The sequence below is a fragment of the Tachypleus tridentatus genome, chromosome 12 (genome assembly GCF_004210375.1).
Source record: "Tachypleus tridentatus isolate NWPU-2018 chromosome 12, ASM421037v1, whole genome shotgun sequence".
NCBI classification, from domain to species: Eukaryota; Metazoa; Arthropoda; class Merostomata; order Xiphosura; family Limulidae; genus Tachypleus; species Tachypleus tridentatus.
The window spans coordinates 7,223,719-7,455,683 of record NC_134836.1 but is presented as its reverse complement, the minus strand read 5'-3'; the positions used below and the strand labels follow the sequence as shown (position 1 = coordinate 7,455,683).

The 231,965-nt window shown below is 32.9% G+C and overlaps 4 protein-coding genes across 19 annotated transcripts in view; all 4 read left to right on the top strand.

Annotated features, from left to right (window-relative positions):
- Window positions 1–10,780: 10,780 nt before the first annotated feature.
- On the top strand, window positions 10,781–25,770 carry LOC143233531 (uncharacterized). 7 transcript variants are annotated; one of them, XM_076469849.1, is made up of 3 exons: window positions 11,019–11,170; window positions 11,715–11,871; window positions 19,107–25,770. In XM_076469849.1, exon 3 carries the CDS (start codon window positions 19,910–19,912, stop codon window positions 20,816–20,818), a length of 909 nt encoding a protein of 302 aa, XP_076325964.1. In that variant the 5' UTR covers window positions 11,019–11,170; window positions 11,715–11,871; window positions 19,107–19,909; the 3' UTR covers window positions 20,819–25,770. The 7 variants fall into 7 exon arrangements, with proteins under 7 accessions (XP_076325963.1, XP_076325965.1, XP_076325964.1 ...); XM_076469845.1 differs by having other exon boundaries at window positions 11,019–11,409; XM_076469848.1 differs by lacking the exons at window positions 11,019–11,170; window positions 11,715–11,871 and adding an exon at window positions 10,781–11,012.
- A 27,650-nt stretch (window positions 25,771–53,420) lies between these two features.
- Window positions 53,421–114,631, top strand: LOC143233526 (cholinephosphotransferase 1-like). Of its 6 annotated transcripts, none has more exons than XM_076469833.1 (11): window positions 53,421–53,531; window positions 56,104–56,264; window positions 68,433–68,562; window positions 73,435–73,579; window positions 81,728–81,869; window positions 85,112–85,196; window positions 92,184–92,225; window positions 103,563–103,706; window positions 110,041–110,190; window positions 111,017–111,139; window positions 111,610–114,631. In XM_076469833.1, the coding sequence occupies exons 2-11, from the start codon at window positions 56,122–56,124 to the stop codon at window positions 111,913–111,915; spliced, it is 1,410 nt and encodes a 469-aa protein (XP_076325948.1). In that variant the 5' UTR covers window positions 53,421–53,531; window positions 56,104–56,121; the 3' UTR covers window positions 111,916–114,631. The 6 variants fall into 6 exon arrangements, with proteins under 6 accessions (XP_076325948.1, XP_076325951.1, XP_076325947.1 ...); XM_076469832.1 differs by having other exon boundaries at window positions 53,495–53,632; XM_076469831.1 differs by lacking the exon at window positions 53,421–53,531 and adding an exon at window positions 53,783–54,076.
- A 19,526-nt stretch (window positions 114,632–134,157) lies between these two features.
- On the top strand, window positions 134,158–215,011 carry LOC143234380 (sodium- and chloride-dependent glycine transporter 2-like). Of its 4 annotated transcripts, XM_076471696.1 has the most exons (15): window positions 134,158–134,329; window positions 144,466–144,652; window positions 146,194–146,328; window positions 147,952–148,095; window positions 153,795–154,017; window positions 156,573–156,705; window positions 158,643–158,777; window positions 160,881–160,984; window positions 166,521–166,645; window positions 171,379–171,491; window positions 174,374–174,502; window positions 192,323–192,422; window positions 192,758–192,858; window positions 203,733–203,897; window positions 213,705–215,011. In XM_076471696.1, exons 1-15 carry the CDS (start codon window positions 134,297–134,299, stop codon window positions 213,876–213,878), a joined length of 2,001 nt encoding a protein of 666 aa, XP_076327811.1. In that variant the 5' UTR covers window positions 134,158–134,296; the 3' UTR covers window positions 213,879–215,011. The 4 variants fall into 4 exon arrangements, with proteins under 4 accessions (XP_076327811.1, XP_076327812.1, XP_076327813.1 ...); XM_076471697.1 differs by lacking the exon at window positions 213,705–215,011 and having other exon boundaries at window positions 192,758–192,830; window positions 203,684–203,872; XM_076471698.1 differs by lacking the exon at window positions 213,705–215,011 and having other exon boundaries at window positions 192,758–192,830; window positions 203,733–203,857.
- A 9,221-nt stretch (window positions 215,012–224,232) lies between these two features.
- Window positions 224,233–231,965, top strand: part of LOC143233507 (uncharacterized) — a 14,275-nt gene continuing 6,542 nt past the window's right edge. The window contains exons 1-2 of one of the 2 annotated variants that reach the window (XM_076469801.1): window positions 224,233–224,655; window positions 228,293–228,694. In XM_076469801.1, coding sequence (XP_076325916.1) covers window positions 228,389–228,694 — 306 coding nt within the window. In that variant the 5' untranslated portion in view covers window positions 224,233–224,655; window positions 228,293–228,388. Of the gene's footprint in view, window positions 224,656–224,858; window positions 225,011–228,292; window positions 228,695–231,965 lie in introns of those variants that run through there. The other variant, XM_076469802.1, reaches the window with a different exon arrangement.

The window sequence follows — 231,965 nt, the reverse complement described above, 5'->3', positions numbered from 1 at the left end:
TATTCGATAGCTGTGATTTATTCCACTACACTGACAATGAATGAGAAATTAAATGTATATTTATTGTGCAGGAGCATCACTTTTTCAAACCTTTATTCTTACCATATTGAGTTATATTAAAGCTACTGCGTGGAAACGGTAAACTACATTTATAACATGCTGTAAATATACAAAGTATACCATTAATTCAGTTGTTACTATTACTTAGTATATGAAAGAATAAACACACGGGCCTGGCATGGCCAGGTGGTTAAGGCACTCGACTCGTAATCCAAGGGTCGTAGGTTAGAATTTCTGTCACACCAAACATGCTCGCCCTTTCAACCGTGTGTGTGGGCGTTACAATATTTCAGTTAATTCCACTATTCGTTGGTAAAAGAGTAGCTCAAGAGTTGGCGGTGGGTGGTGATGACTAGCTGCCTTCCCTATAGTCTTACACTGCTAAATTAGGGACGGCAAGCGCAGATATCCCTCGTGTAGCTTTGCGCGAAATTCAAAAACAAATAAACACACGAGGATGTCCTTTTTAGTCTTTTTAATAATGAGACTAGCCTTCTAGTGTATTTGATTTAGCATTCTGGTAACTACTGGCAAAACTTGGACATAGTTCCAAGCAAAGCTAAAAATTGATAAAGAATGTTTTTTGTGATTGTTGACTATATTAGTTTAATCTATCGCTTTTAGTTCCTCTGTTGTTGATTTACAGATGTAAAAGGGCTAGTTGTAGGAGGTTTTAGACGTTACATATTGTCTATATTACTAAATAAAGTTTTATTTGTTATAAAATATGACAATGGTTATAGACTCTTTTTTTTTTTCTTATTCAAGTCTTCCATGAATTTTTAAGGAACCCTTTGTTAAGTGATAGATAAGTTAGTCACTTCTTGGTAAAGTTCACCTTAGAATACCACAAACTAAGATGTTTAATTACAGTTTCGATTCTAAAGCCAAGAATTTGTTATATGAAGTTTACGTCAGATGTGCTTCAGGTCGACAGACCTCCTTCAAATAAAGAAAAAAGACACGGTCGAAAACAGAAGGGCTTTTCATCCAGTTCACCAATACATAAATAAAAACAGCCACTTTGATAAAGTAGCATTGCCGAGGCTTACGCTCTAATCTGGATGACATCAAAGCACTAATTGGTTCTTACCATCCTGTATGTCTTTCCTTAAGGAAACATTTCTGAAAACTGCCCATACAGTTACCTTTTGGTAGTTTTCTTTCTACAGAAATGACAAGTTATGTGATGTACGAGTGTATGAAGTTGTGGCACTGCTGGTCAAGCAGTATGTGCCCACCCTGTCTTTGCCACTCGACACACCCTTGGAGATCGTAGCCACTCATGTTTCCTTGGGTTACACTATCGTTATTTGCTCTTTCTAACTATCATCTGGAGAAACCTATGATCAATCAGACCTTGATGCATTCATTGAACAGTCGCTGTCTCTCCTTTTAATCCTAGGGGACTTTAATGGACATAATCCCATCTGGAGAGGTGCTGATATTGATGAGACGGGTCGCTCCATATAGTGTATTATCTCAAATCACAATCTTTCTCTTTTCAATACTGGTTCTTATACTTATTTTCATGCACTTAGTTAGTATTTTATGGCTATTGATATTTCATTCAGATCCCCTTCACTATTCTCCAACTTTGTATGGAGGGTTTACAGTAACCCACCAGGCAGTGATCATTTTCTTATCATTTTGACAGAGATTGGCCGTGGTCGATGCCACCTGACCCGCGTGCCCCAGTGGAGGCTGAACCAAGCCAACTGTCTCTCTTTCACTGCTCTTGCATAACTTGATCCTGCCGTTGTCTATAAGCCATCGATAGACGACTATATGGCACCAGTGACTGACTGTATTATCCAGACAGCTTCTCAGTGTATTTCTAAAACCTCGACACATTTTATATTGTAACCTTGTTCATGGTGGAATCCTACTTACCACATGGCACAGAAGGCTAAGAAATGGGCCTGGGTTACCTTTCGTAGGTATTCTACACTGTAGAATGATATCGCTTTTCAGCAGGCCCATGCACGTGCTCGGCAAGTAAGACGTCAAAGCCAGAAGGAATCTTGGATTGAATTCACAACCAGCATCTCTTCTGCCACTAGTTCCAAATTCATATGGGACAAGATCCGGAAGGCCAGTGAGCAGTATAATTCTGTCCCTTTTCGATCTTGGTCTCTGATGGCCAGGACGTTGCTCATGCCCAGAGAATTACCGAAACTCTCGGCGAAACCAGATCTGGCAGGAAAATGTTTTCCTGATGCGTGACGCTAGGCTATTGTTCTACCTTTCTTTATCTAAGCCTGGAAAGGATCTCAAGATTCCTTCAAACTACCACCCAATTACTCTGATGAATTGTTTCTTTAAGACCATATAAAGGATGGATAATGATCGTCTAGTTTGGTTATTCGAATCAAACAGCTTCCTCTCGCCCACCCAGTGTGGGTTCTGGTTACAGCTTTTCACCTTGAACTACCTGATTCGATTTGAAACGTCGATTAGAGAAGCCTTTAGAGTTGACAATATTTTGTGTCAGTATTCTTTGACCGTGAGAAAACTTATAATACTATGTAGAGGTATGGCATTTTGTGAGACCTCTACTTAAATTGGTTGTGTAAATAATTTGACCATTTTTATTAAAACTTTTTAATGGACAGGCGATTCCAAGTTTGTGTGGGTTCGAAACTTTTCTTTCCTACAGGAACTTCGAGTCCCGTGCACAACTCCCGTGTGAGTCGTCGAACATGAAGTTTATTGAGAGGCAGCTACAGACTGCCTTCAATCGTTTACTAAAGTGAACCATATCAAAATATTTTAACTTTTTTCCCTCTAAACCCGTTTGCATACACTTTTGCTGCCATTGAGGTATTCACCCCAATCCTGAACTCCGTGTCGGTAAAACTGTGCTTCCCGTGGTCCCTGAGGCAAAGTTCTTGGGCTTATCTTTCACTATAAGCTGACCTTTATACCAAACATCAAGCAGCTATGAGTCAAGTGTACAAGGGCGCTCTGTGTTCTCCCTACCACCTCTTGAGAACAGATCAATGTTCAATGTTAAAGATATATTATGCTCTCATTTGCTCGAAACTGGAGTATGGGTCCCTGGCTCTGCAGGAACCTCGGCCTTAAAGATGCTGGACCTTGTACATCACAAGGGGCTTCTGCTTTGTAAGGGGGCTTTCTGCACTTCCCCAATCCAGAGTTTGTACACAGGGTCTCATGAACCTCCTCTACACCTCTGCCATTTGAAATTATCTTTTCCGTATGTTTCAAAACTTCTATCCTTACCACAGCATTCCACCTGAAGTTGTGTTTTCCTTCTTCAGTGGGCCATGCATTTCAGAAAAGACGATTTGCCATTGTCCCAGGCACAGTTGGATAAATTAGGTCTGTCCTTAAATGACATTGCTGAATCCACTGGTCAGAGTATTCCACCATGGCTTATTACCATCCCCAAGTGTAACCTTACTTTGAGTCATCTGAGAAAAGTGGATACTCCCAATTGAAAGCACCATCATTTATTTGCTGAACAGCTGTCTAACCATCCTTCCATTCCCATTTATATGGATGGTTCAAAATCAAATGACACTGTGGGCTCTGACATGGTTTGTTTTTGTTCAGTGGATATGTATAGAATCCCCTCTACCGTTTCTGTGTTCACTGCCGAACTCTACGCCATTTCTCTTGCCCCGTAGCACATAGACGTTAAGCAGTATTTGAATTGTGCGATTTATATCGACTTGCTTAGCTCTCTACTGGCCCTGGAATTGCTTTACGTTAGTTCTCACCCTGTTCCTGCTGATATTCAAAACTGACTGGCCCATTTTTCTTTAACATCTATTTCTATCCAGTTCTTCTGGATACCAGGTTACGTTGGCATTCGAGGGAACGAGCTCGCTGACACCACAGTTAAGTCTGTCGGCTCTGGCGCTATCACTGCTGAGCCTGTTCCATACATACATGGTTTATGGTCCTGTATTCAAGGCTTGACTCTGTGCCAGTTGGCAGTTGACTTGAACTGTGTAACGTGAAAACAAGCTTTACCAGATAAAACCCTCTATTGGACTTTGGCTATCTTGTTTTCAGTAAAGAGCAGAAAGAAGAAGTTGTCCCATCTAGGCTACTCATTGGTCACAGTTTTTTAATTCATTGTGTTCTTTTATCTGGGATTGATGCACCAATGTGTGGTCTGTGCAACACTCAGGCCACAATAGGCCACATTTTACTTGTGATACCGTTGTTTCCCTGACGCTGGACACTGTCACCATTGCCTTACAAATGTTTTTTTTTTTTTTAGTTTTTTTAAGGGCCATTGGCCTTTTTAACGCTATTTAAGTTTTTAATTAAAAACTTGGACTTTACTTTGTCTTAACATGATTTCTTTTTACGAATTTCAATAATTTTACTTTACTTTTAATTTTTTTACTGGTTGTTTGGCGCAAATAGCCGAGTTGTTTTGCGCCATAAAATGCCAACCAATCAAAATATATTGAATCATGTTGATCATTGACCAATTAAAATTCATTCAACCATACCTTTGGACTTTCAAAATTGAAGTTTAATTTTTAACTACAGTCAGGATTTTTTGCTTTACTAGTTAGTAGTAATTCTGTTTGTTTTTGCTTTGATCTCATTTTGTTGAAACATTTTTATGTTGCTATGGGGTATAACTACTGGGGAAACCAGTACTTCTAGGATGTCCTTGGTGCCTAAGGATGTCACAAATGGCGAACATTGAGAGCCAATCTGATTTTTATTGTGGCAGAGCCCATGAATAAAAATACATCTGACATAGTGAGAGCTTAGTATTTCTGTTGTTGGACTAACCCTGAGGTCAACAGAGGCTGAGCAGGCTGATGAGGATTTCATTGTCAATATAGTGTCCTACATTACTAAGAGATTCTCAGGTTTAGATCAGCTTGGAGGATCGAATTTGCAAGTGAGCCGACAACTAGTGATGGTAACATTGGTAACACCACTAAAAGAAGAACAGATGATGGACAAGAAGATGATGAGCCCTGATGGTCTGATGTCTCATCAGAGGATGCATTGCCTTTACTTATCAGTGGTGCTAGACATACTCTCATTTACAACATGAGCACTATATTCTTTAGCCAAATATAATCTTTCCAGAAACTTTGATCCTCTCAAAAATTGACAAAATCTTAGAAAAGCAAAGGTTACATGGGTGACAATGGAACACTGGTCACCATTGAAATGATTAAGCCAGAATTCTCTTTTTTGTTGCAGCTGATCGCTTAAGAATGATAACCAATACAACATTCTAGAGACTTAATCACTATCTTTCTACTGTCATGGCATATTAGAAACCCTTGAACCCTGTTTGGCATTATGGTCAGAAGTATTAGTTAAGATTAAATAACATATTACACATTCTAACACGTTCGATTTCAAGCTTTCTACATAACTCAGTATCACATTCTTTCAAGTTTAATGCATGTATCCCACACCAACGGGGCTTATTTCTAAGCCCTTTACTTTACATTCTGTATATGAACTACATACATATACTACTAAAACTATTAATATACATTTCATATTATGCCAACGACAGTTTTATCTAGCTACTGATAATAAAGAAAACGAATCAAAAGTGTCAGAAAATATTTCATTATTCTAAAACACAGGAATTCGTCTATTACAAGAGACTGAACAAACAATTCCTAAGACTTAAGGAAATTTGTCAAATTTTTAGATATGTATATGGGTAGGTTTCATTACATACGTGTACGCGACTTGTTGGTGATAAATTTCAACAATAAACAAACAGCATACCTCCACTAATGTTAAAATAACATATTCAAAACAAGTCAAATGTGCATACAAATGTTCATTACACAATTAATCATCACCGTTATATCCAGTGCTTTAAATAATTCTATTTTCCCAAAGAGTCCACATAGATGGCTCAATTAATTTAGAATCCAATTATCAAGACGCATTATTCTTCTCTACTCTATTATTAGAAAACAATCTGCAATTATTGCACTTTACAAGTCTCTACTGTATATTCCTTGTGTCTAAACATACAAACACAGTCTAGATCTATTTTACTGCATTTCACATTTTGTCTTACTTTCACTTTCACTTACTTGAACCAACTTAGTTGTCTAAATACATATTGCTCGACTGAGGCCTATAACTTTGTACAAACTACAAGATATTATGATATAACAATACTCACTTAAAGCAGCAAGAAAAATTCAGAAATTTCGAGTAAAATGACGTCAATTTTCAACAATTGAATTATGCAACAAATGATTCGTAAAATATTTTTGTAAATAAACCTGCAATAAATTATTGCTTCTTAAAATACTAACTTTTATATTAAATTTTAATGAAGCATTCTGAACATCCATCAAACTGAAATTAAATCTAAATGAAATGCTCATTAGTATCATAGACACAATTAAATTTTAGGTATTACATTTAACAATAAACCTATTTGGAATCCCTCATCTCAATAAAATATCCAAAATATACAAGTATGAAGAGCTTTGTTGAGGTTTTAATTCCCACCACCTTAATCTCACTAAAAGATTGTTTGGTGTTGAAATTGTTTCGAAGTTGGCTGGTCTGAGTACTCAATGATCTGTTTGGCTTTCACAAAGGCCCTCTTAGCGTGAGGCAGTCTGACTCACAGGTATTGCATTTCTTTCTTGAACTGTATTTGAGGGAATAGTGTCAAATGTTACCATTCTTCCTCTGTGTTGTCCAGTCAGTGGCCATTTCCGGACAGTCCTTTTTCAGCACTAAAATCTGTTCTAGCATAAGACAATTTTTTTACCATCTTAGATAGTGTAAACAAAAGTTTCACCAACTGCATTCTCTGAGCCTGTGTCCTGCATCTCTTGGAAGTTACTGATTTTCAGAACTCCTACCATTGAAGTAAATATTATATTATTGACCTACCATTAGTGATAATGGTAGAGGAAGTGATGGTCTTCTAGCCATCTGACTATTCATCACCGCTGTCTGAGGGGTGGAAACAGAATAGGAAACTTTTGACTTAATCATTCCACTGGCAGTCAGCATTTCATGGGCACCTGTTCTAGTTATAGCCTCCAAAGGTGTGGATAACCTTCAAGAAGAACCAAGTTATGGATATTTTTCGGGGTTATGAATATAACATCCCTATAAGAGTTGATTTGACATATCACACTATTGACATTCTTTCAGCTCACCACTGATTTTGGTGCAATTTACAAAGTTTCCACTATGCAGGTGTAACTAACTGCTTCCTCTTACTTAACTTACAGCCTACGTTTTCAAGTTTTGATATTTCACCTTGTAGTGAAACAACAGTAACAAAATATGTAATAAAATTATAGTCTAATGCATACATTTTAACATGTATGATAGAAAATATGTCATCAAAACACAATGTATCAAATTAACATTTGTTATCATGTTTATACTACTGCCTGTTAATTTTATTTATAATTGATAATCTATCCATTCATGAATATTTTAGTTTGATTCGATCAATATATTTTGAATTCCTCTTCTTGAAAAATATTAAGAGAATATATGTTTCCTTTTTCAAAAGTTATGTGTATTTCTTGGACATTTACCATCTGTTGAATATTTCAATTTCAATATCAAAATAGTCTTTTCTAACATTAATGGAAATAACTGAGGCAGTATTTTCGAGAAACAACTTCCAGGACAGTTAACCTCCTACTCATTAATCTTTATCACCTAGACCGAATCTCTTATCTCAATTGCTTTTGTTGTTTTATTCTTGTGTTTTTTTATAATTGATTCCTTTATGTGATACAACTCACATGAACTTACGAATAAATATATATGGGTAATACCACACACATATCCATTTACATACATATACTGTTATATGAACAGGTTCCCATTACAAAGTGTTAAATAACTCTAGTAGCTCATAAATTTCTTACACCGCCCATGTGAATTACTTTGGTAATCTTCTCGTGTTATCTTCCAAACTGTTGTCTCCGTAACAACGATACTGCCATTTAGAAGCCAACAAACACAACTTAATCTTACTTCAGGAATAACAACATAAATAATCACTGGCAAAATTTGATCAAACTAAACCTTTTCAGTAAAACACATATTCAGACAGTATAAATATTATGTTGTCAAACTGTATTTCAACATACACTCAAAAGAAATATAACTCCTTCGCTATATTTAGAACTAGCATACATCTAGTGTATACAGGTGATAATATGGTGAGTACAGGAAAGAATGATTCATATTTCATCAATCTTCTAGATTAAGCCTTTCAAAATGTCAGGTTATGTTTCTCATTCAAAAATGTACTTGGCAGCTCAGAAAATCAGAGCTACAATACCAGATTGTCAGATAGTGATTAATGCTTGTCTGAGATGCTACTGATAGTAAAGGTGTGTTGTGATAGATGTATACAGGGATCATACACTCAAGACCAGTAGTCAGTTCCTGGTATAGAGTAATGAATTGCTTTCAGCACCTCATTATACATTACTGTACGACTCCCAGAATTCACCGCAAGCTATCACTGATATTTCAGGATACTTTCTGACTTGGAGAGTCTCACTACTGCTCATCATTTAAGGTCTTTGTAAGCAGCTTTTCCTACAATATGTGATAATATAGTAGTAATTCCAACTCGTTTTGACTGGTTTCGGGGATTTTGACCAGAACTAGAGCAGTGGTACTGTAGCTGGTAACAACTTGGCAGTAATGTAGAGACTTTCTTAAGTGATTTCAAACTCACCAGGTGGCAGTTCACCTGGTAATTCTCAGTCATCCTCGCATCCCTTGTTTTGAAACTGATAATCATGGATAATGTTTGATATACTGTTCTGGATGCAACTAGCGTTAGCTAATTATCCTAAGCTGTAAGTAAATCAATATCGTATTCCTATGCTGCATCGATAAATTTCCTACACCCACGAGAGGACAAATTCTAGAATTAACACATTTCTCATGCACCCATCTCTCTTTAACAGAAATATTTCCCTCTAATTCGAGAAGACTTTTATCTTAAGAATATGTCATTTTTTCATTCAGCAGCATTATTTTAAACATGTTTAAACTTAAAAGATTAAATAAAACGTAATATGCATATTAGTAAAAACAGCAAACTCTGCAGCAATATATCTTGTAGTGACATTGCCATAATGTCTCCTTCCTCTCTACTTTGTGCTATTTTTTAGTAAAACTAATTTTTGCAAGAGTAATGGATAACCTTACTTTATAACTAGAGATATGTACATAATATTTATCGAAAAAAATTCAAGTTATCTAAATGGCTGATTTTCAGGGTATCACATTAAATAGACTAGATATGTGATGTAATGTGAAACAACATTTATTTATATGCAAACCAGAAAAATCACATTGTGCATCTGACCTGTTGCTTTTCACTGGATCTGTAAATTGACCAACACCTTGCTTCTCACAAGATCTTTTTCCACTGACCTATTCATTTTGATCACCAACTAAAATTGATGAATCCAATGCTCCATACTAAACAGAAAATATGATGTTTACCCCTAATTAGCAATGTCAGACTTAAGGATAGCTGAATTAGACGACTGTCTAGGGCACTGGAGACCCCATCTTACGTGTATCACTGCAACAATGGAAGCCCAACTCGATGGATAGAAAAAAAATATAGATTACATAATTTGTTTTTGTGAATCAGAATTCATTTTACTGATTTTGACAGCATAGTGCATTCTATCCGTTATGCTTGAAGTGTGTTTACATTGAAGATGCTTTTTCATGATTTGTGTCAGAGCTGTCAATGTGCAACTGATATTTAAAGTAAATTGTTATTGCCATTGTTTAAGGCTCACACTCTTTTAATACTCCTTTCCGTAGCTTGTGATTTAACATGTGTAGTCTGAAACAACAGCTAATTATTCCTTTCAAACTACACTTAGTTCGCTTATAAATAATACCTTAGGGCCATATATGACCTAAGGTTCGCTACTTTTAATTAGGGGAGTCACAGGGGAGGGAAATAGAGGCATATATACATATATATCTAATCAAGTTCAGGAGTTCCATATGACAGATTGCGTAAGACTATACAAATACATAAACACAAGTTGTACCATAGTATAGGGCTCTAAGTTAAATTGTAAGGCTTACACGAGGTCAGCAGCCATTTCCTCCCCTTCAAGCATTTTTGTGAAATAGCATTCTGGCCCATAATAATTAACTTTATCGATGTGGTTGGCTATTCTCAAACATTATAGTTAAGGGTGTAATTTATAGATATCAACTACTTAGCCATTGATGGTCATTTCTGTAGTTGATCTGTTTTGCAGAATGAGCAAAGATGCAGCGATAATTCCACGGGCAGTAGGTAATCTACAAAAGAATAACAAAGAAACAAAAGTAACTAAACCAAAACAATTCAACAATTTTTTGTACTATGTGTGTATGCGAAAACTTCTTACAATCTGATTATATACGGATATTTTTTTAAAGTTTCTTTATTAATAACAGATGACAGAAAATATATGATATGCACGGATAGTATTTAGTTACAATGAACCAAGTGACAGTTTGAGGTTCATCAAATATAAACGTATACATAGGTGGTATGTTTTGACGGAAATTAATAATAATTATTAGATTAACAGCAAATATTGTAAAAAGTGTTCTGTTACAAGACAAATGATAGAGTTTTGTACACTTTTGTAGTTTAAATATCATAACCAAAGTGTGCTCTTTCGCAATGTAGAAAATGGAGAATTAAATCTCCTCAAATTTAATTAATAGTCTGTACATTATATCCATTAAAATGTCAATTTCGAAAAAAAGAGAACATTGATTAGAAGTTATATTTGTGCTCAATACTGTGCTACATTATTTACAATGAGTAATACATCGGCCATGTTTCAGTTTTACTTTTTTGATATTTAATATTACTCTCAAAATTTTTGACGGTATGAAACAACTAGCAGCAGGTGATAAATCGCTATATCACGTGAAAGGTTGGGTATGAGTGTTCATCGTACTATAGTTTGTTGGTGATGAGGACGACTAAACCTTTGATTTTGAGCAATGCTTTTAGTTTATAAGCAATAATAAATATTCCGAGAAGTTTAATTTGTAAACGTAATTGCATTCGCTATATGAAAATTGTTACTAGGTATAGCTAATTTTTAGTACTAATGATAGTAATACTAGACTAGTTCAGTAGTTGTAATACAAAAAGTATACATAGTCATAAAGCCCAGGTAAATGATATTTAAACTTTTTGTTTTTTGGTGGGAAGGGGACTGCAGTGCAAGAGGAACATTCTTTAACGTATGTGCAATGTGAAGCTAATCTTCATATTTTAGCTTTGTCCATGCAAGTTGAACAAGTGAAAACCACCTTTGACATAAAGTGAGGAAAGTAAAATTTAAATCCATTCTTTACTGATATACAGGCCTTATTTTTCAGGAAGTAGTTAATTTGTCTCTTACAATTTTTGGAAATGCTGGTCTCCATTTGTTTTGTTTTGTTTTCTCTTAGAAGAATAAAACTTAACTGGAATTTAGCACAAACATAATCATTTTCTGTGATAATCTTGTAAATGGAAGATATCTCTCACATTTCTTTTCTCAAAACTAAATACATTATTAAAGGATCTTGACTCTTCTACCCAGAATTCATTCTAGTTGTCTTTCTATTCACTCTCTCCATTATAGTTGGCAGATGCCAGAAGATTGAAAGATGACCAATATTACTTTACAAGAGAAGTGATAAGAAATTGTTCCAGAAATTATAGAAATATTGGTCTTACATCAGTGGTGGGAAAATGTTTATGAAACTGATAAAGATTACTCTGCAGAGTTATTTACCAAAGTATAAAATTTTGTTGGACAGATAGCATTGTTTCATTAGAGTGAAATCTAACTTTACTAATCTTTTTGGCATTGTTATTAAGAAGTTACTGCTTATGTAGGTTAGGGTGTGGGTGTAAATTTGATGTTTCTGTATTTTCAAAAAGTATTTGGCAAAGTACAACAAAAAGGCTTCTTAAATAAATTATATCTATAGATTTGTGGAATAGGTTGGTTCATTGTGTATAAAACTGGCAATGGAAGAAAGCAGAGGGTTGTTTAAAATGGAGTTCAGTCAAACTGTATTAATGTTACAAGTCAAGTACCACAGACCCCAGGTTTAACCCATTCATTGCATGTGGAATATATATTTCTTAGTGCATTTGGAAATAAACATCCCAGCCACAACTCTCTGATTTATGTCAATGACACAGAAGAAGGAATAATAGATAAATAATATGTTGATGGTGTTAGAGTTAAGGTGTTGCTGGTTCTGAGGATGCTGCTAAGATTTAGAGAGTTGGATGATGAATGTAAGATGGTTGTTATGAGTTAGACAAATAAATGGCAGATGGCATTAAATTATATTCAGGCTATTGCATGTGGGTTATCACAGTATGAATAAGTATAATTTGGATTGGAATAACCTTAAAAGTGTTAGAAAGGATCTTAATGTAATAGTTGATCAGTTTCTAAAGCAGTGTGTTGTTCTTAACAACTGGTCAAGTAGGATTTTAGGTTGTATCTACAGAAAAATTGTATATAGATTTAAAGAGGTTATAATGTCACTGTGTATATCATTCGTCAGACCATATTTGGAGTACTGTATTCATTTTTAGGCTTGTTACCTTAGAAAGTGCATTGAGGCTCAGAGGAAGGCTACTGGGATGATATGTGGCATTAGGGGTAGTCTTAGTCATTATCGAACCCTGGGCAGAATTTAGTAAATGGAGCCCCATGATAATAAGAAAAATCAGAAGTAGGTTGAAAGATATAACATTAAGGGCCCTTCTGTATATGGGACCCTGGCCAATTACCCAGTTTGCCCAATAGGCAAGACCACCTATGTCTGAGATGGAAAGATTATCATATGACTATAGGTTAAAATTTCTGAAATTGTTTTAATATTTGGAAAAAAGAATTAGAAGAGATCTGATTGAGGTATTTAAGATTGTTAATATACTTGATATTATTGATGCATCACCATTTTGTGTACATGTACTAAATGTTACAATAATAAGTCTAGGACTGTATTGTCAGCAAATATAAATTGCCAGGATAGGTATCATTTTCAGCTAATAGTAATACAGCTTTATTTTTCTGCTAGGATGATTGATGCAGTTAATTTATTGGAGGGACTGTTTGATAAATACTTAAATGGCAAAGGCTGGCTTTCAGTGTTTTTATTTTTACTTTAAGAGTTTAGTATACTGAATAAGATGGCCTCAGTGGATAAGTAGATCCATCATTGTTCTTATCTTAATATTATTTCTTAAATAATGAAACCAAAACTACATGGTATTCAAAATGAAGCCTAACTAGTGAGTTGAACAGAAATGGCCTCTTTTGACTTGTATTTGATGTAACTGTAAATAAGCCTAAAACTAACAGTAAAGTACTTATCCAGCATTATCAGTAACTTACCCACGACTTTGCAAGATCATTTTTTATAGGCATGTTATTTTGTGATTTGAATGATAAATCTTTCTGTAATGCCTTATCCTGAGTAAAGTTAAAATGAATTTAATGTTATCATCAAACTTTGTTAACTGTACCCCTGTAACAGACTAAACAAAACATTCCTAAAACCAGGGTCAAACGAAATTAGTTTATTAAATATGGCAGAAATCTAAAGAGAAACATTAAAACAGCAAGAATACAAGTTTATGATTTTTAAAACATTAGTAAACCCATGCCTGGCTAGGACTAGATACTTGCATTAGTAAACAATACAACATAAAACTCAATGTCATTAATTTCATTAACTATCAAAAAAATTAAGAAAAGAACCAGAAGAGTAACAAAATCTTGTTCATCAGAGAATAACACAATTTTGCAATTAAACTATATCACATGAACTTACTACTTTTCAAAATCAAGGAGGGCATTCATATAGTGGTTTACTCCTGAAGTTATATCTTGTGTAACTGGATATTACCATGAACTTCCATAATCTTTCACAATATTAATATATGTATGTCTCAACTAGGGGAGGTTTGTGTGAGCTGTGTAATACATATGCTCAAAATCAGTGTACTCTAGACATAAGATTTGACACTTCTAACTAAAAATGCATAGTTGAACTAAACAATAGAAGAAATAATAAATCAATGGTAAAAAAATAAAAAGTAGAATTGCTATCTCACACCCTTTTCAATATCCTAACCAGTAATGTTAAATGAGAAAAAAGAAGAGGCCCCAAGTTTTCACCTATAAGACACTCCACTAGGAAGAAGAATCCATTTGACTAGACTAATGAATAAACTTTTGTTTTCTCTTATCCAACCATTCTGCAATTTCATTGACTAACTTCTAAAATGTTACTGATGTGGTTTTATTAGATTTTAATTGGCACCATATTACACTTTTTTTTAAATTCTAATTAGACAAAATTCACACCTTTTCTTGTACTCAAGATAATGTGCAATACAATTGAAATAAGTTAAGATTATTTATGATATAGAATTTTCCATTAGTGAATCTATGTTCACTTTCATCTATAATATCGTATTTTAGTATATGACTTTATGCAACTTCTTTTATCAGCTTAGATGTTTTTCCACTTGCCCATAATTTCTTGATCAAATATCTCATTTAACCTGCCAGAGCTCATGCTGACTTTGAAAAACTCACTACTTGGGGTAGTAAGTTGTTATTTACTCCACATCCCTTATTATAGCACAGTTTATTTGTTTTGGTCTTACTAGTATGCATCTTTGGGTGCAAACACAGCCATTTATATTACTGTATCCTGTAGGCCAACTGTGAACATTTGTGACATCACTGGTATGAGGAATGCATCAGAACAGATTTGGAAATTAAATTAACTTCATCATCCTACATGAATTTCATCAATTATTTTGTACAGTTTGTCCTGGTTTATGTTTTTAGTTGATAAGTTTTGTAAATTTTCACAACTTAGTTTAAGTTCTTTTATGTTGGACATTATTTTTGCTGCACTGTTTTACTAAGTTTTTTACGTCAACTTTATATATTTGTTTACAGCTTACCTGAAATTAAAAAATTGATATAAAAACATTCCTAAAATTATTATATTTTAGTAAAATGTTTTAAGTCTTAGGTTTAATTTATCTTAAAAAAGGTAACTGCTCTCTGAAACCTGTTGTGAGCATTTGTGTTTCAGAAAGGGTTATGAGCTCTTCTGGGTTAAAAACAGAAGTAATATAAGAAGTTTTCAGATACCTTCTATTATCATTGCCATTTTTGATCTGATCATGGTGCTTTTTTTAATTTTGATATTTGAATGTATATTAATGTAAGAAACCCATGTGAATAAACTATTTGTTAACAAAGAAATTTCAATCTACCTTGCAAAGTTAATTTTTTCCAGACTTTTTGAGATAACATTACTGTGACAGTCTAATAAATAGAAGTATAGGTGTAATAAAACAATTTATGAGTAAAAGTTAAAGAAAACTAGTGTACTATTCATACGCAACAGACTGTTTGGCCCTTCAAGTCAATTCTTGTTCACCCCTTCTTGAAAAAAGTAAAACTTCAACCCATCTTAATTTTTCAGAAAATCATCAACTCATTTATTAAACTTCTAAAATGCTGGCCTCCACTGCTACCAATGGCAACTTATTCTATAAATCAGTCACTTAGATAAAAATAATACTTGAAGCTTATACCTGTATTTTACATAATATTTAATCTGTCATTTTGATATCCTCAAAATACATAACAAAGGAATGAAAGAGGGGTCTTAATCTTGTCAATTCCCCAAAATAATCTTGTAAACTTTACTTTTTTCCTCAAGAGAAATTAAATAAGTATTTAAACATATCTTTTGTAGGATAATCTTTACATCTCAAAATTTACAGTGACCCTCATACTTAATATCCAACGAAATTCTAAACTTTAGTATGTCTTTGCATAGCATTTTTCATCAGACTTTAATAAACTTTTTCTACACTTATGTAAGACTAACAAGGTGATAATTATCTGAACAATTTTTATTACCTCCCATGAAAACAGGAATGGTCAGCCAGCTTCCAATCTTCTGGTACCTATCCATTATTCAAAATCATATAAAAAATAGTTGCAAGTAGCTCACATATCCAATTATTAACTTCCTCCAAAAAACTTGAGTAAATATTATGTGGACCAGAAGCTTTGTAACTATTTAGAATTTTGTTGAATATTAAGTATGATTTAATTAGGGTTACTTCTTGCTTTACTGATCTTTTGACATTGTTGTATGAGGACACTATTTACAAAGGTGAGGTTGTGGGTGTGAGTTTTCTGTATGTGTATTATTAGTTTTAGAAACCCTTTATAAGATGCTGTATACAGTTTTTGTTAAAAATGTGATCTATACTGTAATTAAGTTGGCTCAGCAGATAGAAAGGTGGTTGGAAGAAAGCAGAGCATTGGTGTAAATAACATTCAGTTATAGCAGATTAATGTCTTAAGTAGAGTACCTCAGAGCTCAGTGTTAGAACTTTTGTTCTACTTGACTTACATTAGTGATATAAATAAAGGAAAGGTAAATAAATTTTGCTGCCAGTATTAAGATCCTGTAATGCTTTACAAAAGGATATACACCCTTGTGCAAATTAATTGAAACAAGACGGAAAATTACGATTTTTTTCAATTTTTTGCATTTTATTTTTGAGAATCCAAATATTACTCTCAAATTAATACATGATATGACCACCTTTATTTTTCAGAAGATCATTAATCTGCTTTGGCATTGAGTCCACGAGTTGACTGCAATCTTTACTAATTTTTAGATCGTGGTACCACACCTCAGTTATGGCCTCAATTAGCTTATCTTTTGTAGTACAGTCTTTTTCTCCAAAGTCTTTCTTTACAAATTGCCCAAAGATTTTCAATAGGATTTAATTCCAGAGAGTTTCCAGGCCAGTCCAGCACCTTTATTCGTGTTGTAGTCATAAAATTCTTCACAAGTTTCAATGGGTGGCATGGAGCCAGATCTTGCTGAAAAATGCCAGATCCATCTGGAAATCTCTTTTTCAATTCTGGAACGACTCTGCAAAACTTCGATGTACTGTGGTCCTCGCATCATACCTTCTACAAAATGTAAGCGTCCAATGCCATAGTAGCTGAAAAAGCCCCAAAACATCTTCTTTAAGGGATGTTTTATGAACTGATTGATGTGAGATTCTCGAAGTTTCTCACCTGGAGATTTGTGAACTTGCAGACTTCTTTGACCCTGTGGGAAGAAATGAGTCTCGTCACTGAATAACACCTTCCTCCATTGTTCTTGCATCCAGTTCTTGTATTTCAGACCCCATTGATACCATTTTTTCTTCACTGAGTTGGTAAAAAGTTGTTTTTTGACTGGTCTTCTTCCCTTCTAACGCAATTTTGAATGATGAGATATTCCTCAAAATTTCATCGTATATCCCAAAAATAGATTGACTGTACTGCAAAATGCAGCTAATGGCACCGTCTGTGTGAAAAAATGACTATTAATGGAAATCAGCAGGTCCAGTGAGCCTACACCAGCCACCATGCTGAAAATTTTGTAAAATTACCATTTGTTTCAATTAATTTACACAAAGGTGTAGATCATTTGATGAGATGGGTTAGTATATGGCAGGTGGCCTGTAATTATAATAAATGCAAAATACTTGTGCATTTTCATAATTTGGGTTATGAGTGCAGTTTTTATGGAAATAACCTTAACTTTTTGGAAGATAAAATATATTGGTGTAATGGTTGGTCTGTCTTTTAAGCTGTCCAAGTAGTGTGATGTTGCTAGTGGTAGGACAAATAAGGTTTTGTGTTGTATGTACATAAATCTTGAATATAGAATTTGAAGATGTTGTAGTGTTATTGTATACAACATTGGTTAGATCACATTTGGAGTGCTATGTTCTGTTTTGCCTTACTGACATTAAATTGTTTGAAATAATTTAAAAGTGGGCTACTAAGATGGTATGCAAGATTTCCAAAAGGATTGCTATACTAGAAGTGGTTAAGATTCTTGGAATTGTTTTATCTTGAAGGAAGAAGTCAGTGGAGATATGATGGAGGTGTTTAATATTGTTAAGGGAAATAATGTTGTTTTTTTTACTTCATGGTGAGAATAGCAGGACAAGGGGACACAGGTAGAACTTTTGGCATGGTAGAAGTTATCTGCAGCTAAGACATACACGTCCTTGTTAAGTTTAAGTATTGAAAGTGGATGACATTATACATCACAATATTAAAACCCATTTCAAGGATTTTTGAAATTGTAACATTCTATTGTATATCCCCTTTCCTTATGCTCCCATCCATGCATATATGTGTTATATCTAACAAAGATTAAAGTTGGGACACTTTAAACATGTATTTTTTTTTTCTGAAACTTATACTTCCTTAAGTTCTTGTATTTAAAGTTATTCTGTAGAAGTAGTCTAGCATTTAGATGCATTTCGTAGAGCTAGGTTTGCATCCAGACTGGTTCTGTAGAAAGAGTATAGTATGTAGAGTTGTTTTGTAGAGCTGCTCTTCTGTTTATTTTCTGACTTTATAGTTTTTGTTAATCTGATTAATTACTTCCCCATTTATCTTTTGACTCTATAGTTTTGTATGTAGAATTGTTATTTAGAGCTGCTATTCTGTTCATTTTCTGACTATAGTTTTTGTTAATATGAGTAATTACTTCCCCATTTACCTTTTGTTTCTACAGTATAGTATGTATAGTTCTGTAGAGCTGCTCGTCTGTTTCTTTTATGACTTTAGTTTCATGTTAATCTCTGTTGAATTACTTCCCCATTTATCTTTTGACTCAATATCAACTTATCGTGTTTTAAAGTGTTTGGTCTGATTTAAGACTCCTCTAATTATCAGAACATAAATTTTTGTATTGCAGCCAGGCATTAAAACATTTATCATATTTCATTTTTCTCTGGCAGAAGTTGAATACTCAATGTTTTCATGTTCACAGATATACCATTTTGATACGCTATATTTTGTTGCTATTTTATTTGACTTCTGTTTCAATATGAATATTTCATAAATTTAAGAACTACTGAAGTATATTTTTTCATTTTTTTACAGGGTAAGAAGAATATAGGAAAGAATATGTGCAGTCATTCCTTGAAGTCTGTCATGCCAAGAGGAATGTACCTGAAGTAGCCTGATAGAAAGTTTTACTTACCAAGGATCTTAGTCATATATACAGAAAAACAGTTACATTACTTGTAATATTGAAGTAAATTCTGTAGAAATGTAATTACCAGTTTATGTTGACTTATAGGTACATGTGTTAATTCTTGTATGTGTGAATTTAAAACAACAAATTAAGGTTCATCAGGGCTTATGGAAGACACCTTCCAGCTTAAGTTCTCTAAAGTATATGAGCATAACAATTAGTTTCATTAATTCCCCAGCAAAAAATAATATTTAAAAACTTGTGCATGAAGCCAGTAAAGCATAACCTAGAAAAACTCCATTCATGATGGAGTGTAATATAGCTATAAGTACAGAAAAACAGTAGAAAATGTCTGTTTTTTTAATTAATGTGTTATATCAAACAAATTTTCATAAGAAATAAGAAGGATTTGTTAGGCTGTATTCAAAGAATGTTACACTTACAGTATTATCTGAATGTGTAGAAGGAAAAAAGTTGGGTCACAAAACAGTTCCACATAATATACATATTTAATAAATACTGATAGCAAGCTAAAAGACCCTTCAGGTAATACTCAACTTTTAATAGATAGAGTTGCAGTGGAACATATATACTGCTTGTTAATACAAATTTCTAGAAGTAATTAATAAAGGCGATTTCTTATGTCCTAAAAAAATGTAAAATAACCTTTTATTCACTGTATACAGACTCTGAAAACTATAAACATTTCATGATGTATTATAATTCAGAAAAAACAGAAATTGAAGAAGTGTCAGCTCTTAAGTTTGAGTCATATAAAAAAGTTACCACACCAAGTCCTGTTCTTAAAAGAGTAAGTTTAGATTGTGAAGCAGTATCCATTTTAAAAATTTCAGATAATTTTGAACAAGGAAAAAAACCTTCAATTTTAAAAAAAAAAGGAAGCATGAGAGGCAAAGAAAGATCTTGTCATTTACCAGAATTACAGTCTATATTGAAAAAGCCAGCTGTGGAAAGAAGTAAAACTCAGAATGGTAGTCCAGACTTTTACCCTATTTTAAAATGTAGGAGTCTAGATGATAGCACTCAGTTACACATCATTGAGCTTAAACCTATTTTGAAAAAACGAAATAGTGCAGAGGAGCTTAAAAGTAAGGTTGTTGGGGAACAACGACCTATCATGAAAAAGAAGTGTCTCTTAGGAGATGATGTAGAGGAAAAACCAAAGTCCATCCTAAAGAATCGGGCAAGAAGTCAAGAAGAAAGTGATATAAAAAAATGTGGAGTTACAAGGCCTAGATCTGATTCTGAACCAGGAATAAGGTCAATACTAAAGAAATCAACTTTTGAAGATGAGCCTGTTAAACCTCTCTCAATTCTTAGATCCCATTTTTCTGATTCTTCAGTACAGAAGACCTCATTTGATAATCTTTTTGTGGAAAATAAACTACCATCAATTTTAAAAAACCCTTCGCCATTGTGTCACCAACGAGATGATGAAAAGACGCTTTCTGAGAAAGGTCACCTTCAGAATCTTGGTTTAAAGACTTTTGAAGATGTTGAACACCCTCAGTCCATTTTAAAGCATAGGAGCTTTTTTCAAGATGATGTCCCTCAAACACAACCTGTACTAAAAAAAGACTCAAAAGATTATTCATAATCAGAGGTTAATCAAAACATTGGACTAAAATCATTCAACAGAACTAGAATAAAAATTAATTCTCTAAAATCAGATATGATACCAGCAAGTAGTGTTGTAATTATTTCTTCTTAAAAATAGTGCTCCAATGAAGTTAGTACATCTGTAGCAGAAAGAACAAAATGGTTAGAAACTAAACAATGTGTTAGTAAATCAACATTGTCACATACTGATATGGTTGATGTGCAAACAACAGAAAGTGGACTTGGATAAGCCAATCTTGCTCTTTTGGGGATATCATTCATGTAACCATTTAATAACCTTGTGTAATGTCAATTCTTACATATAACTGTAATTTTTTAATGCAAACTAATTATTAAACAGGATAAAGTGAATTATGAGTATGTATATATTCTCCAAAAACATATCGTTTCTAAGATATAGAGTATGGAAATGGAGACTTTGGTATCTCTTGAACATTTTATTTTTTCATGCAGTATGTTTTGATACAAAAGTAAAGATAACCCATAAAGATGTGATTTTAATGAGAAGTGTGGAGCAAATTTGTAAACTGATAGAAAATGTGGAATTTCTTTTAGATGCAGTTTGTTAAAAAATGTTATTTTGTAGCTTATTGATTTTAGTGACTGGCTTGTTAGTGCAATAACAAAATTAGTTTTTGTACTTTAAGTATTGTTTATTGTTGCAATAATATATGGTTAAGCTTTATTAATAACTGCAAGTAAATCTTCAAACAGATAAACAAAAATCCAGTTTATTATCTGTTTGTTGGACCATTGTGCACAGTGTGTGATAGACTAATGTAAAAAAAAACAACATTATTTATCAGGAATGCTAGATACACTATTTTCTTTCTGGTTTCATAAATTCAATATCAATCACAGTTTTGAACTATTGTCTATGGTTTTGTGACTTTAGTTATATAGTTGTTGACAATTGTATGTTTGTTTCATGCATTTTACAGCAAGGTGAGGCTTTTGTTATAAACTAGGCATAAATAACAGTTAAATTTTATTTATATTATTTAGGATTATCTATACTTAAATTAAAAAAATTATTTGCTTTAAATCTAACTGTTGAAGTTTATCTATTAAGCAGAAGTTATTTTTCAGAATGATCTGTCTAAAAGCTACTTTAGTCTATATTTTATTTGAATAACTGTATATTGTGAGATACTGTAATGGTGTATACTGGATGTCTGACAGGTTTGTTTGCTTTATTAAAGGAATGTAAATTGATTTTCTAGGTTATATATGTGACATAAAAGGAAATTATAACTTGTTTAACTGCAGCAAAGAAAGTAATATTACATGTAGAAAGATTCCAATCTTGAAGTAATACACACGGAATCATGTTGTAATTGAAACTCTAATATATATATATATTTTATAGATCACCATAAATATTTACTAATTTTTCCATTTCATGTCACTTTCTTCTGATTATTGTGATAGTTTCTATTTTAACAATACTAATACCATTATGTTCTAATTATAGCTTTTAATCTAAATTCATTGATCTTCATTTATGTGTTACATCACCTGAAAACCAAATTATATTGTCCCTTTAAACAGCTTACCTCAAATTCATAATTTCTTCTTTATCAGCTTGACTAAGTATGATGAAATTCTCGTTTGTGGTAAGTACTTTATATTTTAAGATACATTGTGTCATACCTTATGAGTTTTGCACTTTCCCAGCAACATTGTATACTGATCAACTGAGATATGTTTCTTATAGAAAAAATAAGGTAGTGTTGCAAGAAAGAAAACCAGATTGGTTCACAAAGACAGTATTAGGCAGTCCTAGAAAAATTCTTGGCACCAACAAATTCATCATGATGCCTAGTATTTTCTCCCTTTTTATTCCTGCATGGGGCTGTGCAAAATAGAACTTGAATATAGACCAGTTCTGGACTTTTGGAAGTTTAGAACTATTTTTGAGATTGAAATTACACTTTCTTTGTAGGATTATAATGGCAAATTTAGCATGTCATGTTTTTACAGAAATAAAACACTGATTTTGCACATCACATTAGTAATTTTATCCTATTTTGTTTTTCTTTTTTTCAATTCAACCAATCAATGTGTGCATTTATGTTCAGATAAGACCAAAAACAGTTATTTCAGGCAATACTATCAAGTGCTGTGAAAGTAAATATACTTTTTTCCCAATTCCTGGTATGAACAGTTGTAAAGTAAGTTAGGTTAGGATTCTGATTTTTTTGGGTTGACTCCTAGATCTTAAAATATTTTTTAGGGGTTTGGTATTAACAGATACAATTAAAGAAAAGCGTAATAAAACTGAGAAGTTTGAATTTACAGCTATAATGGGAAACTTAGATGATTGATAAAGATCAGGAGAGCTGGTCAAACTGGATATTAAATAGTTGAAAAGGTTGACTGGAAATATAAATAATAATGAGAATTTTTTTATATACAGAAACCTTCTTGGCATTCTTATTTTTGTGAATTTTTCACTCCACGAGTCACTTTCTTTTTGGAAAATTTTCAGTTCCTTTATTATAAAGTTAAATTTACAAGACATATATGTTAGCAGAATAGCTAGAAGCAATTCATATTTATATTGCATACACTGAATGGGGTGGATACAGGGAGAGTCCAAGAATTCTGAATCTCTCCTTTTTGGGAGAACTTTTTCTAAAAACATAAAGAAAAATAGCAAACTGATTTAAAAAAAACAAACCACCTACAACCTATTTCCAGCCAGAACCCTCTCTTCCTTTAGACAAAATCCTGTATTTGTATCCTGCAGGTGTGTCATACTACTTGTATGTAAGAAATGGAATTACATATACTACAGTAATCAGCAATTCTTTGGTATGATAGCTCTAGAAACAGGAAAATAATAAATTTATGTGAAGTAAAAATATAGAAACTTTGACATTTATGTAACTGTAATCTGATTTCAGTGATTATAATTTGGATTTGGTGTTGTAGTCCTTGAAGCAGGACATTGCACATAATCCAATTTTGCAAGAAGGATTGCAGAACTCTACTTTGTGTATTGATTGACTCTATCTGCAGTCTTTAGTGATGAGAAGTAGTGGTAAATATCAGGAGCATACAGGAGAAAAACTTGGACTAAACATTTCAGAGTAAAGTTTACCCCAATACTATCCTTGGGTGAATTATTTTTGTTCAGCCTACTCACCCCAAGACTGTCGTGAAGTAACTGTCAAGAAGATTCAGAATAAGCAAAATATTAGGATGGAAGTAAGGTTTTAAGGGAATTGTAAATTGGAGCGAATTTCTGATGATTATGAGGCTGGGTCGCTAAATTTTACTTTTTCTAATGCATTTATTAATAAAGATTTAAGTAAAATTCTTCATCTTGAACATTTGATGAATGGAAACAAGATCACATAAATTCTGAGCTTGTGAAGAAAACACTATAGAGTTAGTGATAAAGCTTGTGGACCAGATAATATTTTCCCAAGAGTTTGAAAGAGGTTAAGAATTGGGTATGTGAGCCACATGCTGCTGTTCTTGTAAGTCTGAATAGCATGCAGGTGTTGAATGATTGGAAGTTAGTTCACATTACAACCTCTTTTGAAGGGCAACATTCAAAACTGTCCATATATTTATAGGCCTAATAGTCTTACATCAGTTGTTGTAAAAAGGGACCAACATATAACATTTGGCATGGTAAAAGTAATCTTTAAGTTAAGACACCTTTAACTTTTCTTACAGAATTGCTTGCCTTCATTAAGAATGCCTTGAAATATGATGGATGCAGTAAATTTTACTGAAGGCTTGATAAATATTTAACTTATTAGGAGCTGGCTTTGAGTTTTATATTTTATTTATTTTAATTTATTGGATGTCACATCTTCAGTGAATCTACAAGAGACATGTTATTGCTCTAAAATTTTACACAAGTTGAGTTACCTAGTTGTAGAGCCTACATATTTCCATGCACCCAAGGATATACTGTATGAAATTTCTAGAACAAAAATTATGCATCAAAGAAGCCAGTAATAATAGTGCTACTGATTTTAGAACATTTGGAACATTGGAAAAAACAAACAAATTGTGACAACAGTTACACTTTCAGCTGGTTGAAATTAAATTTACTTTTAGCTCAACTGTTCAAAATTTTTTTTTATTTCAAGGATGTAATACTAAACAATAATGATTCATTTTTTTAGCTTCAACATTTTTTGTGTGCATAGGAATACATGGTTCTACCACCAGTTGAATTGCAACTGGTATAAAAGAGCATGTTACTGGGAAATTGCAGCTATATGTCAAGTATCATGTGAAGCATCTTAAAATGTAATGTCTCTACACCAGTACAAATTTATCTATGATAGGTTAAGCTGATGATGAAAAACAGTTATGAATTTTGGAGAAGCCCATGAAGGAACAATATTGTATGAAAGATTCTAGTAGTTTCTAATATGAGACGTATGTGTATGTCAGCTAGCAGAATTCAGCAGTACTGTTTGTCTTAAATGTGTAAATTTAGAGGTCACAATCCAGTGATCACTTGTTTGTTAAACCTCTTGAAGTCTTTTGATATCCATTCTTTTTCTGTAATTTAGGGAGATGGAACCATTTACACTGTATAACATTATGAAAAAAGAAAAGGATTTAAGTTATATTGTCAGACAAGTATACTTAGAAAGTTCCTTGTTTTTAAATGAATCATTAAAGTGAAAATGCAGAGAAGTTTATAATACCAGCTAAACCATTTCCTATTTAGGAAGTATTCTGATAAAATACCAGTCATGAGAAGACACTCTGTAAGCAAGCATACAACTATCAGTTCTTTTAGACTTCTCTGTTTAAATACATTTGAATTTTAATATGGTTTGTGTGTTTAAAAAATGAACTTAAACTGTGACTCAATCTGTTGTGATAATGCTCACTTTACTTGCACAAAACCTTGTTACTGAATTATTTTCTTGAATAAACTTTTATAAAAACATTGGGTTTTGTTTAATGCCCTAATACTTTATTTTATTAATACTTTGAGCACTTCATTCTTTGATAGATATGATATATACATGTAACACAAAACGAGCGATCTTTCTGTCATACATTTCCAGATATTTTTATTTTATCCTTACCATTTATCATTTTGTGTTCTGGAAAAATGTTAAATAATTTGAAGAATTAATTTCAAGATTTTTCTTTAAACAAATGCTGAAACTGTAAAGAAAGTCTCCATATGGTACTATCCATAATTTCAAAAAATTTTAATCTCATATTAATAAAATGTTATCACAACACAGTATATACGGAACAAATTTTCATTGCCTTTTTGTGGTTTTGAAACCTACAGATTTAGATTGTTATCATACAACATCAGATAAAAATAACACTATCAGTAAAGGGTGTATGAAATAAGTAATAAGTACATGCACATTATTAAAACAGTAAGTGACATGTCCCAAGAAGTATATTAAAGTAGTATGTTAATTATTCAGTTTAATTTGAATATGTAAGAAAGTTACGTGGTTAGACACAGAATGATGCAAGTTGGCAATATTTCTGGTACTGCAGATGTAATTGGTAATGGAAATTTGATCTGTAGTATTGCTGGTAATATTACCACTTTTCATTTAATTTGTTTTATTTTTAAAGCTTGGGTACATGTGAATGATGCAATACGTGCAATCCAATAAGGATTTCTTGACATACAGCACCACAAACAAAGTTAACATTCCGCAGGTACAATACATGTAACATCAACACCCTCTACAATTTTGTGATTTGTGATGTTCAGTATAGCACAATAGAACTACTTTTGTCATTAATTTTAACTGCACTCCCTAAATGACACCACCATTCAATCTTTCATAAGTGAAAAGCAGGAAACATTCTAGATGATTTCTTTGACCAACCTCAGACATACAGAAATTGTATGGCGCTTCAGAACTATTTTTGGTGGTGGTGCTTATGTAGAAACAGGAGAGATTCTTAGTATATTGCATTTTGTATGGTTTGAATTGTGCATTCAGTTACTTGTGTAACTATAACGACAAGGACCTGGTGGTCATCTCAATTGTCTCATTCACTAAGCCAAATTAAAACTATTAAATAAATTAAAGTAAAATTATATTTAGTCCGTATCATTTATATAGCTTTCTTTTAAACTTACTCAAATTTACCGCTTCTACAACATAACTAAATGTAGATATTTAAATAATAATAAGCAAGAGACAATTCTTAAGTTTTAGTTCACATAATATTTTGTTACAAAAATATGATTTTATTGAAGAAACACGAATAATAATATCATAAAGGTCAAGAAATAGTGTAACACAACTTGTAATTTATACGTAAACCAATTTCTAAAAAGATTATATTGAAAGTATTAACACATTATTTCTCTTTAAATGAGAGTAACTATTTCATCTTACGTTTAGTGGTGACAGATTTCCACTGCATTTACAAGAGCAATTTCTCATTTTGATGTCCATAACACTTTAAGGTTATCCATAGGTATACCACTGAGAGTGACATGATATTTGAAGTTCGATTTTGTTTAGAATTTCGCGCAACGCTACACGAGGGCTATCTGCGCTTTGAAGTTCGAATCTGAGCACTACGTTATTTTCAGAAGGCCCTGTTTGTCGATGTGTTCGCTTTTCGTGTCAACAGTTTTCCATATACTTCAAGCAAATTTCACGTGCCCTCTTAGGGCTCATCGAAAAGGAAGTCTTGATCTCCTTTTCCCATTCTCCAATATCCATTCCTTTGTGCCTCTCCACAACACATGCCAACTTTCAAAATCCTGGAGGTACCAAAATTTCAAAATAAATTAATGTATAAACAAATTATTGCAGCAACTAATTTTTGACCAAATTATAATTTTGATTTTGTATTAGGTTAAAGTGATATGGTATTCTGGAAGACAATAAATGTTTACAAAGCTAGTTCATGTGATCTGACAGAACATCTGATATTTCAGCCTTAAAGGCGTTGGAGAATCTAAAAAACTTCACTTTAATTGCTGTTAAAAATCCTTTCTTTTGTGCAAAACTGAACACAATTGTTACTACACATTAAGCTAAGCAAATTAAAGAACATATTTTAAAAGGTTGTTAAAAATTGATTGTAAAATAATAAATGTGTTTTATTTAATGGCTCACTATTTGCACCATTGGTAATTTAATCACGATTTTACAAACGCTCGGGGAAGTTTTAATTATGGACATGTACAAAAAAACATGCTTTGAAGCATTCAATATTCTATCAACACGTATACGTGTGTATGCGTTTGCAAACTTACAATGCTAAAAATTGGGTTTTCATACCCACCTTGACACACTATAGAAAGTCCATCGTGTCGCTTCTTCTGGCCTCTTCCGAAATGATGTTCCTGCCAAAAGCTCTGCTTACTAAAATAATAAACTATCGAACGTCATAGATGCAAACATATATTCTTGAGACGGTTGATATGGGTATTAAAATCTCAAGCAATCACTTCAGTCTTACACCCACCATTATACTGGTACAGATATGTTGACGATACAACTGTTGGATTCACATCTGCAGAACACACACTAAGTTTTTTCAACCACGTTAACTCCATACACCCCATCACTAAGTTTACCTGTGAACACGAGAAAACCAACCATATAACATTTCTCAACCACAAGAACCGATACACAATTCAAAACAGAAATCCACAGAAAAATCATCAATACTGGACTTTACATTTACTGGGACACATTTAACAAAACAAAAACTAAACATATTAAGAAACCAAATAAACACAGCCACCAAACTATGCTCAGCCGATAAAATTAACGATGAAACCAATAAAATAAAACAATTTCATCAACATCAACAAATTTCCTCCAAAAACCGTTGAAAAAAGTATACACACACATCTAGAGCAACAACACAGTTAACAACAAACAAACAATAATAAATTACAATAAACTACAAAACCCTACACTGCTGCACACCATATATTCCCGATATAAGCAAAAAAAATAACAAGCATTTGGAAAAAAAGAAAAACATTACACAACATTCCAGTAAACACGAAATTTATTCAAAACCAAGTACAAAACTAAAGTCCATACTATGTAAAAACTATACTGACAAACACAACACCAACATTATTTATAAAATACAATGCAACAACTGTCACGACTTCCATATTGAAAAAACAAACAGAAAAATGGAGACCAGATTCAAATAACACACACACACAAACCTTCACACGTTTTTGAACACTTCAAATCAAATAAACACAACATAACCATAGAAAACACTCAGATAGTAAGTAGGGAAACAAATATAAATAAACGCAAAATCAAAGAAGCCATATTTATACACCAACTCAAAATATAATTGAAACAATATAAAGTAACACCCTTATACCTATACTAATTAATAACCTAAGATCTAACTGCATTACCCCCTACAACCCCGTACCCATACTCCCGTACTCTCGCCCCTAAGACATATGTCTGGCAACGGTCACATTCAAACTATCTCTTTTTTAACCTTAAAATGACCTAAGAAGGTCGAAACATTGTTCTGTACTTTATTTTAATTAGTTCTGATCTAATCCCCATACCAGCCTTCTTGAGAATACATTTTTATTTCAAGTGGAATAAGTTCAAACAGAAGCATGTGCGCGTATATGTTGTTCTCTTTGTTGTTTAGTTCTTAAAATGACTTCTACTCCCTTCTCTGTACATACTTGTTTTTCTTTTTTTCTTACATAATACAAACTTAAATACCACACGAGGGTCAGAATATCCTGCATATTCCTGAGTACATATGGTATGCAATTTTAAAGAGGCACAGCCAGTCACACTGCGCCATCTAGAAGTTTATTTATACCAGCATGAAAATCTGATTTAATTTAAATGCGTTTGTTTGAAATTTCGCACATAGTTACACGAGGGCTATCTGCTCTAGCCGTCCCTAATTTAGCAGTGTAAGATTAGAGGGAAGGCAGTTAGTCATCACCACCCATCGCTAACTCTTGGGTCACTCTTTTACCAATGTCACATTATAATGCCCCCACGGCTGAAAGGGTGAGCATGTTTGGTGCGACGGGGATTCGAACCCGCGACTGTCAGATTACGAGTCGAGTGCTTTAACCACCTGACCATGCCCGGCCTATTTAAAGGCGAGGAAAGATATGTATGCTACTTTTTTCTTGTGAAACTTCCAACATCTCTCTCACGTGAGTTATCGTCCTCCTTTTTACACATGATAGCTTATTGACAGCATTTATAAAGGTCTTTAAACAAGGCACATTAAAATCCATTTACTTTTGTTTCCAATTTCTACGTTGTCGACTGTTTAAGTATAAAAAGTTTATTTTATTGTGGTTATCATAAATAAAAGTAATGATGTATAATGTTGTATTGTACAACAACACTCTAAAAACAAAACGTTGACTTCTTATAATATCACACCTCATATCTAGTAATTTCATATAGCTTAAAGTTTTAAGTTTGTTTGTAGTTAAGCACAAAGCTCCACAGTGGGCTATCTGTGCTCCGCTCACAGTAAATATCGAAACCCGGTTTGTAGAATTGTAAGTCCGCAGACATACCGCTGGGGGTCCAAAGTTGTAAGAACAATATCTGTACAAAATTTCAAGTAGTTGTTTCTGGATGCCTTTGAGCTCTATTAACAAAATAACTGGGACTGATTAATTTAAGTTAGATATTTACATTCTTCCAAGATGCTGAAAATTATCTGATATTCATTATTACATTTTCTACACTCTGTATCAGAAATTGATAGATTCTTCAAAGGGGATTTCAACTGTATCACTTGAAATGGTTACAAAGCTATATGTAATTACTTTTTATCATTAAGGTTTGCAGAATTGAAGAAAAAACGAATAAAAAAAAGACAATACGTTTAATGAAAACTTCATTTTTCACGATCATGGTTTCGTCAATAATGATTTCTCTATTGAGTTTTTTTCTCAATTACCTAATTATGGAGTTTCTGAAAGAACTGACGGTTTCAAGTATAAGTTGTATATTGAAGTTTAATTAAAATCAAAGTCTAAATATCCTAATTAATTTAATAATATTTATATATTATCAATTCTGATTAAAATGTTAGCACATCTGATAAAGAAATTATCACACAAGATCACATGTAAGAAAAGAACAACAGTGAACTATTTGAAAGCGCTGGATTTTTGGATCTCGTTTCAAAACATACACTGCTGGTCAAAATCTTAAGGCCAATAAATACATAGACAAAATATGTATTTTGCGTTGTTAGACTCAACAACTTATTTGAGTAGAGCTTCGAAAGATGAAAATAAGAAAAGGGGAAAAAAACCTTTTTTTAGCATTTAATAGGGAAAATGTGAACACTATGAAATTAGCCTAAATACTAGCTGGTCAAGAATTTAAGACCATACTGAAACGAAGCGTTAATCGGTAAACACGTAGCGAAATTTAGTCATTTGTGTTGAAGCATTGGCGTTATCAACATCTCCCACTGACATCTCCTGTGTTAAAAAAACACAGCTGCATTCTGCGTCCGTAAGGGCCTTAATCTGGTTCGGCGATCGGCTGGTGTCTTACTGGACAACCCGTCAAATCCTCCTGCACAACGCCGGCGAAATTTTCTTGGGCCGACCACTTGAAATTCTCGTTTCGTACCCCTTAGGGTCTTTTAAGAAATTTGCAACAGTACTTTTACTGCGCCCAATCTCACCAGCGATGGTACGTTGAGAGAGACCTTGTTTTTGCAGCTCGACAACTCTGCCACGTTCAAACTCTGTCAAATTTTTAGCCTTTGCCATGTTTTTACCCAATGTAACACAGGAGATGCCAATGTCTGATATTCTTACAATCTTCCAAGTAGTAGTGTACACAACTACCAGCAAATAGGTCTAACACTTAAATGGTTATTTTTCCCTTGATCGTTTCGTAATTCTCAAAACGAGAACAAAAACCATTTATTCATTGCTTGCAGGTAAAGTCGATAATTGGCAGCCTTCTAACTTGCATCATTACACACATTTTTGATATGGATACTACATCAAAGTTCCGACTTGTTCTTTCTTGGCAGCTTTAAAGCACAATAATGTAAACATTCGCGTAGCTTTCTTACTGCTGCAATGGCGCCAGTCTGTGGATAACGATATAATTTCCCGTGTGTAATGAGGTGTTCTTGATCTTTTTCGTGACATCAATAGCGTCATTTGGGAAATAGTATAAACACAGACGTTTCACAACACGACTATCTTCTCAGTCAATCGTTGTGACATAATCATTTTATTTTTGCCCCTGTAAGCGTGTATCACTCTTCTCCATATTACACATAATTTTCCAATACTCGAAACATTTGAAATACACTGAAACACTGCAAATGCATCAGTAGCTTGGTTGGCCTAATGCTGCTTATAAGTTGACTTTTACCGATTAAGATATTTAATGTCCTCGTTGAAATACTAACATCTGAAGTTAATTCAATGAAGTTGAACAGTTTGTAATGTTCGAAAACTATAAACGTTTTGGTCAAATTCTATAGTTTTCCGAATAATATGAGTTAATCGCAATTATAGCTTCTGATGCTTATAGTATGTTCCTATAGCTGAAAAAGAATAATAACAACTGTATCTTGACGCATTGGTTTTATATAGTTTAAGGTAAGATTAAGATTCTCAAGGGTCCAACAATGTTTGAAAATGTGTAAACCAAAATATGTTGATTCTTGCTCTCGAGAATCTTCTACAAATTTAGAGAACAGGAGCAAGACTTGTGAAATACATGTCCAACAATATACGTCACATGCATCAAACTGAAACACACATAGATATTAAAATAAACGTATAACAGTAAATCCGTTACAAAAGAGATACTACAAATCTAAATGAAATAAGAATTTATCCGACAAACCTTCTCTTACCATCACATGGCTTGGTCAGTATATACTTACAACAGTTAGCCAATTTCTACATAATTCTGGTTTCTTGCTTCATGCCAATACTGGTCTGACTGGAAATGTCAGCAAGTTTGCACACGTGTATGGGCCACTTTCTAATATAACAAACATCTTTTCATTTTATGACTTGGGAGTAAGATGCATCAGTTACTAAATGACATTTTTTGTTATGTTTTAGCATGCTTGCACTGTACTGTTTTCTTTACAAAATATGTTGATAAAGCCACTTAAATTTAGCAAGAAACTCTTCCTTTATCAAAATGAAATCATACTTAAACTTATATTTATATGATGTTTCAATGACAATTGAAAGTTATCTTTTTCCATATTATGAAAAGTTAGTGTTTCTCAGCTATTCTGTTGTTCATATAATTCCGGCATTTCAGAGAATCTATAAGAATTACGTAATTCACTCGTTGTTCGGTCCGACATGGCCAGATGGTAAAGGCACTCAACTCCTAATATGAGGGTCACGGGTTTGAATCCCCGTCACATCAAACATGCTTGCCCTTTCAGATATGGGGGCGTTATAATGTAAGCGTCAATCCCACTATTAGTTGGAAAAAGTGTAGCGCAAGAGCTGACGGTGGTTGGTGATGACTAGCTGCCTTCCCTCTAGTGTTACACTACTATATTATGGACGACTGGCGCAGATAGCCCACATGTACCATTACGCGAAGTTTATAAACCAAACACTCACTTCCTAACTAATCAGTACATCACAGTCACGTTTTTGTGAATCAAAAGAGAATGTTGGAATTCAAAAATTAGTGATTAAACATTGGTTTATGTCATATCCTTAGCATTTTACCATACGATTTTATCAAGAGGTACATCGTGCGGTATTCAACACAAGATTAGTTTAATAAAATTAAGTGATGACGTAATGTAAAATAATAACAACGTATTCTTAAGTATCGTCTGATGTGAAACCATGTTATTATAATACGAACACAATAATATAAACATTATGAAGAAAATATTGATTTGCAAACGATACAAAATGGGTTTTCTTATATCAAAACCATATGGGACTATCTCCTGTGTCCGCAGAGAGGAACTGAACCCCTGATTTTATCATTTTAAATCCGAAGACTTTACACTGTCCCATCGAAGAGCAAAACAAAAATAATAATATGTAATTTTTGATAAATTTAACGTGAATACTCATATTTTTATTAGGTAATTTATTTTGATTAGCAACACGTTATAATTTTTTTTAATTAATGCACAAGCTATCGCCTTAGTTACCTACATGTGCGAGACTAATACACAACAGCATCTAACGGAACAGTTCGAATGACAACTCGCGTTGTAACAATTTTTGTAACTTTTTCCTCAGTTAGAATATGCATTTTTGTAGAATTACATTTACAGAAGATCGTGAAAAGTCTTTTCTTCATTTTTAATTGTTTAGTTATATTCCTATAATCTCTCAGCATTGTTCAAATTGAGATTAAATATCTATATATCCAAAAATGTTACAAAAATACACAGGCTTTCATAGGGTGTCCTAACTTTTTCACATGACTGTATGTGCGATATCTCTTTGGTGTACTTTCACTCTAATATTAACAGAACGTTGGGTTTATTTTTTACATTCACAATATGCAGTCTAGACAATGTTTTTTTTTTTTTTTGTACGTTGAAGTCAGATGTTGTGACTTAATCTTAGTTAAGATAATGCATCGTCAGGGTGGGCTCTATCTCAGATCATAGAAAAGTATTACCAGGTGCACAAAGTTCAATTAGAATGGGGCCAAGGTTTTAGGTTTTTAGGCTCTGTAACGGATTTACCGTTATACGTTTATTTTAGTGCCTACACTTGTTTTTAAATAGTTTTCCTGTGTTTATTTTTTACATGTGCCCCATATTATTGACTATGTATTGCGCAAGTTCCACCTGTTCTTGAAACCTGCAGAGAATTCTCGAAAGTAACCATCAACAATATTCGTTTATAAACACACGCTAGATCATTATTGAAAATTCTAGAAACTTGCATGATTGGTATATAAAAACCAACGAGCCGAGAGACAATTGTTATTTTTATTATTCGACAGCTACAGTCAGTGTGCTATAGGCCTAGAAAGACATAATTATGATTAACGTCTATTAGTAGGAAAACTAAAGAATTTGTCCAGGAACTTTTATAAACTTCGAACATTATCAATCATTCAACTTCAGTGAATTACTTCGGACGCGAGAATGTCAAGGAGCACTTTAAATATTATCATGTGAGGCTAATCGAACTAACTTCAGCGAGATGTGACAATATCAATTCAGAATTAATTTGATTGATCGTCGATAAAATACTCAGTTCAATACCGGAAATATGACTCAGTATTGTTTGTAGGTTTGTAAAACATGTATATAAACCATCATTTGGTTTATATAACCGTAATATAATATAATATAATAACCGTCATATAAATTGTATTGTTTTTATGTTTATATATTTGTGTTAAAAAAGGAAATTTTATGCATCAATCTTGTTGGCAAGTAAAATACAGTTGACACATATTAACAGTTAACTAACTACTATATTCAAATTCATATTTCTAGCTATTTGAAATAGTAATACGTTAAAATACATAATAGTCCGTCATAGCCAGTAGGTTAAGATACTCGACACTCCAGACGTGCTCGCCCTTCCAGCCGTGAGGACGTCATGATGTTACGGTCAATCCCACTATTCGTTGGTAAATGAGTAGCTCAAGAGTTGGCAGTGAGTGGTGATGATTAGCTGCCTTCCCTCTAGTGAGACACTACTAAATTAGGGACGTCTGGCGTAGATACCCCTTGTGTAGCTTCACACGAAATTCAAAAACAACAAACATATGTAATATAATAAATCGGAAACTTGTCTGAAATAAAGTATAATACGTAACAGCTCTTTTTCTCTTTGAGTGATGGCGATCACACACAGATACATCCTTTTGTTATTATACATTTAAATATTTATCTAACAACGTCATGATTTTACTTTTGGAGCATTGTTTGTTTGTTTGTTTTTGAATTTCGCACAAAGCTACTTTTAGAGCAACAAAATGAGTATTATTTGAAAATATGGTATCATTTGCTATTCAAAGTTAAATTTTTCGTGTTTTCTCTTTTTATGTAAACTTTTCTATGAATTGACTTGAATAATAATATTATTAAGAGTATTAGCTAAAAGCACATCCAAAATTAATAGAATGTGATTTATTCCCTAAATTACTTTATATACGAATTGAAAAATAATTAGGGCCTTTGTTAATGATTACTGTTAGTGAAAAAGCTATTTTAAATGTTTAAATTCTGTGCCCTTCCACAAGGTTACAACATCATTATCAATAAATTGCACTCAAGTGATAAAAATTAATTGAACAAATATATCTACACACAAAATTTAACAATTAATTTTATTTTTTAACTTAAGTACAATTTCATTTGATATTTTACTTAGAAAGAAAATGTTTATCAATATTAGGCCTATTTACTGTAAACGCGAGAATTTATTTATGAAAAGAATTGATTTATATGCAACATACATGAACTTGCCCATTTACTCGAACCAACATCAACCTAATGAGGAATATTTTCCTTAGTAAATATATACATGTAAAGGTGTAATAGCAAACTATTCCAAATACATTTGTGTGACTAACATGAACTTAATTACATTACCAATATATTTCGTATTATTGAGAAAACATAGCACTTTCATAAACTGTATTAAACCTAACTAGATTTTAGATGTACACTAATTGGCAAATGGTGGCGATATTGAATTTTCAATATTTCCTTTTTAAAATATACCTGTCTTTTTTTCCTGAAGTTGATCAAAACGTCGTACTTGTTCTAAAATTACTTACTGCAAAAACTGTAAATTATAATTTATCAGTAAGCTCAAACCCAAAACATTAGTTCAAACTGCAGCAGTAGTTGAGTTTTATTCGTAGTATGTTATGTTATTATGCTTATTGTCCAATTTTTGTTACTCGTTTTACGTGTTTACGTATATTGGCCTAACATGACTCCGCAGTACTTTGATATATTGCCACAACTCGGAGAAGCCACCTAAAACACGCAAGGAAGTGAAAAACGAAATATTTTAATGTTTTAAAATCAAAGTCATAGCTTAAATTCTGTATCACGTATCTTATAAAAGGCAGCTAAACGTAATGTTACTATGAAACCGCCTATGTTACAGCGAGGTAGAAAAAAGAAATTTATTTTATCACAGAAAAATTCAAATTAAATTAATGTATGTGTTGTTAAGTTTAACCTTTCTAATAACTTGCAAAATAGAAGAAATTACACCAACGTTACTAAAGATAAAAGTTAACTTTCAGTCTAACCTAAAATTCAAAAGTATCAGGGAAAGAGCTCAAATAAAACGTTTTAAACAAACTATAAAGGAAGAAAGCATACAGAGAACTGAAATTTCTTCGAAATAATGAACTGAATCTCGGCAGCAAACTTTCAACTTAAACTGCAACTGAAGATTAGAACTTACTTTCGTCATTAAAACATAAAAGTTTAACTATCAGTTGGGTGGTAGACAGAAAGGTTGAAAAAATTCCCGTGTCAATCACAAAAACAAAAACAGATGCTATAAAGAACAATATAATCACCCTCCCGAATTTTCAACTCGGTGAACTTCGAACCACAGCCTTAAATAAAAGGGTAAATTACGCGGTAACCCTTCTCACCATCCCAGTTATATATTTATAAACCAGCCTTGAAGAACCCTGCAGGAAAGTAATTCTTGAATCAAATATCTAATTCACTCAATAGCAATTAATCCCAAGTCAAAGACCACAGACAAGAAGAATCTGAGCATAATTCATGACAGGACAAAGAAGAGTCGTCAGAAACATTAACATTCTAAAAAACAAGAACAATTTAATGAGAAATTTCCATAATAAACCAAAAGAAGATTCATTAATAATTTCCTAGGTGAATTTAATAAAGAAAAAACTTCCAAAACAATAAACAGAAAGAAGTCTATAAAATAAGATTTGACATAAGCAGAAAGAAAAGACCTAAAACTTCTTCGGAATATTGGAGATATTGTTTTTCTTGGAGCTATTGTGATCGCATTTACTCAGACATGCAGAAGTGTGTCTGTCTGTTTGTGATTTCAACTTGTAATATGAGGAACGACTTATTTTCTACGTGGTCCTTGGCTACCTTACATTATTATAATGTCGAACAAGCGTATGTTCACATACGCACGTGGATGAGATAACTAGTATCCAGGTGATCATCTTCAGGGCCCACTTGGTATGGTTGTAAAATTTCAAGTTTCAAAGTTCTTTGTTCCTAGAGCTATGGCAGCACATTTCATTTTTATGTGGTTTTTCACATAAAAAGATGCATACGCACGTAAATAATACCAAGTTGCAAACAAACAGGGTCAATTTGGTATGGGTACAAAATTTCAGATTTCTAAGTTTTTTCCTCCTGGAGCTATAAATGCCACACAGACACTCTCATACGTAAGTGCAAACAAAAAAGTGCTTGTTTTTCTGTCTGTAATTTCCATTTCTTATGTGAAGAACCATTTGTTTTCTATCTGGATTTTCGCAATTTAGCTTCACTAAAAATATGCGCATGTGCAGGTGGATAAATACTGCCCAATGACGAGCACGTAGGGATGAAAAGATCCGCACGTGGGCAGGCATGTAGAAAAGGTTAATAATAGCCAGATCCACATCCTCTGTATGGGTGCAAAATTTCATGTATCAAAGGGTACACACAGCTTTGTCAGTTTGTCGAGCTCTTAGTCTTTAAAGGAATGAAATATTATTTGCTGAGTTCATGTAAACGTTTTCGGGTAATAGCTGTTAAGTATTATAATTTATTTTGGACGACTCTCCGATTTATTATATCACACATGTCAAGGTATTACTATTTCAAATAACCGGAAATATGAACTTGAAGTCAGAAGTTAATAAAATCTTAATATATATAAAACTTATGTTCTTTGTCAATAGATTGATACATGCAATTTCCTTTTTTAATATATATATTTTAATATACAAACAAGAAAACAATGGAATTTATAATATTACTATATCATTACTAATAGTTATTACAAATGATGGTTCATATACACCAGCTTTACAAACTTACAAACAACACAGTCTAATATCCGGTATAGAATTGAATATTTTATCCACAATCCAGGTCCACGACAAGCAAATATATTCTGAGTTGATATTGTTGTATCTCGCTTAAGCTAGATAGCTTGATTGGCTTCACACTGGTTACAAGTTCACTTCTTATCATTGGAGATCTTTAATAACCTTGTAGAAACAATAACGTCCGAAGTAATTCACTGAAATTGAACGGTTTGTAATTTTCGAAATCTATAAATGTTCTCGGTCTAATCCTGTGGTTTTCCAACTAATAGGCGTTAATCACAGTTATAGCTTCCTGAACACGCTGACTGTAACTGACCAATCATAATAATACTTCTCCTTGTCACTTGACACATCGATTTATAAACGTTTTTAGACCTTCTCGAAATTTCATTTGGCAACAATACTGTCAACCATTAGTATTATACACACACGTAGTGCATTGTTGATTCCTACTGAAGAATCTTCTACAAATGTCAAGAAAAGGCGGGACTTGCACAATAGACAATCAACAATATACGTCACAGGCAAAAAAGAAAAGTATACAGAAACAAGCATAGGCACTAAAATAAATGTACAACTATAAATATGTTACATAGCAGCTTCGATTAGTTTACACGAAAGACAGAGTTGCTTATGTATATAATGCATGTCTTTTGACTTTTAAATATCGTTGTTTATAAAAAAGCTGTTAAGGTTGACGAACAAGACTTGGAGCAATTAAATATGGGTTGAGGAATAATTCGTGAGCGTTTTTTCAAGTTAAAAAATATATTCATAAATGAAACGCTTTCGCAAAATATTCCATGTCATTTGGTAGATAATTTTTTGCTCTAATAGATGGCGTGTTTGATTTTCATATGTCTTTAATATTTGCTTTCATTTTTTCAGCTCATTAAATGGAATGTCAAGTGGACAAAATCGAGCATTTTCGACACCATCTGCTTTTCGCATTTAATTTCTTGCAATTTCGTTTAAAACAATGCATACTATATACCTAGGTATTACATGAAATAAAGTATCATAATAAATGTTTTGGGTGTAATGTGTTCATGCATTGAAGTATTGTATAGTCTTGCATGTAATGCTTGAATGAAATTATTTAAAAACGCTCACGAATTATTCCTTAACCTAATACATTATTGGTTCCATGACGATTATAGGAGAAGTTGTTGAAACTTTGAAGATGAAAATGCAATTTGAATCCCAAAGATAAAATATTATTATGGGGGCATTTATGGAGGAAAAACAGAATGGTTAGAGTACCTTGTGTTGGACAAAATAGCTGTATAGAGCTTGTGGCCTGTCTTGAACGTATCCGAAAAAAAATATTACAAAAAATTGGAGAAACACTATTATATTTCTACGGAGAGTTGTATAGAAGTTATTAACGTTTGGTATATACGGGAAGATTTCTTCAGAAAAATACACAGTAGAAAAAACCGCAAGATGTGAGCAAAGTAAAGAAATAATGACAAAAATATTCAAAATAAGTAGAAACACACGCCTATGAGAAAACTTTATACATTAATTTGCAACGTTTGGAGCAAAATTCCTGTGTCAGGTTGATTTAAACCGTATTACAAAAAAAGATTAGTTGAGGGATTCTAAATTACCTACATCTTGCATGAAGCACGTTACCAAAAATATTTTTATAAGTAACATTGTTGAAGTAGTTCTATAAAAACAGAAACAAGGATTAAAGTGCTAGCTACTGGATTTTAGAAATTAAATGGAAACAGATAAGTAATAAACATAAATTCCTAAATTGATAAAATGGAAACTTAATAATAATAACCAGAGGAATATATGTAGTGTGTCAAGTTAAGAAGGTTGGAAAAGGGATATAGAGAAAAGCAGGTCCGGCATGCCCAGGTGATTAAGAGACTCAACTCGTAATCTGAGGCTCATGGGCTCGAAAACGTTGAAAATAATAATAAAGATTTATTTATAAACGTGTATTTTACCAATTTTGAATACTTTTTCTTTCAAAAACTATCAATTAAGACTAATTCGAAAAATAGATTCTTTCTTTCTTTTTTTTAAATTAAACACAAATATATACAATGGGCTATTTGTGCTGAGCCAAGTACATTTCATAATATTGATGTTTCGGTATTTCAGTTGTACCAGTGTATTCACCGCAAAGTTCAATTTATCTGGAAAAAAATATATTTGCAAATACACACAACCGTATGGCGATGTAATAGAACTTAAAAATATAAATTGAAACGAAATAACATTAATGCGTATGGGTTTTTCTTATAGCAAAGCCACATAGCCATCTGTTGAGCCCACCGAGGAGATTCGAACCCCTGATATTGGCGTTGTAAACCGGTAGACTTACCGCTGTACCAGCGAATGGCTTAACAATACTGATAACAGTAATTCAAACATACATTGTTAGCAATCTAGTACTACTTAAAATGAATGTTTATGTTAATTCATGTGGTTTTAAGATTTATAGTGTAATAGATTTATTTCGTCGTGTAAGTCATAATATAAATTAAACAATTGTATAACTAATTCTAAAAATACTTTTCAGTTTCATTCTTGAGATTAACAAAACGCATGTTATTTAAAACAGAAAGATCAAAGCTCCAAGGTGTGTCTTAAAAGTTTACATTAACGACGAAGCATCTTCCCGTAGTATAGCTGTAAAAAGTGTTCGGACTTACATCGCTAAAATCAGGGATTTGTTTCCTCTCGGTGGAAACACCAAATAGCCCGACGTGGCTTAGCTATAAGAAAATACACACACTCACAATGAAACGTTTACTGAAGCTCACTTACATTCTACTGCCAGAAACGTAAAAATATATTATTGTAATGTGTTGTTTTTGGGTATTTGCTAAAAATAATACGAAGCCCAATCTTTGCACCGACGACAAGTTATTTATTTATTCAATAGCGTTCGCTAGAGCTACTTAGATAGATTTGCCTCCACGAACCAAGTTTCATCAAAAATCCATAATTAATTTTAACTAATTCACAAATAAACTTGCAAATTTTTGCTTGCTAATTAATTTTTAAAAAACATATTGATTGGCTCACTGTTTAGCTTTTTAACTGAATGGTTATCTATTTCAGCTACTGACAGTGAATGAATAACCGATTAACTAAATAATTCTCTCACTCTGTAATTTATATTATACTTTTATTTCTATCTAGTACAGGAAGTTTCCAGAATATACGAAGACCTTAACTGTCGCAATTTTTTTAAAATTTTGTATCATTGTGATATGTTGCATTTAACAAATAAAAATATAAATACTTCAAAATAAAGCTTACAGTTTTATAGATATACAATAGTTAACAGGTGGATATGTAAAATTTAAATGACAGTTCTATACAAATAGGTCGATCATATGTACAAGTGCAAGTCTCATGTAAACATTTCTACACTTCCTGAATGTAGTCTTCTTCATGTCTTTATCTATCACCAAGAGTGTTTTTAACATTTCAAAGTAAGCGCTGGCATTAAAAAACCTTCATGATTGATAAATTTACAATATATACGTATATACAATATATGGGCATCACAAGTACTTGGTTTAGATAGGGGTCTGTGTAGAACTCTCAGTCTTTCAACAATTAGCATGAGCGCCCAAAATAATATTATCCTGGTGGAATGGGTCAAAATATCTATGTGAGAAACCGACTTTTACAGTGTAAGCTAACGGACCAAAATTATACATTTTATGTGGGGTTAAACGCAAACACAAATTTACAGCTTTTTATAACAATTGCTAAAAATAGCTGGTGGTCAACTTCTCCAAGGTTAAAATACGTTATCGGTTTTCACTAAAGTTAAGATCCACTTCACATAAAGTGAGGAATGTAAGAAAACATTCAGTCCTGGAGGGTGTTTTGGTAGAAGCTCCAGTATTGGTGTATCCATGAACAGATTGTGAGTTGTTAATGGATACTGACAACATTCCAATTGCAGTTTGAGGATGGAGTAGATTGTGTAATTATGTATGCTAGTCACATGCTTATGGAACATTAATGTAGATATTTAGATGTTGTATGATCAAGAAAACCTTCTTGCAGTTATCTCTTTATAAAATACTATCAACATTAATGTATGCTAGAAGGATCACTATTGAAAAGATCATATATCAGTAAAATGGTTGATGAACTTAAAAATCTGGAAAATATTATAGCATGACGGATAAAAGCACTAGAAACGTATGGTTAATTGTGTAGCACTACCTATACAACAAGGAAACACCAATGGGTTGTCGTGCCATATTATGAAACGGTATTCACTGATTTATGCCAAAGCTCTGGATATCATGTGGAAGTTGAAATCATTTATACTAAAACAAAGGCAAACTATACAGCAGAGAATGAATGCCTCTATTAATGCTTTAGAAGCTCTTACAAGAGCAACTGTAGGACTCGCACCTTGCATGGACACTTCTTGTTATGCAGTAAGGTGAAACATGATCAGCTCAAATTGAGGAATGCAGCATAGAAATACGTAATACAGTACAGCCTGTATTACTTATTATACTGAAATTTGAAACTGGAGATAAGGGGATGTGTGCATCTTCGTCACACCAAACATATTACACAACTAATAGAACAGTTGAATATTAAAGTTATATCCTTGATTTGTGTTGATATCTTCAAATTGTCTTAACTGAGTTACCCAGTTCTTCATCAATGCACCAGTCGCAGCCAGTGCCAAAATATTGACCAATGGATAAGTTTTAGCCCAATTATTGAAAATTTCTTTATTCTGAATTCGTACTTACCCCCACGCTGTATAACTCATTTGCTAACAACATATTCTTTCTCTCCTCTTCGTAAAATTTTATCCTGGTGTAAGCTCTTTAACGAGATCAGAAGTAAAACCAGTGCCTGAATCAATTACCTCAAACGCTTGGGTGGTATTAACAAGGTTTGCTCCGCCAAAACCGTTAATTCAATTGAAAAAATTTCATGAGAACCTTTTTCAAGTATGGTAACTAATAACCAATAGAACAGTGTATAGAACCTTCAGAATAGAGCAATCACGGTAGATCATAGATTTCCAAATATCACTCCTCTGGAACACCTCTATTCACAAGCCAATTTATCTTTCTTTAAGGTCATCCATGATGATCGAGTAGCAGTTTGTCACACGGTTTGCAAACGAACCATAAGGTGTTGTAGATTGTCATGCTCAGATAACACAGTGTCTTAAGTTGCTATTAAATCCATATCGAATGTTGTTTTACTTCGATTATTCATATATCATAATTCATGAATATTCATATACTACAATCCACTTAGATGCCCGTCTTCCATAAAACAGTCTAACTGTTAATTCATATCTAAACGCTAACAATCTAGTACTGCTTAAAATGAATGTTTATGTTAACTCATGTGGTTTTAAGATTTAAAGTGCAATAGATTTATTTTTAAACATTTATTGTAATATCTGTATTTGTTTCAGTTTGATGCATTTGAACTATGTTGTTGGCTGTGTATTACGCAAGCCTGGCTTGTTTTATAAATTTGTAGAATATTCTCTAGCGTAGGAATCAACAATATATGCTTTACAAAAATACAGTTGTCAAGAGACAGGAATAGAATATTGTTGGTCGCTACAATTAATATACTACAAGCCTCGAAAGATGTATTGTAATAAATGCTTACTAATTGGAACACTGCAGAATTTGACCAGAAACGATTATAGATCTCAAACATAACTAATCGTTTACCTTCAGTGAATTAACTTTGGACGTTAACATTCCTACGAGCATGTTAGATATTGTCGTCAGTGAAAGCTTACGGATGCTTCAAGCTAGCTAGCCGGTAAGAGAAGTATACAGGTGTATGTTCAATATCAAAACTAGAAAGATAATCAGTAGAGGTGATACTTCCACCACCTGGCAGTGTTTATATTCAGCTCTGAAAAAAATGATAACATATACCCGTATATTCGTCGTTATCAACGGACACAAACCATTTCTGGCAGGAGAAAAAGGAATATTATTTTGCAGGTGTCAACCAAGTTTTATCAAAATCCTTTGAGTTTTGACTGAGTTACAGAGCAAAACGTTTCTGAAAATTCGGTCCTAATGTTAATAGATAAGGAGTTTTTAGATTTTCGTGACCTTGCTGTAACTTTGACTTTTCACCATACAAAAATTATTACTTTTACTTTTTTACCATAGTCCAAATATATACTAACTTTCGTCGAAATCCATTCAGCCGTTTTGGATAAATCTTGTTTGACAAATACACAAAGAAACACATACACACACAGATGAATGATAGCATACATTCCATTTACCTTCGGTGGTGGATATAACTAGCACACTACTATTAAACTTCAACTGTTATTTTTATTTTGTTGTTGTTTTTTGGAAATTCGGAATTGTCTTTTTGGGTATGTTAGCTGGAATGTCCGTCCTTTGGATCGATGAAATAAAAACTGGCCAGGGAAATGTGCTTCTACTATTTGTTGTTAACATAATAAACATTAAACGTGCTATATAAATACATAAAGACACCCAATACTGAAAAGAAATACATATTGTTTTCAATAACTCTATCAAGATGAAATTAAATGGTAGGGTCCAACCCTCTTGGGTTTGTTTTGAATTTCACGCAAAGCTACACGAGGGTTATCTGTCCTAGCCATTCCTAATTTAGCAGTGTAAGACTAGAGGGAATGCAGCTAGTCATCACCACCCACCGCCAACGCTTAGGCTACTCTTTTACCAACGAATAGTGGGATTGACCATTACATTATAAAGTCCCCACAGTTGAAAGGGCGAGCTTGTTTGGTGTGACGGGGATTCGAACCCGCGACCTTCGGATTACGAGTCGAATGCCTTATCTACCTAGCCATGCCGGGCCCCAACCTCCTTCATAACCTTTCTCGTGTCATTTTGTATCACTGTGTTAAGTTGTGCTGATTGATAAAGAAATGTGTAAACTTATAAGGATCAGATACATATATACGGAGAGAGACATATTGATATTCATTTATATAGATTATATGGTTGTTAACAATTTAAAAAATCAACTAAAGCCCAGCAAAGATTGACTAAAAGTTTCGTTGTCGAAAATAATATGTTGTAATGGAACTCCTCCTTTACAAATGTTAGGTAAACCATAGAAAATTAGGTTTGATACCTAATAATATAACATTCACATTGTGTCTTTCATTAAGCACGTTCCCCGCTGTTACAGCGACAAGTCTTCGGATTTACAACGCTAAAATTAGGGGCTCGATTCTCTTCGGTAGACTCAACAGATAGCCGATGTGTCTTCTTTGCTATAAGAAAACACACACACATTCATTAAGCATGTCATCTTTCTTAATTACAGTTTCAGCTTTTCTTTTATCAGTAGAATTACTTTGCAGCTCCTTTGCTTTCAATTTTAACGAAAGTTAAATGTTTATAAGAATTAAATAGCTTACACGTTTGACTTGTTTGATATGTTAGTACAACGTTGTATAACTTTTCGTATGCATTCATTAGGGCTCGGCATGGCCAGATGGTTAGGGCACTCGACTCGTAATCTGATGGTTGCGAGTTCGAATCCCCGTCGCAACAAACATGCTCACCCTTTCAGCCATGGTGGCGTTATAATGTGACGGTCAATTCTACTATTCATTGGTAAAAAGTAGCCCAAAAGTTGTTGATGAGTGGTGATGACTAGGTGCCTTCCCTCTAGTCTTACACTGTTAAAGTAGGGATGACTAGCGCAGATAGCCTTCCTGAAGCTTTGTGCGAAATTTGGAAATCTATTAAACAGATCCTTTACTTGTCTTTTCTTCTTCTGTAATTGTATCATGTAGAGTTATACTAAACCAAAACATTATCTACATTACGGTACCTTATAACCCGATTCGGATTCTCGTTTCTTCGTCATTGTTCCGAAATGTTCAAAATCAATTTCGTGTTTTTTCGAGTTGTTAGCGATTCACAGGTCTAGTTTGTCAGGAACCACTTCATGCAGTTCGACTTTACACTAATTCACTTGCTCATTTTATGCTTCTGTTCACGTCATTTGCGATATCGTTTCTCTCATTCTCGTGCTATCGACTCTGGGTTCTTCTTCTCATGAATGATTAAACTAGTCATATTAGTTCTCCCGTTAATATTTATGTATAATAATTAAATATCGGTTTATACAATTTGTCTACATCTTAATTAGATGATTCACAAACACATAGTTCGACCACTTCAGTAACCATTAAATGTGACAATATTTTGTTGCTTGGTTCCATGCTCTTCTTCTTTCTGAATTTACATAGATCATCTAATTTCAAAAATATAGTAAAAGCAAATTTGTCATGTGCTTTGTAAAACATTATGGCTACTAATACTACTAGTAAGCATTGTGTTACGAGTATTGAGTTTGATAACTTCCACTTATTTAATCTGTCCCTCTCTGATATAGCTCGCAAGTGATCTACAGTTATTCAAACTATTTAATAGTTAACCTTTATCTCTTATGAGGCAAACGCTATGCTTCTTCTAATACGTTTGTCAAATCTTTAATCTCTGAATTTATGTTTACCTTTAATTAACTGTGATTTTTTCTTTGCTAATAGTTCTTACAAATCTGGTATTCTTATATTTAACTGTACTCCTATATACTATACTTAATTTTACTTCCTAAACTAAAGGGTAATGTTATTCCATGTCCATATACAGAGCAATTTCTAGCTAGTTTTAGGTATCCTCTATTTTCTCACTAAACTGTTCAGCGGTCTTGTCTGATAATCAAAGTAATGCATATCAGGTTTAAGACATACTACTGATAAAGTTAAATCATTTGTTACATTAACAAAAACCAAAATTTCTGGGGTTCTTGTTTTATAGAAGTAAAATGACTAATGTATAATTACTGTCATTGTATTTTTAAACCCTGAAAATATATTATATAAATACAAATTACCAAAGGTACTGAATAAATTCTTGAGTTAGAGACACACCTGAATGGGTCCCACTTTGCATCTTAAAAGGTCTTCTTTCGTCATTTCTAAATAAGTATTCTGATCACTTGAAACAGTGATGTATATGGGTTTTCACTCTCTATAGTTAAAGCTAAAGAATTCTTTAGTGCTAATGGTAAGGGTACAATGCTCTATAGTTTAAACATTCTGCCTGTTGCTTTCAATGTTTATATATATAGAGAGAGAGACATTCTTAAGGTACTCCTTACTTCAGTTGTCTTTACATCATTCTGTGTAAAATACATGCAAGGTTGATAACTATGTGTAGGAATTACAAATTGTGAGTCTGGAGATAATCTTCAATTTGATCTGACACTCCTTTAATTTGCTGGTGAGCAGAAAATGTAAAGTTATCTTTCTATCTACAACCACATAAAATGCTTGTACTAACTTAGCTAACTCTGTCTTGCTACTTCCTATAGTAAAAGCTAATTTTTGTAAATTATTATGAATAATAGTGTTGACCACAAACGTCTCAGCTCCTACTCTGTCAAATTCAGCTCATTGTATCCAAGTATGTAATATGTGTTGGTGGCATCTACTAACGCTTTATGCACTTCCCTAATCTCTTGGTCACGAAATGCAATTGTTTGATTCAATTAATTCATCATGGTCGCCTATTCTTCTATCAAATAAATAATTTTCTGAACATTTGTCTCTGAAGAGCAACTTATTTAATTCACGTAAATCATCTGTAATTTAAATAAGAATTTTAACACGGTTCCACAGGCATTTATCAAACTTCGCTTCGGTCCAGTATCGCTATGCTATATTTAATATCCTTTAGTTCTAGCAACAAATCATCCATCTTATCGTGGTATTCTTTAACTAGTGTCTTATAATTTTCACTTAATCCTTCCCGTAAGATTCTTACTATTTTGAAGACAGCTGTTCTCTGGTATGCCATATGGTATAACATCACATTTTCTGAGCTTTCTGTGTCAAAGTTCAAACAAGTATCAACATCGATTTATTTCTCGAACACCACTTGCTCTTCTCGTAAAAGGATTAATAACCGAACATATTACGGAAACGGCATGTTTTGAACAATTATCCATTCATCTCCAGATAATGTGAAATTTCCTTCCTCAACAAATACAATACCCATCTTACTTTTTACTAAATAGATATTTATGCTCTGTCCAACTACAATTCCTACCATCAGTATCACAAAGATTCTGCTAGACCTACAGTTTTATCTACTACTAATATTCATAATCGAAATACTTAGTAACACATACATTCACTATACACGTATACAATCTTATTCTACTTAACTACAACTTAAATTATCTGTCATGTTAATAAATGCCTCTAGTACACTTCTCTTCCTTTAACAGAGTAAATATTAACTATCTTTACATAATTCTTGGGTTGGTGTATAGTTACTTGTAGAGCAAACCTTACTTGTCTCCTGGTTACTTCTGGTTGAGTTGGTATAGAACCGCGTGACCCACGGTTCTACTTATGAGTCACCTTATCAGCATGTGTCGTCATTAGTATAATTAACAGATCATCATTAGTTACTGGGTCACTACCTTCACTACTAATGCTCTCTGCCATTATTACTTCATCATCAAATAGGACACTATCATCTCCTAGTTCTGAAGTCTCTGTCATCAAAATATAAGTCAAGTTTCCTCGAGTTATCCATTTTATTTGTAGGCTCTCATTTTGATCATTTGTCTTGGTTTAATCAGTTAATTTTTCGTACTGATAAGGTTTATAGATCTTTACTTTCTTTAACCTATTAACATACACTAACTGTTTACTTTTTCCATATATCTCATGGATCTAAAAATTAACTGGACTAGACTGCTTAATGACGCTAAATAGTCTTTTCTATAACTTTGGCAATTTTTTAGTGTTTCCTTTCTTAACAGTGGTGGTGTATAACAATATTTTGTACCTGACCTTATGTCACTAGTTTATGCCATCTTATTTATTTGCTTCTCTTTGCTCAGTAGTTTAAGTCAAATGCTTATTATCTAACACAAATGCTAACTGCATCCGCCGTAATAATTCTGCTTTATATTTACTGAACAGTTCAATTTTCTAGCAATTAGTATCTCTTGCATGGACAACATAACATTTCCATTATGTAATAGGAAGAATGGACTTTCCTCAGTGGTTTCATTTTCAGCACTTCTACATGCTGACAATAACTAGGGAACCTGTTCATCCCATCTTTTCTGGTTCTTCTCACAGTATTGAGAGATAATGTATAACAAAGTCTGTTCAATCTTTTCCCTAATACAATTAAAAGCTGGATGATAAATTGTAATCCCAATTTTTTTAGCATCTAGTAACATACAAACTTCCTTCACAATTCACTAAGTTACTGTTTCTATTTGTCTGTAAATACTGAGGTATATCGTAACTAGCAAAAAATATTCACGAATGCTTTGACAACTGTTTCAGCCTTCTGATTGAGTAAACATATTGCCTCAGGAAGTCTTGTCAGGTAGCCTGTAACTACTAATACATATTTGTTTCCTGTGTAGGATGTAGGAAATGGGCCTAAAATATTCATAGTTATTAACTGAAGAAATATGGTTGAACTTGGCATTCTCTGTAAGGAAGCGTTTCTTAAGTATTTCGTTTTTTCTCAAGCTAAGCCTAAAGAATCTTATTCTAATTCTGCAATACGTTTTCGCAAAAGTTAAGTGTGCTGCAAACGACGTATTGTGATAAATTTCATGACTTTACATTTTTAAACTATATGGTACAACTATTTGTAATGTGCTGTCATTTTGTGTCTTTTTACATAAAATGTCTGAGTCTAACGTGTTTTCTGTATCGTTTCCATGTAATGCTCTGTTTTGTAGGTTATTTACCAGTTCGTTTTTATTTTGTTCGTTAATCACATAATCCAAAACCCAAATTATTTCTAAATAATCTTCGTTTTCTTTTTACCTTTATTTTGTTAATCGCCTGTTTTCACCAGTTTCTGTATTTCCTACTCTAGTTCTGCTTAAAGCATCAATGTAAGAGTGTTTTCTACCTGGTCTATCTATTATTTTAAAATCATAATCTTGTAACAGTAATGACCATCTGGCTAACCTATAAGAGGAGTCTTTTGATATCATTAACCATCTTAATGATTTATGATGTGTAATAATAGTGAACTTCCTACTAATACAGATAACAAAGAAATGTTTTAATTCCATGCATTGCAGCTAAGTATTCTTGTTCTCTGAAGGTTTGTTTGTTTTTGAATTTCGCACAAAGCTACTCGAGGGCTATCTGTGCTAGCCGTCCCTAATTTAGCAGTGTAAGACTAGAGGGAAGGCAGCTAGTTATCACCATCCATCGCCAACTCTTGGGCTACTCTTTTTACCAATGAATAGTGGGATTGACCGTCACATTATAATGTCTCCACGGCTGAAAGGGCGAGCATGTTTCGTGTTAGGGGGGATTCGAACCCGCGACCCTCGGATTACGAGTCGCACGCCTTAACACGCTTGGCCATGCCGGGCCTTGTTGATTCTTACACTTGGGAATCTTATACAAATTTAAAGAGCGGGTGGAACTTGCGCAATACATATTTCACAATAAAAGTTACCTGGATTTATATATATATACATATATTAACTGAAACAAACATGGATATTAAATTAATATTAAATACGTCACAAACTAAATAATTGACGCTGATACTTGCCTCTCGCTAGTACAGCGGTATGTCTCCGGATTTACAACGCTAAAATCAGGGGTTCGATTCCCCTCGGTGGGCTGAGTAGATAGCCCTTTGTGGCTTTGCTATACGAAAATCACTGACTCTGATACTGAAATTCAAAACACAAGTTATACTTTAATGTAGTTATCAAATCTGTGTGAAAGTTAATGTGTTACGTTACGTTACGCACGATTTCTCAAAATAGGAGTGATAAGACCCAAATGCATTTATCCTCATAGAGTTGTTCGATTACGGTCTCTTATTAAGCTTTTAGTGATAGGTGCTGTGAAATGTTGTGTAATGAATGTTTTTTTTTTCTTAAATTTCGTGCAAAGCTAATCTTCCCTAATTTAGCAGTGTAAGACTAGAGGGAAGGCAGCTAGTCATCATCACCCACCGCCAACTCTTGGGCTATTCTTTTACCCACAAATAGTGGGATTGACCATCACATTATAACGCCCCCCACGGCTGAAAGGGCGAGCATGTTTGGTGCGACGGGGATTCGAATCCACGACCCTCGGATTGCAAGTGCCTTAACCATCTGGTCATGCCAGGCCATGAATGTTTGTAAAATAAGCTTAAAGATGTAGAGTAAGATCACCTAGTCATGAAAGTGAAACATTATTTCAGATTTAAACTTAAAACATTTCTGAATTAAGCTTTTTCCTGTTTATCACCAATGTGTTTAATAAAAACAAACCCCTTTAATGAATGAGACTCTACGTTATGAAATATCAAATATTGTATCAGTTTTGTCGTTTATACATTTCAATTCATAATTTCGGTATGTAGACAAGAAAAATATTAAGTTACGCTTTTGTTGCTAAACAACATGGCATAAAGAAAAAAAACACTGTTGGAATGTATTGTTACCAAAAGGCACTGAAATTTTGTATGTCACAATTATGTAGTTATACACGAACTATTCTCAACCTTTATTTTCGAGCTCTCAGCCTTCTTACCATAGTTTTAATTGGGTAATTTTGAACTGCGCGGTATAAATAAAACTGTGAAACACTGATTTAAAATAAGTTGCCACGGGACAGTCGTAACGATAACTAACATCTGGTATTAAAGTTATTAAATATTTAGAATTATGAGGAATATAGAATATAAATCGATTGCAAAAATACAACTATAGGTAATATAAGGTATAATATGTCTCTAACGCTGGCCCCTGGGCCAGCAGTAAGTCTACGGATTTAAAACTGTAAAATCAGGCGTTCAATTCCCCTCAGTGGACACAGTAGATAAGCCGATGTGGCTTTGCTGTAAGAAAACACACATACAAACTCTAACGCGGATTTGTGTTAGATATTATGAGTAATTACAGTGTGATCGCATAAAGTACCACTTTTACGTTTTAATAGGTTTCATCACTTTTAATATTTTTTTTCGATTATAGTAGTTTTCTGCGGTATTGTTTTACAAAACTGTTTTTAGAGTGTTTTTTTAAATATCGTCATACTACTTATAATTTTTATAATTCGTCGTCATTATTTTACGTAGTTAGAAATAAAATAATTAAATTCAAATAAACCCGACTTCAATCACTCATAGACTTAATTTATGCTATATATTACATTTTAAAATATACGTATACTTTCTTAAAAATCATATAATATGAACTGCTGCATGCTTTGAAGGATATCGTTAACGGGTTGAAGATGAAATGTAGTCCTTTAGAGAAAATGATGAAAATAATAATAAAATACAGTGGCGAGATGACGTTACTTTTGATAATTTGTATTTATATGAACTAGGCCTTACACTCTTGTGAATAATAATAATGTGTCGTACGATTTGTAACATAATTACACAAATATGCGGACTATAAATAAATGAATTTTATTCTTCAAAGTGTTCTCAAATTACAGTATTTTGTCTTTTGAAACGTTTGTAAAATATGTCATTATTATCAGTGCTGTGCGTCAAGTTACACTGTATTCTAGTGTTGCAAAATTGTTAACAAACTGCGCAGTGTCGAGGGTATGGAAGTTTCCAAAAAATCACGGTAATTTTCCGCCGTCATTTTTAAAGCTTATATATATATGAATATGTAATTGATCGTATTTTGACGATAACACAGTTGGAAAACGAGATTTAACTTTACTTGTAAGTAAAATTGTCATACACCTCTATTTTACTTATTCAAAATGTGTTAATCTCTTGAATGGAATTTTACTTTCATCACAACCAATGAATGAATCGTTTGTTATCGACGCTTACGTCAGCTTAGTAGAACCAGTTTAAAGTGGTTAGATATCAGATATTGGAACTATAATATGTGTGTGGAACCATTCATTGGTTCATTCTAGTTTTTATCACTTCTGCGTATATAAAGGAAAAGTGGTATTTTGAGTAGTTTAACTTTACTTAGTTTTAATTGTTGTGAGTACTTAGAAATTATAGTGGTTGCTACTTATACACCCTCCACTACATTTAAATACTATTACTATTATTAGTTAGCACATATATGTGTTTACACAGAATTCAGTGAATGCTGTGTTGAAAGTTAACTGCGTACCACTGCTAGTAACAAACAGGAAAAAACAAAAGGTAAAAAATTTATATATCCATTGTTAATGTCATATGAAAATTAAAATACCAGTTTCTAGACTGTCTCATTTTACTTTTAGTATAGTAGTACTAATACTAGTAATGGTTATACTAGTCTACTGCTAGCACTGTTTAATTTAGTGGATAGGACAGCATGGATGGATTGATAGGTTCCTTGTTATTCCAAAATATGGCATGTGTGATAATAATCAGTTATCACTACAGAACATGAAAACAAAAATTAAGGCTCATTGAATAAGTAGAAATTAGTTAGAACTTTCATGATAGTACTAGCAGTAGTAATAGGATATTAAAACATAACTAGCCCTTAGCATTCACACATTTATTAAATTTTCTCTTAAATGCAAATTATTACCTCCACAACATCCAAAGGCAACCCACCCTGTTAAAAAAAATGAAACTGTGTCAGTGGAAGATGACTCCTACATTGCCAAAATTTATATGTGCTTCCTAGTCTTACCATTCTCACCATTAAGTATGAAAAAAAATATTAGTACTATTAATTCCTAACCGTATCTTTTCTAAAGTAAAGAGTCCAAGACTCGGTACAATATTCCAAATGTGGCCTAATTCATGGCCTATACAATGAAATTGTAATCTTTATATAAACGTGTATTCAATATTTTTGTAGAACTTAAAATCCTATTTAACTTACCACTAGCAACAGCATAATGCTTGGATGGCTTTAGAAACTGATCAGCTATTACAACTAGATCCCTTTCTTTCATGACAATGTTAAGGTTATTTCAATCTAAATTATAATTCAAATTATGATAACTCACATGCAGTAACTTGCATTTATCATAATTAAAGCCCATCTGCCATTTATTTGTTCATCTCACTAAATGGTCCAATTCCTTTTGTAAATCCACAACATCTTCACATCTAGCATCACTTAAGACCTCAATATAATCTGCAAACTTAAGTAACTCATTCCTTTATCTGTGTAACTGATGTAAATAAAAAAAAGAGCAATCATCTTAAGACAGCCCTGATGTAACCCATTTGTAACATTAATCTAGTTTGACTGAACTCCATTTGTAACAACCCTCTGCTTTCTTCCAGCCAGTCACTCATGTCCAGTTTGCTAATTTATTCCCCATTTCTATAAAAATTATTTTTTTGCAAGCCTTTTATGTGGTACCTTGCCAAATGTCTTCTGAAAATCAGATATACCAAATCTACACCCTTACCCTCGTCTACCAAAGTTGTAACTTTTTCAAAGAATGTCAAAAGATTTGTAAAGCAAGGTTTTCTAACAAAATTCTACACTCTGTTAAGTGACTTTTCAAAGCATTTTTCTTTATCGGACATTTCAAGACTTTTCCTACAACTGATGTAAGAGTAGTGGGTATATAATTATTGGGACAATTATTGTTACCTCTCTTGAAAGGAGTTACATTAACTAAATTTTATTTCTGTGGTACATGTTCATTATTCAAAGACTGACCGAGAAATAGTAGCATGTGGCTCACTTATCCAGTAATTAATCTTCTTCAAAACCCTTGGGAAATATTATTTAGCCTTGAGCCATATCATGCTTAAACTTTGCAGTTTTTTTCTTAACCAGCTGGGAATTGATGCAGCTATCTTATTTGGTTTTGCTCAAGATGTGGAATACTGCTTAAATCGTTGTTAGTATAGCAATATGTATTACGTGGTTCATTGTTATTTATTTGTCCAATATTATATCCTCCTAATTAAAGTAAAGTGGAGGAACTGTTGTAGGTACCTTTTCAGAAAGAAAGCTTCACAGATAATCTAATATAATAACCATGTGCAACATACAGTATGCTTTTTTTCCTCTTAAGAAATATGCCAGAACTGATACACTTAATATTTGATGCACTATGCTAAATAATCAAGTGAGAGTTTAGTTTCTCACAAGTTAAAACTTAGTGTTTTTTTTGAAAAAAAAAAAGTATTTTGCTAGGTAGATTTGAGAACATAAATACATGTAGTTTTCTCACCATAGCTGATTCTTATTTATTTGTTTTACTACTCAGGATTGAATAATAATAATAATGTATCCACTAAGAAGCAAGAGGTGTAGCTCAAGTGAAGAAGGTTGGGTAATGCAAGCTGAACAAATAAACTATCTGAAGGATTTCCCATACATATACAATGCTTGTGCTGGTTCAGTACTTGAACTTTTATTTTTACAGAGGTAAGTTATGACTAGTTGGGATTGTAATTTTCTTTTATTTAGAGTATAATTTATTTTGAACAAAGTATATACATTTATTAGTGTTGTGATGTTTATGATTGTTCTTGACATAGGTAGTAATCCAAAAACTGAGAGTTCAAATAAATTAGTTTAAGATTCATAGATAATTTCTGTGATCAGTTATTGATGTCTCCTGCTTTGTATGTAAACATTTGCCAGGGAATGTGATATTTTTGAAATTCTTTTATTTCTGATACTTAATAATTGACAACATGCTAGAAAATTGAATTATCCTTTTTAAAAATTACTGGCCCCATCCCTATCATAAAAAACACATACAAAAAGGCAGAATATAACTTTTAGGTTTTCCCTTTTGTTTAATAGTGAATGGTTAAAATAATTATACTGCACAACAAAGGTTTTGCTTCTTGAACACTGTTGGATGTTCCTTATAGATTTTTGGCTGCTGATCATGAAAATCACATCCAAATTTGCTCATCACGTACCGTTTCATCGAAATCTTCAGTTTCACCAGGACATTGCTACAATGGAAAAACAATATCAGGGCAACTGGAATCCATCAGTGCTTGCTGACTACTGTTGGACACTGCAATGTGATGCACTGGACATTGAATACAAATGAAAATCAGGAGCAAAACACTTTTAATTATGTTGAACTTAATAGTGTATTAGAAACATAAATGCAATTAAATACGTTATTGTCAGTAAACAGTTAACTGTCTATTTCTCAGAGCTCCTATGTGATGAAGCAAAACCAAAACTATATTTGTGCATACCCACCAGGTATCTGTCACGATCATCAAAAACTTTTCAGGAAGCAAAACTTTTCAAAAAAATTGTTGTGCAGTGTAATGGGAATTGCACATTGAGAAAGTAAGATGAGGACTTATGACCAGCTTTGTTTTCAGAAAATAATTTTTTTCCTTTTAGTCTTTCATTTAAAAAATGCTGTAAAACCAAAAATGGGTTATTTATTAAATCTACCTATTATAAATCATTATATAAAAATGTTAAAAAATCTAATTGATCATTCATTTTAAATTTTACAAAATTAATATTTTTAAGCAAAAGTACTTTATATCCATTGGCCTTTTCAGTCAGGATGCTGCATGGTCATCAAAACAATACTCTTATTAGTTCATTTTAGTTAGGAGTGGCATATACCGTGTTCTGCTCATAATCTCTGTAATGGATATATGTTTTTATTCATATATTTTTTAATAGCTTTCAACATTTAGTCATTAGAATTATACAGTACATTGTGTAGAATAAATCATTCATGAAAGGATAAAGAAATCATCGTTCCAATATGGAATGTTACCTCATCTCACGTATAGCTATTCTCCTTTATTGCTTCCTCCTATATGAAAATTTTTTTTTTGTGTGCCACAAGCCTTAAACTCCCATGCACCTCAGTAATCAACATGTTTCACCTATGTCTTATATGTAATTTACCATGTGACAACCTTCCACCAGTAGGATGCAACTGACTCCCTTCGTTCAATTCTTCCAAATGATCACTTGTTGTTAGGCAGCTATTCAGTGCTGACAGTTTTTGGTTATGCTCTTTTCATGTATTCATTTATTTTGCTAGGAAATGATTTACTTCATTTATTTATTTGCTACTATTAGTTTTTCTGTAGTAGTTTCCCATGATACCTTTATTGATTTTTTTCTCATTTTTGACTGCTTCACACTTTAAGATGAATTTCAAAGTATGTGTTTTACGACATCTAATATTATTACTGCTGCTTTGAGTGCTGTCACCATCTTCAGGTCTTGGAGTCTTGATTGAGAATTTTTTAGCTATTATTTATTGAGACATTGATCAGTATATAAGGCTTCCTTTTTCTCTCAACATTGTTCAAGTTCCTCTTGTATTGTGAAAACCAGTTGATAATGAAGAGAATTTTGACATCCTTTTTTGCTCCTTCAAACTATGCTGAGATTTTCCATGTGTCTCCTATAAAATTTGCTAGGCCTAACTCTGCCCTTTTTAGATGTGCTTATACTGGTGTGTTCCATTTTTTTATTTCATATAATACAGTAAAACCTGTCTAAGGCAGAATCGCAAAGGACCAAGTAAAATTTCCGGCTTAAGGAGGTTTTTGGCTTAAACAGTGAACATGCATTTCCTTAATTATGTATAATTTTTTACCAGAATTTTTTGTTATACTTGCTTGACTCAAGGGAAGTAAGACGTTTGTGAATGAAGTTATTATATTGTTCATGCTATATTTATTAGAATAAGACAAAAATAGACATTCAAAATACACAAGTACACAAAATCTTAATCAAATTTATTTGAAGAAAGTGTCCTTTGTCAACTGATGAATTTTTTTTTTAATGGGCTTTTTTATGTGGTTAAAAGAGAATGCTAATTGTATGGCCTTTTCATGAAGTTCATCTCCCCCTTCATTTTTGCATACAATTTGATAGCGTTAATATAACTTAACACTTGCGATGAAACAGGAATTTATCTTTCCTCGCTATCTTTTTCATTTTGTTCATCTTCTGAATCTCTGACACTGTTACTATCTTGTGATACTATAATATATTTTAAATCAGTTTTTGTTAAAACAATCTTGTCAATGTTAACAAAACTTGCCAAGTTCACAGAAGCATCTTTGTCAATCTTTTCAGTCAGAATTTGGATTTCTCTAGAAGTGTCATAACAAACAACTTCTCTATAATCTCTGTCATTATCAAGAATAAATCCACAGTTTCAAAAGCACTTTATGCATTTATCTTTTATGCATTTCATTGAATGACTTATAAATGCAATTGCATCTAACACATCAGTTTTCATTGTTACTTCAGATGCTCTCTTACAGTCTGCTATGTTTGCAATAACATGCTGAAGCATCAGTTTTCTGTATTTCAATTTTATATACTGTATAATTGCATTATCTAGTGGCTGTAGAACTGATGTTGTAAGTGGAGGTAGAAAGACAAAAAAAAAGTTGAAATTTTGGGTGGCAAATTGCATTATCTGAGAAAAGTAGAATATTCCAATTTTCTTGTTCCATTCTTTTGTTTAATATGTTCAGAAATTTCTCTAATATGGCACTTGTTACCCATGCTTTATTATTTGCTTTCCATTCCACAGGAAGTTGATTCTTCCTTAAATTTTTGAAACAGTGTGGATTTTCACTTTTACCTATTACTGGTTTCTCTAGTTTTCTATCTGCAAATGCAACCAAAAGTACAGTCAGTTGTTCTTTTGAATAGCGACTCCAGAATTATTATAGCAGAAAAACAACAAATATATTTAACCAATACTTACTGTAAAAAAAATGTTTGAGAATTTATTAATATTTGAAGAAATGATTAATTAAATAAATTGAAATTTAATCAAAAACATTTTTTCTGCCTTACTCAGGTTCTAATCCTACTTGTTGATAGATGAGGTAGGTAAAAGGTTTCTATCTGCATTATGCAGGTTCTGCCATATAGAGAGCCTTTTATGAGAGAAATCTAAAGATAATGCTGCAAAATTTAGATATTTCCAGCTTGTACAGGTTTCAGTGTTATGCAGTTTCTGGCTTAGACAGGTTTTGCGGTACTGTTTCTTCCTTTTTTCCACGATACCTGGCATAAGGATTCCTTGTTTTCTTTCCTTTAACTGATATCAGGGTTCATGCTGCACTTTGTTTCTCATTTGAGGGCCGATAATAGTATTCCTTGTCTTCCATAAACTTCTGAGAATTATTCTTTGGTTTGTCAGCAAGTTGGTCAATCCTTTCACAGTTGCCAGCAGTGGGAGCTACTTTTGCTAATGTTCCTGATAATCCTGTCTATTTTTTCACATCCATTTACCATCTTTACCTCTACAATTCTCCTACAGTACTTGTTTAATGTATATCTAATTTTTGAGGGCTGGCATGTCCAGTTGGTTAGGGCACTTGACTCATAATTTGAAGTTCGTGGGTTTGAATCCCCATCGCATCAAACATGTTTGCCCTTTCAGCTGTGGGGGTGTTATAATGTGATGGTCACTCCCACTATTCATTGGTTAAAGATTATCCCAAGAGTTAGTAGTGGGTGGTGATGACTAGGTCTTTCCCTCTAGTTGTACACTGCTAAATTAGGGACGGCTAGCACAGATAGCCTTTGTGTAGCTTTGCACAAAATTCAGAAACACACCTAATTTCTGAGGCATTCCACTGATCTGTTGAAGGGTGTTTGGAGGATAAACTTTCTCTCCTTACTCATCCTTTGTGCTGTTCTTCTTTTTGGTTCTATCCCTTTACATGTGATTTTATTGCTCTAAGGATCTTATTGGGAAGGATGTGTCTTTTCACAGGTTCATTTACCTTCCCTTTTCTGGGGGGGGGCTTCTGGATTGCTCTTTTCTTTATCAGTTTGTTTTTGGAAATTTTACAGTTTTTTATATCTCATATTAACTCTGAATCCATTTGTGTGCTTTCATCGGTGAATTTTGCATGGCCAGTATAATCTTACTCAGAACCTCTTGGATTCTCCATCTGCCCTTCATACTTCCCTTACAAACTGTCTGCATTGGTGGTTGAGCACAAAAAATACCACTTCCTTCATCTTGGCCAGATTTGCACTGAATCTTGGATGCTTCTCTCTATGGTTGGGAAGTGTAGGTCCATCAGCAAGAAGTATCTGAGCAATGGTCTCAGATTGTAATGTCTTACCACTTCAACATTTTGTAACCTGTGGAAGTACAGTGTGCTTGGATTCATTTTCTTCCACTGGTACCATACCAACATGCTATGTTTCATTCACTGATTCCACCACTGTGACCCACTTCAATCAGTATTAGAACACCAATTCCTATTCTTTTGTGGTCGAACATTGGGCCTTCTTTTAGTGGGCCCATATGCTTTGAATAAATCTGTTTCCTATCCTGAGTGCTTTTTACCTTGTGGTGGATCATTTTGTCAAGACTTTATCAGGTTTATTCCACTGAGTGGTTTCTCAACCTTCTAATTTTCAGGTGGCTAGGCAGTCAGTGGAATACTTGTCATGTAGATGTTATTGCCATTTTACTCCAGCATAAAGTTACCTTTTTTTTGTTTCCAGTTCTTCATCCTCAGGCCCTGACATGGGATTTTTCAATCAAAACTGGACCTGCCAGTTCTATTTACATTCCTTTCAGATCATTGACTTTCTTGTCATGTAGCTATTCTAGATAAACATTTCCTACTCAAAAGTTTGGTGATTCATGAGTCGTTATTTCTTCTTGCCATTTTCTCTCCCATCCATTGTGACTGAGTAAGTAATCGTTTCTCTGTATATTTTTCCTTCCAAGTGCATGTCTCCTTTAGGATTCAGATCCTGCTTTGTGGAGAGCATTGCCTGTCCAGGTATGCTTCCTATGCTTCCACTATCTCAAATCTGCACTTTTCTGCCAAGATGTATACCCTTGGCCAAGAACATAAACAACTGAAATGAGGTGTTTCACAAGATCACTTGTAGAATTTTCCTCACAATATATTTGCCTCATTAATTCTCTACACAGGCACAGTCAAATTGACCAACCACATTACTACTTTATACTTATTTAAAGTCGTTATAGTTTTGATACTACTAACTTTTAAAATTGTATGTATGTCTTCTCAAAATTTGGCAGACCATCAGTAGTCATTATAAGTTGGTCTTTCACATACAGAAAATCAGGTTTTTAGTGAAGTTTTATAGTCAACAAAAGAAAATTGTACACGAATATATTGAGCCTTTTTTTTTACCTTTCTGAGTACAAAGGGATTTTCGTGTTCAGATTAATAATGCATTTTCTCATCTATGAATTTTAAAATTTCATTTATGTAATCTCTAAAATCCCCTGAATACAGGTCAAACATTTGTTTTCAGTAAAATTTAGATTTATCTTTTTTTTTTCTATCCCAATTCTTTTGAAGTTTGGTCACTTTGCCTGACCTCATAACTACTGAAAAATCTAAAGAAATCCAAATTATCATTTTTTTTTTTTTTTAATTTGTGGAATGATTTCAAATTGTAACAGGAAACTACATTTGTTTATACTAAGTATCTTTAAGCTCCTAACAGTGTATATCCATTTATACTTGAGTTTTATTGTTTTATTGCCACTTGAATGACATCTAACTACTGTTTGTGCCATTATAAGTTGTAAATCACTTTGGGAATGTGAGTTCACATTACCAACTAGCTCACTCTGCTCAGAGTGAGTGTGCCTCTGATTATTATATTATTTTTTTTCCTAATCTAACTTTTTAACCTAAAGAGATTCCTATTTTTATATTTTAGTTACTTTTATAATAATGAATACTCATGAAAAACAAGAAATAAAATAGTTGACACTTTACTCAACTTTTTTTTATGATAATGGTAGTGATGTAGTAAATGTGTTTTATTTAATTAAATATTGCATCAAAGAACATAGAATAACTTGCAGAAAGCAGACAATGTCCAATAAATATTGCACATTTTCTGGCTTTCTAACTGTATGTCAAGAGCCATTACAAATTCCTCCATGCTGGTTGTCATTTTTTCCATTGGTACAAAGCTTTCACCAAAAGAGAAATTGGCTATTCTTTGTTGAGAAAGCACTGTAATATAATCTTATTTGACTGATGAAAACCTTAGCTATCTGTTGGTTATAACTAATATGGTATTGAATGTAAGAGTGAACTATTAACAAATCCTGAAAGACAATGTGATGGGTGTGTGGAAAAAGTGACCTGATTTCATAGGGAATTTGATGTTTCTGTAACCAAGCAGCAATGAAAGCTATAAAGATTGTTTTGTTTAAGTGATGGTGATTTGGTAATGAGTAATTTGCAATAAACTGTGTATTTACTGTAGGGGTGGTGAATAAATTGCAGAAAATGGAATGGCAAGAGTAAAATACAGTCATTTCTCACTAGGGGAAAATCAGGATTTCTTTTAAATATTTCTCTCAAAAATCAAGAACTTAAAACTTATTTTTAGCTATGATTGTGTGCTATACTTATTGGTATGCATAAATAAAAAAACTAGTCTAATTTAATATTTAATGCAAGTCTTTAAAAACCTTGACATTGCTGTAAAGGTTGCTTGTTGCAAAACGGTTGATATGCCCTTTCCAGGCCATACTAACCCATGGATGTATATAAGTACAGCAGAAGTAGAAGTCTTCAGGCTAACTGAATGTACTGGTACTGCATCTCTAGTATCAATCTTATTTAGCCCAAGTCATGAGATCCACTGGAAAAGGTATCTTGATATTTAGTGAGCAAGTAACATAATATCTGACATTAATCAATTGAAAGACCTCCATAAATTCGTTTATACAACTCTCGTAATTTAGATGATCAGTTGTCTTTATGAGAGAATTTAGTATCAGACTTCACATATCTTGCTTCAGAGGTGACTCTGATTTTCTCACATCTTGCAGTGCCCCTTCGTGATTCATTTTATGGTTTGTTGTGTTCAGTGTCAAAATAATGTCTTTTATTTATCAGATTAACAAGAGTTCTATCAATAATTAATGAGGACACACTGGAAGGTTTGGTTCTGTTATGGCCAGTTACTTGATGTAAATGTATTCCTATTACGTTCTGGGAAGAGTATTTCAATGCTTAGTCTTAAAATGATTGTTCTTTTAGTCACTGTAAATTCAATCTTTAGTGTAATAGTTGCCATATAGTGTATGGAGACTTTCTTGTCATAGACTCTGAATCTATTTGAAGCTAGTCTAACCTTTACCTATGATTATGCATTAAGACAATTACTAGTTTTCATTCTTCATTGATGGCAGTTATCCACGCGTAAGATGTAGAGATGTTTCCAATAGTAAGGCTAACTTCCAGCATTCGTTTTGTTGGTACTTCATGTTTTCTGTCATTGTTGGAGGCAATTTCCTACTGTTCTTTACCAAATTGGGTCAAAATTCTAAGCTGAAGAACCAGTTAAAAAGCCATGGATTTGACTATTCTCTTTAAATAATGAACTTCTAGCTAATTTCTGTTACCTGGTATCTAATTAGCCCTTTATTGTACCTTTGATCTGAATTGGCTCAAATACTCCACTTTGGAATATTGTCCCCTTAGTGTATTAACAGTTGTTGATTCCTCATGATCTAAGCTGTAATGACAAAATTTCCCAAATCTACAACGTTTTTCTTACTGCAATCTTTTGTCTGCAATTCTTGGAAATAACATTCTTTCAAATAACACTTGAAACATCTATTCTTGTGAGGTTTATTTCCTCAGTTCTGTGACACTAATTGTGTAACTAATCCTTTCAGTTCTTCTAAACTGTTGTCAGAGGAAATTGGTTTTGATACTGTTTCATATGACAATCATTTAAATTCTAGATGGTCTCTTTTAATTGTTTCCTTGTAACTTTATTGGATTCTAGTTCCATTGCTAACTGTATAGCTTTCATTAAGATGTACACTGATTTTGCTTAAGCCTTATATTCATATTATCTGCTATGACTTCAATAAATAAGTTATTTGCCAACAAATCCATAATTTCACTTGGAACATCTGGTTGATACAATTGTTTAAGCCTTTCCAAATATTCTGCAAATCTGGCCATGGTCTCTTTCCTCCATATTCTGTGTGAGAACTTTGCACTGAATACATTTTTCTGCTGTGTCACTCTGAACCTATTGGATAAGGTAGCTACCAATGTTTGATACTTGTTATGGTTTTCAGCTGGAAAGTTGATCCTCTAAATTGGTAACAAGATGGATAGATTATAGTTAAATTTGCATCTGTTTACTTTGGAAATGATTTTGAACTAAATATGATAATCTCCCATAATACCTTTTTCATCATACTCTGTTGGTTTCTTGATTGACTGATGTTGAACTAACTTGCTAAATTTTGGAACTTAAATTGGTAATGTTATAGCCAGAATAGTTCAGAAAGGTCCTGCAGTAACAGGTGAACAACCATAGTAGTAATAGGTGTAGATCAAATAAATTCTCCTGTTCCATATTTTGTAGTGCAGTGGTTTTAGGTCATAATTCTTGGCAAATTTAGAAAGAGATGTAGCTGATTTGCATTTACTAATTTGTTTGTTTTATTCTGTCATTTATGACCTTTTCTACCTCAGATTTATTTTTATAATTCAGTTTTGTCGTTACTACTTTTCTGTACTTTGGTGTCTTTTTGCTTTTCATCAGGTTTGGTGTATAATCTTTGTCCTCAACATTTTGTGGATCTTGTTTTCAGTCAGATTTATTTTTTATCTTAATTATTCTTTATGTACTAGTTCTTTCTTTTAATTTTTCTTTAAATTTACATCATTTTACCTTTTGATTTAATTTTTAATTTTTTTTGTCATCATTTCTAGCAAATGTTGTTTCATTTCTTGTCCATGTCATCATAATGTTAAGCAGTTGAAATTCAACTTTGGTTAAAGGTCTTTTTTGCTTTTCCCAAAATAATTCTTCTTTAAACAGTAGATATATTCTGTCATTGAGTGGGCTTAAAATTATTTGGTGAAAATAATGCAAAGTCCAGTCCATTTCACTGTATCAAACTTTTTTTTTTTTTTTTTTTGTTTGGTGTGAGATATTATAATTTGTACATAGTTACAGGCCATATTTAACAATTATTGTTTCAATTTCAATGGAAGTTGAATTTACTAGAAGTTAGACAATTAATGTACAAATGAACTTGTACAATTTCAAAGATAAATGATTGAGTGACCGTGTCTGCAAGCCAATTACTTGTTAAGTATTGGAAAAAACTGAAAAATTAGCGAATCTCTAAATATGGTCAAAATAAATACAATTGCTAGTAATTTTCTTGAGTTAAATAACACTACAAATAGTACTGAAGTATTCAGTCATGGTTTTCTATTTTCAGGCTATATCCTTGTGAAATTGGAATAACATAGTAAAACACAAAGTATATAATAATATCAAAAAATAGATTTTGTTTGTTTTTATGAGTGAACAAATATTAAATAATTGAAGAAGATGAAGTACTAGTTTTTTATGTTACTCCTGTTTTTATACTTAAGTTACTGTATGGTGAGTTAAGAAGGACTGAAGAAAAAACCTGTGAGTCTAGTACACATGTCACTATTATAAGATGTCTTATTTTGATTCATTGGTTTGCTGACTTAGTCTGTGTTGTTCAACCTTGAATAGATGAAACTGTGGCCCACAGAAGAGGGAGGGGCCAGTCGAAGAGTGAATTAGGTTTTCAGTGAAAAAGAAAATTTGTAATACACTTATATAGTTTAATTCCATACTTTAGACATGTGAATTTTGTTACTTTGTTTACTGGTGTAATACAAATACAAAATTTCACTTCTATGACTTGCTACTTTTGACTTTTTTGTACAATTTGCATGTGTGAGTATGATTCATTCTTCTTCCCTGTGAAGACCTGTGTGAACTTCCATACTGGTTAACTGCAGGTAATTGTACACACTATATTATAAGTTTTTAATATTATTAAGGTACTAATTATCTATTTAGCTTAACCCTTTTGGAAGGAGCATGGAATAATACTCATAATCTGAGGGTCATGGATATGAATCCCTGTCACACCAAGCATGCTCACACTTTCAACTGTGGGGGCATTATAATGTAATTGTCAATTCCACTATTCATTGGTAAAAGAGTAGCCCAAGAGTTGGCAGTGGGTGGTGATGACTAGCTGCCTTTTCTCTTGTCTTATACAACTAAATTAGGGATGGCTAGTGTAAATAGCCCTTGTGTAACTTTGAGCAAAATTCAAAAACAAACATTACTAGTCTTGAGTGCAAAGTGATTACATGATATGATTAAAAAATATTATTATTTGCTCCCCAATTATTAAATATTATTTATATAAAGTCTGAAACCTCCTGAATACATTTCAAACATTTGTCTTCAGTAAAATTTTATATATTTTTATTTTTTATGCTCTGAACTATGTGGGGTCTGCCACTTAATCAACTTTGTAACCATAATAAAAAATTTAGGAAGTAAATATAAATTATGCTTTTTTCATGTTATGATGACTACATATTATAACACAAAAATACAACAGCCTCATATTGCTGTATATGAACATGTATATTTATTATTTTTTATTATATTGACCTTCCAGTCATGCCTACATAATGCTACATAACTTGCCTTGACATGGTGCATGTGCACTCAGATCCCCTATCTAGTAATATAAAACTGACCTTTACTTTAGTCTTCCCTGTTTTGACTGTGTTTTAGTGGACTAATATTTTGTAATACAGAGTCACAATTCAATTATTGTACATTATAAATATATGTATATGGATTATTACTATTTTGAAATAAATATAGAACACTAAATTAATAAGTAAAGCAAAAAGTTTTCTTCTTGCTACAACTTTTGTACTTGGTTGCTCTTGGTTGCAAATCCTTTTAAAATTTCACATGTGGGGGATATCAAACAAAGTTTTTAAGTTTTATATACACAGTTGAATAACTAGAAAAAATAATAAATAATGACACAGATATCATAGAATTCACTATAATTTATTAAGCTTAGTAACTAAGGTTTCTTTATATTGTATAAAATATCGAACTTTGAGCAACCCACCTCCATGGAGACTTGCATTGAAAGAATGTGCAAACCTTTTCAAAGATTAAAATGGTGGGGAAATCCACTCTGAAGACATTCTAAGGTTTTGTTTGGTTATTCACATGCCATATATTGTAGTAAGAGTTTCAAGAAATGCAAAGAGTTGATTGAGTCCATTGTGTTTAATTCAGTACATAAGCCATATATCAGCAAAATAAAAATATACGAGGCTCTTATTTTATATTCTAGCTTGTCAATACTAGTAATTTTAATTTCTAATTTGTATGAAATTATAGTTAGCATTTTGACATCACAAACATCTGATTTGAAATAGTGCTGCTTTCAACATACCTTGTGACTCACTAAAATCTGTATTTAGATATGTTGTTTTAATATTAAAGTTTCAATTATAATCTACAATTGGATTCCAAACTTATTGAAATAAATTTGTAAAATAGTATTTCAATACAATTTTAAATGTGAGTCTACAAACATGATGACACAGCCTTTGACACCCAACACGTTGTGAAAGGGTTAAACAGTACTGCACTTGCAAATAATTTCATTCAGTATTTTCAAATGAAAGTTATGTGATTTTAAGTGACTATTTGTACTTTTTTTGCCATAAGATTTTTTTTTTTTTTCAGATTTTGGATATGGTTAGCCACATTTATTCCTGTATGGGTTTCACCTTGCCTGATCACATGTGTAGGACTGGTCATAAATGTTGTTTGCTGTTCTTTGGTGTTATATTTTAGTCCTGATATCAAGGAAGAGGTGTGTTGTTATATATTTTTAATCAACTTTTTTTTAATTAATAAATTAGGATGAATTGATATCAAGTTAATTCCTCCCACACATTGATTGGTTAGGGTATTGTGGGTGTCAGTTGGGCTATAATCCAAAACATATGGGAAAAGAAATGTTGTGATATAAGTAAAACAGAGGTAATGTTAACACTAAATTTTCCATAACTTGTACACATTATACCCAAGTAGAACAGTGTCAAAACACTTGTACTGTTCATATTTTTGTTTTCTGTTTTGTTCATATTTTCACAAAGTTTTGACCACTAGCAAATTCTTGCCAGAAATAACAGATCTTTCAATTGGTATGGAAGAAAAGCTTTAGATGTAGTATGCTGATGTTGCAGCAACAACAACAGAGATGGGTGATAGTAAAGCAATTGATTACTTATGAGCATCAGTTATGTCAGTTAGTGTCATTGAAAATTATTGATTAATTGCAGTTATGATTAAATAAGTTAATACAATGAACTTGATAAACTAATCAAAATTAGTGTTTTCGATTATTTTTGCAATTTAGTAATTGAAACATTGGAATTGCGTTGTTGATTGTTTTAAATAGAATATATATAAGTTGACCCCCCCCAGTTGAGAATTTAAATGTTGATGCCAGAATAATTGAAACTTTTATATAAAATAATGAAATTATTATTACTCTTATTGGTGGTATTAAAACTTCAAAAGAGGTCTATCATATGAAACCAAATGTGATTCAAAAATTACTTTAAAAAATGAAAAAATGTAAGTAAATATAGGAAATTTAATACTATTGTTTTTTTATGTAATATGGATGGGGAGATTGTACAGTTTGAATACTAATTGATTAATCAAATGTACTTGATTAATGAGCCTATTAATTAATTTATTAGCAAATATTGCTATTCATCCATTCTCCAGATGGTTTTATATGTGATTTATCAGAGGAGGTTGGACGACATTTTACTTGTAAATGTTGGTGTGAAACAATGTAAAAATTCCTCTGTAAAAAAATTTGACATTTCAGTTTTTCTATTAGTAGTTTAATAACATTACAAGAGAACATTAAAAATTTTTAAAGTTTCTGACATTAAATAAGAAAGTTACATATGTTGATGTGTGTCTGATATATTTTGCTGATGATAAGTTGTCTCTTAATAATAGCAAACACATTTATTTTTTAAGAATTAAAAATGGGAAAATAATTGTGCAAACCAAGAGTTGAGGAGAGCATCTTAACAATCCATTGCCAATTGTATATTCCAATACCATATTGTATTTTCTCTTCTTGACTTGTACTGCCCTTTATTTGTGCAAATCTTTGCTTGTCACTATTCTTGATATTGACACTTATTTTTGCATACTAACATGCAAATGGTTATACAGCGACCCTTCACTAAATAGTTCTTTCTAATCTTCTAGCTGTTAACAACTTTGCAGTTGACAGTCTTATTGAATAATGTATTTTCACTCATTATGAATTATTTTATTTTTCTTTCCCTTTTCAATTTTGTGAGTTAGAGCCTCAATTTTAGATGATGACTAAAGCTGCTGTAGCAGAGTTTCTGACCATGCTCAAAAGGTTGAAACCATAATTTTCAGCCTATGAACTAGCAGCTCTGGTTTGTTGAGGATTGACTGATTTCACCCAACAAATAGAACAAACTGATAATTATCATATCATAGTATTCAGTGATTGGGATGGGATTTGGACAGCTTTTATTCCCCTTTCTGAATATGTATTTCATTTCTCCTTTGGTCTGTATGATTATGCCATTTTTTTTATTTTATTTTTTTCTCATTTCTATGTTATGCCCCTGCTCTTCTCAGAGAATTGCACTTTAATGTTTCCTTCTTCCCTGAGGTTCGTGTAAATTGTTTTGGGGAGTATTTGCATTTGGGGATTGGTATGCCTCAAACTCTGTTTACTGTAGATGATTCTGCTTTTGATTATTACTGTTTCAGATTCCCTTATTTGGACTCAATGTTTTATGTAACTTCTCTAAGAGTGTGTATCTGACCACAACAATTCAGTTACCTTTTCCTGTATTTATCTTACTCTGATCACCCTTCTTGGGTCAGAGTGGGTTTAGGTCATACTTGGAAATTCTTAGCAGTTGACACATGGGTTCTGAAAGTTGTTTCAATAAGTTTGGTCCATTAATTCCATTCATTTCTCTCATTGTCTTACAATCCTATTTTCTTCAATCCTCCTTGGAATTCTATTTTTTATCCACACTACTTATTTCATGCATCTTGTTTTCCACTTTTTTATGGACATGTGGCTGCTATTTTTTCTTCTCACAAAATAAGTCCTACATCTTCAGTTTTTTTTTTCCAAGACACTGTTATGGTGGGTTTGCTGGTCCTAGTGGAGCAATCTTTCCTTACACTCACATAATTCTTGGTTCATCTCTGGGTGTTTCTCAACTCCCTCCTCTGTCAGGCCCAACCTGCTCCACTTCAGTTGCAAGATATGGAATGTTTTTATTGCTGCTTCTCTTTCTCTTCTACTGCACAAGCGAGCTTTTCTCAAAGCCCTCATTCCATTTCATCATGATCTCATGCATCATCCTCAGTGGGTTTTGATAGACCTGTAGAACCTTGTTGAGGATCTCTTAAATGCCTCTTTTACCTTTCCCAGTCTCTATTACAGATTAAATTTGATGATGATGCTCATTCTTTTCTTCTGGAATATTGCCTTTTATGGATGCTTTTTTACTGGTGGTGGTGCAGGGCATATATTACCACTCAGGACATTTCTAGGCAATGGCCTCATTCCTAGTCCTTTCTACATATGAATCTTTGAACTTCTTGCTGTGTGTTTGACTTTCACTCTGACATTTTTGTGGAGGTATTGTACAATGCCAGTCTAAGAACACTTGAATGACAGATTTCTGTTTCTCATATTAGATCTTCTGCATTTGGCCCACTACCATTTCATCATTTTGTTGGTATTTCATAATCTGGGTGTCTTGAATATGGTTATATATTGGATATTCTGTCTTGACAAGATTCTTCTCATGATGTGGTCTTCAGATCTACCCATTGTTTGGGTTTTGCATGCTCTGTGAGTGTTCTAATTTGGATGTTTTTCCCACTCTTCTCAATACACCATTTCTCTGGTTTTGTATTCCTGTTCCTCATTCTCTGGCAAGAGCAGTTAAAGCTCTCAGTCAAGATTGGGTTTGTACTTATGTGCATATTCTTCTCTTTGTCTCCTCCCATATTTCCTTGCAATATTTGAGACCACATCTTATAGTGCTTTGCTCCTGCTAATTTGTTGGAAAACTTGCATGTTATTTTCACTGTTGCACCAGTTATTCGTGTGTCTTCTGATTCTTCCTTTATTTCTAACAGTCTGTCAGCCATTCTCTAGCAGACATCATCCCTCTGTACGTGCACTCTTTATTCACGTATGGCTTTGTCCAGTTTCTTGCCTAAAGGGTATGATTTTTGTGTATAGCTTTTGTTTTTCTGTCCTGTTCTTCCTTCCTCTTTGGTTGTTTACTTGTGTGGTACATGTACCCCATTTGGTCTCTCCTATATCTTTCCCAACCTACAGTTCCTTATGTACTGTCCTTTTTGCTTTTGCTGTTTGAGAAGGACCTTTTTAATTTACTCTTTTGTAGGCTGTTGGATGGCATTATCTACTAGTCTTTAGTTTACCAACTTTGTTTGTGTTTTCATTTTGCCAGTTTTATTCATGTTGTTTTGTTTCTACACCATCCTGCTTCTCTTACAGATTAGTACCTCTGTTTCATTCTCCATTAAACCTCTTATATTTTTGTTCTTTGTTACCTTTTCTTTAAGTGTTTGTTTCTGTGGCCACATGCTCTACTAGATGACTGTGATATTGAGGCTTTTCCTACCACAGACTTGAACAATTCTGGAGGCTGTCAGATGTTGGTTGATCAACTCCATCAATTGCTATGCTTTTCAAAATAGGTTATCAAGGTTACCCATTGCACTGTCTGATGTGGTCCTCTGGACTTTCCTCCACATTTTTTCCTTTTTTCTTCTAGTGGAGTATGGAAGTTCTTGCTATTTACCAGTTCCCAGCCACTGGGATGGTAGACCAGGTAGGCCTGTCCTTATAAATGTGAACAATGCCACTCAATTTAGAGTAGGATGCAGGTGTAGATAACATGACACCCTTTCTATCATTTACCTGATGTATAATCCCAGATGCTGCTAAGTGTTGCATATACCATTCTATATGTTGTTGTTTGCCCATTTGGCTGAGGCACCACTCCTTCATGCTATCCACTAAATGTTGGTTCCCAGGGATTGTGTGTTGAGTGGAGCCATGCCAACCACACAAGTCCTCGCATGTTTGGGTTTGGGTGATACCATCCCCCTACCACAGAATAGATGAAATATTCCCAGTTCTGCCAGGTTTTGGACTGGAGATGCAACCATTCCTGTAAATTTTATGTCTGTATAAGTGAGGAGCATCAAGCCTTGGGTTAAGTGAATATTTGCACTGATAAAAGGCAATATAAACAGAGAAATGTTTTTGTTGGAAAGATAAGTATGTATCAGAAATACATTTTTCAGTTTAGGAAAATGTTAATTTCTATAGCAGAAAACTATCTGGGGTTATGCATTTCTTTCTTGGTGGTTAATTGTGAATATACTTTTTGTAATTTACTTGAGCATATGAATTACTTGATGTAAACCTGAGTCTGTATACTTTTTCATATAACTCCTGCAAAGTGAGAAATGTTTACTTTATTTCGAATCAGTGCAAAAACAATTCATTAAAATTGAGCTTTATGGGACAAGAAGAGTTGAGTTATATAAATCATAAAAATGGAATTTAAGTTACCTTCATTGATAAATTATCTTGTAATTCTAATTTTAGGCTCCTTGTTGGGTATTTCTTCTGTGTGCCTTTGGCATCTTCCTTTATCAGACTTTTGATGCTCTTGATGGAAAGCAGGCTATAAGAGTTCAGAATACACAGTTAGAAGAGTACTTTGACCATGGATGTGATGCTATTTCAATGGGTATGTTTATGTGTACCACATTTTCTGCATTATTAAAACATTTGTCATCCATTTACTGTTGATAAATATATTTTACAACTTTTATATAACTGTAAACTTTAAAAATATTTTAGTTTGTTAGTCATAAACTTAATTTCTAAGGAAAATTTTTGTATGCATACAAGTAATCAATTTTATTAAATTTATCAAAAGTATAGTTTTCAGGATCAATTAATTACTTTATGAACTGAAGTTTCATGTTTCCATGTCCCATGTGAGTTGTATATAACTGCTTGAAATTAGGCTGTAGTAGGTTAAAAAAAAAAAAAAAAAGGAACTTTAGTATTAGAAAACTTAGTAAGTATAAACTTTGATGTATGCTGTGGGATATTTCTTCCCATTGATACTTTTATGAATGCCTGTAAAATAGATAACTAGGTCTTTATTATTCATATAATATATATATATTTTAATTCATATGAAGAAAAAAAAAAGTTTAAAAATGGCAAAATACGAAAACCTGTACATTCTTGAACTTTAGCTGTAACTTATTGTATCTTCTAGAACGAAATTTTTTTTATCACACTGAAAAGCAACACGTGTTGTGTGTGGCATTCAGGCACATTAATATTGAGTAGGTAAGATTAAGAGTATCTGTATATGGAGAGAATAAATTTACATGCATAGCAAAGGTGATAAACACATAGAAATCAATATCTGTAGATATAGTATTGGTATTTACTGAACTGTCAAGAGTTTTTCTTGTAATTTTAACTTTCTGCAGAGGTTTAAAGGGGATCTTGTCTTATATGTCTACATTTAACAATAACAAAAGCATTGTCATGATTTACTGTTGAAGTGTGGAGAGAAGTTTAAGAGTATGTTATATCATAAAGTAATAAATTGCTAGTAATAGAACTGTTACAGTGCTTTGCTGATTCTCTGTCAAAAAGAATTTGCTTGAATAAAATGATGTTAAAAAGTAGGGCTAATTACAGTGAAACAAAATATAACTATTTAGAAGGATATCATATCTAGGTCATCAACATAGTTATACACAGATACTATATCAGTGTTTTATGTATGGACTGAAATTCTTTTACAATGAGTTTATGACTATTAGTGATTAAATTTGAACAATAACTGGATAGCACATAATCCACTTGTTTTGAAATAATTTATTTAAAACAAGTCAAATGTATGTACAATTCTTACAGACTAGAATATTACAGTTCCATCTAAAATCTAAATAATTCTCTTTTTTTCATCAAAAGTTCATGCATATTGATTAAATTACTTTAGAATTCAATTGACAAGATTAATTATTTTTCTCTGCACTGTTTCTTACTATACAATCTGATGTAAGTTCACTTATTACTTTGTGGATTATCGCAGTTGCATCCAGAACTTTAAATGATTGTGTTCTTGTTGCTGAAGTCCATGCATAGAGATTCAATTAATTTATAACACCCTTTGACAAGATAAATTATTCTCTTTATCTCTGTTATTCTTTAAATCTCACTTTGAAATATTGCCTGTTATGACTAAACTAATAATCACTGTGTAACTTCATGTAACTTCTTTTGTTGGTTGCTACAGTTGTAATCAGAGTTTCAAATAACTATTTCTTTCTTTCTTTTTTTCTTTTTGTCAAAAGTCCACACATGCTGGTTCAATTAATTTAGAACCTAATTGACAAGACATTATTTTTCCTATTTCTGTTTTTAAAATACAGCTGTGAAAGACTTATAGAAACAACTGTTAAGGCAAATTGCTTACATGCTGGCTAACTTAATTTTTTTTTTATATATATTTCTTACCTTGCACTTGCTTACCCACATAATATGCATGTGTGTGATATCTAGATTTTTTAAAAATAATTTCACAAGTTGTCACATAAAAGGAGTGTCAAAATTATCTCTAGTGTGTGAGAGATAAGTTAACTAATTGTAGAGGATGGAAAAAAAAGGATAGGGTTGTTATAAATGGAGTGCAGCCAAACTGGATTAATTTCACAAGTGTGTTACTTCAAGAGTCAGACTTAGGACCATTTCTCTTTTTGATTTTCATTGATGACATAGTTGAAGAGATGGTCAATAAATTACTTTAAATTTGCTTGTGATATTAAGGTCTTTGGGTGTTGCTAGCTGTGAAAAGGATGCTGCTTATTTACAAAAATGATTTAGATCATTTAGTGAGTTGAACAAATAAAAGGCAGATGGGTTTAATTATGATAAATACAAGGTAATGCATGTGGGGTATCATAATTTGAATTATAAGTGCAGTTTGGATTTGAATAACCTTAAGAATATTATGAAGAAAAGTGTTTTTGTGTAATGGTTTATCTTAAACCATCAAAGCTGTGTGCTGTTGCTGGTGGAAGGGCATAAAGGATTTTAGGTTGTATCTACAGAAATATTTAATAAAAGTCTAAAGAGTTTATAATTTCATTGTATAGGTCACTGGTTAGGCCAGATTTGGAGTGTTGTGTTCAGTCTTGGGCTCCTTACTTTAGGAAAGACATTGAATTGTTGGAAAAAGTTCAGAAAAGGGTTACTAAAATGGTACCTGGGATGGAGGGATTATCATATGAGGAGAAATTAAAATTCTTGAAATTGTTTTATCTAAAAAAAAAAAAAAATAGAGAGGATCTGATTGAAATGTTTAAGATTGTAAAAGTAATTGATAATGTTGATGCCACAACATTTTTCATACCAAACAGCAAAATTATAGAACTATGGGACATAAATTATAGATTTTAGATAAGGTAGAAGCTGTCTTCAGCTAAGACAATCTTATTTTTTAAATAGAATGGCTAGCCTATGGAATGGGTGGCCTTCAGATATTGTGGAAGCAGTAAATTTGAGTGAGTTTAAACTAATGCTTGATAGACATATGAATGATAATGGCTGACTTTAAATTTTGTTTTATTATTATTTAATAGTTTTAGTGTGGTTTAGAGGATGATACAGTCAAGTTGGACCAATAGGTCCCTTGTTATTCCTGAACTTTGTTAGATTGAGTCCACATTTTAGAAATGTTTTTAATTGTATGTAGTTTATAACATTGTGTTATTTATTATTTTAACTTTGTCTAATTTCAAAGTACATTATTGTCTCCATCAGATATAGTTGGTCCAACTTATACATCGTGATGCATTCCTGGAAACTGGAATGGATATCTGAAACAATGTTAAGCAACACCATCTCCATGATGTGTTCCTGAAAATTTTTGATTCACTCTTGAATAATGTTTTCAAAGGGTGTAACATGGCTTTTTTTACTTGCAGTGTATTAAACAGAACATTCATGTAAGAACATTAAAGGACTAAACAGTTCAGTGCTAAAGTTAATTGTTTTCTTGAACTTCTAGAGACTGAGCATTTTACTGCTGTTAAGTGTCTGCTTTGATCCTGGACAGTGGAAAATATATCACATTCAGATTGTTAAACTAGTCTGACATTATTGGCATGCTCTAGTAATGAAACGCAGCAGTATTGCTTCACATATTTGTTAGTACAATTTTGTACAATAATTGGTGACAACTATACTTGGTAAAGCAGTCTAACAATGTTTTAACAATCCATTAATGAAACAAGGCAATATTTTTCCAAAAAACATTACTCCTGGAAAATTAATAAACAACACTTGAACACTTGTAATGAAACAAAGTAACATTTTGTGATATGTGGGTAGTAATTGGGGAATGCTTTAATAATAAAAGGATATAGAGTATTGCAACATGTTATGGGGACTTACTGTGCTGGGATGTGTCTAGTGTATGAAGAAAATCTCCTCATTAGAATGGATTCCAGGTCATTTGAAGGAAAATTTGGAAAGTCTTATTCAAGCTTGTGATACTTTGGTTTGCATTTGCCTTAAAATATGTTTTGTACTCAGTTTGTGCAATATGATAGATTAGCTGCTGAATAATCATTCAATTTATCATTAGGCTTTTCTGGGTATGCTTTGTCTTTGCTCCTACAGTAGTAATTTAAATGTGGTGAGCCTTTGTTAAATGCAAATCTCTACAAGATTGCATTAATCTAATACTCTATTAAAGAACATTAGAATAGCATACAAGTCCTTGAAACAGAAACAATAAGCAAAAAAGCAGAGAAATATCAAGCCAAGCACAGCTTTGGGATTAGATAAGATTAAGATATCGTGTGCAATTTCTGTGATAACCAATTTGTCCAAGCAAAATTCAGAGCTAATATAAAAATTGATCAAAACTTCCACAAAGTCTCTGAGAATCAGGAACTGAATGAGAAAGAGCAATTAAATAACTGTTCACCCCAAACAAGAAAGGCTCAATTTTCGTGATGTAAAATAGTTTGAAATTAAACACTTTGTGAAGTCTTTCAATAAACAGCTTGCAACATAACCAACAGTTGCTTTTGAAAGATACCACAATATTACTTTTATTGGAGAACAGAATACAAAAGAAATTGTTAGATGTATTGTACAAATTTAACGTTTTTTGTTTTTTTTTCTGTAATTATGCTTCATTTCTTCAGAGGTAGCATATAGTTCATCATTTTAATTTCAAAAATGAAAAAAGGAAGAAAAAAATTTTTACTTGTTTCCTTGTGTGGTTCTCTGCCTCTTAATAATTTGATTATTCTTGGGGAAAAAACGGATTAGACTTTCAAAGGGCAGGGATTGAGGATATATCCAAAAGAGCAAGGGATACAGTAAAAGGTGTAGCTGTGATACCATCCCTATAGTGTTCTTAGGGTTAAAGATGTAGGGAAGGCTAGGTCAGAGGAGCTTAGTGTTATATACAAGGCATTAATTCTTTTGAGACATGGGGGATTAATCTGTGTGACTGATCTAATTTCTTTAATTCTCGTATAGCTTAGTTAGAAAGCCAGATAGATTACAGTGATTTTATTTGTACCACTAGTAATTTAATAATGTTTCTGGTTTCCTAAAGTGCATTTATGAAATCGACAAAAATTAATTTATCTTCCCTCTCCATTTGAAAGAAGAAACAATTCTTAAGAAGCAAAGCTTAGCAAGTACAACTTGTAATTAAAAATAAATTTTGTAACATCTTAAGTACATGAGGGAGTAGTGATATATATATATATATATATATATATATATATATATATATATACACGCATGTTCATAAGCACCTATGGACTTCGTACACCTATAACACTGAATTCCATCCACCCCAGGAGGATGACTAACATCCATATAACTACCATATTTATTGATTAGCCGAGGCTTTGTTCAGGGCTGTATAATAAACATTTTCTTGTATTTTATTATTTTATACATTTCTCTTTGCAACCACTGTATGATAAATGAGTCAGATAAATCCTCTCCCACTATGTTCTAGGAGCCAAGGTTATTTATTATAAACTCTGTAGGAAAGATCCGATAATTGCAGTGAATGAATATATTTACTACCAATGATGATGTTTTAAGATGTCATATAAAACAGTCTGATGGTAGAAGTGGTGATTCATTGCTTTATGATCAGGTTTTTACTTCAGCTCATAACAGTAAAATAAACAGTAAATGGACATGAAAAGGCTAGATGTACAAACTCTGTGGGGTCATTTAGTACTTTGTAGTCAGTGCTAAAGAGGATAATAATATTCACTTTATTTTGCATTTTTCAACCTTTTAAAATTTTATGATGGTTTTTGAGTAGGGTATAGAAAACTAACTGATAAAATATACAGATCTTCAGTATTTATTTAGGAGGTTTTATGCATGTGATGTTTGAAAATTTTCTGATGAAGAAAAGTATTTTTAATCTTTAAAATGAAAATTTCTGAAGTCATAGCCATCAATGTTGTGATTCCACATATCTATAGACAAATCTTTAATAAATACTTAATTAAAAATTTTATAACATGAGCACTTTTAAAAGGTGGACCTTTCTTCTTCAGGCCAAACTGGAAATAATGGTGTATATGAATGAGTGCTAGATCAAGGGTGTTGAGTAACATCATGAAGCAATGTTTATGCTAGAAAGCTAATAGAGAGGTAAAAGAAGCTTGTTGGATCACTAATCTAAACATTGTTTAACCTTGTGGAATCAATCTAGATTTTGGAATTGATGATTTCAGATCATTGGTTTTTATCTTGTCAGAAAATAATTTTTACTTTGTATTTATTTCTTTCATTTTGTGTGAACTCTAACTTTTCTAAAATGTATTATTTAAGATAATTTTCCATACCTGTTTGCATAAATTGATTAGCTTAACATCCATTTTTCAATCAGTCTTCAGGTGTTACCTTTTGTTACTTGACATTCAAGTATAGTTTTATGTATATATGAATATATATTTTCTTTTTACCCAGTTCTAAAGCAAAATACACCTAACATCATCTTACACAACACACTCGGTGCTGGTCACATTGTACCAGAAATGTGAAACAACAGAACATGGAAAAATATCCTAAATATTTCATGGAACATTGAATGACCTTCATGACAGCACTCAACTTCATTTTATGTGCACTCATTTGATTACACCACCATTCACAGTTTGCCCCTGAAAAAGAAAGGTCCACCTTTTGAAAGCACTTGGGTTACAGGCTTTGTATCTCTTTATATCAAGATTTCTTGAATCTGTGTCTTTCTTACTTCATGAATAATTTAGAAAGTTGATTTTGGCAACAAAATATTTATGTTTACAAAAAGCTTAACATTTTTTGAAGAAACACGAAATATGTTAAAAGTTATGTGGAAACTGATGATTATTTGGGGTCACTTGATTAATATAATCCTCTGAGTCAGCAGAGAAATAATTAAATGGCTTGCTACCTAATACAAGAGGGGCTTCAAATACTTTCATTTTCTCCTCAGTCTAAATGCCAGGAGATAAACTTTCAAACTTAATGAAATTGGTATTCAGTAACATTATGCATCATTTGATAGATTAAAACTGCCCTTCAACTGGTTATAAGTAAAATAAAACATCAGAGAATTATTGGCAATTTGAGAAAGAGAGGATGTAACAGGTGGGTATTATAAGTGAATCTAATTTTCTAGTTCATGATTGTATAGATAATTCATTTGTGTTGAACTCTATAGTTCATTGAGGTGTAGTGAATATATTAGAGGAAGATGTGGGGGGGGAAAGTCATGATTTTCATACTAGGAAAGATTGAGGATTTATTTAAATTTGTTGTGAAATTAAGACTTGTATAGTAAAATAAACTTTCCTGTATTAGCTGCATTTTGAATGTAATTCTGCAAAAGGCCACAGCATATACATTTTGACCTTCACATAGTGAAAAGATTAATAAAGACCTACAAGGAAAAGGATAATTATAGCTTAATTTTGTCAAGGATGCTTCCAGAATTTAATGCTGGAGTTGAAATTAAAAGTAGGTTGCTAAGGCTGCATACTAAGCTTAGGTTAATGTGCAAGAAAGAGTAGGTTGGTTGGTTGGATTTCCAGGGTTAGTTCAGTGGGAAAGAGGAATCTTTTTCAGTGGATGGTTTACATTTTAAAAAATGGTGTGGGAGAAGGCTTTTATTTATAATCTGTTACAGATCACCAGAGGAAATTGAGAAATTTATAGTGAGATGAAGTCTGGTTTTAATTGTGTTGTAATTATGAGATTTTAATTTTAAGTGTGTTGATGACAAAATATTAGTCAGATCATGAGAGAGACAGGTATTTAGAATCTGTTCATGATGGTCTTTGTCAGCAATTGATTAGGAATCCTATTAAGAACAACACCATTTTAGATTTACAAGGTGTCTGAAATTTTTGAAACCTCAGGTACTTCAAAAAGTTGTACAAAATATGTTCCACATGCTGTCTTTGTAATTCAAAACAAGTTTTTAAGTTCTGTTCATTTTGAACAAATCATATGTGTGTTATTGGCAATGATAGTAATAATTTAATTACTTGGATTAATCAAAAGTAATAATAATGAGATACCCTAATTTTGATTAGTTATTTATTTTTGTAACAATACATTTAATTGTAATTTCATGTAATTAATTTGCAGAATAATTGAAAACAATTATAATTGTAACACTAATTTTGATTAGTTGGTTATTTTCTTCATTAACTGATCTTCCCCATGTAAACATAATGGGTGATAAATTTAATATTTTAATTGTACATTATATTATAGAATGAATTTTTTTCCCTTTTGAACTAACTGTTGACTCTTTCCTTTACAGTATTTGTAACCCTAGCCATTTCTGTGGCTCTTCAGCTGGGATCATCTCCCTCACTTCTGTTTATTTTGTTCTTGGTGTCCATACTTTCATTTTTCTCAGCACATTGGCAGGATCATGTTACACATGTTATTTTGTTTGGAAAGTAAGTATATGAGGAAGTAGTAGCATAAATAATACAGGTAACCTACTTACTGTGAAAGAAATCATTTGTTTTATTAATTTTGTAAATAGTTTATGGAGATTATTAATGTTAAAATAACATTATACACTCTTCTTCTTGGAAAATCCCAAATAATGAATAAAGTGTATTAAAAAAAAAAAAAAAAGGTCTAATGATCATACCTTGCCAACAAAATGCTTTTGTACTATTACAATTATTTTTCTAGCATATGGCTTATGTAAATAGTGTTTTTGACTCCAAATGTGTTTGTTGTATCCACTTAGCTTGATGAGCTTTAATACTGAGTGAAAGTGTCACCAGTGATGGATATGATGGACATAGTGTGGTTGAAGTACATTTATATACTCTCTCTGTGAAAAACCTTCAGAGGCTGAACAAAGAATATGGTATTTATAAATACAGTAAACATTTTCTTATGGTAAGTATAATTTATTTTAAACACTTCATCAGCAAAAGCTGTTAAAACCATAACTTAAAGGTTTTTATAAACCTGACTACTTTATTCTGCTCAGTTTTCATCATTCTGTACATTTCGCATCAATACTAGGATCCTGAATAATAGTACAGGGTGGAAAGTGGAGTTTTTTCCCCTTCTATACATCATGTCACATTGTCTTCTGGGTGATTAGCTATTGAAAGGCAAGGGAGTAAAAAACATGCACACACTTTTTAAATTTTATTTTTTGCTGATAATAAAATGTGTAATGTCAATTTTATCAGTCATCTAAGCAAGCCGGCTAGTTTTGGATTAGTAACACTTCACAACAAAGTTTTTGCTTTTTGAACACTGTTGGGTGTTCCTTATAGATTTTTGGCTGCTGATCACGAAAGTCACATCCAAATTTGCCCATCACGTACCGTTTCATCGAAATCTTCCGTTTCACCAGGACATTGCCACAATGGAAAAATGATATCAGGGTAACTGGAATTCGCCAATGCTTGCTGACTACTGTTGGACACTGCAATGTGATGCACCGGACATTGAATACAAACAAAAATCAGGAGCAAAACACTTTTAATTATGTTGAACTTAATAAAGTATTAGAAACATAAACACAATTAAATACATTATTGCCTGTAAACAGTTAACTGTCTATTTCTCAGAGTTCCTACGTGATGAACCAAAACTATTTGTACATTCCCACCAGGTACCTGTCACAATGAACAAAAACTTTTCAGGAAGCAAAACTTTTCAAAAACATTGTTGTGTAGTATAATCTGCCATTTTCCCTTACACTCAATGGAAACTCTTCTACTTTGAGTTTGTAACAAGCCAAAGCCTATATGCTGCTTTATAACATGGCTTTAAACAACTTGCAGAGAGATATAATTAGATGGCCTAGCCTGCACTTGCTTGATTCACAATGAAAACTGAGATAGATACTCAATTGCAGATTCATCAGGAAAGTGAGGTGGCCAAGATTTCTTTCAGATTTTCCTGCCTTGTCAGCCAAAATTAAATAATTGTACGGTCCTGAGTAACTATTGTACAGAGTGGAAAAGCACTTGAAAAAAACTGATACAACTAAGCATCTACCTGTGATAGGAACTTTCATCTCACAAGACTTCTCCAATTCATATCTTCTTATTCTCTCTTCCCCCACTCTCATGTGACAAAAAGATTGTGAAATTTATGTATACAATGCAGGCATGTGTGTTGAAAATTTGTCCCCTAAAATTGTCTGAAAACTTTATAGTAGCTAGACTAATCTCTCTAGTTACTTCATTAGCTGGTATTAATAGTTTTTAGTAAGAATTCATAAGTTATTGTCTTTAAAAAGGTTTAATTTATTTTCACTCTATAAACTGCTTAAAATTACTTCTGAGAGTAATAAATCTTTTTGTTATACATCTTACACAAATTTTGTTTTGCTGGCCTTTAATGTGAATGTTTGAACTGTCATTTGTATATTATTATTATTAATACTATTAATAGTAATATTACGTAAATCCACAATTTAATCTTTTCCTGTAGACTTGTTCATTTGGATAGACCTTATAACCATGAGGTAATCATGAAAGTATGCATTGTGTAACTGAATTTAAGCTTCTCTTCATGAAATTTGGGAATTTTTAATAAACATTATGTCTGTTCTACAAATATTCAGACTTAAGTATTATTCTTTAAATGTTGTATTGCTAGGTAGATAAATTTCATAAGATTTTGCACACATACGGTAAAAAATTACCTCGTCCTGCTTCCATTTGTTTTGTCATACTGCTTTCAAACTGTTTGATTTTTTGTTAAGCAGGTGAAAACTGTTCTTATATCATTTGTTTTGACCTTAATCCATGTGAATTATCTTGGATAATGTTCCAATGGAGGTTTCCACTTTAGTTACAAGAATTCATTTTGGTTACAAGTAATTTAACTTTCTTCACTACCTTCAGTATGTAACTTACAACTAGAATTTTATTTCCTTTTAAAATATTTGTGTTTGGAATAAGAGAATTTCATGTTAGAAAGTCCACTAATGTAACAAAGTGGGTTAATGTCAGTCACTTAAATTGAACTGTAACAAAAGGGTTAAAGTTTGTAATTTATAAAGCCACAACAATGGCCAGGACCAAGGTAAGAATGTGTAAATTGGTACAATAAATTTTATACATTCCACTGTTTTAGTATCGTGCATTAATAATAACATGAGCTTTGGAAAAATTGTTTAAAAAATACATCGGGTAATATTTGATAATCAGAAAAGAAATTAGTGTGCGTCATCCTGTGGAAAGTACTGTTTGAAAATATAATGTGGTAGGTTAACAGATTTCATCATATTTGATTTTAACTGGTTTGTTTATTTATATTACACAAGAAACATTAACCTTAGACAGTGCCTCAAAACATATAACTGTAATTTATGGCATAATTAATGTGATAAAACTCTCTTGACAGTACTTGAAATTGTAAATTTTACTGAATGTAGTTATGTTGGAGATTACTATTTAACATGTTCAGTCTGGGAAAGAATGTGCTGTATAAATGACTTTGTTTACTGGAAACACTTAATTTTTGTTGACCATTTGTTTTTTGTTTGTTTTTTTTTGTTTTTTTCATCCTTAATTAAGGGGATATAAATAAGAGGAAAAAAGGTTTATGGTATAAGCTATTTAACAGTGTATGGATTACAATTGTCAATGACCTTATTGTTTCTTTGTTAAAAAAAAAAAAGTCACATCAACTTTTCATTACTTTAATCTTACAGAATTGATGTTTCTGAAGCACAGATCACAATGATGGTTATTCATCTATTGACAGCTTTGTTTGGGCAATCATTTTGGCACATAAAGGTAATTCCCCTTGTATTATACTTTAAGAATTTCTAGAGTCTCTCAAAAAAACATCAAAGAAAGGTAAATGATAAATTAAAAAGCAATTGCACTTGTAAAAACATAAAATTATCTTTTTTTTAACAACTTGTAATTAAATCCATTTTTTCTATAATTAAGTATAAAAATACAGTTGATTAGTATGACTGGAGATTTTGCATGCAATGCAATTTCAGATTATTACATCAACTTAAATAATGTTGAATCTCCTCCATCTAAAAGTTAAAACACTTAAAATCTCTGGAAGATACCAGTTTTGTTGAAAAATGTGATCTGAGAATACTTAGGTAAATTTTATTTCAATTATTAGTTACATTTTAAATGTTACATTAAATAATTTATTTTTAAGCTTACTCTCTTAAAGTGTGTATACAAATATTTGTGAATTACTTTTTCAAACTTGGGTTGAGTGACATAAAATGTCAGGCATTAGTATTTTAATATATGCAGTGTTATAGATCCTTTTCACAATGAGGTTTTTACTGATTATAAGTTAGGTTTTTTCATTATAGTACATATATAAATTGTAATTAAAGGGAATATTGAACACTGTATGTTATACTCTTACAATGGGCAGTAAAAAAGTTGAAAAAAAAGCATTATATTTTCCATCTGAGAAATAGTTAAAATGTGTATCCACATCAGATCATGAAACTAATTACTTTGATTAGGGACATATTTAGCTATATCATCATAGTAACAGTTTTACTGTTGCTTAATAAATAATTTTATTATATATCAACTATCATTTTTTTTACCTCCCACATACCTAAAGATGCATAAAGTTTTGGAAAACTCCTTGTTATTGATGTAGCTAGGCTAAGGCAATGAACTGATACAGCTGAAGGCAGTGATTGATTATTGGCTGATTTTTTCTCTTATTTCTAGTCTGAGTAAGCACATTTTGTATTACTCTATATTCATTGTAATAAATAATCAGATAAATTTATCATTAGTGCTTTATTCAATTACAAATGTTTCTGCATCAGTAATTTTGGCAGTATACAGCTTAAATATGTTTAATAATTTACTTTTTTGTTTTTCCAAAATGATATTGTTAACTCTCTTTGCACAACAGCTATTCCCAGTGCATCTGCCTTTTAAGATTTTGCATGTCTTGAGCTATCATCTACTTAAGACATGCTTTATCATGAATTGTGCTAGTCTAGTGTATGAAACAATCATTATGAGACAGTAGATCTTCACCAAAAGGAGGTGTACACACAAGCACTCAAACACAAAATTAACTTCATTCTTTTCCTTGGCACTTTCATGAACAGACGCGTATCTTAAAGTTTAAACTTCATTTTTTGCAGTGATATTTGTGTTGCCTTTGATTCAGTATTAACTTTTGTTCATTTGATTTGTTTTCCATATACATTGTCATTCAGCTATTGCATTCTAAAAATATGTAGAAAATTCCTTTCATCACAATGAATTCTGAAGTGACAGAGACTACTGCATTTTTTCATTCCTGGCAGCATAGCTGACACTAATCCTACTTTATTTGTGGTCATTAGATGCTCATTAACTGTATAAAACAGTACTGGCATTCTACATGGATTTGTTAAATGTTTTCATTGCTTCCTATTTCTGAACCTGTCTATGAGGTAATTGATTTTGACCACCTCTTTCTTCCTACTTGATTTGCACTATATTTCTCTTTACCTGTTAATGTCAGTGTTCTTCCTTCAAATCTTTGAATTTTATTTTTCAGGTTTGTCCTTTACATTCTCTTTAATCCTATGGCTTTTGATTTTATCCATTCATTACTAAATACCTCCCATGATAAAGTTTTAGTTTTTCCTTCTTCTACAGACATGTGTATTTGATGCTTTTCTGGATCATCTTTTTTCACATTCTTAAAAGCCTCATCTCTCTCGTCTCTATTATTCTTTTGTCATAACTTGTGGAAGTTTCCTTTTTCCCTTCTTGGATTTCCAATTTAGTTGGAGCTCTTTCAGTTGCTTCAGGTTAATGAACCTTATTTATAGTAGCTAACTCTGGTGAAAATTTTCATATTTCCATTTTTTTTTTTTTTATCCATCTCCTTTATTACCTGTTCTCCTGTAATCTCCTCTCTGAAGTTCTAGACTATGATCCTGAGAGTGTTTTTTTTCTGGAGATTTATAGTTGGTGATTTCAGTACCTTGACAAGAATTTAATTTCTTCTTTGTCCCTACTTGCTTCATTCCTCTTTTGCAGAGACCCTCTGGAATGTGATGTTCTACCCACTGCTGTTCATATTCCCCATTCGTTGATCTTCATATGGCTCCTTATTTTCACTCTGAGGTTTTCTTTAGGATTTCTAACACCTTGGAATCATTGGCTGATACTTCCCAACATAAGATCTTCCTTTTCTCAGTTTCTTCTCTCTTCTAACTTCATGACTCAATTCTTGTTCCCACAATCCTTTAAACCTTCCATCTCTTTTTCTTTTATCCTGGCTCTCATCAATCTTATCTACTCCCTCTTACTTTCTCCATTCCCATCAAATCACCATTATATTTCCTGTCAGTGGTGTTCTCCCTTTGTACTCAATCAGCTTAAGCCTTGTGAGGGCACATCTGTTTCTGCTTGCAGGCTTCTGAACCCAATTTTCAGCAACCTGTTGGATCATTCCAGCTCTTACACAAATCTCTTCTTACTTTCACTCTTTCTCCTTTTCTTTTTCTCATCCTTCAAGTCCTCAGCATCTTCTGCATCATAAGGCTGTTGTATCAGATATGTAAGATGATAGATCTATTGAGAGGGTCCTCTGCTCCTCTCTTTGGTTTTCTCATCTTTTTGTTGTCTTCTAAAACATTCTTTAATGGCATCCTGTAATTGATCTTTCTTCTGTCAACCACTTTCTTGTGGTTTCTCAGTTCAGGGTGGAGGGTTTCTTCCTTTTAATTGGCTCCTCTTTCCCCAGACTATGGATGATCAAAATTGACATCTTGCATGACTTTTTAAATTTTGATTGCTTTGTACTACAGAGATTTTCTTCATTCTCTTGGATCAGATGTATTAGTTTTGGGCTCTCTTTTTTTGGTGTTGCTTCAGTTTTTTATGTATTCAGCTATGTCATGAGAGCCTTTTCTCACCATTTTACAGTCTTGGACTTCATTTTCATTATTATTACAGATAAGTGATTCATTTTTGCCTCTTTTTCACTAGACCGACCCAGTCAGTACTTGGTCCACCTGAAAGTCTTTTTTAAGTCTTGGTTCCATTGGGCTTAATCTTACACATTCTCTTGTGAGACCATCAAGTGTCTAGTCACCTCAACTCCTACTCCTCTTCTTTCTCAGGAAGACATTCCATCTCTTTTGGAGTCTTTCACATCTGTTGAACATGTTCCTTTAGGCCATACTCACATGAGACTTTTTCAATGGAATTGAGTGACCAGTGGACTGTCTCCTGAAATCCTCTATCCCCCCTCCTTTAATGCTGCCACCTATTTGAAGATCTGTCTTGTGACAGGATTATGCCAACACTACAGTCAAAATTCCTCTGTCATCCTCTTGTCTTGACCTCTGTGTCTTTACATCTCTTTTGTTTTTTGTTGCAAGTTTCTTGAATGACTACAAGGCCTCAGGAGTTTGGTCTCATTTGGATCATACTTTATACTCGGTGTTCTTGAACTTTTGGCTGCCCATCAGGCATGTTCATCTTTTGTACCTTGACTAGTGGAATACTTGGTTATGATTCACTCTGACAATTTTATAGTTTTCCATTTTACATGTTAGGCTGGGACTCATTTCAAGTAGCTATACTTCCACATGTTGCACTTTTTTTGCTATTGGCTCACTTATGGTTTCGTTGAACTGCCTGTCATGCCCTAGAGCTTTAAACTTGGTAGTTTATTACCTTGTGGAAACAAACAGAATTTTTTCTATGGAATAACTACTCCTTCCTCAAGTCTTTTGTTGGATCTGTTTGCAATTGGGTGCACCAATGATCCATACTTAATACTTCTGTTAATACTGAATGTTTTCTCTCCTGGTCCCTGATATGTCAACCAGCTTCTCTGGCTGTGGTTATCCTCAGATAGGACTGTTCTCATCTCTTTCTTTCACCTTGGAGTACCATCTCTTGTATTCACTTGTATTTGTGCATTTCCTTGCTTGTTAGTCAGGTTCTTATTTTTATTCTGTTTATATAACACTTCTGATCTGTTTATCTATCAACGGCAGTGGCATAACTAGTACATCTGCTACTCTCTTTCACCATGCAGTCTTCTTGTCGCCCATTTTTAAGCCTCTTTCCCTTGTTCAACTGAGGATTTTGGTTCCTACTGTAGCAGGCTATTATGCTACCTTTTTTTTTTTTTTTTTTTTGCTATGGTTCCATCTTTACTTGTCCATTTTTCTCTACCTGTTCTGGACCTCCTTCATTTTTTTTTATCTCTTTCATTTGGCTAGCTGGAATCTTTATGTAATGTTATATGACCTTAAACAGACCTTGTTTGAACCACGAGTCTCTTCTTTATTATACCATCTCCTTTCAAAAACTTCCTTCCTTCTTTCTTATGTCATCACAGATGTGATATTTATGTATTTGATCACTCCTTTAATTTGTTCCCTGACTGCTTATTTCTTCCTGCAACAGCTTGTGAGTGAGATTGTTCCTTCTTTCCCATTTCTCTTCTTCACATCTTGACCCTATATGATTGTACTGATCATTATCATCTGTTGTTTGTGGTTCAAATGGGTATGTGTTACACATGGCTTAAATTTAAGATTTCTGAGATCATTTATTCTTGCAATGGATTTCCCTTTTCTTACTACGATCTCTTTATATTCACTGGTGTATTTATCAACTCACCTGGATCATATATTCTTCCATGAATAGAGATTTTTGCAAGCTGTGACTGTCATATCTCATTACATCAAATCTGCAGCTTAACTTACAATTTGGCCTTCACTTTCAAAAACCTATATATGTGGACTACACTCAATACATTAATTTCCCATTACTTCTGTGATTTGGAAGTGTTTATCTCCCTCAAAATATAATTTGTCACCAGGTGCCATTCTCCATTTTTTTCACCATCTAATGGGTAAGTGCTTTTTTTTTTTTTTTTGTATCCTTTTCTTCTCAGAAGCCACCTAATGGCAAGTTTGTTATTTCACAGGGTATATTTACTTCCCTAAATCTTCACTGAGCCATGGGTAACAGAAAGTGTTGATCCCATCTGTTCTGGATTTTAAAGTGCTTGATGTTAAGGTAGGGTTTTCCATAAGATCACTATAATAATATTTTTATATATGTAAATATGGCTTATATGGGTTGAGAAATATTTTATTATCTACTTCAGACCATACCTTCCATGAGCTATCATGGTAAATGCCAGAACCAGGAAACTCTTTACCCATTTCTCTGCCTCACATGTTCTAGCCTTTCAAATTTGGTTTCACAGTAACCAGTTGTATTCTGTAGTCAATGATCTTTGTGGCAGCATTAGGTCCAGTCAGGTCTGGGCACCTCTCTACTGTCTTCCCAACACAAATTCTTCACATTTTGGTCATTGAATGGAGCACAGAAGACCTTTACCATTTCCTAACTGCTGGGGTGGTCAACTTGGAGAGCCCTCTTGTACAATCATTCTTGTGAGAGTCTGGGTTATAAGCAAAATGCAGTTGAAAGTAAGGCAGAGGTGTCCATTTCATTTTCATACTGGTCAACCCATATGATATGCCAATTTGCCAGTGGCTTGGCCAGTCAAATTGGGCAAAGTGTTTTCCTCCTATGATGTAAAGGGACCATTCTCCCCTTTTGTGTATTATGCTGTGAGTAAATAATTTAATATAATAAGCAACCGATCAGTTCATTATCTGCAAATTCTCAGTTGGTCATGCACTTTTCTGCCCATCTCTGTAACACGTTAGTTTTACCTTCATCCTTTCACATTTCTATCCAAGTGAAAAGTATAACTTTCATGAGATGGATACAGTCTCCTCTGAGTTATGTTGCTCTAGCAATTCCCCCCACTATAGGGTGTGAGATGGGTTTTCTCTTTGTTGCCTTCTTTGAATTTTAACTCCATGACATTGGTGTGAGATTCTAGCTATTGTGTGAAGAGATGTAAGACTATCATTTCAGAAGTTAACAGTTTCCTTATTTGAAAGTTTATTTCCAAAAGATAATTACCTCCCTGCACACTTTCCTACTGTTTCTTTCCACAACTATTGTGCATTATTTTGGCCTTGTTTAGGAATGAAGTTAATTTTGAGAGCAAGTGCTTATTGTAATGTACTGAGCATGTAAGATATGCTCATATTGGTAGAAGACTGTTGTTTCATCTTGATTACATCATTACTAAATACAATTCAAATTAAAACACTTGCCCTAAGGGGGAGATAACTCAAGAATAGTGGTGTGCAAAATTTCAAAAGTAGATGAATGAGGAAAAGCTATAATGTACAGGGAGGTATCTGTCAGAAATACATTTTCAGGTAAGGAGAATGTTAACTTTCTGTGAATTTAAAACCAATTGTGGAATGGAAATGTTGGAAAGTATGTTAATGAACATTTTCAATCTTCTTCAATGATATACCAGAAATATAAATGTTTTAATTTGTGCATGATATTTTACAGACAACAGATATCAATACAGTGCATACTGTTAGTTCTTCTTAGTCAAAAGTTGGTGAAGTTTATACTAGTGTGTGTGTTTTGATAACTTATAATTATTTGTTTGGCAATAAAAAAAGCTTTATCAAAATTTTCAACTTTATTATTTACTTGCGTGAAGTAAAGCTGAAACATAGAATTGATAATAAAACAAAATTGAAAACAATGTAATTCTTAAATTAGAAAAACAAGTATAAAATTTAGCTTTCTATGTTTAAAATATTTAGTTGGTTTTAGGTCTGCATAATCATAGCTACATTTTATTGAAATTGCTTTAGATCTAGGTATAAGCAATTGATCAATTTGTATGCTAACTGCCTTCAATTACAGAGACTTAGAACTTTTAAGCCTGATACCTCGCTCTCAAAAGGGGTAAGTTTCAATGCAGATAATAGAAAAAGCATAAATTATAAATAATCATAAGTAAATAAATTTATCATTGCCTTTTTCTGAACATAGAGTATGTTTAGCAGTTAGAAACTCATTAAAACTTAAATGATAAAATATATGTAGCCTGTGACTAAAACTTATGGCACAAAGTAATTATTTGTAAAAGATACTTTTAATTAACCAGGGCTTAATTAAAAATTAAGTATATTGTAGATTTATCTTAACATTAATCAAAAAGGATAATGGTAGACTTGCTTCATTTATTTTCTGCATGTGGGAATGATATGCTGGTATCAAGAGATGACCACAGGTCTTGCAGTCATAATCCAAAAGTGAAGGTTGCTGCAAATAGTGAATTATTAATATTATAGTTCACTTTCTTCAATTGAAATAAAATATTGAGAACACTTGTATTAAGTAGCACTAGCTGGAGTACACTGTTCCTTGGGCAGAAGCTGTGTAAATTCATGATTATTGAAAGGTTATTCTAGGGTATAAAGTTGCTCCATTACGTGCAGTTGTAAAAAAAATGAAAAATCACACATAAAACAGCAAAACACACAAAATATATGATTTGTTTGTCTCTTCCCTTGGACCCATTGAACATCCATACCAAATTTTGTGAAAATCCATTAACAAGGGGGTAGTGGTAAGAAAATAAAATGCTAAACTGAAAAGTTGTATGTATCCTCACATGGACCTAATAAATCTCCTTACCAGTTTGGGATAAGATCCATCTAAACACTGTGAAGTAGTTACATGGTTATACAATAATCAGTAGTATTATATTTATATAATTACATTACATTCTTAGAACTTTGTTTTGTGAGGCTTATCTTTATAATCTACACTTTTATCTAGCAACCATTTAAATTGAAACAGTAATATTTGAATAGAGAAAAAGTTCTCTGTGATGGGAGACAGAGGCAAAAGGTGAAAAATTGTGACACCCATTGCAAATATATATGCATGCAGGATAAAAATTTTGGGAAGTTGAAGGTTACACATTGCATAATAAAAAAGTTATTCCAATATCATGCATATAAGTGAGTTTCATTATAGTATGATATTATATTCTCTCTCACATTTTTCATTGTAAACAATTTTTCTAGTACTTTTATAATGATTCATGAAAAACAATAACAAAACAAAGCCTGGTCCACTTGCATATATTTTAAGAAAAATTTTGTGTGTGCTGTGAGCCTTGAATAAAACTTAGCTCTACACACATTATTGCCATCCTACCATCTGTAGCAATAATTTGGCACATTCTTCATGTGCAGTAACCCTGTGAGCACTAGCATTCCAGTAAAGGTTTATTCATTTTCTTCACACTTACTTTGTTCAGACATGTTTTTACCTAAGAATCAATTGAATGTTTGAGTTTATTGCTTTAAATGTGCTATCTTATCCTTATTTCATGTCTCCTATGATTTTCAACCTGTCCTTAGTGAAGAATATATGAGCCAACACTTAGTGTTTCTTCACTCACCTAGTATTGGGGTTCATACCCAGCATTTTAGGGATCAACTTTAGTCAGGTGTTAACATATTCATCTGCCTTGTAATCTGAAGATCATGCTTATCCATTTCATAGATTTTCCTTCTCTAATTTTGATTCACAACATTTGGAATATCTCATTGCATTGTTGGGTTCAAATCTTCAGGAATTTTTCACAACCTCAATTTTTTGTGTCACTCATTTTTATAATTCTGTGTGCATTGTCAACTATGCACTTGCTGGCATAGGTAATTCATTTGTCTCCTGAAAGTTTTTTTAAGATGATATTCATGGTCTTGTACTTATTACAATGGCACACCTTTCATTTTTGACCCTGGATCTTTAAACATGGCTGATATGCTGTTGGGACCTTATGGGTTTGGATGCCCTTGTTTCTTGAGTACATTTACCTGCTACTTACTTCCAAGCACAACTTGTGCATGACACCTTTTTTTTAAATGAAGAGGTGTTTTGAGGTTTTCCCAACATATTGGTGACCTGAGTTGAGTCTGCTCATTAACTTTCTGTTTATTTCAATCTCCTCCTACTGTTTCAGTATCTAGTCCCTTCCCCCATTCATGTCTAACCCTTTGTTGATCTTGGCTTCTCATTTGTCATCTATTCACAGTTGAGTTCTTAGTCAAAGGCATTTCAAATGATTATAGTATCAGTGAATTGGGACCAGGCTTTTCTATTTTGCCATATTTGAACATCATTTACAATGAATGCATTGATCCTACAGGTTCTTTCAGAGGGTATGACCCTTCACTTCTATTCCTCTATCCCATTGTCTGCTCATCTTGTTGCAAGTGTAATTCAAATATGAAACTAAGTACAAATAAGATATTATATATAAGTGTAACAAATTTCATATTGTTAGGTTAATCACGTCAATTGTAAGGAAAAAAAAATAAAGCAAGTGACACAACATAACCCTTCTGGTTTCAGAGAAGTTGAGGATTTTCACTCAGATCAGGAATAAAACTCTGAATAAACCTCAAGTATTCAAATCTTGTAATGAATTCACTGACCAGCTTGCTTGCTGGAATTTCTGTTTCCTATTAAGAAAAAACATATAGCTGTGACCATTTTGTTAAATAGTTTGTTACCTCAATGATGATTATTAATATTGCTCAGTAGTAAAAAACCAAGAACATTTGAAAGCAACTCATGGAAGTGGTGCACCACACTATAATTGTCAAAGTTGTTTCCTTTGTGAACCTTTCCATTCATGCAAGGTTTACATGACTTACACCAATCTACACTTTTTCAGCATCCAACTCAGTAGAAACATTCTTTAATAAACTTCAGTGTTTTGTTAATACCTAATTATCTAATTAAATATTGGAAAGTTGTAATTAACTTGTCACTTTCGTTTTCAACATACTCATTATTTGATGAAGTAAGAGTAAACTACTCTAAACCATTCATCAGTAAGGATTTGTTAATTAACTTTTTCATTTTTCTTCATTTTCAATGTACCCATAATTCCAAAGTCAGGATAAGCTATTAAATAAACCTGTTCATCACTGAATATTTATTAAATCATTAAAGATAACTTGACAAACTTTTTCATTTCTCCTTGATTTCCATTCTACTCGTGAAGAAATGCCTACTTTTGGAAATCTCTTGTTTCCTCATAGCACTGGAGAAGGGAACTTAATGCAACAAATAAATTCATATTGTATTTGATATTGAGTAATTTTGTAGGAGAAAATTAAAAAAAGAAACATTTCTAGAAACATTAGATAATATTTCCAAAAACCCAGGATGTACAAAATGCTTACACATTGACTGGGAAATGGCAAGTAGTTCTTTCTGTTAGTAGGGCAGATTTTATTTTGTTACTTTATTTTATTTTTTAACTGTCTAACCATCTGTTCATTTGCTTTACTTATTGTTCAGTTTGAATCTTTATAAAAATTTTATTGGTAACCTCTGAATTTGTTCCTACTTGATAAGAACAATTATTGTTAGAAATCAGCTGTTTTTTGGTGGCTGTTAGTGTATTACCTCAATTCTGTTTTTTAGTGATGTGTACCATTTATCCATTTAGTAGTAGTGTTTGAAATGTGGTACATTATGAAACTATTTGTCCACTTGTATTAAATATAGATTATATTTCTTTAAAGAATAAATGCACTATTAATTATAACTCTTGCCATTTCAGTGTTTCCAAGATATCCTGAGTTTGTTACAACAAAGGTTGTACAACATCTGATTGTTAACTTGAGAATGACATGCACAGTTGTTTTTAAGGAACAGGTGAATAATGTCATTAACATATTGTTAGTGTGTTTGCATATCACAAACAATAACATTAGGATATAAAACAATTCAGAAATGACTATATATATGGAATACCTGTGTATTAAATTTTTAAGTTTCCCATTTTGTAATCTTCATTTTTAATAACATGTTAACAATTGCTGGTCAAAGCTACCATGTAAGTGATGACAGAACATTTGTAGAACTATATTGTTTCACATATTTACAGGTTGAGAATCTTAAGTTAGATAAGTTACATTTTGGAACACAAAAATTTTAGGAACTACTTTCTGTACGTGAAGATCTTGTGTGTTTATTTATGATACTGATAAGGTAATTCCTTAATGATACCTTTTGTTTTGTTATTTTCAATCATATATCATTATGCATTGGGTAAGTATTATTTTAGGAAATAATTTAAATAAGCATCAGATGTAATTATTTTATTCATTGATTTGCATAAACAAAATTTTGTAAATGCTATTATTTCTCATGTTTTAAGAGTACAAGCAATGTAAATATAAATTGTAAGTAATTACTTGCTGAGATACCTTAGTTAATGTAAAAAATTGAAACAAACATCTTGAAGTTTCAATAAGTAGTGCACTTTTAATCAGCCATAGAAAATCATTACATTTAGGTAACTTACTTAACATCAGTTGCACTTTACCTAAGAAAGGTTAGTATTTTTAAAGAATGTCTCAGTACTTTCCTCACTAAAATTTAGATTTTGTAACTTACAAGTTTGCTGATATTTGTATAAGATAGTACAAGTTGCAGTATTTGTTACTTATTTTTAATCTTAGTGTTTTTTAGAATTTGTTGTTATGGGTTGATAGTGGATATATCTGTATTTCTGTGACTGTTTATATTTGTTGTTTAAATATATCACTAATAGCACTAGAAGTAATATGTTTGGAAACTGCATAAATGTGTTAATTGTGTAGCTCTTCCAGATAAATACAGAGAACTCTTAAATTGGACATAAAAAATTTAATATGCTCTACGTATAGACAAATCTTTACAGTGGAAATTTTAAAAAGTAATCTCTATATCTGTGCTTTTAATTTGAATTTAATAGCTATTTCTTATCGCACACATCCATTTTCTATCTACAAATGATTCAATAATTCATACACAGGCCAACAAGAATCAGGTTAGGGTCATTTAGTACAGAGATTAAGGTGACAACTAGAGTTGGTTGATTAACTCAGTATACATTCAATTAACTTAGAGCATCAAATGTATTGATTAGTGTCATATCAAATAATCAGAATTAGTGTTTCTGATTATTACTGCTTAAGGATATTCTACCTCTCAAGTAGTAGAACATACTGCTATCATGATTTTTGATTAATTTAAGATTTTTCAGTACAATTGGTTGGTGTTAAAACTCTCAAAAATAACCAATTAAGCAAAATGAGTGTTTCTGTAACAGTTTTAAAAACAAAATGTCTCTACATCCATGGTCACACATAAACACTTTATTAAAATATTTTAATGGAAATTTAAAATAAAACTTTTAAACAGCTACAGTACAGTTTTTATCACTTACAACAAAAACAGTGACTAATCTTGGACCTGGTCAGGACTAGGTACAAAATTTATTAAGCAATACAAACATAAATCTTAATGTTATTAATTTCAGCAAACATCAAGGAAATTAGGAAAAACCAAAAGAATAAAAGAACCTAATTCACCAATGAATAACACAATGTTCCAATATTAAAACACTTTTTTATATGAAGAATGATATCAAGCAATAATTATTTCTAATTATATCTTGTGAACTAACTCACTTTGAAGATCGAGAAAGGCATTTATTTAGTGGTTAAATCATAAGGTTACATTTCATGTGACAAGCTATTACCAAAAATTCTACATAATCTTTCACAACAGATCACTGTTTGTCATCACTAGGGTAGGCTTATGTTATTTTCATAATACACATATGTTCAAAATCAGTATGCTCTTAGTACAAGAGGAGTTAGCACTTTAATATAAGTAAAAAATTTTATTTGAACTAAATGAATGGTAAACAAAATCATAAAATAAAATAATTTACTATCTCACATTTTTTATTACAACTATTTTGGATTTATTCCAACTTTCCAAGTCTTATGTGAGAATTATCAATTAATGAATCATCAGTTATCAAACTTGACTAATAGCCCCAACTATACTGATAATTTGTTTGTTTATTTATAATTAAGCCCAAAGCTACTCAATGGGCAATCTGTGCTTTGCCTGCCACGAATATCAAAACCCATATCTTAGTGTTATAACTCCACAAATACACTACCATGGCACTGGGGGATTCCTGATAATTACTGACAACAAAACTGCAGTCACAGTGGGAACAATGTGTGACATTTTGTGAGAATGATCTTCATAGTAAAAATGTACATATAAGATTTAAAATATGTTATCAGAGTGATTTCTGCTTCATCTATCATAATGTTCCAGAATGAAGGCTTGTAAAATGTCAGCATCATTAAAATGTGATATTTGTTTATATAATAAGCCAATATTGTACAGTGCATTTGGTACTTAGTTATTGATTTAAACAAAATTATGAAAGTGATGGGATCTTAAATAAAATTTGTGTAATTATTGATAAAGTACAAAATAATAAACTGGAAAGTTTGTTATACACACAGTTGTCTTTTTTTTTGTTCACCAGTTCCATCCCCACCCTTAAATTTATAGATCAACAACACACACTATTAATATTTTTTATTTGATTAGAAGTAACTGCTTTGACTACCTGGATATCTTGATAATCTGGAAAAATTGTTTCATTACAAGTGCTTTGAATTAGCCCTGTGGGCAAATGGCTTGGCCAATTGACTGATATTTTTAACAACAGTGTAACCATGAGACTAAACATACTGAGTGTGCTAAATGTATATTCACAAAATTTTACATTTCTTAGTAAACATTACAATATTCATCAAGGAAAAACCTTTTTCCTTTTTTTTTTTTTTTTCACAATGTATTTCTGCCAAAGATTTTTACAAGAATTTATGAAGCTATAATGAGTTGGACAGAATGAAAGGTGATATTCATATTAAGAATAAATACTTCTTTTCATCTGAAAGTTTCATAATTTGTTTATATAATCTCTAAAATCTTCTAAAATAATATCAGTATTTTTCTATTTTTATTGTAAACCTATATTTTTCATCTGTTGTTTTATTTCTCTAACACTAACTGCAGCAAAATGGGGGAAAAAAATATGGAATAAATCAAACATCAGTTTTTTGTTGTTGTCTCGTTTTCTAATCGACATCAATGGAGAACATGACAGACAATTAGAATTATTTATCTTAAGTAGTATTAGGCTCCTAAAAATTTGTTTTCATTTAGTTTTATTTCTCTTTCAATCCTGTCTAAATTTTATAGCAAAGCAATAAATCAGTTTCTTATTTTTACCATTTTAGTTAGTGTTTATGTACATTTTTAATAAAAGTAAGAAATTTAACGCTTTAACCTGGAGGTCTTTTGGACTTAGGTGAATGGTTTATCGAGCTTGTTTTTTTCTTTCTTACTATGTTTGTTGTCTAAAAACCGTTCATATAGCTTTCAAATATGCACTTTTAAATATCAAATATATATCGGACACTGGAGTAGAATTTACCTGGCTTTTTAAATAACCAAAAATATGTTAAAACAATTCCATTTCTGCTCAGATCAAAGTCTAAATTTAGTCACTAAGCTTTTCCTGTGAATTATCAGCTTTAACAGCTAAACCACTTTTGTGGATATTAACATACATTCACAATAAAGTAGTTTTATTCAATTTTGAATGTATATTTGCAAAAATATTGTGATATATTCATTTTGCCCCTCATATGTCCATAGTTGTAACAAGGTTTCACTGTATACTACCTTCCTGTTCATCTGAGAATGCTAACTGCAATAACTACAAGTCTTAGGAAGTGATATGCAGAAATAAATGTGACTTATTTTACCTCTGACTGAATTAAAGAAAGAGACCAAGCAAAAGATAAAAGAAAGATGAGCAGTAATAGTTTTAACCCTTTAGCATTAGCAGGTCAAAGCCCACATCTTTGCCTTTCACTGATGTTTGTCAAATATTTAAACTACTTTATCATGAATCTATATGAATAAAATTGGCATCCACACATAGCCAATAAAATAAGCTTTAGCATTATATGAACTTTAAGTTTTCAATTTTATGAAGAAATATTTTAAAAATCCCCAACCTTTCTTCATATGAGAGTTGCAACATTTGCTTTCTAGGTCTTCCTTTCTCTCTAATTTATTTACCACCATCTCTCTGAGAAGTACAGAATTTAATGAAAATTATTCACCATAATATATGTAGTATGTAGGCAAAGTAAAGCTTTTATATCCTTCAATTTTATTTTTTTTTATGGAACCATAAACTAGAAAATCAGACCCCCCCCTTGTTATATCCTCTCTCTTATGAATTACCACTGATTCTCTCTGATACTATGTTATTTATAATCAATAGAAAGCCAAAGTTTTAATCTTTCAAATGGAATTATATTACATTGTTTTTTAGACAGACAACTGTCTGCTCCAGTTCTAAATTTCTTTCTCATGGGAATGAAATCCACAAGCTTACCTGAATTTATAAAGGCTCTCATTGAATGGTTAGAAAGCCAGAAAAATTATTATAGTTATAGGATATTGTTTGTTTTTTGCTTGTTATTGTTGTGTTTTTAGGTGCATTATTTAATTAAATAACAAATTATTTATTGTAGTAGTATGATTAGAATGAAAAAGTAGGCTTAAGTTTCTTTTTACACTTGAAGTCAACAAATAAGAAAACATAGTTATGTACTACATTTCTTGTTTTTCTAGTGCATTCTTTATTTGTTATTAGTTATTATAAATGTAACTTAAGTGTAAAAATTAGAAATGTATTGCGTTAGATAAATTAGGTAAGATAAAGAAAAAAGATTTTTAAAAGGTATGTGTGCAAGAAGCTCATGCATTATGTAATATATAGCACTTGAGCTGCATTTTTGCTGAGTGATTTACAACTTTTGTTAGATGCAGTTCAAAAGGCAATAAAATAATAAAATTAAATATAAAAATATATACTGTTTAGAGACTGAGCTATTTAGGATAAACATTTATGATACCCTGTTGCAGTCATTCCAGAAAGAAGAAAAAATAATTTGCTAATTTTTATGGTGGTTATGAGGTTGATTAAATTGATTGACTGCATATAGAGTTGTAGAAAGTTAGTTAAAATATAAAGTGTTTCTGAAAAAAAAAGTTTCATGTATTTAGGAGGTTTTAGGGACTATGCAAATGAAATATGAAAATTTTCAGATTTTTAATCTTAATATGAAAATCACCTTGCATTCAGAGCAGTCAACATTTTGACTCCTTTTAGTTATAGACAAAGGTTTAGTAAAAATACTTTATTCGATATTTTGTTTTTCTTTTTGTCTTTAAAAATGTTTTAATGTTTTTGTATCAGAATTGAAAACCATGAATAACACCATTTTAACTCCAACCTTTCACTTATAAACATGACAAATTTGTTTATTCCATTTTGTGCCAGAAATTACTGAACTTTTAATAATTTGAGCATTGATGTAAAAATTGTTTTCAAATCCACACTTAAAATTAACATCTTACTAACCTAACCTGAAAGAATCCCTACTAAAAGAACAAAGGCAAGGTATATATACATAGTATACCATGTTAATTTGAAAAGAAATGTATAGGGAAAATGTAATGTTTCTTAGAAATAAGGAGTGAAAAACAGTTAAGGTTGTTCATGCACACATGTGAGTTTCTGATTTCCACCTTTACACATTATCATTATGAAACAGGTCATAAAATACTGTGTGATGAACTATTTCTCTTACACCAAACCAATGCTAAAGAAAGTGTATTTAGAAAATATAAGAATCATTAAAGCAAACAATTTATCACTAAACCATAATAATGGCTTTGGTAACATTAACCATATTTGGCAAGGTTTATTTACTGACCAAACTTTACCAATATCTTGTCACCTGCTGACACCATTTCCATTACATTTAATTGTTTTGTCTTTGTACAATATATAAACCTAGTAATGCTTAATGTGTATTGTACTTGGAGAAGACAGACCAATGTTCTGTTGAACCATCTAGTATTTTCCAGTATCAATAAAATTCTTCCTTATAAGTCATTGTTTGCTTAGTCATTAATATATTAGCATAAATATGCTTTATTCAAATATTTAACTGTAATTGAGCAATAACAGAATGCTTTTGATCAAGCTGGACTGATATTTGAGAAATGGTCTTTATTTATAGTAAGTGCTAGGTGATGCATTTTAGATCATGATTTGGGTCATACCTTTAATATACATAGAAATCAACTTAGTAGCTTGTCCAAAGAAAGAAGATCTTGGTGTAGTGTGTGGATGAGTCACTCCAGCAGCTGAAACAGTGTTCTGTTGCTACTAATAAAAATAATTTTATTACAAGTAATTATATACATTATATAAATTCCTAGCTAGGCCTAATTTGAAATGCTGTTTATGATTTTGATATCTTTACCTAAGAAATGGTACTGACTTACTTGTAAAGGTTTAGAGGAGAATGGGATTATTCCAAGGATGTTATCTTGTGGGTTAAGGGGGTCTTAATTAAGTGTAAAGATCTTGTTGAAAGCTAGAATATTATCCTGGGTATTAATTTGATAAAAGATGGTTTGTATGAATTGTGGGAATGAGTTGTCATTGACAGTGCTGGAATTCCAGCACTTTACAAGTTTTAAAAGAGAAATCAGAAACTTTATGTAATGATGGGCTTAAATTGTTAAATAAGGATAGGTATGTGAGGACAACCTTTAAGGTCGTGTGTGTATATATATATATATAGGTGTATCTAATCAAAATATAATCTTGAGAGGTTTTATCTAAGGTATAGCTAATTAAAATTTTACATTAATAGGAAGAAAATCATTATAAACAATCTAGTCAATTTTATGAAAAAAAACAAATACTAATTTAAAGGAGAAAGCCTTTCTAAGTTAGAAGAAGAAGAAAGTTGCAGCATCAGGACAGCAAGTAATGCCAAAATATAAATATGTATTGTGATAAAATATACAGTTTATCTTGGTTTTTAAAGTGTCTGCCAGAATATGACCTACAAATCAGTGTGGATGTACTGTTCACCAAATGTAACCTCTGATAAAATGTGATAAGCATTGAGTCTTCTGTGAGTACCTAGTTGTGATCTGTTTTTGCATACGTTATTTTTTTTACATTGCTGTATTAACTTTTTTGGCCTTTGTAGATGTTAGCAGTTTATTCTTGTAATGATTCTATGTTTTATTGGAAATACTGTAGTTATATTTTCCTGTAATTTGAATTTAAAAAAAAACTGCAAATCCTTCTGTATGTAAAAATTCCATATAATATATTTTCTGTTGAAATTAACTTTGAGCATTGATTTTATATTTCTGTTTTCAAAATTTATTTACTTAAAAAAATGTTAATGGTAAATAATAGATAGTGGGTAACAAATTGGATTTCTTTTTTTTCTCTAGGTTGGAAAATTGGATTTGGAAATCTGTCAGGTGTTAGTTATATTGAGCATTCTTTTGTTATGTCTCATAATATTGTCAAACGTGGCAATAGTTCTTGGCCGTAAAACTGAGTTGGATGAGTTTGTGGTTCTACCTAGAAAGTTGGTTAGTACCCTTTTGATTATTTAATGTTTCAAAAATATGTTAAATGTTTTATCTTTTATAATTTCTGTATTAAACTTTGCTTTTGAAACTTAATTCGTACAGTAGTAGACATGAGTAAATTTTCATTCCAGGTGAATGTAGTGTGCAATACAACCCTGTACACAAGCTTCCTTACACCTGTGAGATATCTGCAAGATACTTGCTTTTGCTTTTCCATATTACACTTTCATCTTGTGAGAATTTGTTTCACACTAGTTAAGAATAACACAGGTTTCCACTAGATGACACTACTGTTGACTATGTTCTGTGTTTAGTAATTAATATAAATTAAATTTACTTAACCTCCATAATGTTGGCAAGTTGAATAACGTTATTATAGCTTAGGTTTTTCATGTTTTAATTATATTTGTATCATTTGCTATAGAGACTTTTGGCATGATGAGGTGCAACATTTAGAATTTTTCTGTATGTCTAGATTTGACATGATATGCAGGTGATCTTACAAATTTTCTAAAGCCTTTGGGCTGGGAATACTGTTATATGTTGAAATACCTGAGAATTGTTTTTGATAATTCACTTGGTGAGTTAACTTGTGAGTCTGTTATAGTACTTTCAGTCATTTACTGAAATAACAAGTGTGGCATACCAGTATTTTGTTTGTGTCTTGAATAAAGGAGAAAATTTATCAATTAAGTGACTGACTGGTTTAACTGTGAGTTAGTCTAGAACAGTCTAAAAAACTTGCCACAACAATCAGGGTTTAAACAAAAATAAAAATTTATTATACCGTAACAATTACAGAAATCAAAAGTGTGACTCTAAAATTAATGGTACAAAGTTGATAACTTGCCAAAATACAGTAAAGAAATATGTTCCTGGCTAGGACTTGAAACTTGCATAAATGAACAATACCACATACAAATTCATTTTAATAAGTATTTCAATATATAATTAAAATAAATAGAAAGAAAAACAAACAACTTAGTTTCTAAATAACACTATTCTGTCAATTAATAATCATCAGTACTTCATGAACTAGCTTGTTACAGCTCAGTGTAAGGTTTTTATTAACTTGTTAGATCATGAGATTACAAGTTGTGTGATCATAGTTTACGTACTCCTCTTCAACATTAATTATATCTGTAGGTCAATGCTAGGGAAAGCTGTTGTCAGTTTTATAATGCATACATGTTTACTGAAAATAAATGGGATTGACTAGAAAGCAAGCTAATGTTTTATGTTTTAAATGTAACTAAAAATTTACAGATAAACTAAAGGATCGAAGGAATAATAAAACCGAAACCAAATATAAAGAGAATTCACTATCTCTCAAGGCCTATTGCTTGGTGAACTTGTAGCAGAAAATATACAAAAATTTTCCATTAAGTGGACTGTTTCTTTCATTACTTTTATTGAATAGTAAAAAGACCCCTCCATGAGAACTTGTGACAGAATACTGGATAATTCGAATTTCAAGTTCAAGACGATGATAAGTGCTTGTCATGAGCGAGCAAATTTTTCTGGAAATGAGAAACAAGTAAAAAAAGACATAAAAGGAAAAGGTAGGAAATTAGAAAGAATTCACACAAAGTTGAAGATCAAAAAGAAATATGCAGAAACTCAGGAGTTTAAATTATAAGAGACAATAGTAAAAAAAATTAAAAACAAAAATTTGTTTGAAGACAACATTGAAGAAGCTGTTGAAAATGTGCAAGAAATATTATAATAGAAAAATTGTTGTTGTAAATAATAAATTTTTGAAATGCAAATAGATTGTCGTGACAAAATTGAAGAGGTAAAAGAGGACATCAACAAATTAAAAACATACAACTTTGAAATATAGAATGATTATAGCAGGAGAGTCAGTGAGTTTTGGAATAAAACACCTGGAAAGTGAATCTCTACATGCAAGGACTGGACAAGTCACCCCCATCTTGGCCCATACATTGCAACACAAAACATTATTAACTGTAAAATATAATATTATTGCTGCGGCACTTGAGACAGCGGAACATTCCCGGACTACTCTGATTATATCACTTTATAATCCAGTTCCAGAATTTAACTGGCTTATTCACCAACATTTTTCTAGTTGAGAAACTAACAGATTAAGACAAAATACCATGGGAGGTATTTCAAACTCAGTTTCAAATAATTCTCAAAGTGAATGGATGGATGGACTAGTGAGCAACAGGCAACTCATCTTACTGCTTATTCAAAGTGAGCAGTTTTGATAAACAAAATTAAAAACATCACAGCTGATTGTTGTAACAAATATCAAGCATAAATGGCTGCCTTATTTAACATGTTTAGGATAGGACACCAGAGGGAAATTTTTAAAGTACAAGAGCTAGGTAAAGCATAAAGATGGACACTGTCTGAACTGTTTAAAAATATGAAAAGGCTTAGCAGGTTACATTGTTTGGATGTTCCACATGAAATGATGGATGTGTTGACTAATCGTTAATTCAAAGATGCTATAATGGATGAGGACTTGCAAATTAGGCTAATAAAACAAAGTAGGTGTATATCTTTTTACATGAGGCTGTTCAGTATCTGATAAAACTTGAATCAATTAAAGTAGTAGATAAAGGCACCATCCAGGATGTGAAATCATCAACTCCTGATGGAAGTCTTAAAACATTTGAGTATTAATCAGAAAACTGGTTGCACAGGATAAAGGAAGTAAACTACAGGACAGAATGTGTTTTAAATATAAATTAAATGTTATATTAATAGAATCTACTCCAAAATGATGAAAAATGAAAACTTCTATAAGAATAGAAAAAGTGGATATTACATCTGAGACTATAATGAATGAATCATTGGTAATGGATCAAGGAGACAGTACCTTAAGGATTAGCCTACTCCATCTTATCTAGTAGAAATAAGGAGTGTATAATTTGAAAAAGAACCAGTCAATTCAATAGGCAGCAGCTTTATTGACTGGAATATCTGTAGTATGTTGATCAACTTCATTTACAAATACTAGGTGGAAACTTGTGTCTGGATATGTAAGAAGCTGGATTGATGAACAGCAAGTGGACATAGAATTCCAGTGAGAGGAAAGATGTTAGCCATTATTAATTTGGAAAGTTTCTGTACACAACATGATCTGGTATAACTGTTTTTCCCAAATCAGTCAGTTAGGACTGCTAACAGTAGGTTTGGAGATTAACAGACCATGGAGTATAATGATCTCTGATCTACAGCCAGAATCATCTAGGAGAAAGATTTGACACTATTAAGTTTCAAATATAAAAATTGTTTATTTGATCAAAAACACAAATTACTATAAAAAATACAAAATAAAATAAGGGCAGGTGGTTAATGAAATGTGTGAAGCAGATGAAAGCAAAATAAAGACTACTTTTAAAGTTTGACATATCTCCCCGAAAGTTAAACTTGCTAAACCTAAAGTAAAAATGAAATTGCAAAACAGTTGAAGTAGCCTGAAATGTATCTATAAGCTACTGTTACACAGGGAACAAACCTTGCTATAAGTACACAAACAAAGCCAAATTTGCACATAAAGCACAACTCGCATTCAAGATCTATGTGCACTGGAAGTTGAGCTTGAGCTTTTGGCTACTCCAATCTGATTCACAGACAGGAAATATGATCCTCTATTTCTGGATGTTGCATGCTGTCTTCCCTTCAGAAAAGTTAATTAATTGCCAACTAGAAAATTCACATTTTATGCTCCCAAAATGGGGAAAATTAAAAGTGTAACACAATTGAGTGAGTTTAAGCTAAGAATTAAAAAAAAAATGCACCTCAACTAAGAGGGTAGTAAACACACGCATACATACAGTATCATCCTGTACTACACTAAATAACTGATGTCAACAAAGAAAGCATATTGGAAACTGTTTATGTAAAAATGTGGATGTGCAGTTGAACTACCTTTAAATAGCTTCACATTCTATGACCACAAAATTCCCAGTGCACTGAAGAACATTTACACCACTATAAGTTTAACTTCAAGTGATAACACAGGATATTGAAGATAGGTGGTTTGGAGTGCAACAGAGCAAGAACAGACAAATAGGTGGTTAAAACAAAAGTCCACACCTTATGTTTATATTTGAAAGGATATTGGCAGGAAAAAACGTAGAAGTAAGTAGACCTGCTGGAGATCCTGATATTTTGTCAAGTTCACTTCCAGAGAATTATCATGGATGGAACCTCTAGTGGTTTCTTTTGATCATCTATCTGCATGGGCATTTTCCTAGTAAAAAGACAAGTTACAGTGTTGTTGCTCAGTTACCAAGTTAGTATGTGTGTTAACTAGCTAGATTTGAGCTTGTGTGATACATATAACAGGACATTTAGATATTAAATGTCTATTTTGTTTTATTTGTGGAAGACATCACTTGGTAGGCTTCTAGAATTTATTTTAGAAGAAATAAAATGTTTTCCTTCATGTTAAGTGGACTGGATTTTTTTTAGTTTTGCCAAACAATCAAAAATAGCCTGCCCAACAATAAAAACGGTTGTAACAATACTGTTTGAACATATGGTGGCTAATGTTGGAAGTATGTACAGTGTTTTGTTATATTTTTCTTGTAGTTCCTGATGTGAAAATTATTAAGAAATAGTATGAGCCTAGCAATTTAGAGATTTAGTCATTAACATCCATCCACTTGTAGAACAATGAAGCCACAGATACTTAATTGTTATGTAATTTTGATACGTATAAACTTTAAACTGTACACACAGACTGAAGGATTGAACTATGCTTGTAAAAAAAGACAACAAAATGAATAATCATGCTTTAGCAAAAATGAGAAAAGTTTAAGTCAAAATGTCAGGTTTCAATATCGTTTTATCTGAAGTGTGATTAGTCTTTTAATTTTTTGTTCACATTTTGACACAGTTATTTTAATTGAAATGTACAAAATATATTCGTATTTGTTTCCCTAAACCATTAAGTACATGAACTTACTTTTCTACATTTATACAAGAGAACATAAAACAAAATATTTGTATAAGATTATATTTTATTTCTGTCATTACACCTGTGCATTGTCAACTTTCATGTGGGCTGGTTTTATTTTATTGTGAAAGCCAAGTGCAAAAGTGGCCATAGGGGGCATTTTAGTATCTTATCAGTTAATATGTTTAATTATTTTCCATTCATTTTTATATTAAAAAAATGTCATGAACTTACTAATTTTGTGTAGCTAAAAACAAAGGTATGTTATTTTTATTTTGACTATTTAAAAATGAACTAAACTCCCTAATTTAACCAGTTATTACTTTGCTGAGAAAAAATTAAACTTACAAAGCAGAACACATGCAGGTAATTCTCTGTTTTCACCAACCTGAGATTTAAATTTTTGCTTTATATGCACATAGTCTGTACATATCCTGTATGTTCCATTTCATTTTTTGTTTGCTGTTACTGCCATTCAATGGAAGTAAATAAAGCTTTATACTTGCAAACACTGTAGACAGACATCTTGCATTTTAATGGTGGGGTTGATTATGTAAATGACACCATTGTGTTGTATTTTAATGAGAATGGATTTCAGGTACTTATGTGGTTATGTGTGAGCTATCAGTTTCATAATTATAGGTCCATCACATGCTTATATAAACTTTCTCCTAGCTTCTACTGAAGATCATTTTGATGTAAAAAGAACACAAATGTGAAAATATTACTGCTTTCACAAATTTATTGGATATAGTTGTCAAAAATATTTTTTCTTGAAGAATCATTTTCACACCAGGATGTTCTTTTAACACAAATTTCAATCATTTTTACACAAGTTCCCCTTATAACAGATACTATTAAGATATGTGTAAAGTATAAGAAATATGTTGTTATTTAGAGATTCTTAATAAATCAAACTTGGTATGATTAAAGTTCTCCTTTACGATGAAAAACCCATGTATATTTTACAACAACCATAATCTTGAATCTCGTGCTCTTTTAACTACCTTGATGAACATACTGTGTTTGTAAAAATCTACTTGTGAAGATGAAGATAAGTAGAAATTTTTCTTCAAAACCATTTTACAACTGTTGAAAACATTAAGTGTGTGAAATATCACAATTTAATTTTTCCATGTATGAAATATACCTAATGGTGTACTTGTCACACAAAAATTTAAACACAGTAAAACTCTTAAGACTGTTGATTAGGTAAATTTGTATCAAAACTCCTTGAAAAAAAAAAACAGTTACACCTCATTAAAGTGCAATCTAGATTTTTTAGTAAACTTTTACTACAACATGAAGTTCATCCTTAGTCTGCCTAATAAAATTTGCTTAGAACTTGTTATTTTTATCAGTAACTTCTATTTTTGATCATGTTTTATTTTACAGGGAGTGGAAATCTGGTATCCTCTAGTACCAGTTTTGACTTTGACACTACTTGCAGTAAAGGGTTTCTCGGCAGGTCTGTTTGATGCAGGACCCAGTATCTTCATAATTTCATTTGGTTTTGCTTTCTCTAAGCTCACAATAAAACTTGTGGTATGTACATAAACTTGGATATAATAGAAATAATTTTGATGTTTTTTATGCAGAAGCTGGAGATCTCCATGTATAGCGTGTACTATGTATACTCCTATTATTAAAATCTTGTTGCAGTTGTATGAATTATAGATGTTTGTATAAATTAGTTCTGTCAATTTGTGAAATTTTCTTTCTTGTGTATTATTCTGTCTGTTATAAAGTTTACAGTCATGAGTAATTTGTGAAACTGATTCAAAGTTAAGTGTTTTAATTGTGAAGAATGTACTTTAACTTGATTTCTATTCTCACTGTTACTGTGTGCAACACCAAGAATGTCTAACAGGATAAAACAAACTTAGCATTTGAGATTTTTCATGCTAAGTTGATTATGATAATAAAACTATGTCAAATGTAAAGGCATAAATTGTTTATTATATTTAGGCTCAAATTGTTTTGTGTTTTCTTTTTATTGTCTGACAAAGGCAAATCTGATGAGTTAGATCCTGTGTTGTTTGCACTTAACAGCTCATATTTGTGTATGAGAGTACACAGCTTTTTGGTTTTAATGGTTGCAACATTATGTAGTTAAACCATGTGTTGACATGTTAATGGAGTATATAAATGATAAAAACTTAATATCCATCATGTTTTAATAAGACATATTAAATTAACAAATGAATATGTAGATATTGATTAATATAATCATAACATGTAAGTTGTAGTATTAGTGTTAAAAATATTTACTCTGTAATTTATGTTTTTATCCACTGGTTTCAGATAATTGCTTTCCTTTGAACAAATATTTAGATCAAGTTACTACTACATTTGATCCATTTTTTTTTAGATTGTCAATGTTTCCAAGAGTGACATGGACCTGTGGGATTCCAGTTTAGTAGGACCTATACTTCTTTCTCTGAATACCTTTGTATGCTTTCTTGAACCACATACAGCTTTACTCTGCACTCTGGTGAGTAACAGGATTAATGCAACCAGAAATGTTATGAGATCAGCTGAGACACAGTAATTGTATGACAGTAAATATACCAGTAATGCTATCCAGAATACTGTAATGTAAAGAAACTGTATGACATTGCTATATTAGGGCAAAGCTACTTAAACATCTTATATAAAATATATATATATTTTAAAGTAGCAGCTCGTCAGTATTGTACTCAATTGTATATATATGTATATACCAGAAAATGTTTTCTGTCACAATATTTTATGAATCTGAAGTAAAATTATAATGATAAATATAATAAATACTTAATAAACTATTTTATTATTTATTAAAATATTGTAAATGGTGGAAGATTAGTAATTTAACATGTTTTTTTATACTTAGTAAAGATGGTAAGTTAAATTTTCCAGAAAGTTCTTTATATACATTTATATTTTGTTTCTCTCTTATAATTATAAAGTTATCTTATGTTTCAGGTTTACAATGCAATAGATTTTGTCAAGTACTTTACATATGCAAGTTGGGATTTAAGGGAAGCTCTTGATGTGTGGATCTTTAGTCTTAAATACCCACCTGGTCATCCTCTCTGCCGTAATGGTAATTTAGGATTTTATGTTAATGGCCTTAATAATCATGAGTTGAAAGAAAAACATAAGATGGAAGAATTCCTAAAAGCTCTCTCTGGTGAAATTTTTCATGAAACAAGTTTTGGTTTGAAAAATGGTTTTAAAACCAAAAGGCAGGAGACTAGTGAGAAATTTTATTCAATAAATGATGATTAATTATCATACTTTTTTATGTTGTGTATTTCACTTGTATAAGTGCTAATGAAATAAGTTTCTGTATGTGTTTTGGAAATCATTACAATACACTAATCACCTATACCTACTTTTCTACCAAAAATACTTTTCAGAAAATCTTGCATTATGTTTTCTTGTATGTGAACTGTATTAAGTTGATGGCTTATTCTCATGCATGTATTGATAAAGATGCATAGTTCAGTGAATATTTAACAATGGGTCATTCACCACTCACTTCAGAAGTAAGAAGTTCTTGTTATTCTTATAAATAGCATTTTATGTTAGTTTATGTTGATAGTTGTAGTAGATTAAGTCTTGATCTTTATTTTGTTAATATTTCTCCATAAAAGACAACAGAAGCAAAATTGCTTGTAGTAGAAGATACTGAGGTGTTTTATTCTTCTTTTTTTTTAATGTAATATTGCATTACACAACTTCTTTAATATATATGTATGTATGTGTCTGTGTATTTAATCTGTAAAATATGAAAATTAGGCCTAAGGAAGCCCTACAGAAGGGAACACAAACAATTACCTCGAGCTACAAATTATAGTTTGTGAAATTATAAGATGCTACAATAGGACTTGCAAAGCAGTAGGTATACTATATACATAGGTGAGTTTGTCAGTAAATGCTTCACAGTGGTAGGTATGTCTGTAGATTTGCACCACTAGAAACTGGATTTCAACTTCTGTGGTTTGCCGAACACAGATATTCTCTTGTGTAGCTTTGTTCATAACTCCCATAACAATTATTGATTAAACTTCTTTTATTTAGTACCAACTTTCCATATATTGTAAATTTAACTAACTTTAAGTTGTTTTAGTCACTTTTCCATTAATTAATGTGGTTGAATTCATAGATAAAAAATAAAAATAAAATATAGTATGAAACAACAAATCAAATAAAAACAGTCAGTTGTTTTTGGTTAATTAAGAGTAAAGCTTTGCTTCTTTTTTTCATAGTCTTGTGGTCACACCAAATTTAAGCTAGGCCATTTGTTTACATGGACAGAATGTGTGAATAGTATGTTTTTACATTCAACAAAGTAATGTGATGTATTTTAAACAATTTAAAAAAAGGAATCATATTGTAAATCTGAACTAAAATAGGAATGGACTACTTTATAATGTGTTAGATTATTAAAAATGTGTATGTAAATGTTTTTGTTTTAAAATGTTTCAATTTATGTATTGAATTTCAGTATCTTTTATTAACTTTTCTTGTTATACTTAATTCATATAATAAGATTTAAAGTATGCTAGTAAAGATCTCTATGTCTCTTTATTATATAATAAATCCAGAAATTAAACAAGTTTACAGTTTCAAAATGATAAACAAAATAGCTGATTTCAGGTTTACAACAATGGCAACTCTTAACAACACCTACTCATTATCTCAGTAAAAGTTATTTAATTGGCATTTTACATTGGTTTTAAATGAAACATTATACTAATCAAATATGATAAAATGCTTACAAGAAAGATCCTAACACACGTTTTTGTTGTGGATTCACACTACTACTTTTACATTAACTCTTCACATTCAGGCCTGCATCTTTTGAAAATATCAGAACCCCCATACATTGTTACATTTAAATAGTGTTAATTTCTTAGATTCATAAGGAAAAATAAAATCTCAATCCCTATTTTCCAGTTTTACATCCTGCATCTGAGCTCTTGATTTTTCCCATTAAGAGTTTTTTAACATCAGAACCAGCAGGAAAAGCAGGCTTTTCTGTAAATAATTCTTTCTTGCAAGTTGTCATTTAGTTTTTCCCTTAAAGTAAACAAAAAATTTTTTTGATTTCTAGTGATTCATATTTTGCTGTTTTGATTATTACAAAATTATTTAATCTGTACATGGCTTACTTGTAAAGCTGAAGAAATGATAGTAGTTTTGAGGCATTTTTTTCTTGTGACTGATATGTTTATTGTGCTTTGAAATGCATATCTGAAGGTTGCATGAATTCTTTTTTGGACACTCAAATTTGTGAGACTCAAAACAATTTTCAAAAAAATGTCTTCAGTTTCTGACTGACTCCAGATGAGCTTGTATGCAGTAAATACTACAAATCCATCATTTATTTTATATATATTTTAACTTTTTAAGTTAGAAACTTCTCAGGTAGTCTAACATAACACTTTACAATAATAGTTAATAGAAGAATGTCTACAGTGTCTGACTCCAGAAGAGCTCATGTGTGTAGTAGGTATCACAAATCCATGTTTTATTTTATATATTTTTTAACTAAAGTAGCTAAAATTTTTTAGTTAGAAACTTCTTGGCTTAGTCTAACATGACAGTTTACAATAATAGTTGATGATATGCAAATGATATATATTGTTTTTAATGCAAGGATTGCTTCTTCAGTTGGAGAAACAATAAAACATATAAAAGGACACTATGGAAAGGTTAACAGTTGAAGCTGATAAGTAATGTGGGCCATTTTGGTTAATATTGCAGTCAGTGCAGAGGAAATAATAGTATTATTTTTTTATTTTGCACTTTTAACTATTATTTCACTGTACATTGAAATTTTTGTTCTACTATGTGTTACAGTGGATAAAATTGGATAAAATATAAATTTTTAACTCTTATTTGCTCTACTCGAACACTAGCTGATTCTAGATATTATGTGAATGGAATATGTAAACTTGTAAACATGAAAATAAAAATCTTTATTCTTCCATGAAAATTGCCTTTCCTTCAAAATGACTTGGTAAACAGACTTGTAATGTTCACTAAAACTGCTAAACTTTATGTACAGCAGACTTCTAATATTTACTAAAACTTTACTAAATTTTTTGGAGATATACATAGTAAATTGAGAATTAAAGTAAACATTATTTTATATCAGCTTCACAAGTATGGAGTCAGTCAGTATGAATAAATTGTTAAGTATACTTGTAAACATTATATTGTTACTCATCCTTTGAAACAATTCTGAAAGAAGAAATAATTGTAATATAGGAAGAGATTTCAAAAGAATTCTTAGGTTTATATATATATATATATATTTTCTTAAGAGGTTGTAAGTTTTCACATTTGCTCAGTGTTTCTTCAAAACAGGATTTTAAGGGTTAGAGATCTAACAGAGATGATTGATGGAAACTTCATTCAAATATCCAAATTAAACTTTAATATCTTGAGTATTTTGTCAAAGGTAGAAATGCAACTTCTCTCAATTGTAATGGACTGATAAATCAGAAATGTAACCACATTTTAGAGCAAAGTTCTTTCACTTGAGAAGTTTCTTTACTTTTCCCATAATATTAAAGGGAAGTTTGTCTTTGATGAGGAGTAGCTCCTCCATTATCATTAAATCTTTGATAAAAATTAAAAATAATTCTAAACTTATCAAATAGAATTGAAATATTACAGAGCTTGGATGTATCATTTCTCCAAGACAGATCTAAAGGTTATATGGAGGGAGTCAACTGTTTTAAATGTTTACACCAATTACAGTAGTCTATTGTCTGTCGGTAGACACTAAAAATGACATCAAATAACAGATGCATAGTGTTGCAACTGGTACTGTCATAACATCAGTAAAATGTGTGCATGCCATGAATCACAAGAAGGATTATGCACTCTGTAGGCTACTTGACTAACAAACTTCAAAAACTAAAAATATTTATTTTATTTACTGTTGAAACAGAACACTTTTGGGGACTTTGCAGCAGTGCATCTAGATGTATATACTAGAACTGTTGAAGATAGCTTTGACAATGTTCATCACAATTGGCATTTTGTACTACTAGTATGCTATGCCTGACAAAACTAATAGCTGTAACTCACAGATGCCACTAACAACAGTCAATCAGTGTGTACTATCTTTTAATCCCAAATGCAATCCTTATTGAAATCATATTGTTCCAGATGAATAAAACACAGAAGTATCTTTGCAGAACACAAATATTCTTCTTTTCAGGGTGTATATGGTACCCACTAACTGTTGGTAATTCATATGTAAAACATTAAGGAGGATTCCTGTGACCTGCTCAGATAACAATTACAAACTACAAGTAAGCAGACAAACTTTACAGAGATATTCCCCACAAAAAGGCACGTGTGACACCCTAAGTATTCAAATTATCAAGGACAATAAATAATTAGAGCAAAAGGAACATAGCTGTTTCAGTGAATGATGCATTCTATCAAGCTGCATATGCTACTCTTCAGATCATCCCTACTTTAAAATTTAAAACTAGTTAAATAAATCCAAACATCAGCTCACATACCAGAGAAACTTATTCTTGCCCATGTAAAACAAATATCATTACATGAAAATCTTTTCACAATACAAAGCCTTAATGCTACACTATACCTTCTAACATATTTAATGTGCAGTAAAATCCCCTTTAACAATTGCTTGTGTATTTTAGTACACACTATTACAGAACATCATGATATAATACGTAATAACTTACCCTTCAGTATATATCATCTGTTGTAATACAAGAAAAAAAAGTAAAGATTCTACAGTAATCAAAATGATAATTAAAAAAAACTAACCAATGATTAGTGTGCAAAATAAAACATCAGTATTGCTTTGTCATAAACAATGCATACATATATATAAAAAACTTTGATATGAAAGAGAAAACAGAATTTAGTACAATAACAGGTTAGGAAAAAAAAGATTTCAAAGGCAAAACATATTAAACCAAATCTTTTAACTTGCATAAGAAACCTTTATGGTACTTTAGAACAAAATAAGCCTTTTAACATGGAATGATAATAAGAAAAACACATAGAATTAGTAGCTTTTTTTTTAAAGTAAATTGAAGATAAAACCATTACATATAGAAAATGTACCATTTTGTTATCAAACAAATTAAATGCTTTTATACTGATGAATAGGAAAATAATAACCAAAAAAGGAGTGAAATCTTGTACAAGGTAAAAACTTTTACAGCAAAATACAATTTAAACACAAAAATAAGCAAACTGTAAGTGATATCACAGGCTGATGAAGGGAAAAAACATTTGTGCAAATGTTGGAACTCCTACCTTCAAGTGCTGTGAGCAGACTCATCAGTGCAGCAGTACCTGGTTTCTATAAGCTTGAACCACCTAGGATCTGAGCTGCTGCAATTCCTCTTCAAGTTGTGAGTTGCCCTTCTTTTTCAGCTGGCCTTCTCAACTATAGAGGGTACATATTTTAGTCCACTTAGGCCTGTGCCTGAAATTGGAACTTAGGAGTGTGGTGTGATAATGATTAGTGCTATTGATGGGATTCAGTCTTGGCTAACACTGAAGTAGATCTTCCTGTCACTTAAGTAATATTGGTAAGTTTGCCTGAGTGGTTAAGTCTTTCATGTTGATATTCTGGTTGTGAGTGGCTATCTGGATGGTACAAATGAAAGCATCCAACTCTATTGACATTTGGAGAACTTCTTGATTTCTGCTCTTACTTTAATTTTGGGAAGGTCTTTTTTTTTTAATGATACTTGGTTATGCAAAGTATTTAGACAGGACATCTGAACGTCTCAGAGCTAGCTTAATGATTTTGAGTGCTACTCTTTTGTTGGTGGTGATGTAACCTCAGGGATGAACTTAAGAATTTATGATGCAGGAAGATTGGGCTCTACCAACTTCACGGGTGTTGGGATCATGACAAATGCAATTTTCAGCATCCAATGCCTTACAACAGGATATGGAAATTCCTGTACCCATTGTCAAAGTAATGCACAACTGAAGCAAAGGTTCTTTTTTTTTTTTGACACTTCTGGTATCTTTAGGATCACAAGTATTTTTGCATATGCTGGGAAACCAAGACAACTAAACTTGAAAGTTCCTGTTTCTCACTTGCAACCACAATGGGTGTGGGTTGACACCTTTACTAAGCCTTGATCTTCACAGGCCTTTGAGGTTGCATTTAAGTTGTATTCACAGTTACAATTACCACTGTTGATTGCTTCTAATTTGTGTTGCAACCTGTAGTTCACTTTAATCACTTTGAACTACATTGCCACGTAAGACACCTGTATTAAAGAACACCTCTGAAACAGATTTTCATGGACATGCTAATGAGCATTTAAACATGACCAGAAAGAAACATACTAAGAAATATCTTCCCACGTAAATCACCTCAGTTCATCAGCATAACTTGCAAGTTCTCGTGGAACTTGTGCCTGTGAGCCACAAATCCAGCCATATAAATTGCTCAGCAGTTCTCTACAACCATGTTCCAGTTTTAAGTTTCTTCTTAGATGCATCTCCACCTGTTGTTATGTCCATTTACCTTGGTAATATGTGAAATCTTGAGGCAGTAATCCAAGTTATCCTCTGCCATTTCTTTGAACAGTTAAGGTTAACCTAACCATCACCAACACTATGAGATGATTGTAGAGACAGGTAGCTACTTCTAGTGTGTGTTTTCTATGCAAATTAATTTCCATTATTGTTCAAAGGAGACATTCATTCTCTTCCAAATTTGCAGAGACATGCACACTAGATAAATGTGTTTTCTTCTAGTAAATTTGCAGTAAAACACCAGTAAGCATGAACAAGACTGAAACAGATAATTCAAAAAAATGGGCTTTTTATGAATAAATATCTGAATACAACTTCTAAATCAGTTTGTAGAGAAGAAAGAATGCCAATGAACATTAAAATATTTTTTTGCCAATCAATCAATAACAAATCTAAGGCTATAAACTGTGACCAACATAGTTGTCAGTTCAATCAGACACATCTTAAAAAGATTGCTATAAGAAGATATGCCAACTATTTCAGATGACTGAGCGTATTGATTGTAGACAGAACCCTTTCACAGTTTTAGTCCTTTTAGATTTGCCAGAAACAAGACAATCTGGTGAACGAGGCCTCTTTTTTTTTTTCCAACTTGTGAACGATCGCATTGGTGTTTCTATGCCGCTTAGAAAACGAGAAATACCCATCTACACGAGCGCTGATTGGCTGACAAGCACTGATGACGTAACTATGGATTTCCCCACGTACCCAGTATGGGGAAGCACCGCACTCAAACTATTGGTAGACGTCGAAGATACAAATATTTTTTATTATTTCAAGCACAAACATAATTATCGCAAGTAAGCATTTGGACATGTCTTTTATTTATTATCAAAATTTATTTGTAGCTCACTAGAAATTTTCTTTTCACCTCTTTCAAGCCCTGGGGTAACAATTTATCACTTTATTGTATAAGCCTATATAATATGTAATAATTTTGGAATTACAATAAGTCGTAATATTTGTCTGTATGAGCGTAATGATTAAGCTCAAATCGTAATGATTGGCATCTCTGTATAAGGTTGAGAATAATTTATGAAAAGACTAAAATGGTTTTAGGAGATGTTGAGACAAACTGGAGAGAATATTTGACCTTAAGATGAAAAATCAAGAAATGTACAAATGAATCTTTATAAATGCTTCATAGACTTTGGAAAAGTTGTTCACAGTTTTAGTCATTGGAAGCTAATAAGAATTCCGAGTTGCTGAGACCCGAAGTAAGTGAACTCTGGGGTATATTTGAAATATGGGCACCCAGCATGTATTTACCCTTGATATTATGGTGATTATCTTAAGAACTGACTAATTTGATCTTGATCTGTCAACTATCCCTTAAACCAATTGAAAAGAATATTTGTGATAGTGATGTTTGTAAACTACAAATTAAATGAATGGTAGTAATTTTGCCATTCGTATTTTCAAATTAGTATTTGCTTATGTAATTTTTACTATAAAGTAATTTTAAAGTTCTAGTATATGGCTTTTGGTTCCTTCTTAACTGCAAATGCATTTATGATATTAGTAATAAAAACAATTTTTCGTGCTAGTTCATTTTCAGTGCTGTGAACAGTAAGGTTATTCAGCCTTTCTTGAGTCATTGCATGCCATATGACATGCATTATCATGAATAAACACTCAGCTGTTACAGGTCACATACAAAACATTCATAAGCAGAGATGCCAACCATTACGATTTTGGTGTATACATTACGACTATACGCTCATACAGACAAATATTACGACTTGTTGCGACTCCCAAATTATTATACATTATATAGGCCTATACAATAAAGTGATAAATTGTTCCCCCAGGGCTTGAAAGGGGTGAAATGAAAATTTATAGTGAGCTACAAATATATTTTGATAATAAATAAAAGGCATAGTCCAAATGGTTACTTGAAATAATCATGTTTGTGCTGGAAATATTTGCATCTCCGACGTCTACCAATAGTTTGAGTGCGGTGCTTCTCCATATTGGGTTAGCTTTGTGTGAAATTCAAAAACAAAAAACAAACAAACCATACTGGGTACGTGGTGAGAATCTATAGTTACGTCATCAGTGCTTGTCAGCCAATCTTGTACGCTCACGTTCATGGGTATTTCTCGTTTTGTAAGCGGCATAGAAACACCAATGCGATCGTTCACAAGTTGGAAAAAAAAGAGGCCTCGTTCACCAGATTGTCTTGTTTCTGGCAAATCTTAAAGGACTAAAATTGTGAATCAAAAATTTAGGAAAGAGTATAGTGCAAAATATCCGGTCATTGCATCAAAAGTCTGACTTATAAGTGTCATAAACATGATATAAACTAGTCCTTACACAAAGGCTTTTCTGCTTACTGTTTGTGCATGTTCAATGTTGTTTTACCAGTGTGTTTGTTACTCTGAACTAAATAAAAGACATAATTTCAAAATAATTTTTAATTTATTTATTAAATACACAAAACACAGTCATAAATGAGCAGTCTAAAGCAGTAACAAATAATAATATTTATAATAATAAACAGCTTAAAGACATTGGTCAGGTCTAGTAGCCGCAAATGATAAAGGACTCTGTCTACAATCATTACGCTCAGTCATTTGAAATAATTGGCATCTCTGCATAAGGCAATGCAAGCAATTTAGAATATTTCTTCTAAGTTGAGTGATTTTATTCAAACGAAGAAGTAGACTCAAAGCCTTCCCTCCATCTCCAAAATCTTTATGCACATTTTTAATGTGCTGATAAAATCGTAGGTGGCAGACACCAAAGAAAACTGAAGAAGCCATTGATGCTTATTGGAACATCATAACAGCTTTTAAGATTCGCTATTATGGAATTAATGATATTACACAGTACTTTTTAAAAGTGTCCAGACAAAATTTAGATTTCAAGTTAATTTAAAGAACAGTGAAATGGAAGCTACAGGTGGAACATAAACATTATATTAATATTCGTATTGAGTACAATAGAAATTCAGTGGAAGTGCTAAAATTCAAGAAGAAATATAATAAAAAAAATTTGAGCTGCCGATAGAGCGGCCAGGTTCAACTCTAAAATGTCAACTCTAAAATTCCTAAATTACCTTACAATTTAATAAAGTCAACTGTTTTTAAAAAATCGTGTTTTTGCAATTTTCATGTGGGAGTCTTGTCTCCAATATCGTTTACCAGCTTACATATAATATCTGATACCATACTTACATAGGGAAAACCGAGGGATTTTACACTCAAAAACAAGATAATGTGTTGACGTTATTCATTAATAAAAAATGAAAGAAGTGCAGTTTCAAATCATTCTTAACTAATTAAATAATATCTGACTTTGAAAACATCATTCTCTGCACCAGTCCATATCAAATTCACTGAGTACACTAATAGAAACTTCAGAGAAGCTCTTCTCTTCGATCAACTATGACCATGGATGTATAGGGACAAAAGATGGCGCCTAGAAGATTAATTATTTTCTCATTTTTTTCTTTTATTACTTCAAGCTATAACTCCAATAGAACATTTGTTTATAACAGTTAACAACTAATTATTTCAACAATGCTTTTCTTTCGTCAATAAGGTTTACTAAATATGTCATCCAGATGCTGTACAAATACACGTTATAGATTCTATTATAATTCATTATTTAAACCATTTGAAGCTTTGTATTTGTGGTTTGGGTTTTAGTGTAACATTTGAAGAAGCTGTAAAACGAAACATTAATTGCTCAATTAAAGATAAGAAACAAATTTGTGTTCTAAGGTCGTTTTTTCTAGTATTAAAATAACTTTTATACACTAATGTGCACTATATAAAATACATACGAAAAATCTACCTGAAATAAGGAGACAATTTCAGCAGCTAATTACCTATAAGTTATGTAAGGCGTTGGATATGGTTAAGCATTAATACTTGTCGATACAACCAGATAGTGGCTAATGCATAGAAGTAAGCGTGTGCATGTTAGGCTGTTGATCATGATTGGATGGATATGCGGTATATCGTGATGGTGTATAGTGCGAAAGAACAAACACCAAATGGTTCTTTACATTGTTTGCCAAATAATATAGTTCCTAGTGAATGAAACGTATTGTCTACTCACTCAGTGTAGATATTTCGTAGTGTCTACAAGAATATATGAAGTGGTTGAGGTTCCCTTATTTGACATGCATGAATTTATACACTAGCAGCTGGGTAAGGCAACAATACGACCAAGAGATGTTATGATGATCATACAGTGAAGGAATGGAAAATTGAGTGTTGACACTATGAATGGACCAGCTTGATGAGTCAGAAAACATCAAGAGCACTGTGTATAAAGTTTGGATGTATTTTTAATGTACAGTGGAAGAAACTTAATTACAAATATGCATGTAATTTCTAGAAAGTATGTTCCCCGTCGTTAAGTAGAGAGCGCTATATTGCATGATCTCAAAGCAGCTGATAAAGGAAAGTATCATAAGAGTACTTGTGTGTCTGCCCAAGAAGAGTCATAAAAGGAGAGCCAGTGGAAGAGTGGCATAAATTCTTCAATTATTGGCAAAAAGTCAGTGTCAGCTTCCTGATTTTTGTGGTTGGGATTAGTTGTTTGAAAAATAACAATCGAAAGGGACTGACATTCGTATTTAAGAGCTACCAAATTGTATATCACTTGACCACATTAGAGCTGGAATAACATGATACTAATCGTCATGTTTATGAAATCGTTAACTAGTACAATTCAAAATGAGATACCACGGGGAAGGGTTTGTTGTTGTTTTTAGGTGCAAAGATATACAGTGGGCCATCTCTATTCTGCCCATTACAAGTATTGAAATCCGGATTTTAGTGTTATAAGCCACTGTACTCCTGTAGGGCAATTAAAAATAAGATACTCGATAAGGTAGCTAATTTTCATTGAAAAATATAAAAGTAACTAGCCAACTTATAGTATGTTAAGAGAAACAGTTTTATGCAATGCTTTAATTTAGTGATGAATGTGCTAACTTTGACAGAAGTGGAATACACATAAGTGAATGTATCTGTAGAAAGTTAAATCACTTAAATTTCAAACATCCAATGAATCCAGTTAATGTCTTGTTTGTGGATGTCACGAAGAAATACATTAATTTAATGGCATATTTGTATATATTTAACGCGACTACTGTTTCAAACATAAGGCATTCCAGTGGTTGATACATCATAAAATACTGGAGAAACTTCAAGAATGCATTGAATGTACAAGAACAGACAACTATAGTTTTTGTCATAAAAATTAGATCATTAACCTTAGTGCTAAAATCACCCCTGGCCCACAACATTCTTTAGTAGATCAGTTATATAAAACTAAAATTGTTAAACCTAGATGGCAAAATGAATGAAGGACTGTTGAGCCAATTACATTGTAAGCAGGACAATCATATTTGAATAGTGCAATCACCATCAGTGAGGAGCAATTCGTGTGTATTGCCAGGTCATTGAAAAATCTGCAAAATCGAAGAAGTCCTGGCCTCCCCAGAAAGCTTATTTTTGTAAATAAACTGATTTTTTTAAACATTTCGCGCAAAGCTACTCGAGGGCTATCTGCGCTAGCCGTCCCTGATTTAGCAGTGTAAGACTAGAGGAAAGGCAGTTAGTCATCATCACTCACGGGCAACTCTTGGACTACTCTTTTACCAACGAATTGGGATTGACCATCACATTATAACGCCCCTATAGCTTAAAGGGCGAGCATGTTTGGTGCGACGGGGATGCGAACCCGCGATCTTCAGATTACGAGTCGCACGCCCTAACCCACCTGTCCATGCCGGGCCCGTAAATATAGTGATATTATATTACTTCGAAGTTAAGAAACACTGTTTTTCACATTTTTCCTAATCTGAAAATTAGGGGGCGTCTTAAATTCTAGGTATTATTTTTCACTCTTCGAAAGTCTCGAAAACATAACTTTCTTGAAGAAGAAATATCTTTGAAAAAATGCTGCATTAACAAATAGATTTGACTATATATATATATTTTAAAAACTCAGCTTACAAAACTAAATAAATACGTACAAAACGTCAAATTTGCCAATGCTAGAGCCTCTATCGTTGTAGTTGGATATCACAGTCCTCACTCTTGCCTGACTTTCCTGTTGTTTAGACGCTAGTTTATTGTGTTTTTTATTTCTATTGCGTTTTTTCACCCATGGAAAAGCGTTTTACGTTGGATGCCGAATTTAAAAGAAACGTTATTTTGTGCGCCGAACAGATTGGGGATCGTGCAACCGGTAAAAAGTATACAGTGAGTGAGACATTCATTGTTCATCAAATATTCAACATTTGTACACTTATACTCATTTTCTGAACGTGTAGCACCAATGATGTGCAGGTAGACAATCAGCTTTGGAACGCAGTGAGACCCTACATGGCCAGGTGGTTAAGGAACTAGACTCGTAATTCGAGGGTCGCGGATTCGGATATCTGTCACACCAAACATGCTCGCCCTTTCAAGAGAGGGGCGTTATAATGTGACAGTCAATCCCGCTATTCGTTGGTGAAAGAGTAACCCAAGAGTTGGTGGTGGGTGGTGATGACTAACTGCCTTCCCTCTAGTCTAACACTGCTAAATTAGGGACGGCTAGCGCAGATAACTCTCGTGTAGGTTTGCGCAAAATTCAGAAACAGACAAACATGTATTAACTTAAAATTAGTTTATATATTATTATTAATGCCATCCCTATTGTTTCACTTCAATATATACATTAAACAAAGTTTTTGAACACCTAAAATTGCTATTTAATCCATAACAGATTGACTAATTGGTATAGCATACTCCACATATACATACATTTACTTATATTAAAAATACATAGTCTTTAAAATGAGTTAACCTAAAGTATTAAATGTTAGATATTTATTCTACGCAACATATTTATATCTATAATAATAATTAAATGGACCATTTCAAATCACTTTATACGTAAAATATTCAAACTGTATATACTATCATCCAAACCACATAAACTAAACTGCAACTGCACTCAATTTATAATTTCTTATATAACCATTTTCTTATTATTACGTCTGTATGCTTTATAAAGAACTTTTCTAAATGAAACACTTGGCGTAGAATGGATCTATTCACTTATCTACACTTTCTGCTTTTTTTATTATAGGAGCTAAGTGAAATAAATATCAACATTTACTACTTTATGTTTTGTTCCACATTGAAAATTAACAAACATTTTATGTTACAGTAGAAATTATTTGATATAAAATAAAACTATAAAAGAACGTGTACAAAACTTTGAATCTGTATACATACGAAATGTCTGAATGAATATTGTAAGAAACGATTAAACGCTACCAATTTATTTTGCACGTCCACATATACTATAAAGGTCAGTTCGTGGTGTGTATTACAGAATGAATACCAACCTTGTCAGGAACTCTGATATTGTAAACTTTAAGGTTTTACGCATACGAAAAAGCATATACTTGTTAAACTGACAACATACGTAAAGACATGAAACAATTCGAATTCTGGTGATATACGTTATATGCCATATTCAGAAAAAATTCATCTTTTCTAATAGCTCGAATGAACAATTTTATGCAATACGCACTATTTATACAGTGCATTTCAAAATTTACTCAAGCAATTCGAATATATTAGTTTAACTCATAATATATATAGAGGGCTGTTTTTTATTTTAACCTAAGATCTTGCCCAAACGAAAACTAACTAGTAAGAAAATATTCAGTTTGCCTTTTGTTATGATTCTCATGTCTGGTTTTACCCTCTAATTATTAAACTGTATTAGAAAATCATTCTTGCTCAAACTGCATACAGTAACATCAACATTATATATTTTTAATACGTTCTGATTAAAGAAAAAGCAAACGTTCGACACTGTTTTCGAGGTCTAGATCGTTAAGCTTGACCCACGACCTTAAGTGTCAACATGAAGAAGGCAATTTGTGAATGTAACGTAAAACAATGTAGCAATGAAACACTTGAAATGTTCTAGACGCGTTTGTGAATGTTGTAATTTAACTGTAGGGATTAAGCTGGGTCCAAGACAGATGAGGGAAGAATTTATTTGAAAATACCTATATCGATTTGGCATACCAGCTAAATTGGAGATTCATTAGTTGATTGGTACATTAAGAGTGTAACATAAAAAAAGGATACAATAATACCGTTATCTTCATAAAGGAGGACTGGGATCATGTATGAAAAATTATTAGTTTCAATAATTAGTGAAACTTACGACATAATAAAGCCCAAAGGTACAGTGTTTAAGTTGAAGTACATACATGATGTATTACAAGATGATTTTCCTGGCGATTCTTAAATTTAAAATGTTATTTCTGTAATGAAGAGTAAGTATAAGAAGGATGGTATGACGACCAGTACGGTACCACAACATTATAATCTATATAGATGCATTAATGCCACATGTGCATTAATATTTCTTTTACTTTCGTTTTTGAAGTTGTGCCGAGCTTTATTCATGGAGATCTATCAAAATAACCCTTATTCCCTTTTAACTAGCTCATTTTCCTTGCCACACAGTTTAAAGCAGCCTAATGAAAGGCTTTTGCCCGAAAAGTTGCACACTGATATAAAATTTTTGTCATAGACGTCTGTTTTACTAATTTTGGACATTTTTTTTTCATTATTTCGTTCGTTCTTCTCGTAGACACGTTAAGAAATGCATTGCCTTGCCAAGTACATACGATGTGACTTTTAAACCTAAGTCATACAGCTAATCTGTTCCATCCGCTATGAAGAAACACAGGCAAAATGTTTGATGTATTCTGGATAAAACAGTAGCTCATTGGAATAGCCATGGCAGGGTTGGAGTTTGTGTTTTTTCATAATTTTCTAGATCAATCAATAATACTTGTATACAGAATAATAACCTGTTTTTAACCGATATGTTTTTGTTCAGTTGACTAGAGTAAAATGATGTATCTTTAGACCAGTGGTTTTTAACCTTTTTCAGTGTTTGCACCCCTTTCAAATCAGTAATCATTTCTTGCACCCCCTGGAAACTTAAATATAAAAAAAGCTAAAAATATAAAGCATACTCTTATGTAAAAATATAGATTTGCTTTAATTATTCATGGGCATCCTTGCACCCCTTGGGAATCATCTTCGCACCCCTGGTTAAGAATCCCTGCTTTAGACGAATCATCAAAAACTGAAATAAAAACCTTAGAATTACGCGTTGGAAATCATGCTAGTAATAAAGTTCTTACTGTTAGCAGAGATCGATTGAAAAGAAAAACTGTTACAATGAATAAGAATGATGACAGCTTTAGTTACACTAAGTCCAAGCTTCACTATGTATACACCTACATAGTTGTTTATTATTAAACTCAAATGGCTGTCTGTGCTCTGTCATCATGGTTATCGAAACCAGGTTTCTAACGGTATAAGTCCGAAGACAGATCGTTGTGCCACTGGGGATGCTATATAGATTCATTCAAAATCAATGTAAGCTTCTGCTGACCTGTCTGGACAAGGATCTGAGCAGTGAATACTCTTTTGTGATTATCGATATTGAAGAGATTGTCAAGTTCGAGCGTCATCTAGAGATTGAAATCCGTATTATTTCATTAAATAACTAGAATCGTGTTATCTGAAAAGGCTCTTCCCGTGAGTATAAAAATTTCCTTTGACGTCACAAAAAACCATATTGAAGCTATAACAAGCATGAAGTGTTTCCTTGAGATAAGTTTTATTGTTGAGACTGTGACACGAAATTTGCACGCTCAATAAATATATATATTTTTCTATTTCTTGTAAGGTATGTTACCCTAGCATCTGCACAACTTGTACAAGATTTTATAAATCAACAGTATGCTATAATCGGTATAATTTTAAGATGAAAAACAAAACTCTCTCTCGTCTTGTGACATGTTGTAAAAATACACATCATGCTTCACAATCCTGGGGAGACACAGAATTACCAGTATGAAGAAAGTACGTGTGCATCGTATAAAACTTATGTCATAGCGATTACGTTTTCTTCAGTGTAACGAGTTTAAATATCCTTCACAAAAATATGTGTTTTTGAGACAGAAACACCTGAGTGAATTACTGCATGATTCTCACGTTGAGAGAAATATTTCTGTTAATATTTCCTTTCAAAGTAACAGAGAAGAGTATACACCCATAATATGAATGTATTTAATGGTCACTTTATTTTGAATTACTTTATTTACCAAGGCACTAAACCAGATATTGTCATCAATGGCGGTAAAATGTCTCAAGGCCAGGACTATTGAGAACTTCAAAATTCTTATGGCTTTATTCCTATTTCCAAAAGGAAATATTACAGAAGAAATACTCTCCTTATTTGTTATGCACGCCAATGATTAATCAGTGTTTTTTATTGAACAGGATCATTTTTATCATGAGAGAGAAATGCACAATATAATCTTAAGTTTTTAATGTATTATTGTGTTCAAGAATATCAAAGATAACTCTCATATAATAATTTTGACGAGACAAATGCTTCCGATTCGTCAAAATAATGCACAATATAATCTTAAGTTTTTAATGCATTATTGTGTTCACGAATATCAAAGATAAATCTCAGATAATAATTTTGACGAGACAAATGCTTCCGATTCGTCTAAAATATTTTTAAAAAAGCTTATTAAGATACAGTTCAGTAAACCTTTGGTAAGTTTCTTACTGATTTGAAACCACTAAATAAATGCACATCATGTTTTAACATACATCCATTGATTAACATGACTGTGGCCAGGTCTGGAATGTCGTGATCGTTAGAACACTCGACTCACAGTATGTTGATTGCTGGTTTGAATTCCATCATCAAACAGCCATGGGGACGTTATAATTTTTGCTGGTAAATGTTAGCCCAAGAGTTGTCAGTGGTTGGTGCTAGATAGTTGTCGTTCTTCTAGTCTTTTATCTCTAAATTAGAGATGGATATCGCAAATAGACATACTTTGGCTTAGCACAAAGTTCAACAAACAATCTGCTGTTGCTATGATATAACAAAAAAGAATTTTACTTAAATGGTTTTTCACCTTACTAGAAGGAAATTCCTTGTTGTGATGACAAATTAGTCCTACTTTTAGAGAAAAAATATGGTAATCCAGATAAAATTAAATAGTGCTAATTATGGAGACGAATTGTAAAGTAAATAATGTCTGATTAAAATCAGATGATAAAATGTATTTATTCTAATCCTACTCACCCTACTAGTCACAGTGGAGTACCACCTTTTTCTAGACCTGTAAAAGTATTCGGTTAATGCATCGGTCTAAAACAGTTCAAAGACTGGCTGAATCACAACCCATAGGGATCGACAGACTTTATAAATATGCATGAGACGTTCCGCTCAATGATAAAAAGGTGCGACACTAGTCAAAACTTTCAAATAAATTTAAAAAAAGAAGTAGAAAAATATGTAAACTTCGAATTGACGTAGGAATAGAATCTATTAATCATCTGTTTCAACATTTTTTCAGGGTACAAGACATTCACTTATTTACTGTAAGAAATGAAACAAAAATGTCTATAGTACAATGATTTAATCGTAGTTATTAAACTAGAATGTAGCACTACTTTACACATCACGAAACTTACAAGTTTCTGTCTGTATTGAAAAATCTAGTTAAATCCTCTATCAATCGTATAATCACAAAGTTAAAAATAAAACCAACGGAAATAAGTTACTCCAATCGATCTGTCGACTGGAAAGCTCTCTACAAATCCTCTTCTAAAAAAAACTTTAAGTTCATAATGGGTGATCAAGTATGTACTACAAAATGAAGTGTCAACTTTAGAAGGCATATACGTCTGAATGAATAGATAAAATCTTTTCGGTTCATAAGAGATTGAACAAAAATCCCCCATTGAACAAACAATGAGACTATATTTGAAAAATCTTAAGCGGAACATTTTAAGAATCTGAAATGCAACGAGTAATCCAGTTCTCCAGCTGTAAAAGAAGTACTGTGAGAACGAGGAAGAAGTGAAAACAAACAATATTCAGTAAAATGGAAAAGATGTTCCAACAAATGTAATGGCTAAATCCCTTAACATATCTGAATCGTCTGTTGTCACAAAATATAAAGAATAGAGTACTTTAGAAAGGCTTTTTCTAAAAAATAGGTAGTTAGTCACATCAGCACAGTTTGATTTTGTAATAATGTAGTTTATGTTGTGAAACAATATGCTGTTACTGCAAAACAGAAAATCGGACTTGGTGGTCACTATCGTACATGTTGTAATTTAAAAAGTAGTGAATTTTCATTTTGTATGTCGCCTTACGAGCACATATTCACGTGTTCAAGTAAGATACATATTTATCTATCAAATAACAAATCTGCTCGATTGAGTTGAGATCGGAGTTCTGTAGAGATCATTGCATCATTTGACCGATTCCAGCAGATTCTTTCTACAGCTAAAACGAACTATTTAACCTAAATCAAAAACACAGAATATTTGCTCAAACTAAGAAATAAAAAACATTGAGTCCAGGGTTTTTGACAGGTACTCATGACCTTCCTATGACACGAAATGTTATGTCAATACACAGAGTCTGCGATAGCCCTTTTTTCTTTCCTATGAATATTGTCCTTTTTGTTTCAATGGTTAACAAAGGGCGAAACAAGTTCAGGGGATGACTACCTAGATCCATGTAGAAAATTGACAAAATAGATGGAATCGGCATGTAAATAATGAAGATATCTCTGCTTCTGCCATTTTGTTTCTGCATTTCTCTATTTTCTCAAATAGATACTCGACTGAATGATGAACTCATCTCTTCATCTTACAATGTTTGTGCTTAAAAGTCCGAAATCGAAACTTTACTGGAGAAGATAAGACAAGTTATTTATTTTCGTTTATGTGAATAAAGGACACTGCAGAGAGTTTTGAAGATCTCGGCTTTAATGATGGTTACAATGATGAAACAAAAGATCGATACAAAGTTAGAAAGCCGAAATTATCTAAGATTCGGGAATTATTTTGCAGAATAAATTCTAACCCAATAAGGTAACATCTTTTATGAAGTGAAGACGCATTTTGTATTATGTCCAATGATGAAATGGGATTCAAGGTTGTTTCCTATACGTTTCTATCCATATAAGCTAGAAAGGTGAAGATCAGTTCACCCCTCATTCTGACACGTGCTAAAGCATTTCAGTAAGGAAAGGCTATATGTGCTTTGAAATATATAGTGTGGAAGGCATTTTCAATTTCACAGGAAACTTGTAAGCCTATATTAATAATGCAGTTTTAAATAAGGTACCTGCGCATCTTATAATAAGACGTTTTGACAACAATGAATTTTACGAACGTTGGAAGTAATATCAGTACGATTCAAAACATTATAATACCAATTTCATGGTAATCAATATGGATGGAAACATATTGTAGCTAGGCCTTTACAAACTGATTTAGCGCCTGATATATTTGCACAAAGTTATCCAACGTTACTTAGCTGAATAGGTAAAGCAGTTTCAAGATTAATGAATTGATATAGCTATGACGGATACTCAATAGTTCATACACTGTTTACTTTTGATTTGACACTCGATCTATCTACCAGAGATTTAAAATCTAATTTGAGATGCGTTTTGGTAGGGCATTATCTAACACTATAAATTTTCTCACATATGCAGAATTTTAGTTCACTTAGTTACCAGGGGCACAGCGGCATGTATGAGGACTTACAATGCTAGAAACCGGGTTTCGATACTCGTGGTGGACAAATCACAGATAGCTTATTGTGTAGCTTTGTGCTTAATTACAAACAAACAGTTCATTTAATTATTTTAAAGTATTATCAGTCCAGAAACATCTTAAATGATATCTAAAGAATTAAAACTTTAGGAATTTAATTGTCATTTTCACAAGACTTAAATACACGAGACAATCTCTGAGGTAAGTTTGATCAACTTCCTGAATTGCAGCAATACATATCTGAACCATTAATTTCAATCCGAATAATCAGCCACGCATTCACTTGGTTATATCTACTTTTGTCGAGATGAAAAAGATAAAGGTTTTTATCCATATGGACTATCTCCTCATTACCTCAACTTAAGATGGTAAATTGCAAATAACCAGCTAAACACGATGTACAATAGAAAGGTATCGCATGAACCTTATCGGCTGCTTTGTGTATTATATTTGGTGACACGTGCAAAAAACAAAAACTTCTAATTAAATTTACATCATATAAAGATAGTGCACAGCGGTATGGCTGAGGACTTGGAACGCTAGAAACCGGGTTTCAATGCACGTGGTGAGCAGAGCATAAATAGCCCATTGTGTAGCTTTTGCTTAACTTCAAATAAACAAAGACAAATAAAGATAATAACGGTATGTTTGATACAATCTTGCTTAAAAATGCTTTCACGCGAAAACAACTTTAAAAAAAGTTTTCTTCTTGAAGACTAAATGACATGTCTTCTTTCATCCTGGAATTTTCCAATCACGATTAAAATAAAATTCATTACAATGTAATCACATGTAGAGACACCTTGATATGTAATGACACTCTATGTGACATAACATGAATAAATAATGTCATTTCTTCTAGTTACTCAATTTAAAACTATCCGCGCCTCCTGGCACATCATGGAACTATTCGTCTTTTAGATCCACTTTGTGGATTTGTGACATTACGTGGTCTTAAATGATATCTCAGCAGCGTGGCCTTTCTAATTTTCACCTAACGACAATTCCCAGCAAACTGGTTCTTTGGGATGGTAAAATGCAAGCCTTAATAACTCATCATTCTTAAAGCTCTCCCGCGGTTTCAAAGTACCTAATACAGTTTTTCTGCAGCATCAGGATGGAAACCGTAAACTGTTGGTTTCATAGATCAGAGACACTAATTATTTTACCATACTAGGCCTTATCGGAAGTATCAAAGTGTATGAATACTACCATATACAATTAAGTGTATGATTATTATCCCTTATGCGGGCTCGGCATGACCAGGTGGGTTAAGGCATTCGACACGTAATCTGAGGGTCGCGGGTTCGAATCCTCGTCGCGCCAAACATGTTCGCTCTTTCAGCCGTCGGGGCGTTATAATGTGACGGTCAATCCCACTATTCGTTGGTAAAAGAGTAGCCCAAGAGTTGGCGGTGGGTGGTGATGACTAGCTGCATTTCCTCTAGTCTTACACTGCTAAATTAGGGACGGCTAGCGTAGATAGCCCTCGTGTAGCTTTGCGCGAAATTCAAAAAGACATACAAACATCCATCATGCGGTATTCAACATTCAATTTGAATGCTGTAAAGTATAATGTAGTTGAGTGTTTTGGAAGAGAGAAATAGGAAATAAGAACATCCTGGCGTAACCATTTCGTTTTCTTATCATGGTACATAGTGGATTTTGCTGATGTATAACATTTACACTTATATAACGAAAAGTAAAGTTATTGTTACTGCATAAGACAAATTTTTGCATGAGTGTGACATCAAAATAAAGAAGTTTTAGAAATTTAGAGACTTTGAATTTTATTTTCAGGTTGCATGTGTCATATGATATCCTGAACTTGTAAACTTTTGAAACCGGTAACAGTACAGCCTAGTATTAATCTACACCCAAAAATTGATCAGTAATACGCATATAAAGTTTTGAAACCGGTAACAGCATAGCCTGGTATTAACCCATACCCAAAATTTTATCAGTAATGCACATGGGAACTTTTGAAACCGTTAACAACAAAGCCTGGTACGAACCGAACCCTAACTTAAACCAGTTATAACCAACATTATGCTTTGCTTCAAGTACTGAAAACTATTTATGCAAATAGACACTAAAATACCTATATCATCATATGCGTGCAACTAACCAGATGATTTGAAAAAATCAAAGAATAGCTGGGCTGCAAAAACGTTAAGTAACCTATCTGTAATTTGACAACAAGCATTATGATTGTATTCACCTTTGCTTGGTCATGATGATTTTCAAGTCCGATTGCAAACATAACCCGCTTCATTGACTCATAGAAAAAGAAAATATTGCTACCACACTTACTTTGTTGATGACCGTAGGTCCTATGATCTGCTTTGGTTGGCTGTGTACTGGAAGTTTCATGAAAAACGTTTTAAGTCAGACTGCTCATACGTAGTGCTAGCAATCCGTAGATTTTCGAGATAATCTTGATGGGAGAAGATAAAACAAGCACCGGTAAAAATGTGAGTACAGGTTTAATTCAAATACAAAACGAAACATTTAACTTCCTGATTTCCGGTACGTGGGAGGAAGTGATGCAAGACAAGTTCAGTCTTAACGTTTGTTTTAAATTAAAAAGTACTGGTTAAGTTTACCATACATTACGCACACTTTACAGTATTTAGTATATAATGATCTGGTAGGTTTCTATCTAACAAATGTTCTAAAATTGAGCTTTAGTTACCGGAAAATTTTAACTAAAAAAGTAAACTCTTTTCTACAGTAAGGATTGTTTCAGACATGTAGGATACTGAAGATTTCGTAATAATGTTCTATCTGAGTGAATGTTTCATTGAGGAACATCAGCGGTTAGTCTTAATACGTATAACGCAAAAAACTAGGTTTCGATACCTATGATAGACATAGCACGAATAACTATTGTGTGGCTTTGTGCTTAAAAAGAAACAAATAAACAAACACTAATCAACGGTATTTCAAACTACGCAATGAACTATCTGCGTTATCTCTAAAGCTTACCAATGAGTCCTTGGGGATAGGGGGTGTTAGTTTGGAAATTTTACTTCCTATAAGATATCTGGTTGTTGATATCTTACATACATCCACATAAAACGTTAGTTTGAAAAGTTTGACAGACCGGTGTGAGTCCAACCTGATCTTACTTTAAAACATCTCACGATGGTTTCTACATGTTCTAAGAATGGAGAAAGCAACATTCACTTTCCACATATAGATTCAGGCTTTAAGAATTAATTGTTTAAATGTTAATAGTTTATTCATCGTAAAGAGTAAACAGCAACAAACATCTGTTCGAGGAATGAATAAAAAAGACTTGGTAATAACTAAGTAATTGAAATTATTCGACTGAATTATTTAATACAGTTTTTCACATTAGTGTTTAATATGGAAATCTTCCTATTCTTAGAAAGTCTCCAGTGGCACAGCGGTATGTCTGCGAACTTACAACGATGTAAATCGAGTTTCCATACAGGCTGAGTACAGATAGCATTTTGTATGGCTTTGTATTTAATTACAAGTGAACATGTATAACGGGCTTGGAGTTAGAAATGGAAGTAGTTGACTTTCCCGAAACCAACCTATCATGCTATGAATTTTGTTGTGTTTCCCAAAACCAAGTTATCGTATTATGAATTTCGTTTTGTTTCACAAAACCAAGCTCTCAAGTTACATGCTATATTGTTCTTTTCAAAACCAGTCAGCATGGACTTAGCTGCCACTTTCGTATCACGTCCAAGCTAACAGACAAGTAGCAGACACGCAAGCTATTCGTTATGCCACACCGTACCTTGATTATATATCAAAATATCTCTGCTTTCAAGGTATTTGGAGTAGACATTACAATTTGTTTCTTTTTTTTTCTTTCTGCTTTAAACGGCTTTTAGTTATTTGGAAGAAGTGTTCATTATGTGAGACTTAATGAACCTCATCATCTACTTTTTCACACGGGTCTATGTCCTTTCGCTAAATTTTAAACACTAAGCAACTTTATTATTTCGAGTTTTATTGTTTTACAAAACTAAATAATTTAACTGATGAATTATGCTATTTTTCCTTGTAGAATTATTTCTCTTGGCGATACGTAACAGTAGCATAACCACACTGTACTTTAGTATGACCTTTCATTTAATTCATTTGTTGGAAAACGAAATCTAATAATAACGATTTTAGCCACGGCAACCACTGTAATCATTTTTAATGGTTGTATGTTTCGGAATTATACAGCAGCAAATCAATTAGAACAGTCAATAAAAACATACTTTAATACATTGAATTAACAGTAAAATTAGTATAAGAAAGAAATTTATGATATTTAAACTTGCTTTTCTCAAAATTTTTGAATCTATACAACCATAAATTGGGATTTAAAATTTTCTGAACACGGATATTATAATGTTTCTCTGCTATAATATACAAGAGAGTTATGCAGAGTTTGAAGTTTAAGACCAGTTCTATTAGAAACTCTCGTGTGTTCACAAAAATGAACTTGTAAGTGGCAAAAGGGTTTTGGTAATGTAAGTGGCTTTAACATCTATTGTATTTATATACAACCTCTGACTGTGACGTGGAGGTATAACGTTTTTGATTCGAAACAGTTACGGTTACAAAATGAGATGACAATTAGAAGACTTAAAAAGACTTGAATAATTTAATAAGTTGAGTTTTAATAATAATAATTTGTTTTCCAAGGTAAGGATAAAAGGGATTAGACTCTAAAATAGTTATGGGTGATTCTAATTTCAGGCATATATACTAGGAAATGTTAGAGTCAAACTATGAGAAAAGAAGCTTTCTGGAAACTGTTCAAAACGTTTTTCTTCACCAACTGATCAAGAAACTTTTTGGAAATAGTGTTATTTTAAATTTATTGTTAACTTCTAATACAGAGATGGTTGAGGGGGTAGAAACTGTAGAATATCTGGGTACAAGAGATCGTTGCTGTATTATATTCAACGCTTTGCTGCATATGGAAATAAAGATTAATGAGAATTTGGTTACAGATTTTTTAAAAAGCACATTTTAAAGCGATACGACAAAAATTATCTGTTGTGAATCGGGCAGCTGAGTTGCTTAGATGCACTGATCACATATATAAAATTTTAAATATTTAAGATAAACATATTCCTCATAGAAAGAAATAGTAAAAAAAAAAAACAGGTTGGATCACAAAAGGTATAAGGGATAAAATAAAAACAAAGAAACTTCACAAAATTACGAAATTTAAATTGATTCGTATGATGATTGATAATATTATAGAAGATCAAGAAAGTTAATGAAGCAGAAAATTAGAAAATAAAAAGGATGCAGAGAAAAGGTTGGCTGAATATGTAAAAAATAACAGCAAGAATTTTTTTAAATACATTAAGGGTAAACAAAATGCTACAATGGGAGTTGGAATCTTGAGGGATGATAAAGGAAGGCTTGTATCTGATGATTATGAGATGGCAGGGCTACTAAATTCTGCTTTCTTCTTCAGCTTTTATAAAGAAGGACTTAAACAGTTTTCCTAATCTTGAATAATTGGTAGATGGAAGGAATACTAAGAAGGTTATATTAAATTTGAACTTGTTAAGAAAAAAAATAAGAAGTTAAATAAACAATAAAGTTTCTGGGGTAGACAGTATTTTCCCAAGGGTTTTGAAAGAGTTAATTATAAATTCGTTAGCCTTATTTCAGTTATGGGAAATGTTTTCAAAAGTCTGATAAAAGGCGCTTTACAAAGTCTTTTAATACTATTAAGAATTTTATCGGATAATTAACACGGTTTCACTAAGATAAAATCTTGCTTTATAAATATTTTGACTTTATTGAAAAAGGTTACTGCTCGTGTAGATGAGGGTACTGGTGCATATTTGGTGTATCTCAATTTGTAAAAATAATTTGACAAGGTGCTACATAAAAGGAATGTAAAAATTATCTCTGTAGGCGTGGGGATAAGTTAACTAATTGGAGAGAAGAGTAGCTAGTTGGCTGTTATAAATGGAATTTAATCAAACTGGATTAATTTCATAATTGGGCTACTTCAAGGCTTAGTCTTAGGATCATTTATTTTTTTATTTACATCAGTGGCACAGTTGAAGAGTTGGTCAATAAATTACTAAAATTTGCTGATGATGTTAAGGTCTTTGGTGTTGCTAGCTGTGAATAGGACGCTGCTGATTTACAAAAGGATCTATATTGTTTAGTGAGTTGGGCAAATAAACAACAGATGGGTTTTAATTGTGGATTATCATATTTTGAATTAGAAGTATAATTTAGATAGGAATTACTTCATGAGCGTTATAAAAGATAGGATCTTGGTGTAACAACAATGTGCTGTTGCTGGTGGTAGGGCAAGTAGGATTTTAAGTTGTGTCTACAGAAATATTCAATACAAGTCTAAAGAGTTTATAGTTTCATTGTATAGGTCACTGGTTAGGCCACATTTGGTCTGTTGTGTTCAGTCTTGGGCTTTTTACCTTAGGAAAGGCATCGAATTGCTGGAAAGGATTTAGAGGAGGATTACAAGAATGGTGCCTGGGATGGAGGGTCTTCCATATGAGGAGAGATTATGAAATTGTTTTTCTTTTTTTCAAAATGGAACTATTACAGAGGATCTGATTGAAGTACTTAAGATTATAAAGGGAATTGATAGTGTTGATGCATAATTTTTTTTAACACTTAATGGTAAGAATAATATGATTGAGGGACAGAAATATAAATTTTTGCAGGGTAGGAGTCATCTTCAATTAAGACTGTTTTGTTTTTCGAACAGTATGGTTGGACTTTGAAATGGCTTGTTTTCAGAAGTCGTGTAGGCAATAAATTTAAGTAAGTTTCAAGAGAAATATTAGTAATCACGATAAGCGCTGGCTTTGTGGTTTTCATTTATCATTCTTTTATTTAATAGTTTTAGTTTTTTTAGAGAATGGTACAGCCTAGATAGACAAGTAATTTTCTTGTCCCTAATCGTTATGTTACGTTGCCCAGTACATATCCTGTCACCTTAAATAATTTGGCTGCCTAATGAAATATTAAGTGTTTTTTTTTTACCTTAGTAAGACTGTATATTTCCCTCATCATAGTTTTTTGATAAGTTTTCTTTGCAGTTTGTAACTAGTGTATCTTACTGTATTCTCACTGGAATAAATTATTCGGCTAGTTATAGCATTTGATCATCCTTTTGCTTGTCTAATGTAATTTTTAAGCTAGCAGTGCAAGATTAGAGGGAAGGCAGCTAATCACCACTGCTCACTGTCAACTCTTGGTCTAATCTTCTACCAACGAAAAGTGTGATATGACCGTTTCTGAAATTTGATGTCTCTTTGTGTATCTTTTTGTATGATGCTTGTTGCAAACCAACTTTACGCTAGACTACTTTCAAAACTGGAATAAAATTTGGAGGAAAGTGCGCATTCCTATGTTTTAAATAGATTTTATACTGATTTGATAGGTGATAGATTGGAGTTGTTTCCATATTTCTGAAAGCATCTTCACTGGTAGTGTATAGATTTATCAGTTAGTAATGGGCAGAGTGTATCATTATATTTCACTTCATGTCTGTTGAATAGATTATATTTTCATATAATTGGAATATGATGAGAGCTTTCAAATCGAGATGTAGGTGTTCATATCCCTGCGTCCCGAGTGGTTTTTTTGCTCATAACATAAAAAGTATTACGAGTAGGTTAATAGAAGTATGATATATTATAAATATTATACTAACACATAACTACATAATTTTTATGTAAATTAAACGACAAATAAACTGTTTATAAACAAATAACCAAAAATAGAAGGAGCAGAAAGTGTTCGTACAGTTCAGAACTTGTGAAAAAACTGATATTCCCGTAAAAATTTGTTTTGTTTGGCAAATAAACTACATTATACCATTCTAGAACTAGACACTGGGTTCATAATTATTGGAATTTAGCCAGCAAAAAAATGTACTTCCGGCAATTTACCGCCGTCTCCGTCATAATCTGCTTGGTCATCATGACGAACAAGAGAAAATACTGTCCAGTGATTTAAAAAAACGAATTATTGTAAAATACAAGTATCGTGTTTCTTTTTGCGGTATTGCTACACAACTTAATGTGTCGAAATCTACTGTTCAAAACATAATTGCCAAGTTTAAGCTTACAGGATCAACTGCTAACCTCCCTCGTTCCGGACGCCCCACAAACATTCCAGAGAGAACCAAGAGGAAGGTTCTCAGAGAAGTTAGTAGGAACCCTCGTTTAACACGTAATGATATACAGAAACTGGGAAGGGAAACTGAGGTTGAAGTAAGCACCTCTACACTTACGAACATGTTACGCTTTTCTGGGTTCAAAACATGCCGTCCTCGTAGAACTCCATATTTAAAGTCTGTTCATTTAGAAGCACGATGGAGGTATGCAAGAAAGCATGTAGATAAACCCTTTACCTATTGGAAGAGCATTCTTTGATTAGACGAGACTAAAATCGAGCTTTTCGTCCACGATGATGTTCGCTATATTTTCCGTAAGAAGGGGAACGAAATCTTCCAAAGAACACCGTCCCTACAGTTAAACACGGAGGTGGCTCGACCATGCTATGGGGTTCCTTCAGCTCTTCTGGTGTAGGTAGTCTTCACCGTGTCAACAGAATCATGAAAAAAGAAATGTACGTTGATATATTAGGCTTGGAACTTGCGGCTTTGGCGTCGTTGGATCTTCCAGCACGACAATGACCCTAAGCACACATCAAAATATGTGCAATCCTGGCTGCAGAGGAACCATATAAGCATTCTGGAGTAGCCATCGCAGTCAACCGATCTCAACCCAATTGAAAACGTTTGGCATGAGTTGAAGACCAGGGTTCATCAGCATCATCCGAAAAACTTGCAAGAGTTGGATGCCTTCTGTAAGAAAAAATGGAAGAAAATACCAGTCGAGTACTGTCAAACGATCATGGAGGGCTATGAGGAGAGATTGCGCCAAGTAATTCACCTGAAAGGCTACACAGTTGACCATTAAAGTAGACGCACGAACACTTTCTGCCCTCCTATGTTTGATTATTTGTTTATAATTATTTGTCGTTCAGTTTACATAAAATATTATGTAGATGTGTGTTAATATAATATTTGCAATATACCTTACTTTCATTATACTAATCGTGATACTTTTTAAGTTATGAGGAAAAAACTACTCACGACGCAGAGATACGAACACTTTCTGTCATAACTGTATGTTTATCATTAGCTTGCGTTTATCAGTCACTTTTTAACTTCAATCCTTTGTTTTGGAAACATTAGTTTTAATAGGCTATTATCACCTTTTTCCAATTTAAGACACATTAATTGAGATTGTTAGGAAAACACGTACGTTCAAGAAGTCAGTTTAATGCAAAGATACGGGGTATAGAATTTCGTAAGTATGATATAATTAAAATTTCAAAATAATTTACTAATCTCTACAATCTAATTTAGAATAGTAGTATAAACAAAATATATCGACCGTGCAGTAACTTATGTAACACTTCACGACAACAACTTCTGCGAAAAAATACTCAATTAAAGTCTGGATACAGACGCATATTAAGATGCATAAAAACAATTAGCATTTTCTGTATCCCTCAGCGACAGAGTGGTGTTAATTCTAGGGACATATAATGCTAGAAACCTGGTTTCTATATCTGCAGTGGGTACAGCACAGATAGCTCACAGTGTACTTTTTGCTTAATTACAGACAAACAAACTTATTTGCTTGAATGTTGTGTACTGTATCACATAAGCACAAGCATATTATAAAGTACGGAGAACTCTATAGCAGTGACGATACTGCAAAAAGTTGATAGCTGAAGGCAACAATGTTAGTTGATGGACCAAATATGGTTGCTGTGCCCTTACCTTTTGATAACAGTATGAAAGGGATATATTTTTGTCTCTGTGAGTATAAAGAGTAATATAAGTGATGTTAACAATAAATAGACTGGAATTAAACATCTGTTTGGCCTGTTTATTTATAGGTGGGGTTTTCAAACTTTAATCTGATTTCTGGTGCTCCAAAACCAAGAAATAATGTCATTTCCTAACTTTTATGCCTTTTTACTGAACGCGTTATACCAGATAAAGATGGAATAAATTCCTTTGCAAGTTATGTATAACATGTAAGTACGAGTATTAACGAAATCACTTGAATTGAATATCTGAAAACTTTTAAGTAAAAATTGCATATGTTGTTGTTGAATTTTGCGCAAAGCTACACGAGTGCTATCTGCGCTAGCCTTACTTAATCCTGGTCGCACCAAACATGCTCTCCCTTTCAGCCGTGGGGACGTTATTATGTGACGGTCAATACCGCTATTCGTTGGTAAAAGAATATCCAAACAGTTGACGGTGGGTGATGATGGCTAGCTACCTTCCGTCTGATCTTACACTGCTAAATTAGAGACGGCTAACGTAGATAGCCCTCGTGTAGCTTTGCGCGAAATTCAAAACAAACTCTTTGAAATTTCAGGGATTTCTCTCAAGGAGCGGAACACAACATTACCATCTACAACTAACAGTGTCTTCGAATCAACAGGGAAATTGACATTGTAAACTTTCTTTTTTTATTGGAGAGTAAAATTCTTTACATTTATTGCTTTTTACCAAATAAATAGTGCCAATGCTGTAAGGGACAAAACTTAAAGGCTACTTCATCAGTTCTTCAACATTAATGGTTTTGATTGGCTGGAGCTTAATCAGCAGCTTAATGGTTACGCTAAATGCAAACGTTCACATGAAAACTAAATTTTGGGGCATTTTTACCAAGAGTTTTAGACAAGAAAATCATATTCAAACTATTTATGAAAGAAATTTTTAGAATACAGAATTTGTATCGTAGTATTTACTTTTCACATATAACGGTCATACACAGTTTTTACCTTCAATTTCTCAGAAATATAGTAAAAGTTATTTAAGAAACAAAACAAATGTGCATATAATACATCACTTGAAAGGGACTTTATTCCATCTTTATCTGGAAGAATGCTTTCAGTGAGAGAGTTTATAGAAATACGTATACAAGGTCAGGAAATAACATGATCCCTTGTTTTCGGAACACCAGAAATAAGATTAGGAGCGGGAAAATTCCACTCATAAACTAACAAGCCAAAGAGATGTTTCACCACAGTTTATTTCTTGTAACATTACTAAAATTGATTGTAAGACACAAAGAAAAAAAATACACCCATTTCTTACTGTTACTGGGGAGGCACGGTGACCATATCTGATCCATGGACTATGTAGCATAGCTTATGGGCAACATCATTTGAATTGCACGCAAAGATACTTGAGAGCTATCTGCGCTAGCCGTCCGTTATCTAGCAGTGAGTTACTCTTTTACCAATGAAGAGTGGGATTGACCGTTACTTTATAAAGCTCCTAGGACTGAAAGGGTGAGCATGTTTTGTGTGATGGGGATTCGTACCCGCCACCCTCAGATTACGAGTCTAGCTCCCTAACCATCTGGCCATGCCGGGTCTGTTTTTTGTTTTGTTTGTTTTTTGAATTTCGCACAAAACTACTCGAGGGATATCTGTGCTAGCCGTCCCTAATTTAGCAGTGTAAGACTAGAGGGAAGACAGCTAGTCATCACCACCCACCGCCAACTCTTGGGCTATTCTTTTACCAACGAATAGTGGGATTGACCGTCACATTATAACGCCCCCACGCCTGAAAGGTGGAACATGTTTGGCGCGACGGGGATGCAAAACCACGACCCTCAGATTACGCATGCCGGGTCTAGGGCAACACTGACAGTGTTGCTCAACAGATAAAAAAGGATGGTAAATGGTGGAACTTACGTCTCTGTGTAAATGAAAGTGTTTATGTAAGGACCGAGATTAACTGTATTCAGTTAATAATCAAACAGTTAGATAACTGTTTGTACATGTTTAATTAATTACCACATTTTGTATAATGAAAAACATTTACAGAAATTAACTGAAATACATTTTGAGTAAGATATTTCCTGCTTTCATAATAACCGTTTAGTTAAGTAATTTTACATAAATTTCTAACCATTTGGGAACTCCACAACACCAGTCATCTTGAGGAATAAACAACTGATTTTAAACTGGTTACACTGAGGATGGATGAACCTCGGTGTATAATCTTTATGAAATAACAATTAATTTTAAAATGTGTTACTTTGTGGGTGGGTGAATCTTTGTGTATTATCTAAATGAAGAAACAACCAGTTTTAAAATGTTTTATTTGTAGGTGGGCGAATCTTGGTGTATTAAATTTCAAACTTATAAGCTTTTTTTTGGAAATATCGTTTGTATACACACAAACAATATCAGCACTAACTCTCCATAAGTTTGAAGTGATAAACTGAAATGAAGGCAGCTTGTATACATACACCACACAATCGCCCATTCTTGTGTTCTGTTTTCAGACCAAATAGTGGAACTTTACCGTAATGTTAAAACGCGCCCACAAGTAGATTGTTTTTTGTCTTGTTTTTTTTACTGTAAGAAGACGAAAACCATGGAATTTTAAATTCATAGTACTACACAAAAAACGTTGGAAAACATTTAAATCCAAAGTCAAAGAATTGTTTTAAACAAGTACAGAGTTAACTTCCTGTTTAATGAAATTTTAATTGTATGATTATTTTTGTCCTGACACTAGAAACCGTCACTTCATAATGATGAACCCGGTGGCCTTAGCAACAGCAAAGGATATTTAACCGACTCCACCAATGAAAAGAGAGAAGTTTGGACCAGTCAAATTGAGTTTTTTCTCTCCTGTCTGGGCTATGCTGTCGGATTAGGTAACGTGTGGAGGTTTCCTTATCTTTGTTACCGACATGGGGGCGGTAAGTTTTGTTTGTTTGTTTGTTTTTGAATTTCACATAAAGCTGCTTGAGGGCTATCTGTGCTAGCCGTCCCTAATTTAGCAGTGTAAGACTAGAGGGAAGGCAGCTAGTCATCACCACCCATCGCTAACTCTTGGGCTACTCTTTTGCCAACGAATAGTGGGATTGACCGTTACATTATAACGACCCTCAAGATGAGAGGGTTAGAATGTTTGATATGACGTGAATTCGAACCCGCGACTCTCAGATTACGAGTCGAACGCCTTAACCCACCTGGTCAAGCTGGGCTCCTTGTTTTAGCACAACATGCTATCTGCGCTCTGCCCACCATGGGTATCGAAACCCAGTTTTTAGCATTGTAAGTCCATAGACATATCTCTGAGCCATTGGGGGGCGTCAAACGCCTTAACCCACCTGCCCATGCCGGACTTTCCTTTTTATTTTTACAGACAATTCAGAGGTTTAATAGCTTTTCTCACAACAGTGATCCAAAGGCGCCTATGTAAATGAAGAGAGAGAGATAACGTAAAATTTGATATTATGTTAATTATTATAACAGATGTGTGTGTTTAAATAAATTATGTCGATCCGACTGACTTTTTGCCTGGAAAGAAAAAGATATTTTCAAGAACTAGATGGACAAATTTTAACTTAGGGGAGCTCAGTAGCATTGATTACACTCGGCTCTCAAAAAATACGAAAATGTATCCATATGCCCATCTATATCAACGGAGGCATATGTTTTTTGGCAGAAAAAGAAGGAATGATATTCTCCTTATTTCAACCAAGTTTCGACAAATTCTGATCATTTTTTATTGAGTTATAGAACAAAAGTAGCGCAAAAAATCAGACCCCAAAGTTAAGAGGTAGGGATATTATTGTGACCTGGCTGAGACCTTTTAAAACTAGTCACTTTTTAGTTCAGCTGTAGTACAAATATGGACGATTTTTCGATAAAACCCAATTAATTAGTCGTTTTCGATAAATCTTGCTGACAAACACACAAAAGACACACGCAAGGGTGAAAACATAACTTCTGTCATATTCGGTAGTGGAGATAATAATATTTGATAAAAAAAGCCCAGTTAGGCCTACCAAAGATTAAGTTCCAGTAGGTAAATAATGAGACAAACAGTTTGTTGCTTTAATACCACAAGTGAAAGTTCAGGATCGATAGCAAAATATGCAAAACAGGAGTGGTGTTTGATAGCGCTAGTGGCATATTTCATTAAACATCAAACGAATGAATCTTGTGATATGGCTGAAAATAGTAGAAATGGAGACCAACGCTCCATTTATAGCATTACATTTTATGGTAGAAAGTGTTATACCTTTATTTCATAACTTTTGTAAAACGTGCCCAAATGTTTGTTATCTTAAAGTAACGATACTCCTAACATCCTTTCACATTTTTTACCGACGTAAATTATAGAGTTGAAATTATACGATAATGCTCTACTTTTTGGAAATTTATAAATAGGAAATATTACGCTGTGTTTTGAACTGTTAAAATATTTTTCTCGCTTTTCTTTCTTTCTCAGGTGCCTTTTTAATACCATATGTATTTATGATGACGTTTTGTGGTCTACCCCTTTTTTTTATGGAATTATCTCTTGGACAGTTTCATGGAAAAGGTCCCAACATCGTTTTCCGTCATCTACTTCCCATCTTTCACGGTTTGTGTGTTCCATTACATATCAGGTTTGAATAAATAAAATGAGAAAGGTTCAAGGCCTAGCTAACTAACAAATAACCATGAACAGCTTGCTACTTTAGGGCATTAATTTCAAATAATTTTTAGATAACCAAAGCTCGCAAACGCTCAGAGATTTGCTTAAAAATAATTATGATAATAATACAATAGTTTTATTATAATTTTCCTCTTTATTTGGTTTGTTTTGTCCTGGATAATTTAACAAAGCTACATAAGAGTTACCTTCGTTAGCTATTTTTAATTTTGAACTATTACATTAGTGAATAGGCTTATTATTGCCGTATGTTAAAGTTACATAAATCGATCTAGAAGCTTCTCTTAATATTATTCTCTGCGACACAATCATTATTCTAACAGGTATAGAAACTAATTCACTGTTATCCTGCACCTTATTAGTAATAAAATATGTCCACATGACAATACGTGAGTGATGTAACTGTTCAATATTTTTAGGTATTTTGAAATATTTATATTATTATTATTCAATACCTTATTGCGTGTATTTTGACAATAACGTTTTATTGTAACCTCTTTCTTTCGTCGGAGGATTTTTGCAAATTATGCAGTGAAAATAATTTAACACCCAGTCTATCTGACAATAACAAATTAGTTTATACCCACCCTTAACGTTTCTATGTGCTTTTACACTATGGTAAGTTGTACGCCATGTTTACAGCCACACTAACTGCAACTTCTTGGCTGATCAGTCCAGTAACCGAAAACAAAACACACTACGTGATTCACCACTAGCTTATAAAAACGTTCTTTGACAGATTATCTCTACTGACTAGAGACAGTTCTGCCTATTCTTCACTGAACCTCGCATTTATAATCTACTCCTCAAATTTACTAGAATATTCAGATTTTTCTAGGCCTACATTATTAAACTTTTCTATCTTTAACATCATTCGCCCTGTAGTTAACATCTAAATTACAACATAAAACATATGACTTATAACATGTTGCTTATCAATATTTGACCTTAGTGAAACATTCATGGAAGTAAACGTAGTATTTTAAATTAAACATCCTTTGTATAAAATACGAACTGAGTGATAACATTTTGCAATATAATTTGTTAATCTAAAATCTAGAGTTGTTTATATTGTATTGGCACAATAGTAAAAAACAGTTTTGGTTAAAAATCCATAAAACAACACTATCACATCTACGTTGTAACACTAATACTAACAACTTTGCTAAAAATATATCTTCCTTGATTCAACAGTTTGTAACTAGCACTGCTTTTGTAAACACTAGATACACTTTCTTTGGTTTATTACTATAACAGTTTATTAATTATTTATTCGAAGCCATAATAATATAGACACAGTTACCTTTAATTTTGAATGTTTTTACATCGTTCTAAGATAGTACTGTTACAAAGAAGAAAATGAAATTAATTTGTTTTACATGTTCTGTAGTTATTTTTTTGCTTTAAAATGAAAGAAAAGTGAATTCATATTCCTAAATTACGTTTTCTTAAGACTACTTTTAATTACAAGATCGGTATTTTTTATGAATGTTAACTCGTTATTGTAGAAAATTCTGTATATCTACAAATAACGATATTTATTAATTAAAGGTCTTGGTTACGCAATGCTGGTGCTGACGTTTCTAGTTGCTTTGTATTATAATATAATCATGGCTTGGACCTTCTTCTTTACGTTTGCTTCCTTCACTAGTCATTTAGGCTGGGAATTCTGCGGTAATGAGTGGAACACTATAGGTAAGTTTAGTGTACAATAATATACAGTTGTGTAGAATGAACACTTGGTAAGTTTAGTACACAATAATGTACAGTTGCGTAGAATGAACACTATTGGTGTGTTAAGTGAACAATAATGTACAGTTATATGGAATGAAATATATAAAGATCCAGCACACTAAAGAAAATTAGTACAACTTTGCCAACATAAAATGGAAACATAACTGCTTACCTTCTGTAACTGTAAAACTTTAGATGAACTCATCACATGGTCAAGTTTTTCATATCCAAGGTTCTAATTTATTTACAAGAAACTGCATGAATAATAATTTGATAGTTTAACACATTAATAAAATATCGAAAAATATTATCCGTTTCGGAAATTGAATCACGGAAACAAAATATTTAAATTGTGTGCCTTCAATAACATAAGTTTAATGTGATCTACAAACACACAGGTATGAAAATATGACAACAGCTAAATTCCAAAACAAAATAGCTCTTCTATAATTTATTGTTTCGAATATTATCACAGAAGATTAGCTCAAAATACTTTATGAGAAATTCTTTCGCATTAGTAATTTCAGTCAAAAAATGCTTTAACTCAAATATAAAAACTTGTGTGTGCAGATCTCGTTTAGTTGTAGCTTTTATGTAGAGATCTTGTTTAGTTCTAGCTGATTATGTGGAGATCGTGTTCATTTATAGCCATTGCAATGATTTTGAAATCGTTACGTCTAATTGGAAAGTATTCATGTGAATGTAAATACATGTAGTGGATTGTTTTAAAATGTCGTTCAAGTTAGCGTTTTGATCTACAAAAATAAGTTTGAAAAGATTTGTACCGTAAGATAATTAAAAGTCTTTGTGAGTTCGAGTTCTTATCTTTAATCCGAAAAAAACACACCTAAAGTTACTTTGGGAAAACTACTTGAATTTGAACTTGGCGATAACCACCTACGGACGAATTTTCGTAGATTTCTTTACTCAGTTTTGATGACACGTCAGCAAGTTAAAGAATGATTATGGATTTTGTTTATAATTTGTTATATTCATTAATATTTCTTATCATATGTTTTTGAACAAAGGATTTAATAAACTATGTTGTATACAATGGCAAAACAAATGATTCAGGGACACCAGTCCCCAGATATGATCGAGGCTCCTTTTTTTCGGGAACATAAGGCCAGACTAGGTGCTCAGGCCTCGCTGGCCCCGGGAGATTACCCCGTCTACCGTGCCCTAGTTCCACCTCTGATAGGAAGGTGTACATGTTTCATCAGATACGTTTTATATTTGTTAGTCCACAAATGAAACATCAAACAGGACTTAAAATTCTGTTACATTTGAAATAATTAGGTATAAAACTTTGTGAAACCGAGAAGAGACCTGAAAATCACTTAATCTTAGTTGGTTACTAACTCAGAGAAAGGTTTGTAAGCTATTAGAACGTTTTTTGTTAAAGTAAGCCAGTAAAACATGAGCCTGGTGTTGATTTTTGACGATAACTAAAATAACACTCGCATGCATTTTGCAATTAATAGGCTAGAAAGATTTTGTTAGTCAAAAAGCGAGAAAGCGTGTGTGGAGCGGCGTGTTTTGTAGCCATGAAAACGTTGGCTGTGACGCAGCTCCAATTCCAGGTTTTCTTCCATTGTAGAAATTCTTCACAATTACGCTCCCAAAAAAACTTCCGCTCTGTGCAAATGCAAGTTCTGCTCTCTCAGGCCCTGCGAGAAAGACATTAGAGAACTTAAGAAAAGTGTAAATTTTAGGCTTTCCAGGTCTTTATTATTATTTATATTTATACTGGAAAGTAATCATATAATCATGATCGGGACAAAGAGAAATTATTACTTCAGAACATCCTTCGTTATTTTAAATCTAACGAATTTAAAATTTCAAACATAAAACCTGCTACAGAAGAATTGTTGGAAACTTGTGAGTTCAATCTCACTCAACACGTCACAAGTCTATACGTCAACAAACGTCAGAAGAATAACGTATGACATCATTCAGACAAACTGGGATATATTCAAGACTAAACGAAACAGTCCACAAGTTATGTTTCTTCACTGTTGCACCACAAACATCATTGAAGTTATTTTACCAGCTATAAAATTCTTAAAAACCTCTGAAAAAGGAAACACTGAACTTCAACACATAAACTTACGCTTAAAATTCATAAATACATCTCCGAAATTCCATATTTCAAATAATTAGATGTATCCACTCAAGACAATCCTATTAAAACATTAACAGGAAATCAACATCGTCCTTACTGTTAAATAACAAAAGGATGTCAAGAAAGAAACAATAGTTAACTTTAGATCAAACCCAGTAACTTCCATGTTGGCCCGGCATGGCCAAGCGTGTTAAGGCGTGCGACTCGTAATCCGAGGATCGCGGGTTCGCATCCCCGTCGCGCCAAACATGCTCGCCCTTTCAGCCGTGGGGGCGTTATAATGTGACGGTCAATCCCACTATTTGTTGGTAAAAAGAGTAGCCCAAGAGTTGGCGGTGGGTGGTGATGACTAGCTGCCTTCCCTCTAGTCTTACACTGCTAAATTAGGGACGGCTAGCACAGGTAGCCCTCGAGTAGATTTGTGCGAAATTCAAAACACAAACACACACTTCCATGTTAATAAGGAAAGAGCTTATTAGTTGTCAACTCTAGATAAAATCAAGTAAATTTCATCTCAAGAGAAAACTGTTTATCAATATATAACTCCAGATAAAACCAAGTAACTTTCATCTCAAGGGGAAACTGTTTATCAATATATAACTCTAAAAAAAATCCATCCTCTTTCATGTCATGTAAGTTTATCAATAGTTAATTCAAAATCAAACCCATCATCTTTCATGTAATGTAAGTTTATCAATACTTAATTCTAGATCAAACCCAGTTTATCGTGTAAGTTTATCATTAGTTAATTGTAGATCAAGCCCATCATCTTTCATGTCATGTAAGTTTATCAATAGTTAATTCTAGATCAAACCTAGCAACTTTCATGTCAAGAGGAAAACTGTTTATCAACAGTTAACTAGATCAAACTCAACACATTTTTTGAGGAAAATTTGAAACAATATACGACTTCTTCATTAGCAACCATCTAATAACAATCAGAATAACGACGAAACAGATAAACACCAATTCTATTCGTGAAATATCTGATTGAATCTTTCCAAGCACCCAACAAATCCACATTCCACACATATTGTAAGAGAAGAAAATACTACTTCACAAACAATATAAACTTTTATAACCCGACAGTTTATAACAACCCACCACGAAAGTAATCACAAAAGTAGAAATGAAAATTAACAGAAAAAATATACAGTCCAGGGCAAGGATGGCACTACTGGTAGAGTACTCCAACCTGTCTCAAACTTTTGATACCTATACCCCTCTTTAATAAATATAGTTTTTGAAAGAGTGAGTTTTGACAAAAGTATAATATAAAGATACATATTAAATTAATATATGTACTGTAATAGTTACTTGTTATTTGTAATCGCTGGAGCCCCAAGAAATCTTCTTATTACACCTAGCCGGGGGGCACACCCTACACTTGGAGAAATGCTGCAATACTCACATGTGTAACTGATACTTATCTAATGCATTTGATCGCCTCATTCAGCTTTTTGTTCAAATCAGGTTAGTGCTCATCGCTGTGGTGGGGAAAAATCTTGTATTTACAAGTTATTAGAAGGCGTTTTATCCACTAAACTGCTACACTACACGGAAACTAACATGATTCCAAATATCCAGAAACTTTTCACGAATGAAGCAATAAGCAGCCTTTCATCTTGTTCGTTTTTCGATATTATATATAATCTAGTCATTATAGCCAGCTATTATATATTATATTCGTCAATAAAGATATCTCCTTCCCGAAATTAACTTCTACCTATTCTCAGTAGTTTGCGGATGATGTAGTCGTATGTAGCATGTCATGACACTTTCTCTTCAAGTAAAAAATTCAAACTTCACTCGAACATGTCACATCATGATGCGACAAGTGTCTTGTTTGTATGCTTATTGCAAAGCCACGCTGGGATATCTGTTGTGTATATTACAGAGAACTGATCCTTAGATTGCAGCATTGTAAGTCCCCGGACTTACTACTGTCCCAATGGTGGACCATATGGCGTGTAGCGATTAATTCAAACAAGAAAGAAGTAATAGCATTCTATAAGTCCATTAATAGGAAAAGAAATAAAACTCCTCCGGCTAAACTAAACCGACATGACACACGGGTTGCATTAACAAATGCAATCAACTTTGTCAGTATAACATTTAATAGCAATTAACCTGGACTAACCGTTTCAGTAATATTAGAATCAATGTCAGTCAAAGACAGTAATTACCAGAGAAAAATCTGGGGCAACCTTAAAGGTTGCGAAACAAATACAAGAATGGCAAGATACAAAACATGCATAATGTCAGTCAAGGAATATGGGAACATAATAGCTTGCAACATATCAGACAATCTATATAAAAAAGCCCCAAATGCATCTTAATAAAGCTATAAGATCAGCACCAGTCTCAACTCCATAGCTTATCTTAACTGCGGATCTAAAGTCGATACAGTCATAAAACTAACTTCCAAATACTACAGCAAAGCTGACACAGGTAACTTCCTAACAAGCTAATTTCAATCCCTAACAACATCACTATAATAATGGCAAACATACATGTTCCCATTTAATTTTATCAAAATAACTAAATAATTCAATATACTAGCATAGCTATCTTAATCCCAATTTAATCCCATACAAAGGGCACTGTTTGGGTAGAATGTTCGACTTTCGAATGTGGATTTTTCTCAGGGTTCTCCGATTTCACCTCATACACCAAAATGACATGGCATTTGTATATTACCATTCCAGCCACTCTGGAGAGTTACTTGTCCAACAGAATCTTTCAACTGAAAAGTTTAAAGTCGAATATTCTGGATTTTTGACGCTTGAAGTGACACTGCACAATGTAATCATAGTCAAAATAACTCCAAGATGATTTTTATTAAATTCTAGTTCTTTTTTCCCCTTTCTGATTTTGTTTTTTCTTTCTCTTAAATCAAATTGGCAAGTAATCATTGAACAACAGGCCGGATAAAGAGAAATTCCCATTTCTGAGCATCTCTGGTCTCTGGTTCTTTTAAATTTGACAAATTGAAATTTCAAACATAAACCCTTATCTTGAATAATTATGATGACGAGTATAACCACCAAAAAATTACGTTTTCTTTTTGACAGTGTTATTAATGACCAACTTAATGGTGTTGCAATAGGATCTAGACTAGCTCCATCACTTGCTGCTTTGTTCCTATGTCACCATGAAAAATTGTGACCAGAAGAATTTCCTTCATACTTTTTGGGCCACTACACCTTTGAGTTGAACATGTTGAGAGTTTGTTTTAGCTATGTATTCAAAGCTCATTCAAGTGGCCTTCTTGGACATTCCATTTTCAAATTTCTTAATCTGGTGGGTTAATTTCTTATGCTGTTAGTATGTGGCAGCCATCTTGAAGATGCCCCTTATCCAGAAGCTATCATTATCTAAAAGTTTACTTTGGTACCAAAGTTGATAATTTCTAACCCAGAACTAATTTTTTAGAATAAAAGTTGAACTATATTTCTAATATTGCTATGTTACAGTATGACTTATATGCTCATACAGTTCACACCATTTATAATTTATTTCTGTACCTTTTGAGCTTGCTATAACAAGGACCAGAATGAAGAATGTGTGAAGAGAAACTTGACATATTGGAACAACACTTGCTATAACGTTGAAGACTATTGTAACGGAATTGTTAATTTCACTTACGCTAATATTACGCATTGTGTCCACTTACCCATTACTTCCTTCAATGAAGCTGTCTATGTTCCTGCTGTTAAGGCGACAAAACGGGTTTCCCCTAGTGAAGATTACTACCAGTAAGTCGCCGAGTTTTTGTTTGATAGTTTAATTAGTCAATAATTTATTTACATGCATCTATTGTTTCATGGATTACTCGGTAAATCTCAATAAATAACAAAAAGTTAATGAATACAGACATGTTGTGGTAAAGAATGTCGATTTAAATAAATCTGTCATTTAGTTATAAATTAAACAGCTTAAGGAGTTATCTTAAATTACTGTTAAAAATATAGAATCAAACCCAAATCATGCTGTTGTTTTGACGAGAAGAGCATGTTAATAAATTTCGTTAAGTGAACATTTTAAACAATGAGCAAATTAAAATTTGTAAACAATTTAAATATATATATATATATATGTATTGTGTACGAGAAAACAGTTTCTTGATTAATGTTAATTTTTGAAAAATTCAAGGAAATAATTAGTGTATTCTTATAAGTTGTCAATTTTTGAGAGGAACAACTAAAAATGTTATGGAGATGTCTTTCTTTTTGTAAAGAATGACCAAGTAAATCATGGTGATATTTTTCTCTAAAGAATAAGCAAACGAATTGCGATGGATTTGTGTAAGGAAAAACTGAGAAAAAAAATAACGTTGGTTTTTGCAAAAGAACAGCCCCCGATAGTACAGCGGTAAGTCTACGGATTTGTAACGCTAAAATCAGGGATTCGATTCCCCTCGATGGGCCCAGGAGATGAGCCCGATGTGGCTTTGTTAAGAGAAAACACACAAATACTCACACACGCAAAAGAATAAAATAAATACATTATTTTAGTTTTTTTATTGTAAACAACAATAAAATAAATTGTGATTGTTTTCGTAAAGCTAAAGTGAATGAGTGAGGGTGATTTTTAAAAAGAAGTAGAGAATAACTTAAGTTCGGCATGGCCAGGTGGGTTAAGGCGTTCGACTGATAATCTGAGGTTCGCTGGTTTGAATCCCCGTCGCACCGAACGTGCTCGTCTTTCCAGTGGTGGGGGCATTAGTATGTGATGATTACTTCCACTAAGTGGTGGTGACTAGCTTCCTTCCCTCTAGTCTTACATCGCTAACTTAGGGAGGCTAGCGTAGATAACCCTCGCGTATCTTTGCTCGAATTTCAAAAACAAACAAATCGAATGAAGAAAGGATGTTATTTCTTTGTAAAAAAACAACCGAATGAACCGCAAAGAAAAAAAACTCGATAGTTTTTTTTGCTAAAATAAAATGAAAAAATGAATTGTCGTGGATTTTTTTCTAAAGGAAGTTCAATGAATCGTGGTTAGATTTTTACAAAAAAAACAATTTATAATGGTTATATTTTTGTTAAAGAAAAACATAATGATTGTTTTTCAAGATGTTAAGCTTTATATGCAATAACTTTTGACAGGGCATTTAAAATATAACAAATTATTGAATAATGTTAACAGTCGTAAACTATAAAACTCAATACACTTATTGTAAATTGTTTTAAAAGATCCCTACTCGTCCACACATTCCGGGTACTTCACACTTGAAGAAAGATAACCAGTAAAGTTTATGTTCATATATTCTTGTTTATATATTTGAGTTCTGACTTTACATTACTTCCTAACATTTTGATTTGAACAAAAGAATAAACAAATAGATTTGTATCGTAAATTGGATCTATTGTTAGATAAAGCAGTTTGAAATTAATATATACTTAAATCTAATTTTTGTGTTCTAGGGTTTATCATTCTGTTGAGAAGAGACAGAAGCATTTTAATTTGAAATATTAAAGCAGCAATTGATTTCAATAAAGTATAATTCGATACAAGAAATGCACTAACGAAATAATGTTACTAATATATGTCACTAAAGAAAGAAACTCATCTTTCTTGGCATTTATTGTCAGGCTTCCTTACGCTATTATATTAAAACTAGCTAAATTTACAAAAATTTATATAGCGCCCTAATCATCTGACCATGCCGATCTCAAATCTGCTGGCACCGGGTAGCATTTATTTCGCTGACTTACATAGTATTCTAACCTGTAGGCTAGTAACGATATTATTTGTTATGAAGAACCTCTGTATATCTGGCACACTGTAGGTATTTCTGTCGAACCAATACGCATATCATAAAGAAATAAAAATTCACCAACAAATATCTTTAACAGTTATCTTTAAAATTCTAATTATTATTCACAGAGCCACATGAAAGAGAAAATTTCATAGAGTGGAAATACACATACAATAAGTACGAAATAATTCTAGAAAAAGATAGATCGTAGTGTAAAAGTCTATAAAAGTTTTATGTCTCAGACGTTTACTTTCAATTTAAGATGAATAATTTGTTCATCACAATGTTGGATTAGTTGAAGAATCTTTTAGCTCAGAAACTTATCTTCGAAATTAATTGCAGATCTAAATTCTATACTCAATTAGCAGAATTCAATGACGCCTTCCTCTTGACAGAGGCAAGTTTATTTTAAAAGTTACCTAAAAAACAACTAACTTATCCTACCAATACTAACAGCCTTGAAGTTCCTAGATATGAATCGCAGTAATTTAAGTTGAAGTCTTTTAACCTTGAAACGTTAACTTTTTAACTATTTGTTTTCGTTTTCAGGAATTATGTTTTGGGAATATCTTCCGGTTTTGAGGACTTTGGTGAATTACGGTGGCAGATTGTATTATGTTTACTATTGGCTTGGATTGTCGTTGGTCTGTGCCTCATTAAAGGTGTTCATTCATCAGGGAAGGTAGGATATCCAGTTCTTAGTCTATTATTTTCAATCACTTGTTTACCAACTCTCTGTGGTTCTCTTCATACAATCACTACACTTTCTCTTTGATTTCTTGCATTTTTGTCCTCTTATGTTTATTTAAACTACATTTTCTTCGGTTTTTTAAACTTTTAGTTGAGTTTTTTTTGTTCATCAACTTATGAACTCAATTTTTCGTCATTCCATGAACCTTTTAACTATTAAATTCATCTAACTTCTCTGTACTATCCGATATAACGTCTAACTTTGCCTCTAACCTTCTTGCTTTTCTTATCTACATGCTCTATTACAACATGTTTTTGTTTCGGTCTTTCAAAATTTTCCAATTGGGTGAATGTTTTTCATGCTTATTACTTGTATGATATGTCCACGCCCAAAAGAAAAAATTCAACAAAACATATTGTTAAGTCTAACATGTATGTTTTTTTCATGGTATTAACTAAAGTGTAAGCTATGTTCACCATGATTGTGAACCACAGCACATAATCGGAGCTCTTGCAAGTCCTTGAAAATTGATAATCGTTCAATGGAGGAGAAATTCGAGCGGAACATGCCACGACAGTTTGTATGCGAGAGAACACTTAAAATGCTGTAACCGCTACACCGTAACTAAGTACATTGGAGTTTGACATATATGCACCTCAAGCCCCTATGTAAGTACGACGGTGAACAGTGAACATCTATTTGGAAACTGATATGAGTAAAATATCATGTAAGGTGGCACATCCACAATTAGTGTAGTCTTGTTTTCAGCTGACGTATTCTTGTTCTCAGACGAAAGCAGCTTTTTATACAAAGCTGATTGTAGAGTCTGTGTGTATTGTTTCAGAGGGAAGCAAATGCCCAAGAAGCAAAGCATCATGGTGTGTGAAAGGGCTTTTGTTGATTAAAGGACCTCATTTACTCTAATTGAATGTGATTCACTGGTCAGTATTACATCTTGCTACATGTTACTGTGCCCTTTATCGGCCAATAGTCCCAGATTTGTTTGTTTCAGTACAACAATACCATATCTCACACAGTAAGGATGGTATAACAATTTATTTGGACAAAAGAAATGTGAAAGACGAAACCCATCATTCAACAGAAAAGAGCTGAGGTAAGCCATCTTGGAGGAGTGGAGAGGAGTTCTCGATTACGTCGGCTAATTTGTTCCATAAGGACACGTTTAATAGAATGCTATTAATAATGCGCAGAGTGGTCACACATGGTATTGGCTTCGATTTGATGGTGAAAATATGGAATTTTGTGCGGGTGCATATTTCAGCCAATTGTGAGTTTGTTACTATAGGGGGTTTATAGCAATAGTTTCAGTTTGTAAGCCATCGATAAGTGTAATTTCTTAACAATTTATCGGACATAAGTTGTTCCATTAAATACATTCTATCTTAAGTCGTCTTCTTTGTTTTGTCAAAATGTGATAACCTTATTTTTAGTATAATTTCTCTCAGTTAATGTTAAATTTATAGTAAGTGACGATTATTTAAAAGGAAAGTTACTTAATTCTTTACTTAAAATAAACAAAAGGTTATGGTTAGCGTATATCATTGGAATATTAATTTTGAATTTCTTGTAGCATAATATTAGAATTTCCTGCAATTCTACCTGGTTTAATGTAAACATTTCCCAGTATCAAGTACTTAAGTCATAAGAAATTTTGAATCTCTTAAAACGACATTTCTACCTTTGATTTCAAAACATAAAAAAGACTCACTGAAGTTTGAGAATTAAACCAGTTATCAAATCAAGGCTTTCTTTATTTTATATTTTATCTCGCTCGCAAAATGAAACTCGATTAAGATGTAACTTCTTTTACGTATTTTATGAAAACTTACATTTACGTTCCAAAAAGTCAAGATTTACGATGAATACAGTTACAAGAAGCTATATAAAAAGGTATATTCCTCTTTTAGATTGTTTACTTCACATCCCTGTTCCCGTACGTTGTTCTGGTGATTTTATTAGTTAGAGGTGTAACACTAGATGGCGCTGCCAATGGCATATATTTTTATATTGTTCCTAAATGGGAAAAGTTGAGCGATCCAAAGGTAATTAATTTTAAATTATTGGAAAATTTAAAATATTATGTTTATTTTCGTAATATATATAGGCACCTCTCTTTTGTTACATATTTACATTATTGGTCCAGAATTGACAGGGTATGTAATTAAAGTTGAATTCTAACAAATGTTTAGTTATGTGTGTTTAATATGGACAAGTTTAAAGGTGTTTAGCATTGTTAGCGATTCGTAATTCTAAATTACTGAGTAGAATAGATGTAACCAATCAGCATTACGCCTTTTAACAAGGACTTTTTTCAGCTCTTTAAATCAAATATCAATCTCACAGCCAGTAACTTATTCAAAAGCATCTTACCTCCAACCCCGAAATCTCGATCCATTGTCCGAAACACTGTCTATTAGGCCACCCTCAATCCTAAAAGAATTTGAAGTGAATAAATAGAAAAATAATCGAAAACATGATAAAGATTTTTCCATTCAGGCGGGTGTAGTACAGTAACGTTTGAATGCATTACAGTGTTAGAATAAACATTCTGAAAGAGATGTGATAGTCAGAGAAAGATATCGTAGTAGCGGTTAGGTTCTCTAATTTCTTTAAAGGTTGAATAATTTGCTGAGAGTGCCAAAAACAGATTAACGATACTCGTATGACATTGTTTGATTTCCTTATATAGCAAAATTCTTGAATCAAATTGGATTGTTCGTTTTTACAATGAACCTGTTGTTACATTCACCATTCTAATCACCTGCCGACATGAATAAATTAGTTATAGATCGTACTCTTAAACAAATGTGTTGCATTTAATGCCCAGAGTTTTGTGAAAGTCCAGGCTATGCTATTTTCAAGCTATTTCTTAGACGCCCATATCTAATAATTATATGAGATCCTAAAAAAGTGTTCATTGAATGTTCTTTTTATTTTATATTGAACGTAACGCGTTCATTATAAGTGTGACTTCTCCTCCAAATCATACAAAGGAAGTGCTTATTTGTTTTTTCATTTATTGTGTGTAAATAAGGGTGGAGTTTTTACAGTTTCTGAATGGACAGTAAATGAAAAATTAACTTAGCAAACCTTGTATCATGAACACTGCCAAAGATATACAGACTGCATTTGAATGTATAAGTTTCCTTAACCATGGGATGAAGTATACGTTTGTATTTATTACTTTCCTGTTTTTTTTAGGGACTTTCAACTTAACTGCCTTTACATTTCTTATTGTATGTTATTTTTGACAATTTGATCTGGAATCTTTTTCGGGTGATGTTTAACTTTTAAACATCCTGTACATTTTTCCTCCTCCATTTTGTCAGAAATTTCGTGATTCGAACAATTCAGGGATAATATTTAGAAATCTGGTGTGAAACAGCGAATTCTCTTTTTATTTTTTATGGTTTTATTTACCGCTCATTTGTTATCCCTTCTATCATTTTATTTAACCACGAATATTTAGTTCAGTTAATGCGCTAACTTATCTTCTCGCTAGAGCACGATGAATTTTAATATATTCGTATTATGGAAATAACACAAGCTTCTGCTAGCGGTGAAATACAAGTAACAATGTTATGAAAGATTACTCTAGTAATTAGTCATGTAAGATACTAGCCCAACAATTAAGTATTAATCATGCATTCAGCTTAAACAAGCCAGTTCACGAGATATAGTTAAAACTATTTATTGTTGATTCGATATTATTATATTCATCTTGAAGTGGTTTAATTTTAAAACACTGTTTTTTATTTAGTTTTTCTTCTTTAATTTTTTCTAACTCGTTTATTTATTGAAATAATTTTAAAATCGATATTTATGTTGTATTGTTCGTTAACTTTAATATCAAGTCCTGGCCAGGAACGAATTTATCATCTAGCACTCAGTAGTGGTAAAAAATGTAAAACAGTTGCTTTGCTTTGTACTTTTCGTGATTCGGTTGTTGCTTAAAGTTCTTTGTTCGACAGTGGTTGTAGTGACGTTTTCTTTTAGTCCGTTATAAAACTATAATCACTTTTGTTTAAGTTATATCTTCAACTAAAGTAAACTAGAGAGCTCTTTATTTTGACCACAACCTATTGAGTGGTAATGTGTTTTATAATAATCTGATATCGAATTTTCTTTATAATAAATGTATGTAGGTTTGGGGTGATGCAGCCACACAGATTTTCTACTCGCTAGGCTCAGGTTATGGCGGGCTCCTGACACTCGCGAGCTATAACCGTTTCAATAACAATTGTCTCAGGTAATTTTGAAGTATGTAAAAATTACTTTTTAAATAATTGATATGATTGAAAGCAAATGGGGGACAGAAACGTCGCTTGATTCGGAGGCCGGGCATATAAGCATGAGAATTTTCGGTGTTTCTCTATGATCTTAATAATTATTTTCCATTCTGATTATTCAGGACATCAGACGGGGACTCGAGCCTCGTGTGTCAACGCCTAGCAACGCCTCTGCTTAGAAATTAAAAACTGTTCTGTTAAACGTTAAAAAATATAATTAGTATAAAAAACAAAACAAAAAGTGTGTCTAGTTTACTGGATGCTATTTTCTTAATCTCTCTTTCAACCTTTCATCATATACTTAAAAAAGTTGTTTGATTTCTTTTTTATCTTATAGTTTCAACTGAGTATGAAATACCTTGTCCATATAAAAAGGTTAAAAATAATAAGACATTAAGTACTAAATCAAACGTGTATATATATGTGTTTTTCTTATAGCAAAGTCATGTCGGGCTATCTGCTGAGCCCACCGAGGAGAATCGAACCCCTGATTTTAGCGTTGTAAATCCGTAGAAATCCCGCTGTACTAGCGGATGGCATGTATTTTAATATATATATATACTATTGTGTGTCTGTGTAGCTTAAAACAAATTTAACTATTAAAGTTATGCTTAAAATTAAGAGTGGATTTAGTATTGAAGTTGAAGCAGTTAAGAAAACGATTTGAATATCTATAACTTGAATAATAAAACGATCATAGATCATACATATTAGAAATATTTATTTAGATTGTTTTAAGTAGACTGGGCAAGTAAAGTGGATAGTAATAACATAATAAAATAGTAAAATAGTTTGATCGCGTGTGGTAATGAAAAAGGAAATGCGGCGTATATGATGGTAAAAGACAGAATAAGTAAGCCCAAAATATTTAATTTTGCACAAAAATAATACATGCATGATAATAAATGTTAATATAAGTAAATATTAAACATTAGTTGTATGTATTTCAATGTAAATGTTACAAAATGGAATAACCTTATTCTTGCTGCTCCACTGAAGTCAACCTCAGACTTTTAGTGTTGTAAGTTTCTTAACTTCCGAAGACCCAACGTGAAATATCTCAAGCATGTGTATTAAATAGAAAGAAAATAAGAATGGCTAAATGGATGCCACAAGTAGTAAAGTTAAGGTAATGGCTAAATGGATGCCACAAGTAGTAAAGTGAAGGTAATGGCTAAATGAGTAACATAAGTAGTAAAGAGTTTGTTTGATTTTGTTTTTTGGAATTTCGCACAAAGCTACTCGAGGGCTATCTGTGCTAGCCGTCCCAAATTTAGCAGTGTAAAACTAGAGGGAAGGCAGCTAGTCATCACCACCCACCGCCAACTCTTGGGCTACTCTTTTACCAACGAATAGTGGGATTGATCGTCACATTATAACACCCCCACGACTGAAAGGGCGAGCATGTTTGGCACGACGGGGATGCGAACCCGCGACCCTCGGATTACGAGTCGCACGCCTTAACACGCTTGGCCATGCCGGGCCCAAGTAGTAAAGAGACGAGAATAGCTAAATGAGTGCACAAGTTATAAAGAAATCGGATTTACTAAATTAGTAGCACATATAGAAAGAGATGAGAATGGCTAAACGAATGGCACAAGTAGTAAAGAGATAAGAATGGCTAAATCATGAAAGATAGGAATACGTAAACATAAAGAAATAGACAGTTTATCGTGAGTGGTAGAAATATGTAAGAAAATAGAATGACAAATGAGAAGTGAATGTGAAGGAAAAGGGAGAGTACGTCATTAACACTAAAAGGCGCTTGGCGAGGAAAGGGGTTGATATCATATGATTACGCCATTAACATTATAATTTTTGTCTTTTTTCACGTGTATATACTAATATTTAAGCACCACTGTTATATTTCTAATTGTTTTTACGTATTATTTAGTATAACGATAAAAATGTTCTTCACAAAATGATTGATTTTTCCATATTATTTTGCTAGGTTTATAGTTTCTGTTTTGATAATTAGTTTATCGTATAACATACTTTTTTGTTTATTTCCCTTAAAAAGGGCGTTGATTTAATTCCCTAATCCATACAAAATAATGAACGTGTATTCATGGAATTGTATTTCTCAACAGTTATAGGGTACATAAATTCAAAATAGTAGATTGTAATTTTATTCTATAATTAAGAACGAATTTAAACATGTCTCATATTTTACATTTTCATATTGGTTATATTTTAACTTGCATAAAAATCTCAGTATATTTTGAGCAAATATATTTATATACACTGCTAGCCAAAATCTTAAGGCCAATGAACATAAAGAAAAAAATAAATATGCATTTTGCTTTGTTAGACTCAACCACTTATTTGAGTAGAGCTTCGAAAGATGAAAATAAGAAAAAGGAAAATTAAAAAAAAAAAAATTAGCATTTAATAGGGAAAATGTGAACACTATGAAATTAGCTTAAATACTAGCTGGTCAAAAGTTTAAGACCATACCAAAAAAAAAGTCCTAAACAGGATAGGAAATGACCAACAAGGGGTCTCAGTAGTGAGTTGCACGGCCGTCATTGCGAATAACTGCAAACATTCGCTTTGGCATGGTCGATATAAGCGTTTGCAGAAGGCTGGCTGGAATGTTATTCCAAGTGATGAAGATGGCTTCACGAAGATCATGCACTGTTTGGAATTGACGTCCATTTCTTTAAACTTCCCTTGCCATCCACCCCAAACATTTTCAATGGGGTGCAGTTTAGGCGAACACGCTGGATGGTCCAAAAGAAGAACGTTATTCGCCATGAAAAAATCCTTTGTTCTGCGGGCATTGTGGATTGCAGCATTGTCCTTTTAAAAGATCCAATCATTTCTACACAAGCGAGGGCCTTCAGGCAATAAGAATGCTCTCTCCAACATGCCAATATAACCAGCTGCTGTTTGACGCTCCTGTATAACTTGAAGCTCCATTGTTCCATGAAAGGAGAAATCACCCCAGATCATGATGGAACCTCCTCTACTGTGTCGTGTAGAAAATGTCTCCAGTATGATATCCTTATCGTGCCAGTAGCGTAAACCACCTGGACCATCCAGGTTAAATTTTTTCTCATCAGAGAACAAAACCTTCGTCCACTTTTCTACGTCCCATGTTTGGTACTTCTCAGCAAAGTTTAACAGAGCTGTTTCGTGGTATGGAAGGAGGCGTGGCCTTTGAAGACGATTACGGTTTTTAAAGCCTTTCTCTCGTAGATGACGTCTTATTGTTTTTGAGCTGCATTTTGCGTCCGTAAGGACCTTAGTCTGGTTCGACGATTGGCTAGTGTCTTGCCGAACAAACGGTCGAATCCTCCTGCTCAACACCGGCGAAATTTTCTTGGGCCGACCACTTGAAATTCTCGTTCCGTATCCCTCAGGGTATTTTAAGAAATTTGCAACAGCAGTTTTACTACACCCAATCTCACCATCGATGGCACGTTGAGAGAGACCTTGCTTTTGCAGCTCAATAATTCTGCCACTTTCAAACTCTGTCATGTTTTTACCCAATGTAACACAGGAGATGTCAGTGGGAGATGTTGACAACGCTAATGCTTGAACACAAATTACTAAATTTCGTTACGTGTTTACCGATTAACGCTTCGTTTCAGTATGGCTTTAACCTTTTGACCAGCTAGTATTTAGGCTAATTTCATAGAGTTCACATTTTTCCTATTAAATGCCAAAAAAGTTTTTATTTTTATTTTTCCTTTTCTTATTTTCATCTTTCGAAGCTTTACTCAAATAAATGGCTGAGTCTAAAAACGCAAAATGCATATTTTTTCTTTATGTTCATTGGCCTTAAGATTTTGGCCAGCAGTGTATGTGTGTGTAACTGTGGAAATATAACTCACATTGGTGTGGGGATACCTCCGTTAGCTAGTCTAACATGAAGATATGTATGAAAAAAATCATCAATAGAAATACAAATTAGGAGAAGATATGTGGGTGCTCAAGCCCACAACGTACCACATCTACGTCGCCTTTTACTGTCTGCAGACAACTGTGGAAGGCGACTGCTCTCCAAAATAAAAGAAATAAGGTACTACCGTTTGGGGTAAGTAAGATAAACTTACCTCTTGAGGTTCGCATTCCAGCTTCGATTATAACAGAATATATTAATTTAATTTCATTAGTAGTGTAGTAGATATAGTAGATAAATTGCATTAGTATACTATACACCCACAAAATAAAAACATTATAATGAAACTAAAAGTCAAAATAAGTCGCAGAAAGAACCAATCATAATTATAATGTTGATGACGTAATCGTATGATGTTGTTCCTGCTATCCTCTCACACGTGATGATGACAAAATCATGATGTGTAGCTTCTTTCCAAACCACGCATCCATAATAACATGTTCTCTGGTGTTGATAATGTATTCCCCACTTTCGTCTTTCAAATGGCATCCTAATTACTTCCTTAAGGGCAGAAAAAATATGGTTGTGATTGGTAGAATGGGTAAAAATGATTAATTGTAAAATGTAGCAAAAGTATATGTATATATATATGTGTATATACACAAAATGAATGAACAAAGATGACTGAACTATAAATTTTAATTTATCTAGTACTTGAATAGATAATAACTAGAGAAAATTAAAGTAATAAAAATACGATAGCGCATGAAAAAAATATTAAAAACAGTCAAAACTAAAGAAACAAGGATCTCATTATGAAAGATAAAGAGGGTAAGGGAGGAAGTTAATTGTGTTTGAAGAAAAATGAAACAACTACGTAAAATTACTGATAAACTAATGGACAAACGTGGCGAGTTAGAATTAGACTTGATTCTGTATACATGTAGTATGCATACACGTAGGAGAAAAAGTATATTTAATTCTAAATAATAGAATACATAAGAAAGAAAGGGGATATTAAAAAAGTAAAAAGTGAACGTTTGAGAGTGAAAGATAGAAAAAATAGGAAAATAGTATCGTAACATCAAAATAATTAAGATAAGCATTTTAAACTGAATGCCAAAATTTTTGAAAACCAAAAATTGTAATGAAAATTAAAGAAACAAGAATTTGATAGCAATCATGAATTGAAGGATATATGTGAAATAAGTCCCTATACATACCATATCATGACACGCTAACCTATGAATATTTAATTGCAGCATAATAAAGTGGGTCTGTTGATACATAGAAAAATTTGGTCTAAATAACGACGCGCAAAGTAGCAGTCATAAAACATAATAAAATAATATAGAAAAAGCTTTCTAAAGACATTGGATAATAGTAAATATCTTTGTTTTTACTTCAGAATACTTCATAAATTTGGTTTGTGTCACTCTGCTTAAAATGTATGCTTTAAATGTCTGTTAAAATGTAATGAAGCACTCGAAATGAATTTCAACAGCAGATAAAAATACGATTTAAGAGATTAGACTGAAACCAACTAATAATATTGTAGGTCATGCTGTAAAGTAAGCAATACACCCACAAAATAAAAACATTCCAAAATAACAGCTGTTACTTGCTGATAATTTTATTGTCTTTACCAGAGACGCTGTATTAATTGCTTTGTCCAACTGCTGCACAAGTGTGTTTGCTGGATTTGTGATCTTCTCAATACTAGGGTTCATGGCGTACACATTAGATGTACGTATAGAAGATGTTGTAGATTCAGGTAAAACATTTTGTATTTAATGCTCACACTAAACGAACTTATGAGTTTTCCTAAAATAATACTACTATGGAAAAAAAAAGACGTAATTTTTCATCTTATGTTGTGATTTATAGTATATATATACATGTATGTATGGTATACGAAAACACTGGTATATCATAATTCTTTCTTTCTTTTATTAATTTATTCTAACGGTTTCGTTACTTCAAATTCACTCTTCAGGAAATAGTTTTACTTAGAATTTCACAACACATACAAATATAGCTTTTCAACTAAAAGTAAAAAAATTGAAATTAAAAACATATATTGTCCAATGTATAAACATTTAATACAGTCTATGTATAGATTAATTGCATTACAGGTGCTTAAAATAATTAAATCTGGTCAATATACTTTCATTTTAATTTAAAATATTATTCTAATTACACTTTATCTTATTTATTATAATAGAAGTGCAATTTATTTGTCCTATAATTTTATGCTGTTACTTATTTTGCTTTTTGGCAAGTCTTAGTGTGTGTGTATATATATATATATATATATTCAAATACTTTGAAATGGATTCATATATAATCAATATAAAGAAGACTATAGAGAAATGTGTATGTGTGTGTGTATAGGATATACATATATATAGTGAAATCAAATAATTACATCCAAATGAAGCTAAATGAATAAACAAAATCATGACGTAGGACTGCGTTAAAAATAGCAAATCCCAACCTCTGATTAATTACAGTATAATAATAAATGTTTAAGCCATAAACAAAACACATTAACATAAAACAAAATACGCTGCATATTTTTGAGAAGGATCCTAGAATACAAGCTACAACGTGGGATTATAAAATGTATCCTCAGTTTTGGAGGTGACAGAGAAAGTAGGACTCACATTGCGGTGGTGATACACTGTCTATCAGTCTTAACCTCCATTTCGCTAGTTTCACATAAGAAAATTAGACATTAGGAGAGAGAGAAGTTGGTGCTCAAGCCCACAACGTCCCACATTCATATTACCCTTCACTACCTGCAGACAGTTGTGGGAAGGTGGCTGTTCTCCCAAGTTAAAATAAAAATAAGAAAACGATGAAAAATAAAAATAAGGTACTACCATTTGGGGGTAAGTAAGTTAAAATCATACCTTAGCATTCCAGCCCCCGTTATGATAAAAAGACACTAATTGGTAGCCCAGTAAACGATTTATATTAGTATGAAGAGTCTCATCTAGTTATCTAAATAAACTAGCAAAAGTGCCCAACCATCACACATGTATTAAATCTACTGTGACTATCATACTCTAAACAAGCCTTTATATGCAGCAAGTTGTACATCCACATAATGTAGTGCCCAGCTGTTAAATGGCCTTGAGATCTTTTTAATTAGTGCAGCGTTTCTTGTATATTTTAACAAAATTTTTGGCTTGTTTTCAAGTTATAACAAATTAATATAATTAGTCATAAGTTTGGATTTGCTGTTTTTAACGCAGTCCTTCCTTTTGATTTTGTTTACTTAACTTTATCAGTATTAATTTTCTTTGAAGTATATACACACACACACATATATATATACACGAAGAGTTACTAATGCAAAACATGGCATACATAGTTAGATACTACGGTTACTGTCTACTGTTTCTTTTATTTAGCTTCCAGTGGCACAGCGATATGCCTGAGAACTTACAATAATATAAACCAGGTTTCTATACCTATGGTGGGCAGAGCACACATAACACATTGTGTAGCTTTGTGCTTAATATCAAACAAATGAATTGAATTGCTTTAATGCAAAAAAATATTATACAGTAGAGCGTAATCACAAACTTTGTTTTAGAAGGAAGAAAAACGGCCACAGATGATTTGGTATTTAAGTTGCCTTTATTTATCATTCGTTTTGTTGATATGATACTATATTTCACACTTCTCCAATTCTAGTATGTGTTTATATTTGTTTATTTAGATGTCCTACACTGCTGTACACGTTAATATGCCCATACATAATAATAATCTAGATGAGGTATAAGACAGATTTCACAAAATGCCTAAATAAGCTACGCTTGAATGTAGTGTGGTTTATTTTGAATTTTGCGCACAACTATTTAAAGGCTATCTGCATTGAAAGACTATAAGGAAGGCAGCTAGTAAACACCACTCACTGCTAATCCTTTTACTACACTTTTACCAAGAAATAGTAGGATGGATCGTCATATTAAACATCCTGCGGATGTTTCGTTAAATCAATATACACTCGGTAAGACACAAAAAATTATACTATTGAAAGAGAAGGATAAAGAGTGAGATTCCAGAAAGATAGATATATTATATATCTATCAAAACTCAGCAGGATATCCTACATCTGTAAACATCTTTCAGTTATATCTCATGGTTTGTGTTTGATAGGATTAAGGATGCTATTTGCGCATAACATATAATTCGGGGGGAGGGGGAATATTCTGATTTTGTAATCCTTTTTCAATTGTATCTCGTGGTTAGTGTTTGGTAGGATTAACGCTGCTATTCGCACATTTAACAAAATTCGTTCCATCTCTTTGTTTATAGTGTAAAATAATCTTTATCTCTTTAAGTAATATAATATAAAATAAGCATTGTATATACATACATATATATATATATCAAGTGTTTTTACAAGGAAATTAAAATACACTCCAGTAATAAAACATGCTGTAACTCTAGAGCTCTCACGTACAGAACAAAAAATCTGAGGTTACTGCGTACAAGTAATATACCACAGAGTATACTTGAACCACCTTAACAAAAACACACGAGAAAAACACTACAGTCTTTTGGTCTAGATTTTACCATGAAATTATATTTTGTCTTATGGGTGACGCTGGCATTAAGTTACCATACTTTACGCCTTGTAAGACGCTATATCGTGGAAGACACACCCTAGTTTTGGAAAGACAATACTAAGAAAAAACTACTTTGACTGAAGAACCAACACCTTGATGCAGCCTTTACTCTTTTTTAACCTACTGAGTAAATACAGTTAAATACATGACATTCATTACAGTATATCAACAATATTTGTTGAACTGAATGGTTTATGCTTTTGAAAATACTTGTAATTAGTAAGTAATTAGATTACGATCTGTATTAGAGGCAGTTTTGAGTAGACCCTAAATTAACCTCTTACAAGCTTAATTCCTTACTTTTTTCTTGGAAGACTCATGGAGATTTTTCAAGGTTTTTTTAAAGAAAAAGAGTACATCTTACAAGGCGTAAAATACGGTATTAGAAAAAACTAGGTATTTATTGTCATGTACCTCTCCATATTTATTCCTGTACATATGAAAGAGACCTTCCAGAGAAATTCGTGCCTTTAGATGTTACCTTCTTTGTGATCCAGACATCGTCTCTCATACGAGGTTGTTGAGTTATGCAATATAACACTTTGAACTATAATTCCGGTAGATGAGAGATCCTGAGTTATTTCTACACGGTGAATTGTGCCTGAAGTAATTGAATGCCTATATTAGACATCTTCAACGAATAGAATGACAAAAAGTCTAGTTTAAGATCAATAAAATTTGAAGACGGTCTGAAAGGGCAACGAAAAAAATTGTATCACAAGTGTAAAATAGTAACTAACATTGAGCGGTTCTACTACGTTTTTACCTGGTGATGATAACAAAATATGGCCAAACATTAAAAAATTGTAACTATATTAAATTTTTAATAAATATTTTTCGTGACCCATTTATCCCGCCTCCAAACTTTGTTATGTACAACGAATATTGTGGACATTAATTATTAATTAATTCAGGTGCTTGCCACGAAACTTGGGTGTCTTTCTAGTGCCATCTATATGTAATTAATCTTTGAAACGGTAATATATCCCTTGTAGGGTTCCATGGAGGGTGATGTCAGTGAGCACTAAAGTTCTTGTGTTCTAATTTTTACGAATCGCTCGACATCAGGTAATTCTGTTGGCTCAGCAATGATTTACTGTAACTCTTTAATTGCTCAGAAAATCCATTCTACAGATTGTGTTAATTACTGAGTTGCATGCAGTTACACTTGCTTTGGTTTACATAGAAGTAAACTAGTGTGCAAATTCTATCATTTATACTATTTGAAAGCCCTTAAATCGCTTAGGACACTTCTCAATGAACATTGATAGTTGATAGCAAGACCACTGGTAATATCAGAATACAAGAAATTGAATCTAGCACTGTGGCCAAAGCAGCCACAGCTGCTGATGTTAATGCTTTGTATATTCCTTATATAGATTATTAAAGCAAAACTCCACATCTTCCGATAGGCGACTTGGGGTGAGCAACGTATAAATAATCTTTTATCAGAAGTTTTCAATGACTCCATTCAGGTAATTAACTCCGCCACAGAAGTTTGTTGCATGTACGATAAAACTTAGAGTGATACGTTCAGGCAAAAAAACACTGCATCTTACGTTTTACAGTTTACGGTAAAACCAACATTGATACATACAAGGTTTAAAACACATAGCAAGCGTTTGCCCACAAAATATTAAAAAAAATATATCGCCCACGTTAAAATATAAAATAAAAATCCATTATATCACCAAGGTTAAACTATAGAATAAAAATACATTATATCATCCAGGTTACACTGTAGAATAGAGAACAAAACATAAAGCTCCAAGGACCTATACATAAGCTAGCATTTTGTATACTTAACGTTTGATTTTTACTATCATGCATTATCTTTGTCAATGACAATTATTTCTTACAACAGGTCAGGGACTAGCTTTTATTGCTTATCCACAAGCCATAACAAAGCTTCCAATCTCGCCTTTGTGGTCTTTCATGTTTTTCTTCATGTTCATTACTTTGGGTTTGGATAGTCAGGTAAGTCTTTAAAAATGTTTTCTTTTATCAGTATTACTTTGAGAAATGTTTAGAATTTCAAAGTTGTATTATTATGTGCTGTCTAAAAATTATGTCAATATGTGTGAAATAGTCGAAAACAGACTTTGAAAATGACTGATAGATTATTTATTTCATAATTGTTTAGTAAACCATACTTTTTATGCAACATTTATTTACTGAATAGCGACAAGTGATTAATATTTGCAGTTGGGTCGTAAGCTCAGTACCGTAACGACACATATGACGCCTCAGGCGACACAAATTCGACAGGGTCCCAGACCCAACCCGTTAAACAGGAAAACGGCATTTCCCGTCTTCATCTTGGCCGGCCCGGCATGGCCAAGCGTGTTCAGGCGTTTGACTTGTAATCCGAGGGTCGCGGGTTCGAATCCCGGTCGCACAAAGATGCTCGTCCTCCCAGCCGTGGGGGCGTTATAATGTGACGGTCAATCCCACTATTCGTTGGTAAAAGAGTAGCCCAAGAGTTGGCGGTGGGTGGTGATGAATAGCTGCCTTCCCTCTAGTATTAAACTGCTAAATCAGGGACGGCTAGCGCAAATAGCCCTCAAGTAGCTTTGCGCGACATAAAAAAAAACAACAAATCTTCTTGGCCTGTTTTCTCCTTTGCAACCCATGCAAGCAAACTAAAAATCACGAAACCCAAAGGCAAGTCCCCTAAGTTTTAATTATCATAATAGCTTCAACTAACGTATTAGCTAAACAGGGGGCGATGAGAAACTAAACAAATTGTTGACTTTCCCTGAAATATTAAAACTAAATATCTACCAACATTGAATTTGTTGGTCAATTAACGTTCCTGTTCAAGTTGGCGACCTGTACGAACGCACTTTTCTCACTAACCTAGATAGGGCCCTGCCAGAAAAGGTTGAAAACTATTAATTTGTTGTTGTTTGGAATTTCGCACAAAGCTACTCGAGGGCTATCTGTGCTAGCCGTCCCTAATTTAGCAGTGTAAGACTAGAGGGAAGGCAGCAAGTCATCACCACCCACCGCCAACTCTTGGGCTACTCTTTCACCAACGAAAAGTGGGATTGACCGTCACATTATAACGCCCCCACGGCTGGGAGGGCAAGCATGTTTGGTGCGACTCGGGCGCGAACCCGGGACCCTGAGATTACGAAGCGCACGCCTTAACGCGCTAGTCCATGCCAGGCTCAGAACTATTAATCAAAATAACTTGTGGATTATTGTCTGAATCTGGTTTTAATCTACAAAGGAGATATAAGGAAGGATAACCTTCTCAGTTACATTAACATAAAGATCTTCAAAATGTAGATATTTTTTTTAGTTTCTTTCCGTAATCATAACTAATATTAATTGCAGCGTAATTAAATAAACGCAGCAGGATGGCGTCAAATCTAAACATTTAATGGAGAGACTATGTGTACTGTGGAACATTTGTAGCCTTGCTCTTAACTTTAACGCTAAACTAAGAGCATTAAAAATGTAAAATTTTAGTTATTCTGAAATAAACTTAACTAATTCAATTCAACCTCTATAAATTCCTGAAATATTTTCTATTAGGTTGAGGAATAATTCGTGAACGTTTTTAAATAATTTCATTCAAGCATTACATGCAAGACTATACAATACTTCAATGCATGAACACATTACACCCAAAACATTTATTATGATACTTTATTTCATGTAATACCTAGGTATATAGTATGCATTGTTTTAAACGAAATTGCAAGAAATTAAATGCGAAAAGCAGATGGTGTCGAAAATGCTCGATTTTGTCCACTTGACATTCCATTTAATGAGCTGAAAATGAAAGCAAAAATTAAAGACATATGAAAATCAAACACACCATCTATTAGAGCAAAAAATTATCTACCAAATGACATGAAATATTTTGCGAAAGCGTTTCATTTATGAATATATTTTTTTAACTTGATAAAACGCTCACGAATTATTCTTAAACCCAATAGAACAACTGCTTAACTGTGTTTCCGATCAACTTATTTGTAATGTTGTTTGGAATAACGTGTAACACATTTTAGTAATATTTGTGTAAGGTGCTGTCACATAAATTCCTATTATGCAACACCTGACGCTTTGTTTTCAAATCCTACTGAAATTACGAAAAACTGGATATTTTGTATTACGTTTTTTTTTTTACAGTTAACGCGTTTATATAGGGAAAGTATCAGTTCACCTTACTTATTTTCCAATTCAAACCAGCAAACAAAGATAAAACTAAATTATGTAAAAGAGAGTGTGTGTCGCGTCACATAACGCTAAATTTCTCGAAATAGGAGTTTAAATTTGATTGGCTCACAAAGGAATTTGGCGAAGTTTGACTGCCAAGGCTGCACTCTTCTGTATCTTTATTGGTAACATTTGATTTTGCAAAATTTACTTCAGTTAATTATGAAATGTGAGGTTAGGGTAAACTATGATGTGGGATGGTAGTACTTGCCCCATCATTTTTGACAGGCTGTACGCTAATAATAATATTATTTTAAGCTAAGCTATTCAGTGCCTTTTTGATTTGATGTTCTTGTCCGTATATTATTTATTTATGTAGGCCACAATTATAAAATACCACTATGTTTGGTATGTTAGTTATCACAGTTTCAAATATGGGTATATTAATTTTCAGAGATCTAAGTATGGATACATTAATTATCATAGTTCCAAATGTGGGCATGTTCATTATCATGTGTCTAAATATGGGTATGTTAATTATCGTAATTCCCAATAGCATATGAAACATACTTTTCACTTGAGAAGTTAACACTTTTTTTAAACTGTTGCACTGTGTGTTAGTGGATGTATTTTAATTCAATGCATTTTTATGCGAAACAACTCAGTATTTATATTGTGATTTTCTTTAGTTTACTATGTGTGAAACTTTGATTACTGCAATTCAAGATGAATGGCCAGTTCTGCGTTCATCAAAGCCATGGATTGTTATAGTTACGTGTTCGATTTGTTTCCTGTTAGGTCTCCCGATGTGTGCCCGGGTAAGTTTAGTTATCCATTTACACGTTAAATGTATAATTTTTCTCCCAATTTTAGATTTATTTGCGTCTAATGCGCACAAAGCTATTCAATGACTAACTCGGCTAGCTATTCCTAATTTTGAACGTATATAGCACAGATGCCAACTATTTCAAATGACTGAGCGTTATGATTTTAGGCAGAGCCCTTTATCATTTGCGGTTACTAGGCCTGACTAATGTATCTAAGCTGTTTATTATTATATTATTATTATAACTATTATTATTTATTACTGCTATAGATTGTTCATTTATGACTGTGTTTTGTGTATTCAATAAATTAATTAAAATTATTTTGAAATTATGTCTTTTATTTAGTTCAGAGTAACAAACAACATTGAACATGCACAAACAGTAAGCAGAAAAAGCCTGTGTATAAAGACTAGTTTATATGATGTTTATGACACTTATTGTAATAGTTTTGCAGCTGTTGCAGCCTTTGCTTTCATGAGAATGTCTCTGGATGGTTGGGAGTTATAACAACATTGTCCATTTGACTACATATACATCTTGTGTGTTATAATACTGCTCAAAACTGAGGTGCTCAAGTTTGGTCTGAACTTGCTTTTGTTTTTAGTCACTAAACTAAATATCCTTTTACTGTCAGCATTAGAATGGAAAATTGTAAGAATTCCAAGCATAACCATACACAGAATGTCATACTTCTGGTTGCTATTTCCATCCTTAACTGTAGACAGCTGAACCCAAAAGTTGTCAACATTCAACTGAAGGACAGTTTCTGAGAAAGTATCAATTTGATAGTTCAAATATTGCCCTTCTAACTTGTCAATAGTGTTGTGTTCATGTGTATTGACAAGGAAATGATACCTGTCTGTGAAGAAGCATAGAGAAAAGAAATCTTTGCTGACTTTCAGTTTTGGATCAGCAACCTCTGCATGAATCAGAAGTTAATCATTTAGAGGAAACAGACTGTTTCATTTTGTTGTCCAAGAAAACATCTAACTTTCAAATGTTTCTTTGTCTGCTTTTGGAGATTGTTGTCTTGTGTTCCTGTGTGGCTGAGAGGATGTCTTGACTGTGTCCTTGTGTGGCTGGGAGGGTCTCTTGACTGTGCCCCTGTGTGGCTGGGAGGGTGTCTTGACTGTTAAAGTCTTGCTGCATGACTGAGCTACACGTTTAGATCCTTTTGAATCTAGTTTTTTTTTCACAGTGAAAATACTTCTTCAATGGCTTCCACATGTCCAATATTCTGTTGAAGCATACCCCAAGTGATAGCCATCTTGTATTAACAAGTTGTAGATTTTTTCTTGTTTCTTTGTCATACAATTTTTAAAACTCTTTGAAATGTTATTTTCTGCTAGCACTTTTGTCCAGAAAATAGTAGATATCTATCAATTTATCAGAAACTGGGCAGGGCAGTTCTCTGGAAGCTTTCTGGGCAGCAATATTCATGAGGTGACAGACACAGCCCATGAAGTAAATGCTAGGCTGTCGTCTTGAGATGTGTTCCATCACACCTTTGCCTACACCAGACATAAGTGAAGCATTGTCTGAAGAAAAACTCAGACAGTTTTCCCATGGAATTTCCTCTTTGTCAGTTCGTGGTCCAAAAGCTTGAAAATATTCTTTCCCATTGAAGCTTCTTTCTATTCCACCATTGTCATAAGAGAACAAACAATTTTTCCAAGCAAAGGGTCAAGATATCGTACAACCACTGGATACAGTTTTGAGTCATTCATGTCTGTTGATCCATCTAAGGCTAAACTGTAAACACTGTTAGTAAGTATGCTTGAAATCATTTTGTCATCTTCACAACCCAACATTGGTACAATGGCTGTAGTTTTGGTTCTAGCACAGCCATATTTTTTCGCTATATCAGAGTCTGGGAACATTTTTCTGAATAGATGTCCTGCATGATCGGCTACAGCTAGGGGTAAATTATGAGCAATGACGAATTGCGTGAACATCACTTCTGCATTTATGGTTTCATATTCTGAATTCTTACTCATAAATGTCATTATCTGCATCACTTTTGTCTTCGCCTCAGCCTTTTGTTGGTGAGATGTAACATTTTTTTTATTATTTCAAGCACAACCATGATTATCGCAAGTAGCCGTTTGGACTATGTCTTTTATTTATTATCAAAATGTATTTGTATCTCACTAGAAATTTTCTTTTCACTCTCTCAAAGCCTTGGGGGAACAATTTATCACTTTATTGCATAAGCCTATATCATATGTAATAATTTGGCAGTTGCAACAAGTCGTAATATTTGTCTGTATGAGCGTATAGTCGTAATGTATACATCAAAATCGAATGATTACGCTCAAGTCGTAATGGTTGGCATTTCTGATATAGACTAAGAAAAAAGCAGCCAGTGAACAACATTTACCACTAACTATTGGGCTACACTTGTCTAGCAGAATAACTTGATTGTTACCCCTTACAGTGTAGCCAAAACCACATAAGTGCAAAGCGAAGGTTGATATGCAGGTCCATAATCCGACACGTTAACCTTTAAGGCATGCTCAGCCTGTCAAAATTAGAATGATCATTAAAAGTGTGGAAAACTTTCGGGTGTTATCAGTATTTATCAAATGTTTGATTGTGGATCCATCTCTTTGCTTGTTTCATATTGTTACTCAACGGAGCCATTGAAGGTCTCATCTTGTGTGTACGAGAAAATAACACAATACTGGCGAATCCCTAAAGTGCTGCCCCCAGTGGCACAGCAGTATGTCTGCGGATATGTACAACTATGAACCAGGTTTCGATACCCATGGTGGACAGAGCACAGATAGTCATTTGTGTAGCTTTGTGCTTAACAGCAAACAAAAGAAACAACCCCTTAGTCTTACTTCTTGATTGTGTGTGACACTTGTCATTCCCATATGTGAATATTGTCAATATTGCCATACTATTCTAAGTTATAGAGTTTTTAGTAACGAACTCTAAACACAACAAAGTTGCTATTTATATTACTTATGATCTCGTATGTACGAAATGAAAATTTCAATTTTTTTTCACCTAGCGGCTCAGAACTTCCCTATTTATATAGTTACTTTTTTAGCGTTTATTAGATTCTGTTTTCACTCAAACGTTTTAAGGGAGATTTGGCAAAACTACAGGCCAGACGAGCATATTTATGCTTGTAATTGGCACTGAAGCAGCACTCGATGTCATATATTGATAGGTTATTTCAGCTCTTCCCTAAAATAATTTTTTAAAATGTTTTCTACTGTATGTAATTTTTTCTGTAATGTTAACAGTGCTTCCAAGGTTTGGGCTTAAAAGTCATTCCGGAATGAACTAAAACATTACTTTTAGCGCTTTCAGGTTGAACTAAAATTCTACACAAAGATTTGCGAACAAATTCGCAGATTTAGTGATGCTATCGCAAGTTTATGAGTACCATAGTACACAGTAATAAACAACTTAGTTGAATATCCACCTTAGAAGATGTACATGTGGTGCTGTGTTGTTGACACACCCTCTCGGTTTCTTGGCTAAGATCAAGCATAGTTTGTTGTGTTTTTGTTCCTTGTCTTCAGAGTAGATACGAAGGCCTTGGCGTCAGTGGGATAATTCTCATCACCTTGATCAATGCTACTTTACCGCTTTCAGTGTGGCTTGCTTACAGTAATGCTGGACAGTTCGTAATGAGCCCGTCATGGCCAAATGGTTAAGGCGCTCGACTCGTAATATATGGGTTGCGGGTTCGAATCGCCGTTGTACCAAACATGCTCGCTCTTTTAGCCATGGGGGTGTTATAAAGTGACAGTCAATTCATTGGTAAAAGAGTAGCTCAAGAGTTGGCAGTGGGAGGTGATGACTAGCTACCTTCCCTCTTGTTTTACACTGCTACATTAGGGACGCTAGCGCAGATAGCTCTCGTATAGCTTTGCGCGAAATTCGATAAACAAACAAACAGATCGTTTTCAAGGTTTTAGCTTAAACCTTGGCTTCAATCGACGAAAATGCCATCTAGCTATTTCAAAAGCTTGTTTTCCAATCTTAAATCTCTCTGTCATTTCTTTAAATGTCATCTTCGGACATAACAGTGCAAATATAACTTTTCTTCTAATACATTTTTCTGGAAAAGCTTGTTGCACATCGTTTGGAGGTGAGAATAGTATTGTGTCATAAGATTTCTTACAAATGTTATTTACAGTCATGTTCATAAGACCATTTGGATCTCCTGGAGTAACGTGGTGCATAGAATCCTTAATACAGTTAAGAGGAACGAACCAATCGATTGTTCTTGTCAAGAGTACTGAAACTTGATCCCTTTCGTCTAGCTTCTTTATTTGTAATGTTTGATGTTGCTGTAAAACATATGAAACAACACATGCATAATTTGAAATTATAAAAATTTTCTCTTCTAAATATCTGATATCTGAATTAATTGTTTTTTGTGGTGGTTCAAGGATTGTCCCATGGTGAACAAATACTTTGCCGATATGTTTCTCTGAATAGAATCTTTTCATATGTCATCTTCTCTGTTTACAAACCGATTGTGAAACAATGAAATCCTGGACAAACTTCAATGATTTTTCTGATCAAGCTAAATATGTTGGGTTGTTTGAAAAATAACGTTGGATTTTTATACTAAAATTTTAGTCATTTATAGGGATTAGAAACCTGTCTTTTTTACGACTTCATATATACCATTTAAAAACTAAAACTTTGTTCTATTCATTAACGCTTTTGCCCTTCGCTAGTACAGCAGTAAGTCTACGGATATACAACGCTAAAATTAGGGGTTCGATTCCCATCGGTGAGCTCAGCAGATAACCCGATGTGGCTTTGCTATAAGAAACACACACACACACACACTTAATTAGTGCTTTGATTCGTTTCTAAAACTTTATTTTCAGTATTTCAGACTCTTACAATTAATGATGGAAAAAAGTTGCGCATCATTTTTTTTTACATGAATTCAAATTTGATCATAATATATCACAAACAACTCGCAATATCAACCATGTATAGGGCGAAGAAATCACCTCCGAACGTACAGTACAGCGTTGGTTCCAAACGTTTCGTATTGGAGATGTGAGTCTTGAAGATGAGGAGGGCAGAGGACCCCTTTGTACTGTTGAAAATGACTAACTGAGAGCATTGATGAAAAGAAACCCCCGCTAAACTGTTCAAGAAATGGCACAAGGATTGGGTGTTAGCATTTTCACAATTTTGGACAATATCGAGCAAGTTGGAAAAGTAAAGAAGCTTGACAAATGGAATCCACAAGGACTCAGTGAAAATCATAAAAAATTCCGATTTGAACTGTGCTCTATGTTAATTTTGCGCAACAGAAATGATTCATTTCTTGATCGAATTGTCACTTGTGATGAAAAGTAGGTCCTTTACGACAACTGAAAGCGGTCTGCACAATGGCTTAATCGTGACAGAGCTCCAAAACACTTTTCAAAGTCGAAGTTGCACCAACAGAAGATTATGGTCACTGTATGGTGGTCTGTGGCCGGTATTGTCCATTACAGCTTGATCAACCAGGGCCAGAATATCTCTGCTGAGGTTTTCTCTTAAGAATTGAAAGAAATTCATAGAAAGCTGCGTGAGAAAATGCCACTATTAGTCAATCGAAGAAGATCAATCTTGCTTCCTGATAATGCTTGGCCACACGTTTCTCAAATGATGTTGCAGAACCTCAAGGAAATGGGCTACGAAATATTGCCTCATTATCCTTATTCCACAGATATGTCGCCCATGGATACCACTTTTTCAAGCATTTGAACAATATTTTTACAGGACAAAAGATTCAACAACAATGCAGTTGTTTTTCAAATTTTTATTTCTTATTACAGTAAAAATTTTAAATCTGCCATTATTTTTCGAATAACCTTCAACTGGTTAGTTTGATTCTTGCCATCATAATCAGTGACGGCACAGGTTTAATCATCCAGTTAAGGAAAATGATGTAATGCCAGTAATGCTGTAATTTTTAATTCTATAACTAGATACCCTAGTTTACTGTTGCAACAGATAAGTGTGTTTGCTTTGTGGTTAGCTTCTGCCATCTTTTGATATACTGTTTTTGACGTTGAACAAATACTTCTATAGGTATAGGGTATGATTGTGTTTTATAGTAGGTTGTGACATCTATTCCATCTCTTTCTTCTAGTCAGTCAAGCAGGATAATTCTAGCGCTATCAAGAAGAATGGTATCTTATATATCATCAAAAGCCTTAATTTGTTGATTTTCACGTTAAACAGCATGATATACACTAATGCTAGTGAATGGAGATAACAGTCCTTTACACAGAAATATGTTCATCTGAAGCCCATTTCATATGCTTCCCTTCAAGCACCTATTTTACACATGCAGCACAGATTCCAATATTTTTGACACGGCTGCTGGTAATTTGGAATGCACATAGAACTGTGTGAACTCTCCTGTGCTTAGAATAGGTTTTTCAATTTATTTGACTGAATAAGTAAACTTTTAGTTCCTGTATATATAGATCCATATCTTATGTGATAACTGTTCATCTATGTGGACTACAAATATGAGAATTTACGTATTTTTCTTGCTGCAGTGATCTTAGTTGTTGAAGTTATAATGGTAAAGAGCATGTGTTTAATATCACAGGCCAGTTAAACTCCACTTGATTGGAGTACTCATGGATCACTGGCACACTTAGGTTGTTGATAGCTAGATGCTATATAACAGCTTTTATATTACCTGAAGGCTGGTAACTAATTTACTATGGATGCAACTGGACTATTGGTGTTCATATATCACTTGCTTCTGGTAGGACATGTGAAATTTTCTCAAATTATATTTACAGAACAAAACAAGAGCTGTATGAGTACTAATGATCCCAAGCTGGAGCACTGCTACTACATTCTCGTGCATTGTATATTTTTCGTCTGGATTATGTTAATTAAGGACCTGGAATGGTCTGATCGTTAGGGCACTTGACTCATAATTTGTGGGTCGAAGGTTGGAAACCCCGTCACCAAACATGCTCACTCTTTCAATCGTGGAAACGTTATAATGTGACATTCAATCCATCTATTCCTTGTTAAAATAGTAGCCCAAGAGTTCGCACTGGGTGGTTTTAACTAGATGTTTTTCCTCTAGTCTCATACTGCTAAATTAGGAAAGGCTAGCATAGATAGCTCTCAAGTAACTTTGCACAAAATTCCAAACAAACAAAACTATTCTAATCACAGTAATTGTCTGTAGCACAGAATATAGATCTTTCTCTAATCAACTCAGGTACGGTGTGTTTACTCCATTTGTATAAGGCCCTGCATGGCCAGGTGGTTAAGGCACTCGACTCGTAATCTGAGATTCGCGGGTTCAAATCCATATCACACCAAACATGCTCGCTCTTTCAGCCGTGGTTTCACCCTTTCGTTGGTGAAAGAGTAACCCAAGAGTTGTCGGTGGGTGGTGATGACTAGCTGCCTTCTCTCTAGTCTTACACTGCTAAATTAGGGACGGCTAGTGCAGATAGCTCTTGAGTAGCTTTGAGCGAAAGTCAAACCAAATCAAACCATTTGTGTAATCATTGCATTGGCTAGTAACTTTTCAAGACAGAGAAGCCATGGATAACTGACCCTCAATCCTTATGCTTATAAATGTTCAATAAGATGTTTATTGCATGTGAATAAATAAACTCTGACAGCTTTGTTAGTATACGTTTTGTGCAGTGTCAAAAACCTACTTTGAAGTATGATAAATTATCTGCCTTTATGAATTAGCCTCGCATTTTGTTACATTTGATCCTCTTAATGCGTGGCAGAAGTGATGCAGACACGTGGGCTTCAATTACACTGTGTGATAAAATGCAATATTTGCAGACTCAAATATACGAAACATCTATTTCTTATGTGTATCTCTTCACTTGTCTCAAAAACATAGCATCTTTCTTTATATTTCTGTTTATTATTTCAGGTTTATTTTACAAAGGTTGTGAAATATTAACATTCAGCATATTGTCAGATATTTCTTCTTCACATATTTTCTATAGATTCTTTGATTAAGCTATTTAAAAATAGACTGGTAAATGACAAAGTTGAATAACTTAATATACAAAGAATCATAAGCTCTTCTTCAAAGTTTCGGTGTGATAATTCTTTACAAACTGAAATACGTTTAACAGACTCCATATAACATATCAGATTGTATATAATATCAATTGTCCTGGCATCACTGGGGTTCAGAGCTTGAAGGTTGGCTTTCTAATTATACCTATAACGTTCTCCTACACCAGCAACAAACAAGTTAATTACATGGCAGTCTTTGTGTGTGTTATTCCTGACACAAAAGAAACAATACTTTTGTTGCACGGCAGCGTTGATAATTTAACAAGTTTAGTGTAAAGTTATATTCACTAGCTTTTAACACACTTTATGATATCATTAAAAGATGTTTTCTTAACTACAATAGGTTTTTAATACTTACTCTAGCTTTCGTTAGTTTGCGTACAGTGTCTTGGAAGCAGTTTCGATTCCACGTTGCTTGATGCTGAGCTAACAGACCTTCAATAATATGACCCAGATGTATACTAACTGCAAGAAAGTCCTTGTGGGAAGAAAAAGCAGTCTGGAAAATGAGATTGTGAATTCTTCACCACTTCCCTGCCGAAGATGTGCCAGTTATTGAAATAGTTTCAAACTGTTAACTGTTTTAAAATGAAGAAGCTGGTAGCAGCTGCATTAAGTATGACATTTTAATCATACGTATTGCTTCTAGAGATCTATAATACAACCACCAACTTTATACAGAAAATTTGATAATTGGACCATAATGGCAGCATTAGAACTAAAACATTCAATACAGACATTAAAGTCATCTACAGAGAAATAAAACACCAGGTAGCATCTAAGTTGCTTTGCACAGACTAGTGGATACAGAATAGTTTATATGCCACAATTTGTTTAGTGCAGGTTACGGACTGCTACCAGAACTCTCAAATATCATTAATTCTAATATCTTTTGCTTTTACTATTAGAGCAATGTTTTTATATATACAGAAATCACAAATTATTTAATAGTTCAGATTCTTCATTGTCTAGAAAAACAATATTGAAACGTATGTTAGTCAGCAATATGAACATTTATAGTGCCATTTAATGAATAACACATAAACTGACCTATCTTGACTTTAATCTAACTTTGAAATGACCTAAAATGGAATATTTCAAAGCCATTAAGCAATCCTAAACAATGCGAACGCCATTATAAAATAAAATTGTGTATCCTACTTTGAAAAATATAACTTAGTTTGGTCGGATACTCATGTTCAGTAACTTCAAACAACCTTTAAAAAATTGACGTCAAAATGTGAGTGCTGCAAGACATAAAGAAAATAGTCATACATTAACTGACATGAATCTTTGGGTGAATCTACGAGTTTTCTTCGACCACTTTTTTATTAAGTTATGCTTTATAATCCAATTGTCTTTCTCTTTGATCAGAATAATTTTATGCTTCACATTGCTATTTCTGTACTACGTTCTGCTAGGATAACGTGGCACTTCGTCATAGGAACCAGACTCGTTCTGTCATTTATGGAGTTTATAGCGTATTTCATAGTTTCCCAACTATCCTAATATAATCTAATTATAATTATTGAAAATGGCAATATAACCATCAAGCTGCATTAAATTATTACTTGGCTATTCTTGCTATTTCTGATGTCAAATTATTCAAACAGGTTTACTAGGTACCTCCGTGGTTGGTCTATAAAAAGACCCCAATAAGTCTTCCGATTTACAACGTTAAAATCAGACGTTCGATTATTCTCGGTAGACAGAGCAGATACCCCAATGTGGCACGCAGTCCTATAAAATGTAATATTTTAGTTATATTTTATACATATATATACATTATAATTTGTTCAGAAAGTGTCGTCTTTAATTTTATTTCTATTATGGTAATTTTTTTGGTAAAATGAGAAGATATTGAAACAATTACCGTAGATGGAATGACCTTTATTACTATTTAGTATTATAACTTGTACATTTGTGTGAGTGAGTCTTTACAATGTTATTTGCTTAGTAATTACCGCACAGTCAGAAATAATACTTGTAACAGTTTTTCCATTCATTGTATTTTGTTAATACTTTAGAAACTATTGTTTGATCATTCATACTAAGTACAGTTTTTCTCGTTCACTACACTGATGAAATAGAAATCATTGTATGGTCTTGTTCAGTATTATCACTTGATGAATATCTTATGATTTTCCAAAATATTGTTGAATAATCTCTTGACAGAACACATTGTTCTTCTGTTAGTAAATACCGGGAACAACAAAGAAAAGTGTCGCCAGTTTTTGTTTATAATTCTTAACATATTTCCATGAATAACAACAAGGTCTCTCTTCATTTTGAATATCATTAAATGTGGATAATGACAAAGATGTGGACTTTGTTTATTTAGATTTTCAAATAGTTTTATTGATATGCTACACGGAATATTAGTTAAGAAAATCCCATCGGTATAGGAGTTAGCGATATACTAAATAACTGAATCAAAGTGGATCCTTTAAATACGAGTATTAAACGACCTTATTACATCAATTTTTTTTATTTTTGGACACACAACGTTTTGTTTTACAGTTTCTTATGGAGCGTTCCATTAAAACACAAACAGTATTTGAAAGTTTGAAGCATTGTATCGTCAGCTATTGTTTGTGTTTTTATTGGAATGCTTCTGAAGAAGATTTATAACGAAACGTTGAGTGTCAAAAAATAATAAATTTGGTGTTATAATGTCGTTTAGTACTACTACAGTTTTAAAATGTCTTCACCAATATGTACTACCGAAATTGAATGAAATGGACTATTGTTACTAGTGAAATGGTTTCGAAGTCATTTCTTGGCCCTTGCTTACACTATTTATACTGATAGGGTCGTAGTTAGTAAATTGGTTTGCTGCTGACATTAAACTCTTGGGTATTTATAGGTGTATTGAGGACGTTGAGATGTTACAGTATGATTTATATCAGTTGATAAACTGCATAAATATTTGACAAAAGACCTTTGGTTATAATGAATAGAAAGCAATAGTGTTATTCTAATTTGGATCCCATATTTGAAACAGGTGGTAACTCTTCGAGTGTAGATTCTAATATTAAACCAAAACCTATTTTAAATACCACTAACAGTAATTATACGAACGATTTTCCAGATTTCAATCTTCTTCTAGAATTGTTTCTTCCATTGTCGAACCTCATACTTGGTGGTTTTATTTCGTACTATTATACAATCCTTTCAAATTACGTTGAAATGAAACTTAAGTAACACATTTTGATAAGCTATTCACGAATTTCTCTGCACATGTGAACATTAGCTTCTACAATCAAAGGGAACGCTCATACCTATCGACGTACTGTTAGATGAATTTATAGACTTGATGAAAACGCGTCGATTATCTATCATACGGGACAATACCTCTGCTAAGCATTTAGCCACATCACTCTATACCTTATCCTAATGTAATTAATACTTTTTTGTTATTCTGATCATACAATTGAGCAACGTATTTCAAATCATTGTTCTTTTGGTGGCAGCTAGAGTTGAACTTTACTACATATTTTACGGTTCAAAATTTGTGATAAAGCGCGATGAAAAACCTCTTTCCTGAACAGTATTTATACCACGTCAGTAAGTCTTACCATTTTCCTTGATGCATTTGTTGAAGTACACAAAGACTACGTCCAACAACAACGTTGCACCAAACTTCCACCTCACACGTCCGAGGTATTCTTTGTACAATCTCTGGCATTTCGCTCACTAATATATCCAATGAGCAGATCATGGTTTTATGAGGTATGACTTTACACAAAGACAGTTTTTCCAAAGCTAATTTATGCATTTAAGAAATAACTAGAACTCGTTAAAAATAAGTTCTGCGTAGGATGTCGAAGGTGATTAACAAGATGTGATAGTTGTGTAATGATTTTTCTTGTGAATAACTGCTCTTTAGAAGCAAGTTAGTAAGTAACCTTCAATGGCATAATGGGTGTATATTGCAGGTTACCAATGACTACGAAAGAACATTTTAGTTTACATTTAGTGAAAATGTTGCAAATGTGTTAGATTTAAGTTGAACAAAAAGGGAGAGGGAAGAAAAAAGAAAATGTGAAAAATTGAATAATTAGTGAAGAGGGGCAAGAAAAAGAGAAACCTTATTAAAAACCTATTTTGATCCCAAAGCTGCACAGTTGTCTAGCTTTATTGTACCCGTTACAGGAACTGATTCATAAATTGTATTTTCATAAGACTGATGCTTGCATTTGCGCTGGCCCAGCATGGCCAAGCATGTTAAGGCGTGCGACTCGTCATCTTAGGGTCGCGGGTTCGCATCCCCATCGCGCCAAACATGCTCGCCCTATCAGCCATGGGGGCGTTATAATGTGACGGTCAATCCCACTATTCGTTGGTAAAAGAGTAGCCCAAGAGTTGGCGGTGGGTGGTGATGACTAACTGCCTTCCCTCTCGTCTTACACCACTAAATTAGGGACGGCTAGCACAGATAGCCCTCGAGTAGCTTTGTACGAAATTAAAAAAACAAACAAACAAGCATTTGCGCCTATTATGTATTAAGAACATTTTAAAAGTCATAAACCCAAAAAGTGGACTACAATAAATTAATTAAGGAAATGAGATAAAAAAGAATAGAAAAATATTGTTTATTGAAGTTAAAGAAAATTATTTAAAAAATATGATAGTCAAGAAATAAAGTAAAAATAACCTAAAGTTCAATAATAACAGCTTAAACATTAATCTAAAATGCAGAAACATATCATATCGAAATAAACTAAGTTAATAAGACGAAATGCTTCAATTTGTACCTAAAAAGTTTATTAAAACTTGTAGAAACTTATATCCAAATCAATGTGAATCTCACAAAAAAGTTTGTTTGTTTGTTTGTAATTTCGCACAAAGCTACTCGAGGGCTATCTGTGCTAGCCGTCCCTAATTTAGCAGTGTAAGACTAGAGGGAAGGCAGCTAGTCATCACCACCCACCGCCAACTCTTGGGCTACTCTTTTACCAACGAATAGTGGGATTAACCGTCACATTATACGCCCCCACGGCTGGGAGTGCGAGCATGTTTAGCGCGACGCGGGCGCGAATCCGCGACCCTCGGATTACGAGTCGCACGCCTTACGCGCTTGGCCATGCCAGGCCCTCACAAAAATGAACATTGTTTTTGAAAGTGGTTATGGAGTTAATCTACCACTCATAACTACTTTAGTTGTTTATTCATTTCGTTTAATCAGGTTGCTCGGACTGGCTGAAATGATAAACAAACATATGCTAGACCGTCCACACTAATTAGACTGTTATACACACATTATAATTATAAACAGCGATTCTACCATAAAACATAGTGAAGAATTGTCCGTAGACACTACACCACTAAAGAAACATCACTAACAAAAAACTGTCCCTAAACATTTCTGTACTAAAAAAATATCACCAATAAAACTACCTTTAAACTCTCCAGTATTGAAGATCCATCACTAACAAATCTATCTCTAAACACTCCGGTACTAAAGAAACATAACTAACAAAACTGTCTATAGATACATCAGTAATAAAGATGCATCACTAACAAAACTGTTCCTAGACACTACCAGTAGTAAACGTTCATCACTAACAAATCTATCCATCGACACTCTGGTACTAAAGACACATTGCCAACAAACCTGCCCATAGATACTCCAGTTCTAAAAAAACATTGGTAACAGATCTATCCCTACACACTTCAGTACCAAAGGTACATCACTAAGAAATCTATCCCTAGACATTTCAGTATTAAAGATACACCAGTTATAAAATTGTCCCTAGACATCCCAGTACTAAGGAATCGAACATAATTTCTCATGTATTTACTGATATCTGATAACATTGGTTTTGCTTCATCACGTACGAACTCTGATAAATAGACAGTTAGCTGTTTACCGGCAATAACGTATTTAATTGCGTTTATGTTTCTAATACGATATTAAGTTCGACATAATTAAAAGCGTTTTTCTCCTGATTTTAGTTTGTATTCAATGTCCGGTGCATCACGTTGCAGTGTCCAACAGTAGTCAGCAAGCATTGACGGATTCCAGTTGCCCTGATATCGTTTTTCCATTGTAACAATGTCCTGGTGAAACTTTTCACTGTGTTCGTCACTGACAACACTGAGATTAGCGAGGAAGAAATCAAGTGTGAGTGGAGGAAATGAATCTTGAGTGACATGTTGCACTTCGTTGTTTCGTATGCTTTGAGAAGTTTGTCTACCAGCTGAATGTAATGTGGGACTCTGTAATTGCCAAGAAAATTGTCAACAACGTCTTTGAAGGCTTTCCAGGCAATCTTTTCCGGCCCAACTAACAGATCTTCGAACCGCTTGTCACTCATAATATGTCTGATCTGAGGATCAACAAAAATGCCCTCTTTGATCTTGGCCTCAGTTATTCTTGGGAACAAATAACGAAAACCTTTGCCTTCTTTGTTCATTTCTTTCACGAAATTCTTCATAAGTCCCAATTTTATGTGAAGAGGAGAGAAAAAAATCTTTGCCGGGTCGACAAGCGTTCATGCGCCACATTTTTCTGTCCTGGAACTCAATTTTAACGGCGTGGCCAGCTCTTTCTAGAATAATGTGACTCTTTGGCACGACTGTCCCATTCACAGAGGAAACAACAGTACTTTGTATAGCCAAGCTGCAGTCCCAGTAACAGAGCAACGACTTTCAGATCTCCACAGATATTTCAGTTGTACTTGCTGTACTGGATGTGCTTCAGCAACATTTTCGTGTTCTCGTAGGTTTCTTTCATGTGTGCTGCATAGCCAACAGGTATTGAAGGGTGAACGTTGTCATTGTGTAACAGAACAGCTTTGAGGCTTAACAATGATGAATCAATAAAGAGACGCCACTCTTGTGGGTCATGGTCACTCCTCAAAGCAGAGAACAATCCTTCAATGTCAACACAGAAACAGAGACTGTCAACTTGTGCAAAGAATTTGGTTATATTATCTTGGCGACTTCGAAAAACAGCATTTTTTGTATCTGGTGACAGCAAACATCATTCCTGCAGTCTCGAACCCAGAAATTTGGCTTTTGCTTTTGGCAGACCTACATCTCTGACCAGATCGTTTAATTCTGACTGTGTTATGAAATGTGGATCGCCTGAGAAGCACAGTTCAAAATCCGGATCAATGTCACTGCCAGTTTCCTGGATTGCAGTTTCTTCATCTGGTTCGTCTAAGGTCCATTTCTCTGGTGGTTTCGGAATTAAAAGACTGTCGTCATGTGGCACGAATCTCATTGCTGAAGGCAGATTAGGGTATTAAATTGACTTCTTGTTTTTGACAGAGAAACCAGACACATTAGTCAAACAGAAGTAACAGTCCGTCACATGGTCTTTCTGTTCTCGCCATATCATTGGGACAGCAAACAGCATTGTCTTTCGAGTGTCTCTGAGCCAAGCTCTTAGACAGACAGCACATATCGCACAACAAATGTGAGGTGCCCATTCCTGGTCTTGATCACCAATTTTACAGCCGAAGTACAGATGATATGCCTTCTTCACAAGAGCAGTCATTGAGCGTCTCTGATGAACAAGCGTATACTCGCCACAAATATAGCAGAATGTATCGCGGCTGTTACGACATTGACAAGACATATTGACCGACACCAATCGTCCTGTAAAATGTCTATAACATCTAACTTACTTGTTACAGTGCTACTGAGGCAATGCTATAGTCTGAAACAATATGTACACACTATAAGGTCTATATTAATTCAATGAGCAGCATCTGTGTATGCAAGCCATTTTTTATATCCTGCTGAGACAGTGTCAAGCTGGCTCTGGCCTGCCCGGGCTGCATACTTCCACAGAACAGCTGCTAACCTAGCCTGATTTCATGCCTGGACATGCCCAGACTGCACAAAACATTGTTTATAGGTCTCTTACAGAAACGAAAAATTTTGGACACAAATATAAGAAAAAGCATGACAAAACTGAAGATTTCGATGAAACGGTACGTGATGGGCAAATTTGGATGTGATTTTCGTGATCAGCTGCCAAAAAATCTATAAGGAACACCCAACAGTGTTAAAAGAGGAAAACTTTTGTTGTGCAGTGTAATTAAAAGAACATTTGCTCTGAAATTTGTTTTTTTCCCTCTTTCTGCCACAAGAAAAAATATCAGATATCCCAGTTTAGGGTTTTCTAACCGCATTGCAATGTTTAAACTAAACACAGACAGAATATTCGTTGTATTTGCGCACAGGTTAAGAAACGTGTTCCTGGTTCACAAAGGGATGATGAGTACGTTATATCGGCACGTTCTTACAGTCTATTTCGCCACGTCCGATCATTGTGCGCTTTAACCACAGTAGATAATAGTCCTAAATATCATATGCAACCAAGTAAGACGTTCTACGCCAAAAGTATTTAACTTTATTAGTCGAGTAACATAATATCATACCCACACATATTACAACTAAATGTAAAATCAACCAACTAAGGCGTTTTACATCCCAAATATTGATGTGTATTCAGTTGAACTTATAATACTCACATATTACTTCTACCGTTTTACCTAAAGTTTTGCTTTCTAAAAATCAACTGCTGTATGTATATACTGATGTACAATATATTGAGGAAAAGGCCTTATCAGTGGTAGATATAGTTGAAATGCTGCTATACACTGTTTGTGCTTGGAAACCTGTTACATGATTTCAGGTAAATCAGATTTAGTGTGGTGTGATATCTTACAGCTATTGCTTCTATCTCTTACTGTTTATCTTCAGAAGCCACCAATTGTATAATTCAAAAGCGTCTTTTACAAATATAAAACAACAACAACTGTCCTTCCTTATATAAACATCTTATCAAATTACTTAATACTATTTACATGCATGAAGACCTCCTTAATTACCATGCATGATCTTATTGAGAAGATTCAGTAGGTGTATGAGATTAGAACTAAAGAGACTTTGTGTACATGAACAACAGACCATATTATAATAAAATCCGTCTTAACAGAGATAATATATTAGCTTTCTTAGTTTGTACACAAGAAGTTTCATGTTTAGTTGTTTTGCCATATTAAACCTCCATTAAATCTCTGTTAACACAGATTTAAAAAATGGGGACAAAATAATGTATTAGTTAGCATTCTTCCAAAAGCTTTTTTAATTTGTATGCAAGAAATAATATGTTTGATTCTTTTTCCACGGTAAACCCACATTAAATCTTTGTGAACCTGATGATGACCGAAGAAGCTCGAAACGTTGTTCGCTCCTCTACATAGTGCTTTCTTTATCCATACCAGCCGTTTTTACATATAAAATTTGCATTAAATCTGGCTTAACAAAGATAAAAAAATTTAGATAAAATAACATATTAGTTAGTGTCCTTCCAAAACCTTTTAAATTCGTAAGCAAGAAGTTTCATGTTTTGTTTTTTCCACTTCTAATCTACCTTGTACAGTAGTTTCAGTCGTGTACTTGTTATTGTAGATATAAGTTGTCACATGAATTATTATTTTTTAACATTCCATAAAAGTCTTCCTAAGAACTTGTTTTTTTTTCATATTTATTAAATGAGACTTCAGTGAACTAATAACCTTTGAGATTTTGTGTATTTTACATGTATTAAAAATGATAACATAAGAGTGTGAAGATACGAGGCATCTAGTATTCTTGCTCTCAAAGTGTTAGCTGTTAATAGGTGCTTGAAAAGTTTTACACTTTTTATAACGAGAAAAACATTACTTTACCTATGTTATTATCGACAAATGTAGATATGTTTCATACCGAATATTTTCCATCTAGGGAGGCGTGTACCTGTTCACAATGTTAGACTGGTATTCGGCCAGCTGGTCTGTGCTACTTATAGGATTATTGGAGTGCATCCTACTATCGTGGATTTATGGTAAAATATTATTTTTTTTATTTCACCTACATGCATGGTATACATTCATTGACCGACACACAACAGTAACCTATATGTGACTTTTCGAAAAAGCTACTCTATATGTAATAAGAAGAAAATGTGTATTTTAGTGAGCGTAACTTTGTAAATATCCATATAAAATGTAAAAGCACATGTTTTATAGAAGATAATTATACAATATTAAAGATATACACTATAGACTATTATTTAGAACGTTATTCTGAAAGTTATTAAATTACAGAATATATACTTTATTCCATGTCGTTTTCTTCCGTACTGAAAACTACAAATTTTGAAATTATTATTCTTTTCAGGTATTAATCGCTACCTGAACAACGTGAAACAGATGATTGGATATCGACCAAACATCTATTGGTTGATAACGTGGTTAGTGATTACACCTGTTATTATCATTGTAAGTAATTCTATGATCATATCTCATTTCATATTTATTTATCTTATAAATCTCTAGTAATTCTGGTGAGCTGAACAAAATTAAATCAACAGCTTTCTTTGCATAGCTTTCATATATACTTAATCCCATTCGAGTTTTTAACTTTGAAATGTAGTTTTCCTCGAAACACTTTTGGGTACTGTCATTAATGTTTTAATTACGCATAGGCTCAACCCTTAAGCACAGTTCTTGTTGAAATATATGTAGTCTAAACTCAGCAGTTCAGCTTTTGTTTCGAAAGTGAATTGTGCTAATAAAATAGCTCCCCAGTGGGACAGTGGTATATATTCGGACTTACAACGCTAGAAGGGTTTCGATACCCGTGGTGGACAGAGCACAGGTTGCCCTCTGTTTAGCTTTGTGCTTAATTTCAAACAACTAAGAAAATATGTAAAAAAAGTTTGGGGTACGAAGATATTTTCATGAGGATGTTTCTTATCTTGGAGAATGCAATGGATCACCGAATAATGCAAACTAATTACTAGAAGAATTTAGTTTAAACTCAGATATTTGAGACAAGAACACTTGATCAGCCAACACTTTGAAGGATATTATTTATAATGTTCTGTGACACAAAACTACTGACACTAAATTACAATTTTATATGTAAGTAGCCATATTCTATTGTTACAAGGAAACTAATAGGAACTGGCATAAATATATCAAATTATTTAAAGGTGTGGATAGTAAAACATTTCAAACTGAAAATATTGCAGTAACCATGAGAAAACATAAATATGAATCACGAAACGCGTCGCCTGGCATGGCCTAGCGCGTTAAGGCGTGCGCTTCGTAATCTTAGGGTCGCGTGTTCGCGCCCGAGTCGCGCCAAACATGCTCGCCCTGCCAGCCGTGGGGGCGTTATAATGTGACGGTCAATCCCATTTTCGGTAGTAAAAGAGTAGCCCAAGAGTTGGCGGTGGGTGGTGATGACTATCTGCCTTCCCTCTAGTCTTACACTGCTAAATTAGGGACGGCTAGCACAGATAGTCCTCGAGTAGCTTTGTGCGAAATTCCAAAAAACAAACAAACAAAACGCGTCAAAAAATAAAAGTTAATATTTTTTAGTAATATTTATAAAAATGCATGCAAACTTCACGTATAAAATTTTTATCATGATCTAAGATGTGGTTCGTAGTAGGTATAGATTCAGTTTTTGACGAAACACAAACAAATCCCCGTCGAAAACCACCTTAGGAAGAAAACTCGTCCTCCAAAAATACCTAAAATTTTCCTTTGCAATATTAAAAGCTATGCACATTTTAAAAAAATCAGAAAAAATAAACTATCCGACTCTTGGAACAAACCTAAAATCCTCCAATAACTGTTCAGTTCTTCGTATTATCTTTATTTTTGTAAGTTCAGAAGAAAAATATCTTTGTATATTGCACCTAAAGCGTTTGTAGAACACTAAATCAGGTACTGCGAAGGCCGTTGTAGGATGTTGAAAAGTCCATTTATTTTTTCTGTAGCCTATATAAGCTAATAAACATCAAAATTCTATTATAAACTATGATATTATTTCCCCACGAAGTCAGTCTTTTTATAAATATTTGTTGTTCCTTTAAAAAATTTAAATACAGGGGGAATCATAAATTACCAGTCAATTAACTTTAACATGTAAAGCACTCAATGATTTGTACAATATGCAATCGGTGTCTTTAGGAAGCGAACTCCATCCAACATTATGAATTGTTATAGTAGTTCGTAATAATATGAGCAAAAAATAGCCAGCAAACAAAATAAGTAAAAAAAAGGAAGTTAAAAATGTGCAAATAGAGATAATAAAAACTAAGGAAATAAAGCTGAATATATTGTAGATACTATTTACTCAAATTACAAATACCTATTTTGAAATTACAAAATGTAATTATAAGTAAAAGCATGGACAAAATGGGAATTTTTAGTTTGAAATAATGTGTACAGTATCTCCAGCCTTATTTGATTACTTTTTTATGATCCATATTTGCAGGTTTTTAAATTTTAATTTTTTATTTATCTTGTTTGCTGACATTTTATGCTCAACTATGGGCAAAATATTAGTTGATATGGTAGCTAACTTTATGTTTCCTATTGATAATAAACATAGCTACTAGCTAAATGGTGGTGTTCATAATGATTTACGGTAGCTATTGACTATTTGATCACATTAGTTCAAAGTATAAAATAATAAGCTGCAGCTGGAGACTGTCATGGAGATTCGTCTGAGAATATAGTATCTTGAAAATTACTTTTCCTAGGTTAATAACTTCTTAATAAAATTAACAATGTGAATCAACAACTTTATTCAGAAAAGTTTGAACATGGTGCAGTTGTTTCAGAAACTGTTAGAGAAATTGTTGAATGTGTTTTTTTCATTTTCAATGAGCATATCAAGCCTATATTTCTGAATGAAAATACTCCAAACATCATCTGTTCTGGACAGTATTCTTTGATACTAAGCCTTACATTGCCTGATGCTTAAGGACTTAAACTTTAATTTGAAGGTCGTGGGTTCGAATTCCATTCTTGAAAATACTCACCTTCTCAGACACAAAAACGTCATAATGTTATGGTCAATCCTACTATTCATTGGCAAAGAGTATTCCAAGAGTTGGCAGTGGGTGGTTTTGACTAACTGCTTTTCCTTTAGTCTAATGGTTCAAAACTGGGAATAGACAGCACAGATAGTGCTTGAGTAGCTTTGCACAAAATTGAAAAATAATGAGTTTCAACAATAAACGAGCAACTTACAATACACTTATTTTAAAATAAGTTGTTCAACGCAATTCAAATGTATATACAGAAATTCGTTACATTATTGGTTATCGCAATTTTATTCAGAGTATTAAATAACTGATTAGATGAAGACTTATGATGATGATGATAAATATGGAGGCTGAGAGGATAATTTAAGGCCGATGGAATATCGGAAAATTCGGCTTAAAATTACATTGATGCAGATGTAGAAATCGATGAGATTGGGTCAAAAGGCATTACATCTGCTGACTTGGGTTTCATAAAGTCTGTAAGTTTCGGCTATTTGGCTTTCCTCTGTAAATTTTTCAAGATTTCTTTGTAAGGTGCTAAAACATGATTAAAGTTTCTCTTAAATTTAATGTTTCTTTCTATTATGGGATCCATGACTACAGCCATTTCCGTGAACTCGAGACCCCCAGTATGTCAGTGGACTTTCAACGCTAAAAACCGGGTTTCGATACCTGCGGTGGGCAGAGCCCAGTTAGCCCATTGTGTAGCTTTGTGCTTAATTCAAAACAACAACAACCGTGAACTCGTCTGCCACGTATAGGAAATCAGTTCGTCAGTTACAGGATGGATGTGGTATTGGATGGTAAAAATATTATATCCACATTAGGATGGCTGAGTTGCTCAGGGGTATAGACAGGAATATCAGAATAACATTAAAGTTGAAATTTTCATTCGTCAGGTATTCTTAAATTTCATGCACATAATGATTTTGCAACCTATTGTTGAATAGCATTCTAGTTACCCAAGATTATTTATTTGGACACCAGACAACAGGCAAATATCACTTATTCTTGCTTTTTGATGTGCATTGGTTTGTGGAGTGATACACTAAAATAGGCTAGTATGTAAAGTCATTCAATACATTTCCACCAAAGTAAGCCTATCGTTTTTTCATTACTAAATTCAAGGAAACGCAGCTTGAACCGTGCATCTGTATCACTCAAGTTGACTCAACTTCATCTTGTAGCAGGTTGAAGTGTGATTAAATATGGCAAATCAGTCTTTAATTGCCTGAAACTCACTAGAATCTATAGCATTTCCATCCTCATTGGAGACTATTTATTCATACAAACTCCCTCAACCAACAACCAGAGACGCTTTTTTGTACACTTGTTTACTGATCCACACATGCAGTAATTTCTCCAATTTTTACAACAAAGTATTCCTCTTAGACACATGAGAAACCTTAGCACTTATTGGGGCAGAAGCCCTAACAGTTGCTCGGATTTTCTCTTCACTCCTTCTAATGAAGATTCATTCGTGTCATATTCCCAGTCTATGGATGCTACCTACATTTATCCCACTCTGTAAACTATCAAGAATCTTAATTTTCATAGCTAATGTCATGACTTTGCGGCTTTTCTTTGTCTTACTAACGCTTGGAGATGCTTTACGTACTGATTTCGCGTTTGTAAGAGTAATTACAAAAATGATAAAATAAATTAACTACTCGATACTGAACTTAGCCCGATTACTTAGACACGTGTTGGAGATGGAGTGAAGCTAAGGAACTGTGAAAACTGAAGATTGTTTATTTATATCCTTTACAATGTGTGTCACAAGTTTTATCTTATATTAAAATTTTTATTGAACTACTTTTTTGTTCATGTTATACCATTTAATGTAGCAATAAGTATTAGCTAATATTTCAACTAATATAATAGTAATAATTTAAGTTCTTGATTCTATGAGTAAATATTTTAAAGATTCGGAATTTTTTCTAGTGTTATACACGTGACACATTTTCTCTAGGTATCTTTTCTTCAAATATCAAATATTAGTAGCTGCCTTAATCTTTTCTTCAAATATCAAATATTAGTAGCTGCCTTAATCTTTTCTTCAAATATCAAATATTAGTAGCTGCCTTAATATTTTCTTCAAATATTAAATATTAGTAGCTGCCTTAACCAATAGATTTGGAGCGTCACATCAGAAGGAAGTGTCCAAGTAAGGAGGAAAGAAAATACTTTAGTTGAATTTGCATAACTAATTATCTTACCTGGATGCCTCTCGTGAAATGATTAATGCGTTGACAAGTGGTCAGTTGATGAACGCCATGACAGTCGAGTATACTAGAATAAAGTAGAAGTAAAGTAATTGTATATATTTACAGGAAATTCAGCAGTCTGTGGTTGAACTTAAATCAATTAAAGGTGCAACAAAACCTTTTAGATCGAGTGCTGTCATCAACTCTTTTTTATAGTAGTTTATAAAAACTAACAGGATCAGTAGACAATTAGTTACACGGAATAGAAGACATGCAGCACAAGACCATAATGTTTCAAGTGCATCATCAAAGGAAATACTGCTAGAAACTGAAAAAAGTTGTAAAACGAATAAGAACTCTTCCAAAGAGATACCAGAAAGAAGGAGCTGTTATAGGTGTGGGAAACTTAACTGTTACAGCTGAAGCTGTGAGGAATAAACACCTATTACTACTCCAGGGAGACAATGTCCCAAGGATGAGTCTTTAAGCCCAACCAATTCAAAGAAATAACAAAGGGCTATTTACAAATTTGAAAACAAAATTTAGTTGGACCTATGAAATAAAGTTCGATTAATAATACCCCATCTTGTTTCATATATTACAGAAAGCTCATTAATTAAAGATACCGTTCTAAGTCTATAGGTTTACTGGTCAAAAGCTATGCATTATGTAGATAAACACTGGTTTTAGAGTTACAACAGTTTGACTGAAGTTTGTAGTGAAACATGGATATTGTCTACAGAGCTTAAAATAATTAAAAAGTGATGCAAAGAACAGGTGAACATAAAATTATAACAGGAGGAAAATTGGAAGTTATCCTTACACTGAGAAACTTTTACACATCTCATGATGTGTCACTGATTGATATCGAGAAAGAGAGCATACTGGGAACTCACTTCATGTGAAGGCATAGATACGAGGTTACCCAAACTTCATATAGTCTCACAGGCTATGAGGAAGGTTCTATGTATTATATGGTGATAACTATACCCAAAACTGAATTTCCATTGACACTGAAGAGGATACCCATCATATCACCAAGAAATTAAATACATATACTAGGAATTAGCACTGATAAATCTACGTTTAATAACTGGGATATAGTAGAACCAACTATACTAACACCATCCTGAGGAACTGATGGCTGGAAATATTTTCATAGATGTGAATAATAAATATGTCAAACATGACTTTACTCAAGGAAGACTTAAGAGTTCTCATTGCACGAAAAGTCGCTCTGATGTTAGTAGTGATAAAAAGTGATTTTCATTATGGTGATATGGTGTGGCTGAACTATTCTCATCACAAGAGAGAGCAAACTGCAGAGTTAAGTAGTTGCTTATATATGTAAAGGCTATGCATTCTTATAAAAACAATGAATCAATGGCATGGGTGAATCTGATAGGATAGAAACTTCAAGCCAAAGATCGTACATTGAATTATCGTTGGAGGAACGTCAGTGAGAAAATAGCTAAGTGTGTAATTCCAGAGAAGATTTTGTCAACATAAACTCCACTGGCTGAGTAGACCAAGGCTCATATCAATAAGGCTCATATCAATATCTCTTTCATAGAGTCCTCAAGGATGGTACTACAGAGGATTTCTTTGATCCCCTAAATGGGAAGAAATTCCCCCAGTGAAAGAATAGATAGTGAAAACAAGAAACAAAAGGACATCCATTTATAGATCAGAGCCCTTGAAAGACGAATAGACAGTTTAGGGTAATATTTTAAGGTTGTTCAATGGGCTTCACAATGCAGCATTGTAAACTACGTTGTAAATTCTAGTTAAAAGACATATGACTTAGAAAGTTTAGATTATGGACTAAAAAGATTGTAACTTTGACAAAGATTAGAGAGTAAAACATAAGATATAAGTATAAATTAACTATTAAATAGAACCTAGCAAAGAATTAGCCATTCATTGAAGTATTTAGTTTGAGTGAAATATTTTTATCGGTCTTACGTATCATGTATATTCAGTTACATAATCAATTATCTGTGAAATTTTACAAATAAGTTTACTTATATGCTAGTTTAAGCACCATACGCTTAGGCATATAAGTTACAAAATGTATGACCTGACCCCCAGTGGCACAGCGGTATGTTTGCGGACTAACAATGCTAAAATCCGAGTTTCGATACCCGTGTTGGGCAGGGCACAGACAGCTCATTTTGTAGCTCTGTGCTTCAATACAAACACCAATAACGTGTATGAACTTATAAAAAGGTTAAAAAAGATATCGATTAATTATTACTTGAACTGGACTTCCAACTATGCTCACCAAATAATTTGAAATAATCAATGAAACAAAAAAACGACATTACAAAAGTATAAAAAGTCATACCACAAAGCCAATTTGAGATACTCTTTGATTATATAATTAAAACAACATTGATATCAAAAATCATGTTGTTCATGTGATGCTTTTAAATTATTAAATAATCAGAAGGATGTAAAGTCCACTCAACTTAATGATAACAAGTGTTTAATTTTTGAACACACACACATATATATATATATATAACTATATATGGTTTTTATATAACTAACTGTAGGCTTAACTTCATGGTAGCTCCTATCCTATGTAAATCAGTACCGTCTATGTCACTACAATCGATTTACGAGGTTTTTAATGCACATAATAAAAACATATATCAACTCTCAGTGATAATCATAGCCTGTATATTTTGCATGTTTATGAATCTATTTACTTTATTGGCAGAAAATATTTGTTTAATTTCAAACACAAGAGACAATTATCATCATTTGAAACCACGTACGACTAGGACTTGACCATGTAAAATGCTGTCCATCTCTTCCTCTATACATAGACTCTCTGCTTCTCTATGTCACTCAGTGTGATTCCTCTATACTACAGTACATCTTCGATCTCTTTTTTTCATGGTTTTCTAGGGTGTTTTGGCAGGTTCCTTATAATTTCCAAAAGAACCACTTTAGAGGCATTATTTTCTATTTGCCTCAGGTGACTGTACTATCTGCGTTGCATGTCCTCAGTGACCATCAGCCCAACTTTCGCTCCTTCAGGCATTTTACTTATATTTTAGCAATTATCATCTTGTTAGAAATCTCATAATCTTGCTAGAGCTTCATTAACCACTTTTTGCAGGTTTAATGATTGGTCTTTACAGTTGCTATAATGGCCATGGGGCCGACAATGTCCTTGCCTATCAGGATAAACCTCCAACTTGAACTATTTCCATGCTTCACAATATGGATGAGGGGTTTGAGCAACTTCTAAAGCAAACAATGGCTATCGAATCTAAATTAAACAACTAATGTTCTTTATTAATCTTCCTAGCAGGATTTGGGAAGATAAAATTTATATGCTTATTTTTCAGGAGGTTTACTTTTCAGATTTATATTTGTTCTCGAATATTTTGTCAGCTTTCGGACCTTAAATTATAGCTAACCAACTATATAGAGAAATAACTAGTTAAGTAATTACTCAGACCATATTTTCTTTTTCATACTTTCAAGCTGTTTTTTTAATTTTTCATGGACGTAAAGAAATAAAGTGTAAAAACAACAAGAAACTTATTGATCCTTATAGGTCATCTCAGCCCACTAAAATATATTTTTAAAAACTCGAAGTCAACTCTGATCATTCAAATATTTGTTAAGCTTCACTTAAATTTACTCCGTTAATTACATGCAAAGGCAACCATTTTTAAGGCCAACCAAACTGTTAGAAAAATAACACTGTCTTGGCTGAAAATGACTGTTTCCTTACTAAAATTTAGATTTATGTCATCTAGTCTTTCCATTCTCAGTAACAACGTCCTTAATAACATTAAACATCTATTTTGTTGCAAGGGAAAATATTCTCAGAGCTTATTAACCTGTTCTTACATGACAACGTTTCCATCCTATACATCATCCTAGTAGCCTTCCCCTGAACCCTTTCTAATACTTTAATACCTTTTTGTGAAGCAAGGGGCTCAAGACTGCACAAAATAATCTAAATGTATTGTACATTTACAATACAAATGTATTTTAAATAATCTAAATGTACAATCACGTATTGTACATGAAAGTCAGTCTGGAATAAGAACTTTAATAAACACTAGAAAGAAGAATGTATTTTAGTTGTGACAGAAATAATAATTACAGCCAAAGTTGTAAAGAATTAAAAACTCTTATTAAGCCAAGGATTCTCTGAAGACATGTGTCAAATATTTATAAGATTAAAGGAACAAAAAAGATCTTGACAGATGTAAAAAGACATAACTTAGCCAGAATTATGGATGTAGTTTAATGTAAGATGTTTCATCTACTCTAAATAAGAAAATTACAATATTTGAGAAAAATAATCTATTCATGAAAAACCGTGAAGTATACTTGTTGGTAGATATTCTACAGCTACAATTGTTCGAGTTCATTCGGAAATGAAAAACGGGAAACTGTTTCCACAAATGCAGAAATAAGAAAGATCGATGAGAACAATTAAGAATAGTACGTCTTGGAATCTCACTAGATGCAAAGAGCTTTTGCAGTTTGTAATCAGAAAATTCTTATGAACCATATGGCGATTATTACATCAGAGTTTGAATTTTTAATTTTCAGTGAGCAATCATTGTACCACCAACAAAATATATGTTTGTACTGTGTATTACTAGTAATAAATATTCAATTAGTGTTGAAATATATTGCACGTCTTTAGAAATCGGAACCAAGAAGAGCTCTCATGGATGTGAAGAATAATGATGTCATTCACAATTTTGCTCAGGAAAGACTTAAATCAGTTATTATCAAAATAAAAGTCGTCATGATGTTAACAGTGATGAAACTTAATTTGAACGAGGTGTCAAGGTATGGATAAACAGTTCTGGTCATAAAAATGGCAAAATCCAAAGCAGTTGGGCGTTTATAAGGGCCATAAATTGTACTGAAAAGAATCAATGACTCTGGATGTCCTGTCAAAGATCATAATTATCTTTGAAAATATGTCAGTGGAAGAATGACTAATTGAGTAACACCAAAGAAGAATTTATGAATGGAAAGTCAATCCTTTGAGGAGTACAGAATTCTTGCTGAGTCCACTTCCAGAGGATCACCAGATCTGCCAGTGAATTCACTCGAACACCTGCCTTGGAAGATTCCCTCTCCTATAACAGGAAGGCCAGTGAAAACAAGTGATGAGTTGCCATCTCATCTTTATACAGTGGGTCTTGGAAAAGAAAATCACCAACGAAACTTTGTCACTGAGTAATTTAATGTAGTGTTTTATTAATGTTTATATTAGGATTTTTCAGGAGACTTCACAATAAAGGAAAGAAGCAGTGTTTATAATGTTGTTATTTGTTTGTCTTTTAGAGAAAGTTGCGGGTCGTTATGTTTATGTTAAGATCGAAAATTTTAATAACTTATACCTCGGAAACTGAAAAATTAAAGTTATATTTTCCAGAAATATGAGAATAGATTGTAAATACAAGTTTATTGAAACATCAAGAAGATAGAGATGTGTTTCTAATTGTTAGTTGTTGTTTTAAACTAAGCACAACGCAACACAATGGACTATCTGTGCTCTGCCCACCATGGGTATCGAAACCCGGTTTTTAGTGTTGGAAGTCCGCAAACATACCGCTGAGCTACTGGGAAGCATTGTGATTGTTAGAGTGAATCAACCAGTATTTTCTCGTCTTTAGTCAAATATGTAGTTCTGTATTAATTATCTTACATATTGAATTATCTTGTACAAGTTTATTTTTTACATTAGTATAATTCAGATAACATCAATTATAAATAGCCTAAAAGTAGCCAAGCTTGGAAAAATATTAAGTAAAAATAATATAATTTCTATAATTTGTGTGTAATGGACTTTGAACTATTTTCACCAAATGATTCAAAAGAACCACAATAAAAAAATAACCGTACAATAATGATATTGTAATAATAAATGCCCATACAACCAATAATGTTCGCCTTGTTTGGACCATTAAACACGTATATAGAAGTATGATTTTGTGATGTTTCGCTTGTTTTACTAATTTTGTGTCGTTTACTGATCATATATTTTTTGTTTTGCAGTTACTTCTTTTTTCTTCTGATTTTTGCCTGAAAAATGCTTTGGTTTTAGGGTGTCTTGATATTCAGCTTTATGAATTCTACTTCTGCAAGTTATGGTAACTACAAGTTTCCAAAATGGACAATTAGTGTAGGCTGGATGCTTGGGGCTGTTTCTGTTATCATGATTCCACTCTTTGCTCTTTACGAAGTCTGGAAAACTAAAACACAGGGAAAGGTCAGTAGAAGTGCATAATTTATTAATGAGAAAGTTTTAAAATTGAAAAAGTAACTGATCCACTGGTTAAATGTAACTGCAATTTCGAAATAAGATCAACAAACATACGCAAACGCTTATAAATAAATAATTATTGGGCAGCTTAGTAAGAAGAGAAGTTTTAAATAAACAAAACTTTTAAAAATATTTTAGAAAAACATCTACTTTTGTTGCTACGAAAAGAATCACAACAAAGAAAGAAAGTGATGATAATAATGGTATACGAAAAATTAAAAACTCTTACCTTTGAAAAGATTAAATAGGATTGTTGTTTTTTTATAAACATTCAATGCGAATTAAAGAATTAGAATATACTGATGGTTAAACTAAACTTAACTTATAATGCATTTATGTCTTGTGAATGGACTGAATTTATTTAAATTTCAGTTCTGTGAGGAAGTATTAGAATAGCCATAAAAAAGATATCTGCAAAATACTTTATTTTCTTGTAGTTTGTTAAAGTGAACGTTTTCTTTTTCACGAAAATGTAGAGAAAATCGTTCTTTGGTGCACTTTAAATTATAAAATACAGATAATCAGTTTTCAAAGTATATTGGTCTAATTATGCTCTAATTCATGAAGAATTTGTGCATTGTTAAAGTGATTCCTCTTGGTAATTCTGCGCATTTTCAATAATAGCTGAAAAATATATAATACTATAAAAGATTTGGGAAACCGTGAATGCACTATTCAAATTTGCCATGAAATTTGTCGTTGGGGAAAATTGGAGTGCTCTAGGGAAAAAAACAACAAACAAAACATTTTCGTTATTTCGGCATTGAAAATTTAACCTAATCAGTGCTTGAATTAAAAGTTAATCTGTGAAATAAAATGCCATTGATAAAACATATATGAATGAAATACTCAATAATAACTTAGATCCTGAGACAGAAGAGACAGTAACTTAAAGGAGAGTAATCCAGAAAAATTTATAAAGTTATGGAAAATGGGAAAATAGCTTATTAATGTTTTGGTTGTAGAAATACCTAGGATTATATTGCACAGGAGTTCATCTAGCTTTAGCTGTATAACATTCTGTGGATATTTAGGCCAGTGGCATAAGCAGCCATTGTTAGGCTTATAATTCAGATCTTTGGCTAAATATGTGTGCTCTTGGTTTTTGAGGTTTTCTTCCTTCTTCAGTTAGTTTTTTTAAGTCTATTGGTTTGTAGTGAGGATTTCACTTACCTAAAACTTGGGTTTGAGGTGGAATTTTCGCAAGGTCAAACTTACCTAATTGGGAATCAAGGTTATTAGTCTAGGAAATTCATTGATTTAATTTTTGGTTTTGAAGTGAAAGAAACAACAATGTAGGAGTATTATATCAGTTAACTGGTGAGAAGGTATTACTAATACTGCTTTAATAAACAAAGTAATTTTGCTTATTTTCGGGATGTGATTTTGAAGAAAGCATAAAGTTAAGATGATAAACCTCTTCAAGGACTTGCTTGATTTCCTGAGTAGCTATTGAAAGGTATATATTAATCAGGAAAATATAAACATACTGTGTTACGTATTATAATTTAATTCGGACGAATTTCCGATTTATTACGTTACGGATTGCGATTTCAAATAGCATGAACTTTTAATTTTGACTTAGAAGTTAATTGAATATCGATACGTATCAAATTTACAATATTTGCCAACAAGATTAATACATACAATTTTATTTCTTAACACAAATATAATTTAATATACAAATAACAATACAATTTGTAATAATGGTTATTAAAAATATTGATTTATATACAAAAGTTTTAGAAACTTACAAACAATACCGAGTCTTATATTTGGTCTGGAACTGGATATTTTATCGGCGGTTCACAATAAACGAATTAATTCTGTGTTGATACACAGATACACTTCACTTGGTGGGAAGACAGCTATCTTCTTCTCACATGAGATTTTTCCAACAAAAATACTTAATGTCCTCAAAGAACTACTAACATCTTAAGTTAATTCACTGGAGTTACACGGTTTGTAATGTTCGAATTCTATAAACGTTCTTGGTCAAATATTTGTAGTTTTCTGATTAATATGCATCTATCACAGTTACAGCTTCCAAGGTTTATTGTATATTAACTGTAGCAAACCAACAATAATAATATTGTCTCTTGACGGGTTGATTTAATAACTTTGTGGGTGAGGTTTAGAAAGTTCAATTGGCAATAATGTTCGGAGTTACGGTAGTGTTTTCGTAGAACATATGTTGATTTTTACTCTCGATAATATTCTATAAATTTAGAGAAGAGACGGAACTTCTGCAATATTCATCCAATAATATACGCCATATGCATCAAACTGAAACAAACGCAGATATTAAAATAAATGTATAACAAACAGTAAATCCGTTACAATATACAATTGTTATTTTGCTTCATATTATATCAAATGAATTTTATTTTACACTACAAGCAAAGAGGTGCGAAAAGTTTTGTTAAATGTGCAAAATATATCTGAGACGAATCTATAATGTCGTCCTCTGAACACATGTCTAACGTTTATTTTTAGCTTAATTCCTTAACTAAGTTTGAGTCACAGCAAACGAGGGAAACACATCTAGAATCTCTTCAACAACAATATCATCGTTATACGAAACAGTAATCGACTCACTACAACTTTTCCCATGCCAGTTCGTTTTATAACAATAATGATACACCGTTAATTGGCAGAACAAATCATACTCAAACCACAGCTAGATCTGATGTTAAATAAATGTTATGAAGAAGAATGTTAACAAAGTCATCCTTAATACCCTGAGCAATGACAGATTCACAAGTGGTAGAAATCGAATCTGAAGGCAATATACCCTTCAACAACAATGATTGAGTCGCCCCAGTATCACGTAAAATACGAATGGGTGATGAGATTAGTTGTGTCATTTGTCAAAGATACAAAACCAACAGACACAAAAGATTTAAATTCCTCCCTAACTACATCAGCCTATTTATCAGTGGCCATATCAACAAAATTGAGTGATAGGGTGAAACTACGTCCATATGTAGAGTCAAACGCACTGTGTGGTGCCTCCTTTTCTTTTCAAACATCAACAATTGCAAATAACATGACCAATTCTTTTTTTAGAATATGGCAGACAAGCCGGACTTTCGCAATAGAGATTTAACAGTGTAAGTTACATGCATTTCTAAATATATATTAATTTGAAACAAACATAGATATTAAAATAATTATATAATAGTAAATACGCTACAACTTACATGACAGTTTACTTGTGGTTCTGAGTTCCAACGAGACAATAAGTAAGCAAAATCTTTATAATGAACAAAATTAATGCCATGATTAAATGTTTTTATTTATCTTACTTGCAGTCCATCAGTGAATTTAAATTTCTGATAAATCACATACTTCTTTAGTAAAAGAACAGGTTGGTAAACCGTCAAAGATCACTGCACTTCTTTTTCTTCTGCTATTCTGACTTTTGCTTTCTTAAGATAACAGGAATTACAAAGTAACATAAGTTTGTTTTTTATTAGATTTTGCCATAAAGCTTTACTAGTGTAATCTTAGCTAAGACATTTCTTTATTATCCAATTTTTTTCAAGCCACCATTGACATATACTATGCAGTAAATTACTGCTGAATTTTCACTATTTTGACATAAATAACTACTAATAAAGTTGTAAGGGTAAACGTTTGTAGCTAATTACTCCATGAGTTGTTTTCGTTAACTCTATGAGTTTTGATATATGTATGTATGCTGTTCTGTCCTTTGTATTCTTGTGATGACCAATGAGCTTTGAGAGCTTGAACGTTGTATCTTCTAAAAGGATTTGTGGGAAAGAGGAGAAAATGAGTATCGGAGGAGACTGAAATCTGAGAATAGGTTTGGTCTAACAAAAGCTCCATCTTGTAAGCTGGTATTTTACTGTTTACATGAAAGGTCAGGCCCGGCATGACTAGGTGGTTAAGACCCTAGACTTGTAATCTGAAGATCGCAGGTTCGAATCCCCATCGTACCAAACATTCTCGCCCTTCAGCCGTGGGGGCGTTATAATGTGACGGTCAATCCCACTATTCGTTGGTAAAAGAATAGCCCAAGAGTTGGCGGTAGGTGGTGATGACTAACTGCCTTCCTTCTAGTCTCACATTGCTAAATTAGGGACGGCTAGTGCAGATAGCCCTCGTGTAGCTTTGTGCGAAATTCACAAACAAACAAGAAAGGTCGTGCTCACAGTTTTGATCGGGCTACTGGTTCACAGAGAAGACAACAGTATAGAAATTTAAAAATTGCTGATCCAGATATATCATTGAAGTTGACAGTCAAAATAAATGTTTGTACCTTTTACCTTTCCACTTCATTTAAGAGATCCAGGATTCTTTCCAACATTCTTTATCTAATTGATGATTGATAATCTAATACTACCGTAGGTTGGAAAAGTTGAAACATTAGACACTAAAAGTACTGGCCATACACACATCTTTTGGTCATTTTGACTTGTAAGTGGTCAAAAGATTAAACTACAGAAAAGAGTATTAGCTATAATGCAGGATGATACACGCAAATGTCTAAGTAACATATTATCAGCTTGTTCGAGGTTATCTTTGGCATTAGTAAAGTAAATATTCTGCTTGTCCATGTGTTTTACTCAGTTTTTTACATCATGTGACTGCTGAAGCTCCAAACTCGATGAGTAAAGTTCTTTCTAGTAAGAGTTTAGATGTACTGGAGTTTTACATTATAATAGCTGATACTGCGTATACAGTTTCGATGTGAGTTATCACATTCATCCACCTAAAGCAAATACCGAAGTTTTTCATTCCCTATTTCATAAATACTGTGAGTTATCATCAATACCATATCAATGATTGAATAATTCTTTCTTGTACCACCCAATTTAATTCCATACAGGCGCTTCAAGGAAGAAAGGGTATGTACTACTTTCCATATTATTGATATCCATAGAATTGGTTTTTATCCAGGAGCTACGAATGGGTTTCACATATCATAGATGTTTTAAAAAAATGTGTGTTTTTTCTAAACTACTTATGCATCAAAGTGTTTGAGAATTTGCGAATTTGTAAAATATTGGATACCTGTAACATAAAAGTAACAAAAAATGCAAACAAAATTTTAAGCCCACTAATTGCTGCTGGAACTTCATATATATCTTATATCCTAATTTTCCTCAATATTTTAACAGCTGTTTACACTTTTGGAAGTTTTAAAAACAAAGTTTGTAAAATGATAATAAAGTTCTTAAAAATATTTCAATTTTACTATTTCTTAGAAAAATATATTGTTGACAAAACAACAACTTTGTTATAAATGCTATTTAACAGTTTTAATTATTGCAAATTATAGTTTACACCCAAAATAACTCGTATTTTTTTGTATTTTAAGTTTAACAATGAAGAATGGGTTTTGTATCTCATAGAATTTAACAGTCAGTAAAAAGACAAAAAATATATTTATTCTTGCACTTTACATAATGATACAGAAAGTTAGATATACATTCGCGACATTCTCAAGAGGCTCGGCATGGCCAGGTGGCTAGGGCGCTAGACTAGTAATATGAAGATAACGGTTTCGAATCCTCGTCACACCAAACGTGCTTGCCCTTTCAGCCGTGGGAACGTTATAACGTTATGGTCAATTCCACTAATCGTTGGTAAAAAGTAGCCCAAGAGTTGGCGGTAGGTGGTGATAATTAGGTGCTTTCTCTCTAGTCTTACACTGCTAAATTAGGGACAGCTAGCGCAGATAGCTCTCGTGTAGTAGCTTTGCGCGAAATTCAAAAAGCAAACAAACATTCTCAAGATGTGAGGGTAAGTTCGGGTGTTATTTTCTATGTTTTTTAAGTTACTACTTTCTATTTTCGATTTAGAATTCCCATATTTGTAGTTTAAAATCACTTGTTTCAGACTCAGCCAAAATAATTCTCAAAGTAAAAAGATGAAAGCTGTTCATCTTACTGCCCATTTAAAGTAACCTTCCAGCTGAGAATTGTAAAACTATCAAGCATCGACAGCTGCTTAATGTTACAGGCTTATGTTACAGAAACAAGTGGCCAGAGTCATGTTCCATTACAAGGTAGGGAGGAAAGAAAAGACCCTAGTTGAACCTGCGGAAGATGTGAAAAGGCTTACTTACAACGTAATTATCCTTACTTAGATGTCCCTCGTAAAGGGATAAATTCCTTGGCATGTAACCAGCTTATATATGCCACAAAAGAGAAACATACGAGAATTAGGCTGAAGCAATATAAGCGTACATCTTTAAAGAAATCACTGTACTTTTGTAACGAAGCTATAATACGTTAAAATCAGAAAAAAACTATTAAAAATACAATCTCGAGGTACAAGATTCTCAGATTGAGTAGTGTTAAATCACCATCTTCCCCTGTCGATTATCTAGAATAATTCAAAGAATAAATTAGTCAATTGATTACACAGAATAGATAAAATAAACCACAAGATAACAGATGTTTCATGTAACTTGAAAGATCATACTGTTATGGAATGCCGACAAGAGATTGTAGAGAATGATAACTCGTTCCATTGGATAGCGGAGAAAAGAAGGTATTATAGATGTGGGAAATCTGGCCAGTACAACTAAGGCTTTGAATAATCAACAGTTACTCAAACACAAAGAAGACAATACCTTAAGGATTAGTCTCAGAGCCGAGTCACCTAAGAAGAACAACAAATATTTAACCAGATATTTAAAAGACAGAAACAAGCTCATCTGGCAATATATCTTCTACCACAAAGTAGATACAAAGTCCATTATTTGGGAAGAATCATCCCCGAGTCCATATGTTTATTTTTGGAAAATCGTGTATTATGCCAATTTATGCATAGTCTAAAGTTACAAAAGTTCAACTTAAGTTGGTTATAAAACATAAAACATTTCCTCAAGCAATGATGTAAGGAGAGGAAATAATATACTTATAATATGACATAAGTTTCAACAAAAGAGAAGTTATAAGATAAACTACTTTAGGACACCTCTCTTTACTGTGTGGCGCATGGATAAGTTACATTGAAGAATAGTGCATCTTGGGAACTGACTAGTTTCGAATAGTTTCATAATGTGTGATCAGGAAATCCCTATGTAATACAAGAATGTTACTATAACACAGTTTGAATTTCCAATGAAAACAAAGAGAGCATCCATTGTATCCCTAAGAAGTTATATATTCCAACCAAGTGTTATTAGCAATAAATATTCATGTAATATTTAGAGCGTAGAATGTGTCGTAGAATTAAACACTGACGTGTCCTGAGAAATTGGAAGAGCTCTTTTGGGCATGAAAAATAAAGATATTTATGATTTTACCCAGGAAACACTTAAATCAACTTACGACAAAGCAAAAAGTAACTATGATGTTAAAACAGGGTTTTATCAAGGTGGTATGGAATGGTGAACAATCATCATCACAAGAAAAGACGAACTTCAGAATTAAGTAGGGGTTAAAAGAGAAATAATCAATGATGTGAATCACAGAATCTAGAAGGAAAAGAGGTTCATGCTAAAGTGCCATTCACTGCAATTGTCTTTAGAAGTACACCAGTAGGAGAATGGTTAACAAAATAACATCAGTGGAGAACATGTTCATGAAAATTCAACTTGCTGAGGAGTCGAGAGCTCATGCCGAAACCACTGTTAAAGATCATAAAGGATAGAACCACCAGTAGATTCATTCCACCACCAGTGTAGAAAATCTTACTCATTAACAAAATAGTATCTGAAGAGAAAATCGCAAAAAAAACCTTCGAAAATGGAAAATTTAATGGCACATTTTGTTTTTATGTTAGGGTTGTTCAAAGGATTTCACAATCTGGAAAGGGAACAATGTTGTAAGGTATATTTTCAGTGTTTTTAATATAGACATTACCAGAAGGCGCTGCTAATAATGTAAATGTAATAAAAATATCAAGAAACAAGATAGAGTTATTATTATGAGGTAAGCAGTTAGTTAGTCCATAGTTTCATTCAGTTAGCTTTCTGTTCGTTCAGTAATTGAAAATTTAGTGGAACATGTATATCAGTGTCAGTTATCACATATATTCAGTGATTAGGCGTGAAACTGTACAAGTCAGATTATTTGTGCATTAGTTTTAGTACCACTTTTAGTTTGTAAATTTTTGTTTCAAATAAAAATTTTATTTGTTAACCTATTGTACAACTTTATATAAGTAATAGTGACCTGTTACAAATATTGAGGAAGAAATAAATTAATTTGCTTTTGTTAGGTGATTAGAATTTGCAGTACTTTCTCCAAATAATTTAAAATGATTTGCCCAACAAAATAATGTTTGTTTTGGAATTTCGCACAGAGCTACTCGAGGGCTATCTATGCTAGCCGTCCCTAATTCAGCAGTGTAAGACTAGAGGGAAGACAGCTAGTCATCACCACCCACCGCCAACTCTTGGGCTACTTTTTACCAACGAATAGGGGGATTGACCGTCACATTATACGGCTGGGAGAGCGAGCATGTTTAGCGCAACGCGGGCGCGAACCCGCGACCCTCGGATTACGAGTCGCACGCCTTACGCGCTTGGCCATGCCAGGCACGAAATAATGCATTACAATAATATATTAATAAACATTTGGTTATCAAGCTTGTAAAATATTTTGTTTACTAATTTTCATCACCAATACAATTTTCAATAAATAACTGTTCAAATAAAATAAAGTGATTTAGTAAATAGAAACATTATACACAGTTTTTTTACATTAAGTTAAAGTTATAAATCTAGATAATTTGTTTAAACATCTTTCACTTTAAATATAAAATAACGTTGACCATGTGTATTGTTAAAAGCTCTGAAGAACTCTTGTTTATTCCTTGTTCCTCATTTTCCAGTTCATTTCTTTTTATTTATGTTTATTTCTTTAAAAGAAACTTTGTTTAGATTTAAAATTAGAGAATTAAATTAAATGTAACCTGATAATGGTATCAGTTTCCCACTCTATTTTAAAAACAACTAGATTCTTAACTTATTGTATCCAGTCTTTTGACCAGTAAGCATTCGTATGGAATAACATAAGTAACCTTTTCATATATGACGTTTGAATGGATATGTCATGAAAGCAACTTGCGTGTATATAACTTGTATATACGCAGCTTGTGTATGCGTGACCTGTGAACATATGATTTTTGTATACGTGGCTTATGTACACGTGATTTATGTATATGACTTATGTACATGTGACTTGTGTATACGTGAGTTGCGTGCACATGATCTATATACATGCGATTTATGTATATATGACTTGTATAGAGGATACTTGTGTACAAGTGATTTGTGTAATGTGATTTATGTTTACGTGACTTGTTGTTATATACGTGACCTTTCCAAGTTGAAATTCTTTTGATTATGTTGCCTACTGTTAACCTTTTCTTTGAACTTGAAGTTCGTGAATCCTCACCTGCTACAAGAAGACTCAGTTTACTTATTATGACTATGATGTGAATTGTTACATTTTTTGGGTGGATCTAAGGTATCAAATTGATCTATATCCTTTTGTTTTCCAATGCCAGTAAGTACAAGGGATATCCATGTCTTCAAAATTCTAAATCCTCAATCTGAACACATTTTCATGATCTAAGCAGACGACTATTTTGCGTGGAAAAGAGTTGTTTCATACCCTTCCCAGTTTTCGGTTACATCTCTTTACCAACAAAACACCAAATAATGTAATAATGTAATTATATTTTAGGTATAAATAGTGAAATAATCTTTGTTTCCTCGTGTGCTTTTGTGTTGTTTGTAACCTTAAACATCGATTTTCTTCCCAGGAATGGCGAGATCTGTTCAGACCAACCGCTGATTGGGGACCAGCTGTAGAAGCAAATGAAACAAAGAATGTTGAATCGGAGACTCTGAACTCACAACCACACGGCTTAGGAAAACAACATAATGTCGCAGCACAATATGATAATCCCATATTTATATATGCTACGAGTGTGTGAGTTAAAAATATTGTACATTTATGCTTGTTGTTTAACCAAGATAGTATACCTACCTTTCGAAACAACTACTGAAGTCTGTAGCTGTACTTACTGTCACCATTCACTGAAATATTCCCATTAGACAGAGCTTCAGCAAAATGTTGACTGGAAAACACTTTATCCCCATTTTTAATGCTAACCAGACAATATCTTAAACGTAAAGGTAGACTATTAATTATGGGTTTAATATGGTTCACGTAATGAAACTACTTTTACATAATTTTCACAATGTTGTTATAAGTTATAACTAGAGTCTTTTCTCTATCTTTCGTAATTCCGTAAAACATATAATAGGTGGGACCTTTCCGTCAAAATCAATGATTCACTTTCTATTCTAACTTCACTTTCGTTTCCAAAATCCCCAAGCGGATTAGCGACAAGCTTACGTACTTACAACACCAGAATGTGCGGTTCCATTCCCCAGTAATGGGCACAGTAGATAACCCAAAGTAGTTTTACTGCAAAACAAACAAACAATTAGCGTCTAAATTTCTGATGAAATGCCCTTTCAGTAGTTATTCTAAACGTAAAGTGAAATTCGTTAGCCCTCTTTCAGATCACACAGTTGATGCTAGTATTATACTAGAACGATAAATCTTGTTGTTACTATTTTACGCAAAGATATAAAATGGGCTTTGACCATCGCTTGGAACGCACCACAAATTTCAACTTTCTATTTCTGTATATTTACGTATGACTCGGTGGGGAAGAGTTAAAAATGTGATTGAACATATTCCACGATCTTGTAAATTATCATGAGAGTTCGAACAAATAAAGGCTGAATTTTGTATATTTCTTCCTAAAAATTAAAAAATATATACTCTAACTTTCAAACAGAATTTGCGTGAGCATTTTTTGTCGACTTTGAAATAACGATTTTAATAATGTGATATTTTAATATGTTTTTTTATTTTAGTGAATTGCGATATTATTACGGATTTATAGCTTAAAATATTAAAAATTATAAAGCTTATGTAATAGAAGCGTTGTTTTTATTTACAAATATAATTAAATTTAAGTACAGTTTAAATAAAACTCTTTAGAATCCACTGATGTATTTCTCAAAAAAAAAGTGAGGCATTAAAGAAAATAGATTCATGTTGAATGTTTTTCCCTTGTTTATTTAACGAAATAAATTAATATAGAAATTACCATATACAAGTATGTCTTAAAAATATATCGTGTAAGAAATGTTTGGTATGTTTACCCATGAAGGTGAGAATGCACTGAATGGAAGAGATAAATTAAAGACCATAAATGAAAATGCTAAACCTAAAAAAGGTTCTCCGTAGGTATTAAAATCCACTACTAACCAACGTCTGCGTATGTATGTTATGCATATATATATACATACATGTACATACTTCTTGATGGTAAACATTCGTTAAATCAAACAATCTATGATCGATAGCATGGAAATTGGAAGACAGAAACCACTGCTGTAATATAGTAATAATAATAACTTACGATCAAAATACGATATGTTCACTTAGAGTGAAACTAAAAAATCAAATTGGCCTTAAATATAGCTAATCAAATATACTGTTTTCATTTTCTACTTATAAACATTAGAAAGTATTGTTTCATCATCGGGTGACCTTGATATTAATGGTATTTTTGGACCTAAACTCAGTAATATCTCGCAAGGCTCTCAGTGGAGTTGAGTTAAACCTTCTTAACTTTATGCTTGCATTATAACTTTAATTTTCAACTTTGCTGTCATGGAAGACATCCTTGCCTCGATGTTAACTACACCGTAAGATTGGAGAATTCACACAAAACTCCGCTAATTAATAAGTGTAATGATATAGCTACATGTTCAGCTTCGCCTTAATGGACTTGAACTTTAACTTGTCATTCTGCTATTTCTGGATTATTTTGCTTTGAGAATAAAAGTAGGGAAGAGAAATTTGAATTCCAACTTTTCATAATCACATCAAACATATCAATTCCAAATGTCCATAGTCACACCAAACATATCAACTTGAGTATTCTTTTAACAGTTCCTAAGGAAGAGAATGAAAAGAGATGTGTGATAGAGTGATACGGAATTATTATTTAGTATTTTTTAATTATACACTACTCGTTGCTATTAAGAGAATCCAGTCTGCCACATTTGCTGTCTTAGGGTTTGGTGGTTTATTGTAGTGTGTTGTTTTCATAACTCATCCTTAGATGTAATGCAGAATTATCGCATATTGATTTCACTTAAAATATTAAACAATTACTTCTCATATATTCTTTATGTGTTGATGTTTGTTGAAGTTTTCTAAGAAGTAATCTTACGTCATTTTTACAGAATGTGGGGAGTAGGTAAGCGTTTTTATTTGGTAGCTGCACAATAGACTTTTTAATTAAGTACGTTCAGCAAATAGGTTTTTCTATAAGTATGCATACTTATGTTAGAACTCATTAGAGCTAACGCAAAACCATCTAGAATGGAAAACTGATTTTTCAAAATCATATTAGATCAAATTATATTGTTTCTCCCATTTCTCTTTTGTTTAGTGAAGGGATGTTTTACAAATAACATCTTGTTTAGAATGAAAACAAGCTCATTTAACTAAGAACTCAATGAGTGAAAGAAATATCTATGCTTATAAATAAACGGCAGGTGCAAAGGCAATGTATAAAACCCTAAACTAGAAACCGTATGTTTACAATACATTAGTAAAGTGCTACTCAAAATTGTTAAAATTTGATCAGAGGTGCCCTAAAACATATAACAAATGTCGCAGAGCTTTCTTCCTGTTTTGTAAAGAGAAACATTTATTACATTTCCTGTGATATTTCCAACAAGTCTATTCAAATATTCGTGTGTATATTCTGTGCAATTCTCTGAACCAAATATTCGTTATCTGCAATCCTCTCATCTACCAGGTATGTTTCTATAACCGCCACCTGCGAAGGAAAAAAGAATGTCCACAAGAGCTTGTTACTGAACTTTACAAATTTATTGAGAGTATAGACGCTCTTGTATCAAAACAAAAAAAGAACTTACAGTCTTGTATTAAATAGGCCAACATCGAATACGTTAAATATAGCAAAGATATTGGCAGTGAATCAGTCAAAAAGTTAGATTTAAAAAAAGTTAGTACGAAGAAAAACCAATTAATATTTAAAGTTTTTCTTACTATGAAGTATTCTTAACAACTGGGAGTTTCCTATGACCTTTTCTAATGATACTTGTAACCTTGACATGACCCGAATAATTCTACCTCTATGTGAATTAGTAAATCTAGGTTTATGTTTCAAGTTGTACTTTAAATGCAATAGGACACCCTCTCCAGATATAAACTCTTATTTTTCACCTCAAACTGAATAGCAACATATTATGATAAACCTGTATATCATCTCTTGTGAATTTCAAACATAAAGAAGAAATAAAAAGAACAATAAAAATTGAGATTCAAGAGCGTGATGTTGACACCAATGTCTCTGCAATAATCCACCATGCCTGAAATGGTGGCACATATGATAAATTGGAATAATATTAAGACGACGAGATATCAACCAAACACGAGAAAAAATGTAGAATAAGCTCTCTATACCCATCTAACTAATAAAATATTATGCCATTCTTGGATAGAAACCAGCAAAACATAGATACCTCTGTTGGAAACATTCACATAATCCACTTGGTTCAAGTTCTTGTCACTACAGCTACAGAAACAATCCTTTTCAGAACTTTCCTGAAGATGGTGGCAGATAAGCAACCAAAGTGCGTTAAACTAGTTAGACATTATAATCTCATACTAATAACAATTAAGTAATTAGTAACTAGGCCAATCATAATGAAAATAACTATGATTATCAGATCTACTTTCCTGTGGATATCAGTTGTAAACTTAAGTTAAACAGTACTCTGCAACAACAATATCACAAATGGTGGTTATTAGTGATAGGGTTGTTGTTTTGAATTAAGCACAAAGCTACACAATGAGCTATCTGTGTTCTGCCCACCACGAGTACCGAAACCTAGGTTTTAGCGTTGTAAGTCCGCTGAGCTACTGGGGGCTAGTGATAGGGAAGAATGATTTATGATAACAGACACAGACACAATGCAGGGTCTAGCAGTAACAGCTAGTTCCAGTACTATTCAGAAATCCTACTTCACGAAAGTACATATGTGCTGATTTTATGACCACATAAAGGCTATCATGATGCTGTAGGAGCCAAACCAGCCACACTAAAATTAATTGAGATCAAATGATACATCATTCCAAGTTTAGCATTTTTCTTAGTCTATGGCTTGCTAATTTAAAGCAAGATAGGTATGATCTTCGTCCCTTTTCCTTTCGTATTAGCTAGTTTAGAATCACGTACAATATCTCGCTAGTACTAGATAGGAGCAATATCTTTTCTAGCACATAGCTTCGTATAGTTAAAAATGTACCTTCTGGCCATAGTCCAACCCTATCTGGTACCCACGATTCAATAAAAATGGAAATCCCAGATCTGGCTATCCCCTGTCTTCCAGTGACCTTGCAATTTGTATTACACTTACCTAGGTAGTCCTGAAAGCTCAATTTGATCTTTTCTGTGCCACTATCGAAAGATTATTGTAGCAGGCAACATAACTGGACACCGCAAATCTGGTTTCTGATAATTAGATAAAGTTTTTCACCCTTTGCTTCAACATGTTTTTTTCCTTGATAAAGCTGTAAGGAGCAAAATCTACTTAACATAGTGGCAGCAAAATTTATTTCTACAACTTGTGGTAGTAATTTGATTTTGTCACATACTGTGAATTTCACACAAATATAAAAATAATTTGTTTTTGGAATATTCTTTGCAAGATCATCTCTTTGGTACTGTTTCACAGTTTAGCAAAAACTGTTTCAATGTTACTCTGTTCTCCAAAGGAACAACAACTATTTAAAAGTGTCAAGGTTTTTGGTTTTTGTTTTTTAATTTATTGCACCTTTTGTATTGAATCCTGTCTCCTAACTCTTTCATTAGTATCAGTATTGCTTATTTTAACAGAGGAGAGATTTTCATGAAATGTGCAACCAATTATAAGGTCATAATTTTACTACAGGTTTACAAATCTTTCTCTTTTGTATTTTATACAGTCATGTGAAAAAGTTACGACACCCTATGAAAGCCTGTGCATTTTTGCAACATTTGTGGATCTATAGATATTTAATCTCAATTTTACCAATACTGAGAGACTATAGGAATATAACTAAACAATTAAAACTGAAGAAAAGACTTTTCAAGATCTTCTGTAAATGTAATTCTACAAAAATGCATATTCTAACTGAGAAAAAATGTAGGACACCCCCACATTTATTCCCACTTAAAATGGCTCAACTCACACACAGGTGTATCACACCAGGTGCACATGATTAGAAGATCGTTACTCAGCATTTTGAATGAGGCTTGCCCTATTTAAACCTCAGATATTTAGTTTGGTGTGCTCTTGACTGTTGAAGTGAGAGTGAGCACCATGGTGAAAGCAAAAGAGCTGTCTGAGGCCTTCAGAAAGAAAATTGTAGCAGCTTATGAGGCTGGTAAGGGATTTAAAAAGATTCCAAAAGATTTTGAAATCATCCATTCCACTGTCCGGAAAATAGTCAGCAAGTAGAGGGCTTTTGAAACAACTGCCAACATGCACAGGTCTGGTCGTCCAAGCAAGTTCACCCCGAGAGCAGACCGCAAGATGCTAAAAGAGGTCTCCAAATCCCTAACATGTCATCACGGGACCAACAGCAGGCTCTAGCTACTGTTGATGTGAAAGTGCATGCCTCTACAATCAGAAAGAGACTGCACAAGTATAACTTGCGTGGGAGGTGTGCAAGGAGGAAACCTTTGCTCTCTAAGAGAAACATCAAGGCCAGAGTGAAGTTTGCTCATTTTTGTAGAATTACATTTACAGAAGATCTTTTCAAAAGTCTTTTCTTCAGTTTTATTTGTTTAGTTATATTCCTATAATTTCTCAGTGTTGTTGAAATTGAGCTTAAATATCTATATATCCGAAAATGTTACAAAAATACTCAGGCTTTCATATGACTTTTCACATGACTGTATATGAATTTCAAATGATAAGTCCTAAGTGGAACAGTCTGTTGACTTATGATGCTAGAAGTCGGGTTTCAATACTCGTGATGGGCATATCACAGATAGTCCTTTGTGTAAATTTGTGCTCAACTACAAAACAAACAAATACACGATAATCCACATCATGATGTGAGTTTTACAGCTGGAATGTCTGCTAAATCTGTGCTGTAGTGTCTTGTATGAAATAGCTTTTGCTCACTTGGTGAAGTAGTCCATTGCCAAGAAGACTACTTACTTAGCATGATTTCAGGGAAAAAATCTCTCAAGGGCCTTATAAATTTTTACAAGGTAAAACTCACCAAATATTTATTGCTTCTTGTGATATTTCAACTCTCCTACACACATATTTGGTGAAGTATTTAGCCTATCACAGAACCTCACATTTTGACAACTAAAACCAAGACTTGAATATGACCAAATTGAGTGTAACAATGGATGCCTTCTTTTTAAGTTTTATGAAATATTCGTCGGACTTTGAATCCTGAATACTAAGCTTTTTTGTGCTACAGAATAAGATTTCTGCTAAAGATTCTGGAAGACATTACAGACCCTTGTAAGCTGTGGCATCTTTGTAAATAGTACTGAAAATATTGAGTAACAAAGGAGGAAAATTATCTATACTCGTTGTCAGATAAACAGGGCTAAGACAACTAGAAACAAGTGTTGGATGTCAAATGCTCCAGAAAACTGAAGAAGCACAAGTCAGGCTTAACCATCGATTTGGGAGAGCACAGTAAAATGATTTAGCGAAAGATTTTAGAGATCATCCCAACACTGTCAGCATATGGTAAAGCTTCATATATGCTTATGAAGATATAGGGTTGAAAGGCTTACGAAGGTATATAGAGCAACAAAACAGGTACCTACATGTTCTTCTCGTGAAGGAAGAACTGTCCCATTGTCTCCAGGAGTATATATAATGACTGAGATCGATGAGAGTTAAATCAGGTATGTTTGTCAGACAATATCTCAGTTGTAAAGCACATCAACAGCAATGCTATAATTAGATGATAAAAGTACAACTGTTCCAACGTAGCGACTGACTGTAGTTGTGATGTATGTCAGTGCTCAAAAGCAACTCGTATCTAGCTGATCTGATCCATATCTGGTAGTTTATCAAGATGATCCTCTAATTATGTGTTACAGCAGACTTGTTTTGTGTATAGCTGCATGGATAACATCAGTACGCTACATCTATTTGTGAAAGACAAGCCTTTAGTGCAATGGCTTAACCAGAAATCTGGAGAGAAAAGTGATAAGTCAAAGAGTAATTGGGACACTATGTCAGATTATCCTCATCTACCTGATGAGGGAAAAGAGCTTGAAGACATTTATTTGTTGTTGTTGGATATACTAGACTTTTTTAGTGCAAGTGTTGGCCCGGCATGGCCAAGCGCGATAAGGGGTGCGACTCGTAATCTGAGGGTCGCGGGTTCGCATCCGCGTCGCGCCAAACATGCTTACCCTCCCAGCCATGGGCCGTTATAATGTGACGGTCAATCCCACTATTCGCTGGTAAAAGAGTATCCCAAGAGTTGGCGGTGGGTGGTGATGACTAGCTGCCTTCCCTCTAGTCTTACACTGCTAAATTAGGGATAGCTAGCACAGATAACCCTCGAGTAGCTTTGTGCGAAATTCCAAAACAAACAAACAAAAGTGCAAGTGTTATTGTGTAATTAATTTTTGAATTAATATTTCACGAGTGTTTAGTTTCTAAAATAGGAGTGTTGAAGATCGATTGTTTTAAAAATGCTTGCTGTAATAGATTTCGTTACGTAACTCTATACGAATCATACATTGTTGTCTAGGCTTTACTAATGTTGTTGACATCATGTTACTCGAATATTCAGTATTTTTTCTTGTTTGCGTAATTGAGTATTGTTAAACTTTACGCCGGTCGCGTAGTTTACAAAACGTTTGATGCCTCAGTGAATAACGAATGAATATTGGTGACCAAGAGATCGCAAGTCAAGTACAATTCAATCAAAAAATTAGTTAGTGAAAAAAAACAAACGTGGAGTTAGTGGGCGTATGAGTGATTAGCCATAATAGGTAATATTTCAAAGTGAGTTTCATGGTTTAATAGAAATAAGAAAAATAATTTTTCTTGTTCAAGGGTGTTCTAAAGTAATTGAACCTGTCTGTGAGGATTTTGACAAAGAGTAAGCAATTATTTAAAGTTGGAAATACAACTATTATAATCGACTGATAAGAGCAGAGAAAAATAATTTTTTCTTGTTCAAGGGTGTTCTAAAGTAATTGAACCTGTCTGTGAGGATTTTGACAAAGAGTAAGCAATTATTTAAAGTTGGAAATACAACTATTATAATCGACTGATAAGAGTAGAGAAAAATTATTTTTCTTGTCAATTGGACTCTAAAGTAATTGATTCACCCTTAATGAACTGTTGACAAGAAACGAGAATTATTTGGAGTTTTTGATAAACTGTGATTTCCTATAATTTAAAGAACGTTTATGCATATATTTGACTTATTTTGAATACATAATTTTAAAACAAGTGAGTTGTACTGTCCGTTTATTGTTCGAATTTATCACCAACAAGTTACGAACGTCTACAATGAATCCAAGCCCATATACTTATTCAAGACCCTGACAGTTGATCTATGATGAACTAGATAAGGAGTTATTGGAAGTGGAATCAACTACCAGCTCTAGCGGGTGAGCAAGATGTCGACAGTTTTTAGTTATATATGGATTTTAACATTTTTTTGTTTAATCTAACTTACATACAGTTTAGCATAAATACGTGACCCCAAAAGCTGTTGAAGTTGCCTTGTTCCAGGTGCTTTATTTTCTATAACAGACAATACCTATTCTGCCTGAGTGGATATTAACTTACATAGTGTATCCATGCTAAAACGGTCACCAACTGTAATATCCTTTGCTGGCCTAATGGATAACATCTATGTTAGATATGTTTTATATATGATAGAACAAGGGTTAATGAGGTGAAGTCAACTGGACAAAAATAGAATTAACGTATTTAAACCAAGAATATTTTCACAAGTTCAGCTCTACTAGAAGATTTGTGAGAAAATACTACAGTTGAGATAATCCTGTATTTAGTGTATTTATCTGAAAATACCAAACAACTTACTTGACCAGCATTATATTAAAAGTAAGTTGACTATATATGTGTGTGTTTTTCTTATAGCAAAGCCACATCAGACTATCTGCTGAGTCCACCGAGGAAGACTGTATATATTTATATAGCTTTATAATTGAATAGTGCGTGTACAAAACACATAGCATGTATGCAAGTTAAAATGTGCCTGACACAAGAAAATGTATTATATCATCTAGTGATAAGAAAAACCTAAGTGAAGGTAAAACTGAACATTAGCTTGCAATTCTTAATTTCTCTAGCAACTATTTTAAATCTTTTTACGTGCCCCAAGGTATATCACGAGTAATTATCAAAGAACAAGTTCTTCCCACAAATATAAGCATATTTTCTTAAAGAAAAATGATAATTGTTTTCCTAATGTGCATCGAATGTATGTATATATGTGTGTATTGTAGTTAAAATTTAATTGTTTAAGGGAGGGCACTGCTAACTATGATGGTGTAAAAATCGAAAAGCTTCAGGTATTTGGAAACGAGAGTATATTATTTATAAATACGAGAAATCTGATAATGAAATTAATAAGTATTCAGTGGATTTAAAATTTCACTGGGAGAATATTACTTCACAGTTCAGTGCTAGAAGTGAAATTTATCGCATGTATTTAGTTACTTATGTGTGAAGAAATTATTTCAGTAATTATATATTTGTATATATAGTTAAGCATACTTACGCTGTACAATGTAAAGTAGTGCTAACAAAGATTGAAACATACCATTTCCTTATTATTATGTGGATTGGGTCACATCACTATACCAAGTAATATAAAAGAATCATTTCAACCAAAGAACACAATACAACAATAACATGCATTCATGTATTCTACATGACTGTTTTTTGTTTGCTTGTTTTTTAAATCGTTGTGTTTAATGCTTTGAAAACATGAGAATTATTGAGATTCTGTATAATTTACATATATATGAGAAAGAATAAGTCAATTCTACTATAAAACTGTAGGAAAAGTAATTACACGGATATTAGATTATTTTATAGAGTTGTACTGTTGGTGTTCGTTATTACACCTACGTACTAACATTTATCAAATTGGATACACATTTATTAGTTAGCTTTAGCGTGAGGTTTCACACTAACTCACTAGGTGGAACTAATAAGAGATTATACGAGTATTTACGCAAGCGGGAATCTTATGTTGGCTTAAGTTTGATGAGTCTTTTAAGCTTATTTTAAGTATCTAGTTCGTCGTCACTTTTAGCATTTGAGGTACGATTGTGTTTTAAATAGTTTATGCAATCTTTGTGTTGTTGCCTATTCTTTATAATTCTTTGTTGCGAAAACAGGGAAATATTTTTACATCGTTTGCATTGTTGCATTTGCACGATCTTGGTAACAACAGTTTACCGCAACGTAACTGTAACTGTGAAAGAGGTAACTCGTTGTGTTGTTTTTTTTTGCGGAGTGGTGTATAAACAGTTAAGTTACCTAGCCAACAAAGTCTACTGCGCCGTCTCATTCTGACGTGCTGTTGCTTTATCAGGTGATTCTGTTTATAACAGTCCAAAGAATTACAGAGTAAGTAAAGTAGAAGTTTACTTCATGTTTTTATTGAATAATTGCTTTCGTATTTTAACAATATTATGTAATCACTTAAGTAAGCCTAATGTTAGGCCTAATATGTGCTATGATTAAGCAGAAGAATAACGCTGACAGAATGAACACGAGACCGCCATTGTGATACATATTCTTTTACTTTACTAGGTAGCGCACGGTAAACTGTTCAGTCTGGAATAGTCAGCATAATGTTAAGGACGCCATATTGATATATGATGAACAATGAAACTATTAATCCTGTCGAAACATATTTTTAATATTATCTGTGATGCCAAAATTTTGTTATTCTGTGCTATGAAGTTAACGATTACGAAAGGTACTGTCGTCTGCTAAAACTTTAGGCCTAAAATTAGCCCTAATTCTCGTAGATTATTGTTCATATAGAATTCAGTTTAAACAAAATGGCTGACAACTTTCTATCCCTAAATGTAGGCTTAACTAAGACTATGTAGCTTAGCGTCTGCTATGTGTTACTGTTAATATCTTTCATAGAAGTATAAATATGTTTCTAATTTAGTTATATTTATAATGATGTTCTTTAATTTTTTTCCTGAAAAACAAACATGTTTTAAATTTTATTTTAATTGGATTTATTGGCGAAAACAGCATAATCTGTAAATTACATTTAGAAATTGTGTTGAAACCAAACAAATTTTTAGGGTTAAAAACTAACATAAATTAGTCCCTTGACGATAGGAATGTAGGAGAGCATGTTTTTTCCTTTTTAATTTGTGTTTCGGAATTATTAATTTTTGTACTGAAAATATTAATACTATTTTATGTCAAACATATCAAAATAGTTAAAAATCAAATGTTAAAATGTTACATTGTTGGCATTTTACGTTTTTATTTGCTTATGAAGAATCAGATCCAACTGTGTTTATGTAATTATTGCACTTGTATGAACTAGATATTTTCAAACTGTATTTTGTGAAAGTTGTAGATTAAAAGTCTTGAATATTTCTCCTAACACATGAAAGTGTATGGAATAACAGATTTATGCTTCCTGTTGTTCTAGTGTATTATTGCATAATAAACTGGGTTAGAAGTGCCTTAAAATTGTTTTACAAGAATTTTTTGAAACACTTTATCAGTTAGGCTTAATTTCTATGTAACTAAAAGTTTCTTGAATACAATTATTATTTCTCTGAAAAATTAGAGCAAGATGAAACTTTATTTTGTATTACATCTTTTGAATCACAAATTTTGAAACACTTTTTTGGGGGTTTTATATCGTTTCCATGTCATGTGCAGAAGATAAATGTTTAAATTTTGATCAGCAGTAGAAAGTAAGTTGCTTAAATTTTTATGTCATAATAGTTGTTACATGAAACAGAATTGTCAGGTTATTTTACAAGAAATTACTGGTGAGTTGAAATGTTAATAATAAGATTGTTTGACAGTAGTTATAGTGGTTAAATATGACAAACTCAGAATAAAGGCAAACCAATAATTGTTTCTGTAACAGCATTACCAATGCAGAAGCTATTGTCAAGGAATTTAAGTATGTATAGGTTTTTTATCCTAAGCTATGCACAGTGTTCTTCGAACATACATACTTTCAACAAAGTAAAGAGGGACTGACAGATATAGTAAATTTTATAAAATACAGACAGAAAGGGAGTATTTTACATGGAGACTATCTGTCTCACCACATCCACCGTTGAGAATAATAAAAAAAAGTTTTAAACCCACTTTACATTTCAAGAAATTGTTGGTTCACCTTTTAAGCTATTTTAAAGTGCTACTATCACTAACAACTTATTTCATAAACCAGTTATTCTTTTAAAAAATGAATTCTTACTGAAGCCTTGCCTTTTCTTTAAATCTTTAGCTTGTCTTTTTTATACTAAAATATTACACAAAATTTTTGGAGGCCATTGTCCTATCAGTTATCCAAGTAATCTTTTAAATATGAGTCAAATAATTTGACTTGTAATTAATGTATGTAATTACACTATAAAGTTATATCAGTTTTGTTCCTAGACTTGAGTAATTTTCTTACTGCTGTGCCAAAATCCTTTTCACATGCTATTGAGAGAGATCCCATCAGTATGAAATACAACCCAAATTATGATAACCTAAATGCATTACCTTGCACTTGTAAGTTTGCCAAATATTCATCCAATGAGATACTAGTAGTTCTGTAGTACCTGAAAGTTCTTGATAAAACTAAAAATACTTATGTTTAATGTTGAATGGACTTGTAAGCAACAATTTTTTTCTTTCTGTCATGCAACTACCTTACAATCTTGTTAATTAGCCTTTCCTCATCCCCTAGTGATGTAACTTTCTTCGATGGCTGAAGAGGTTGATTTACTATAAAAATCAGGATTATTTTCTTTAATAACACTTAAGTTTATCTCCATCAAAATTATACTTGTAACTCAAATTATAAAATCCCACATGCTGTACTTTGCATTTATGACATTTAAAAGCCAACTTCTATGTATTTGTCCAACTTGTTTAATCCAGATCTCTTTGTAAAGCAGCAATAATCTCCTCACAAACACAAACAACCAATACTGTAATATCATCAGCAAATTTAAATGAATTTTTTGATCATTCCTTTGTGTATGTTATTAATTTAAATCAAAAAGTGCAAAGATCCCCAGTACTCTAAGGTATCCCCACTCACGACATTAATTCTGTTTGATATTTATAACAACCCTCTGCTTTCTTCCTTCCAGCCATTTTTTTTATCAAATGAGTCACCTATCCCTCCACATGAAAAGGTGTAATCTTTTTTAAAATAGAAACATATATGTGGCCCCTTATCATGAGTAAAGCATAGGGAATCCAGTGGATTGAATAAATTGGAATGCCCTGTTCTGGATGAAGTGTGGTTCTCCTGCTAGAATGCTGATTTTCTGTTGGCATGATCATGGTCAATGCAGAATGCCTTGTCAGGGTAGGATTCTAGCTGTAGTGTGAAAGTAGGTATGTTGTGGAATAATACACTTACCCCCCTTTCACATTCTTTTACCCTTCACCTCCACTAAGAGCTGGCTTTAGAGGCACGGATTGAATCAGTCTATAAAAAGTGACATTATCTGAAAAGGTGCTTAAGTAGAGTATTAGAGGGCATATTGATACAGGTGGAGTGTGATGAGACAGATATTGCCAAGAACATTTAAGTTGGGAATAAAAGACAGGAGCAAGCAAGAACAAAAATTAGACCAATGTTTAGTTGGGCAAAGGCAAGAAACCCTGCAGTGAGTAACAGCTATAATGTGGATAGAAGTGTTGCTGGAAATACAAAATGTTAATCTTCATCCTTTATACTCTTTGTAAGCCAACCAAGTTTGTTTTTTCTTGCAGCCACTATTTTTCTTTTTTTTTTTTTTTTTGTTTATGTATATGAAAACTGTGTTTCTTGCATATTTAAAATTTAATTTTAATGGTTTTCGACAATTATTCCTTATCTTCATTTTGGTTGCCAAATTCATGATTGTGCCATTTTGAAATTTGGAACCAAAATTTATTACTCCTTATTTGTTTAATATAATTTTACACTATACTTCATATTTAATTAAGAAATGATAACTTTCACTCAAAATAACTAAAGTTTATTGTTTCTGCTTCTTCAATTTTTTAGGTTGAATTGTATCAGTATGTTGTGCTCGTTTATTGTATCCAAAATCCAGAAAACAGCACACCCTCCAAAGTTTTGAGTTACCTGTTTTTGGACAGTATGGATCACCATGGTGTTGAAACTATAGTGGAGGAAGTGCATGATTTTGAGTCTGTGACCTCAGGTAATGAGCTTGTGACAACAGTTCCACACTCTATGGTGACATCTGTAGATATTGATAGCATGAATACTGTAGTTTACTCGCAATGTCCTGATGGGATTATCATGGAAGGAGATGAAATAACAGAACCAGATATATCTGGAGCAGTTTGCACTGATGATAGCCAAGAATTGGTAGATAAGGTTTCACCTCACCAGGTGATGCACATGGACTTAGGAGATGGGGATACTACCTTTTGCCAACAGGTAATATTGTTGTCATAATAATTTGAACTGGAATTTAATAACAATATTTGATAATATTTGTGTGTCACGATTGTAATTTTAACTTATTATTTTTTTGTAAAATCATAGAAATATTGTTCAATAGTTTGGGGCATTTTACTGCAGAGTAAGAAGGACTTGAAATAAACAACTATTAAGTTGAAATTGTTTCAGCAGGTCTAGCAAACTTGTGTCAAGTAAGAGTATTTTTTCATCCTTTCCTTAAACATTTTTTTTTTCTTTGATAAAGCTATAAGGAGAAAAATGTACTTAATATGGTGGTATCAAAATTTCTACAATTTGTGGTAGTAATTTGATTTTCTCATATACTGTGAATTTCACACAAATATAAAAATAATTTGTTTTTGGAATATTCTTTACAAGATCATCTCTTTGGTTCTGTTTCACAGTTTAGCAAAAACTGTTTCAATGTTACTCTGTTCTCCAGAGGAACAACAACTATTTGAAAGTGTTTTTTGTTTTTAATTTATTGCACCTTTTGTATTTAATCCTGTCTCCTATATCTTTCATTAGTATCAGTATTGCTTATTTTAACAGAGGAGAGATTTTCATGAAATGTGCTACCAATTTTAAGGTAATAATTTTACTACAGGTTTACAAATCTTTCTCTTTTGTATTTTATACAGTCATGTGAAAAAGTTACAACACCCTATGAAAGCCTGTGCATTTTTGTAACATTTATGGATCTATAGATATTTAATCTCAATTTTAACAATACTGAGAGATTATAGGAATATAACTAAACAATTAAAACTGAAGAAAAGACTTTTCAAGATCTTCTGTAAATGTAATTCTACAAAAATGCATATTCAAACTGAGAAAAAAGTTAGGACACCCTACCTCCTAATAGCTAGTGTTACCCCCTTTGGCTGAAATAACTGCAATGAGACGCTTCTGGTAGCCATCCACCAGTCTCTGACATCGGTCTGAAGAATGTTTGCCCATTCATCAATGCAGAATTCTGTCAGCTGTGAGATGTTTGAGGGGTTTCTTGCATGTACAGCACGTTTCAAGTCACCCCACAGCATCTCAGTGGGATTAAGATCTGGGCTTTGACTTGGCCATTCCAGGACTCTTCATTTCTTAGTTTTCAGCCAGTCCTTAGTAGAAAATGCATATTATAACTGAGAAAAAATGTAGGACACCCCCACATTTATTCCCACTTAAAATGGCTCAACTCACACACAGGTGTATCACACCAGGTGCACATGATTAGAAGATCGTTACTCAGCATTTTGAATGAGGCTTGCCTTCAGATATTTAGTTTGGTGTGCTCCTGACTGTTGAAGTGAGAGTGAGCACCATGGTGAGTGCAAAAGAGCTGTCTCAAGCCTTCAGAATGAAAATTGTATCAGTTTATGAGGCTGGTAAGGGATTTAAAAAGATTTTGAAATCATCCATTCCACTGTTCGGAAAATAGTCAGCAAGTGGAGGTCTTTTGAAACAACTGCCAACATGCACAGGTCTGGTCGTCCAAGCAAGTTCACCCAGAGAGCAGACCGCAAGATGCTAAAAGAGGTCTCCAAAACCCTAAAATGTCATCACGGGACCTACAGCAGGCTCTGGCTACTGTTGATGTGAAAGTGCATGCCTCTACAATCAGAAAGAGACTGCACAAGTGTAACTTGCATGGGAGGTGTGCAAGGAGGAAACCTTTGCTCTCTAAGAGAAATATCAAGGCCAGAGTGAAGTTTGCTAGAGAGAATGTAGACAAAGACCAGGACTTCTGGAATATTGTTCTTTGGACAGATGAGTCCAAAATTGAATTATTTAGACACCATAACAGAGGACATGTTTGGCATAATACAAATACAGCATTCCAGGAAAAGAACCTCATACCAACTGTGAAGCATGGAGGTGGGAGTGTCATGGTTTGGGGCTGCTTTGCTGCAGCAGGACTTGGACAGTTCACAATCATATAATCCACCATGAATTCTGCTGTTTATCTGAGGGTGCTTGAGGATCATTTGAGACCATCTGTTCGAAAATTAAAGCTGAAGCGGAACTGGACTCTGCAACACGACAATGATCCAAAACATACCAGTAAATCCACCAAGGACTGGCTGAAAACTAAGAAATAAAGAGTCCACCTAATTATCCTTGAATCATCAGTCAGAGATGCTTTTTTGAAGCAACATATTTTATATCTTTATTAGAGAAAGCTTATGATACAACATGGAGATATGGCATCTTGTGATACCTTCACTTACACAGATTGCATGGCAATTTGCTATTTTTTATCAAGCATTTTTTAATGAACTGCTAATTCTAGGTCTGTGTGGGCTCAACACCTTCCCATTTTTTCCCACATGAACTTTGAATCCCTCAAGGCTGTGTTCTAAGTGTCGCAGCTACCCCCTACAGTTGGAAATGGTCTTTTTGTTGATGACTTTCACATATTATGTCAGTCATCAAACATGAGATTTATTGAGTGGCAGCTACAAACTGCAATTAGTCATATACTTAAGTGGATCACAACAAATGGTTTTCAGCTTTCTCTCCCTAAAACTGTTTGTGTGCATTTCTGTTGCCAGCGAGGTATTCATCCAGATCCAGAACTTCGTATTGATGATGTTGTACTTCCTGTCGTCCCTGAGGCAAAGTTCTTAGGTCTTATATTTGACTCTAAATTAAACTTTATTTCATGTACCAAGCAACTTTGTATCAAATGTATAAGAGCACTGAACATCCTCCCTGTGTTCTCTTCCACCTCTTGAGGAGCAGATCAATACTCCATGCTTAAAATTTATCGTGCCCTTATCCAATCCAAACTTTACTATGGGTCTCTGGTTTATGATTCTGCCAGAACCTCAGCACTGAAAATGTTGGATCCTATCCATCATCAGGAGTTTTGGCTTTGCACTGGGGCCTTTCGTACTTCTCCAGTCCAAAGTTTGTACGTGGAGTCCCATGAATTCTCTATGTATATTTACTGTTTGCAAATGTCTTTTAAGTATGCTTCCAAACTTTGCTCTTTACCACAACATCCGACTTGGGGTTGTGTTTTCCATCTTCAGTGGGCCACACCTTTTTATAATAGAAATCTGCCATTGTTCCTTTTAGCCTTCGTATCCAGGCAAAATCAGAAAAATTGGATCTATCTTTGAATAGCATAGCAGTATCCACAGATCGGCCTCTTCCACCATGGCTAATTACTATCCCCAACTGTGACCTATCTTTGAGTCATCTGAGGAAGGCAGATACTTGTGATTGGAAATACCACTTTATTGGC

Excerpts from the sequence above, each read along its gene's own strand:
- LOC143233531 (XM_076469848.1), top strand. The coding sequence starts at position 19,910 with ATGATGTATTATAATTCAGAAAAAACAGAAATTGAAGAAGTGTCAGCT.
- LOC143233526 (XM_076469833.1), top strand. The coding sequence starts at position 56,122 with ATGTATCCACTAAGAAGCAAGAGGTGTAGCTCAAGTGAAGAAGGTTGG. Across the intron at positions 56,265-68,432 it reads GAACTTTTATTTTTACAGAG|ATTTTGGATATGGTTAGCCA; the intron begins GTAAGTTATGAC and ends TTTTTTTTTCAG. Across the intron at positions 92,226-103,562 it reads ATACCTCGCTCTCAAAAGGG|GTTGGAAAATTGGATTTGGA; the intron begins GTAAGTTTCAAT and ends TTTTTTCTCTAG.
- LOC143234380 (XM_076471696.1), top strand. The coding sequence starts at position 134,297 with ATGGGAGAAGATAAAACAAGCACCGGTAAAAAT. Across the intron at positions 146,329-147,951 it reads TCTACTTCCCATCTTTCACG|GTCTTGGTTACGCAATGCTG; the intron begins GTTTGTGTGTTC and ends TATTAATTAAAG. Across the intron at positions 174,503-192,322 it reads GTCTCCCGATGTGTGCCCGG|GGAGGCGTGTACCTGTTCAC; the intron begins GTAAGTTTAGTT and ends TTTTCCATCTAG.